This window comes from Phocoena sinus, chromosome 11 (genome assembly GCF_008692025.1).
Source record: "Phocoena sinus isolate mPhoSin1 chromosome 11, mPhoSin1.pri, whole genome shotgun sequence".
Taxonomy (NCBI): domain Eukaryota; kingdom Metazoa; phylum Chordata; class Mammalia; order Artiodactyla; family Phocoenidae; genus Phocoena; species Phocoena sinus.
In genome coordinates, this window is record NC_045773.1 from 101,742,558 (window position 1) to 102,019,238 (window position 276,681).

At 52.9% G+C, this 276,681-nt stretch overlaps 3 protein-coding genes across 3 annotated transcripts; 2 read left to right on the top strand and 1 right to left on the bottom strand.

The window, feature by feature from the left end:
• The first annotated feature begins 60,204 nt into the window (after positions 1-60,204).
• On the top strand, positions 60,205-201,660 carry SLC22A23 (solute carrier family 22 member 23). The gene is given in 12 exon segments (XM_032647501.1): positions 60,205-61,332; positions 95,611-95,714; positions 100,796-100,880; positions 100,882-100,915; positions 100,918-100,950; positions 163,805-163,973; positions 179,251-179,378; positions 183,699-183,801; positions 186,001-186,233; positions 187,780-187,812; positions 188,919-189,042; positions 200,796-201,660. Coding segments are annotated over 12 exon segments (2,037 nt in total). The 5' UTR covers positions 60,205-60,699; the 3' UTR covers positions 201,154-201,660.
• Positions 201,661-205,699: 4,039 nt separating this feature from the next.
• PSMG4 (proteasome assembly chaperone 4) lies at positions 205,700-210,755 on the bottom strand. The gene is made up of 3 exons (XM_032647504.1): positions 210,513-210,755; positions 208,884-208,959; positions 205,700-205,899 (listed from the first exon to the last, which is right to left on the bottom strand). Exons 1-3 carry the CDS (start codon positions 210,684-210,686, stop codon positions 205,778-205,780), a joined length of 372 nt encoding a protein of 123 aa, XP_032503395.1. The 5' UTR covers positions 210,687-210,755; the 3' UTR covers positions 205,700-205,777.
• A 26,768-nt stretch (positions 210,756-237,523) lies between these two features.
• Positions 237,524-240,586, top strand: TUBB2B (tubulin beta 2B class IIb). Its single transcript, XM_032647502.1, has 4 exons — positions 237,524-237,690; positions 238,446-238,554; positions 238,810-238,920; positions 239,261-240,586. The coding sequence occupies exons 1-4, from the start codon at positions 237,634-237,636 to the stop codon at positions 240,319-240,321; spliced, it is 1,338 nt and encodes a 445-aa protein (XP_032503393.1). The 5' UTR covers positions 237,524-237,633; the 3' UTR covers positions 240,322-240,586.
• Positions 240,587-276,681: the final 36,095 nt, after the last annotated feature.

Genomic DNA, 276,681 nt, shown 5'->3' on the forward strand with positions numbered 1-276,681 from the left:
GGACTTGAGGACACAGGGAGGGGGAAGGGTGAGCTGGGACGAAGTGAGAGAGTGGCACGGACCAAACGTAAAACAGATAGCTAGTGGGAAGCAGCCGCATAGCACAGGGAGATCAGCTCGGTGCTCTGTGACCACCTAGAGGGTTGGGTTAGGGAGGGTGGGAGGGAGACGCAAGAGGGAGGGGATATGGGGACATATGTATATGTACAGCTGATTCACTTTGTTATAAAGCAGAAACTAACACACCATTGTAAAGCAATTATACCAATAAAGATGTAAAAAATAAATAATAAATAAGATGGCAGGAGAAAGATTGAATGTATCATTAACACAGTAAATAATGTGCATGGATGAAATTATTCTCCGTGCTCTGTCTTACATTTGAGAAGAAAAGAACAGATTAAGTGAAATAGAAAAAAATCAGCTAGCTGTTATTTTTAAGGTGCATGCCGACAACAAATGATAAAGGAAAAAGGTAGAAATAAAGAATCAGGAAAGTGCTGACAATGACAAATGGCAAAAATATTAACACGATACAAAGTACACTTTAAGGTCAAAACATCAAATAAGGCACAGAGGGATTTTAGTGATGAAAGATACTATCCCTAAAGAAATTGTAACAGCCATAAACATTGACACACTAAACTACATTGCATGGAAATACTTGAAACAAAAAAAATTTTAGGAATTCAAGGGTATTTTGACAGGATCACGATGAGCTTTAAGATTTTATATCAAAAGCTAACGAATCTGGTAGAAAAATGCGTAACATGGTTAGAGCACCTGAATTACATAAGCTTTATTTAATACAAACGCTATTTTTGTATAAAACAGAAAATCTTTTTTAAATGCTCATGGACTGTTTACAAAAATTGTTTAGAGACTGTTCCATAAAGAAAATCTTGACAAATTTGTATTTTGTCCCCCTTTCCAGAATTCATGTTGACGTCCTAACCCTCAGTACCTCGGAATGTGACTGTTTGGATACAGGGCCTTTAGGAGTTAATTAAAGTTAAACGAAGTCGTTAGGGTGGGCTTTAATCCATTCTGACGGGTGTCCCTAGAAGAAGAGGAGATTTATACACATGAAGAGTCTCCAGAGGGATGACCCTGTGAGGACACAGGCAGGAGGTGGTGTCCACAGCCCAGGAGAGAGGCTTCGGGAGGACCAGCCCCGTGACACCTTGATCTGGGACGTCCAGCCCCAGGGGCCGGGTCTTTGGCGACGTGAGGCTCTCCCTGAGCCAGGGGGGTCTGATGTAAGGATACGTGTAGTTCACACGACTCTGCCCCCTTAGAAAGCCATCCACTCCCCAGCACCCAAGCGGAAGCAAAGAGATGAGATCCAGCGACAGAAGAAGGCGGTCTGCGGAGCTCAGGGAGCCCAGCGCTCTGTACAGCGCACTTCACGGCCCCCGTCAGGGCTTTTCTACAGCAAGTTTGTCTACGTGCGATTGGAGCCCAACGGGCTACTTTAGAGCTCAATCTTTACCTCAGCTGTCACTCGACAGGACAGAGAAATGCACAGAAATGTCCCCAGAAACAGAAATAAACGTGCGTGTGTGTGTGTGTGCGTGTGTGTGTGCACGCATGCGTGCGTGTGTTCACTGTGTGGGCTGGGAGTTCCCAGCCCCACAACTCAACCCTCCTATTTGGAGATTCCTCCCCCGACCCCCTAATTTACATCCAACAGCAAAAGAAGCAACGAAAAATTGCCGTCAAAACATTGCCGTCAAAATATTACCGTCAATAACTGAGCAAGACGGGAGCTGGCCCTCCTGCCAGTGCTGAGCTGTCCATAGCGTCCGCCTGCTGGGGTCCACACGGCCGGGGTCTACACAGCCAGGGTCAACACGGCTGGGGTCCACCTCAGCCAGGGTCCACACGGCTGGGGTCCACACAGCCAGGGTCTACACGGCCGGGGTCCACCTCAGCCAGGGTCTACACGGCCGGGGTCCACACGGCCGGCATCCACACAGCCAGGGTCCACACGGCCAGGGTCCACCTCAGCCAGGGTCTATACAGCCAGGGTCTACATGGCCGGGGTCCACCTCAGCCAGGGTCCACACGGCCGGCATCCACACAACCAGGGTCCACACAGCTGGGGTCTACACGGCCGGGATCCACACGACCAGGGTCCACCTCAGCCAGGGTCTATACAGCCAGGGTCTACACGGCCGGGGTCCACCTCAGCCAGGGTCTACACGGCCAGGGTCCACACGGCCGGCGTCCACACAGCCAGGGTCCACACGGCCAGGGTCCACCTCAGCGACACACAGACCTGGCCCCTGAGGGCCACCTGTGGGCTCTTGCCCCTCCCCGAGGATGCTGACCGACAGGGAGGCGAGGAGATGAGAGTTGGGCCAGGAGCCCAGGAGGGAAGTGACAGGAGTGTCACCGACATGGCAGCGAGCCAGGGGATTGGCTTGAAGGACCTTCTGCTATTTCTGTCCCCTCAGAGCTGTCTTGCATTGTGCAGAAGAGGCGCCTTTGTTTTCCCCCTACAGGGCCGAGCCCTGGGTTAGCTGGTGGGACTGGTGTGATGCGGGGTGTGGCTTCGGCCCAGAGAAGACGAGGTGCTTTGGGTAAAGGAGGGAACACAGAGCACGGTGGGCTCTTGCTTCTGCTGCCTATCTCGGTCTCCGAAAAGCACTCCCGGCCTAGTTGCCACGGCCCACCTCGGGGTGGCCACATCTACCTGTGGGACAGCCGGGCAGGGCAGAGACGGCCCTGGGTGGCCCCAGTGTCAGAGGGGCACGGATCCTGCCTGGACGGACACCCACGGGCCAGCCGCAGGCCTGTCGTGGCCACTTGCAAGGATCCCACAGCAGAGCCCAGGGGAGCAGGTGAGGGGCCTGGATGCAGAGAGAGCTCTGGGGCCTGCAGCCGTGGCAGGTGAGGCTCCCTCTGCCAGGGGGACACCAGTGGGAGGCCGGAGGAGACCAACCCCAGCACAGCGTCCACTGCAAATGCCAGAGGACAGCCCCAGTGGGGGCGTGGGACGTCCTCCAGCGGATGACGCGGCCCAGGAGGGCCAGGTGAATGGCCAAGGTCATTGACGGCCCCCATTTTCTACCTGTTGGACAAGGAGAGAGGCAGGAAGGGGGAGGGAAGTCAGTCTGAAAGCCTGGGCATACCTGCCCAGAGAAAGAGGATTATCCCAAGAAATTGTTCACATTTTCAGATCAAAACTGGAATCACACTGGACGTTAATTTCCATTTTTAATTTAAAGATATAGCTTAATTTTAAATGTCTCCCCTGCTAACCAGCGGGTAGAGCTCAGAAGGAAGACCAGATTAGATGTAGATACAGACATGAGCCTAATTTTCCCAGCACCACTGAGCTGCAGCGTGAGGTGAAGGTCTAGTACGATACCCAGACCTTTACCTCTGGGAAGCAGGCGGGGTCCCAGGGAATGGAGGCATGAGGGCGCAGGGGCTGAGGGATGTCTTCCCTCCTACTTTGTACACCTTTTACTCTTAAAATAATTGTTCAGATCCGGAGACGCATAAAAAGAAACGCCTGGCAAACGCTTGGAAAGGCAATTTCTCTCTTTCATACGTTTCCCCCATTCCACACTTCCTGGGGTCCCAGGACCGTTTCCTTTCACAGGCCTGTAATTAACAACCAATGCTCAGCTTCTAGCTTTTCTCTCAATAATCAGTCGGACAACAAACTGAAACTTCAGTTTTCTTTTCTTTCTTTCTTTTTAATCTTTAAAGTCTCCTTTTTATTTGAAAGTTTGTTTCTTTTAAAGTTCCTTTTGCACAAGGAACTCCAGTTTTCCCTTCTTTTCCACCGCATTTCCTAAGATCTACCCACCACTCTTCACCGGCAGCGAGTGACCACAGAGAAAAGCAGGGGGGTATTCCTGTGTTTGCTCCACCCAGTATTTTGCTCCTGGCAATTGTTTACGACAGGAGAAACCTATTTAAAATATATTTGGGGGCTTCCCTGGTGGCGCAGTGGTTGAGAGTCCGTCCGCCTGCCGATGCAGGGGACGCGGGTTCCTGCCCCGGTCCGGGAGGATCCCACATGCCACGGAGCGGCTGGGCCCGTGAGCCATGGCCACTGAGCCTGCACGTCCGGAGCCTGTGCTCCGCAACGGGAGAGGCCACAGCAGTGAGAGGCCCGCGTACCGCAAAAAAAAAAAGAGATTTGGGGTAAAGGGGCTTCCCTGGTGGTGCAGTGGTTAAGATCCACCTGCCAATGCAGGGGACATGGGCTCAAGCCCTGGTCCGGGAAGATCCCACATGCTGCAGAGCAACTGACCCCATGCGCCACAACTACTGAGCCTGCGCTCTAGAGCCCGCAAGCCACAACTACTGAGCCTACGTGTCACAACTACTGAAGCCCGCGCGCCTAGAGCCCCGTGCTCCACAACAAGAGAAGCCACCGCAATGAGAGGCACGCACACCGTGACGAAGAGCAGCCCCCGCTCGCCATAACTAGAGAAAGCCCGCGTGCAGCAGTGAAGACCCAACGCAGTCAAAAATAAAATAAATAAATAAATATTTGGGGTAAAGGACAAAAATAAACAAGCAGGCCCCCCGGGCTCCCTGCCCGCCTCGCCCTCCTGTCTTGGGTTTGGGCTTTGAGCCTGTGCGCTGCTCACCACTGCCCCCCGGGGTTGGGGGGGGCGAGTCTGGGAATCCCTGGGAATCACACAAGTCAAGGTGAGCATGCCCCACCCCCCACACCTTGGGCTCCTGAGGGGCTAGGGAACCCGTGTCCCTCTGAGGAGGGGGTGGGAAGGGAGCGGAGGGAAGGTGAGGGGAAGGAGGAGAAGGAAATCTTCATTTAGCGCCGTCTACCTTGTATGTGCGTGCCAGGTGTCACCCCAGGTAAGTGTTTTCACACAATGTATCTCAATTAATTTTTTAAGGTGGATTTTATTTTTTTATTTATTCCTTAACAGCTCTACTGAGGTTTATCCCAAACTTTTACATCCCATCCCCAGATCAGATAAAGAAATGAGATTCAAATTTTTTTTAAGAAGGCAATGAGGTTCAGAGAAGTTGAGCAACTTCCCCACTGTCACACAGCTTTTAAGCCAGGAGCAGGGATTTGATGCAGTTCCCTGACTCCACCACTTCCGCCACCAGAGAGGGAAGCCTGACAGCTGCCTGCCTGGAACTCTTGTCCATAATCTGTACACTTTACTTCCTGAAAACAGTGGCCTGAAATAGCAAAGATCAAAGGGCACTCCTCCCGGGCTGTGTGTCCCCTGCATGTGTGTTTCCCGTCTGGCTGTACTGTCCCAGCAGCCCCCAGCCAGCATTCGTTTGGGGGCCTGCCCTGCTTTGGGGTCCCCTTCAGCAATCATGGCTTTGCGGCCACTCGCCTGGAGAACGTGAAACAAACACGCTTGCTTACCCTCTGCATCCACGTGGTCGTGAATGCCCACGTCCTGCCAGTGCCAGCCTGGCTGCATCCTCGGCACTGCCCGTGGCCTTGGACCCTCGGCACACCCTCAGGTAGGGTCCTGGAGACCCTCTGGACCATAGGGTTTCCCACTCTTGTCTGGAAACTCATGGATACCTTTGGGGGACCATGTCACCCACCAGTCGTTCAGATGGGGGCTTGGGGTGATTCCACCTCCGTCCGAATGCCTCACTGATTCATTTATTCACCCACCCAGCACTTTGAACCCGTTATTCATCTAGCACAGATTCATGGAGCCCCCATAATACACCTAGGTGCGCGTATCGATCTCTGCTCTCCGTAGATACTGCTCCAAGGCCAAGGGTTAGACGTCAAGGAGGTGACAGATATAGAAAAGTATAAAACAAAATATTTCCTGGAAGAGTCCAGAAAAGACTTTTACGCTGTAACACTCTACACACACTCCGTGGTGAGGGTGAGGCGCGTTCTTCTCGCTCCTGCCTTTGCAACGAGGACCGAACAGGAGTGCAGACCAAGACTCGAGGTCAGAGCGAGTCATCCAGTCCAGCCCCTCCGTGCAGGTCGTACAAGCTCCCCCGCGGCCAATGGCAACGTCGGGGATCTGGAGTCCCCAGGGGCACCTAGAATGGTGGTCTTCAGCATAGCCCCTGCTCTGAAGCCTCCACTAAATATCACCTGCCACCCTCCACAGCGACAAGCGGAGCTCAGGAGCCCTGCTTTTTACCGTAGTTGTGAAAACCACACATTGAAAATAAGGAAAGGTAATTAACATGACCCCTGAGCTCAAAGGCTGGGTCTCTTTCTACAACTATGGTCTGGATCAGGTGCTAATACTGTAACCAACTCCCCTGATACGGGGATGTGCCACCCGTGCCCGGGAGGGAGTGGGAAATAGTAACAACAGCTGACTTTGCGGGCTCCCTACCGCGTACCGGTCCCTGCGTCCTCGGCATCCGTTCCTTCCCTCGTGATCCTCTGAGCTTAGAAGCCACTGCTACTCCCGTGTTAGACAGGGGGAACCTGAGGCACGGAGAGGTGCGTTAACTTGCCTCCGGTCCCATAGCAGAGCCAGGATTCTAACCCAGGCTGTCTAGCACCGGAATCTATGTGCCTCTAAGAAAGAAAAAGAGAAAGAGAGCACTTAATTCCCAGCTTTAGGCCCCTGTAAGACGCTCGCGTGCCCCAGTGACCTGTGAGGTTGGGTTAATGACAGAATAAGAGGGTTTATTCTGCAATTCAACCCATCTTCCTGACCTAAGAACTCGAAGAGTAGTCACTTTTCTTTAAATTTGTTTCCACACTCAAATGGGGCCATCTTCTTTTGATATTAAACTTGGGTCTTTTATTCTGAATAATAAATGATAATCTCTTAGAATCATACAACCTGAGATATGGTTTCATCCTCCCACCCCCAAGAAGTACCTTGTGGTTACTGATTGTACAGACCCCGCTGCCTGCGTCCTCTCTTGGGCCTCGGAGGGCCGGGCAGTTTCTGGAGACAGTGGTGGGCATACATTTTGGGATATTCCACACTAAAGTGAAGAAGAGAAACTCTTTGGAATACTTCAGTAACTCCCTTCAAGGCTCTCCTGGATGTCTACTTTTTAATTGATTGTATCTGAAAAGAAACATGATGGTGAAGGTAGTAAATATACAGCCTAATCCTCCCAGATGGGAAACAGAGCTGAGCCCCGCCCTCCCTCAGTGGCCTGGCTTCCCCAAAGCTCTGGGCGGGGGGACCCATCGCGTCGCCGCCGTGGGAACCCCGGTGGCCTCCGCTACGATGCGCCACGTTAGGGAGGGGACAGGGCACAGGGGCGTCAGCGCACCTCCACCGAGCTAACTGCCTCCCTAATCCTCGTTGCGACGCGGAGGTTCAGACAGACGGTATGAAGCCTAGGTATTTCTAATTAAAACAAAATGAAGACTGTAAATTTTAGGTCGCTAAGTGTGGAGTCTGCTGGTAGAATTGGGACCAGACGTGACAGAGGGACACAAACCCACCAAGTTCACAGACACAGAGCAGGATGGGGGCCGTGAGGCTTGTCTCTGGGCCTCTGCCAGCCTCCTGTCCCCGCAAGTACTGAAGATAACATGACTTAACTCTGGACGTTCCTAAGCCGTGGCTGCTTTGGAGCTGGGCTACCGTTCGGAAGTTGCCATTTGACGGGAAGAACCGATTCTCAGGCCTCAGATTCATAACCTTTCTCAACTGAATCCCCCCCGAGGACAGAGACACCCATTTTCCCGGGTGGCCCTTGGCTGAGTCCCCTCCAGGAACTGCCCACCACTTGACTGAGGTCACACCACCGTCGTGGGGCGGCCACAGGCTACGGCTGGTCACACGTGCAACAGCTCCCGAGGGCCATCCGGCTCCAGAGTCCCCGTGGCAACTAAGCGTCCTGTGGTGATGGACACTCCTTGCCAAACTCTGCCAGACTCCTCCGAGCCCTCTTCCCAGCCTGGCCTCGGCCTTGGCCTGAAAAGACATGAACAAACAGTAACATCATTTATAACAGCTCAAGGCTGCATCCCCAGGGGACATGAGGCCCCCTCCAAGTGCCTGCCTCAGAAAACTCAAGCCCGCCAAAGAACTGACACTCTGTTCCAGCCACACCTGAAGATGCATCCCGTCTCCCGGCCTCTGCGGGAACCTAACTTCTAAAAGCACCAATTAGCGACCCCAGGTGGTGTCACTTGGACCCACCCTCCCTGTGTAGATTTTCACTCCCCCACTCTGCTGAGCCCCACCACCCCTCCTTGTCTCCTACATCTCCATGTGAAGCGCCATCCCCTCTGTCCGCCTCTGTACAAAGTCGTGTTCATGCTCGACCCTTCACCCTGTGGCAATACTTATTCCTGATTAAAGGCCGTCTTTCCCACTTGAACTCGAGCCTGACTTTGTGTATCTTTGACAGTCACTGTGACAACTCAGTTTAGCCTCCCCTGAGCTGCCAGCCTCCCCGCTCTTGCCTGAGTACGTAATCCTCAGCATCCTTCCATCACGGTCACCACCCCATCTCTCCACCCGGAATTCTCCAGGGCCCCTTTGATCCGAAATCCAAGTTTAGCTCCAGGCCAACTCTTGTCGCCTCCCCGGCCTCAAACCCACATATTCCTCATCTAAGAAATAGCTGATCATCCACGTAGACTCCCTAGCGTCCACTATTTCAGCTCCTAAGTAACTCAGGTGCAGGTGCCTAGCCCCACCTGCTCTGCAACACTGCTCTGGTTGAGGTACCATTTTCTCCGCCTGCCCCACATCCTCCCTGGTGCTTTCGCTGCAGCGTTAGTGGAGAGACATCTGATGATGTCACTTCTCCCTGTAGCCCTGGGGACAAAGTTCAACCTCGGTTCCCTGGCTCCCGAGACCCTGTGTGGTTCAACCCCCCCACCCTTCTCTCCCGCTCACCCCTCACCCCTGGCCCCAGAATCTGATGCTTCAGGAATCAATGCTTATTTTCTGTTGCTCAGATTCACACCGTTTCCTCTTCACTGGGATGGTCCCTTTCCTCCTCTCCAGCTCTCCTCCCTGGACAGCCTGGCCAATGTGTGCTCTTCCTTCCAGCCACAGCTCTGAGGCCACTTCCTCCAGGAAGTCTTCCCTGATCTCTCAAGTCTGGGTAGAGAGTCCTCTGCTCTTGTCACCCCTTAGATAACCCCACTCAGGGCTTTTCATACAGGGTGTCCTGGCCTGTTCATTTCCCTGTATCCTCCACTAGACATGCCTGTAAACTGCATGAAGAGAGGATTTGACTTTGATTCACTATGATACGTCCATGAAAACCTCAATAATAGGCACTCAACAAAAATCTGCCAAATGAATCTGCCCATTGGGAGGACTCAATCAGGTAATTCAAAAAGAGAGTGTGTCTGGGGCTTCCCTGATGGTGCAGTGGTTGAGGGTCCACCTGCCGATGCAGGGGACACGGGTTCGTGCCCCGGCCCAGGAAGATCCCACGTGACGTGGAGCGACTGGGCCCATGAGCCATGGCCGCTGAGCCTGTGCGTCCGGAGCCTGTGCTCCACAACAGGAGAGGCCACAACAGTGAGAGGCCCACGTACCACAAAAAAAAAAAAAAAAAAAAAGAGCGTGTGTCTGAAAGAACCTGCCCCCACTTAAGACCCTGCAGGCCAAATCCGGCCCATGGCTTGTGTTTGTAAATAAAGCTTTATTGGCACATGGCCATACCCATCGGTTTACTATTGTCTGTGGCTGCTTTCCTGCTACAACGGCAGAGTTGAGCTGTTATGACAGAGGCCATCTGGCCCACGAAGACTAAAATTTTACTATCTAGCCCTTCATGGAAAAAACTTGCCTCTCCCTGGTCTAGGTCTCAGCATAAATAAGCCTGATTCCAAAATGAGAAAAAATGTTTATTAGCCAGGGCTCTGTGTGGGGATCGAAGCACCATCCAGTTAATTCACCACCCTAGCAAGGGCTTCCTTTATCTGTATTATCCAGATAATCTTATCAACCACCCCCTTCCTAAGATCCTTGGCAATAAATCTCTCCCCTACATAGTTAATTAACTCTTTCAGGCTCTGCAATGGCATTGAGAAGCCCCTTGTCTGGGGTCTAATTGCTCTCTGGGGGCCATAAAAGGTTTAATTCACCCTTAAAAAGTAGAAAACTTTGACCTGATTCATTGTCAGCAAGTTCTGAATCACCAGGCCAGCTGTGTGGACTCACAGATTCAAAGCTAGTTCCTTAACTAGTGGCCCCTGGAGGCCTCTGGAACCTGTGGTGAACTCACAGCTGAGGGCGGGTTAAGAGCAGTTAACCTCATACCTGGGGCCCCAGAACCAGGTGCCCCAGGTGCGTCCTGTTTCTAGATTCACACCCACGCCTGACATAGAACCACAAGGAGGGCGTGTGTTCCCAGCCAGAGCCCTAGGTAGATGTCCAAGTTTCCCCCCCCACCCCCGAGGAGTCCTGCCCTCTTCAGTTTTGCTTTGTCATGTGAGCAAAGCCCTCTTCAGCCGGGCAGTGACCTCTGAGTCCAGAAGGATTGATTAGCAAATAGCCTCTGCAATGAGGTCAGTAAATGTCACAGGCAAAGAGGAGCAAAGGACGGCGCCCCCTCGAGGCTTTGTGGAGCAAGCGTCCTGTTGATGCAAAGATAAAGGAGACCCCGTGTGACCCCTGTGAGAAAAAGGACACACACTGAGGTACGGTTTCATTGTTACTGACACTCAGGAAGACAGGGTTTCCCAAGCCCGAGGGATGAGCATCAGCCCCTACAGCAGAGCAGGTTACGTAGGGGTTCTTGGTGGGGAGGGAGAATTCATGTCCAAGCTCCAGCTCTTTCCTGTAAGGATGCTTTTTGTTTCTTTGTTTGTTTTACTATTTGTCTGTTTCGTATTTCCCAAGGCTATTCTTATTTTTCTGCAGTTGGTGTTTTTTCCCATGGATGGGCTCAGATAATCGAAATAGTAATTAAAATACTATTTCTGGGAATAACAAAATGTCAGGCGGCAGGAAAGCACATGTGGTCCCTTTAGCAAGTAGACAGCATCCTCTCACTCAAATGGAAAGAAATGCTCAGTTAGGGCCCCCGCTGTGTGAAATGTGTTATAGGTGTCACCTCCTGGGGTCCTGTGAGCTGCCTGATGGTGACACACACACCCATAATACAGATGAGAAAACCAAGGCCCAGGTAAGTGAGGTGCACAAGGTAACTTCCTCAGGCTGGGCTCCCTCCCGAGCAGAGCCTGAGACAGACTTGGGTGCAAGTAGGTGACTTGGGCATCGGAGCCCAGGAATTCGGGCAGGGGACTGGGTAGGGAAGGAGGACGTGAATGGAAGCTCATGTTGTTAACTGTTGAACTGCAGGCAGGATGCCTCCCAGAACCAAAAGGGGGAAGTGTGGCCTCTCCAGGGCAGAGAGCAAGGAGGCCTGCAGGACATGCCCAAGGCAAAATTTATCAGATGGTCCTGAGCTGTGACCTTTGGGCTAAGGGTGGGATTTGAGACCACAGGTGCCTGTTCTCGTAGCAGACAAGGAAGAATCCAAGTCTGGCGTCTCTGTCTGGAGAGCACCCTTCACACCACCTTCCCACGCTGCAGGCCCTGGTCAGCAGAGTAGCACTTGGGCTGCCAGGAGGACAGGGGCCTTGCCTGGCGTGGGCTGGCCGGCCGCCTACCTCCTTGCTACCTCACTTCCCTGTGTCGTGAGGAAAGAGGCACACGGCCCTGCTGGCCTGGTGAAGGCAGCCCGCCTGGATGAAGCCAGACACACAGCAGCCCAAAGCCACGTGAGGTCCTGCGGGCTGAGCCCTGCGAGGCCCCGGAGAGCACGATTCCCGTGCGGCCTGAGTGCCTGGTGCCCCCGCAGGTGTGCAGAGAGCGCTGGGTAATTGTACACAGTGGCCTGCATCCAGCACTTCCAGTGTCACCTGCTGTCACGTGCCCTGGGCTACCTGCTCTCCAATGGGCCCGTTAGCCAGCTGACCACACGCTTGCACCTTTGAGATCCTCAGCGCATCCTTGCATCTCGTTGGCCCCGGCTCCCCTTAGAGGCTGGTGCCCCCGTTCACCTCCCATGTGCTGAGGAGACCTGGTCACTTCTGAATGAAGGCCAAGTGACCACCTAACGCAGAGAGGGACCCTCCGCAGAGGACGGTGAGGGTTTCCAGGCCCGGCAGGGTTGAGTCAGCTCCTCGTGGGGAGAAGCCGCCGCCCCCTCGTCACAGCCAGCATTGGAAATGGGCTCTGTTGTCGCAAAGCAGGAAGGGGGCGGGGAGTCAGGGGACAGAGCCCTGCTCTCCAGCGGCTGCACTTTCCTGCAACCCTGGTCTGAGACCACAGACCACATGCCGTCTTCTCTCAGAAACACGATCAAGATGGTCCAGGACCCAACCAGGATTTCATAGGAACTTGAAAATTGTGCCCCGAATGCCAAGTTTTGTACTTTGAGTAAAAGACGTTCCTAAGAGATTTTTCTGAAAGAGAAAATTAAAAGCTCCTGCTAAAAACACTTCTGTGCTTTTTGTTTTTTCCTGCAAAATTGCAGCTGAGCAATCTATGTGAGCTCGCTGGTAGGGAACAAATGTGCACTTAATGGAAGCTAGAATTTGTGGGACTCGACTCCACAGTCCATCCAAACCTTCTCCTGGACACTCATGCCTCACAGATGAGCTAGTCATCCTAAAAATATTCAGAGAAACTGTGGATATTCATTTTCATGTAAAAGGATATTCACTCACCATTCCTCGAAGGCCTGGCACTGCCCTGAGCAAAGGTGAAGAGACCCAAGCCATACCTTTAGGGGCTCACATCTGAGGGGCAGGAGGATGGGGGACAAACAGTATATAACAGTTACACCACAGTGGGGCAAGTACTATAACTGAAGAGAGTTTTGTTGTAAGTGAAGCACAGAGGAAGGGCTGTGCTAATGCCACCTGGGAAAATCAGGAAAAGAAGGAATCACAGAGGGGACATTTCAGTTGGGTCTTGAAGGATGAGTATGAGTTTTCCAACAGGTGGGGTGGAAGGGGGCATGCCAAGCAGAGCAGGAAGTAGAGGCAAAAATTTAGAGGTTTAAAGCATTGTGGCATATTTCGAGGGATTAAATAGTTCTCTGTGACTGAAGTATGGGGTACAGGAGGCAAGGGGTGAGAAATCAGGCTGCTGCATAAGCTGAGGCTGGAAACGTCTGCTGGGACCCCACTACGATGATAGCTTTGGGATGCTTCTCCCGGGGACACTGCCGGCTGTGTTAATTATTATATGGAGACCAGGATTACACTAAATGAAGTGCTTAGGTTCACCAAAAATGCAGCTTCTACCTCACCTCCCTAACAATAAAAAGAGGCAGAGATTTAAAAAGCAAGGGACTCTTTGCCCCAAATATCTTCTCTACCAACCTGACCCAAGACCGGAAATGTCACCATCTGAGGCCAACCCTTGGGGTCAGAAAGCTTTTTGGTCTTTGATATCCTTAATAAAAATGCAAATATCCTGGAGGAGAAAGTACCTGAACCTTTGAGGTTTATTCTGCGTTTTCCTGATCACTGATCTGTGAGTATCTTGTTTTGTTATTGGCCATTCATGGTTCCACTTCTGTGAAATGCCTCTTCAGTGTACTTCCTAATTTTTCCGTTGGGTTGTTTCTCATTGATCTGTAGTCCTTCTGTGTGTCCTCTGGTTGCTAATCCTCTTCAGTTACACGAGTGGCCAACGTCTTCCCCCAGACCGGTGGCTCATCTTTCATGAACACCTGTATCTCTCCATTAACACCTCACCTGGGATCATGGACTTTTGTGCCTGACCGATGCTCAAGAGCTAGCTTAGGGCTCAAGACAGAGTCCGTGGCCGGGAGGGAAAGGCAGGCCTGGCAGAGAGAGGATAAAGCCTGATGCAGCCCTGCTCGCCGCTTCGGGGCCTGGCATCTGCTCGCTCTCTGCCAGGCTCAGCTCCTCTGCCCGGAGGCTCGAGCCTCGGGAAGCTTTTCTTTTTTTTTTTTTTTTTTTTTTTTTTTTTTTTTTTTTTATGCGTTACGCGGGCCTCTCACTGTTGTGGCCTCTCCCGCTGCGGAGGACAGGCTCCGGACGCGCAGGCTCAGCGGCCATGGCTCACGGGCCCAGCCGCTCCGCGGCATGTGGGATCCTCCCAGACCGGGGCACGAACCCGTGTCCCCTGCATCGGCAGGCGGACTCTCAACCACTGCGCCACCAGGGAAGCCCTCGGGAAGCTTTTCTAATCTCTGAATGCACCGTGCTCTCGCTGCCCCAGGGTTTCCCATGCCGCTCCCTGTGCCAGAGCCCCTTTCTGACTCCTCCCCCAGCCCCCACTCTGCCGGAAGGTCCTACTGGTCCATCAGTCCTCCTCCAAGTCTCACCCCAACCCGGTTAGAGTCCCTCCCATGGGCCCCTGGAGGAAACTAACTCACCCCTGCAGAGACTCTCACTTTTATTCACTGCACGTTGATCTCCCCACATGGATTCTTCACTTTCGTGGGCAACGCCTTCTACCTCTTCTGCATCCCACACCATCTAACATAGGACTCCACACGTGATAACTAGTTAATAAATTTCTCTAAAGAACAGAATGGGGGCTTCCCTGGTGGCGCAGTGGTTGGGAATCCGCCTGCCAATGCAGGGGACACGGGTTCGAGCCCTGGTCTGGGAGGATCCCACGTGCCGCGGAGCAACTGGGCCCGTGAGCCACAACTACTGAGCCTGCGCGTCTGGAGCCTGTGCTCCGCAACGGGAGAGGCCGCGACAGTGAGAGGCCCGCGCACAGCAATGAAGAGCGGCCCCTGCTCGCCGCAACTAGAGAAAGCCCTCGCACAGAAACGAAGACCCAACAAGGCCAAAAATAAATAAATAAATAAATTTATTAAAAAAAAAAAAAAAGAAGAGAATGACTCGATAAAGGTAATTTGGAATGTAATGATACTTTTTCATTAGGCTTCTCTGATCACTGGTTTAAATCAACATTTGCATTGTAAGTCCAGCAATTTTTATAAAGACCCAAGATAGTTTCAGTGGAAGTTAGAACTTTCACCATCCCTATTTGACCCTGGAGGTGGCCTTCCGTCAGGGATGACCTGGGTGGTGCAGTGACAGAAACAGCCCAGACCGAGTCGCCATTGGAGGAGAGCTACCCTGGACCTACACTGGACTTGGATGTGATTGCAAGATGAACCGCTGTGGTGTTAAGCCTTTACAGCAACCAGGGCTCACTTAATTTCCCTGGCCAAAAAAAAGTCTCGTTTTGGAATTGCCTTTGAAATTTACTTGGAATATTGTCAGTGTTATCAAATCATCATCCTTTGAATATGAATGAATTCGCTGATACAAGTCAGTTCCACAAGTGTGTACTGAGCACCTCGTGTGTTTGGGAGGGAATGACGGGGCCAGAAAGACACCTCTGCACCAGCTACACCTGGAAGGCCAGTGGAGGGCGTGGCCAGGAAGCCACGGAGGAGAGGGCTGGAGTTTCAAGCCCTAAAGCTGTTTCCTTGGAAAACACCGTATGGAAAAGAGAGCCGTTCAAATCACAGTGTCGAATAGCCTTATTCCCTGCTCGAGGGGTCCTGCTCCCCTGGCTTTGGGTGGGCGCCCACCCAACAGGCCGTGCAGCCTGCAAGGGAACTTGATGGCTTGAGACCCTTCCCATCCCAGGAGGGACGTCTGCAGGTTGAGTTGTTCAGACATGGCGTTGTTGTGTGGCCACTGACCACTGTGGTGCCTCTGTTTCCCCACGGATGACCCAAAGAAGAGGATAGACCGCTTTCTGCTGTATCATCGGGCCACACGAGGATAGGGAGGGAGTGTCAGGCGAGGGCTCTGGGCTCAGAAGGCTTGTTGTGATGAATAAATCATGGCAAGTATCGACGCGTGACTGATGATGGCTGGGTTCTCAGTCCTCCCCAAACTGCTTTTTCAGAAAATTCCACCCCCAAAGGTCATATTTAGTAAGAGCGAAAAGATAAAACTCATGGAGAAATGGGGGGATATGAAGACTGCTTCATTGGGATAAATAAAACAGTTTACACAAATAGAACAACCCAATGATGAGTGACCTGAGATCCTAAGATCCTGGCAGCACGGCCAGCCCTGACAACTAGGGTCACTTGGGGAGGCCGTGCAGACTGGCCCAGCTCTCTGTCTCACAAAGTACCCTGCATGGTGGTGAGATCTATAACTTTGCTATAACAGATCTCATAATTCCATTCTGGACACCACGCACAAATGCTATTACCCTACCCTCTCCTTGGAGGCGGGTAGGCTGAGCTTTTCTGGGATCCAGTTTCATTGTTCCACCTAATATATAAGAAAGGATCAGACTGACTCTGAGATACCTTCCAGCTCAAGCCTTCTAAAATTCCAGTCGTAAAGCTCATAACTTTCCCATATTATCTCCTTTCAACCTCACAACTAGCCCTGGCGCTAGTTCTTTTCATTCCCATCTTACAGATGAGGAAACTATGGCACAGAGAGGTTAAGTAAGCTAAGAGAAGACCACACAGCATTTAAATAGCAGAGCCAAAAATTCAAACCTGTGTCTTTCTGACCCCAGGATCTAAATTCTTAGCTATTCTGCTGAATACTGGCTGTCACGGTTCATCTGATGCATCAACCTGACTGGGTTACAAGTCGCCCAGATACCTGGTTAAATGTTATTCTGGGTATTTCTGCGAGGGTGTTTCCAGAAGCGGTTGGCGTTTGAATCCATAAACTGAGTAAAGCAGATTGTCCTCCTCGGTGTGGGTGGGCCGCATCCAATCCACTGAAGGCCTGAAGAGAAAAAATGGGGGGAAGGGGGTGTTCTCTCTCTCTCTCTCTCTCTGCCTGACTGTTCAGCTGGAACGTGGATCTTCTCCTGTCCTGGGCCTCAGAATGGGACTCACACCATTGATTTCTCTGGTTCTTGGGCCGTTGAGTTTATGGGACTTCTCGGCCTCCATCATCAGATGAGCTAATTTCTCCTAATAAACCTCTATGTAGGTGATAGAAAGAAGGAAGGAAGGAGGGAGGGAGGGAGGAAGGAAAGAGAGAGAGAGAAAGAAACAGAGACAAGGAAAGAAAGAAAGGAAGGAAGGAAGGAGGAAAAAGGTATAGAGAAAAACAGACAAATAGATATAGGTATAGATATGGATAAAGATGTAGATATAGAGACATAGATCCTGTTGGCTCTGTTTCTCTGGAGAGGCCTCATGTGCTGCCTCTCAAACAGATGTCATCCCTGGGGGTCCTTTTCCTCTTGGCCAAATCCCTAGGATAAGGGTTATGGGATTAGAAGTCTGAGTAACAATGCCTTCATCCATCTACCCAGTCGCATTCGTCGCTATTATTATTATATTAGCTGCTATTACGTCAAACATCATCTCAACGTAAGTTCACTATTAAAAATGAGACGGCTTTACAGAATTTCCCTTTCCAATTTTCAATAAAAATAAGAAAAAACAATTTAAGTTGGCAAAAAAAATAAAAAGAGAATTTCCCAACAGCACCAAGGAGGAAAAGAGTATAACCAGAAAAAGTACATTTAAAAAGCTGGAAGCCAAGGAAGGGCGGATTCCGGAGTGGAGCACAGGGCATAGACCCAGCGCGGCCAGTCTTCACAGCCCCCGTCCTGGAAGCTACACTGGAGGGTCCACCAAGCTGAGAGGAGGGCTGTCTCTCTCCTCTGAGCGGGTGGAATCAGTGGTGAGAGAGAAACGGGTAAAATAAGGAGGAGGGTGAGCGAGGGCTGCAGCCAGGCTGCAGGAGAGCACGCTGCCCGAATCCCGGGGTGTTTCCCCATGCGAACAGGGTGCATTCTGCTGTGAGGTGGAGCAGGTCCTGGTTCAAGAAGGAATGTCCAGACAGTCCAACAAATGTACCGATCATGTCAATCCAAGTCCTTCCCTCCACCCATGCAATTCTCCAACAGAAAGAGAAACAGACTTCCAAACTGCTCGTAGAGTAAAACAACCTAGTCTCAGAGAAGGAAGGAGTCATGTCAAGTCACTGCTTTAATTCGGGGCAAACAGAATGTCTGGAGGGAGCTCCTCAAGCAGGTGTCAGATGAAAAGGACCCGCTGAGCAGCTATGCCAGCATCCAGCACAGAGGGCGGGAGGGAAGAGGGAGAGGGAGGGTGAGGGTGGAAGGGGAGGGAGGGAGGAGGGGAGGGAGGGGGAAGGAATTCACCGAAAGTCCAAAGATGAGGACATAACTGCGGAGAGAAAAGGGAGAGTGCACAGCTAAAGGCACAGGTGGTGAACAGTGAATCTGTTTAAAGATAAAGCATATGTCACACACCATAAGAACTACCTTTACCAAACAGACTGTGATTAAGGTAAACCTGGACAATGTTAAAATGACTGTATTAGTCTCCCGGGGCTGCCGTAGCAAAGTACCACGAACTGGTTACAACAGAAATGTCTTGTCTCACAGTCCTGGGTGCTAGAAGTCCAAGATCGAGGTGATGGCAGGGTTTGCTCCTTCTGGGGGTTCCGAGGGGGATCTGTTCCAGGCCCCCTCCCAGCTTCTGGTGGCTCCCCGCAGCCCCTGGCGTTCCAAGCCTTGTAAACGTCCCACTCTAACCTCAGCCTCTGTCTCCACACAGCTTTCTTTCCTCCGTGTGTCTGTGTCAAAATGTCCCTCTCGTTGTAAGGACACCAATCACTGGATTAGAGCCCACTACTTACAATCCAATATGACCTCATTTTTAACGTGATTACATCTGCAAATACCCTATTTCCAAAGGAAGTCACATTCACAGGTACCAGGGCTTAGGACTCGGACACGTCTTTTGGGGAAACTCAATTCAACCAACAATAATAATACAACAATAAAATGAAGAGGAAGAAGAGAGAAAATGGAAGCAGCATTTGGAAGGAGACGATCGATACTTCCTAACGTCGAGACGTACAGTGTAGACCACTATAGGTGTGTGTGTGCGTGTACTCGATTTTCTGTAATCTCTTATACTAAGAGGAATAATCTCTTTTGTGGTAAAGAAACATTTAAGTCTCAACAACTTTAATTTATTTTTGTCCTTTCATAAAATAAATAAATTTTAAATGTAATGATTTGTATTCTTTTAAAGACCCCAGTGATGGCTTAAGAGGTTGTTCCGTTAAGCAATTCTAATACTAAGTTCCTCCCTGACAACCGTCAAAACCATCAGAAAGTGTATCAATAAGCCAGAGACCTGGTTATATCTGAAGCCCTGGCAGCTAGCAGCGTGCTCGGTACATAGCTGCTGCTAATGTTTGCTAAATTGGACTATTTTGTTGCTAATTATGTACGGTGTTGTACCAGATAACATACAACAAAGCCAGTGCCCGTATGCCCTCTGGAATCTTGTACCCTTGGAGGTACATGGTGTCCAGTTTCCAAGGACTACATTGTTTCATTTCTCTTTTGCACCCAACAGTCTGACTCCGGGAGGTTAATTCCAGACAGAACTGACGGGGAGAGGGCACATCTGTCCACAGCTGGGCTGAACCCTGTGCAGAAAAGGAAAATGAATTCCCTTCTTCTTCTCTGGAGTGTATATCATGTCCCCTGACCTAAAGTCGTGTTCTCTGGCAACATAGTGATTTCATCCTTGGACCAGAGAATCTGCTTGTAAAAAGCCAGGGGTGACAGCCGCCAGCTCCTGGGGCTCAGCCCCTTCCGTGCAGAGGCATCCTTGCTCTGTTGAATGCAGCCTGGCTCAGAAGTAAGCAGACGTTGCTGCTGACAGATGCCGCCAGGCACGCTGGACATCCACAGCCTGTGACCTGCCGTGATGTCCACTGTCCGCCCTCCCCTCCCACGCCAGCTCACCTCCAACCTGCTTGCAAGGCAGCACAGGGGACTCAGGTTTAGCACGGAGCTGGCCTTAGCTATTACTAACAGGTCCTTGGGAAGGAAAGCCGGGGCTGCATGCCTCATGCCTTTTGATCTGCATCCATCGGGTGTGAATGGCTCTCTCCCTCCCTCCCTACCCCAGTGCGGTCGATATTCTGCTCACTTACAGATCCGGGACCTGACAGGCTGTGTCTGCCGTCCCTGTGCTGACTCATCCACCAAGCCCATCAGGACCCAAGTGCTCCCTTCTGCCTAAAAAGTCACTCGCTGGGATGTCCAGCTCTGGCCCATCTTTGCTCCGATCCCCACAATGTCACGTCTGTCATCCCCCAGAGAGGTGTTAACGCAGCAGGCACGGAGGTTGCAGAACTCTGGTGGAAGGTGGGCAGGAAACAGCTGTGTCCCTCGTGAGTATCAGGACCATTTGCTCAGGAGAGGGAAGCACAGACACTGGTGACCAAGGCTGAGGGCTGGAGCCGATACACACTCTACAAGTATCTTGATCCCAGGGTGGGATTTTGTGTCCAGGTTTGGTTTGATTCCCTCATTTTGTAAGCTCACTAAGAAGAACTGCGGGGAGGGTGGAGAAAAGTACATACTCATTTAAACTCTCCCCTAGTTGTCAAGTGACAGGTTCCAAGCTGGCTGGGCCTCGGAGATCACTGTGCCCAGCGCTCTCTCCAGGGAGGAGAAGACAGATGGATGCCCGGATGGGCCATGGCTTCCCCAAGGTCCCGCGGGCGGACAGCGTCCTGTCCCAGTCCAGGGCTATTCTTTTGCCTCCTTGAAGAGTGGTCCCTGCACGTAACCATGCGAATTCGTGATGCTGTCAAGTGCTTTACTTTGCAATGTCCGAGGTGTGAACCAGTCAGCCGACAGTGATCCCAGCGGAGACCTGTTTGGGAAGGGAGAGCTCACTTCCTTCCACACGTTGGCTGTGGGTGGTCACACTGCAGCCAGGGTGCCCCGGGCAGGGCCGGGGACGGCGGCAGGAGCTTCATCGTGGAGGACTCCCTGGGGATTACGGGAACGGAGGCTCTTATCCGACTCCCAGTTATGGTCCAGGGGCAGAGGACAGACACACCGGCCGCAGTGGAGATTTTGAACGAAGGAAATGAGCAACCTGGCCTCCTGCATCTTTAGGCCGCAGAGCACCGTGACCTCTTCTGAAAGGTTCTCTGTCTGTGGGACTCGCTGCAGGAAGGCCATGCTCGGCTGCTACTACTCCTGCTCCCTCGGTTTGCAGAGAAGTTGGGGGGAAGGGGGACGATAGGGAGTAAAGGAGAGATACAGGGTAGCCTGTGGGGAGGGGAGGGGAGGGAGGGGAGGGGGAGGGAGGGGAGGGGGAGGGAGGGAATGGGGAAGGGGGACGATAGGGAGTAAGGAGAGATACAGGGTAGCCTGTGGGGAGGTAACGGGAGGGAGGGGAGGGGGAGGGAGGGAATGGGGAAGGGGGACGATAGGGAGTAAGGAGAGATACAGGGTAGCCTGTGGGGAGGTAACGGGAGGGAGGGGAGGGGGAGGGAGGGAATGGGGAAGGGGGACGATAGGGAGTAAGGAGAGATACAGGGTAGCCTGTGGGGAGGTAACGGGAGGGAGGGGAGGGGGAGGGAGGGAATGGGGAGGGACGGTGGGGGTGAAGGGGATGAGGCGGTGGGGAGGGAGGGGGGATGGGGAGGGAGGGGAGAGGGAAGGGAGGGGAGGGGGAGGGAGGGAATGGGGAGGGGGATGGGAAGAGAGCGGGGACGATGGGAAGCGGGGAACTTCCCTCAGCAGGCCTGGCTGTTGCACTGTGACCCTGAAGAAACAACAGGCTTAATCCAGCTGAAGTGTGGGGTTTCAGGGGACACTGGCTCACAAACTAAGGGGAGAAGGTGGGTGTCAGGGGCCCACAGAGCCAAACTGCTCCTTCAGGGTGAGCCAGCCCAGGTTCTCTCAAAGGAGAATGCGGATAGGCTATTTGGTGGATCCGTGAGCAGGAAGTAATAACTTGGGGGAGGAAACGGAAGACCTCCCAGGTACTGTCTTTAAGGTGTGCAATTGCGGGACCGTGGACCTCAGAGCTGAGAGCCACCCGCCTTAGAGGCCGTCCACCCATCTGGGCATCCCGGGTAAGACTCTGCTCCATCCTCCTCCTTCCAGCAGTTCCGAGACAGTGGGTCTCCTTGCGGATGGATCCCCATTTCATCTGGGGGAGCTCTAATTGTTAGAACGGCATCCTCGTACGGAGCGGGATGGGCTGCCCCGCGTCTTCTAGCCCGTATTCTAGTCCTTGCATGCAATTCTCAGAAGTCAGATTATTCCACTGCTGTGACAGAGACTCTGTGTGTGTGTGTGTGTGTGTGTGTGTGTGTGTGTGTGTGTGCGCACACACGGGGAAGGGGAACTCCCACATCGTTTAGACGTATAATCTTGGCAATCCCAGAGAGCTAGCAAGCAAGTCAGTGATTTATCCAGTTAGAGGCTATCAATGACTAATTCTAAATCGTTTCATAGTCTGTTTGAATTTACAAATCTTGAATTTCACACCAGGGAAACAAGTTCATCCAACTCTTAAATGCTAACATCGGAAATATTAAATCAAGCTCAGAAGAGCGACTCACACCCGTGTGGATTGTCCTCTGCTCAGACACGAGCTCGGCTACATCATAGCGTGTCTGCTGAACTCTTTAGTTGAACATCATTTACCCTGTTAATTCACTCTTGATACAGAAGTCCCACCAGAGCTCAGACTTGGGCTGGCGTGCAGGGAGGACGGGGCTGGCATGCAGGGAGGACGGGGCTGGCGTGCGAAGGCCCGGCTCCCGTGTCAACCTTGTAAAGAGCACTTGGTGCTTCTCAGACCTACAGACACAGGCCACTGCCAGGACGCGCCAGACGCCCAGCTGTGACTTGTCCCACATGGTCACGGAGCATCACCGTCGCGTCTGGCTCCACCGTCTGAGGCTCGGCACACGGGTCAGGGACCAGAACCTCCGCCAGGCGTGCCCCTCTCCATCCTGGCCGACTCTGCCTTTCCTGGCCGCTCCTCAGGGGGCGCAGCAGAAAGCCCTCCTCTTTCCCACCGGGAAGCAGGGTCAGCTGGAGGCTCCTGTGGGCCCCAAAAAAGCTGACGTTTCAGTGAAATTGAATATGATTCCCCGTCTATTCTGAGGCAGAGCTGAGAGCTGCTTCCAGCCGCCCTCCCATCCGCCACTCCAGGCAAAGCTCAAACTCGACACCAGCTCTCTCGGAGCCATTGAAAGGAGGCAGACGGAGCAGAGTCTTACCCGGGAGGCCCAGATGCGTGGATGGCCCCTAAGTCCTGAGGGTAGGTTTCTCCCGCGTTCGGTCATTTCTTGGACTGTGTTAGTGGTCATCTCATGTCAGGCTTCCCAGAAGCAGGGCCCGAGGCCAGGACTGTGTGCATGTGATCTACTCCGGCAGGTCCCCTGGGAAAACTGATGGAGGGGTGCAGGCAGCAGGGCAGGAAACGGGGGGTGGCCCATCCATTCCCTCCATAGAGGCATTCTAGAGGGAAAATTACAACTTGGAGTTCGTCTTCCGTCAAAGCAAGGGCCTGGGCTTTCAAACTCCTTCACCAGTTTGTTACTAAGGAGCGGCCCCAGGGAGGGACACCCAGGCCCCTGCGGACCCCTGCACGGGGAGCAAAGGCTCTGGTCGCCCAAGGCCCATCCTGCAGCAGGACTGCCGTCGGAAGCAAAGCACAGGGACCCAGGACACCCCAGCTTGAGAACTCAGGAAGCCTAAGAGGGGCCATGGGGACCTGGGTGGGGCACCCACCAGGCCCACTGCGGTGGTCCATGCCGAGTGGCACTCTGGGCCACTGCTGCCCAGCTGGGCCGCTCCTTAACCTGCTGCCGCCAAGGATGGGGGATAATAACTTAGTGGAACCCAGTTACAATCCGGCACCAGCAGGTAACCAAGATGGGCCTCGTTCCTAACGTCTCGCTGTCTCTGCCACGCACACACACACACACATACACACACACACACAGCAGAGATGCTCACACATGCTCCAGCTGCCTTCCAAGCACAGCCCTAGAGCAGTCAGCAAAGCTGGATCCCATTTCCCAAGACTCTGGCCCGGGTGGGAGGCCCCTTCCCCTCCCCCGCTCCCGGGTCCCACATACTCATGCAAGCCTCACCCCTCCCCCCGCCCACACTGCTCCTTCGGGCTCCCACCTCTTAGCGCTTCTGGGACTGTCTGAGAAAGAACTTCTGTTTCCTGAGCCCTGTGTCCTCTGTCACTGACCCTAAGCCTTCCTCTGCATCCACAGGATTTATCTGTGAGTCCTTTCCTGGAGCAGCACATCTGTGTACAAACCTCTCGCAGGTTTCTGGAGGCTGGGTTCCCGGCCGCCAAGGACTCTGGCTCCCCGGGGCCCTTGTCCATGCTTTGTAAGGCCTGGAGCTATCCGAGCTCAGCGATTATCGTTGTTTCTCCCAGTTTTACTGTGGCCGGAGCCTGGCAGCCGCCTGGCACCTCACCACCCCTACCCAGCGGCATCTGATGCTGGGCCTTGTGGAGATGCCGCAGAGAAGAGCGTTAGCACCGCAGTCTAGAAGCCAACCTCCAGCACTGAGTTGTAAGAATAGTACCAAGAATTCCTAGGCATTCTTCACCCAGTTATCGATTATTAACGTTTTGCCACATTTACTTTATTACTCCTCTCTACATCTATATGTAGACTATTATTACTTTTTTTTTTTTTTTTTTTTTTTTTTTTTTTGCGGTACACAGGTCTCTCTCACTGTTGTGGCCTCTCCCGTTGCGGAGCACAGGCTCCAGACGCACAGGCTCAGCGGCCATGGTTCACGGGCCCAGTCGCTCCGCGGCATGTGGGATCTTCCCAGACCGGGGCACGAACCCGCGTCCCCTGCATTGGCAGGCGGACTCTCAACCACTGCGCCACCAGGGAAGCCCTAGACTATTATTTTTTGTGAACAATTTGAAAGTTCGTAGCAGACACTCTCTACCCCAAAATATTTCATCATGCATTATGTAAGAACAGGAGAGTTCCCTGACATAACCACAGTACAATGATCAGGTCAGGTGATTTGACATTGAAACAACACTATGATCTAACCTACCCTGCGGATTCTGTTTTCAGTGGTCCCCTCATGTCCTTGATGGGTATGTTTTTCCTGATCCAGGATCCACACAGGACCACACGGTGACTGGAGTTGCCACGTCCCCTTCATCTCTTTTTTTTTTTTTTTTTTTTTTTTGCGGTACGCGGGCCTCTCACTGTTGTGGCCTCTCCCGTTGCGGAGCACAGGCTCCGGACGCACAGGCCCAGCGGCCATGGCTCACGGGCCCAGCCGCTCCACGGCACGTGGGATCTTCCCGGACTGGGGCACGAACCCGTGTCCCCGGCATCGGCAGGCAGACTCTCAACCGCTGCGCCACCAGGGAAGCCCTCCCTTCATCTCTTTTAATCTAGACCAGGTCCTCATCATTTCTTTGTCCTTAAAGATACAGATTCTTTTCAGCTTTGACGTATAAGTGACAGGGCTGATATTGGTGAGGAGTACAGGCCCCTCCTTTAGGGAGCACTCCCAATTTGATTTGCATATACGTGTTCTCATGATTGGTTGCGGGTTTTGCATTTTGGCAGGAATACTGCCTGAGAGATGTGTTCTCAATTCATCCCACAGGAGGGACCAGATGTCAGCTTGTCCCATCACTGCAAACGAGAGCTTTCCTCACCTGGCAAGGTCATGTCTGTCAGGTTTCTTTCTTTGCTTGTTGGCGGTGCCAAAACCCAGGAACAACCAGGTCTCTTGACAAATCATTGTTTCAAAGCAGAAATCAACTATGTTCTAAAGATGTGAGTCCTCAGTTAATAAGTGTATAAATTTAACGTAATCTCCCTAAATGTCCTAACAAGTTTCCTTCCTTCAGTAGTAGACAAGCAAATCCACTGAAAATAAACAAGCAAGGTAGCCTAGGAAAACCCTGAAATAGAAGAAAAATGAGGAGGGATTGGTCTTCCCGGTTCTTAAAGCCCATCACAAGGCCTTGGTGATTAATACAGAATACGAAGGGACAGCCCAGTGGAACAAAAGAGAAAGTCCAGAAATAGAGCCAAGTGCACATGGGACATTAATATATGACCAATGTGGGTAAAGGTGGATTTTGTGATAAGCAGCGTAAGGACACGTGGATAGTTGGAGAAGCGGGACCCACGCCACACGTAGTACATCCAGAGAGACTCCACCAGGACAAAGTTGTAAATGTAAAGGTAAGACCCCGCAAGGGCTGCTGAGGGGGTCTGGAAGTGGGTCCCGCCTCTTCTCCCCCGACACCCGCCCCACAGAGCTCGGACCACTCACCCCTCATTCTGTGCCCTGGATGGCTGCCCACATGGACGCTGCCAGCAGGCTTCTCCCAACAGCCACGACCAGACAGGAGGGAAGCAGGGACATGAGGGCAGGGTGTTCCGTTCCTGGTTTCCTCCGCAGACGAGGGCCCCTCTCTAGGAGGCCTGGCATACACAACTCTCTCCTTCCAGGCTGCATAACTCCTCCGTCCCCTCATCCCCAGGGGCCCAGGGGTGATGCATCTCGGTTGCTGCTGGGCCCCCATTCTCGCACTGCCCCTGAGACGCCCCTAAAACTTGCCCAGGCCCTTGTCAGTAGTCCCTTTGTACGTAACCCCCGCCTTAAAATCATCCTAATTTGAGTGTGCCATGTCATTCCTGTTGGAACTTTGACAGAATAACATCGGAGTCGGTTGACATATCAAACCATGTCTCAAAATCCAGCAGCCAAAAAGCAGAGATTAACAATTGCAAATGTAAACAACAGCAGTGTCCACAGAGAAACCAAAACCAAAGCACAACACAGAGTGGGGAAAAAGGGCAAAAACTAGGGGAAATATTTGTACCTCACGACACAGAAAAGTGTTTTTCTCCAAAATACGTGAAGAGCTCTCAGAGATGAAAGCAAGAAAGACCACAGGACCGACAGAAAAATGGGCCGAGGTCATGGGCGGTTCACAGAATAAGAAATACACGTGGTCCGAAAGACACGCAAGCATCACAGTCAGAGACATGAGCAGTAAAGCTACACAAAGATACAAGTTTTCCTCGATCAGATTGGAAAAAAGACAAAAGTTCGACAAAACACTCTGTTGTCTGGGAGCCAGGGAGGCCAACACTGTTCTCCTTTCTCGGTGGGTCTACTCAACTGCCCATATGAGGGTCACGGCCAGCAAGATGTCAGATGGACTTTCCCCTGACTCAGTGACCCACTCCTGGGGCTACAGCTGACGGGTGGGCACGGACCTCTGCAAGGTGACTCCCAGAAGGCGTTGTCCGTGATTCTGAAACACGTGGAAACCGCCGAGTGGCCGGATCTGAGGACCTGGCTAAGTAAACCGGTGACTTACCCAACCCGGTGGAACCACCTGTCCCTGTGGGAAGGAATGAGGAAGCCCCCTGGGAACTAAAATCATAGTATTTCCCGGACACATCGCTGAGTAATGACAGAGTAAGTGCAAAGTATGGTATAATTTGGTGTGCCAACTTTGGGGTAAGAAAGTAGGAAACAAGAACACGCATTTCTAAGTTCCTGTTTTTGCAAAGAGAAAGGAGCCCAAAGGCACCAGGAAGCAGGGCTGGGGAGTGTGGTGTCAGGCGGGTAGGAGGGAGACATCTCAACGCCGGCCCTCCCTTCTGCTTTCCTTTATGACTGCAGTGCTTGTTCCAAAGGATGGAGAGTAAAAAATACCAGGATGAAGGGGAGGCAGAGAAATGGACCATGCTGCTGAGCCTGAGGGCAAAAGGAGCCCTCCTCCGTACGGGTGCCGGGTCGCAGCCTCGGCGGCCAGGGGTGAGAAGCATGGGATTCGCATAAAGCAGACCTCGGGTTGAACCTTGGCGTTTCTGCCTTCCCGCTTCACAAAGGCCTGACCTCTCTGAGCTGCAGGGGGCATATGCCAGGGAGACGGGGGTCTTCTCAGCACTGATGTCACAGTGTCATGAGGATGGATTAGGTCACTGCCATCCTTAGAAAGTGCTGGCTCATAGGAAATACAAGACGTTGCTGTTCGCATAGCTTTTAGGCAGGTATGTTGAAAGGTAAGAATTTAATGGCCCACGTCAACTCTTTGTACCAAGAATTCTCCCTGGAAAATGAAATTACCGTCTTTGAAATAAATGCCGAGACTCTTCTGTTTTGAGATGCGTGGCTGAGGGCTCCTTGCTCAGCTTTGGTTCCATCATTTAACAAGTACGTCCAGGAGGCGAGAGGCGGGGGCACACGCCACGCTGCCCCACCCCAGCCCCGGGATCCCCTCCTCACTCACCCTCTCCTCCTGTCTCGTGTCCCTTCTCCCCCATCGGCCTCCCTTCCCCTTGGCCTCGGCAGTCACAAACGACCCGAAAGCTAAAACCAGGGCTGACCTCAGGAGACGATCCGTTGAAGCCACTCACGTCGCAGACGCACAAACCAGGGTCCAGCAAGTCAGGGTCCGCCCCCGGCCACCGCCGCCGGGGTCGCAGACCAGGACCGGAGCCAGCTTCCCGTAACGGGCCCTCTGCATTCGGCTCCCGGACGCCAGCTTACCCTAGAGACCCCAGGCCCTATATGGGAGGGAAGCAACATCTCTTCACTTCTCATCTGCATTTAGAAAGCAACCGGGTCAGGAGTCACGTCCTCATTTGGGGTTTAAGTGAGTACAATGCTCCATGCCTGCAACTCAGTGGCAGCCGTGACTGTCAGAGCAGTAGAGACGGAACCCATCACAGAGAGGCCCCGAGGTCCTGCCCGCACGTGGAAGGGTGTGGGCAGCGGGGGCCCCGCGGGAGCCCCTGGCGTCGTGGCCCAATCTACCCAAGTCTTCCTCCACGTACCATCTCCTCTCCGGAGAGGCCTGGCTGCTGCCCCTCGAATCCTCAGCCTGGCAGCCACGGAACAAGAACCGAGCTCTAGAACGAGGACAGAGCGAAGCCCAGGAAGGGCGACCACCTGTCGGACGGTGATCCCCTGCCAGATGCTGTGTAGGGGGCGAGGGGTCCACAAACAGACAGAGAACGGTGGCAGGACACAGAGCTCAGGTGTGCAGGAGGGGCCGCACCGTCACTCTTCCTCAATCTCATCTCTTCCTCGAGTCTCCGTTCTGCTTGGAGGCCGAACCCTCCACCCCCAGGATCACTCGCTCATTTCACAGGAAACGCAGTCCGTGCTGGGGGGCGCCGCGCCTCCCCCACAAGCGGGCCTCTGAGGCCACACTCTGCCCGCTCGCAAGCGCACTGCCTCTCCCTGCGGGTCCTGGGCGTCGGCCTCAACCCCAGCGTCCCCTCCCTGGCTCGGCCACACACTCTGTTTTCCTTCTCCAGCGCCAAGGCCCCTGGGGCTTCTGACTCTCGCAGGCTTCTTTCCTCTTGGGGCTCGTGAAGAGATTGCACTTCCCATCCCCTGGACGCTGGGGGACCCTGGGGCATGTCGATGAAGTGCGAGCAGACCTGATGTCCGTCACTTCCAGGTGGAGACTTAGAAGAGCCCGGGGGCCGGTCACCCCCTTGCTGTACCTCGGTCGTCAGAAATGCTTCACGCGGTGGCGTTCGCATCCCTCCGGGTCTTCGGGTGACGACTGGGTGAAGCAGACACATCCCCTCTCAGGGGGGACGTGCAGTCTGAGCACAGCTAGCCCATCCTGACCGACGCGGGGGGAATGAAGGCTTAGGGCCAGCAGATAAGGGGGGTTCTCGGGGGCCCTGTGCAGCCAGCACGCTTGGCTGTCACCTGCCCTCTGCTGCTGCCACAGTCCACACCACAGTGGGCTGGGGTCTTCTCTACAAGGCTTGCTGTGACCCCAGATTTCTCCTGGGAGTGGGGCACGAGGCCCTCCTACTCTCAAATTCCCAAACTTCTTGGAGGCGTCTATTTTCATTTCCCACCAGAGGTCTGGCCCACAGAGTGGAAAGTCGACCGTAGTGCTGCCTCTAGCTAGCCCGCCCTCCCCGGGCCCTGCCCTGGACGCTGGTCTAGTTCCGAGGCCAGGACGCTGCTGGCCGTCCGCCCCTCCGTGGCACTGTTTATGGCCTCCGCTTCACGCCTGGATGCTTCAGCGCCTAAACTCTTCAGTTCTGCAGCTCACGCTCTTGCAGACCAAAAGCTCTCTTCTCAGCAAGACCATCGCCTCTGAGTTTCCTTTTTCTTTTTAAAGATTATCAAAGTGATACAGCTACACAATTAAAATCAAACAGAACCACAAGTCTCGTGATGAAACACGGCACCTCTAATGTTTCTATTCCACTGTTTATGGCAGTAATTCTAAATGTTATCATTAGACCATTACTTTTTTTAAAAATAAATTTATTTATTTATTTTTGGGGTGTTGGGTCTTCGTTTCTGTGCGAGGGCTTTCTCTAGTCGCAGCGAGCGGGGGCCACTCTTCGTCGCGGTGCGCGGGCCCCTCACTGTCGCGGCCCCTCTTGTTGCGGAGCACAGGCTCTAGAGCGCAGGCTCAGTAGTTGTGGCTCACGGGCCTAGTTGCTCCGCGGCATGTGTGTTCTTCCCAGACCAGGGCTCGAACCTGTGTCCTCTGCATTGTCAGGCAGATTCTCAACCACTGTGCCACCAGGGAAGCCCAAGACCATTACTTGTTGATTTATTGATTTTAGACGTTATCCATTGACTTCCTGTCATGAAAAATGCGGGCTTTGTCCCCGGCATCACCTGGCCTGCAGTGCCTCCCATCATGGGACAGATCGGTAGCCTGCACTTACCTCATGAAAACCAGGAACACGTGATTTCATTCATTCCTTACACATCTTTCAAACTATTGCCCCTGGATCTAATAATAGCTGTCATTTGGGGGTTAATCATTTTTGTTTGCTTTGTTAATTCCCCCTCCAACAGCATGGTGAAAATCCTCTGAATACTATTGTTTGCCTACGTGGCCAAACACAGCAGGCATCTAATTGACCAGCTCCAGTTTTCCTAGGATCCGTTCCTCCTAAACCCTCACTTCCGGTCCTCCATGGCAGTCCACACGGGATCACGTCAGCCTCCGCGCCCCTGCCAGCCTCAGCCTGGATGCTGTCTGCCTCTGTCTGGTTTTAGATGCTTTGTTCTCTGGAGCCCATGCCTTCCTCACTCTCTGTTTTGGTAGCACAGCCTCTAATAACTCACAAGAAAGGGTGTGTGAGATGTCAGTATTTTTAGACTGTGAATATCTGATAAATGCCTTTATTCTACCCTCCCTCTGGACGGATGCTTGGGTACTTTGAGAATCACGTCTCCCTGGTCCTCTGGCTTCCATTACGGCTTTTGAGAAGCCCTCCTAAAATTTGCATACTCTTGTCTTTGTATGTGACCTTTTTTTTTTCCCCCCTCTCTGGAAGATTTTAGGGTCTTCTTTTCCTCCTGGCATTTTAATATCTCAGCAAGGTGCCTTAATGTGGGTGTCTTTCCATTCATGGTGTGGGTCACTTTTTGGACCTTTCAGTTTAGAAATGTATGTATTTCGTGGTTGAGCTGTACACTTACAATTTGTGTACTTTGTTACAGCCCAATAAAAATCTTAAGAACAGGAGAAGAAGAGTCTGTCTGGGAGCTCAGAAGCTGAAATGGGAACTCTTTAGCATGTGTTCCCTCCCTGTGTCAATTCGTGCCTCTGGAGGCAAGGACCCAGGCCATGAGGAATTATGTTCACCAAGGAGCATGTGTGTGGGAGAAACGGCCCCGTGTCCCAGAACTTTGTCTCACCTCTCTGTCCTGGCTCATTGAGGCCTTACGGTTGCCTGTGAAGTAGGTGTGATTATCCCCATTTTACTGATGAGAACGTTTAAGTAACTTCCCTGAGATCCCACTAACTCACACTTGAACCTGATGTGGAGTCTTGCTGACCCCACTGCTCACCTTCTTAATCGTGGTGCTCGAGGACCTCCCTGGGGAAGCATCCAAGGGCAGGGAGGAAAGAAGAGAGAACAGACCACCAGCTGCTGCCAGGAAACGCCTGTGCACCTCCATCAAGCCTGGACTCCAGATTGTCTGCTTTTTATTTTCTCTCTTTCTCTCCCTTAGGGAGACGGTGAGCGTCCCAGGTAGACTCAGATAAAAATCCAAGCTCCCTGAGCCCAGAGAACCGTATTTTCAGATGCTTTGTTTCCTCCGTAGAATCCAGCAAAGACTAGTGATGTGTAGAACGTATTCTGCAACACATTCTTAGGGGACATTTTAATCATTCTCTTTCCCACGTGATTCTAAGGTTAGAGTTCATTGGCTCTGAGCACATCCCCATAAGCTCGGAGGCAGAGAATACCCTGTTGGCCCCTTTCCTTTTTAAAGATGGGTTTCTTTTTTTTTTAACTGCAGTATAGTTGATTTACAACGTTGTGCCTATCTCTGCTGTACAGCAAAGTGACTCAGTTATACACATACGTACATTCTTTCTTTTCATGTTCTTTTCCATGATGGTTTATCACAGGATATCGACTATAGTTCCCCGTACTCCCCATCCAGCCCTCCCTCCCCTGCTTCCCCTTGGCAACCACAAATCTGTTCTCTACGTCTGTGAGTCTGTTTCAAAAACAGATTTCTTTTGAGGGTGACCCGGGCTTCCTTCATAGAAACATGAAGCGTAAGAAACAAACAACTGGGTCCCTGTAGGTCTTCCCCAGCAGACTGGGAATCTTTCTAGCTGATCCCAGCTAATCTGCCCATTTCACTTCCAGTTCAATGTTGCAAAGGTAAATGAAGCACTTTGGTTTCTCTGGTAACACAAAGTCTCAATGAAGAGGACTACTCCACTGCTGGGATAGAAGTCTGCAGAGAACAGAGGTAAATATTTCCCTGACAAATGAAATCTTCAACTGGATTTTCTTTCCGCAAGTATATTTGCTGGCTTTGCAACATGGTGATTAATACATTAAACCAATTAAAGTCTGGGTAACTATTCACATTTGCTTGCATATGTGTTTTAGAAGCGCACACACAGAATTAGTCTGAACCAAAGGTGTAATTTATTTGCCTGCCATCTGAGTCACCACGTTCCCTCAGGGTATCTTTGAACTCGTTCTTTCTAAATCTCTTTGGAAACACAACAATGCAAGGCAATTATACTCCAATGAATATGCTTAAAAAAAATCTCTGTGGAGTATTTTTTTTAAAAAAACGTGATTTATTCAGACATAGAAAACAAACTTATGGTTACCAAAGCTGAAAGGGAGGGGGGGATAAATTAGGAGTTTGGGATTAGCAGATACAAACTACCATACATAAAATAGATAAACAACAAGGAACTACTGTAGAGCACAGGGAACTATATTCAATATCCTGTAATAAACCATAATGGAAAAGAATCTGAAAAAATACATATATATGCACATATATATGTATAACTGAATCACTTTTGCTGTATACCCGAAACACTCTAAATTAAAGGTACTTTAATAAAAATAAATAAGTAAAAGACAAAATACCCAGGCTGCCCAGCCCAGAACCCACCCTGTTCCATATTCTCTATTTCAGAATTTGCTCACGTGACAGGAAACGCTCAGACCACGTGCTCTGTGCCTTTACAGCTCTGAGTCAGTGCGCAGCGGTGACTGCTGTTAGCGTGGCTGCTTTATCACAGAAATCCGAAACGGCCACCCTCCCTAGAAGTGCCTGTCAATACTGGACGGTTGAGGCCGGGAGACTGGATAGACTGTTTCCACACACCTTTCAAAGCTCTTAACTTCTATGGCTTTTACAGCAATGGGCAATGTTTTACCTACAGTTCAAAAGAAGTTTTCTTCTTCAACGTTTATGTAGCTTTCAGCCTCGAGCTGAAAGAGCATCAGAGATGTGCACAATTATTAGAACCCAGGGACGAGGCCACAGTTTTTTTCCACACCAACAACCCTTCTGGAATATTCGTGAAGCTCTATGGTGTGTGGCCAAGAAGACAGCAGAACTGAAGCTGCGGGTGGGCTACCACTGAGCACGTGACAGGGGGTGAGTTACCCCACCTGGGCCTCAGCTTCTGCAGGTGTGAGACGGGGAAACACCTGTTTGGCCCTCAGGAAGCTGTGTTTGGTTTCGAGTGATGTCATGCCTGGTGGAAGCCTTTGTAGGGTGTGAGGCTGTCCAGACACGGAACGCTGTCATGTGACCTTCTATTACTGCTTTTGCCTGGTCTCCACAGAAAGGTCTGCAAAGGGACCCATCGTGGTGCAGGAAGAGCATGTCAGAGCGCCTGGAATGCTTTACTCCCAAGCTTTATATTTCATTTCTTCTTTGGGCGCGTTTGTGGAGCGGGGCGCTGTGCGTCTGAGGGAACCCTGTCTGGCTCTGTTCCAACCTCCTGGCTTGGCTTCCTTATCTGCCGAGGCTGGAAAGCTCCATATCCACACCTCCCAGGCCCCTGTGCTTCCAGCAGCGATGTCTGTGCATCAGCTGCGTTTCAAGCTGCTGTCAACTGGATGCTGTCACGTCTGTCCTACACACGTGTCCCAGACAGGCACCCGGTGATGTGCCTGAGTCACCTGGCCCGGGCCTCCTGCCTTCCTTGTCACCCTTGCCCCGCCCCCCCTCCCCCAGAGTGCACACCCACCCCTCCTCTGTGGGCTCTCACAGTCCGGCCACTGGGAAAGTCACCAGAGGGAGGGCTCCACCCACCAGCGCTGGGGAAGTTTCCCTCGGGCAGCCTGGCCGACGGTGGAGGGGAAACGGCCCTGGGTCCAGGGAGAGAAGCCCCTTCATCTTGCAAAGGGCATCACTCTGGTCCAATCAAGAGGGAGAACCACACAGCCATTTGAAACAGGCGCACTTTCATAAAAAGAACTATTAACTGTAACAGGGGAAGGGAGTAATGAGGGATTGGCTAGGAAGAAGTAAAGGGAGCCCCAGAAAGTATAGGAAAAGCAGATACAAAGAGCAGCGATGACCCCCAGGGCTGACAGGGGGCCAGGAAGCAGCTCATACCCCACCCGGGGCTGAGACCTGCTCCCCGCTGGCCAGGTCCCAGCTGTGGCTCGGCCAGTGGCCGAGAAGGTGCTGGGGTGCTTCACCGGTGGAATTTGCTGGTAGTCTGTCCTCTAAGGTGCCCCGGAAGGCTGATCATGGGAGTGTCTCACTGGAGTTACTCCATGTGAAACCTCCAGGAGTGGATGTTGGGGACTTGGCTGACCTTTGGCGCTGCTGGCTGCAGGGCCGGCCCAAGCCCCCGGTCACGGAGCAGCTCAAAGGAGGGAGGGTTTGGTGCAATGATTCGGTCTCGGTAACAGTCTACCCCTTTGGCCCTTTGGCTTCCATATTCCCTTTCACACACACTTGAACTTGTGCAGAACTCTGTGTCCACCTAGCGAGACGCAGCTGTTCTTCACGCGAGTGAGGAAGCCCTCACTCCCCCCCACCGAACAAGGAGGTACACGGCCCTGGGAGCCATTGTACCCACGGCCAGACAAGTTCATTTCTACTCAAGTCACAATCCCGCTAACTATTCTGTCACCTGAAACCTAAACAGTAAAGTTGACCTGTATAAGGAATAATAATGAGGGAAAGAGGGGAAGAAAATGGTTGTGTAAAGGCACACACATCCAAGCAAGGAGAAAGTAGGCAAGGCTCTCAGTCCTCCTGTAACTGGCCAGGGTGGGGATTGCGCCAAGAGACCCAGTGAGAGCTTCCTGAGCCCACGACCTCTTGTCTGTGGTGGGGCCTTGGAGCTCCTTCGCCCGGCCGCACTGCGGTGTTTTTCTAGAAGTTGTCTCTCGGGCTCTGCATCTTGTTCTTCCAGATCTTTGTGAGTATCTAGTTTCTCGTGTTAAATCCCTTCTGTTGAACTTTCTCTCATCTGCAGCTAAACCCTGTGCATCACATTTTGTAATTAACATATTTGTACAATAGTGTAAATATAAATATATTTGAGACACCTGCTTAGTTTCTTTCAACTAATGGATACATACGATTTAAGAGTTTTTAGAGACTTGTGCTAGAGAGCGTGCAATGGTTCCTGGCTGGCATAGCGAGTTTTGTGGAACTCCTGGAGCATGGTAATGGCCATGGAAAATGACCCAAGCTCAAATTTGCTGTAGGCAGATGAAGCGTGTATCACAGCCCTCTGCCACGGCCATGAGTGATGGGTCAGATCCATAGGTGTGACCAGGTGTTTGAAGAAGTTGCCCTCATAGGGAAAAATACCTTGAAATGGCTTTTTCTCTTTCAATTCACCCCCGGATAAAATCTCTCTTTCCCATGCCGAGATTATACATCTCAGACATGTCTTAACCTTTCTGATTTCAGTGAATGGTCTTCTGGTACAAAAAGTCTGGTGGGATCTAAATCAAGTCTTTTGTGTCAATTTCAGTCTTTTGCAGGAGGAAGGAAAGAGAAAAGGAAGGAAGGAGGAAAGGAAAGGGAAAAGGAAAAGAGAGAGAGAGAAAAGCAAAAGAAAACAGAGACACAAGGCACCTGGCACTAGAGCAGGCCAGCTTCCTAGAGTTTCACTACCTCACCACCCAGACCCCTTTATTCTCTCCCACAAACATGGCCTCCATCCAGGAAGCCTTTCCCAGCAGAGATCTATTGTTTCAGGCTAGCTCTGTGTGGAAAACAAATAATTTAAGGGCACCATAAAAGCTTATTGATTATCAATGGTCCACTCTGCGGTAGGTACTTAGACAAGGGGAAAAATGGAAACTAAAAATAAGCCCCAAGTTTACTTCTGCAGAGAGAAACGGACCAAATACCAATACGGCACCTTCCCAGCCCAGACCTTTTCTTGCGCTCATTAAAATTCAAAAGCAGGGACCCAAGTGTGTCCTGGAGGGGACATCCCAGCCTCCCCTGACCTCTCTAGCCTCCTCTCGACCTCCAGCAAGGGGCTGCCGGGGGAAGAAGGGACAGACAGGAAGGCAGTGGTTCTAAGCTTGAGCATCAGAACTCGATGGAGGGCTTGCAGGGTCCACCCCAGAGATCTGGACCGGCATCAATGCCCCGCATCTGGAACCAGCTCCCAGGTGATGCCGACGTTGCTGGCCCAGGGACCACTCTTTGAGAACCAGTGGTTTTGAGGTGGTAAAGCAGAGCGGTGAAGAACACAGACTCTGAAAGTCAGACTGCCTCGGTCCAAATTCTAGCTCCACCCTCACTGTGGGACCTGGGAAAATTACATCCTGAGCCTCAGTTTCCCCATCTCTAAAACAGGCATCACGGCAGTATGTGCTTCACAGGGTCATCAGGAGAACTGAGTTAATAGAGATAAAGCACTTAGCACGGCACCTGACCCAGGCACAAGTAGGAGCTCATACAAACTTTTAATTCAGACGATCACTGTTTGTCCTGTGACCCCATCTGGCCCCGAGCGTCCTGCGAGCGTCCTGTGTGTGAACCCTCATCTTCCTCAGCCCCTCCAGTGTCTGGGCCCCAGTTTCCTCTCCCATAAAATGAGAGGGTGTGTTAGTTGACTTTCAAGGTTCCTCTTCATAGAAAGATAAAGCAACTTCTGAGGCTTACAGGAAGCCCTCTAAATGTTCCCGGACCGTGACTACCCCCGGGCATACCTTCTTTTTTAATTTTCATGGGTTACAAGCACGCGAGTCCCGCTCAGCTTAGCGTGACAGAGCTGATCGTGGGTGAACTTGCCCTTGTGTGTTTCTTCTCTTTCTCGGGGTGTCACCGGCCTCCCTGCTTGGTCACGGCCGAGGGGAAGGGAGGGAGCTGAGCCGGGGGCTGCACCCCTGCTCATGTGTTCCTTGGGGCAGCCCTGCAAGGTGGTGGCCTTGTCCCATTTTCCAGATGAGGAAACCAAGCTCAGGAAGGTGATGAAACCTGCCCAAGGTGACCCAGCCGGCGGGCGACGACGCTGGGACCTGTGAGCCTCACTCAGAGGCCGGTGTGAGGTGCTGGGGCTGGAGAGGTGGGAGTGCAGACACACACAGACCAATAAACCGGAGCCTCAGGGGGTCCAAGGAAACAGAGTGGGCCTCTCGGCGCGGCTGCCCAGCCGGGTCCCAGGTCTACCTGACACGGCCCCAGAATCACCCGTTCTGGGCTGGGTAACGCACCCCCATCTCTGCCCCAGAGCTGCACGGGCGGGCAGGACAGGGGTGACCAGCTGCCCTTCCCTCCGCCCAGCTCCTCCCCCACTCGAGGCTGGGAAGCCCCTCCGCCTCTCCTACCCGCCCCTCTGCCCGCAGGTGAGGTTCCTCACCTCTGAAGGCCTGGCCGTCACCTCTGCGGGGCCCCTGAGCCCTGCTCCCACCCCGCAGTGACCACCATCCAGCGCCAACAGGTTTCTACCTTGGCCCCTGGGACTTAAAGCACCGTTTCCCTCCACTACCTGAGCCCCTATCGTGGGCTGAATTGTGTCCCCCTGCCCCCAGATTCACATATTGAAGCCTTATCCCCAGGAGGTAATTAAGGTTAGATGAGGTCATATGGGTGGGCCCTAGTCTACCATGATAGGTGTCTTTATAAGAAGAAGAGATAAAGACACAGATGCGGGGAGACGACATCTACCAGCCAAAGAGAGAGCCCTCAGGAGAAACCCCCCTGTGACACCTTCATCTTGCACTTCCAGCCTTCAGACTGTGAGGGAATGAGCTGTTGTTTAAGGCCCCAGCCAGTGGGGTCTTCATTACCTCAGCCCTAGCAGACAATGCACCTCGCCTTCCCAGCCCTGCAGCCCCGCCCCCCCAACAAAGTCATGAACACCTTGGCATCTTAGGGATTGACTGCTACTCATCCCAGAGCCCCTCACACCCAGGGAGGCCCCGGTTCTTAGGAGGCCTTGGTGGACAGGTGTGCATGGAATCAGCGGATGGGTGCCTGATACCTCGTCATAAAGCCCCTTGGCTGCCCCTCACCCAATACACGAGATGCCCTGCCCAGAGCTGTGCTTAAAAACAACAGGCACAGGGACTGGCTGGAAACCCACAGGTGTGTCTTGCGCTGAAGGATGCTTTAAGGAGCTGGCCCTGCCCCCAGTGGCTGGCCTGGCTGTCCAAACCCTGAGGTCATGGTAACATGAAACAAAGCAAGGCCACTTCGTAACTTCACCTAAGCACAGACAAAAACAAGGTCACTGTGACACCCACAAAAACCCTGTGCCGGCTACAGTGAGGAACTGCTGCTTGGCCAATTATAGCGTTATCTTCAGTCCCCCCCTCCTTAGGAAGGCTGATCGAGATGCCCGGACAAAGAAACGCTCCCACTCTTGCGACAGCATCTAACCTCCAGTCTAGACCAATGGCAGCTTCCTAGACGCCCCCAGTCACCCACCTCCTGCAGCGGGTCCCTTCCGGCCCCCTCCCCAAGATACCCGCTGTTCCCGTGGTGACATTCCCCCTCGGGGCGCTGGTCACGACCCCGCCTGTCCAAGCACAGATGTGCCCAGAGGTCTCGGCCTGCAGCTCCTGGACAGGGCTGTGCCCTGGCTGTAGTTTGATGGGATAGAATATGCTGACCGCCAGATCTGGGGGAAGGGGTGTCGGGAGGAACGTGCAGTGGGGACCTAAAGCCTGAGAAGAGGTTTGGCAGTTTGCAAAGGGGAGAGGAGGCTGCAGACTCAGCTCGGCTGCCGCCCTGCAGGCATCACTAGCCTCTCCTCCCCCTTTTCCAGAAAAGCCTCGGGAACGTCCATGTTATTTGTTGAGCTCTTCAAGTTGGGTTTGGTTTGGGGCCGAGCGGCGCTGATCTCTCAGTAACTGGCTGGAGAGACTGGGCTGTGAGGGACCCTCAGGAGAGGCCGGGCGACCCCAAGGGGAATTGCTGACCATCCTCCGTGGTTCCTTGAGTCCCGGAAACGCAAGGCAGCGGTTCTCAACCCTCCCAGCGCCTTAGAATCACCCAGCGAGCTCAGGAAAGGTCCTCACGGCGCCACCCTCTGGGCCCAGGTGAGCTGGCCTAGGCTGGGCCTCCCAGGTGTTTCCACCCTCACCTTCGGGAATCCTTTCTGCAGGTCCTGGAGCCACATTTCAACAGGTGCGCTTGTTTAAAAAGCGGCCTTAATTGTGAGGATTTCAACCACCAGTTTCAATGGTGGGAAAATATTTGTGGACAGACGTGTGTCTTTTGCTCTCTAAGTGACAACAGGATGAGGTCATTTTGGGGCTTTGTAAGATCTTACCAGAAAGTATGGGGGGTGGAGCCGTGGGCCGTGGTGTCTGTTCCCTTAGTTAGGACAGAGAAACGCATCGAGTCGTGCTCCAGGTGAGACCCGGCTCCCATCCCGTGCAAGACCTGTAGCACCCTCAGGGGACAGCAGAGAGGCACTCTGGTGTCGCTGGTGCTTTAGCAGAAAAAGGGTGCCTGCAAGGGGGCCTTCCAGCCCCGGTCCTTTGGGCGCAAGACCCACTAGGACATTCCCAAGACCCGGTGCTTGAAAATCCTCAGATACATCTACTTGAGCATCAGCCTCTGATGGCCTCCCGTGCCGGCAGCGAGGGCAAGAAGCCTGGGATCTGGTAAATGGGAGAATGGCATTTCCACGATTCTGTAAAGTGCTTTTTAATCAAATAGGATTTGAAAAAAACAAAGCAAAGATGAAATGTGCCCCCATTCAACAGTTTTACTTTCCTCTCTGTCGAGGTGTGGCAGGTGAGCACAGGGCCCGAGCACCTTGCTGTCGGGAACACGCATCACACGCCGTGTTGTACCTGCCTGCTGACTGCGGTCCCCTCCCTCCACTGTGAGCCCCTCCTGTCCATCAGAGCATCTCATGGTCTAGCACCGGGCCTGGCACACGGCAACATCTCAGGTGTGAGACGAGATACAAGTCCCCGGGAGGGCTGGGGGGTCTGGTCTGTAGGGTTCGCTCTCTCCCAGCACCTGGCACAGAGCAGCTAAGCCACAGGGGACGGAGGAACATCAGGGCACTGCGGAAGCAAAAGTCAGGTTCTCACCACCGAGAGGCGCGCCCGTGATTTTTCAGGCTTTCATTTACCCAGATTGATGCAGCTTTAGCAGGAGGGGGCATGGGGAGGACGACAGTGGGGAGAGAATGAGGGAGGATGGGAAGGGCGAGTGGTGGTGCCCATGGGAGGCTGGGCATCTTCGACCTGGACCTTCACTCCCCCCTGGAGACAGACCGACCCCAGCAGCCCCTGCACCACTGAGGTCTGAGAGTCGCCATCCGAGCTGCCCTCCTGCAGAGGCTGCTTCTCCAGGGATGACAGATGTGTCCTCTTGGCAGCTCCCCTGTCTCACGCATTTCAGCTCCTTCCCACGCAGCCTGCAGTGCTCCCAGCCTTGCCCTCAGGTGACCTGAGAGCTGCCGTCTCCCTAACCAGGAGCCCCAGCTCATTGTTGCCACTGGCAGACACCCCGGGCCAGGACTGCACATCCTAAATAGCTTTAAAATAGCAGAGGTGAGGGCTTCCCTGGTGGCGCAGTGGTTGAGAGTCCGCCTGCCGATGCAGGGGACGCGGGTTCGTGCCCCGGTCCGGGAAGATCCCACGTGCCGCGGAGCGGCTGGGCCCGTGAGCCATGGCCACTGAGCCTGCGCGTCCGGAGCCTGTGCTCCGCGACGGGAGAGGCCACAGCAGTGAGAGGCCCGCGTACTGAAAATAAAAAAATAGCGGAGGTGATATGCTGGAAACTGACTAATAACTTGCTGTTTGCTCAGCTCAGCTGCCTAAGTTGAAATCTATTCCTCTCAATTGACTGGTACCTGTGGAACACCTTCTGGGAGTTTGGGGCAAAAGAAGCACAAAGTGGTCCATGTCGAGAAGCAGCTTCCTCCCTACCTGGGGAGGCTCCAGGGACGCTGAGGACGGCAGCTAGGGCTTCAAGGTGTGACGTGGATGCTGAAGGTGACAGCAGTGGAGGCGTGGGGGGCAGGCATCAGGTGGGGGAAGGTAGATGAAGCACAGAAAGGGGGGCACAGGGGCGGGGGTGACTGTGGGAGCAGAAGATGGAGGGGCCAAGGGCCTGGACAGGGGCGCGTGCTGGGACCACTGGTGGACAGGGAAACCAGCTGCCAGCAGACGTGGAGAGGCAGGTGACTGAGAGAAATCCACCTGCTCAGCAGGCAGAATAGAATCCGGACCAGAGGCTGCAGGGACACTGAGGCGAGAGGAGCAGGGCAGGCACGAGGCGTCGCAGGCTGGGCGGGGGCAGCAGGATGGGGGCAGGAGAGAAGGGCAACTCCCAGGGAAGACAGCAGGACGTGGTGACAGGCTGCATGCAGAGGGTGAAGGAACGAGAGCCTTTCAGGAACCAGGAGGTGAGAGATGTACAAAGTTCAGGGCACCTTTTAGGGGCATGGGAATTCACTGGAGAGTTTTCTTCTTTCTTTGTTTTAAAAATATTTTTATTAGTTTTTAAAACTGTGAAACATACATAACATGAAATTTACCATGTATGTGGCCAGCGCAGCACGTCACATTCGCAAGCGCATTCCCAGTGATGTATAACTGTCACCACCATCCATCTCCCAAAATGATGCTCTGTCCCCATTAAACACTGACTCCCCATTCCCGCCCTCTCAGCCCCTGGCGCCCCTCATTCTGCTTTCTGTCTTGGTGAATCTGACGACTGCTGGAACCTCATGTAAGTGGAATCATCCAGTATTTGTCCTTTTGTGTCTGGCTTATTTCACTGGACATAATGTCCTCAAGGTCCATCCATATTGTGGCCTGTCAGAATTTCCTTCCTTTTTTTGGCTGGATCATATTCCATTGTATGTATGGACCACATCTGTTTATCCATCATCCATCAATGGACACTTGGGTTGCTTCCACCTCTGGGCTATTGTGAAGGATGCTGGTATGAACACGGGTATGCAAATATCTGTTCCAGCCCCTGCTTTTAATTTCTCTCTCTCCTCTCAAGTTTTACTCTAGGTGAACCAAGCCACTCCTTCACTCGGCTTAGAAATCTCCTCAGCTAAATATCGAAGTTCATCACTTGCAAGTTCCACCTTCCACTCAACCCTAGAACACAGTCCAGCCAAGTTCCTTGTCACTGTTAACCAGTTGCCAAAAACACACTCCTCGTTTCCATGTGAGCCTCCTAAGAATGGCCTTTATCATCCACGTTTCTACCAATATTCTGAACAAATGAAGTTTGTTCCCCGGTTCCATCCAGGCAGCACGTCCCACGGGCCTCGCAGTGGCTGTGACTTTCTGGAATGAGCGTCTGACTCAGTCCGGCCACCTCTGCTCCCATCCTGGCCCTGCCTGCTCGGAAAGCCGTTTAACCACGATGGGTCTCAGTGTTGTCGTTGGGATGTGGGGATGGCGGGACGTAACCTTTTCCCAGGCTTGTTGCAAGGGTGAAACGCACCACGAGTGTGGAGGCATTTCAGTGCCCGCACACCTAAGGGATTCCTGGTCATGCTTCCGGGCCCCTACGTGGCTAGACAGTCAAACCACCAAAGCCCACATCTGTGCTCATCTGTACTGGCCTCTTGCCTGATAGTAAGTGAGGGAGGAGTGGCATTCTCTTTCGGGGCGGGGGATCTTTTTGAGAACAGAGACCAAGGATGGTGAATACTGGGTTCCAGAGGGGTCTCGGCTGTGTCAAGTCTCCGCCTGAGAGGGCGATGGTGTCCATCAAGGGCGTCGGGGGGAAGAGGCCAGACTTAGCCCAGATCCCCCGGGGCTCTGCTGGCCAGTCACCGGGCTCTTGCTTTTCAATTTTCTAGGCTCTCAGGAACCCCACCACCACCCTCCAGTGTGGGGGTTTGTCGTCCACAGGTACAGAATCATGATGGCACAAGGTGGTTACCACCACTTAATGATTAAACCAAAACCGACTGCCGTGTCCGTCCTCAGTATCCGCAGAAATGAGCAGAGGGCCTCACGTCAAGTGAGTGTTTGATGAGTGAATCCCGCTAACAGGCGCAAAGCACCGCCAGCCTTCACACCACCAGCATCCGTGCCCTGAGTTACAAAGCAAAGAGCACAGGAGACCGCCACGCCTCAGCCAAGACAAAGGCCAAGATCATTAAACCCATAACCAGTTACAAGCAGACTTGCCTGTGTTCCTCACTGCTCTGTGCTCTAATGGCCCTTCTTCACCCCTGCTGAGCGCTCCCCACGTGGCACCGTAATGACATAATTCTGCTTTGTCCCTCTCCCTAGACAGGGAAGCCCTTGTGGCCCAGGAGCCCTTATTAGTCTGTGTTGCCAAAGCCTGGCGCACCCTCTCCAGACCTTAGAGGAGCAAGGAGGGTGTTGTCAAGCTTCCAGAGCGGGAGGTGTCAGCGACGTTTTCCTCTTCTCATTCCTTCCTCCCGAGTCTCATCACCTAAGGGTACCAGAGCTGCCCTGCTTGGTTTATTTTGGTCTTTGTGTCTGCAAATGCATACATTAGCTGCCTTTTGAAAAATAGGTGGCTATTCCAAAGGCTGGAATTAGATGTTGTTTTGGATGTTTGCAGTGTGAATTGTGGGATTAGAAAAATGCCTTTATCCGGAACAGAAATTGTGATGCTTCCTATTTTTTAATGTAAAACATGAAGTAAACATAATTCACCGTCATTTTTAATGTCCTGGTGCATCTCAGAGCCCCATTTAAGATAAATGATTTTCAAATGCCTGACGAGTCTGGTTTGAAAGCCTCTGTGGAATTGATGTACTATAACGTACTCAGATCATTTTAAATCCAGGCCCTGCTTTGATATTTGCCTCTCGTTGCCATCATGGATGGAAAACGTAGACACCAGGACCAGAAGAGGGTTCTGCTGAGGGGGGGTGTGGGTGGGATGAGGGAGAAGCGGGAAGGGAGAGCGTATCTTTGCAAAGCCACGAGGCACATACGTCAACATTTGTAAAATCACGGTGGTACGGGCTTATATTATTCCCTGTACTTTTCTGAATGTTTGAAACATTTCAGAGAGAGAGAGAGAGTGAGAGAGAGACTCTTCCAGGGGTCTGGAGCGAGGCCACCCTGAGCCCCTCTCCGAGCCCCAGACAGCCGGAGCTACTCAAAGTGGGGTCGACCAGCAGCTTCGCAGAAATGCAGATTCTCAGGTCCCGCCCAGAGTCTGCATTTTAACGAACCCCAGATGATTCCTAGACACATGAAAATGCTCCTGCTGCCTCTTCTCTCCTGCCCTGCCCATCACCTCCCAACCTCCCAAAGCTCGGAAGTAGTTCAAGGATATTTTAAGATTTCCTTGAACCCCGCCTAGGTCAGGAGTTCTGTGGTGCCCTACACCTGCTTTTCTCAAAACATCTGGCACTATCACCAGCTGCTACCTGGACTGTGAACTCCCCACTGGTCCCTTCAGCCTTTGGGCAGTTGTCCTGTCACAGTATATGGCATGTGGCGTTAGGTTCAACGAGTGTTTTATGAATGAACAAGAATACACAGTTTTAGATACACCCGTCAGGCCATCAACCAAACTGCAAATGGTTCATCCAGGGAAGGGAATTGCCTGGTTCTAGAACACATTAATGCGTGGAATTAATGTCTTACCATTTTGTTTGGTGCTAAATCTAAAATAAATTAACTCACTTTAAAATTATCCGCATTTTTTTTAAAGTGCACGGTTAAAATTTTGTAGCAAAGTGCGATTTTTTTATGGCACATCTCAGTAAACTGACATTAAAAAGACCTCCAATTCGGGAACCCAATCTTTCGAGATGTCTTGGCCCCATTTGAAAGCCTGAGGAAAGATGGGAACTTCTCCCCAGATAAATGCACACAATTGGCCTATAATTCCGGGTTCACCGACCCCAAGTAAAGAGCTCTTGCCCTAAGTCGACAAGGCCAGGTCCACCGCCCTCACCTGGCGCCGTCCTGGAGTTTCCCACTGTCGTTGGAACAAGACGTGTCCGTGGACATCCCCCCCTGTGACACTCTGGGCAGACACCTCGTTTCTCTGGCTGGGAAAATAACACAGGCAACACACTGCAAATCATGACCACCTTAAAAGCTCTTCCCATCGCTGGCTGATTAAAGGGATGCTTTGAAGGGTTTTACGTTTGGTTTAATCCACAGTTTCCCCCTATAGGTCTAGGAGACAGGAAGTTGCCATGGAATCAACATTTACTGGACAGAGGCCACCACGGGGACCAGATAGTATTTTTTTCAAGTGGCTTTTTTTCTTTAGAGACATCAAAGGGGGCTTGGAAGCCGTCAGCAAGGCAGTGGAAATATTTGATTCTATTCACAAGCACCATCTAACCAGCACGTGGTCTATGCGTAATAAACAAGTAACACCCGAAAGAATAGAGAGATGGGAGGGGCCGTCGCTGAGGCTCTGATGATGTAAGGAGCCCAGATCCTAAGGTCTCGCCACTCCAAGTTGTGCTCATTTCCCACAAAGAAAAGTCCAATGCCGCCCCTCTAAGCGAGAAACCTCCAGTTCCTTCAGAAAGTCATTTCCCCTGACGTTCAGTCATTGCACCTGTACTTTAGTAGGATGAGAACAACACTGAACAATTGAACGATAATTCAATAAGAATTGCCTAGTATTGAATAAGAATAATAACATCACATGGAGAAACCTGAACGAACTTTTTGGCCAGCCCAACAGCATCATGGGTATTTGCGCCGCATTTAACTTTGCAAAGCTCTTTCACTTTGTGTCGATCCAGCAACTTAACTATGTTGCCAGAAAGAAAGAGGAACTTCTTCTTCCCATCAGTCCCACAGCCCCTGACACGTCCACACAGCCCGCGACAAGCGCCCACAGAAAGCAAGACCCGCGCGGCTGTGAGCTGGGGTTGAGCCTCAGAGCCTCTTTATTGCCTTATTAGTGTCTCCGAGGTCTGTGACAGAAGTCAGCTCTTCCAGGACTCTGAGTGCTGAGGTCAGAGGTTGATTGAAAAAGCTTTGAAAAGGTTTAGAAATCTCAAGCAGGGCAGAGTTCATAAGAGAGGCCAGCCTTTCCAGAAGACTTGCCTTTCTCTGCGGGCTTTGTAAAACGAAGCTCAGGAGATAAAGCGAAACGTTGGGTGAGTAGCATTTTTATTGGGGATTTTAATTTAAGCATTGCATTGATGTTTTTGAAAGAAGCCAACTTCCTCAAAATAACAGGGGAAGATGGTGGCAGTTACTTAATGGCTGGTTGACCAAACTCATTGGCATGATCAGGAGAGTCGAGGGGATCCTGGTTGGGACAGCTGACCTGCCTGGTTTCATTCATCCCCTCATTCCCCATTTACTGAGCCCCTACGAGGTTCAAACGATGAAGGATACACAGTCGAATCTTCAGAGAGCTTCAGGTTTCAGGAAGCAGCTCAGAGAGAACTTTTTTTTTTTTTTTTTGCGGTACGCGGGCCTCTCACTGCTGCGGCCTCTCCCGTTGCGGAGCACAGGCTCCGGACGCGCAGGCTCAGCGGCCATGGCTCACGGGCCCAGCCGCTCCGCGGCAGGTGGGATCCTCCCAGACCGGGGCACTAACCCGTGTCCCCCGCATCGGCAGGCGGACTCCCAACCACCCTAGCAGACCCTTGATGAAGGTGGTTTGTGCGGAAGCTTGCCAGTCAGGATCAGCAGGACGTCACACCTGAGGTCTCATTAGGTGGGGACGTGAACGGTGCCTGTCACACGTGTTCTCCTTTGAAAGGGGAAAAACTGAAGATCGGAGAAGAGAGACCCCAGAGGAATCCTTTCATCTGCCCAGTTGGAAAGCTGGGCTGAGTGAGAGCAGCTAAGAAACTGCCTTTTTGTGCTCAAGGGATGATTTAAATTCTTCTCCACCTCCTCCCGGGGTTTGGACACGGTGTCACCCTCATTAAATGAAAATGTGAGGGATAAACGCTCAGCAAAGATCAAAAGGGAGCGTGGTGCTTTCGAAGTGAGGACCGAAGCAGACGGGGAGGCCTTCAGTGGCAAGGCCGAGCCTGTCACCATCACCGTCGCTGGGGAAAGGCCTCCCCTCCCTGACAGCCTCCTGGGCCTCAGAAGAAATTCACGACCGTCAGAGCCACGTAGGACCACACAGGAAACTCTCTCCCTGCTTCATAGTCAAAGTCATTTCAAGCTCCACGGTATGCTTCTCAGGTTAATCACTCTACTTGGTTTCAATGGACTTTCAGCCACTTAAACTCAAGAGTGTAAAAAAGTTTTCACAATTGAGAAAATTCAAAGAATGTGTTCTTCCAAATGCAATTTCAGGAAATGAGGCTGAACGTTTCTAACAGTAGCAGCACCTTCCTCTCAGGTCCATTGTTCTCTGGGAAGAGGAGAGACTCGTGTGCTCATGTTCTGATCATTTACAAACATGTGTCTAAATGGGACCTAATTAAATTCAAAAGCTTTTGCACATAAACAAAGCGAAAAGACAACCCACAGAATGGGAGAAAATACTATGTGACCTACAAGGGATTAACCTCCAAAATTTACAAACAGCTTATGTGGCTCAATACCAAAATAACAGAAAACCCAATCAAAAAGTGGGGCAGAAGACCTAAACAGACATTTCTCAAAAGAAGACATACAGATGGCCAAGAGTCACAAGAAAAGATGCTCAACATCGCTAATTATTAGAGAAATGCGAATCGAAACTACAGTGAGGTACACCTCACACCAATCAGAACGGCCATCATCGAAAAGTCCACAAACAATAAATGCCGGAGAGGGTGTGGAGAAGAGGGAACCTTCCTACACTGTTGGTGGGAATGTAAGTTGGTGCAGCCACTATGGAAAAGAGATGGAAGTTCTTTATGAAACTAAACATAGAGCGAGCATATGACCCAGCAATCCTACTCCTGGGCATATATCCAGAGAAAAAACTTGCTTCGAAAGGATACGTGCGTCCCAGTGTTCACTGCAGCACTATTTACAATAGCCAAGTCATGGAAGCAACCTAAGTGTCTACCGACAGAGGAATGGATAAAGAAGATGTGGCACACACACACACACACACACACACACACACACACACACACACACACAATGGAATATTACTCAGCCATAAAAAAGAACAAACAATGCCATTTGCAGCAACATGGGTGGACCTGGAGATTATCATACTAAGTGAAGTAAGGTCAGACAGAGAAAGACAAAATCATATGACATCGCTTACATGTGGAGTATAAAAAAATGATACACATGAACTTATTTACAAAACAGAAATAGACTCACGGACTTAGAGAATGAATTTATGGTTACTGGGGGGAAGGGTGTGGGGGGAGGGATAGACTGGGAGATTGGGATTGACATGTACGCACTGCTATATTTTAAATAGATAACCAATAAGGACCTACTGCATAGCACAGGGAACGCTGCTCGGTACTCTGTATAACTTAAATAGGAAAAGAATTTGAAAAAGAATAGATACATATATATGTATAACCAAATCACTTTGCTGTACACCTGAAACTAACACAACATTATTAATCAACTATACTACAATACAAAATGAAAAAATTTTTAAATAAAATAAAATGAAAATATCTGTTTCTATATGTAAAAGTCTCATCTGATGCAAGGCATTAAGGTCATTTTTTTAATGAACTAGGTGGGGGAAAAAGGTAAAAACATAAAATAGAATTGTAGGCAATGGAGCTTAGATTCTCATTTTTGGATCTTTTCTGCAGAAAGAGCCCTCCAGCATCTTGAGGGCGATCCCCGGTTCCCTTGACCGCTCAGACTAGCTCAGGCTCCAGCCCAAGCGGGCAAATCCCTCCAGAGCCTCCAGGGAAGGGTGAGGGATTGAAGGAGTTCACCTGTGCTTCTGTTTAGTTCCGTGTCCAACAGCGGGATTTTCTGAGCATCCCACACACAGAAGACAGAGGGGAAGACACAAAATTTTGTACTCCAGAGCCTTTTCAGTGGGAGAAACGTTTCTGAACCCAAAACAAGGGGGAATCAGGCACGTTTCTAAGAAGTCTTCACCGTCCAGAGCTCTATTTTGCTCACTGACTAAGGGTTGATGCTGAAATGACTAGATAAATGATTCCTGAGAGATTAAGGGCTCAGAGATGTCCCTCAGGGAGGGCGGTGGGTGACAGTGCTGGCCTGAGGAGCTGTACTTACTACAGGGCATTTTCCTGTAGGGGAGCAATTTGGGGCTTCCCAAGGTCACCAGGAACAAAGGCAGGGGTCAAGGAGGCCCCTGGTATGACTTTCTGTTGAGAGGACAGGAGCGGAGCAGGGCAGGAGCTGAGTGCAGTGGGCTGGCGTCCTGAGTCTGGCAGGGGAACAGTCTTGAGTTTTGGGGTCCTGGTTGCGCACCATGTGAACCTTGGGCAAGTTACTCAACACCTCTGAAGCCTGCTGTCCTCACCTCCACGGTGGCCTTCACAGGTGTGCAGGTACTTCAGGCGAGGCAGCACACGGGGAAGGGTGTCTCTTGAGTTTGTTAGGAGCGTGTCCTATCTCTGCTTCTGTCAAAGAGGCAGAGCCATGTGCTTGCAGCAGGACAGGGTGGACGGGGTGCAGCGGGGCCAGGACCAGGCTTTAGCTCCACCAGGGGATAAAATCGGGACCAGGGAAGCCTGGCCGGAGCTGCTGCTGGGCGGGGTGGGGAGGTGGACGTGACACTGGACAGTGGGGTGTGGCTGTCCTCCCACACTTGGTGATGTGTTTAGCCCCATCGACAAGATAGAGGACCGGGTGGCCTGCCCCTGGGCAAAGAGGCCAGCGGAGATTTGGGACTTTACCCAGAGTCATCCGCTACCAGGAAGTCTGACCGCAGGCAGCAAACTCCAGCTCTGTGTCTATCGGGCCCGGCTGCAGAATTATTTAGCAGAGCTAATGGAATGAACTGTCCTGGGGATTCCAACCTCTTCTTGCTGTTTGATTGATGTTGGATCCGACCCAGTTTGTGGGGACGATGCACAATCCGATAAGCTCCTTCTGGCTGTCTCGAGGGTTGGGGGTCAAGATGACCACTTCTGACGGCAGCTAAATAATCCTGGATATTGTACAATCGTTCACTTCGTCCAAGTTCCCCGCTCACATGATCTCATGTGTCCCTCGCAACAGCCCCATGTGACAGGTGATTGGCAGGTAAGGCAGGTGTTATGATTATTCCCACTTTACTGATGAGGAAAGTAAGGCTCACAGAGGTGATGAGACCAGTTCAAGGTCACACAGCCGGAAGGTGTGAGGTCCGGAGAAAACGTCAGGAGGTCTGACTTCAGGTGCTCTGCTTTCTCCATAACAGAATCCTGCCAAGCGTTTGGGGGGCTTGAAACTTTTATACTCCTTGACTTAGGCTTTGACGCCTGGAAGCAGACCCTGGAATGAGGACGCAGGCAAGGGGGCGGGGGCCTCACTGCCCCCAACTCACCTGTCCCAGGTGAGGGGAAACTGAATTCCCAAGACTGCCTGCTGACTTGGTCCATGGGTTCCAGGCGTCCAAGAGCAACGCTTTGAGGAAAAGCCTCCACGGGGGTTATGGGGATATATGTATATGTATGGCTGATTCACTTTGTTATACAGCAGAAACTAACACACCATTGTAAAGAAATTATACTCCAATAAAGATGTTAAAAAAAAAAAAAGTCTGCACTGGGGGCTGATGGGATGAACATCCCTTAAAGCCAGCCTCCTTTCCCCAACCCCAAGCCCTCCCAACAAAACTAGTTACAAGAGCCCTGTGGGGTCTAGGCAAAGCATCCCTCTAGCCAGGAGGCCTTGGAAGGTCCTGCAGCTCAATCACGTGATGATGGCCACGTGAGTAGCACTCCCCCACCTGCTTTAGGGGAAAGTGGAGTTTAGTACCTGGGAGTCACTGGTGTTCTGTGGGTGGTAGTTCCCTCTAATTTATTTGATGAGTTATCCTGAAAAGTGGAGGATTCTCTCCTGACAACTTGTAACTAATGTCTCATCCATTTTCTTTCTCAGATTAAGGAGCCTGAGTGACATCAATCTATTTAAAAATCTACAGTTTGTACAACGTTTTCTAACAAGCACAGAAACGGCCATCGTTGTTTCTGCTTCTGGTAACTGCGCCTGGGAATTCTGCTACTTCCCCCTCTCAGGCCTGCAGTTCAGACCAGGCTAAGGCCACCTCCACGCATGTGACCAAGCCTGGCCAGAGCATCACAGCCTGGGTGCCATGGTGATAGGCTCAAAAAGAGCACGGGACCCGCCAGCAACAGTCAGAGCTGACAAGACCGGCTGGATGTTGTTGGGATATTTTAGAGAAGAGCTGCCTCTTTTCTGTGGGAGCTGCCGGGGTGAGTGAGCAGGGGCACGCCACGTGGAGCCTGAGAACGAAGGTGACAGAGAAGAAAGCAACCTGGGGGGTGGAGACAGAGCAGGATTCAGCCATGTCTAAAGCCCACGTCACCCTTGGTCTTTTCGGTTACATAAGCTAGTAAAGTCTCTTTTTTTTTTGCATAAGTCCAGTTTGCCTTGGGTGTATAGTTTTCATATGAAAAAATACTAACGCACTCACAGTATTGGTCATTTCCTGTCGATGTCTTGCTATGTAAGCAAGTATGAGACCCTGATGTGCTGCCTAAAATGAGTCCATTTCCAGACACTGACGTGTAAAGTATTCACTTCAGCTCAGACGTACCGACCGGCATATGCAGTGCCATCTCCCCATTGTCACTTGTGTCCTCAAAGAATACGAGCATTATTCTAATATGAGAACGTAAGCTGTTCCATGCCAGCTCGGATGACGCTCTACCCAGCCTGGGTTCTTTGTTCAAATAGTGGCTATACGGACACTTTTTGTGAGTTAATGACCCAAAGGGTATCATTTTCAAAAAGTAAGATATGACTTATCATATAACCCACCAATGCTGCTCCTAGATACTTACCCAGGAGAAATGAAAATGTGTCCTACACAAAGCACTGCATCTGAGGGTTCAGAGCAGCTTTATTCCAAGTGGCCCCAACTGGACACAACCCAAACGCCCATGAACAGAGCAATGGGTAACAAGTCCTGGGGTATTCATACAATGGAACACCCCTCAGCAGTAAATACAAAGGAATAAAGTACCGATACGGGAGACATGCGTGAGTCTCCTAAGTGTTATGCTGAGGGAAAGAAGCTGGACACCACGACAGCCTGTGCCTGGTTCCATTTACTCGAAGCTGAGAATAGGAAAGACTCACCTGCGGTGAGAGAAGCGGGCCAGTCACTGTCTAGGGAGGCGAGGGGGGCAGGGACTGTCTGCAAAGAGGCTCAGCAGAGCTTTTCTGGGTGACGTCTGTATCTTGATGGGGGTGAGGGCTTCACAGGCGTATACATCCCTGGCCTGTACGTTTAAAATGTGTGTATGTAAAGTATACCTCAATAAAGCCATTTTCTAAAGTGAGGTATTTCCTTAGGATTTTCTTAACGTCCTTCAAAAACTCCTAATGTTGATATTTAAAATAGTCTTTTTTTTAAAAATAAAATTTTATTTATTTATTTTTGGCTGCATCGGGTCTTCATTGCTGTATGCGGGCTTTCTCTAGTTGCGACAAGCGGGGGCTACCCTTCCTTGGGGTGTGCGGGCTTCTCAGTGCGGTGGCTTATCTTGTTGTGGAGTGCACGCTCTAGGAACGTGGGCTCAGTAGTTGTGGCATGCGGGCTTCAGTAGTTGTGGCTCGCGGGCTCAGTAGTTGTGGCTCGTGGGCTTAGTTGCTCTGCGGTATGTGGGATCTTCCCCGATCAGGGCTCAAACCCGTGACCCCTGCATTGGCAGATGGATTCTTAACCACTGCGCCACCAGGGAAGCCCCTAAAATAGTCTTTTGGAAAGTGCAGTTTTTTCCTCCCCACGCTCTTCTCTACTGTGTCTTTCTCACCTGTGAGTCTCCTCTGCTGCTCAAACACGTCACCTCTGGTCACCACGTGTGGGAGGTTTTCTCCCACATCAAGCAAGTCTCTGAACACCAGCTGGGGGTCCTACACTTTAATTCAATTCAGACACTATTGACCCAGAGTTATCTTCGGATCCCACCGATTAGGGCTCCGTCCCGCAAGACGGCACCCCTCCCCACACTGCCGATGCCAGTTCCAGCCCCAGGCCGCCCGTCACCTGTGCTTCTGACCCACCAGCTACAGCAGTGGCCCCCAACCCCTGCACGGGCTGGTTGTTAGGAAGCAGCCCGCACAGCAGGAGGTGAGTGGAGGGGGAGTGAGCAAGCTTCACCTGCCGCTCCCCATCGCTCCCCATTGCTCCCCATCAATCCCCGTCGCTCCCCGTCGCTCCCCGTCACTCCCTGTCACACCCCATTGCTCCCCAATCGCTCCCCGTCGCTCCCCATCACTCCCCGTTGCTCCCCATCGCTTGCATTACCACGCCTGAACCATCTCCCCACCGCAGCCCCAGTCTGTGGAAAAACTGTCTTCCACAAAACCGGTCCCTGGTGCCAAAAAGGGTGGGGACCGCTGAGATACAGAGCACAGGTTGCAATGACCTCCTTCTTGAGTTTGATTAACTTGCTAGAGGGGCTCACAGATGTGGAAACTCTTATGTACCTTTACCAGTTTATTAAAGGATATAGTAAAGGACACAGATGAAGAAATGCACAGGGCGAGGTCTGGGAGGGTCCTGACTGCAGGATCCTCTGTCCCCCCTGGAGTTGGGGTGCGTCACCCCCCTCCGTGTGGCTGTGCTCACCCACCTGGAAGCTCTCTGAACCCCACACTAGTGGGATTTTACCTACAGAGGCTTCCTCACGTGGGCATAATGGGTCATTAACTCCACTTCCGGCCCCTTTTCCCTCTCTAGAGAAACACGGAGGGTGGCTGGGACATTCCAAGCATCTCATCATGGCACAGTGTTTCTGAAGACCCAGAGTCACCTCATTAGAACAAAAGACACTCCTATCACCCAGGAAATTACCAGGGTTTCAGGAGTCCTGTGTCAGGAGCCAGGGGCAGAGACCCATAGATATATTTCTTATTATTTCACAAAGAGTATCGTCAATTTTATTCTATAAATACCATAATTAAATCATAAGATGGAAATGCCATGGGGTCCCTAAACCTTCACAAACGTGTAATTCTCCCTGCACCTCGGTGCCTTCCTTCCTGCTGTCCCTTCGGCTGTTCCCTCTTCTCTTTCTGGCAAAATCCTATCTATCACTCCACTCTTCATCCATTCCAAAAATATTTACTGAGTGCCAAGCCCTGTGACAGGCAGGGGGGCTCCTGAGGCATATAAATCAGGGCTCTGTCCTTTAGGGACATACACTAGAAAATGGAGTTTTACTTGAATGCCCTTAGATTTATATTCCCAGCATTTTCTGGTTGATGGAGACACTCTTGTCAGAGGCCATTAACCTGGAGGCTACGGCCGCTCTATTCTGTTCGCTAAAAGCGGCTTCTTATTCCACACACATGAATTTTGCAGCCTCCCTGAAGGCTTTATGTTAACTTTAAAGAAATGGAATCTTTGAAGAGGTTAACAAGGCCGCAGGAAAAAACACTGAAAAATTAAAGGAAAACTTGGATATAAGTGCATTTCTGGTCAATGATCAAAACTTGATAAAAGATGGAAATGTAAACTAGAATGAAACAGGGGAATTTGAGCAGTTAGTCGTCATGACCCTCAGACTGGGGTCAAGGCTCACCCTCCACGCCGCCGGCCTTTCAGACAGACCGGAGACTGGACCACAGCAGGCAGGTTTAGTGCTGTTGGCGTCGTTAACATTTTGGAGTAGTTAAAAAAAATCACTTACTAAAACAAGCTTTTCATTAAAATTCATTTTTCTTTTTTGTTTTTCTTCTGCTCCCCCATCGACTTTGAGTTCCGAACCGTGAAATCTTTACTTGATTAAAAATATCATCACAAATTGTAAATCAACTCTACGTCAATAAAATTTTTAAAATGTATTATCGCAAAGATAGAACCTATTCAGAGGGAAATTACTGATTTAGAGCTTAAAATGAAATCGTGTTTGGAAAGAGTGTTAAATCACCTTTTTTAAAAAACTAAAATTTTTATTTTAGAATATTTTTAGGCTTATAGAAAAAGATTACAAGGATAGTACAGAGAGGTTCCATATACCCTACGCCTAATGTCCCCGTTATTAACATCTGACATTAGTCTGGTATATTTGTCACAACGAGTGAGCCAATACTGATACATTTTTATTCATTAAAGTCTATAGTTCACTCGGATTTTCTTAGTGTTGACAGATGTCCTTTTTCTCTTCCAGGATCCCATCCCACTTGATCTTCACGTCTCCTTGGGCTCCTCTGGGCTGTGACGGTTTCTCACACTTGCCTTGCTTTTGATGAGCTGGGCAGTTTTCAGTTCTGGTCAGGTATTTTGTAGAACTTCTCAGCTGGGATTCGCCTGGTGTTTTCCTCCTGGTTAGTGTGGGGCTATGGGTTTGGGGGAGGAAGATCCCAGAGGTAAAGGCCCTCCTCATCACACCAGGTCAAGGCTACATGCTCTCAAGATGACTTGTCCCTGTCGATGTTGTCCTCTTTGGAAGGAAACACTGTAGGCAGCCCACACTTCATGAGCGTTGAGTTAATGCTCCACCTTCTCGAGGGTCATGTACCTACACACAGTATCTACAGTTCTTCCACGGGGGAGATTTTTCCCTTCTTCCCCATTTCTTTCCTTCTTTATTCAATCATTTGTTTATATTAGCATGGATCTGGGGATAGTTCTTTCATACTTTGGGTTATTAACCAACACGAATCAGGAGCTTATCCCTTTGACACAGCCTCACGGTTGTTATGTTAATTTCTCCCGTACAGCAAAGTGATTCAGATCTATATCTATATCTATCGTGTATCTTCTTTTTCATATTCTTTTCCATTATGGTTATCACAGGATATTGACTATAGTTCCCTGTGCTCTACAGCAGGACCTTGTTGTTTACTCATCCTGTGTATAATAGTTTGCCTCTGCTGCTCCCAAACTCCTATTCCTTCCCTCCCCATCCCCTCCCCTTGGCCACCACAAGTCTGTTCTCTATATCTGTGAGTCTGTTTTTGCTTCATAGATATGTTGATTTGTATCGTATTTTAGATTCTACATATTAATGATATCACAATGAACATTCTTAACAACGATAAGGCAAACGTGACATCTGTGACTTTTAGCAAACAAAAGCCAACCTCCAATGCTAGATCATTTGTTATACTGACTGTTTTTAAACTCAATAAGAGTTCAAAATTAAATTCTAACCAAGCTTTTAATTCGGCCCTATCAATCACATTTACAATTGAATAGCTTTTTGCATAGAACTCTTATCTTCACTTTGTTAATTCTTTTCACTTGGTCTTTTGATCAGGAAGAATGAATTGGCTTGTACTCCACGTTTTCTCAAGATATTACCTGTGGTTCTTTTTTTTTTTTTTTGGATAGATTTTGTGACATTTTTATTACTTCTTCAACAGAACAAAACAGCTTTTGCATTTTCATTTATGATAGGCTTTGTAAATGTCAAATTCCTTGTTAGTCAAAGTTAACATTCCCAAAGTCAAAGAATGATGTAAATAGTGTTCAAGTAGAGTTTGAAGTAATTTCGCATCACTTTCTCCCATCCTCTGAAAATCAAGATAACCTACTTTTCAAATAGCTAACTGAAAGAAAGAAATCAAACTGCAGTAAAAAAAAAAAAAGGACGTGATATTTTTAAATATATCTATCCATATTTCAAGTATAAAGAAGAAACATGAGCATACAGGTAAAAAAGCAATGTGAAATCCATTTGCCATGATTGCTTTGTACATTTTAAGTTAATTAACCATGACACCAATTCCTTGAAACTAACTCTTACAGAATTATGGAGGATTTAAAATTAGATTTCTGTCAACTTTTAGAAGTAAGCTAAATATCTTTTTTCCTCCTGCTATCTCCAAGGAAATAAAACTGTTCAAGTACATCGGTGATTTGGTTGTACCTTTTATTTCTTCTTGTTACTTTCTCAATTTTAAGAAAATTACAAACAGACAGATTATTTAACATGCTTTCAAAGGAAGAGAAATGGAGATCAGTGAGTTCGGGATACTAACATAAATTTAGGGTCACAATCTCAGATGTTCTCCGGGGCCAGACAAGTGACGTGTACTCACATCCCTGTGTGCCCAGCAGAAAACAAGGCGAGCTGGAGAACTCCTGTCCTTCCATTGCCCTCCAAGGAAACACGGCATGACAAGGGCCAGGGCTTCTGCGATGTACTTAAAACAAGTTCAATCTCCCGATTTTCAAATGTTGGCAGTTATTTTTCTGGAAGCATCGTGTGTAGTCTGTGAGCTGCTCTTGGCCTACAAACCGTCCATCTGCAGACTGATAACTGCCCATAAGAACTTCACATTGGGAGCTAATCCACCAACCACAATAACTTCCACTAAGACATAGAATTGTCAAGATCCTTTGAATTCTCCTGCTGGCTGATCTGAGCACTATATTTGAGAGACTAAACAAACATGAAAAGGTTGCTTGGTGACTTAAGAAGCAAAGTAAACAGAGATGGAGGATCCCAACAGATTATATGACTCGGTGATAGTAACTGGATATACTCATTTATTCAGCAAATACATATTGCCTTGAGTGTGTCAGGCACCAGAAATACAGCTGAGTACAGGAGCAGTCTAGAGGTAGGAGGCAGTAGATAAATAAGTAAACAAGAAAACTAGCACTTGGTGAAAACTACAGTGCAGGAAAGTAGACTAGGTAATGTGATAGCAGGTGCCTGAGTGGCTGCTGTATAGGAGCCAGTGAACCCGGCAGCCATCAGAGTTTCCAATTCTTTCTCTTTGCTCTTTTGGTTCTAGGTCCCTCCGTGAGGTCACTTTTTGTGGTCTGTCTTAATAAATTATAGACCAGCTTAATTGCTACCTTTTAATCTTCCTGACTAGATTTGGGGGGCATATTGATCCAAGAGGGATTAGGGAAACCCCTAATCTAATCAGCAGTTTAATTACGATGCCTGGGTCAGCGCTGCAGCTGACTGATCGCAAACACCTTATGTGGCTTCTTTAGCTTGAATTTTAAAGGGAAACCATTTCGAGTGTGTCCCCAAGTCTTCGGAATGTACCATTTGAGGATTTTTATCACCTTTTTGAGACAAGAACTAGTAACAGCTTGGCAATGAAACTCCCCTGCCCCAGGGCTAGGGCTTCTCCCACCTAAAAATGCATATTGACAAATATCTTTTAAAACTCTTTCCTATGATTTTTTCGCTGGTTTTTTGCTTGCTTTGTTGAGGTTTTGTTGGTGTTGCTCCCCCTGCCTTTGAAACGGAGAAATCCTGGAGGGCAAAGTCAGAAGATCTGGTTCCAAGCCAGAAGTTTGGCTCTGCTGCGGGCAACGCCCTAACCCTATAGCTTCATCTTGAAGACCCACCTCTTGGGGGTCCCACGAGGACTGAGTGAGAGTGTGTATCAGAAAGCCAACCCTGCAAAGTTCAATCTTTACTGAAATACTGAACACTAACAAGTGCTTAGTGTTAAAATACGGGCAGGTTTTGGGACCATCCCTCGGAGGTTTGGTGTTTCCTTTGCCCCTGCGTATCTAATCTCCCCTTCTCAGCCACACAGAGTCCACGACCTCCCCCGCCCCCAAGGCCCGGTGCGCTGGAAGGCGTTTAAAGAAATCTCTCTCTGGTGTGCAAGTATTTTTTTAAATTGTAAGTACGTGTTGCCCGTAACAAAAAAGAACTGCAGGTTAAAAATGTAAGCAAATAATGGGAATGCAGGAGTACGTTCAGTATATGCAGCTTACAGTGTATTCTTTTGGAAAGCAAAAGCATTTCTCCCCACTTCCCCCCCCTCCCCAAACAAGGCTGGAAATGGATTGCTCTATCAGAGACACCCATTAATAAACTTCTCAGAACGTCAAGGGTCCTATCACTGGACACGCCTGGTGAAGGGGCCCGCCGGCCCGGGCGCAGTAGGAAACACGCGAACGCGGCCGGTTGCCGCAGGGCGGGGTTGTTCTCACGGCGCTGCCCAACGCGGTCCTGCGCGGGACTGCGGGAGAGGAGGGGGGTCCGGCCTCCGCGTGTGCGCCTGTGCTCTCCGCCGGAGACCGGAATGCATCTTGGGGAGGGGGTTGGGAACACCAGTACCGTTCACGGTCATGTACAATATAACTCGGTGTTGGCAATATATCCTTCCGGCCTCGTGCTTACATAGCATTCCTTTAGGAGTGGGACGAGAAATGGCGATTTGGGGAGTGGGTGCCGCGGACGGTCGCGGGTGACCCGACGCTGCGGGTCACACACGACCTGAAATTGGCAAATGCGCCCCCTCGACTCGAAAATCAACCGTGTCAGCACCTCGAAACAGCGCAAGAGGGTTGCTCCCGAACGCTGGCGACCCTTGGCCTCGGGACCTGGCGTGGGGTGCGGGCAGCTGGTGGCGGGCACTTGGGAAGAGAACAGAGGTCACCGAGAGCCGGCACCGCGGGAGCCGAGCCTGAGGACCACCCGGCCACCCGCTCAGCGCGCGCCGCCCCCTCCGGGCCGCCAGCCTCACGAGCCCGCAGTCGTGGCGCCTCCTCCTCTCCCTGCCGGGGGCGGAGCGGAGCCTGGCGGGGATCCTCGCGCCCTGCGGCCGGGCATCCCGTGTCTCCGCCCCTCCCCGGCTGCTGCGGCGGTGGCGGCGGCGGCGCGGCGGGCCGGAGGGGGCGCTCGCGCGCAGGAGCCGGCGCAGCAGGTGCCGCGTTACCTCCACCGCGCGGGGGGAGAGGGGGCGGGCCGGGACGCGGGAGGCGGAGGGAGGCCGCGGAGCCGAGCCGGGGAGCGCGGCCGGCGCGGCAGGCTGGCATCGAGCTCGCGGCTTCCGGGAGGCGCTGGGGTCGGATAAATACATCCCGGGCGCGCGGGGAGCGCGGAGCCGCCCGTGCCGTGCTCCGCAGGGCTCCCGCCGGCCGACACAGGCACAGGCACAGGCGCGGCGCCGCTCCTCCTCCTGCTCGCGCGTCGGGCGCGGAGCCGCGGAGAGCGGCGGGCTCGGCCGCCGGCGCCCGGGCCTCTGAGCCGATGAGCGGCGGCGGCTGAGGGCCGCGGCCTCTGCCCGCCCTCCGCCCGGCGCCCGCCGGGGCCGCAGCCCGGGCGCGGGTGGCCGGCCATGGGGGCGCAGTGACGCGCGCGGCAGCCGAGAGTCCCTGCGAGCGGCGGGCCCTCCTCGGCGGCGGCGGCGGCGGCGGCGGCGGCGGCGCCGGGCCCGCGCGCTCTGCCCGGGGCCCCGCGGGAGCCTCCGCTGCGCTCTATGCGCCTCTGCGCGCGCCGCGAACCCGGGCCATGGCGATAGACCGGCGGCGCGAGGCGGCGGGCGGCGTCCCTGGGCGGCTGCCGCCCGCGGCCGAGGAGAACGGCGCCCTGCCGCCCGGGGACGCGGCCGCCTCGGCGCCCCTCGGGGGACGCGCGGGCCCGGGCGGCGGCGGCGACATCCAGCCGCTGCCCGCCCCGCACGCCGCCGGCGGCCCGCACCCGAGCCTCCTGTTGCTGGACTACGACGGGTCGGTGCTGCCCTTCCTCGGGGGCCTGGGCGGCAGCTACCAGAAGACCCTTGTGCTGCTCACCTGGATCCCGGCGCTCTTCATCGGCTTCAGCCAGTTCTCGGACTCCTTCCTCTTGGACCAACCCAACTTCTGGTGCCGCGGGGACGGCAAGGGCGCCGAGCCGGCGGGGGTCACGGCCACGGCCCGGGGGGGCGGCGGCGACCTGGCCAACTGGACCAGCCCCCCGACCACTCCCTTCTCCACCGCCGCCTGGGGGACGGCGGGACCCCTCGGCAACGGCAGCGGCGCGGAATGGGGCGACGCGCCGCCCCTGCCGTCCCCTCCGGACAAGGGGGACAACGCCTCCAACTGCGACTGCCACGCGTGGGACTACGGCCTCCGCACAGGCCTGGTACAAAACGTGGTCAGCAAGGTAAGGGCCGCGACCGCCCCGGCCCCGCGTCCCGCTCCCGAGCGTTGTGCCCTCCGCGGTCCTCGCGCCCTTCCCCGCGCCCTCGTGCAGACCCGGGTCCCCGCAGTGGTGCGAGCCCGCGTGTCCTCGCACCTCACGCGGGCTTGCTGTCCTTCCATCCCCCAAACAGATGTGTTTGCCCGGGTGTGAAGCCGGGCTCCGGCAGCCCTCTGCGGTGGCCCTGCCCTACCTACGCCAAGGGGCACCTTAGCCTTCCGAGTTGGCACCCAAACTCCTGTCCCAAAGCACACACGGAAGGGGCGCCCCTCCCTCTGCAAAGGCTGGAGCTTCCCTCCCCGACCCTCGAGCTGTCGCCTCATTCAGGGAGGGGTGGCCCGCGGAGGGCAAGGCCTGATGGGTCACCAGCTGGCCCTGGAGGACGCCCCTCTCAAGGTCTGCCCGCTGGAGCTCGGCCCCAGGCTCTGCCCTTTGCAGGGCCAGCTGTCCCCAAGTCTCCCACAAAGAAATAGCCTCCGCCAGATTAGTTCCTATTCCCAGGTGTTCTTCTGGGCACACCTCAGCCATCCAGCGCTGGCTTTGGAAACAGACTAAAGCTGACTAAAGAGCTCAAACTGTAGCCAGAGAAGCAAACAGCTTTCGAAGATTCCCTTTCCCCGAGCTCAGTCCTCCCCGGAGGTCGGCGTATTTCACGTTGGACTTCGCCACCCCAGTGTTCCCTCAGGTGTCTTCTCGGGACTGTAGCAAACACCATTGGAGTATAGGAAGGATGCTAAGAATTTGTGGTGTTTCGGGACCACCCCTGCTGTCACACAGCAGCCCTTTTGTCCAGGCGTTGAGGTCAGATCCTGGCCAGCTTTACCTGGACATCTGACTTGCTCCAGCCCAGGGGGGCCCTCTAGCAGAGGTGCTGCATCCTGGGAAATGGAGTCGGAGTGTTTGCCAGAGATATGTGGCCGTCATAGAGATGGAGAAGGGGCAGTACTAGAAAATCGATGCCTAAGACATCTACAGTTTTCTGGATTTCTTAACATACAAGAGAGATTGTATGCCAGTGTGTCAAACAACTTGTGTTATTGTGCCCCTTCTGTGTTTTAAATAACTAATTTGCCTTTCAAAGTAAATGTAGACCTTTCTCCCACTTCTGAGCAGTTCTGGGCAGAGTTTGAAACGCTTTGTTTAAATGCAAGACTGAAATTTGACAGTTTATAATAATCTATGTGCATGTATCTCCCCCCCGCCCCAAACGTGTGTTAGTGAACAGTTGTGCCACATGGATGGGTAAGATGAAACTCTTACATCATCATAACCCTTGTCTTCAGCTTGTACCAGCCTGGCGAGAAATGAGCTGTCCTCCGGGAACTGTCTGGCTTAGCTGTTAGTGGGGAGATCCTTCTAGCTTGGTTCACCTTGATCCCGCCGGTCAGCCTGTCCTTTGCCAAGGCGTTTCTGTGACTGTTTCCCATCCATGGAGGTCAATATCTGGTTGTCATTTACCGGCACAGAAAACTTAAGAACAGTGACTATTTTAATACTGTTTGTATGTCTGTGAAAGTAAGCATTTGCAACTTGTCAAATACTTTGAACCTCTTTCTAGAGTACAGGAGGAATGATGTAGATCGAAGCAGATGTGTGTAGAGGGTGCTCTGTTCTGGGGGTCACAGGGGAGGCCAACTTGGAAGTTAGCCTCCAAGGAGGTGGGTCAGAGTATCATTGTCTCAGTGGTGGGGACCCTGCCGTGGATGGTGGGAGTAGAAAACTAGAGAACAGTTCATGAAAGCAGGCTATGGAGGCGCCTTGGAGAGCCGGACAGGTATTCCAGGTGAGCACTCGAGGGGGTCAAAAATGGCACGAGGGTGTGCAGCATGGTTTGGGGTGCGTCAGTTATGTACAGCTGACAAGGCAGTCCGGGAGGTGAACGCTTGGGGGCAATAGGTAGAGACGCATTTTCCTGTAAGATAAAGACTAAAAAGGACATATTGATTTTCACGCACAAATAAGATCTAAATAAAGGACTGTTCTGTTCCATAACCAATGCTTTCAAGAGCTTTTTAAGCACATTTTGGCTTGTACTGAGGCCAGCTTTCTCCTCTGATGGCGGTGTCCGCTGGGTCCTGTATCAGATGTACAGACGTGGAATGCATATTGTGATGGGTGCTGATTCCAGAGGTCAGGTGCCTGTCAGCTTGGCTTGCAAGTGGAAGCAGAAGTGGCAGGCTTCTCCTTCTGTCAGTGGATGAAAATTCAGGTCTGAGAAGTTGCCTTTTGTACCAACCTCCCCCACTGAGCGCCGCGATCTTCCCACTCACAAAAGCCCCGTGCGATGTCTTTATCATCAGACTTCAGCAGGTGTGTGCCTCCCTGCGCTAGAGGGCCAGTTCTCTCCTCAGGTATTAGATGGGGAGGGGGATACAGAAGAACCACCAGGCACATATTACATTATATTAAATATATGTTTTCGATGTATATCATTAATATCTATATCATATCTTGTATAGTCTAGTATACAGGCTATAATAGCGTTTACACACGTGAAACTACCAAGGCAGATAGAGTCCCAGCTTGTTATAGTTAAAAGGGGTCTTGGAACTGACAAGAGTCTCTCCCCTCCTGGGTGGCATCCCCGGCGTGGCTGTGCCTTGCACAGAACCCCGTTAGCTGGTTAGTCTTCCTTGCAGAGAGTCGTGCTTTTTGGTGGACACAACTCGGGTCATCTCATGCCTGTTTGTGCAGCTCTCTCCTCCGAATGATTCTTTTTCCTTCATATAATACGTGCTCAGATACCTGAGGATACCCAAGGACTGGTTTCTTCCCTGGCTAAGAAATCTCCAGCTCCTTCAGTCCTTCCATACGGGACAGAATTCACCGTTCTGATGGGTCCACGTGGCATATGTATCTCTTAAGCATGGCACCCAGAACACAATAGGCACGGCCTGCGTGTTCTGATCAGAAGAGAAGACATTGGACACTTCACTAATGAAGCTTACAGTCGATCATTAAGGCTTTCAGTAGACGTGTCATCTGTCTACCTCGGGGCCTCGATGGGATCCCGTTATGTCAGGGCTTTCTCAGCCTGTGCTCGTGTGATGTGGGGCACCGTGTAGGTTCCATCTTGCTAGTTTGGGGTTATTAGATCTCTCCTGTTAGGATCTTTTTTATTTCTAGTTTTTGCCTTGGTCCCTGGTATTTGTTAACCAGAATTTGCGATGCCTTCGGAATAGTAATAATGATGATGATGTCCGATGCCACCACCTTTCTTTTGTGCTGCCCTGTAAAGTTTTCAAAACATTTTCACCTGTTATTTCCTTTGATTAAGAATGTTGAGCCGTACAAGGCAGTCTTAACACTGAGTGTTGTCTTGGATTTTAAGTCAGTTCACCAGCCTTGAGTGGACCAGAAAGTTGGTCTTCAACTTCCAAATGCCGTTCATTGCTCTGCGTTTTATCCCCAGCCGCGTAGAGAGATCATCAGTGCTTAACATAACTCTGCTGACTTTAAAATACTCCTCCCAGTAATTTGCATGGTTTATCTTATCCTGCAGTGTTCAGAGTGAACCCCTGTTGGTTTCTAGTGCTCTCCACTTCCTTGAATAACCCCTAGAATTTTGCCTACCCTCAACGTTAGCAACACTCTCTTTCTGTACGTGAAATTTAAGATGTTTATCTCCAGTCTTCTAATATTTTTTCTGTTCGCCAAGAATTCTCACAGATTGCTGGCCTTTATCCTGTAAGTAACCTGAGAGTTGTTTAAATATACCCCAGGAAGTAATTTGAATTCTTTTTCTGGGGCTCAAGATTAGAAGTTATTTAAAGTGACTCAGTACGATTTAATTAGGGTGAAAATAATTACAATGTCATCACAACAGGAATATCTTTAGAAATAACTCACCGGTAGGTCATCCTAGTGTGATTTTATTTCGTGTGTCTACTATATACAACACAACAGTGAACATCTTTGTGCGTGACTGTGTTTAGAAACTTACTGAAATAGACAATGCATCACATGGGACCAAAAGCAAACAGTAAAAGTAACATTTCTGGCCATCTCTGCCTCCAGTTTCCCTCTTTGGAAGCAGCCATGGTTACCAGTTCCTTATGTATCCTTCCAGAAATATTCCAAGTATATTTTCATTTATATATTTTTCTCTCACAAGCTGTTCGTATACACTGTTTCAGACCTTTTGTTCACCTGTGTTGGGGATGGGTGCGTATCAGTACAGGGAGCCCCTCACTCTTTTCTGTGTAATAATTTAACAAGTCACCTTCCAAGGGGGCATTTCGGTTGTTTCCAGTCTTTGTTATTACATAATATATAATGAAACTCCCCCACACATGAAACTTTTAGAAGTGGAGGGTCAAACTGGGCTGCATTTTAATTCTGACAGATGTTGTCAAAGTGCTCTCCATAGGGATCTTATTGCCCTTTCACACTTCCATCCATAAGGTATGAGGCCCCACTCCCACACCCTCCCTGACCCAGGGGGCTGTCATACTTTTAAATGTCTCCTCGTTTGACATGTGAGAAATTGTTGTTGTTATTTGCATTCTCTTGTTAGGAGGGAGGTTAAATATCTCTGAAGTCTTTTGAGCCATTTGTGTTTCCTTTTCTTTGGACTGTCTCTTCGCATCCTTTGCCTTCTTGTGTGTATATTTGCGGGGGGGGGCGTTATTTTCTTACTGATTTATAGGAGTACTTTATGCATAAAGTAAATGAAGCATTTTGGATGTTTTGTAAGTGGTTTTCCCTGGTGTGTTGTTTGTCTTTTGATTTTGTTTATGGTATTTTTGTCACGCAGAAACTTCTGGTTTGGATAGAGTCAAGTGAATCTTTTATGGTTTCTGGGTTTTGTGGTAGATTTAGGACTTCTATAATCCTGGAATATTAGGGGAAAAACACATTTTCTTCGAATATTTTTAGGATCTCAGTACCTTTTTGATTTGGTGTTGTGGGTGTCAGATTTGCTTCTATTGAGGCATTAGGATGAATTGCTAGGAAGGGAAATAAATGTTAGGTCAGTGGGTATAACAGCATTTCTCACAGGCTTCGACTTGCTCATGACGAGCTCCTAAGCACAGAATCTGGTGTGGTCCTCACTGATGGAGACGCCGGAAGCTGCACAGTTGCTAAGCAGCTCTTCCATCTTTTGGGGGACAGTGTTCGTCCCCAGGTCTCACCTTTCCTTCATCTTCTTGCTCTGGACCAGCTGCAAAACCTCTCGTCTTTAGCATTGTTTTGCAAGTCTCAGTTCATTCTGGCCTTCAGTCCCAGGCAGGATCGAGTCAAAAGTTGATGTCATTTAAAAACACGTTGGGCACCAAATGTCAGTCCCGGTGCGGGAGCCGCTGGGCCACACATTCAGGATGCGGGGCTGGCGGCTGGGAGCCGGCCACGGCCAAGGTGAGAGCGTTTACACCGTGGAAATCTGCAAACACTGCACACCTGGGTCTGTTTTTCTTCCGAGAAACAGTTGTTAGGCAATCATCACGCCACTGAGTGCGGCCCTGGGCCACTCCTCTGTTTTTTCCTAACCTCTCCTTCCCTCCCTCCCCCCTTTCTCAGACGTGAGTGCGGATTCTGGGCCAGGCCTCGTGCCTCGTGTGGGGAATGCAGCGCTAGGCGGAAATAGCACAGCACCCACCGAGCTGATGGACTAACAAGCGAGGCGCACCTTAACTAATCATCATCACTTTTTAATTACAAACTGAGTTAAGTGAGTGGAAAGAATGGGAAATGAGAGAGAACAGAGAGCCTGGCCCAGACAGACTGGCCTCAGCGATGAGACCGACGCCTGAGGAGGAGAGAGGCAGAGGAGGGGGTGGGTGTGTGTGCCTTTCCCTCTGAGAGGGAGTGGCATCTGCAGGGCCTTGTGGCCTGTGGGAGCCTGGGGCTGACGGGTGCAGGATGGCTGGGAGCACGGAGATGGGGTGACTCATAGCCATGAGACGCTGAACTCAGCCAGCCGAGGGATGGGTAGGGAATGGGGGCGCCCAGGGAGAGAGCCTGTGGGGTGAGGAGAGGGCTGGCGCTGACCCTGCTTGGGGCCACAGACGGGCAGGGGGGAAGCCAGGCCCGCTGCTGCCAGAAGGAGGCCGCTGGCCCGAGGCGGGGGCCTACGGAGGAGCCGTGGAGAAGCCCACTGGCCGGCAGGTTCGGACCAGGCCTTGGGCAAGTGGGTCTGACCCTGTTCCCGGGCTGTTGATTGGCGAAGCACCGGCCCTGGAGGGTTCTAGCATCTTCTCTTGCCCTCTGGCTCAAAAGGGGAGGGTGCTAATTAAATTTCCACAGGGCCGAAGGACCCTGAAATGGGAAGCCATCGGCTAGAACTGACTTCATTCAGCCAGCTTCACCTGTGCCCAGCACCCAGTGTAGGTAAAAGTGTGCCCTGGGCACAGCGAGCTGTGGTGTTATCTTCGAGTCCAAAGTTCAGTTCAGGGAGGAGAACGAGGCTGGGGGTCATTGACGTGTCCAGAGCCGTAGCTGTAGGGTTAGAATGGCTCACCTGCTCACCCTGCAGGGTGTTCTTGCCTCCGCCCCAGGGGCCCCGCCCGGCGTGGGGGGGGGGGCTGCCCTTTCTCTTCACCTTTACTGGCCAATCAGAGACGGCCCTGCTCCTGCCTGAGGAGGGGCGTGGCTGTGTGCTGTTACCTGCGGCTTCCGCGGTGGGCTGTGCAGACCTCTCGGGCAGTTTCCCTAATCTTTGCTCCCTCTGCCTCTGAGCCCACTTCCTGGAACCCTTTTCTCCGTCCTTCTACTTGCTGGTCCCTGTTCATCCTTCGGGTCCGCACGCAGTGCCCCCAGCACTGGCTGTGCGTCTGTCCCCGCTCTACCCACCGAGTCCTCAGCAGAAGTGTCTGAGCGCACCTGCGCTGGTGTCACGAGAAGAGCGGAGCTCTCTAGCTTGGCAGGTGTGGGCTATGACCCGTTCATCTGCAGGCGCCTCGCGGGTAAAGTGGGCTCAGGGCTCCCTCCCCTCCCCTCCAGGAGACGCTTGGAAATCTCAGATTCCTCTCCTCCTCTTCTGTGGGGTAAGGACCGGCTGAACGAGTCAGGTCAGAAATGCTTAGATGAGGAGGACCTGATAAGCCACATCTGGAAGGGTGGTTAATTCCATGCCGTTCCGAGGTGTCTCTCGCCTTCGCCCAGAAACTGATGACGTGGGAAGCCGGGTGTGCCCTTCAGACGGGATGCCCCAATGCAGGTGGTCTGAGGGGTCCCGCCAAGGTGGACCTCCAGGGGGTTTGTCTGAAAGACCCTTGAAGGGGTCGGCTGGTTTTCAGAGTTCTCATGTGAAAACAGAGCAGGCCTCTGGCCGCAGGGCTCAGGGATCTGAAAAGGAAAGGGGCTTCCTGGCCGGCGGGGGCCCCAGGATGAGGTGGGGTGCTCTGTCATTTGCGCCTCCACCTCCACCAAGGTCGTGGGCCAGACATCTGAGTCCGTGCCCTTCGATGGAGGACCGTCTACCAAGTTAGAAGTCTGGGTTAGCTGTGCGGGGGGGAAGCGGATCGGAGAGAAAGTGGAATTGTAAAGCGGGGCAGAGGGTAACCCGAGCCTTGACCGCAGGCATCAGGGAGCTACCTTCAGGGCAGGTGCAAACGGGGGAAGGGCCAGGCTCTGTAGAGAGGCCCCTGCCCACCTGGAGTGTTGTCCCTGCTGGGTCTGTAGGAGGCATTGACCCTGACCTCCGTGGTCCACAGACTTGGCTCTGCGGTCTCTGCTTCTCCCAGCGTTTACCCAGCGCAGGTCATTACATACAGGCTGACCCCCCCGCGAGACAAGTGGCCTAGAGATTCACAAGCCTGCCTTTCTGGGAAAGGGGGCAGGGTTATGGGCTGATTTAAGTGGATTTCCCCTACAACAAGTCGTTGCTGAAATAGAACACCACCCGCGGGCTCTCAGGTCATCTCTTGCACCGTATGACGTGCCGTCAAACCCTCTCTTCTCAGGACTCGTTTGGTTGCAAGTAATGAAAACAAATTCCAAATTACATTAATTCACAAAAATAGAAAAGAAATTGACTGGAAAGATGCAGGGATGGCTCAGGAAACCTAGGCCGGGATCTGAGACCAGAAAGTGGGACAGGGGTTGTTTCAGAGCCCTCGTGGAACCCACATCAGTTTCTCCTGAGATCAGCTTCCCTCCCGCCTCCGGACTGGCTTTTGCTCACCTGGTCCCTGGTCCGGCGGAGGCCAGCACCCCTCCGTCCAACACCAGATTCCTGGGCGCAGTTCCGGTGTCCAGCTGGGGCAGGGCAGGCGGGTTTCAGAGCACAGGGTGCAGTTACCCAGGGCGGGGAGACCCCTGCAGACCATGGGGCGGAGGTCAGCAGTAGCTGTTTTTCACTGGGGGGTGGAAGAGACTAGAGATGGATCTTTTTGGCAGTTAATGGAGGATAAATGAATATTGATGATTTAACCCTTAAATGCTTTAGACAAAGGACTCTTTTTCTTCTCAGAGACTCAGGCTGAAACTTACCCGGCCCCTTACGCTTCGTGTAGAGTTGGCAGGGACACCCCCCTGAGGCTTCTTTTCTGGAAATAGGTATAGATGCCCTCAGCTGTTAGCTCCAGAGCAGAGGGGGCTTGGGGCGAGCCCCTGCGCAGACGCTGAAACACGCGGCAAAGCATTGCCTCGCCCCCTGCCCCACGCAGGGCAGGTCTCCTGGTCTCTCCAAACCTTTCTTCTAGTCAGGACCAGCCACGAAACTTGTGGGGCCCCAGTGCAAGATGAACATGCAGGGCCCCTTGTTCGTAAACGATTCCCAAGACCCAGACGGCAGCCGCAGAGCATTAAGCCACATGCGGCCCTTCTGAGCTGGGCCCTGCTCCTGGGGACCGCCCCCACTGCCTGTCACTGTTCACAGAGCCGGTGTCACCACCGCAAAGTTCATCAAGTGTTCCCCGCGCCTTTCTGCATCTTCTTCCCCATTTCACGTCCTTCTGCTTCTCCACTCCTTTGCTGTGTCTTTTTCTCGGTTCCTTGCAGCGAAAGTATAACTCACGTTTGCAGGGCCTGTTTTGCAGAGGTACAGCCCTAACCGGTTTAGTTCTGGGTGCATAGTTAGCTTAGGGCCTGCAGTGGCACCAAGGAGCCAGGAGGCTCCTTACATTGGAAACCCTGCTCCAGAAATGAGACAGTTTTCTTATCTGAGCAGTGAACCCATAGCTGAGTCACAGGAGCCTGTGGGAAGGAATGTCAAGTCATAAGAATGCGGGTTAAGTGTTTATCAGCCTTCTTTTTTTTTTTTTTAAAGTGGGGAAGAGGGTCAGTCTTTGTATTACTTAATCCTGCTAGCATGACAGTCACACTTTATTTCTTAGCGTCATTTAAAGAGTAAGTGTAGGGCTTCCCTGGTGGTGCAGTGGTGAGGAATCCGCCTGTCATTGCAGGGGACACGGGTTCGAGCCCTGGTCTGGGAAGATCCCACGTGCCACAGAGCAACTAAGCCCGTGTGCCACAACTACTGAGCCCTTGTGCCACAACTACTGAGCCTGTGCTCTAGAGCCCACGAGCCACAACTACTGAGCCCACGTGCCACAACTACTGAAGCCCAGGCACCTAGAGCCCATGCTCCGCAACAAGAGAAGCCACCGCAATGAGAAGCCTGTGCACCGCAACCAAGAGTAGCCCCCGCTCGCCGCAACTAGAGAGAGCCCGCGCGTGGCAATGAAGACTCAGTGCAGCCAAAACTAAAAATTAAAAAAAATAAAGAATAAGTGCAAAGGAGACAGTGTGCTGTAAACCAGCCACAAGCCTCCAGGGGTCATATTAAATTAAGGATGCTTAGGCACCCAGCCCCATAATCTGCACTACAGACCGTTTCCTCCCAGATTAGATTAAAAGCTGCTTTTTCTGTGTGTTTAAAAGATGCTTTACAAATTGGGCACCGTTGGTTGCTTCACCCTGAGGAGCTCCACTGTTCCCAGATGGGTACACACGAGCATCTGCAGCAAACACAAAGTTTCTGTCCAACTTAAAAAAATTTTTGTGCAACTGTGGTAAAGTATACATAACATAAAACTGACCATTTTAACCACTTGTAAGTGCACAGCTCAGCGGCATTAAGTACCTTCTCAGTGTTGTGCAACCATCACCTCTATCCTTTCCAGAACTTCTTCATCTTCCCAAACTGAACCTCTGTCCCCATTAAACACTAACTCCCCTTCTTCCCCACCCCGGCCCCCGGCCCCCACCATATAGTTTCTGTCTCTGTGAGCTTGACTACTTTCAACCCCTCCTGTAAGTGAAACCATTTTCTGTCCTTTGTGACCGGCATAGTTCACTGAGCATCTTGTCCTCAAGGTTCATCCACGCTGTAGCCCGTGTCAGGATTTCCTTCCTTTTTAAGACTGAACAGTAATAGTCCATTGTGTTTATACCACTTTTGTTTGTCCATCATCCGTCAGTGGACACTTGGGTGGCCCCCTCCTTGAGGTGCTCGTGACAGCGCTGCTGTGGACACGGCTGCTGCCCCACGTTTTGAAGACAGTTACATACAGCCCCTCCCCGCCGCCTGTGTCGGGCCTGCCCCTGCTTCTGCTCTCGCGACATCTGCTCCGTGGCAGGCCTTGCTCCGCCCTGGGAAGTGACCCAGGTGGACAGAAGCTCGTCTGTGCCCAGAGAAGGAGCTCCTGGTACAGCCGAGACCAGTGTCAGATGGAGGGTTCTGGGCGTGGTGTGAGGCGGGAGCTGAGGCATGGGGCACAGAGGTGAACACACCTGGGGAGGTCTGTGCTCACCGTCCGGGGTGGGGGGGCAGGGGAGCAGCGCTCACGCCCAGCTGTCCACGCCGTGTCCTCGGGGTCCCCCAGCCCTTCCATCCATCCTCCGCCCTTGAAAACCATGGCCGTGGCCCTTCCCAGGGCTTCTGACCGAGGGCCTGTCCCTCTCGACGTGTCTGCCCTTGGGAGGTGCCAGCGCTGCGTGGTCCCCACCGCACCCGGGCCTCGGGGTCTCGGTGCCACAGCTGAGTCAGGCTGGTGATACCAGATCCGCAGAGGGCTTCAGGGACGTCAGGCGACCTGTCTGTGGCCTTAGCGGTGACCGTTCAGTCCTCAGCTCTCTCAGGACGGGTGCACTGCCTGGATTTCCCGTGTCTCCTAGCTACTCTCCTCCTGGTCTCCTGCGAGAGTCCTTTTCGTCGCTCACCCGTTAAGGTCGTTCCCGGGTGTCTTAGCTCCTTATGGGCCGAGAAACAAGCCCCACAGATGGGGCGGCTAAAGGAACACCCATTTAGTCCCTCACAGTCTGGGGGCTGGATGTCCAAGATCAAGGTGGCAGCGGGGCTGGTTCCTCCGAAGCCCCTCCCCTGGGCTTGTAGACACCACCTGTTCCCTGTGTCCTCACACGGTCGTCCCTCTGTGTCTGTGTCCTCATCCCCCCCTTACAAGGACAGCCCTGTTCAATCAGGGTCTACCTCAGTGCCCTCATTTTGAGTGAATTACCCCTGTAAGGGCCCATCTCCAAATAGTCACATCTGAGGAGCTGGGGGTCAGAACTTCAACACAGGAGAGTCTTTTTTGGGGGGGTGAGGGGACACAGTTCAGCCCGTAACAGCTGAGTTCCAGCACACAGCCTGAGGAGGGCGGCCCCAGAGCCCTGCCTGTGCCTGGTATCTCCCCAAGGCCCCAGGCCTGCGTGTTCCATCGCCAGCAGGACTGGCCGTGTCCTCTGGTCTCTGATCTCCTCCACCCGCCTCGCCTCAGATCCCAGTGCTTTTGTCCTAAGTCGTAGCCGACTGGCTCTTTCGATTCCCCTGCTCAGTCTTCGCTGCGCTCCCTGGCCTTCAGGGCGGAGTTGGGCCTGGTTGGCGGGTTTTCACGGCCGCCGCCTGCCTCTCCTGCCACTGTCCCCACCGCCCAGCACCAGGACCCTGTGCTCTGGCCCCGACCCTTCCTCAGGCAGCCTCAGCCTTTGCACATGGTGTCCTCCAGCCTGGAGTCCACCTGCTGGTCACCCCGCCCCTTCTCCAGGCCTTTCGCTGTGCCTCCGTTCCAGGCCCAGCTATGCGCCCTGGGTGCCTGGCCCTGGTAGATGCTCGCCACGGTGAAGGTGGCTGGGGGCTGTGGCCCTGCCAGTGTGGGGTGTTAGCCGAGTTGATTCTAGGACGGCAAGAATAGAAAGGGGAGGACAGAATCACAGGTCAACTCAGGCCTGAAGTCCAGGTTCAAGGAGCTGTTGAGGACCATAAAGGGTGATGTGATGTATCTCAAGTAGCAGCTCATCAAACTGGAATTCAACCTGGGCTCTGGAACACATTATGTCGGTTTTTTTGCGGTACGCGGGCCTCTCACTGTTGCGGTCTCTCCCGTTGCGGAGCACAGGCTCCGGACGCGCAGGCTCAGGGACCATGGCTCACGGGCCCAGCCGCTCCGCGGCATGTGGGATCTTCCCGGACCGGGGCACGAACCCACGTCCCCTGCATCGGCAGGTGGACTCTCAACCACTGCACTACCAGGGAAGCCCCACATTATGTCTTTAAGCCAGTGTTTTTCAGAACTTTTAGTCACAGGGTCTTTTCTTCTAATGGAAGCTGTGTATCGACAGAATTGGTCTTTCTGGATCTACAACTGGGGGCAGAGGTGGTGTCTGGAAAACCTAGACTCGCTTGGGGAACTTTGGGAAATACCTGTAGGACCCAGGCACCAGCTGCTTAAAAAAGTTCTAGGACATCCCCACGTGGTGTGGCTCTTCCCCAGCGGACATGTGGCCGTGTCTGGAAACACTGTGGTTGTTACGCAGAGGAGGGGTGCTGCTGACATCTGGTGAGCAGGGACCAGGGATGCTGCTGTATGTGGTACGAAGCATGGGACCGCCACCCCCAGCAGCGAAGGGTGATCCAGCCCCAAATGTCCGGAGCGCCAGGTCTGAGACGTCCTGGTCTAAGCTAGTGTGGACGTTCGTTGTGTTTCCTGACCCCACCCAACAGATGGCCATGGCTTAGCCCGTCTGAGACCGACGCTCCCCTGTAAGACGGGCAGGAGCTGCAGAGTTGCCAGGAATGACCACTCAGTTGGGCGCCCTGCCCCGTGGAAGAAGGGTCTGCGAGCACACGCGTGCAGTCAGCCGAGCTTCAGCCCGCCCGCGGCCAGGCTCCCGGGGCAGGCACGTTATGAAGCACCTGCCCGTGCGTTCTACCTGTAGATGGATGTTGCTGACGACCCTGTCACTTGTTCAATAGGCCCTTTGAGCCTCTGCCTGGAATAATGGTTCATTACTTGAAAGGGAAACATTTATTTGCAAGTAAAAGGTATTTATTTTCTAAATGGCTCTAATTCGGACTAGCCTTTTCCATAATTCCCATTAAGGTGGTTTGATAGCGTTTTCAGGGGCAGGCAACGAGAGCTGCCCCGTGGGACACAGACACCGAGCGCTCGCGGCCGGAACAGAGCACGAGCACGTTTACAGTATCAGAGTAACTGAGCAGGGCGACCCCCCTCGGCGCAGGCGGTGAACCTGCAGTGGTCCTAGTGTGACAGCCCCCATGACACGTGTCCCTCCGGAAGTCAGCCTGTTGGGGGGCAGTCACTGCAGCAGCTGGCCTGGGGCCTGTCAACTCACCGGAGCCGACCCCGGGCCCCATCTGCCCATCTTCCCCAACCAGCAAGATCTTTCCCTCCTTAGATGCTCACAGCGCCATCTGTCTGTCCCCACCTCACTCTCCTCTTTCTAAGGGGTCTGTGCTCGGCATCCTTGGGGTCCCTAGGAAAGAACCCTCCAAGGCTGCGAGCGGGGAGACCTCACCGAGTGTTCTGGGGCCGGGGAGTGTCTTAGCTGGCTCTCAGAAGTAACGTTCAAATGGGAAATAAAGATGCCTTGACCAGCGGTCACCCAGTGAGAGGCAGAGAAAAGTGAGAAGGTGACGTGTCTTGTTGGGGCCTGTGCACAGCCTGGAAGCTTCTGGAGCTGTCGCATGGTGGGCCTGTGATCAAACCTTCTAGGTTCCAGGGTAGGGTTTTGTGTTATTTCATTGTAAAAGGAGATTTATTTTAATCTTTCTTTCTGGGAAGTCCCAGAAGAAGCTGCTTTTCAAAAATGGATATCATCAGGGTTATGAGAGTATTTGGGGTTTTTTTTTTTGTTTTTGTGTGTCTGCTGATAACAGGTTTGAATTGAATTGAATTGTGGTTTAAGTATAAGCAGTGGTTTCTCTCCTTAGTTTCTCACCTGCCATCCTGCTTTTCCCCATTTGTAACTCTAGTCCTCTTTTGACTAGAGTTTTGACTAGGGTCTCAGACACGTGATTAAAGGGAGGGTGGCGAAAAAAGAAAAACTAGAGCCTTGGTTGTGGGTCTCGCTCCAGCAGCAGTTTGGGGGAAACTGAAATGACCTGAGCAGGCAGGGGTGACCAGAATTTAAAGGCTCAGTTTATGACACCAAGAGTAGGTTTCTCTGTCTCCAAAAGGCAATTTCCCCCGTCGAGGGGGAGGCCATGATCCACAGTCTGATGGAATCTGTGCATAGAGCAGAGGTGGTGGCCTAATCTCATCTGGTTCCCATTCACGTGGGGAGGAGACCACAGGAGGAAAGTCCAGCGGGTATGTCATTCAGATGTTTGCTGGGCAGCTCTGTTTGCAGAGTGCCGTGTTGAGAGCCTGTGAGGCATGCCCTGAGGATCGGGTGGTCCTGGGAGACCGGGGAGAAGGAGGGCAGCTGGGCAGGGGGGGAGCCTGAGCAGGGGGTGGCAGTGGGGTGGGGTGGAGTGTGTGTGTCGGGGGTCAGTCCTGGGTGGCAGGAAGTGGGAAGGAGCTCTTGTTTAAACCAGGAGGAGATAAGGCACAGAGCTGTGAAGGTTTGAAACCTTGGGCATCAGTAGGGATGCTGTCCGCTGCAAACAGCAGAAAACCTCAGATCACACTGAGTTCTGAAATATGCAGGGAAACTTAAGACATTTCCGGAAGTCAGGGATGGGCCGGGCCCCAGTCCACAGTCTTTTCTGCGTCTCTTCCTGGCCTTCGTCAGTGGTGGTTCATCCTGACACTGTGTAGTGAGAGGCTAATACTACCTGGGCTGCCGTAACAGAGCACCACAGACTGGGTCTGAAACAGCAGGATTTGTTCATCACGGTCTGGAGGCTGGAGGTCCAAGGTCAAGGTGTTGGCAGGGCTGGTTCTCCCGAGGCCTCTCTTGGCTTGTAGATGCCGCCTCCTGCCTGTGTCCTCACAGGGTCATCTCTATTTGTGTCTGTGTCCTGATCTCCTCCTCTTCTAAAGACACCGGTCGTATTGGGTTGTGTCCCACACTAACGACCTGTTTTAACTTAATCACCTCTTGAAAGCCTTGTGTCCAAATTCAGCCACATCTGAGGTGCCGGAGGTCAGGGCTTCAACAGATGGCTTTTGAGGGGACACGATCCAGCCCGTGGCCAAGTGCTGAAGTCCTCGTGTTGGCAAGGTGAACGCACCCTGACGGTGGCTCTCTGAGGCTCCAGCCCCCTCCTGGCCTGGGAAAGAGGGAAGGACAGCGTCTCCTTGCAGCTTGGAGCGTGGGTCCTTGTCTCTCACCTGCATCCCTCAGGTCGCATACCTGCCCGGGACCAACAGCACCCACCAGGGGTGCCCTGTGTGCACCAGGGACGCCCCTTCCCCGAGTCACGTGGGGCGGGCATCTACACAAAACTGGGTTCAAGACGAGTGGGATCGGGGAGAAGAGGGGCTGTGTGCAGAGGACCCCGCACTGTCTCTGGCAGGTGAGCAGAGGGTGGGAGGTTTGTGAGCCAGGTCGTGGCAACATGTCCCAGCCGTGGGCTGGCCACTCTGGTGGGCCACTCACTTCTCCCTCCTGTCATCAGCATCTGATAGGTGAGGGACCCAAGGCTTAGAGGCCAAGGGGCTTGGCCAGGGACGCGGCGTTCCTAATCGACGAAGCTGTCATCCCAAACACGTCAGTCCCGCTCCACCACCTGTGCTCCCTCCATAAAACCAGCACCCCTCCGCTCCCCCCCCCCCCCGCCCCGTTTCCAGAAGACAGACCGTATGCCGGCGGAGAGGAGGTCCGGGGCCACCAGCGTCTGTGCTGTGCGTGATGGCACCCGGCCACAAGGGGTGGGCAAGGGGCAGACCAGACTCACTCGCGTATCAGGTGACAGGAGGGGGCGGGCACGGAGCCTCAGAAAGTCCAGGGCGGCAGCAGGCTTGACTCCCCGCGGGGGCCCTGAGGGAGGGTCTGTCCAGGCCTCTGGAGTGGCCTTGGTCCCTGGCGTCCTGGGCTGGGATGCACCCGTCCAGTCCTGCATCTCCACCTGGCCTCCCCACATGTCTTCACGTCATTGTCCCTCTACCTGTGTCTCTGCTTCCACGTTTGCCCATTTCCTAAGGACACCAGTCATGCTGGATGAGGACCCACCCTGATGATGTCATTTAGCTTCCTCTGCTCTGTGAGGACCCTTCCTCCCACAGTCACGTCCTGAGCCGCCGGGCTGAGGAGTCACTTCGCCAGCTCTTACTGGGGGGACGCGGCTCAGCCCACAGTGGGGTCCTTTCAGGAAGACAGAGCTGCTTATCCCTGCAACACGGGTGATTCTGTCCTTCACGTCAGTTTTGCAAGAAGAGTGCTTTTCCAGCCCCTTTGGTCTGTTGTAGAATGATGGATCTGCAAGCAGGTGGCTGCAGTGGTTGGAATCCAGGTGGTGACAGAGGGGGCAGGTAACAGGTGGCTGCAGATGGTGGCGGGAGTGCCTGTGGCGCTTTCACGGTGAGGGAGAAGGGGGAGGGAAGGAGGGGAAGGGGCCCTGGAATAAACAGCACCTGTGCGAGTCGCTCACTCTGCCCTGAGCTCTTGGCCTGGAGATCGTCTCCTTGAGCAGAAGGGAAAGTACAAACAAACGCTTTCCCTCCTGGAGGGTCATCCAGCCCTCTGGGCTCTGCCACAACCCCTGCGTCTCCTTCCCTTTCGCCGCCTGTCACCAGAGAGCTGCCGGAGCGGGGAGGACACGGAAGCCCCGTCAGCTCTGGGTGCTGCTTCCTCATCTTTGGGGACCCGTTTAAAACAATTTCCCAGATTTTTTTAAACGGAGATACAATTAACGTACGGTAAAATGGGCAGATTTTAAGTGTATAGTTCAGTGGGTTTGGACCCATTTATCTGCCCTTAACCACCACCTGAATTAAGCCGCAGTGCGTTCCCCGCCGTGGAGAACTGCCCCCTGCGCGCCTCCCATCGCCTCCCGCCCCCGCCAGCAGCCGGCGTGTTACTTTCCCTCAGCACAGCTGGGTGCCGCCTGGTGCAGAACGTGGCAGACGTGGACACGTGCAGGACGAGGCCTGCGCGTCTGCCGCTCGCACCTGCGCACGCGTGAGCTCCGCCCACGTTCCCACCTCCGTCAGTCGTCGCTCCTGGTCCGCCCTCCACCGCTCGCGTCACCGCGTTCGGGTTCTCCCCTCACCTGCCACTGGACTTTGGGGTGTTTTCCTGTTAGTGGCCGATACACGTAGATTGCCATGACAGTGAAATTCAGAACTTCGCAAGCCCTGCCTACTCATTACCTTGCAGTTCTAAGACGACCAAGTTGACAGAATCGGAGCAGCTAGTGGGAGGTCTTGACTTACTCATAATCAGGGTAGGTTTCCCTCTTTCCCTTCTCTTCCTGGGGGTCGGAAGCAGGAGCGCGGAGTGCCTGTGGGGGAGCAGCTGTGGCCTCCAAGCCGCAGGAATCCAGATGCAGTTTCCAGGGCCCAAGGGTGATGAGGAGGCCCCCGAGGAGTGGGGCTGGGGGCGGGGATGCGTGTGGGCGGGGATGCACGTGGGCGGAGGGAGCTACACCTGGACAGGCCGCGGCCATGACCCTAGCGCGGGTACCAGGAGTGCTGTGGTTTTCCACCGCAGCCCCAGGGGGCTTGGAACAGCAGGACCTCCTGCCACATGTGGGACCCCAGCCGGGAGCCCCGCATGCCTCCTGGCTCAGGAAGACCTTGGTAAGCCTGGTGAGGGCTGACGGCTCTGGGGTTAAAGGAGCTTGGGAGCAAGAGGCCAAACGAAACAGACGGTGCGTCTGCCATCTCCCAGCCACGGCTGAACACAGAGCGGCGGCCCCGTGTGTAGGGACATTTGTAGGGAAGGGCAAGGGGAATTCTCTTCGCATGGACCTGCCCAGGGGAAGGAGGGGGCTAGGGGAGTGTTTCCCAGCAGGGCTGGGGCGTGGGAAGGGAATCATCCCTACCAACGTCTCCCCTCCGCCTACAGACCTCAAAGGAAGCAACGAAGTGCAGGCAGACGGTTCCCACCATTTTGAACCTCCAAAAACATGGCGTTTTCCCCAGGGTTTTCACGTTTGTCCGTGTTTGCGTGCCGCTGGGCATTTCGTCGGGCAGAGTGTTTGCATCCGTGCCTGCGCGTCGTCCAAGGTGAACTGCGCTCGTGTTGAAGCGGGTGAAGCCACCACTGATGCACTTGTGTTGAGACGGCAGTTTAGGGACTGCAGGCTCCGCCATGTTCAGCAGAGAGAATGCGTTTATCCTGATGGCTGTTGAAGTTACTGAGCCGAAGGGGAAGGCGAGAGGCGGCTTTCTTGGGCCTGGGTGGGTGGTATTCTGAACGGCACTTGAGCCCAGTAGCCAGGAAGCTCGGTTCCTTTAGGTTTTGTAAACGCAGCCCCATGATTTGAAAAAAAAAAACAAAAGACCTTGTGAAAAATGATTTTACACCTGGCTTTTTCACAGTCTCGACTTGACCGCAAGCACCGCGTGGTTGTGAGAACCGGGGCTGGTCCAGCAGTGACACGGTCTCGTGCTCGGGGGCTGTGCTGAGTGCAGCAGGGCGGGGGGAAGCCCCTAGGCTCGGGCAGGAGAGCTGGGTCTCCATGCTGGGCTCTTCACCACTTTTCCACTCAGACCTCCGGCTCCTGGACCCTAATTTCCGAGGTGGAGATGCCGCTTAATGCGTAGGCTTTGCAGGGATGAAAGGGAACGACCCACACGCAGCCTCCGTCTCCACAGGGTGAGACCCGTGCTTCATCCGAGCCCTTTTCTTGAGGAGCCCCCATCGGGGCTGGGAGGGTAACTGCTCTGACGCATCGTGCCAATCGCCGCAGTTTCCCAGCCGTTAACTCAGCATGTTTAAAACAAGACGTCTGGAAGGTCTCAGGACAAAATTACGATCAGCCCTGGCAAATGAGCCTTCATGGCATGCGGCAGCCACCTGAGCCGCGGCCGCGCGTGGGGACCCTGCCTTCTCACTTTAAAACATCTGGGCAGCTGGTCTCAGCTAGAGGTAAGCATCTCCTACCAAGGTACACGTGATGATAGAGCTAATCCTTCTCCTTGGGGCCCATCCATATCCTGCAGCCTGTTCATCGGTGGCAGATGTGCGGCCTGCACGCTCGTGCCCACCCATCGGTGCGTCTGTAGAAAGGCTGGAGCCTGCTTGGTCGGCGCCGCACCCCCTGGTCACTCTCTCCTTTCTCTCCTCCCCCCTCCCCTGAACAGCGGGCTCGGGGATTTGGTCCCCTTCCTCTGAAAGGCTGCCAGGCTGGATCAGGGTGTTTCTAACAAGAGCAGCATCAAGGAAGAGGCCAACATGAGGTTTGATTTCAGTTGACATTTGAACTCCATTTAAAGGTTGGTTTTGATGCGTTCCCCTCTGTAACGTGGGTGCAGGGCCTCCGGGTCTGCCCCTGACCCGCTTTCTCCACTCACCTCCTTACCTCCTGCCCGGCCGAGAGGGAGAGTCCTAACTGAACAGAGCCCCAGGCCCTTTGATGTGCTCTCACAGCGCCTTAAGTTCAGCTGTATTTCATTTCTTACTCACGGCCTGTTTTCCACCCTTAGACTCTCGACAGCAAGGACAGCACTTTGCACTGTTATTTCCTGGGGTCTGGCACACAATAGTGACCAGTAAACAGCCATTAAATATGGAAGCTGTGCCACCCTCTGAATACACAGATGAGTCCCGATGGGCCTGGACCAGGGTGCTGGCCGCGGGTGGGGATGCACAGGGAGGAACCTGTTTGCGTAAGGACAGAACCTAAGCACTGGGAGCCTGGCTTGAGCATCGTGGGAAGTGAAGCCCAGGGGAGGGAGCAGGCGACTGTGAGGGACACAGGACTGTCACGCTTCCTCCTCTCATGTCTCCCCACAAGGAATGGTCTGGGCCTCAGAGAAGCTTGTCCTGAGGCTCTAACCCATAAGGCTGAGAATCCGTAAGCTGGAAGTGGCTGCCCTAGGGCTTCCTGCTCTTCAAGGGGGCATCCTCTGTGTGTAAGTTAAACAGAACCCTGACTAGTCACAGCTTGGGTTTATCACTGTTAGAACAGGAACACAATTTTGTCTCACTTTTTTTTTTGGTAAGATATGTATGAAATAAAACACCGTTTTAACCATGTTTAAGTATGTAGTTCACTAGCGTTAAGTGCATTCACGTTGTGGAGCCATCACCACCATCCGTTTCCAGAACTTTTTCATCGTCCCAAACTGAAACTCTGTCCCCATTGAACACTAACTGCCCATCCCCCCCCTCTGTCCCAGCATCCACCCTTCTACTTTCTGTCTCTGTGAATCCGACGGCTCCAGCAACCTCTTATAAGTGGAATCAGACAGTACTTGTCCTTTCGTGACGGGCTTATTGCTTTGAGTGTAATGTCCTCAAGCTCATCCATGGTGTAGCCTGTGTCAGAATTTCCCTCCTCTTTAGGGCTGAATAATATTCCATTCTGTATACACACCACATTTTGTGTATCCATTCATGTGTCTATGGACCCTTGGGTTGCTTCAACTTTTTGGCCATTGTGAATAATGCTGCTTTGCACAGGGACGTACAGATGTGTGTTTGTGTCCCTGCTTTCACTGCTGTTGGGTACGTAGACTGTGTCTTGAAGAGGCCGTAGGCACCACTGGACTTGGGCTGACTGGGCACCCTCCTGCGGGAGGGGCAGCAGTGTCCAGTGCGGGCACCCTCCTGCGGGAGGGGCGGCAGTGTCCAGTGTGGGCACATGTCCTTTCAGGGAGGGTGAATTGTACACAGTGATTGCTCTTTGCTGTCATTGAGCTTCTACATGTCAGCTCCTAAGAGTATTGAATGTTTGTCCACCTGTTACTAGTTAGCCGTTATAATCTCTTCCAAAGACAGAGAAACATAGTTATTGTTTTTATGTTCTCTGATCAAAGGTAGAAAACAAATTCCTCTGTGTACTTTGAATATCCTTTGACACATATGAATAGCAGCCCTCCTCCCCTCGTGTAGATGCCGGGGTAACCAAAGTGTCTTACCCCAGGCTCAAAATCCCAGAATTGTCATATTATCATTTGCGTGGTGATCGTCTATTAGGTCGTAGGGCAAACAAAATATGCATGGCATCATCTCTTATTCTGCAGTTCAAAATATGCCCTTCAAAGTGTGTGTGTGGGATGTCCAAGGCCTCCTGAGTTTGGGAAGTGCAGCCACAGAGCCCCCTGTGCAGGATCCATGGTGTGCAGTAACAGTAAAGGCTCTGAGAAGTCCTGCAAGGTAGACTCCATCTTCCCTCTGACTGTTACTGCAGACGAACACCTGTTGGTGCCCTTTCACGCACCTTCAGAAAATGCCTCAGCTGCTGACTTAGAAGTGAATGCGTATTAAAGATGCAGCCCCACAGGGGAGCACAGCCCAGCTGAAGGTTTCATTTATGGACCGTTCCCTCCTCTCTGCTTCCTGTGTGCCTTGGAGAGAGGGGAAGGAGTGGGGAGGGCCCAGTGGGTGGCCTTGATGGCCTGCGACAAGCTTTGTAAAATCCGCTCTCGAATCAGTGGTTGATGGAGGGTTCACTTGGCAGTCTGTGAAGCGTACCTTTCCAGAGCATGCCTTAGGCTGGGATGGAATTCAGCTGCCCTGGCTTGATTAGCAGGGCCACACCCACCAAGGCCCGAACGCGATGCAGTTAATACCGTTGCAGGAAAGAGCCTGGTCTCCAGAGGTTCACGGAAGGGGCTGCCGCACAAGTTCCTGCGTGCTGTACTTCCAAACGCATCCATAGCAGAAGACACCGTCCCAGGCCCGTCCCCAGTATTAAAGCCCGTGGGCTTCTGACCGGGCTGGCGGGTGAGCAGGCTGAGAACATCCACGCAGCCGTGGGGGCCCTGTGAGGGAGGCCACCTGAGGCCCAGTCTGGCCACTCGCAGCCGCTTCGGCCTGAGGGGTCTCTGCCCCCTCCTTCCCCTTCCAGCTGAGTCTGTTCTCCGCTTCCCTTTGCCACCCAGCCCGGCCCGATGTGGGTCCCTGGGGTCTGTCCTCAGGACAACTGGCTCACGGCAGTGGGTGGCACCCCTCGAGGAGCTGATTCTGGCTTTGGCTTAAGGATGCTTTGAATTTTATTCAAGGAAAATCTTGGAGAACTGTCTGTCTTCTGTTAACTTGTCCCTCGGGATGTCGGAGGCCCCTGGAGTGGATGGCAGGGGTCCTTTCTCGGGCCTGTATCTGCATGTCCTTGTCCCGCTGAGCCCCGGGCAGCTGGAAACAAACTGCACTGTCACCTTTGGCTGTCACATTGCCAATTCTGCTCAATGTTTTGGGGAGATTAATAGTTGGTTCAAGGGAAAAAAACGTAAACACCCTTTTGGGTGTGATAGTGTCGCTAGCTTTTGAGAACCAACCTCCTTTTTCTCCTTTGGGTCAGAAACAGTATATTTAATGACTGTCTGTGGGATGTCTGGGACGTGGGGCTAATGTTGTCCTGTCTGCAGCTGATGAGATCAACGCGAAGGGCATCACGTCCGAGCTCTGGGGAAGGACGTGAAAGGCGTGTAGACCCCGTGTGGAAGGGTGCTGGCTTCCCGTCCAGTCCCTCCCCACTGTGGGCACAACTGTGCCCTGGGGGCATCTTCTGTGCTTGCCTCTCCCACTTTCTATTCTGTGCAGAGAGGATGTACAGCTGTGCAGAGAGGATGTACAGCTAGGAAATACCCCTTCATTTGGATCAGTTAGGGTCAGTCTCGGTGAATAACGCAGACTCTCTAGCAAAACTCTTTTTGAAAGTAGTTTTATTAGCTCTCCTTCAGGTGTTACTCACCCACAGACATAAGCCCCAAAGGAGCTGCTTAAGTGACAGAATTAATGAGCAATAATCACCAGCACCTGCCTTATATTAGTTTTGACTCATAACAAACCTATATTGCAAGTTTTATGACTCCTATATCATAGATGTTGCAACTGAGGCCCCGAGGGGTGAGGTAACTCACCCGGGTCACGTGACTAGAATGGAAACTCGGGTCCATCAGCTGAAAATCTGTGCTCTCACCTCCGTGCAGCTGTTGCCTTCCGGCCCAGCCCAGCCCACCCCACCCTCCATGTGGGTCTCTGAATTCCAGGCCTCCTGCAGGCTCTTGTTTATCTGATAACGCTCTTCTGCGGAGAGCCTGGTAAGCTATAGCCCAGCCCAATAACAGCAAAGGAAAAGGCCAAATTGGTAAAAATTCCCCAACTAGTGTTCTACTAGACCTTTTGTGAGTCCAGCAGCTGAGGGTTCTGTGTACCTTGTTTTAGCAGGCTGGTGTCAGCTGTCTTTGTGGAAAAGGTGACCATTTAGACTCACATGTGTGCTGGCTTCTAACTTGAGTCAGACACAGCAAACAACATCCTTGTTTGAAGAGGCCGTTTTGCCTAATATTATTCACGTCCTTTCAAGATGGTGAGACCGATGTTGAAACAGGGAGAAAACTGGTTTAGCTTCTCAACTGCCCTGATTTATTATTAAAAAAAAAAAAAAAAAAAGTGACTGTTGGACAAGAAGGCCAAGAGTTGGTCTCAATTAGAATGTTGAGATAATTTTTAAAAATTCTTTATGTTGTAAGGGCTTTGGACCAGAGTGAACGTGGTGCCGACAGATGACCGTGAGGTTGGGAGCTGGACCACACACCTCTGTCCTGCTCGGCAGTGATGGACTTGGGCGGTTTGCATCAGGGCCACCTGTGAGGAAGTGAGATCTTCCACAGCAGCCTGAGCTGGGGTCCAGCAGCCCCAGGATTTTTTTTTTTTGCGGCATGCAAGATCCTAGGTCCCGGACCAGGGATCGAACCCGTGCCCTCTGCAGTGGAAACAAGGAGTGCTCTGGACCGCCAGGGAAGTCCCCAAGATTTTTTTATTTTGAGCAAGTTACGTCATTTCTCTAGGCTTCAGGCTTCTCATTTCTAAAATTAGGAGGTTGACCTTGACTTTTCCCAGTATTTCGGTACTAAAATTCTATGAAAAATAAGATACTGGGATATTATTTTTAATAGATGCCTTTGAGTACATACCTGCTGTTCACAGGGACTTTACCAGCTGTTTTTGTTTAGTCGTTGTAACAGTGAAGTAACGGCAAAGGTTGTCCTGCTCCCACAGTAACGCTTTGCTTCCTTGTACCTGAGGTCTTCTGAATACCAGGCAAGACAAATGCTGCAACCGAGAACAGTTTTGTATAAACCACAGAATTGTTTCTATTTGCATGAACAAGGGCTGCTTCTTTGAGTTTATTGGGGTGGGGAAAGAACATGAGTTTTAATCAGACATGGGTTGATAATCTTCTGCTGAAAAACCATTTGACTTTGGACTAGTTGCTTCCCCTCTGCCTCAGTTTCCTCATCTGTAAAGTGGACTCACTGGTCATAAGCCCGTGTTAGAGGGCTGTTTCGATCCCTGAATAAGATGCTTAGTCAAAGCAGCCAGCAGAGCACAAGACCATGGCAGGTGCTTAACAAATGTTGAGACGATACTTAATTTATGTAACCGATTTGTTCTATTAAGAGAGAATTATTCATTGTTTGAAATAAATGTCTCATACCCTGTATTCTGTGGGCTTTTATAATGAAACTAGAATTCTCTTCCCCTTGGGGAAAATTACTAATGGTGAAAAGTGTGGCGGAAACACTTAAAAACTATATTGCCCGTATAAATGTTGTATAATACGTAATTACGTATTAATTATTTAAATCCTGTTTGAAGAAATAATCACGGAGAGAAAGAGGGTTGAGAAGGTGCATGGCACAGGGAACACAAGCAAACGCAGAGCACGTCCACTTCCGGAGTGGCAGCTCCACGTGCTGTCCTGCCCCATCCCAGCCATCAGCTTAGAGACTGAGGACGTGGTCCCTTTCTTCAGGGACTCACGGTCGAGTGGCGAGGTCGGCAGACTTTCCCTGTGAAGGGCTGAATAGTGGACATTTTCCGCTTTGCAGGCCGTGTGTTCTGTGTTGTCACCCCTGTGCTCGGCACAGGCACTTGTGCGCTAGCAGAGACGGGCCCCCATCGAACTCGACGTGCAGAACAGGGGGCAGGGCCACATCAGGCCTGCGGGCTGTAGTTTGCCAACCCCTGAGCTGGTGCAAGAAAGATTTGTAAGCAGCAGGCAATTATGTTATGTTCTGACAAATAGTCTGGGTGTTTATCCTGAGTACAGGTTGTCACAGGAGTACAGAACAGGGGTACTAGGAAGAGGAGAGCTTCTCAATTGACTTGATTAAATATATGGAAACGTGTTCTTTGTATCTTTCTAATTTTCTACCCCTTGTAATTAATTGTGTGCTTACAAAACCACTGTATGCCCATCGAAAGGAATAACGCCAGGAGTACGTACAGAAAGGCTGCCATTCTCCAACCCGCAGGTGATCTACAATGTTGAATAATTTTGGTTGAAATGAGTTTTATCCATTGAGCCAGGAAAATCGGGGTGTGCATGGATATCGCAGGACAGGCAAAGGGCCCTGCAGCTTTTGGGGAGCTGGGGGTCCCCTGGCGTGGCTGGACCCTGGCAGGGCAGAGAGGTGAGGGATGACTCGGCCCAGAGGCACTTCTCAGGGCTGAGAGAAGTCAGGGTCACAGCTGCCAGGCAGTGGGGAGGGACAAGGCATTTGTCTCCGCAGGTAAAAGATAATTTTCCTTCTGCCTCTTGAGTTCTTCTCGATTGATCACCTGGTCATCACATTCTTCTCGTTCCAAGGATTCCCTGACCCTGCTGTCCAAAGGTCTCCACACGTCGCTCCTTTCCAGGATTAGTGGGGCTCGTTTAAATGTTAAAGTCCAGTTTTGTTCCCACGCAATACTAAAAGATCTCTTCTAGTAACACATGTAGCAACTGTTTCATTTCTTGCTAAGAATCTTTCAGTTACTTAATATCAATTACGTGTGAGAAGCCGGTGTGTTGAATTCACTTAAGGCCTGAATAGTTCCCTGGGGTTGAATGTTCAGGGCAGTGGAGTTTTTTGTTTTTGTGTTTTTTCTCTCTTTCTGGCTTTGCAATAGTCCTCTTTAATGTATAGGGTTTACTATCAATTTCCCTTCTTAGAGGTAGTAAAATAGGCATTGCAGGATTTGGAAAGATTCTCCAAGGTTTCGGTTGATAGAAGGTCGTTGCTTATTTACCGTCTCTGCTGCCTGTGGATCATAGATTCAGCATCCCCCAGTGCCATAGTGGGCATTATGGCCCACTCATAAGGACGTTTGCTAACGTAAACCTCTGCTTAGAACTGTACAGTGTTCCTTGTTTCCTTTCAGAAAAAGTAAAGGAAAATTGAGTGCCTCGTGTTACCTCGCAGAGATGATCCTACATCCACTACTCAGGGCCTGTTTAGGTGGTTAATTTTCTGTTTCCTTTTTAAGGTAGCTTCTTAAATTTTTATTTATTTTTTAAATTGAAGTGTAGGTGATTTACAATGTTGTGTTAGTTTCAGGTGTACAGCAAAGTGATTCAGTTATACATAATATATAGGTATATATCATTATATTCTTTCATTCTTTTCCATTATAGTTTTTTACAAGGTATTGAATATAGTTCCCTGTGCTATAAGAAAGAGGTTTTATACTTCCAACCCTTTAAAAATGGTCAAATTCAGTAAGAACCGGGAAAGCCCCCAAAGGCGACAGGTTGAAGCAGTTGTCACATCCATCTCTCTTCCTCCACACCAAGGTGGTACTACAGCCAAAGTACAGCAGGCGTAAGAGTCGTCACTGGAAGAAAAACAGAACAAGACCGATCACTGAGTAAGGGTTAGGGTGAGTCTAAAATTACTACACTAGTCCAAAACGGGGCTACGCGAGGTTGAAGAAGTTCACCAGCTTTGACAGTGTGGTCTTGGACCGGTTTCCTTTGCACGAGGAGAGAGCAGGTTTGCTGGTCTCTTCCATGGAGCACCCACAGGCTCACAGTAGGTTTTTGGTTCAACTGTTTCCCTCAACGTGCTGTGTTTGGGTTTTTGGCACCAAGTTGGTTGGGGAAAAAGAAAGTGGAGGAGCCGTTTGAGCAGCAATTAATGAAAAACAGGGAAACAAAACTGAAAAAAAAACCCAAAAACCTCCCAGTGTATCTGGCAAGGTCATTCATTATGTCATTTAAGGAAGCTCGAGAGAGTGCCAGCCCTAACTGGCAGTTATGTTGGCTGCTGTGAATCTCCTAAAATTGGAGGATGAACTTAGAGGCAAAAAGTAGAGAATAATTTGGGGTTTTCAGAATATGCAGTATTTCTTGAATTTTGATAGCATCTTTAGGGAAAAAAAATCCAAATACTACTAGATTAAAAAGAACAGAAACAGGGCTTCCCTGGTGGTGCAGTTGTTAAGAATCCGCCTGCCAATGCAGGGAACACACATTCGAGCCCTGGTCCGGGAAGATCCCACATGCCGCGGAGCAACTAAGCCCGTGCGCCACAACTACTGAGCCTGCGCTCTAGAGCCTGCGAGCCACAACTACTGAGCCTGCGTGCCACAACTACTGAGCCTGCGCTCTAGAGCCTGCGAGCCACAACTACTGAGCCCACGTGCCACCACTACTGAGCCTGTGCTCCAGAGCCTGCGAGCCACAACTCCTGAAGCCCGGGCGCCTAGAGCCTGTGCTCTGTAACAAGAGAAGCCACCACAATGAAAAGCCCGTGCACCACAATGAAGAGTAGCCCCCGCTCACCGCAACTAGAGAAAGCCCGCGCACAGCAACGAAGACCCAATGCAGCCAAAAATAAATAAATAAAATAAATCCATTTAAAAAAAAAAACTGAATAACACAGACCTGCATAGGCTGCATCAGTGTTGAGCAGCTGATTGTAGCTAATGTGCTTCGTGGGTCCAGCTTATGTGGCCAGCCTTCCAGGGTGTGTGTGTGTGTCGGCGGGGGCGGGGAGGGGTGTTCTTGCCACTTCTCTTGTCTCCAGTTAAGAAACACAGAGCAGGGCAAATCCTCGGTGTATCAAACAGTGGTTCATGAGGGTCTGCTGAAATACCACTGTAGGGGGAAAAAAGGTTGCAGAAGAATGCTGACCCTGCATTTCTCTAAATTCCTCCAGTTCCGTCAGGAATTCTGTTTTATTTAAGCTTTTGAAGTTTTAAGCAGTGTTATCCCCTTAGCATTCTGAGCGGAAACTTTTCCGTTTATCTCTACTGACTCAGGATTAGAACAGACATGCGTAGTGACTGGGAAAACCCTCGTGGTTTCTAGTGGAACAGCCTCAGATGGGCATCTCCAGCACAAAAGATGAAACTTGGGGGAAATTTTTCACTTAGTTTCCTAAAAAATGTTTTTGGCTTTAGTCAATGAACAATAACATCAGTAATCTTCAGGCTCCGAAGATGTAGTTTGTTTCTAGTCATTTTGCAAACAAGCTTCCGCTAGGCCTGAGTGTTTAGATTGTGTTAAAATGCATATTCCTGAAAAGGTGAAAAGTTTTTTTTCTTTTTAGTCATTTGGCCTCACCCTAATACTATCGCTTCCACCTACCACTGTGGGTGGGAGTTTATATTACTTTTACCTCTACTTTTTTTCTTTCATTATAAGGCTTATAGATTAACTGTAGGAAGTTTGGAAAAGTCAAGAAAAGTATAAAATCGAAAATAAAACTCAACTCTCCAGAGATAGTCACTTTAAATATTTTGGAATATCTTCTTCTAATTTCCCCTGTGGACCCAAATATCTCCTCTATTCATGGTTTTTTTATTCTGAGCCTTTCTCATACCGTTATGTCATGAGCATTTTCCTCAACCATTTGCTTTCAAAAGCAAACATTTTCATGATGTATAGCCTTGCTGATGTCAGGCAGGTTCCCATGTCTTACAAGTTACAAACACTGAGCATCGTTGCACCAGGACATCTGTGGGCATCAGTCATAGTCTCCTTGGGGAAAACTTCCAAGAAAGGGAATTGCTGGGATAAAGAGTGTTCACGATTTCAAGTCACGGGACGCATGTTGCCAGACGGCCTTGCAGAAGCGCAGTGCTTCGTTTACACGCCCAGCACAGATTTGGTCCTCTTGGCTTCTCCTGCATTTTTGGGAAACTTAAAAAAAAATTTTTTTTGAAAATAAAATATTGAGTGTTGATTTTAATTAGTGGAATCGAGCATTTCCCAGGTGTTTTTTTAACCATTTGTTTCATATTTTGTTAATTTGCCGGGTGCTTTACCCATTCCTAGTAGGAGTATCGTCTATATTGTTATGGAAATACTTACTAAGGATAGTAACCCTTTGGCTGTTTTAGGGGAGGAGAAAACCTTTTTCCTCTACCCTCCTAGGCTCTGTGGCTGGGGCCCTGGGAACTAGACTGAAGGCAGCTGAACAAGAGGGAACCAGGTTCATTGCCAAGTGCAGCCGGGCACACAGGAGCGCTTGGTGACCAGTAACTCAAAGGGGTGGTCAGAGCTTGGGCTCATATCTTAACAGAAGGACAGTCCGTTTGTACAGAAGTGAGGAGACAGAAGAAAAGGGGTTGAGGCTTTTAGGGGTGGCAAACTTGGGAAGGAAATATATGGGGGAACTAACGGAAGATGAGGGTTGTTTCAGTGAGGTTGTTTTTAATTTTTATCTTATATTGAAGTACAGTTGATTTGCAATGTTGTGTTAGTTTCAGGTGTACAGCAAAGGGATTCAGTTATACATATTTTTCAAATTCTTTTCCCATTTAGGTTATTACAGAATATTGAGTTCCCTGTGCTATATAGTAGGTCCTTGCTGATGATCTGTTTTATATATAGTAGTGTGTACGTGTTAATCCCAGACTCCTAATTTGTCAGTGAGGCTGTTTGCAGACGCATCTGGGTGCCAACTTTGTCTTCACGGCCATAGGACTTCCCCGGGGAGGGGGTTTATGGCCTTCATTTCTCAGAAGCCTCTGCTTTTAGGCAGATAGGGACGCTCTGAGAAGGCTTCTTTCTGAATCTGCTGATTTTCATTTGCTCCAGCTCAAAATCATCCTTAGGCCAAAGTGGCATGTTTTGGGGGTGACCCATTCTGATCCCCCTTCCCATATATTTTACAAATTTATCTCTTTATAATTTTGTTTATGTTTGTTTTTTGCGGTACGCGGGCCTCTCACTGCTGTGGCCTCTCCCGTTGCGGAGCACAGGCTCCGGACGCGCAGGCTCAGCGGCCATGGCTCACGGGCCCAGCCGCTCTGTGGCACGTGGGATCTTCCTGTACCAGGGCACGAACCCGTGTCCGCTGCATCGGCAGGCGGACTCTCAACCACTGCGCCACCAGGGAAGCCCTTGTTTATGGTATTTTTGATGCAGGGAGGTTTTAAATAATAAGTAAAATGAATAATAATTAAGGAGTAACAGATAAACTGTTATAAAATCCATCATCTTTTCCTTAGGTGGTTGTTTTCCTCTTAGATTTTCTCCTTAGGGAGTCTCTCTCCACTTCAAAATTGGATAAGTAGTCTGTTTTCTTCAGTTTTCTTACATTCTTGTTTTGCATTTGACTTTATCATGGTATCTTCATTATTGCTGAAAATAAGATTATCTTCCTCATCTCCCATTTATTTTCCATCTTCTTTAGAAACTTCACTAGTTTCCTTGATGAATATTTCTCCCCTCTGGCAAGTCAAGCAATTAGATGATTCCCTTGAAAATAGTATAAAGTTTACTTCTTTTAGCTTATCTTTAAAATATATAGGTAGGAGAACAGTCTCCCAGGTTTTCTGTAACCGCTGCCTTTTTGTTTGAAAAGCAGAACATGTGCAGCTAAGATTGAGATCACATTCTAGGGTCAGTTCCCTCACGTGGGGCATTACGTGGCGTCACAGTGGCCCATCCCCGGTCCTGGAAGGACGGCAAGGGAAGCAGGCGTCAGACTGTGAAGTGGGGCCATGCCGTCTCCGCTTTCGCGGTCTTGTTAAACCTGCTGACAGAGTGCTTGTCATCGTTGTGAAGGGAATGGATTTGAGGGGTTAACGTTAGTTCAGTGGGGAGGCCCCCTGTCCTCTTGCCCTGCACACTCCTTCCCAGGGAGATCTGGTCATAAAATCAGTGCTTGCCGAGTTGCAGAAGCAGCTGAGAGCTGAGCCTCCTGAAGGGTGCCTGGAGCAGCTCCCTAGAATGGCCTGTCCAGGGACTGGGTCACAGCTAGGAGGCGGGGGATTCAGGAGGTCCCTGTCCAACCCAGGCTCTGGGATCACACCTCGGCCACTTGCAGACCAAGTCCTGCCTGATGTGACCACCGAATGGATGTCCCACCTATTCCTGGCTTAACGCTCTTCCTAATTCAAGTTACCCTGGAAATTAGACCTCGGCTGTGCGCTGGAAGTTAAGTGCAGACGACGGGCAGAACCTCAGTTACGTGTGAGAGCTCAGCAGTAAGGGAGCCTGGAAGTGGTGTTTTCCAGCCCACGCTGCAGGAACCCGCACCAAAAGGGTGACGAGCGAGCCTCATCACGAGTCCCCGTAAATCAGGTTGTCCATAACAGAGGTGGAGTGGGTGGTGGGTGCCAGGTACGCTAGGAAGGAGCGCCCTCCGGCATCGGTGATCGATGGGTGTGAGAAGAGGGAGGTGACAGGTGATGATGTCAGAGACAGAACCTGTGCCACTGAGTCCTGGCTGTGCACAAGTCAGGTTTCTTAACGTCCCTTAGCCTTTGCTTAGTGAAATGACCGATTGCCGTGTCTTATCTATAGTGGGACAGATTTCGAAAGCGAGGTGATCTCAGATCTCATACTTCTGAAATTCTTCTGGAGGTTGTAGGACATCTGAGCTTATTTTATTTTCATCAGAAGTGGGGCGATCGGACAAGGGATGCCCGTCCCCGTGGATTCCCAGCCCTACCTCACCTTATTTATGGAGTGGACCTCAAGGGGCCTCCAGGCTTTAGGGGTGTCCAGCAGACCCCAAGCAGGAGGGACTTTATCCTGGGGAGCCCGCTGGAGTCTGGAGTAGTTTTCTTGTTGACTCAGAGATGCTGTCTGCTCCGGTGCCTGGTTGAGGGGTTACGGTGGCCGCCTTGTCCTGTGTCCTCCCCCCACCCCGCCCCCCAGGCTGAGGACAGCGGGGCCAGCGACACTGCTAACCAGGCTGCCTTTCCCTCCTGGCCGTGGGAGCGGTTCTGTCTCCCTCAGCTGTTTCAGTTTTCCACTCCCGCCTTGTTAATTGATAGCGATTGCACTGAACATCTGACTCTAGGTAGCAACTGAATTGGGTCATGGCTGCCCAAGGCCAGGGCGAGTTATTGTTCAGGGGCCTGAACCCACAGCAGTGTTGGCAATCCGCTCCCTGCCAGATGCTTTTATGAAAATCTCTTTTGTCTCCTGGGCGTCTAATACAAGCAGAATGTGCTCCTTGGCATCACTTAACCTCAAATAAGCTCATCAGTGAGCAGTCTGGGTAGAGACGGGAGTGACTGATTCTTGGCCACAGAGCCAGCAGCTGGTCCCCCTTCCTCCCCTCCCCCTCCCCCCTGGCAGCAACCTGGGGCCGGGTGTGTCCTTCTCCTGCCAAGCACGTGCCAGGCTGAGGTGCAGGAAGGTGTGATGTGATTGGGATTGTAACCATTATAGGTGTTGTAAGCATCTCCTCGCCCGGAGGAGCCAGATGGGCTGGTAGATGTAGCTCTTAGCCTTGGAAATCAATTACTTTGTGGGCAGAGTCCTGTGCTAGGCAGAGTGGAGAGAAAACAATTCAGAAACAGCCTCAGAATGTAATAAACCAGGCTGGGGAGACAGAATATACACACTGGTACTTCCGTGAGTGTTGGTTTTCCAGGCTGGCCTCCACAAGCCCCCTTAGCTCACGCTCTAGTTTCTGACCCGGCATTTGCTGCACAAAGCACTGAGCAGCCCTGCTGTGCGTGTTTCACGCGGCCTTTGGCCTCACCCTGCTCTTGGGAGTTGACTGTTGGAGCCCTGGCCCAGGCCTGGGAAGCGCATTCACTGTGTTCAAAACAGCAGGGAAATGACAGGCCAGGGCGGCATCGTTGTCATCTGGGCGGCTTGTCAAACTGCTGGCTGTGCTTCCTCCAGAACTTCCCGTTCGGGGTCTGGCCTGGGCCCGAGAATGTGCATTTCTGACGCCTTCCCAGGTGATGCCGATGCTGCCGGTCCCTGGGCAGACATAGGGGATGTCATCCCTGTAAAGAACACCTGTATCTGAATTGTTAATGATGAGATTACGTGCAGCTAGCAGTGCCGGCCCTGGATGTGTCCCAGGGAGTCCAGGGAATGACGTGTCGGGCGGCTGCCTTCCTGCTCTGTCCAGGCTGGCTGGCCCCTCCCTCCGCAGTGGCTGGTGCAGAAGCTCGGCTTGTCCCAAAGCCCGTTGAAGCCAAGACCCCATTTGTTTGCCCCTCGGGCCCAGACGTCAGTTGCTTGTGGATTGAGGGCCGTGTTTCCACTTGGACACACGTCACTTCGAGGGAACAGACGTGCATTTCTCTCTCACTTCTGCGAAAGGAGGAAGGAAAAATTGGAGGGTTAATTTTATTTGTTTTTCTAAATAATACAGCTTAATTGTAAAGATAGTCTAAATGTTGTATTCACCAGTTGATTGGCTTTCTCTCCAAGTGGAGAGAAAGTGGCTTTAGGATGTAATATGGGAGAACACAAGGGACGTTGATGAGGAAGAAAAGTAAGAATGCTTAGTTAAAATTGATATTTCAGTGTTCACTGCTAACCCTCTTTATTTTTAAGGCGACTTATAAAGTTTGGGGAGTTTTTTGGGATGTAAACACAGAGGTTGCTTTCAGTTTCCTCGTGTTACTGTGATACCCCATGCAAAAAGCTGGCAGGGGCTTTCCACCTGCAGGGCCGTGTGACAGCTGTGCCAGTGATGGGGGACTCCCGGCCTGTGCTGGCAGGATGGAGGAAAGACTCATCCGCAGATGTCATGGTCGGGGGGGATGTCATGGGGGGGGGGATGTGAGACCCTGCGGACTTTTATCCTCTGTCCCGGGCTAAAACATTACACCGCCTTCTGTGGGCAGATTTATATTTCTCATTGTTGGATTCTCAAAAACATTGAAGAGACTCTTAGCGGTATGTGTGACACAGCCTGTAAAGGGTGTCATGACCCTGAGCGCAGTTATGTGTTGCCCTTATGATTGACAGGTGGCCTCTGTGTGTGTTTCTCTCTGATCTGTTTTCTATTTGCCCCTCTCTAGTGGGATCTTGTGTGTGATAATGCCTGGAAGGTCCATGTCGCTAAGTTCTCCTTACTGGTTGGATTAATCTTTGGCTACCTGATAACTGGATGCATTGCTGACTGGTAAGTACCCACATGCCCGCCACACAAACCTGGGAGCCGCAGCGAGCCTCTGCTACCTAACGGGGCGCGGTCTGTGTGAGCTCACCGTGACCGAGGCTCTCCTCTGCCCTGGTGCCGGTGCCAGAGCAGAAGGCTGTAGCTGCCACCTGCAGAATTCAGAATGAAGGGAATTGGCCGGTGCACAGAGCAGACCCTTTTGAAGTGAGAATCTAAATTCATTGCAATTCCCCGGCTGCTAGAATCTAGCAAAACCAGCTCGTAGCCTGCAAGCCCATGTCCTCCTGACCATCAGAGTGCAGTTAGGAAGAGCCTGGGGACGTGGCTTCGGGGCTTTATGGGCTGGGCCCTGAGCGGGTGGATATACAAGAGGCGTCAAAAGATGGGGAGAGGACACGGCGGACCCTCTTCACCCCTGAGAACTGGACGGTGGGGCTGTGCCCATGAGCTCCCTGAATGCCACACAGATCTTAGAGAGGGACAGTCCTTGTAGTTGGCTTGGCCAGCAGATGCCTGTGTGGGTCCACAGGGAGCTAGACCTTGAAAAGTGGACAGCATGTGGGTAATGGCTGGGCAGTGCAGGCAGAGGGGCGGTGACCAGAGGCAAGAATGAATACGCTTTACTTGGGTGGGTTAGGGGCCAGGTGTGTGGTTCAGGGTGAAGCGACAGGTTGTTCGGAGGGCTATGGGGGTAGTCATGGTAATAATAACAGCGACAATGGTAAGCACCCCTCGCTTACTGGCTGCCTGCCATGGCCGGGCACCGTGCTGAGTGTCTCGGTGGATTAGAATATCCCGTCCTCACAGCACCCCGTTAGGAAGGCACTCTTATTACCCTGTCTCATGGTGGAGAAACGGAAGCACGGACGTTTAAGTAAAAATCCCCCAGGTTCACTCAGCTTTTAGGTCGGAGAGCCAGGATTTGAGACTAAGCTGGTGGTGGCCCCAGAGCTGGCTCCACGGGTGTAGACAGCTGGCCGGTGGTACTCCAGAGAGCACCTGCGGGAACAGAGCGGCGGGGGAGCCAGGGAGGCCCCTTTCAGGTTCTAGAACTTTCTTCCCCAAGGCTAGCGCCTATTTTGGGAGTTCCTGCATTAATGTGAAGTAGTGATTTCCTGAGTGTTCAGAATTTGCTTAATTCATCGTTTGGAAGTGCTTCTTAAGGACATACTCCCTGGAGACGGCAACAGAGACGCTGTCAGTGATCTCTGGAAACCCACAGCCCGCCCTCGCATGCGGTTTGGTGGTGGCTTTCTTGGGGAGTGGAGGCGGGGAAAGGGCGAGGGTTTGGGGTTTTTGTTTTTTTTTTAAACCAAATCCTTGAGCTTAAACGTCTTCAGAGTGAGCTATACTGACCTAAAAGATACTCTAATCCCAATGTTTTAACCACAAAGACTTTTGTTTCCTAGAAACCTGCATTGAAATAGGTGGGGAAGGCTATAGTAATATAACCACGTCACTTCTTTCTAAAAGCACGGACTTGACGGAGGTTTTAGTGTCCCGACTCCTGAGAGATTTAATAGGGGAAGTAAATATGGACCTCGACCAACAGATCTGTGATGGTTTAAATTGTTTAGACGGGGTTTTGTGGTTTCTTCCTTCTTGCCCATCCACGCCGTTTGGCCTCCCTGACCACACACCAGGCCTGGGGACAGAAGACAGGACAGTCTGGGGTCTCCCTTGGCGAGCAGCCAGTCTGGTGCCGTGGCCGCTTCACCAGGGTCGCCGTGGGTGGGCAAGGGGCACCGGGGAGTCAGGGCGGGCAGCTTGTGCTGGGGCTTTCTGCACGTGTTGAGTGGGCCTCAGTTCCAGTTTGAAAGTTTGGTGTTTTCCACCCTTGCCTGATTTATTTTTGGCATTTTACTCCCTGCTAGAGCCTTGCTTCAAAGGAGATAAACACATGTAGAGGGAAGCCCAGATTTCACAGCCCTTGGCACCGTTTCACGGCTGAGTAGGGAAGTTGATCAAGTCCTAGGTTAAGCTAAGACTGCAGTCAACGTCTAAGAAAACTTTAAAAAGTGACTGTTTTCCACACACATTCTATCTGGGACCGGACAGTATGTACGGTCGCGTGTTAGTTCACATGGAAGAGGGGGACCGGCCCGGTCAGTGGCTCTTGCCCGATGACCTCGTTCCCCCCCCTTCCCTGGGTCTTTGGCTGGACATCCTGCATGTCTCGTCCAGCCGGCCCCGGGAGGCTGCCTTTATGGGCTGCACCGCAGGCCCCCTTGTCCTCTGGCTCCCAGCTGAGCCTGGCCAGCGGGGCAGAGGCCGGGGAGCACAGGCTGGAGATGTGAGGGAGGGGACAGCAAGGTGGCGGCATTTCCCTCCCCTGCTTGGTCTCTGTAGAGTTGCCATCGTTCGGGGCCCCCCTGCCTGCGCCCCGTCTCTGAGCTCCGGACTGTCCTTGCTCCCCACTCCCTGCTGTCGGCAGCCCCAGCCTTCTCTCCCAGCTTGCCCCCCGCTTTGTAAATAATCCCTCCGTTAAAATCTCCTCCGAGTCCTCCATTTGAGCGGGACATCTGTGTCCTGTTGAGACCCTGTCGTATTTCTCTGGGGCCGCTGTCACGGTTACCAGGCTCTTGGTGGCTTGGCTGAGCTGACTCGCGGTCCTGTAGTTCGCGCCAGGCTGAACCCAGGGTGCCCGCAGGGCTGCAGGACCCCCTGGAGGTGCTAGGAGAGAATTCACTGCCTTGCTTTCTCCACCTTCTCGCGTTCCTTGGCTCCTGGCCCACTTCTAGTTTCCGAGCCCGAGATGGCTGGTCAGGTCCTTCTCACAAGGTCATCTCTCTGGTTCCCTGCAGCCAGGGACAGGCTCTATGGGTCCTTAGATTGGACCCACCTGGACAGTCACCTCACCCTCAGGCCCTTGACCTTCGTCACGTCTATTACAGCCCCTTTTTGCCTTGAGAGGTGACGCAGTCACAGGGTCTGAGGATTAGGACCGGGGCCCCCCCGAGGCCGTCATTCTGCGCATCACAGATTTGGGGGTGCGATTTTACCAGTCAGCCGGTGGGGGATGGCCCCAGCTCCTGGGGCAGCCGTGTGCGCACGTGAACTCCAGTGCTTTCTAAATCACTTGCACGTGTCTATACCCGACGGCCCTTCCTGAAGAAAGCACAAGGCTCGTTTGACGGAGCCTCGTCTTCCTCAAGATTCCATCCTTCCTCAGGGAGCCTGGATTCGGGCCGCGGGGCTCTGACCCTAAGGTCCATGTTGGCCCCACAGTTCCTAATACTGATTTTCACTTAATGATTTTAACAACCATTTGGGAGGGAAAGATTTAGAATCATTTCTACAAGTTAAAAAAAAAAAAAGCCAGGATCTTTCCTAAAGTGTTCAGGACAGGGCAGACCATGTGTGGTGGGCGACAGGGACGCAGGACGCGGGAAGGGGACCCACGAGCTTGCTGGGTGCCCTGTCCGTCATCCCTGTTAGCGGTCCCAACACACTGCGATGCAGGACGGTTATCCCCGTGTTACAGAGAAGGGAAGTCGAGGCAAACAAAACTGGGTAAGTTAGACTTTGTTTTCCTTCATTTTAGGAGACAGCTAAGCCATGCTTAGATTTATTTCTGTAAAGGGGTTGGGTTTGGACCAAACTACCTATAGAGTCTTTGCTGATGAGGGCTTAGTGACCCCAGCGCAAGTCAAGGGAGGTCATGGCTGAAAGCTCGATAAGAAGGTTGACTTACGTTGCATTGAGCTCACAGCCTTGCCCTCCTTTCTCTAAACCAAAGCGACTGCACGGGGCTGCTCAGAAACCTAAGGAATTCTGAATGAAATGGTGTCCTGTAGTTCCCCCGCCCCCAGAGTTTCTGGAAATTCCATCCATCTCCTGCACAGGGCAAGGCCGTGCACTACTGAGTTATTGCTTTTTTAAAAAGCAGCTTTATTGAGAGATAATTTACATACCATAAAGCTCCCCCATTTTAAGTACCCAATTCAGTGAGTTTTAGTATATTTACAGGGTTATGCAGTCACACCACATGCCGAGTCTACAACATTGCCATCTCCTGCCCGTTTGTGGTCACCGCCATTCTCACCCCAGCCCTAGACAACCACGAATCTACTCTCCATTTCTCTCCATTTGCCCTTTCTGGGCACTTTGCTCTTAGGTAGGTGCCTTGTCCTAAGTCTAGGTGTTTGGGGTACCAGGCGTGGACTTCGTTCCCTTGGCGAATGGAGTCCAGTTGCTCTGTGAGCCTTCCTTCCAGTTCGCTCTGGCTGTGTCACATTCATCTGTGTGGTGGAGGGTTCTGCTTTACTTGGGACACATGGCAGGTTAGCTTGGGAGGGATGGAGAATGAGGGCCTCCCCATCCCAGTGGGCCACCGCTACCCAGCGCCCCCACCCCGGGCCACGCCTAGAAGCACATCGCCCCCTAGTGGTCACCGAGCTCTCACCGGCTGGCGCTGTGGCCCGCCAGCCCAGGGTGTGCGCTGCTGTTTCCCGAGGTGCAGAGGATGGGCCCCTGGGGGCTTCACTTTCAGGTCCACACCCGTTGTGTACAGGTCAGGCTACCTTAGTTTAAGCCTGTGGTCCCTTCAGTTTCCTTCTCATCATACAGTTGAAACCAGTCGGCAGCCGGCTGGGCCCTGGCTCCACCAGGCCCCGGGTGAGTCGGGCCAGACTAGTTAACAGCCCAGAGAAACGGCTTGAAGCCGCTTGCCTGGGGTCTGTGTTTGACCCTGGAGCCAGTTCCAAAGGTCAGCAGCTTCTCAAGACATTGAATGTTGGGCTTGTCAAGGTTGGTGTTTGGGGAAGGTATCATTGATTGTGTTGAATTATCCCCCCATGCACTCGGGAACAGACTCGCCAACAGGACTTGGTTCCCGTCTCTCTGGTCTGTTGTGCGGTGCTGTTGACCTGTGTTCCCTAATCTACAAGTCAAGCGGGTGCGTGCATATCCCCCGGGGCCTTCTACCCCTGGGCCTCCCCAGGTTGGGTCCAGGAGGGATACAGACTCAGTACGGTGCTCATCCGGCACCCAGCGAGCACGGCGGTCCCAGGGATGCCGTGGCGGTCCGGCCGGCGGCCCCACCTGGCGGTGGCGGCTAACCGTGTCCCCTGTCCGCGTGCAGGGTCCGGCCGGCGGCCCGTGCTGCTCTTCTCCGTCATCTTCATCCTCGTCTTTGGACTGACCGTGGCGCTGTCTGTGAACGTGACCCATGTTCAGCACGCTCAGGTTCTTTGAAGGATTCTGCTGGCTGGAGTGATTCTCACCCTGTACGCGCTACGTAAGTAGGAGCCTTCACGGCGGGTCTTGAAGAAGCGAGGGGACGTGTGGCCGCTGCGTGCAGGGTTCGGGAAGGGTGTCTGCGCGCTGCGATTCAGGGAGGCCGGGGGCGGGCTGTGGAGGCAGCAGCTTCTGGAGGTGCGGACCACAGGCCTCATCTGCTGTGAAAGCACTCGTTTCCACGTGTGTCTCTAACCCTCCCTTCAGCCTGAGCTCAGGCTCAGGGGCCTGTCGGTGGGCGTGGGGGGCTGCATTGTGGCCCGGAGAAGTGGGGATCGGCCGCAGTGGCGTGGACGGGCTTCTGCTTTCCCCCGGGATGTTCTGTGCTCACGTTCCGTGCACTGCCAATCCTGGAGTTATCCGGGCGTCCCTGCACTCGGTTCCGGAAGAGCATAGCAAGTGCCTGCTCCAGTGTGTTCCGATGGACTCCTCAAGAGTTTTTCTTATCTTTTTTTCTTTAAGACTGTGCCAGGTCCAGGCTTCCCACCTCCCCACGTGGCTTAAGTGGTCTGGGCTTGAACCCTAAGCACTGGTGCTGGGAGAGCAAACGGCAGTCTCTTTAGGGTGAAGAAAATTTCCATCGTGTCTGTGACCCTTTTAACTCTCCTGTCAAGGATGGTTGTCTCCCTTCTTTGTAGTTGGTGGTTTCTAGCACAGGGCCACAACCCCACAAGAAGAAGGAAGTTTTAGGCATTTACTTATTTTCTAGTTTTATACTTTTTAATCACAGTGTGGAAAGAACTGTTAGGACTAATGTGAGATGATTTATGACATGTTTTCTTTTTCTTTCCCTTTGACAACATAGGCAGGATAGACTAGGTAGCAGTTTCCAGTGGGGTCAATAAGGATAGCTCTGATTATCTTAAAGTATGGCTCTCTTAGTTTAGTCTATGATCCCTTTAAATAACACTTTTAGATGGCCTGGATTTTGTTCCCTTATTATAGAGAACAGAACTATAGTCGATTATAATGTAACTTTATAACCACAGAATAAAAGGGCTACAGAGGTGTTCTCCTAAAGTACTGTTGACAGTTTTGTTATCTCCTTCCGACACTGAATTGAACTGTGGTTTCTTAGAAATCACCATTTCCAGGTTATTTGCATTTATTTTGGAACCCTTGCTCTTGGGGGTTCTTAAGGAATGTCCGTGTTCCAGGGCAGTGGGTCGAGGTGATGGCTATTCGGAGGGTTTGTTTCTTTGAACAAACATCATGGGCGTGGGGGTAGGGGGGGTGGGCTTGAGCGCTTCCATTCAAGGTGCCTGGGCCGTTCTCCATCCCTGCCCACCCGTCCGTCTGTGCAGAGGAGCGGCTCTCGCACTCATTCTGGAGGAGGCTGCGGGCCCTGCGCTCACGCCCTCTGGTCCCACGTTTGTTCAGGCGCGTGGGCGTCTGCTCTCCAGGCCGCCATCCCCGCGGGGCTCTGGTTCCCACAGGAGGACACCCGTCCTTTGCTTCCTCGAGGACGCTGTTCCCGGGGACGGCTCTGCACACTGGCAGAATGGAACAGCCACGCTTCAGGAACTTAGCAGAGAAATAACCTCCATCTCACCACCCCGGTACTTAACCACATTCAGTGGAGAGAACGTTCACGGAAAAGAGCCTTAAAGCAAAGCTGACATATCGGTTTTATCTTGCATGCCAACTGCTGACAGAGACCTCAGAGGACCTGGGAGGACCCTTGGGGCCCAGCGGGAGAGGAGCCTGACCTGTTAGCCGTGCCGGCCTGTGATAAGGAAGGAGGGCAGGGGGTGGCCGGCACTGGCCGTCTCTGCAGACTCCCCTGAACTCAGCCTGACCTGGAGAGAATTTCCCTCCAATGGCATCATTTCAGCCTCACGCAGAATCGCCATTGTCCCTGTGAAATCTGTTGCCGTATGTACTGTGAAAAATGAAGCTAAAGGCTGTCTTTTCATGAGATTGCACAGTGAGCTCTTTATAGTAGGAAGTTCTCTTCATACTTCAGGACCGTACGAAGAGCATATGCTCGTCCCGGGAGACGGCGTTGCTGTTCTCTCACCGGCACAGATCGTGTAACCCAGGCATCTGCAAACTTTTTTCTGTAAAGCGACAGGTAGTAAATATTTTATTCTGTTGCAGCTACTCAGATCTGCCATCATATCCTGAGAGCAGCCATAAATAATATGTAAATGATTAGGTGTGGCCGTGTTCCAGTAGGACTTTGTTTACAGAGGCAGATGGTGGCCAGATTTGACCAGTGGGCCGTCGTATTTTAGCCACTGATACGTGATGCTCTCTCTTTCCAGTGACGCTGGGAAGCTTGGAAAGCTTAGAATCTGATCTAGCGTGTGTGTGGGCTTGACAAGCTGAGCTTTAAATGCTGGCCCCTCTCCTAGTTTTATTTGAAATTTTCTGCTTTCGTTTCTCCTTTGTCCCATATTCCTATCTCCATAATTTAAGTATTATTTTATTATATGGATTTCTGCGCACAGTCTTACGTTTTCTCGGAAACGAAGCAAGGCGTAAATAAATAGCTATGTTTTCTTAGATTGGGATTATGAGTCAAACGTCATGACAGATACCGCTGCAATGAAAATTTCCAGATATCCACCAGTGGCCCGTTGTCCGAGTTAATACTATATCTGATACAGCAAAATTAAAATAAAGCAAAACGATATAAATGATTACTTGGAGTTCATTGAGATAATATTTAAACAGCAGAATCAGGAAAGCTAAGTTTGGGAAGGGAGACTCAAAAAGGAAATAAGTTGTAACGGGCAGACAGCGTTGGGGTGGGTGTGCTGCGTGCCGGGCTGGGGTAGCCCCTCTCTCTGGCAGTCTTGGGAGAAGACGGGCTGGTGACGAGAATTTAAGAGACCAGCTCTCAGTCTGTAGGGCAGGTGACTCTGAATGTCCTAATCAGTGTGCTTGCTAGCGTTTCATACACAAGTAGTACATATGCTTAGTGAATGCTTGGGAATTCGTCTTGCTTAAAGGAAATTCTTCATAACCCTGGTCACAGAGTCGAAGTATTTCTTGACTCTAGAGAAGAGTTTTTACATTGGGGAAGTTGATTATTTGGAAGGTACGTTTTTTACGGTCCTGACGTTTTCTCCCCCCTTCAACTGGCAGGTTTTTAGCTTACTTAATGCGTCTGCTGGAAAGGTCTGCATTTTCTCAGAAGAGACCTGGATATCGTCCTTTTTTCAGCCTTGCAGGTTCTTGGCATCGTAAGAAGGGAGAGTCATGATTTTTGCCGATTTCGTTTCTTGCGGAGCTTGCCACGAAGGTGGACTCTTCATTTTGAGACATGCTGCTGACGTGTGAAAGTTTTTGTGCTGTTACGTGCAAGGCTGCTTAAGGTTTTTCCTGTTTTGGAATTTGTCTAAGGTGCATTCCAGTTAAAGACTCTCTCCTTGAAACTTTAGTTTCCTTCGGCTCACCAAAGGGAGATGTGGTTGTGTAATTAGGACTAGGACATAAACTAAAGACTGTTGGCATCTTCCCAGGAGTCTGTACCCGTAAGCATGTTGGCAGGAACCAGAGACAGCGAGCTATGCTGAATGGTTAGTGGCAGCTACAGACGAGCTTCCTGCCGCCTCTGAGGCCTCACAAGACACTGAAATAATTAAACATACTTGGGCCACCCTGGTGGCTTCATTGTAGCCCTTGAGCTCTGGACCTGGGAAAAAAAAAAAAAAAAAAAAGGTAGAAAGTCTTGACTTAGCTGGGCCAGCAGCAGGGAACCACAGACAAAGAAAAGAAGCGAGCATCACATTTCCTTATTCGTTTATGAAAAAGTCTTGTCAGAGACTAAAGAAATAGACGCTTTTCAATACGGGCAGATGTGATTTGTTGTGATGTGAATTCTTTTTCCAACAAGGATTCGTGACCTCACAGACAGGGTGATGCAGCTTTTGTAAAGATGTGTCCTTGTTTAAAAGAAGCCCCGAGAGGTTATAGCTTTTTGAGTTGACTTGATATCAGATGTAATAACTCCTGGGGGAGAGGAATGTTTTTAGCATACTTTTTTTGAGTTTCTCTCCTCATTTGATCTCTGTCTTCCCCTCCCCACTTTTAGCAACCTCCCCCGACCCTGAGCGCAAGTAATGAGCCCTGCTCTCTGCCAGCAGAGACCATACCATACTGACGGTGGGTGAATGAACGTTACTTTTTTGTTTTTGTTTTTTGGCCTAGCAACACTTAGGCCAAAAAACAAAACAATTGTTTTGTTTTGTTTGAACAGTTTCCTTGAAAAATTAAAAGCTTCATGTTCTCATTATAATAACCCTCCTCAAACCCATACAGCATACATAATTGGGCGAATTTTACACATAAGGAGTGACCAGAAATCTCACAGGTGACTAAGTTACGGATTACTTTGCAAAATGAGGAGCCACATCTTAACTGGTAAATAATCTCTGAAGAACCTTGAGTTTGCTCTGCGTGGGGTGATGTTCTGCTTCTCACTAGCTCGTGAGATAGATGATGGATCTGGACTCAGGCTGAGTAATTTCCGTCGTGCTGGGTGACTTTCTTCCTCGCGATTGCCTGTATTTCTATAATTTGATGTTCTTCTGAACTAATATTCCTTGGGGCGTATTTCAGTCGACAGGGTTTTTGAGCATCAGAGCTGTGCTGTACGTTAAGAAGACAGTCCACTGAACTGTGGCACCAGGGACTGAGTCATTGAGCTGTGTGGTCAAGTATAAGTGACCCCAGCTGGCTGGCGAGCAAATATTGACACTGTGTTTGGGTGAGGGGACAGTTTCAGTGTAAGTGACCCCAGCTGGCTGATAGCAAATATTGCCACTGTGTTGGGGTGAGGGGACAGTTTCCGTATATGTGACCCCAGCTGGCTGGTGAGCAAATATTTGCACTGCTTTGGGGTGAGGGGACAGTTTCAGTATAAGTGACCCCAGCTGGCTGATGAGCAAATATTTGCACTGCTTTGGGGTGAAGGGACAGTTTCTTGTGAACGTGTGCTTGGCCATCGTCATCGGTCACCTCTTTCTTCCCCCACCTGCCCCATCTTCAGATGCCTGGGCCTTCCCTGCGGCCACCCTGGGAGCCACAGCCCCGTTCTGGTGGGACCAGCTCTACCTACAGGGCTTTGTCCACCAAGGAAGTGAGTCAGAGTTTACCCAAAGCCTTTGGCGAACATTTATTTTTAAACAGAAGAGTTTTGGTTTGATCCGCGTTCAAAACCGCATGGTTGGGAAATCAGAACGGACTTAGGTTTCCCCATCTGTCTTTTTCTTCATGGGAAACACTAACCCACAGACAGACTGTGACAGGGAAGGGAGCAGATGTATAAGGGAAAGGTAACAAGGCCTTTGTCCCCTCACCTGCCTTCCCCGTCACACCTCGCAGGAACCCCAGCACTCTCGGGATGCCGTGAGAGGGCAGGGGTTCCCGGCAGCTTAGGCCCATCCTCCCAAGGGGTTGAGGTGGCAGCAGCTGGGGCCCTGCGGCTGGTCTGAGACTGGAGAGGCGGGTTGTCCAGAAGGGAACCAGGAAACGCCGCCGAGGACTAGTATTTCTAAAAGCAGTGCCAGTTCTTCAAATAAAAACGATGAAACCTCTCTCCCCCTTCTCACATATTAGCCGCAACTTGGATTTATATGGAGACTTTTCTCTGAAGAAAGAGCAAATGTCTGTGTGGCTCTAGGGCATGTGAAGATACATTGTATCACCTGCACGTCAAAGGTGGAAATATGAGGGCAGAGGAAGGGTACGGGACTCGTGGCATCCCTGAGGCCCGGACGCCCAGTCTTCTGCTGGAAGTTGGGACAGAGGTGCGTGTAAGTGGGCGTCAAGTGCATATTCTTTTGGGTGTTTTGAATTTGGTGAAGAGAGTCCTGTCTCAAAATCAGTGGAAAAAGTAGAAAATATTTAGATATCTGGCGTTCTAAGATTAGAGGGTTTGGATGCCTTTTCCCCTACAGTGGAGGATGTTATTCAAGCTATGTCCATCCCTGAGGCCTGGGTGTTTCCCAGACTGGGGTTCTGGTGATGCGTGAGGGCTTCGTTAGAAACCAGCTCCTCACACACTAAAAGGGGAAGGAGAGAGACGTGGAAATCAGGAGATCCAGGTGTAGTGTGAGCTCCACGGTGGACCGACCCTGTGCCAACAGGCTGCTTTATCTCTAAGCTTCTGTCTGCCTCTCTCTCAAGTCAGGGCACGGGTTTCAAAGTGTGTGCCGTGGAACCATTTGTGGAGAAAATGGGTAGAAAACAAAAAGAAATGGATTCTAGGTGTTAACATTGACCACTGCTGTCAAGATAAGACAACGACAAAACCAAGTGGAAACCACCACTGCCCCTGTGCTTTCTTGCTTAAGCTTTCCATGGCTTTTCATTCTAAGCTCAACCAGGAGCCTCCCCCAGTGCTGAGGGTTTCATAGCCCTCAGCAGGGGCTGGGAAGGACAGGAAACCGGGGATGCTTGGCCCCGAATGGTGTCCTTCTCCAGCCCGCGCCGGCAGCCTGAGTCGTTGCTCTCTGGAGGCTGCGGTGCTGAGGGGCTGAGATCAGAGGTGGCGTGGGAGGTGAGTGGGGGCAGGACTAGTGGTTGACCGCTTCCCTGTGGTTCTCGGCCCTGCCTTCCAGGCCGCAGCTCCACCAGCCGCTCCACCAGCTGCCCGCCCCTGCCCCCAGAACCAGGTGGACTCACAGGTCTGTTCCAGGAATCCCGTTAGATGCCGCAGGATTTTCTTTTCTCGTCTGGAAAGACAGGAAGGGACACAGTGCTGGAAGCTGTGCTGACTGGAAGAGGGGGTTGAGGAGAAGTAGGAGAGCGACGTTGGACGCACTTCGTTTTGTTTTTTGCTCTTGAAACAAAAGAGAGAGGAAATGAACGTCACCTGGAAAGCAAGTGAAAAAGACCAGGCTTCTTTAAAAACATCCAAACGGACCTAGTGGGTGATGAAATCATGACTGGTTTGCCAAGACTCCCGTTGGCAAAAAAAACCCATAGCCTTGGCTGAGAGAATGGGGAGAAACGTAACTCCCGTGACGCTGAGCCCTGAAGGCTTGCTGTCAGCGACCGTGTGGCTCTGTGTCACGCCAGAGCAGTTGGGCTTCAGAGGGTCTCGGTTCTGTTTTTGGAGGCTCTCGTGAAAACCGGGCTGCTTTCTCCTTCGCTCAGTGCGTTCAGCAAGCATTCGAGGGCTTACTGGGTGCCGGGGGACCGTGATTAGCTTGAGCCCTTACCGGGTACCTAAGTCAGGGGCTGAGCGCGCAAAGGTAGACACACCTTCCTGCCCACCGGGACTCAGAGTTCAGTGAGGGAGATGCAGGGCCAGGCCCCGGCTGCACTGAGAGTGTCGGAAAGCAAGCCCGAGCTGTGAATTTGGTAGGGTCAGGGACAGTAGGTGTTAGCTATTTGCAGTGGATACTCAAGAGGCCAGAGGAGCCTAGAGCATTCTGGGTACTGTGGTTGATCAGGGACGAGCTGGAGCCTAGTGCATTCTGGGTACTGTGGGTGATCAGGGACCAGCTGGAGCCTAGTGCATTCTGGGTACTGTGGGTGATCAGGGACCAGCTGGAGCCTAGTGCATTCTGGGTACTGTGGGTGATCAGGGACCAGCTGGAGTCTAGTGCATCCTGGCAAATGTGAGTGATTAGGGGCCGGGTGGAGCCTAGGGCATCCTGGGTAATGTGAATGGTTAGGGACCAGCTGGAGCCTAGTGCATTCTGGGTAATATGAGTGATTAGGGACCAGCTAGAGCCTAGAGCATCCTGGCTAATGTGGGTTATTAGGGGCTGGGTGTAGCCCAGAGGCTGAATCATGAATAGTGAAGCCTGGGAAGGAGGCTGGGACAATGCACAAAAGAACTGTCCTCCGTGACCTTGGGACAGTGCCAGGCTACTGCAGGGTCTCAAGCAGAAAGGTACCAATTTAGATGCACGTTTTGGGGGGACTGCTCAGGTTGGGGCAGTGGAGAGCAGATCAAGGAAGCAGTCCAAGCTGAAAGCTGCAGGTGGTTGCAGCATCTGGGTGAGGAAGGAGAACCTGGAAGAGTGTGGCCACGGGCAAGGGGAGAGACTTTGGGGAGGTGGGACCTGAGCTTAGGTGATTGGAGAAGGGAGCGCAGAGGACCTGGTGACCAGCTTGGGCACCTGGACAGGTTTTCCTCCAAATGGTGGGGTGAGGAATGCAGCCCAGGCTTTCAGATTCCTAATCCTGTAGATTTCGAAGCCACGGGCCCCTCCGCTCCTCTGGCAGGTTTGCCGGGGGAAGATGACAGCTTCAGTTTCAGATATGATGAGTTGGGGTTGCCTTAGGGGCATCTGGGTGATTGATTTAGCAGGTGATCCGGCTGTTCAGAAGTTCAGGAGCAAGGTCCACATGTCCTCAGCATCAAGGCAGCAGTTAGAGGCCCCGGCATAGCTGAGTTTGCCCAGAGCCTGTGTAACATGAGAAATAAGTGGGTGGAGGAAGAGGAAGCAGTGAGGGAGGTGGGAAGGAGTAGCGTGAGTGGTCAGTGGAAAGTCAGAATAGCCTCTGATAACCAGGGCGCTAAGGAGGGGCCGATGAGCGTGTCCAGTGATGCAAGACGAGGATTGAGAAACAGCCCTGGCATGGAGCCGTGGTTGCCCAGTAGGTCAGAGGTAACTGGGGCAAAAGCAATTTCCATTTAGTGATTAATGTAATCTAAATCATTTCAAGCATAGGTTTTAATTTCTGTCTTCCCCAGAGGGATACGTCTTGTCCTCATGTCAAGTATTTTAGAAAGAAACTTTTTTGGTAAAATGTATGTAACATAAAATTTACCATCGCAACCATTCTTAAGCGTACAAGTCAGTGGCTTAAGTGCATCCACATTGCTGTGCAAGAAAATAACAAATAAGTGTTGATTATAACTGGGTAGAAAAAACTGAGTTTAGAAGGCAAGTCAGTAATGAGTCTTTTCTTGAAGTCACCTGAAGCAGCGCATTCTTTTGGCTCAGTAGCTGGGAATTCAGAACTGCGGGTGAGCTAGAGATGCAGTTTTGTCTCCCAAGGGATGTCATGTTGCTCACGCCGAAAGCGGGGTCTGCACGCTCACTGTGCGCCCACCCTCCTTCTCGTCCACAGGCACGCATGTGTGTGTCACACATCAGCAGCTGTGAAGATGCTGGGGAGGGTTTGGTGTTGGATGGGAGCCAAGCCCCGCCGCTCACCCAGTGTGATCTTGGGCGAGGTGCTTAAAGACCCCAAATCCGTTTCTCACCGTGAAGGGTGGTGCGGGGAGTTGAGAGGATGAACGTAATCGCTGTCGGTAAACCACGAAGATCCAGAGAAGTGTGCGTGGGTGTGTGTGTTGGTGCGCGTGCTTCTGTGCGTGTCACGGCCACCGCTCTGCTGAAAGCAGGAGTCCTGTGCTGGGATCATCGAGCCTTTCCTCTTCCAAAGGGCCTCATCCGAGGGCTTCCCTGAGCTCACAGCAAACTCGGAGCACTTAGCTGGAGGGGAACGTTGCACTGGGGCTGGCTACTCGCTGGGGGTCACGGAGGAGAGTCACTGTGGTGGGGACAGGCGGGGGTAAGAATCCACTTCATAACCGTTTCTCCAGCAGCTGGCTTAATAAACTACCTCTCCTGCGACATCCATCCAGAGCCCCACAGGCTGCATTTTTAAACTCCGAACCACTTCAGGGGCAGGAGGAGATAATAAACTAAAGGAAAGGTTCTCCTGGACAAATCACATGAGGGGCCCTCGGCTCTTCTGTTGGACCCCAGTACCTGGGTACCCGTCACTCCCAGAACACTCCCTTCATTGCTGAGAAAGACACAAGGAAATGGAACAGTGGCAGCTGTTTTCAAGATCTGTCTCACACACATATTTTTTAAATTTCATACTAACTATATAAGGTAGATCCTACTAAGACCCCCATTTTACAGCTAAGGAAACTGAGACCTCTAATCCCCGGGCGAGTGGGACCTTTCAGGAGGAGCTAGCATTGACTGGACTTTACAGTGTGCCTTGATGCTGTGCTGAAAGCAGTATCAATAGTGCAGTTACTCCACCCCTTAACCCTATGATTTGGGCACCACTGTTATCCCCACTTTACAAATGGGGGCCTGAGGTGTAGGGGAGGTAACTGGCCCAGGACCACAGACCCAGAGATGGAGGAGCCAGGACTGGACCCCAGGTCTTGGTGGCTCCAGTGCCCATGTTGGTAACTGCCATGTCGTTCTAACAGCCCTAATATCATTTTAAATGTGTACAAATATCCCATAAGGAGTTTGCATTAGTTCTTACAACTTCTAAATGACCATAACACCAAAATGTTAACGACCTCCAATTCCAAAACCAGTAGGATGCAAATTAATGGCACTTGGATGTGACGGGTGAGGGTCTTTTCCTGAGACAGAATCACCCGTTCAGCCTTGTCGGGTTGAGCAGCAGAAAGACGTGGCTTCAGATTCAGTCTCGCATTTAATCTGTTTTGGCATTTGGACTTGAAAAATCCCAGCGTCCGGGATGCCCGTTCACATAACTTTGCTGTCTAAGATGGTGTTAACAGCTTTGAGGCTTTGCCCGCATGGAATACTCATCCTTCATATCCACCACGCCTCGGCCCCTCGACGGCCCTGCTGACTTGTCTGCTTCTCTCGACCATAAAGTGAGATCTGTGGCATTATTAAAATATTAACTAAACAGACGCTTAGTCCACTGCTGACGGGGGCTGAGCCGGGAAGCCATCACCATGTCCTGTGTCCTGGCGCTCCTGTCCTGAGGAGCATGGCCTTTCCAGGGACGGCCTCAGCCTGGTCGCGTCCTGGGATGCTGAACACAGTGGTGGCTCCCATCTCCTGCTGCTTTGTTCAAACCACGGTTAAGCCTGCCTCTGTGCAGCCAGCCATGGTGACCTTCGACCTTTGGAATGTAAATCTAGACACGAACGTCATCTGAAATCTCAGGTCCCTGCTGGGTTCCGGGTTGCTCAGCCAGACAGTCAGGGTGGTGCTTGTAAAAGGATTTTCACTGACGTGAGAACATGAAATTTAAAGGTTCCTGCAGACCGCCAAGAACACGTCCTCAGGTGGCCAGAGACAGGCCTCCCCCCACTCAGGAACCCGCGTTTTAGAGTCTAGAGTGCAGCCCCAGCTGGTGACCCTGTCCCTATCCTATCCCTGCCGCCCTCAGCTCCTCCCACCCCCATCCCCGGGCGGATGGCTTGGCTCCGGCCTGCCCCCCCGCGCTCCCCGCCCCTTTCCCCGGCCGGCTGCCTCTCTGGCCTCACCCAGCATCCTGAGGACCGGGCACCTTCCCAAGCGATACCTCTGTCCTCCCACCCAGGAGCCTGGCCGGCGAGCGTGCCCTCTCCACAGGAAGTCACCGTGGGGGGCTGGGAAGGTTTTCCCAAAGGGCTGGGGCCTCCGAGGGACGTGGGTGCCGGGTGCGGTGTCCCGGCTGCACTCTGTAGGCGGAGGACGGCCGTCACCCGCTTTTTGAGAAAGTGTGTGCTCCGTTCCGTGTTTCGGGGAGATAGCTGTGGGGGCCTTGCCCTCTCATCCCGTGGTGGCTGGCAAGTAGCAAGAGTTTGTGCCGTTCTAGTTCTCGCTAGTTCTAATGAGTTTGAACCAGAATGTCCTCTTTATCACAGAAGGTGTCCCTGCAGAAAGTTCAGTGGAGGGCCCATCGTTCAGATCTCTCTTTCCCATGAATGAAATTTACCAAAGCCATTCCTCTTCTTGGCGCTTTTATCACAGAAAAGATGGTCTCCTCCGGAATCATCCTTCAGCATCCGTCCTCGTGTTTCACCCTGCTCCCGGCGCTGCGGGCTCCCAGCCACGGGTGGGGATTGTTATTGCAACTTTGACGTGAGCCTGGAGTCGTCGGGGTGTCGGTTTGTTCTGGGGTACTCGGATCTCTCTCTTTAAGAGGGTGTAATTGAATCACAGCACACGCCACCCCGGGGGTTTAAGGCTGACATCCCGGGAGGGGATCGCGGTGCCCAAACCTTGTTTTTCCTTTGTGATCGTCACCCAAAAACCCGGTGCTGGTCTCTGACCCGTTCGTTTATTTTCCGTTTCCCTTGTGGGGTCACTGTAGGGTCTAATTTCATGTTCTCTCCAGGGGATAATTGTTCCTTTGCTGTTTTTCCAGGCTCTTCTTTTTGGCATTTTCCCCATCCACCTTGTGGCAGTAGGAGCGAGTGTTTGCACAGCTGCCTTTTCTGTCCCATCACCGCTGCTTTGGCACCTCTGTGGGGCTGGGGGGTCAGCAGGGCGGGAGCGGCTGCTGTCTGCTCTCAGCGGACGAAAGAGCATCGCTTAAGGCTCCCATCCTTCCTCAGGGCTGATGAGACAGCTGAGAATAAAAGAAGAGTTGAAACCTCAGGATAGTTACCTTCTGAAAAGCTACACAGACCTCTGACCTCTTCAAATATTGGGAATGATTGTGAACAGTTTATAAACATGAACCTGAAGGATTTGGGTGAAGGAGCGTGGTGGTTACACGTTTAAGTTATAGAAGAAGAAATAAAATGGGGAAACACACGCCTTTATTTTCTCTCCCATTCTCTCTCACACGTCAGGCTGTGAGACAAAGCAGTTCCATCATCATCAACTCTCTCTCAAGAGGTTTAGACCAGAGCTTTCCGAGAGACCTTGCAGCAGGGCTGGGAGCGTGCTCTGTCTACGTTGCCCGGTGCTCTGACCCCACCACATGTGGCGGTTGAGCAGTGACATGTGACCGGGGACTGGGGCACTGAATCTGTAAATTTAGTTAATTTTCGTTAATTAAATATAAGTAACCGCGTGTGGCTAGCAGCTGCTGTTGTGGTCGGCGCTGCTGGAAGCGTGGTGTCGAATCATCTCGGGGTGGTTGACGTCACCAGCGCTGACCTCCCTACCGGGTTCCACACCCCTCCACGCAGCTGCCTGGTGGGAGTTCCACTTGGTCTTGAAAGCGTCTCAGGGCTAGTGTGGCTGAGACAGAGCTCTCGTCCGCCCTCAGCCTCACAGCCACGGGCCCCGCGTCTTCCCAGCCTCAGTCCAGAACCGCCACACGCGGGGCAGCTCCAGCCGAGGGTCTGCGTCGCTTCCTCCCCTCTCCCCCTTGATCAGCTGCTGAGGCCCTCGATTCCCTCCACCCCCCCACAGCCCCCGAGGCAGAGCCTTGCCATTTCTTGCCCTCAGTAGCTTCCTGAGCCGTCTTCCTACCTCCTGCTCATGCCATGCAACTAATTCTTCACTTACAACCAGGGTGATACCTACACATCCAGAGCCAGGCCTTGTGCTCATCTACTTCAGACCCTCTGGGTTAGTTAGCAGTGGCTTCACTGTGGAAGCCTGAAACCCAGGATGACAGGGATTTAAACAAAGTAGCTGTTTATTTCTCCCGTCACTGTAGTCAACCAGGTGGGCGTGGACGATCTCCTGAGCCTGGGGCCCGGACCCTCCCTGTCTGCTAATCCTGCCATCACGTCCACGTTCCAGCCAGCACGGAGGTGGAAAAGAGGAGGCGGGAACGCTCTTCCCGTTAAGGTCACTGCTCAGGGGTCGTGGGTACCACGTCTTACATCCCCGTAGTAACCTGCCCACACCCAGCTACAGGGGGTCTGGGAAACACTGTCTCATCTCGGACAGCCGCAAGCCTGCAGGAGACCGGTGGGGTGCTGGGGGATGACCCGTGGTCCGTGCCACACCCTCCAGTGGCTTTCACTGTGCAGCCCAAGGTCCTCACTGCAGCCTGTGAGGTCCCATGACCTCACTCCGCATTCCAGCCAAACTGACCTCCTTTCCGTTCTCCACGTGCCAGGCTCTCCCGGGTTCCTCGGGTCGTTCTTCGACCCTCTCCCTTTGCCGGAGATGCTCCATCCCCGACCTCTGCAGACCTGGCCGTGTTCTGTCACCATGATTCTGCTCATGTGGCATCTGCAAAACTTGCTCACACCATCCACCCCACCGTCAGCCAAATTATTCCTTTAGGACCGCCTGCCTTTTTTTTAAGCATCTACCACCCCCGAGAAATATATTTATTTATCTGAATCTCCATGAATACCCCCCGCCCCGCCCCTGGCTCTGGAATAGACTCCACAGAGCATGACCTTCCCATTCTTCTCCCCTGTATCTCCGGCACCTGGGGTGGTACCTGGCACAGAAAGGGAGTCTACCTACGAGCTGGGTGAGTGAATGAACTCATGGGACGTGATGAAAATCTGTGCAGCGCCGTCGCAGAGTAGACGTGTAAAATATTACAGCCGGAAAGGCTGCAGGTCTCTCGGTCCCGTCCCCGCCTCTTAGAGATGAGGGGAAAGCACGCGTGATGTCACGCAGGCGGTTGTGGACAGCACAGGTAATAGCTGGGATTTCTCATGAAGCCTCGCGAGCTAGACAGATGTGGACTGGATGCCAGAAGAGTTGGCTGGGCTCAGAACTGACGGCTCAACCCTGCGCTACCACGACTGATGGATGGACTCCCAGCAGAACAAGGTCTCAGTGACCCTGTGTGCGAATGAAGTCTGAGCACAAAACGAGGGGCTGGCCAGCAGGAGCGAGGACGCAGGTCACCATCCTCCTTGTCTTCACCGCGATAGCTTGACTGCCCGCGAGTCACTGCTGTCGCCGTCACCGTAGCTCCATGGCAGGGAGGGGGGATCGCAGCCCATCCTGTATCCTCTGCCCGTGGTAGATACTCAGTAAGAACCAAGAGATGGGAAGAGATCTCATGGGGGGTTTTGGTGAGTCTGTAAAGAGTCAGGGTGTCGCTTCTCCATCCACACAGCTCACCAGATGCGCTCAAAGAGCGGACCCGGCATCGGCAGTAAATGGTCTGGTTCCCTCGCGCTGGGCACGCGGGGCCCTTAGGCCGGACTCTAGCATCGGTGTCGGTGTCCTTGGCTCCTCTGCCGTCCGGCCGTGGTTTCACAGGTAGCCAGTGTTTTAGCTAAGCTCTCAGGACCTGAAACTAATGTTTACGAAATAAAGCAGAGCCGCACAGACTCTGTACCTTCCCTTAGGGTCTAGTGATGCACACCAGACTCGGGGATGCCAAGGGTCCTACGTGGGATGCAGGCCGGCCCCCGGTTTCCACCCGGTCTTTCATAGATGAGACAGATGGGTAGTGAAATGGGGCCAGGGTGGCCGCAGGGGATACACTTAGCCCGGGCCCCTCCTAGGAGATCGTAAACGTGCAGGGAACGCTGAGTGTGCCCAGAGCTCGGGGCCCCGCGGAGCATTAGGTTTACTTCCGGCTCCCAGCTCCTCCCATGGGAGAGCCTGCCGGAGAGGTCATTGCAGACGTGGGTAGATCCTTGGCCCGCACATGAAGGGTTTGCACTAGGACTCGACGAGGCTCTGGACACGGCAGGAGGAGGACGGGGCAGGTAGGGGACCCAGGGTGTGCCTGGATCGCTCTGCATTCTTACGTTGTGGGTGAGTCTTCAGAACTCGGATCAGTGCGCTCTGTGATTTGAGGCCAGTTACTTGAGAGGCTGAGTGTATGTAAAACGTCCGGGGGGTCATGCCTTTTTCTTCTTCAGGATCACTGGATGAGAGGTTTAGCTTAGGCCAGGAGGTGTGAAAAGAGCCGTATTCCCTTATGCCTGACGTGACTCCTAGCTGGCGGCTGTTCCAGATGACGCAGCAGACAGATGGTGGCAGCTGGCCTGGTGACACCGTGCCGGGGGGGGGGGGGGGGGGCGCTGTTCATTTCATCCAAAACGGGGCCTTTTTTGAAACACAGCATTGTGATGTCCCTTTGATATATGGCCCACCAGAGCTGGCTGAATATTTTTTTTTTAGGACAAGTGACATCAGGTTTGCAAGTTAGTTAAAAAAGGCACATGCCGAGGGTGAATCTTTAAAACTGGCTCCAGCAAAGCAGACCCTGCCGGCAGGCGTGGGGTGGGTTTCGCGCAGCCGGTGACAACCTGAAATGCAGGCGTCGCACCCTCTCCCCTCGTGCCGGATCTGCGGGACGTGATTGCGATGCCTTCACAAGCCAGGAAGAAGCACCTTGTCCTGGGTGTCTGCCGCACAGGCCCCTGGCCGGGTGACCGTGCAGGGGCTCCATCCCCCCCATGAGTTTAGACCTTTGTGAGCCTGGATGAGGCTGTGATTGCAGGAAAACAGCCTGAAAAGGGGGAGAAGGGGGCCGTCAGGGAGCAGCAGATGAAAGACGCCAGCCGGCTCTGTCTAGACATTTACCCTGCCCACCACCTTCTGTCCCTCCTCAGAGAGGCTTCCCTGACAGTTCACACAGAATTCACCAGCTTCTTTCTCTTAGCACACCCTGATTCTTGGCGTTCACTTTTTTAAAAAACTGTTTAGTTGTGGTATGCAACACATAATATAAAATTTACCGTCTTAACCATTTCTAAGCCATCGTGTTGTGTTACGTACACTCACGCCGTTGTGCAGCGATCACCACCATCCGTCTCCCGCTGACACTCTGTCCCTGTTAAACAGTCTCCCCTCCCCCAGCCCCGCCACCCGCTTTCTACCCTCTGTCTCCGTGCACCTGACCCCTCTGGGGACCCCACAGCAGTGGCATCACCCGCTACTTGTCCTTTCGTGTCTGGCTTATTTCACTGAGCATAACGTCCTCAAGGTGTATCCGTGTTGTGATATGTGTCTGAATTTCCTTCGTAAGCCTGAGGAGTATTCCATCGTCTGTCTGGACTGTGTGTAGTTTGTCCATCCACGGACACCTGGGTCGCTGGCACCTTCTGGCTCCTGTGAATACTGCTGCAGGGAACATGGGTGTGCAAATATCTCTTCGAGACCCTGCTTTCAGTTCTTTTGGGGGTGTGCCCAGAAGTGGGATCGCTGCGTCATACGGACTCACTGTTTTCATCTGCAAGACGAAAGTGTAGGCTGTGGCCCGCTCCGAGCCCCAGGCTGTCTCCAGCGTTGCGTGGCCTGGCCACCGGAGAGCAGACCCCAGGGGGTGGGTGTGAGCAGCGGTGCCCGTCTCCTCTGGGCACGAGGAGCAGGCTGTCTCGGAAGAACCACCAGCCTCCCGTGGCCACTTTATTTGGAGCCCCTCCCCCGACTTTCCAAACAAGCAAACTTTTTCAGGGGGGACGGGGAAGAACGAGTTACAAATGCCCACTTAGCAAGCTCATAGCTGTGGGCTTTGTTTACGGTTTCCGTGGAAAAAGTGGGTTTTTCTTCTTCCTTCTGTCTCTGGGGCTGAGGCTTGTCTGCCGTCCTGCAGGGCCTCCTTGGGGCCGCCACCCCACTGCATCCCTTTCTGCTTCCCTCTCATCTTCCCTCTGGTCCATTTCTGAACGCCTGGGGAGCTCTCCGAGCCCTGGTGGCATCAGTGTTGTGTTTCTTGCTGACGTCCAGCCAGGTCATTTAATAAATCCATTTGCCAGGTAATTAAAGACCTAGGAGGAGTGTGGAAAGATGCTGTTTTTAAGCCTGTTGAGATCTCCTCTTGTGTCCAGCAGGGACTGATGTCTAATGGGGAGTTTGAGACCCGCGTCATTCAGAGCGTGATGCACTTGACGTGGCAGCCTCCTGCTTGAATTCAGAGCTGGGGCGCTCGTCGCGGTGTCTCGGTGGCCCTAATGGATTATTCTGTGGATGTTCTTCGGAGAAGGTGAGCTGAAAATAATCGGTGACCAAGTCTGCCCTCATGACATCCCAGCTGTAATGCATCTCTCTGTCCTGGTAACAGAGGGTTCTCTGGGGAATACTTTGTTTTGAGGACAGGGGTTTTTGGTTGGGGGCAAGTAGCAGGCACGTGTGTTTGGTACCATAATGGGGAGGACACAGACGTCCTAGTCTCTGGTCAGCACTTGTACCCTCAGAGGTCATCCCTGAGGAAGCCAGAGACTTTTAAGGGACCAAGATGATTAGGGCCACAGTGAGGGGCAGGTTGAGTCTGTAATATTAAATCAGCAGCTGTGCAGTTGAGTTAAGACATCCATGTTTCGGAATGTTTTGTTTTTTACTGTGGTAAAATATATGTAATGTAAAATTTACCTTTTCAGACCTTTTTAAGTGTACGACTCAGAGGCGTTAAGTATATTCATATTACTAGCATCACCACCATCCATCTCAGAATAGTCTTCGTCTTGCAGAACAGAAACTCTGTCCCCGTTTAGCACTAACTCTCCATCCCCCTCCTCCCAGACCCTCACACCCACATTCTACCTCCTGTCTCTATGGATCTGACAGCCCTAGGGCCTCATAAGTGGAATCATCTAGCTCTTGTCTTCGGGGCCTTATTTCACTGAGCGTCGTGTTGTCGAGGTTCATCCATGTTGTAGCCTGGGTCGGGATTACCGTCCTTTTTAAGGCTGAATCATATTCCATCGTACGGATGCAGCACACCTCGTTTATCCATTCACCCGTCGATGGTCACCTGGGCTGCTTCCACTTCTGGACTGTTGTGGATAATGCTGCTGTGAACATGTGTGCACAGATGTCTGTTCAAATTCCTGCCTCCAGTTCTTTTAGTTATATACTCTGGAGTCGCTGGATCATATAGTTTTTGTTTTTTTTTTTTTTATGTTTATTTATCTATTTTTGGCTGTGTTAGGTCTTCGTCTCTGCGCGAGGACCCTCTCTAGCTGCGGCGAGCGGGGGCCACTCTTCATCGCGGTGCGCGGGCCCCTCACTATCGCGGCCTCTCTTGTTGCGGAGCACAGGCTCCAGACGCGCAGGCTCAGTAGTTGCGGCTCACGGGCCCAGCCGCTCCGTGGCATGTGGGATCCCCCCAGACCAGGGCTCGAACCCGTGTCCCCCGCACTAGCAGGCAGACCCTCAACCACTGCGCCACCAGGGAAGCCCCGGATCATATAGTTTTGAGGACTCTTAAAGTCGCTGTATTCTTCGGAGACTATCTGGTCTAACTTCCTACAAGCATAGTAGGAGTTTATGCTGACATTGTTTCCAAGTAGAATTAACAGGAGGCAAAAAATACGGTTATTATTTAGTGATTAAGTTACGAGTTTGAAGTAGCTGCTGGGGTGATGAAACCAGAGAGAGTGCTGTTTTTACGTTTTATTTTCTTTGTAGCATTTAACATAATAATAATAGTTATTATTATTATTATATATGCGTGTTTCTTCTTGCCACTAGAGAAATGTGCTTTTGAACTGATTTTCCTGCCGATAAGATTTTTTAATATTTACAGCATTCATAGTTCCACTTACCTGTTCTTTTAAAGAATTAAGAAGCATTTAGATAGAATGCTTGTTTGAAGTGGGTCTGGGAGATTCAAATCTATTTTCGTGAAGTTGACATGTGTTAGGAGATTCTTTGTTTTAGAGAGGGAGCGTCCGCTTTGCCAGGATTCACCGCTGGGATGCCTTTATCGTTGTCATCTCTTCCGGCGCACTGATGTTTAATTCAGCGTGTGCAGAATACTGGTTTACACTGCGTATGTGTTTCCACTCGTAACGGTCCATAGTTGATACCCATCAGCTGTGTTACGAAGGGCCTTGTGGTTTTGACCTGACACCTTAGTTGTGTTTGTGTAACTGGTGGTGCTGTCAGTGACGGACAGGGACCAGCATCGCTCTCAACCCAGCAGGAGCCCAAGGGGACGTCAGGACGGCAGAACAAACTGATGTTGCCCCAGCACGAAGAGTCTTTTTAGGAGACGGCCCTGACGTGTCGTTTTACTCCGTGGCTCCAGTCCTCCAGAGGCTCACGTTGCTTCGGGAGCAAAGTGCCTGGTTTTCACGGCGGCCTGTGAGGCTTCTCAGTGCGGCCTGGGGACACCCCCAGCCCTGCTCCCCCGCTGCCCCCTCCTCTGCTGCTTCAGTTCCTTGAACACTGTGGTCTGTAGCACCTCTGGACTTCTGCACAGGTGCTCTTTGCTGGAACAGCCTTCTACGACTTCTTCTCAGGGTGAAGTGTGCTCAAGTCCTCAGGAGACAGAGGCGCCCTTTTTTCCAGAGATTTCTCCCGGCATCCCCCTCCCATGTGAGTTGGGGGCCTTCCTCACTCATCACAGTGAGTCTGCTTTCAAAAGTCAGCTTGATTAAATACTGGACAGACATATAAACGGCGGCAGGTCAGGTGTGAGGGCTTCTGACACCAGGCACGTTTGAGGATTACGACCATCGCTTTGAAACGCCCCGTGTGTCCCTGCCCAGCCACCAGGTCACTCCTGGCCTCCCGGTCACCACGAGCCTGGCTTCTGTGTTTCTCCTTCCCTTGCTTTTCTTCATGATTTTGCCTCGTCTGCTGGGGTCCGCGAACAGTCTGTCGTTTAGCTTTTCGGCTTAAGTGCAGTCTTGCAGCCCGTGTTCTCCTGGACGTTCTTGTTTTCACTCGGCCTCCCCCAGGTGCGTGTGTGTGGCTCTTTACAGCTGTAATGCGCTCATTTCACTGCCGTGTGAATAGCCCACTGCTGTGTGACCCCCTAATTGATTTTTCATGGATCTCTGTTCTTCTCTTTCCCTTCTGCCCCATCTTTACCCCAACACACAACTTTAAACTCCCACAGGGCAGAGATTGCGTTTATCTCGCTCACTGTTACGTCCCAGTATCCAGCACGTAAGAAAGTATTTAGTAAAGGAAAGCCACGCCCTTGGTCAGAGGGTCTGCCGGGGGCAGTCACGGGCCACCGTACCATCCTTGTGGGTCCAAAGCTCTTTCCTCCCTGCCCCTTCTCCTGCCGCAACCCTAGACCAGGGCTCAGCACACTTTCTGTAAAGGGCCAGATGGGAAATGTTTTAGGCTCTCTGGGCGGTAGGGTTTCTCGCGTAACTACGCTGCCGTCGTGGCACAGAGCAGCCACAGACGATGCGTAAACAGATGGGTGTTGCAGTAAAACCTTATTTACAAAAACAGCCATTGGGCTGAATTGGCCCACCAGCTATTTGCTGACCTCTGCTCTGGAGGACTTTGCTGGTTAGAGAAGAGGACAGTGCGAGGAAGCCCCCCCGATCACACCGTATCTTCTGGGGGACCCTCCCCTCTACTCCAGACAAGGACAAGCGGAGTGGACCGCGGCCAGAAGGTGAGGTGATTGGTTCCCGTCCGGGTGGAAAGATAGCGGTTTCCAGACCGGGACCGTAGCACACCTTCCAGTCAGCCTGCTGTGTGTGCGTGTGGAGCCTTGAAGACAAAGCCTGCTGGGCCTCTGAGGTGCAGGAGGGGACAGGGTTTGGACGGCCACCTCCCTGTCCTTCCCGCGACCCTTCCTTCCCCGATTCACCGCCAGCACCTGCGGCGGGAGCCTGGCTGGCTGTGCGTGCGGACGACAGGGGGCCAGGCGTACAGAATGCGTCCGGTGGCGGGGAAGCATCGCCTTATCGTTGTTGAATTGAGCAGAACGGCTTCTGTGAAGAGTTCCAGGTACAAGTGGGGGATCGACCTTGACCAAGCTGTTTTCCTGACCCCGACCTGGCCCCTTGTGTTCACGCCGTCAAGGCAGACCTGGGAGAACGTTGCAGAGAAAGAGGGTCGGCTCGGACAGACAGATTCTAATCCTGGGTCAGTCTTGGTCTTTTCCTTATTTAATGGGGATGCTTACGCCCACCTCCCAGGTTACGTTAGGAATGTGACTTTCTCTTTGTGGAGCGAATTTGTTCGAAACTAACGTGGCCGAAGGGGGTTAGGTGATGAGAAGAAAAAGAACAGGGGCACCAGTGCCTGTTGCACGCGCCCCTTCACCCCTCACTCCACAGCACAGCGACCGGGGTGGGGGTGGGGAAGGAGCCGTCACCCTCCCCGCTTGCGAGACGGTCGCTTGGCCAGAAAGGGAAGAACTGAGGCTGAGACGCAGTGAGTCTGGCTGGGGAGCCCTTGCTCTTCACCCTGACGCTGCCTCTCGTGGCATTGAGGCTGACGCGGTGCGCTGGGCTGCTGTCACGCTGCTGAGGTCCTGAATCCGCCGCAGGGCAGCCCATCTGCTCTCCTACGGTCCGTGGTGCCCAGCCTTTGGCGCAGTAGACAGAAGCCGCCCAGTGGGAGATGCTGGGAAAGAGTGGGGTGTGAAACTGAAGGGTCTGAGCCCGCGTGGTGATCCCGGGGCTGAGGTTAGTGGCCGGGTCGGCACTGCTAAGCCACCTCCCGCGATGCAGTGACAACCACGGCAGGGACTCACGTCAGTCCCCGTCATGGTCCTGGGGCTGCGATGAGGCGGGGCGAGGGGTCTAGACACATGTCAGGACGCAAAGCGCCCAGGAAGTCGGGCCGGCCTCTTCACGTGTGATGTGTGTTTGAAGCATTTTCCAACAATCAGCTCCACACAACAAGGTGTGGACGTCGTTGGTGCCTTTGGCCAATATTTCCCTAGAGGTTGGGCAGGTCCCCGTGTCTGGTTCTGGCCCATGAGCTGGGAGCAGAAGTGACGTGTCCCTCCTCGGCCGGAGCATTTAGTTAACTGCGAGAGACTCGGGGGCCTCTAACTCATAACCACTCTTTCCACCTGACCCCCAAGTGACAGGGACAACCCGCCTCCACCAGCCCTCACTGGGCAGGTAGTGTGCGCAGGAAATGACCTTCTGAGCTTTTAAGCGTCTGAAATTATTCAGAGTTTTCTGTTCCTGCAGCATGATGTAGCCCACGATAACACACCACCCACTGCGGGTTTCTCTCCGTGCAGACACCCTGCTTGTGCCACGTTTGTGTGTGTGTGTGTATGTCAATGAGTTAGGACAAGCAGGAAAGAATGTTAGTGTTGAATTTGGGTCGAGTTTTGTAAAGAACAGATAAGACGTTCCAAAAATAGGGTCCAGTTCCACAGGACTTGGTATGTGTTGGTAAACCCAGCAAAACGTCTCGTGTAGTGATGATGTCAGGACACGTTTGCTTCACGGGTCAGGCTGTTGTCAGGGCCCCAGAGGTGTAGAAATCGGCCACCGCCTTGAGTGTTCTTCTTACCAATTCCCGTTACTGTGGTTGGAACTAGTTCCTCGTAGGAAGACCCTCTCCTCACTTCTTAGCCTGCGGTGTCAGACGTTCCAGGAGAGCAGGCTGATGCGGTGTTGAACAGTGTCATCCCTGTGTGCTCGAACGGATCCCCGTCCACCTGAGACTCGTCTAAATGTCTCCAAAACCTGCTTTACTTGCTTGAGTTGGGACAACGCGTTCGCCCTGTCGGCCTGTACGCTTTGTGCGTTCGCACGTCAGTTGCTGCTCCGGCCAGGACGTGTTTTCTGTGAAGTGTCTTCAGCAGCCAGCGTTGGGGTTCTGTTCTCTGCACCCCTCCCCTTCTCCCTCGTCGTGTGCGTCACATTTTCTCGTGCTCCCACATAGGTGTTCCCTCTGTGTCTGTCCCTCCACCAGACCCCCTGCCCCCCGACAAGCATTTAAACTGATCCTGTTCTAAGATCCCTGACACTGGGGAGACACATGTTTTTCATCATCCCTGGTGAACAGAATTGTAGGAACGCCTGGAAGCACTCCAGCGGGGCCCGGAGGGGGTCGGGGCCCTGAGCCCACCCAGCCGCGGTCTTCAGTTTGAACCGCATGGTCTCTGCTTTCAGCTCCACGGGTGTCGGTTTCCAGCTCGTATTCAGGCCGACACGGAGCAGGGGTAGAATTAGTGGGAGAAATTTAGTCCTGAGGGAAGGGAAAGATGGCAGCATTCCAGCGCCCACAGGTGTGTTTGCGACCGTGTCACATAAGCTGGAATTTCCAACGCCAGGTGGAAACGGGTCCACCCTCCCCTCCCCTCCCCCCATCCCCAGGCCCTGCAGGTACAACACCTCGGACTTGCTGTGCGGTGTTCTTCAGTTCACCAACAGCGTCCCACAGCGTGAAAACTAAATTTCATCCTTGACAATGGGAAACGTGCCCTGAACCTTCTCAGGGAGCATTTGGTGATTTTTAACATTTTATAGATTATCATTAGAAAGGTGGGTCTTTCTCTCCAGGAGCTTCCCATCTGGTCGGTTGTAAGACTTTTGCAAGATGAAGGAGCGTGTTTAGGGGACAGGGACTGCGTCCCTGCAGCAGAGAAGAGGTGCATTTCGATTCCGGCTCTTGTCTGCTCTGTGCGCCAGAGCACGGGGCTCGTGTCTGGGCAGGCCGGGTGCAGGGAGGCTCTCCAGGGAGCTTGTGAGGGAGACCCACATCCCGGAGAAAACGGGGCTGCCCCAGACCAGCTGGTCCTAAGAAGACAGGCCTGCTTGGGCTGCGTCTGAGCACCCAGACCCCAGTCCAGCTCGTCCATCGTATGAAAATCTACACTGTGAGAGGTTAAAACACCCAAGGCCAGGCAGGTGGTGTCTGAACCAGAGTCAGAACTCACACCTCGTGAGTCGCAGTCGAACCCCCTCAGACAGGGAGGGGGTCGTGGTTGTCAGGGAGTATCCAGGAAAGACAGGAAAGGGCAGCTTTTCTTTTTTTTAATATAAACCTATTTATTTTATTTATTTATTTATTTTTGGCTGTGTTGGGTCTTCGTTTCTGTGCGAGGGCTCTCTCCAGTTGCGGCGAGCGGGGGCCACTCTTCATCGCGGTGCGCTGGCCTCTCTTGTTGCGGAGCACAGGCTCCGGATGCGCAGGCTCAGCGGCCATGGCTCACGGGCCCAGCCGCTCCGTGGCATGTGGGATCCTCCCAGACCAGGGCTCGAACCCGCGTCCCCTGCATCGGCAGGCGGACTTTCAACCACTGCGCCACCAGGGAAGCCCCGTCCTTCTGTCTCTTGCTGGCCCACACGGTTCATGTGCGTCCCGTTGGTTTTTGTCTAAATGACCCAACACAACGTGCACACGGTGGCCTGTGCCTGCACACGCTGAACTGCATCTGACAGACACCAGGATATCTGTGATGCAAGGGAATGAATTACGGATGAATGCCGGTGGCTGAAAGTCACCGGAAGTTCAGGAGAAAGGATAGCAGCATGTGCATTGAGAGACGGGGGACCTTCCCGTGGGAGGGGGGCCTGAGACAGAGTACTTAGTGCCAGGGAGACGAGAGGGCACGTTCTATAGCGAGAGGATGTGGGGCTGCGAGGGGCGAGCAGGGGTGGCAGAGGGCGGCGGGGCTGGGAGGGCCTCGAACCCGGCCGGAGAGGCAGGCGTCAGAGGAGAGCCATGGCAGGGTTCTCTTGGCACCATGACGTGGTCTTGGCCTTGCCGTGGCTCAGTGACTTGCTTGAATCACACAGTGACATGAAGAGGGCGAGGAGGAGGCGCTGGGAGTCCAGCCTCTGGTCCGGCCTCTCACTAGCCTCTCGCTCTGAAATGACGGCACAATGAGCGTTTGTGTTCTGAAGCCCGTGTTAGCATTGACCACCGCGCTCCCACTGGCACAGTTGTTTAATAAAATCTGCAGGATCTTTATGACCCCAAATGCAATGTGCTTTCCAAAGAATTATATACCGCTACGAAATATTCTAATGCCTGCTAGAAAGGGAACGGAAACACGCATGGCACCAAATGAATTTATTTCTACTATTAAAATTCCTAGTGTGTCAGCCACGTTAAAGGCAAATCCAAGTAAACAGATGAGGCGTGTGGTTTCCTCAGGGGGGAATATTTTAATAAGAATAGAGACAGTTGATAGACATTTGTATCTGCGTCTCTTCTTTCCGCCCCATTAAACCAGAAATTGGTCTTTGCCAGTAGTGACCCAGTATATGTGTACAAGGCACGATAATTCACCGGCAGGGGCCAATTGCAGAATTGCTTACCCTGTCATATTTGCTACCAGCCTTGTATATTCAGTATACAACCGTATACTATACACATTAGAGGCTAAAGTCTCCCTCCCTGGATAGAGAGACTGTGCACGAAGCAGCGAAGCACATCTGTAGAAGATAGGTTCTGCAGTAGGACTGAGCAGCTTCTCCCCAGAACTTCTCTCTGTGCCCACGGCCGTGGCCTTGGCACTTGCCGTGGGCTCACGTCGGTCCCCGGGCAGTAACGCTCACTGTAGGGCACAGCCACCTGGCAGGTGAATGGTTTAGTTAGACGCATAACTGCTCAAAAATGGAAAAGCGATTAGCTCCCCGAGGGTCACTGGCTGATACTCTATTTCAAAACACAGAGTGTGCTCAGATACAATCCTGAGACTTAATCGGCTTTGACCGCAGTTGTAGAAGCAGTATTTTGACGGGTGGTTTGTTTGAAGCTGGGGGGTGCTGGAGGGTTAACTGGTGGCCAGCGTGGATAAAGCCGCCGTCAGCAAGTCTGTCTTCTCCTGGGCTTGCTTCTCGTTTTTCCCTGCTTTTTTTTTCCTTGTAGCTTATTGTCATTTAGAGTCTCACCTCTAGTAGCTGCTGAGGTTATTTTTTCCTTTAAACATACTTTCCTGTGTGAAGTAAAGAATGTCTTTTATTTTCTCTCTGGACTTCCTTACCCCTGTCAGTATCACCGTCATTCACCCAGCTTTCTGCGCTCGCTCCCGGGCCATCATGAATACCCCACCGCTGTTAGCGAGATACCAGAGTCCATCAATCCTCTCTTTAGAAATGGTGCTTAAAACCCACAGCTACCACCAGTTCCAGTCCAAGTCTGTTAGGATCCTAAAGGTTCAAGTGGGAAAGGCTGAGACTCTCAACACCGCCCGTCAGCTCCGAGAAGTCGCACTGGCCGAGGTCTTACACGTCTAAGCAGCAGATCTGCTGTGGAACCCGCCTCCGGTCTTGGGCTCCGGCTGCATTTCTCGCGTGTTCACATTGTGTGGAGATGCTTTCTGCAGCTTCTCAGTTCCTCCGCCTCCCCAAAGCTCTGGCCCATCCCTCCCTCTGCCCCCAGATAACTCTTACCAACTCTCACTGGCTGCCCTCCGCTATTTGACCCGGGCTTTCCATTTAAGGGTCGTCACAGTTTGATTTCACCCAGTTTCACCTGGACGCATCCTTTATTCTGGCCTGTCGTCTCTCAGGCCTCTCACCTTCTCATGGTCATTGCCGGGTCCACCTCTTGGCCTGCTCTGCTGCTGCCCCGTGAACACCTGCTTTCCCTTCTGACTGTTGGGAACTTAGCATTTGAGATCCGAATGTCCGCGTGTGCCCCGAAACCTAGGTCACAGTTCTAGTGTGCGCTGACCCCCAGTCCCGAGTGGTGACTCCCTCCCGTCTGTCTGCACCTGAATGTTTGCCGCGTGCAAAGCATGGTGCCCTGGTGGGACCCAGAGTCACACCAGGCACGGACTGGCCGCGCAGCTCAGAGGGTAGTGCAGGCAGTAAAACACGCACACAGGTCATTCAGAGGCTGGGTGGAATATAACGAATACTGTTTTCTAAAGGGGTGGGTGAAGTTGGGCCAGGTGATACCGGTTCAGATTTACGTCCATGTCCAGAGACAGTTCTGTGTCGTGGCGAGAACTTGGATTCTGAAGCCAGAGGACGTGTTGCCAGTGACCAGTGTGTGACCCAGGGCGGCTCTCAGCATTTTTGTGGTCAGCTTCCTCACTGTAAAGGTGGAGATAATAAAGGCGCCTCCCCCTGGGGTTGCTGAGGATGGACTGAGTTAACATGGGAAGTGGTCATGGCAGGTCCCAGTAAGTGCAAGCTCTCGTCACCTCTGTCGTCACCGTCGCCATCTCCTACCCGAAGGACAGATCACGAGGTCACCTCTCCCAGAGAAGCGTGCAAGGGGTGCTTGGTCAATGGAGCAGAACACAGATACTCTCTACCTGGCTTCTCACGACCTTTGCTTTCAGGGCCGGCACAGGCAGCGGCCTCCGTCCAGCACCTGGTACGGCGCTTTTTCAGAAGGATGGTGTTTTGAAATGAAACAGCTGAGAGTGGCTGTGCCGGAACCCCCAGCCCACCCCCGGGACTGAGGATTTACAGAACTCAGCATCTCAGCTTCTAGTTTGGCTGTGATTTACTGCAGGAAAGGATACAGAGCAAATTCAGCACAGGGCAAAGTCCAGAAGAGGCCAGGCCCGAGCTCCAGCATCCGCTTCCAGTGGAGTCACACGGCCGCCACTTCACTCCGCAGCTATGGGCTGTGACGACACGTGCGAGATGATGTCACCAGGAGCTCATCAGAGACCCAGCACCCAGGGATTTGATTGGAGCTGCTCACATCGGCCCCCTCTGCCTGGCACGGACCAGCCTCAAGGCTCTCGGAAGGAAGCAGGTGCTCAGTGTGAACCACCCTGAATGCACAGTGTAGGTCCCAAGGGCCTTGCTTGTCGGTCAGGAAACCAAGGGACGACTCCTGAAGTCCCAGGTCCTGGACATTATGTCACATCCTCTTAGCCTTGCGCCCACCCTCCCCTGAACGGGGCAGGATTCCCAGTGCAGCCGTCAGGAGGGTCCTGCAGCCGAGATGCTGGTGCCCCTTGCCATTTTTATTCTACATCTGAGGCTCCCGTTTCCTGTTACTTCCTGCTGCAGTCATGCCCTGCATTGAAGCACCAGAGGGACACCAATGGCTGGCCTGTGTGTCCTCTCTGACCGACGACAAGGTTCGTCTGTGCCCGACTCCTGGACCTTGCCGTTTCCTACTCAAAGTTCCAGCTGTTTCAGCTTCTGCTGGGCATTCGTGCCCAAGAGGCAGAGCTCAGACTCTGGACTGGGCTGCCCGTGTTCAGTCCCAGCTGTTTGAGCACAGGCTAGGACCTCTCCTCAGTTTCCTGTCCTGTAAAATGGGGATAGGAGTACCTGCCTGCAAGGATGGCTGTGGGCCTAAAGGAGATACCACATTTCATTGGTTCTAAAATGCAGTTGTGCCCCGCAGCACCACCGCTACACACACGTTTTAGCATTTGTGAAACCAAGACGCATCTTACAGTCGATGCTGTGTCAGAGGTTAACTGGCAGCTTTTTCTGTGTTGGTGGTCCATTCAGTAATGGTGCGTCTTAAAATCGATGGCCTCGTAGATTAGATAAAATACTATAAAAAGCACACAGCACTTAACACCGTGCTGGCAGGAAGCTTAGCCGTTATTGCTGTGATCAACAAGGCTACCTCTCCAGGAAGGAGATCACCTGGCATTCGTCTAGTGCTTTCTACGTTTAGGTATCTAATTGTTAGAGCCCACGAGGCAAGGCTCGCGACATCCAGGCAACTCACCTTCCCTCACAGAGCAAGGAAGGGGCAGAGCCAGGAGTCTGCAAGCCACGGCCACTGGCCACGCTCGGCAAGCTGTCCATTTTATATGGTTGGTGAGCTGTGAATGGTTTTTCTATTTTTTAGAAGTCGCAAAACATCAGAAGAAGATGCATATTGGGTGGCGTGTGAAAACTGTAAGAAATCGAAGTTCCTGTGTCCATCAGAAGAGTTCTGTTGGACCCGGCCCTGCCCACACGGTTCTGTGCGGGCTGGTGGCTTTTGCACCGTGGCGCCAGCATTGGGTGGTCCTGACAGATACCATGTGGCCTGCGGCACCTAAAGCACTCGCCATTTGGCTGTTGGTGGGAAACGCTGCCGACGCCTGCTCTGGTTCTTGGGCCGCCGACCTGGGTCTCTTGGAGGAGAATCTTGTTCATCTTTGTCTTCCACGCTTGGCAGCCACTCAGCCGGCAGCGGCTAAGTCGAATTTCTGTAATCGCTCCTGAGTCTTGAGCGTAGATCTTCAGTCGCGCTGGTAACCAAGGCACCAGATAAACCTCAGAATAAAATGCTCATCGGCTCAAGGAGAGAAAACCAGTTATGGAAACTCTCCAAGACACTTTTCCAAATAAGTTCATTTTTGTGTTGCAGCATCTCTTAGAGAGTAAATGAAATAAAGCGATTCCCTTCTAACAAGGCCACGTTCCTGGGAGCCGCGGAATGGGTAAAAAAGCCCCAGGGAGGAGCTGTTTTCAGGAAATCGAACACTTGGTTCCGTGCTGTCAGCCCTTGAGAAGCCTGCCATGTGGCTGTAGGACTGAGTGCAGGTGGTGGGGTGTCAGTGGTCAGGAGACCCTTCAGCAGGTGGGCGGAGAAGTGAGTCCACGATGTCCTGCTTTGAAGGCCCTGCTGGTTTCAAGAGGTCGGTGGAGTTATTGACACTCAAGCAGGATCGATGTTACCTCCCCATTAAATGTGTACGAGGCGGGCAAGAGGAGGCACCATCAAGGTCATTGGGGAACTTGCTCAACCTGGAGTTTGAGCCCGAGGTCGGGCAGGTGGGCCCACGGCCCGGTGAGCGAGGAGCTCCACGGCCTTGACCCCAGGAAGGAGCCTCCTGTGGCTGCAGGGGCCGCAGGTCTGGACCAGCACGGCTGGCCGATGCCCTGGGCAGCGCGCCCACCCCAATGTGGCTTTCTCTCTGGTCAGGGCGCCGTGGAGAGAGCCCACTCTCTATGCCGTGCAGAGCAAGCTTCATGGAATGAGAACCAAGAGCGGGGCCCCCTGCCCTCGGGCGTCCGCACCCACCCCCCTCTGCCCCTTGTAAGACTCGGGGTTCCTCAAGGACCAACTCGGGATTCTTCAAAATGTGTTTAAGCATTTAAATTGTCTTACTACATGATTTCCATTAAAGTCACTTCCCAAAAGAGCTTAATTTTAAAAAGACTTGTTGCATTCCTAGGTGTGGTTATAACAACCTTTAGTTCTGTAAAGAAAGTCAATGGAAAAGTTTAGGGGAAATCATTCCCAGCCAAGGCATCCTTAAAAATGGAAGCATAGATCCCATAAAATGAAGTTCAGTGGTGTACACTAGTCCATTGCCCTAATAATCATCCTAACCAAATTGGAGCTATTTTCTTATAATTTGCCTCTTCCTCCTGAAACAAAAGTGTGACGTTGACAAATATTAATTGTTAATATGATTTGTATTAATACTAATACAAATATTAATTGTGTACCATAGGCTGAGTTTTTCTTTTTTTTCTCTTGAATTTGGAGTTGTACCTGTATGTGATGGAAATTTTCATGAGAAAAAAAGTTGTGTTTAAAATATAATATCTTAAAAACCATTTCTAATATCGAAGCAATAGTGTTTCAACACACAGATATTTGAAGTATGAAGCATTTCAACAGTCTTTGGGTTAAAATGCTTGTGTAGACTGGTCCAAGGCCCCTAAAAAATGTGGCCTCAAATTGAGGACCTAAACATATGTTCACACCGTTATTTCTTTAAAAAAATTTTTTTTTAATCGGGGTATAGTTGCTTTACAATGTTGTGTTAGTTTCTACTGTACAGCGAAGTGGAGTTCCCTGTGCTGTACAGCAGGTTCTTATTATATGTTATCTATTTTATACATATTAGTGTATATATGTCAATCGTTATTTCTTTTTTTAACTGAAGTACAGTTGATTTACAATGTTGTGTTAATTTCTGCTATACAGCAAAGTGATTCAGTTATACACATATATATTCTTTTTTATCTTCTTTTCCATTACGGTTTATCACAGGGTATTGAATATAGTTCCCTGTGCTATACAGTAGGACCTTACTGTTTATCCATTCTATATGTAATAGTTTGCATCTGCTAATCCCAAACTCCCCCTCCACCCCTCTCCCACCCCCCCCCCCCCCCCCCCCCCCCCCCGGGCAGCCACAAGTCTGTTCTCCATGTCTGTGAGCCTGTTTCTGTTTCATAGATAGGTTCATTTGTTTACACCATTATTCCCAATAAGCAAGTTACACATGAACTTTTGGGAAACATTCATGAGGTGGATCTATCACTTTGAAGACAGAGTTGCAGGAAGATTGCAGGGAGATGATAGCGATTTTCAAAGCGCTTGGGCTACAGTCCCTTTCATCTTTTCGTTGTTGTGGTTCTTTTATTTTTAATTAGGGTCCCTGCAGGGTATGAAGCAGGGATTCACATGTTTTTTCAGTTCTCTTCTGCCTGGAATGTCCCCATCTGTCTTCAGAAGAAATGCTTGAAGGAGACTGGAGGAATTATCAGCTAGGCTAAATTATTCATGGGAATATTAAGAAGGAAAAGGTATTTCCCTACCAAAAAAAAAAAATGTAAACCTCCCACTTTAAGTGACAGTCAGAATTAGGTTAAAAATAGAGCATCTCTGGGAAAGACCACAGAATTTTAATTAGCTCATCTCTCTGAGCAGTTCTGACGTGTCAGCAGGTTGGTCCCGGGGGAGGCCAGGACTTCTGTGCTGCACACATGGTTTTCCAGTAGGTTTAAGTAAAAATAGGAACCGGTATGCAGGCTAATAAGCCAACTGGCTGCGGAGCCCACCTCGGGAGCAGCGCACGGGGCGATGGAAGGGCCCCTCGTCCACTCCGCGTTTCCGACAGCTCTTGTTCTCCCTCCTGACTCACCCCTTCCACGACCAGTAACCCCCCATTCTGTGGCAGTCCTTTCGCATAACGTATTCCGTTGGAGGATGTTTCAATTTCCCTGAAATCTTACAGATGAGATTGCCCATCCTTGCCTTTTTTCCACTTCTAATCGCTCTGACCCACTTTATGTTGAAATGTGGCCAATTTGACAGAAATGAAAGCTCCTTTTAAAGCAGCGCTTCTGAGTCATCTGAATCTTTTTTGGGTCAGAGACCCCTTCGAGAATCTGATGAAAACTGTGGGTTCTTCCCCTGGAAAAATGCACATTTTACACCCGCATACCCATACAATCTTACAAAACTACAGAACATTCACAGCTACCCCCAGACACATCTGTGCCTCCCAGGCCGAAGATTACACGGCTCTGGTTGGACGTGAGGGGCAGGGGCCCTGGGGGAGCCTGACTTGCATCGCCAACGCTGGGATTGTATGGCAGACGCATCACGGGAAGGGCCAGGGCAGAAAGAATATTCCCACGGTGTGGGTCTAGCAAGCACTTTGTCATAGAGAACCAAGGATTCAATTTTTGGTCAAAACCCCCTGTTTCCAGAAAATACCTTGTGTCCAAACGGGAGGGGCGTTAAGTGGTTGCGACTTTTGACCCCAGGAGGCCTCCCGCCTCTGCCCTTCACCCTCGGTCACCTTGACCTTGCTGGAACCCCGGGAGGGCCATCCACCTGTTCTGAGTGATGGGCCTCTCAGGGTGTCCGTGACAACGCAGAGAGCTAGAAGCGTCTGGATGAGGCCAAGACAGCATCATAGGACTTGGCGTCGGAACAAATGTGAACAGCCCAGGGAGAGAGGTGCAGGGGCTGCCCCGTCCTCAGCAGGAGGAAAGGGGGTCTCTCGTTTGAGCCCCACTCGAGGTCACTGGGACACGGGGCGGGCGAGGGTTTCTGATCTCCTTCACATCACATGACTAATCTTTCATGGTTAACGAACAGTCAGGAGTCGCCCAACGCTAGCAGACGTCCACCTGGACTCACTCTCGGCCCATCTGCCCCCGCAGCCTGCGACTTTGGGTGACCTGGTTCGCCTCCTGGGCCCCAGCCTCCTCTCCAGGGAGGTGCTGACGCGCGGGTTTCCTCTCGGAGCTGCTGTGAGCCAGGTGGTAAAGCCGTGCGGTGCGCGCCGGGCCCCTCTCTCCGCTCTCACGGAGCCGTCGGCAGGCGCTGCACAGGCCTGCCCACCACCACCGCCCCCACCCCCACCCCCCGGCCCCGGCCCCGAGGACAGCCCTGCAGGCGCCATCGGGCCTGGCTCACTGATGCCAGAGATGATGGTGGGTGGAGACAGCCGCTTTCAGAGACGACCCGCGAGCCACCTGCCCGACCCTCGCCTCTCATCTCAGGACGGTTTAGGGCATTTCCTCTGAGCACTGTGTGCGCTTTCTCCGAAGCTGTGCTCTCATCAGGAGTTCACGGGGCGGGTGAACGACGGCCGCGCTCACCTGTGTGTGGGGTCCACACACCTGCTCCTGCCTGAGACTCAGGAGCAGCCCCTGCCCCTTCCTTGTAGGGCGATGGCTGCATCATTGGAAAGTCTCGGCCAAGTTTTATTTTTGCACAGAGGATGGGGTGGGAGACAGAGGCCACCGGACTCTCCTAGATCTCCCCTCCCGTCGCTAGGACCCCTCAGCCGGAGGTCCACGGTGGCTTCTGCTGGGAGAAGCCCTGTAACTTAGTGATAAAACTCATAGTTGGGCTGGCTGTTTCGCTTGTGAGTTCTGTGGACGTCAGCAGTTGTATAGAGCCTGTGGAAGGGTTCTTCCACGTGAGATATCCTGAGTACCAAATGACTCAGGAAAAGTTACTCTTTATATATTACTGGTGGTAGTAATAACAAAAGAATAAGTTATTTGCTGAGGCAGGAACTACACTAGACAGTTAACACACATTAACCCTTCCCCCCATGATACTGTGAGTTAAACATTTACCACCATTTAGCAGAAGTTCCCAGAACAACTGGGATGGAAGACCCAAACCCCAGAGTTTTGGAAATGGAACCAGTGACAGGCAGGGTCACCACCCCCTCTCGGGACCTTGGCCCGTGTGACCTCTCAGCCGCTGACCTTGAGACACCTGCATCACTGTGACGGGCGGGTCCTCACCTGGCCATTAGGATGCTGGTTGGGGTGACCCAAGGGGTATGAGCTTAGGAGAGAGGACAGGATTCGGGATGAAGTAGCCGTTGGCACAGACTTGACTCATCCAGCCTTTTAAAAAGATAAAAGATGACATAGGAGCCTTCAAGCTCTCTACAAAGGGAGAGCTTGGGGGACCCCACACCCCTCCCTCAGAGCACCAGCGGTCACCTTGTTTTGGTAGAAGATGTGTTTGGTCAGAGGGTGTTTTGCGAGATGCAGTCACCAGGCTTCTTTGGGAGGAAGCCCTGATCTAGATCACAGCTGGTTCAGCCTGAGGTCGCTTGAGCAGTTGAACTTGGGGTAAGTATGAGATGCGTAGAAGTAGGAAGTCCACGAACTACGGAAGTGTGGGACGTGGGATGCCGTCCGTGGCCTGGAGGGAGGGCCCAGCCTCGTGCCCCTCTGCTGCCCACCTGCACTCCCTCTTACTGACCCGCTGCTTCTGCCCACACCCGGCTCGCGACGCCCCCTCCCCCCATCCCAGGGAAGCCTGTGGTCTCCGCTAGAGGATGCACTCATAGGGGTCCCTGCACCTCTGTCCCGTGTCGTCATGGAGGGCTCAGCTCCTTTCCTTAGGAACTGGGGTGGTGTCTGGGCTTAGGTGGCAGTGGACACAGGGCTAAGTGGAAACGTGCGGGTGGGTGTGCGGGATGAGGTGGTCAGGGAGGTGAAAAGGCCCTGAGGTGACCTCTGTCTGCTGCTGAGCAGGTGCCTGACAGCTGACCATCAGGGTGCAGTTCTCTATTTTAAGCTACACAGGATCCTTGCCCTGAGGATGGTCATGTAGCAAGCTCCCAGAGTCACTTCCACCTCGTGGTGACGGAGTATATCTGATCCCCCTGAAGGGAGAGGGGACAGCGGGGACCCTGGTGGGTGGGGCAGCTGGGCACAGACCGGGCACAGAGCTCCAAAGGCAAATATGCCTCCTTTCCATTTTTTGTTTGTTTGGAAGGGGATTTTTTATTGTGGTAAAAGACAGTAACGTAAAATTTACCATTTTAACAGTTTTTAAGTGTACAATTCATTGGCAGTAAGTTCGCTCATGTTGTTGTACTGTCCACCTCCAGAAGCTTTTCATCTTGCAAAACTGAAACTCTGTCCCTTTAAATACCAAATCCCCCATCCCCTTCCTCCCAGCCCCTGGCAGCTGCCCCTCTGCTTTCTGTCTCTGTGGATTTGATGACTCCAGGGACCTCATTTGAGTGGAATCAGACAGGATTTGTCCTTCTGTGACTCTGGCATAATGTCCTCGGGGTTCCTCCATGTTGGAACATGTGTCAGAATCTCCTCTCTTCTGAAGATGGAGTATACTCCATTGCGTGTGTAGACCACATTGTGTTTATCCATTCGCCCATCAGTGGGAATTTGGATCATTTCCACCTTCTGGCTGTTGTGAATAATACTGCTGTGAACATGAGTATACAGGTAGCTTTTTGAGTCTCAGCTTCCAGTTATTTTGGGTCTACGTCCAGAAGTGGAGCTTCTGGGCCATGTGGTAATTCCATGTTTAACTTTTTGAGGAACCTCCCTACTGTTTTCCACAGCGGCTGCACCATTTTACGTTCCCACAAGCAGTGCACAGGGTTCCTGTTTCTCCACATTCTTGCCATCCTAGTGAGTGTGATGTGGCATCTCACGGTCGTTTGTATCGTTCCCCTAACGGTTGGTGACGTTACGCGTCTTTAACCTGCCTCTGCGTCGTCTTTGGTTTTCATTTTGTTTTAAACCTGCACTCAGGATCCTTATTCAGGTGGACGCTTATGTGCGTGGCCCTGAGAAGAACCGTTTGGCGATGAGGCCTCCGCAGGTGTGCCTTCCGGCTTGTCCCCAGCTCAGGTGGGTCTCGGTTGGCGCGTTCCTCACCTCCCGTTCTCGGCGCCCAGCCTCTTCTCAGTTGAGACAGTCAGTGATTCTGGAGGCAGCCTGTCTGGTCTCTGGCCCGTCTCTGCGGCACTGAATGAGTCGAGCTTCCCTCTTGGCAGTCATGTAATCCGCACTCCCTGCCCTCCCGCGGGCGCACAGGGGTGGGCGTGGGGAGGAGGGGCGGCAAACCCACTGTGGAGACGGGACAGGTGGTAGAGACCTGGCCAGGGGGACGGAGAGCAGAGGCCGCCCGGCACGCGTGGCCCAAGGGCAGCCAGGGCCTCCGGTGACTCGGCGCCGTCCCCCAGACAGACGCCTGCCTGTCTCCCGGGGCTCCTCCCTGCAGCTTCCGCGCAGAGCTGTGGCTCCTCCTGGCGGTGGTGCAACAGACCCCCCTGGGGACTTCGGATCCTGATGTCCAAGCTGGCCCTCGGCCTCTCCTGCGCACACCCTCTTTCCTTGGGGAGCTGCCTCCGCTGGGCCCTCCTCTCAGCCCCTCCTCCCCGTCACCCACAAGGCGGGACGATCCTACTTACTCCGCTTTGTACCAAGTTCTCCGCAGGGCTCCTTCCCCCCGCCACCCCGCGTACACGCAGTTGCCTGATCTCATAGTCCCGTGCCTCCTTCGTCAGTCAGCCTGTCGGCCCCCTAAGGCCGACTTACCCATCCTGCGTTTCCCCTGGCAGAGCGCTTCTGCGTGGTCTCTACTGAACAAGCAGACGGGGTGCATTTCTTGTGCACTGCTAGCCTTCTGTGCTCTGTGATCCACCATTATTCAGGGTTTTCTCCAGGTCAGGAGCCGGACATGGGACTTTGAATAAGAACACAGTCCCTAATCTCAAGGAGCTTTTAATGTGGTAACCGGAAAGGTTGATTCTGAATTTTTATTTATGAGTCATGTTGGGGTTTTTTTTTGCAGTACGCGGGCCTCTCACCGTTGTGGCCTCTCCCGTTGCGGAGCACGGGCTCCAGACGCGCAGGCTCAGCGGCCATGGCTCACGGGCCCAGCCGCTCCGCGGCACGTGGGATCTTCCCGGACCGGGGCACGAACCCGCGTCCCCTGCATCGGCAGGTGGACTCTCAACCACTGGGCCACCAGCGAAGCCCCCGATTCACGTTTTTTGATATCTAGAAAGAAGTAAACAGCACAGCATATGGAGTTCAGTTTTTGAAGTGGTGAAGGTCTGTGACTGATGCCGAGAACAGGGGGCTGGGAACACACACCCACTCGGGGGGGGTCACCTCCTCATGCTGCTTGACCAGGGGAGTGGTCCCCGTGCTGTCACCTGCTTGACCTAAGAAAGCCATCTGGATAATCATTAACCCAGACTTTCCGAGGAGGCCGAGGAGAGTCCTCCAGCTGGTGGTTTGCACTGGGGGTTTTGCCGTGCTTTTGACCTTTGCTTAAGGTAAGGAAGGGTTTGTTTGCCAAAAACAATGATAAATATTCCCCTGGGCTTTAAATGCCGCTGGACTTTTGAGACTCAGGGAATGTGGTGTGGGCTCTGCGCGAGGTGTGAGCGTTCCGTGCAGTGCCTGCCTCGCTTCTTGGTTTTTGTCCCGTTTTGGTTGTCTCCTCCAGGCTGTGTTGCTGGGCCGTCTGCTTGCAGACTGTGTGTGGTCCAGGCTGCGGTAGTCTCCGGGCTGGCCACGGTGGTGGGAATCTAGAAGCCTGTACTTCTGGTCCATCCCTCTTGTCGATGAACCCACCTTTGAAGATGCCATTTCCCATCTCAGAAATGGGTGGAATACCCAACATCCTTATTTATAGGATTTACTGAGGGCTTATGAGGTCGCTCCTCTAAAAATGCTCTGAAGGGCCCAGGTATAACCGTGCACCTTACTGCGGGGTGGCTGTTGATATCATGGGCCCAGTTTCAACACCCAGCGGGCCAAGCCACCTGGTCCTCACTGCTGAGCAGAGGAGGACAGAGATAACACGGTTACCGCGCAGCTCCAGACTGGGGGAGAAATGTCCTACGCGGATGGGGTCCCTGCCAGCGGGTTTGGTTCTCACATAACTGCGCTGAAGCGTGCCCAGTGGAACGGAGAGGCTGACGGAGGGCAGAGCGTGGCGGCTCCATTTAGGGTAGGCTGTATTTTCAGCAGCAGGTGAGGGAGTGAGAGGCTGCCAGGATCCCTCTTCCAAGGTTTCCCTTCCTGAGAAGCTGCTGGTGTCTCCAAGACAGGGCCATGACCCTTGACCTTCCTGCGGGTCGGCTAAAGCTGTGCTTTAGGACCCAGCTCCATCAGCTGCTGCGTTGCTCACCATTTCCCTCTGAACGTTCCAGGAGCCCGAGGGCCAGCTCCCGAGGGCTGGCACGTGTGGGAGAGGCACTCAGAGGAGGGTGTGTGCTTCAAATTCTTTTATCCACGGTCACTGGGAAATATTCCTGACGTCGCACAGGTACGCACCCCTTCCCAGACTCAGCAACAAAGCATCATCGTGCGAACTAGTTTGTGTAGGATGGATGAGCAGCGGTGTCCTGCTGTCAAGCACAGGGCACTCTATCTATGCCGTGTCCTGGGATAAGCCCTAATGGAAACGCCGGAAAAGAACACTTTAAATAAGTGGAATCCTATGTATTTGTTCTTCTGAACTTCCTTTTTTCCTCTTTTAAAACTCAGCACTGTGTTTGGGAGGTCCCCCCGCATTGACAGGGTGGAGGGAACGAACTGGAGCCATGTCGGCCTTGATGGCCGGGTTGCTGAGGACTGAACTTGGGCCTTGACTTAAGAAATAGCAGTTGGGTGCAGTGGAGGAGCCACAAAATCCTGTGCTGCTGTTTCTTATGCATTGAAATGAAATTCCGGAAGGCACAGGAAGGCTGGACGGGGCAGCTAGCGACCGAGCCTGCAGCCTGGGAGCGGGGCTGATGGCGGGAGTGGGGTGTGAGGGCCCAGATCAGACCCCATCCGTAGTGTCACCGACGTGACCTCGCTCGGGCCTCTGCCTTCCCTCGGCCTGCGGCCCCTGCCCCGTTTCTTCCCGTTGTACACATGGTGAGAAGGAAAGATGGCCGTGTTGCCAAGAATAAGTCATGAAGAATCTATGAACAGGAAACTTGGCGTCCCCTTATTTTTAAGTTCAAAGGCATCTTACCAGGCACAGGAGGTTCATCTCTTTCCTCTGAAACTCTTACTTCTGATTTTCAGCTTGAAGATGAGGACATTGGTGGTATCAGGGCCTCTATTCATCTTGTTTTATTTCTACAACGTAAAGGTAAAGAGATGCGAGTCAGGATTTGCGGGGGAGATCCCTTGTTGTTGTTGTTTTTTTTTTTTTTGGTTTTTTTTTGGCGGTACGCGGGCCTCTCACTGCTGTGGCCTCTTCTGTTGCGGAGCACAGGCTCCGGACGCGCAGGCTCAGCGGCCATGGCTCACGGGCCCAGCGGCTCCGCGGCATGTGGGATCCTCCCGGACCGGGGCACGAACCCGCGTCCCCTGCATCGGCAGGCAGACTCCCAACCACTGTGCCCCCAGGGAAGCCCGGAGATCCCTCTTCTGATTGGTGAGGGCAGTAACGACGCAGAGAGGGTGGAGGATGGGCACCACAGACAAGGATGTGGACACTCCCATGTCCTGCAGGCAGAGGCGTTATTTTTTTTCTTGTTTTAAACTCAATAATAGAAGAAGCCTCAGTATTTTTCCTGTTTCCTATTTAAAGGAAAGAGTGCAGCACAAAGGCATCCGAATGCATCATGCTTTTAGGGACAGAATCAGTGCTGTGACCTGTGACCCTCAGCTCATTGCTTTTCTATGATCCCATCTTACCTGTGGAGGCCATGACATTGAATTATGAGATTCCGCGACCACGGTGACTTGGCCCAGGGTGGCCCCTTCCCACTATAGATGTGGACTAGTGACTCGAGTGATTGGTGGCACGTGCGACAGAAAGCTGGGCAACCCCTCTGACTCCTCCTTTCCCCCCGACACTCGTAATGGGGCATCTGCTGAAAAACACAGACCGAGTTTCTGTTTCTCCACCAATGAATGGTCCATCCATCACTTACTGAGTGCTTGCTGGATGCGGGGCTCTAAAAATGAGGGGACGGCGTATGGCCACCGAGGCTCAGGGTCTCGGTAACGACCGTGGCGTCTGGCCACACGCGGGACTCGCATGATAGAGACACAGAGCAAATACACTGCGGGTGCAGGACAGGCAAGCTCCCAGCCTCTCCGGAATTTTATTCTCTCCCCCGACCCGCCCTCCTGTGAAGGCAGGAGAAGGGGGTCTCTGAGGGCCTCACTTGGCAGCTTCCAGGCAAATGTGCGTCACTCATTGAATTTACCAGGGAGGGTCTTGGGGGCAGTGTCTTTGCCATCTGGTGCCCTGACTGCCGCCGGGGGAGGGTCCGGTCCATCGGCAGGCTGAGTGGTCTGTGTGTCTCTGGCCTGGAATTCTCCCTGAGCCTTTTCACGCAGCTCTTCTTGGCCGCGCCAACTCTAAGGGAAAACTACCTGTGATCGTCATCGAAATCCCCACGAGCCAACCAAGTGTGCCAGGGAGGTTTACCTTGGCACTGGAAGGTGGCTTTGCTCCCTGTCACCCCAGACAACAGAGCAGCGCATCCAGTGAGCCTACCCCAGGAATGGTGTGTTCCCCAGCGTCTCCCTCGAAAAAGCAAAGCAGCCAACCCGCAGGAGATCGGGAAAAATCCATGGCTGGGGCTTGGAGCCTCTGCATGTGTCACGTTCAGGGGTAAGCTGGGGTCCCAGGGAACGTCCACCAGTGGAGGAGAGGGTCTGCTCTGCTGAGCAGGGCCTGGGGCTCCCTGAGCCAGGGCCCTTGGGAACCTTCACATTTGGGTGGCCGCAGCAGGGACAGAGAACCGTGTCAGAGCTTCAGTAAAGGGTGAAGAGGCACAGCCTTTCCCCCCGAACCCCGGGAAAGCAGCGATTGACCAATTTGGTGATTTAGTGACAAAAATCCCAGTCGCTCTAGTCTTCTGTTTTCAGTTGAACCTTTTTCCTGTTGTGTAACTCTACGTGATCTTACAGAGGGTGTAAACCCCTAAGCAGAGCTGCGTGATGTTTTCAAGCCCAGCACAGAGGGTCTCTTTCGGGTGTGATCCAGGCCCCGAGGCCGGATGACGAGAGATCTCAGGAGACGCCGGAGGTGGTTTAAACTGGTCCGCTCCGGGGGAGGGTGGAATTGGGAACTGGGGGAAGTGGAGGCAGAGACACCTCCTAATCGGGGTTCTGGGCGCGCTGGCAGACGGCGCTTCTCTTTCGCGTTCAGGCGCTGGAGGCCAGGTGAGGACCCCAGTTCTGTGCCTTGTGTAGCCTCTGTCGTCGAGTCTCCAGGAAGATAAAAGCGTGTTCTTTTCAACGGTAGCAGTTTCTCTGTAGATTAAGCAGAGCAGTGGCGAGGCCTCACATCACCTGACGTCTTCTGGGACCAGTCAGTATTTGTACGCTGATTATATTTATTTCCACCTTCGTGTTTAAGTAAAACGTTCCTTCCTGCCCCTCGGCCGCCGAGTTCCGTTGGAACAAAGCTAATCACCAGCGCTGGCTCTGTTGGCAGGAAGGTGGGGCGTCTCCCCGACGTCTGCCGCCCTCAGCCTGTCACAGGCCAGGCCCGAGTGCCCCCCAGACTGCTGGTCAAGCTCAGGCTCAGCAGACCACCCCCTCAGAAGCCTAGTTTCTGTAAGTACCTGTTCGCACACCAATCGTTATCGGAGCATGAACTTGCCGCTTAGACCTCTGCAGTCTCACGCGATGTGAGAATGTGATGAAAGCACCCAGGGGATTCCCTTTTCCGTGATTCAGGGGGGTCCCCGTAGAGGTTTCTTATGTAAAGGTGGAGAAATGAGAATGAGATGGAGGCGAAGATCGGAGCCTCTGGAAGTTAACTCCTCAGAGCAGCTTTTCTTCCCCTTTTGTTGTCAACCATGGTTACAGCTGAAGCACGGCGCTCTCTCACGCTGTGTGTGTGTGGTGTGTATGTGGTGTGTGTATATGTACATGCGTGTGGTCTGTGAGTGACTGGGGTGTATTTGTGTGTGTGTGTGTGTGTGTGTGTGTGTGTGTGTGTGTAGTATGCCAGTGCGTGTAGCATGTGCGAGCGTGGGCTGTGCGTGGTGTGTGTGTGGTGAGTGGTGTGTGTGAGTGTGAGCTGTGTGTGTGGTGAGTCGCGTGTGTGTGGGCTGTGTGTGCTGTGTGCGAGTGAGGCTCCCACCCTCCCGTCCCCACCTGCCCTCTCCGTGGTCCCCCAGGACTGGCCGTGCCCTCTGCACGGTCGCCCACCTGCCGGCAGCCCTGCCCGGCACGGGGGAGGCCTGGGATGCCTTTGTTGTGGCTCAGTTTCAGAGTTGGGTGCTGCCAGCCCGGCCTGGGGCACCACAGCCCTGAGCGCCCCCGCCCTCTCGCGGGCCACGGCCACAGGGAGCCGCGCGGCGCGGGGACCCCGCCGTGCGCAGGTGCCCGCCGGCCTCGGCACCTTGGACCCGCGTGGCGGCACGCGTGGCTGATGAGCAGCCTCGAGCCTGGGTCTCCGGCTCACTTTGCACGGAACCACCGAGTCCCCTTGGCCACCGGTTTGGTTCCAAATGGCAGCAGCGTGGCCTCCCCAAAGCCAGCTGCTGTGGGCAGCGGCGGGGGGACGAGAGGGGCTGCCGAGCCTTCAAAGTGGCCAATGGCACCTTCCTAGGCCAAGGCCAGGAGGGGCACAGGAGAGAGGCTTCTGGAGCTTCTGGGGTGCGGGGATGGGGGCAGCAGTGGGAGCCACAAAGGGACCCTTTGTTCGGCTGAAGTGACTCCCCGCCGCCTCTGACTGTGCAGACGTGGCCGAGTGCCCCTCGCGGCCATATCCTCAGGCAAAGCCCAGGGTCGTAGCTCAGCAGCCCCCCAAGCCCTCCCACCCCCACGCCGTCAGCCAGGATCAGTCCCCTCTTCCTCTTACTTTTCCTTCTCCCTCCTTTGTGCACCCCGAGCGGCTAAATCCACGTCCTCGGACAATGCTGGACAAAGGCCTGCAGGCTGCAGGGCTGGCGGGAGCTTTCTTTCCTCTCCAGTGTGGGCCTCACAGAAGCTGGGCCCCCCTGCACTCACTCTTTCCTGTGATTCTATACACATGGCGTCAGCCTTGGCCACGTCTTTGTTGGCAGCCGTTCCAAGGGAACTTTCTATCCACAGTGGTTTCTTGAATGTTAAGAGAAATTTGTTCTCGTCAGCCTGGTGTATCCTCTCGTGGAGGAAATGCAGGCTCGTGATTTAAGTTCCAAAAGGGATGGTTTTTAAAACCATCCTCCTCTCCCACCACAAATTAAACACCTCAGTAAGAGAAGAGCATTAAAAATTAAAATGCTCTTGGACAACTGGCTCACTGCCCTCGGGATACGTGGTGAAGGGCCCTCCTCTGACACCCAGAGAAACTCCACTGCTGCCTCCCTGAGGTGACAGTAGCTCAGCCTTCTTAAGGACTCTGTTCTCGTAATAAAAATCGCTGCGCTCTTCAAGCTGACCATTACTGACCATTCTGCTCCCAACGGAAGTAAAGGTAAAATACCCTGTGACCCTGGCAACGCACTTGGCACCTCGATCTCATGGTCCGGTCTGCACCTATCAAAGCTTCAGAGCACAAGCCAGCAAACTTCTTCTGTAAAGGGTCAGAAACCCAGTCTTCGGGGTCCTGCGGGCCATCAGTCTGTGCACCAGTGTGAGAGCAGCTGGGCAGGCTGGGAGTGAGCGAACATGGCTGTGTCACAGCGCGGCGTTGTCGGCAGACTCAGATTCAGTTCACATACATTCCTCACGAGACATGCCCTTCTTCCTCTGGTTGTTCTGAACCCTTTGAAAACGTAAAAACCGTTTGTAGTTCACAGGCTAAATGCAAACAGGCGGCAGGTTGTACAAAACCAGGCAGCGGGCAGGGTGCGGCCCGGGGTCACTGTTCTCGGAGGCCCTTGTGCACTTGTTTCTAAAGCGAGCTGAACCCTACCCTAAAGCAGCGTTTGGAAAACTGCAGTTCGTAACGCGTTAGGGGGGTTACCAAGTCCATTGGGCAGATCCTTCCCAGCATTTTAAAAGGAAAAGAGTAGGATTTAGTGCAACACACATAATAAGGGTTAAGTACTGTGTCGTAAACCTTCTGTTTGTGTGTGTGTGTGTGTGTGTGTGTGTGTGTGTACGGGGTCACGATGCTGCCGAGTACTTGGACAGAATTTTATATCAACCGTGGCCCTCCCCATTCCCCGGACTTTTGCGTACCCCGAGGGACACAAAACCTCGGAATCAGTGGAGTGCTGATGTCGGGGGACGGAGGGGAGTGTGGTCCCCCTTCTTCCTGTACCCCAGGAATCAGGATGCCCGCATACATCTCTCTCCTAGGTCTGTAGCCTAAGAGACAGAAGCAACAAGCAGTATCCATCCTTAAGGTAATAGGTTGTTTGGGGCGCTAACTGCTAAACGTGAACCTCCTGCTTTCGTGTTTTGCGTATTTCAGTAATCCGGCTTCATCTCTCCTCTCTTCTGTCTCCCCAGACTGAGTGGTATTTAAAGCATTGGTCGGGTATTCAGTATTCTTCGCCAAACAGAAACACAATCCTGCATGGGAAGAGGGGTGATACATTTTAATCTGATAAAAACAAGTCATGCCAACCATGGCTGTTTGCCAGGCCGTGAGGCGGCGGAGGTGGAGAAAGGAAGGAATATTGGGCGCTCTAATAATTCAGGGCCCACAGGGGATGCCCTGTGGGTGATCCACAGCCTGGAGAAGGTTCCAGAAACTCCAGGGCCGCAGGGCTGCCCTGGGCCTTTGGCTTTGCCTGTTGGTGGTCAGTTGGGCTGAAAAGTCTTCGGGAGGTGTTGATAGTGATGGGGCGGGGGGAGAGACAGACCCTTAGGTTCCTGCCCTGGACCAGTTCTAGAAACTGGGGCGGGGAGGGGAAGGTGGGGATGGAAAGACGCTGGGGTTCCCATGGAACAGCCCGTGCTTCCTTGTGGTTGAAGGCCGGCTCCCTGGAGGGCCGGGGATCTCCCAGCTCTGCGGCCATGGGGTGCCCCTGGCCCTGTGAGTGGGCTGCTCCCACGCTGAGCTGTCAGAGGAAAGGCTCACCGTCACATTCCCTTGTTCTCCTGCTCAGATGGTGCTTTGTGGCTTCCTTGTTTACCCAGAGGGAGAAACGTTTACTCTTCTGAAGAGGTAATGAAAGATTAGCTTCTCTTTCCAGGGTGGTGATGAGGGCTGAGGTGACGAGGCGATGAGGGCTGAGGGGACTTGGTCCCTTCCTGCCTGGAACAGAGGGTCTGAATTTCGCAAACACCCTCTGTCTGGCCTCAAGGGGCAGCTCCAGGAGGTCAGCCAGGGGTTGTCCCCTCACGGCTGTAAGGTCCAGTGAGTCTGTGCAGGTGGAAGGTCTGAACCGTTTTCTCCCTGGATAGTCTCCCAGTGGGTCTGAGGGGGTGACCGTGGCTGTGTTGAGGGGCTGACCTCAGGTGTGGGGAGCAGGACAGGGCACCACGCCCAGCTCGGCGTCCGGAACGGGGTGGACGCCCAGTGGCGATGGCTGAGTTGCTCTGGGCAGGACGGCAGGACGCGTCATGCCGTCACCAGGGCCTGTGTCCCACATGCGCACGCGGAGACGCACAGGCAGGGCCAGGAACCAGGCAGTGGCCTCGCTAAATCAAGAACCCAGAGAGAGAGGAAGATGTGAATGTGCAGGCTGCAGTGGTCACTTCAAGCAGGGGCCACAGACCAGCCGAAGCGCGTCCCTGCCTGTGGGAGAAGATGGGGAATAGAACCTCTGCCCCGGGGAGGGTGGCAGGTGGGCTTTGGTTCGGGGCCAGGGCCCCGCAAGCTGGGGGGGTTGTACTAGGCAGTGGTCAGAAGCCAGCTCATGCCCTGCCCTGCCCACTTCCCTGCTCCCACGGCACAGAGAACCTGTCACGTGCAGGCCCTGAGGAGGGGACACGGTATTAAAGACGACAGAGGTGTGGGCTCCTTCCCCCTGGAGCCTCAGGTCCAGGCACATATCGTACAGACGATCAGATTTGTGTGTTCCCACTTGAGACAGTGCTGTGAAGGGGGCATCAGGTGACATGAGAGAGCCGGGAGCCTTGACGTACACGAGGGAGCAGAGAGAGCGCGGCCTGAGGACACGTCACGCATGCGGGACCGGGAGGCTTAGCCAGGGAAGGACAGGAGAGCGGCCAGGCAGAGGCACTGGGCTGGGGAGGGCTGGCCTGTCAGGGGTGGACAGAAGGGCTGGTGGCCGCGGCCTGAGCGGGGCAGGACAGGCCCTGCAGGCCCTCCTGGGCCATCTCCTGGGTAAAGCAGGAGCCCCAGGTGGAGATGAGAGGAAGAATGAGATCATCCCAGACTTGGTCCTAAAGAGGTGACTTTGGCTGAAGTGCAGCTGGGAAACTGGGAGGTGGGGAGGTCCCGAGGAGGCCCCTGTGGCTGCCCAGGCGGAGAGGGGGAAGGGACGGACTGGGGGTAGGGAGAGGTGGAGAGACGGTGGCCAGGCTGGGAGAGTGAGGATGGTGTCGAGAAGAATCACCAGGTTCCCATCCTGAGCCTGAGTGAGAGCAGATTCCGCTGGTGAGAAGGAGATGCTGGGAGAGAAGCAGCTTAGGAGATGCAAGGCCGGAGACCCGAGGCACCTAGGAGTTCCTGCAGGGCTGGGCCCTGCCTCTATGGGAGGGGAGCCCGGGGCAGCTCAGCCCTTGGGGGACAGCACCCAGATCCGTCAGTCCACCGGGATCATCCAGGGCTGCTCTGGGTCAGGGACACGAGGAGTGTGAGAAGGGACCGGGCCCTCGAGACCATTCATGTCCCTTTGGGGGGGCAGTGTAACTGCACAAAGTGGGAAGCGACTAGAGAGTGGACAGGTACATGAATTAATGGGGTCAGACCTCATGCAGCCTCAAAACCTCTCATTTGGGGGACTGTTTAACGACTTGAGGTAATGTTTACAGTGTCCTACAAAATAAGGAAAGCAAGCAGATAGCCAATTTTGTTGTTTAAATTAATTCTCTAAAAGAATTGGAGGAAATACATTGGAATCTGAACGCCGGGCACTTGGATTATCGGTGATTCACTTAATGTATACTTTTCTGTGTCTTCAGAATTTCCCCCAGTGTCTGTGTCTTTAAGGTTGAAGGTTAAGATGTGCTAGTTCCCCCCCAGGTCCCAGGACTCCAGGCTGGATCGTGGAAGCTGGGCTGCGTTCGTCCTGGGCGTCAGCAAGGGCAGAATATTTCCAGTTGGGAGGGTTGGGGGAAGCAGGGGATGCTCTTGTGAGCCGTGTGGTGGGAGATTTGGAGAGCGTGATGGAGGGGGCCCTGCCTGAGCCTGAGCAGGAGGGATGGAAGAGGGTAGGACAGGACAGTCGGATCTCAGAGGGTCTGCAGGAAGGGAAGCTTCCCGGACCCACAGACTGAGTTCAGGTAGGGGGACCCGCAGCCGGGGGCTGGGGTCGAGGGATGTGTAATTAACAGACATAAGAAGTCAGGGGCATGGCTAACTTTGGGGTGGGGTGGCCCGTGATGAGTTTAGCCCCAGATGAACCGTAGTGGGTTTTAGATGTGGCAGAAACTGGCCGGCAGGGAAGCAGAGGTGGGACTTCGCTCGGAGGGCAGTGCTGGCGGGTCAGGTGGCATCCTTCACGCACAGGAGGGGAGCTGTGTCCTGTGACGCAGGGGAGCCCGTCTCTGGCTCTGAGCAGCTAGAGCAGGAGAAAGTTTCAGTGGTTCCAGGCTGAACAGCCCGTGAATTGTAAGTGGAACATTTTCAATGCTGAAGGAGAAGCCAGCTTCATTACCCAACTCCTGGGGGCAGAACGGTTTGCACACAACAGTAGAAACGTACTCTGCGTTCAGCTGCTCTGACCTGGGAGCTCGCACCTCACCCCGGGATACTCACAAGTCCCGCGTCTTGTCCTGCAAAAGGCACCGTGTGTGTAGGACAGTAGGCTATGTGTACTTCCCTTATAACTTAAAAGTGGGTCCTTCCCCTCTGAGAACTATTTTCTTTGGCTGAATGAAGGTGGGCTGTACGAAGAAACACACGTCTTGGCATTTGAAACTCCCTAGCCATTGAACACCTCTGTGTGCTAATTCCCCCAGTGTCGGAGCCCGGAGTCCACTGGACTCGAGGATATAACCGAAGTGATGCTAAGTGAAAGTGTGTACAGCGTCCCGGTGCAGCCAGATGTCCTTAGCGTTGGGACACATGCGCATATATTTATTGCAGGCTGAGCAGCGGACCTTTTGTGAAACACTGGGTGATAAACAGCTGTTTTCTTTGTATAAAGGAAGCTTGCTCGGTGTGGGGTTTGCTCATTTCCTAATATTAAGGTTTATTGAATGACTTACCCAGGGCGGTGGCTACTTCTTTCTCTCTAGCTCCCGAACTGCCAGGAGCACAGCGTTCCTGTGCGTTTACGTCTGGGTTTCAAGGCGTCAGCAGGGGAGGGGTGTAAGAAGCCTGTCTCTGCAGTTACAGGGGCAGAAAGGGGATATTGAAGGGTTTCGTTGGAGACATTTGTGCCTGAGGATCACGAATTTTAACACGCTTGAAGTTTGAAATTGGTTCTTTCAAGACATGCTCTCCACTTCTACCTCCAGGAAAAGGATCTTTATGCATCTGTCTGTACATCCAAATCAGTTCCCTTTAGCCTTCAGCGGATCTCCAGACGTCCTGGAATTGCTCTCAGCTGTCCCGGAAGCTTAGAACCCGTGCCGCCTGGTCCAGAGCCAGGGTCCTCACCGCGTGGTTGCCGGACACCGACGTGGGGCTCCTTTTTAACTTTCAGTAGAGCATTCACTGGGCTCGTTGAAGGGGCCCGCTGGGGCTTCCACTGTGTCTGTTGTGTTTTCTTATCTTCACTCAAAAAGAAGTGGGGAAATACAGTAAACGTAAAGATTTGACCAAGCCAAGTGTTTGGGCACACAAGTGTTTTCTAGTATTTCTTATACTTTTCCAATATACTTGAAATATTTCACAATTTAAAAATAATCTTTTAAGTTCAGTTGCCCCCTCCTTCCTCCTTACATATTCTTGAGAATGTTGGCAAAGTGTCTTTATTTCGACACTTTGACATCAGATTCTAGATCTGTGCTGTCCAGTAGAACATGTGAAATGTGGCTAGCCTAACTCAACAACCGAATTTTTTATTCTATTTAACTTTAATTAAGTTTAAATTTAAGAAGCCTTAGATGGTTACCGTTTTGGTCAGGTACAATTCTGGAAGAAAAAGCTGTAGAAACCAGAATATTCCTCGAATGCTGTCAGAGACTGGGCTGAACACTCCAATTTGTGTTCCCATTCCTTAGCAAAAATCTTCTTTAAAGTTAATGAATCCAGCATAAAATTTAGTGAAGGAAATAATACCCTGAATATTTATAGAATGTAGTTTTCTTCTTCTGCCATCTCGTCCCCTCCACCTGTCCTTTTCTAAATAAGATGTTTTTCTTCCTTCTTGCGTGGGAGAGCTGCTCGCTGGTCGGCACGAGTGTTTGACAATGATGAGCTCTTTGCTGGGCCTGACTCCACGCGGGTCCCCGAGGTCATCCATCAGTGTCGTGATGTTTGGAAGCAGACGGACAATTCAGGAGGAAGCTATGGGCCCTTAGACGTTTGGCTGGTTGCTGAGTGTTTCATTATGTCTCAGCAGACACGGGAGTGGGCCCTCATTGATAAGCTTAGCCAGTCTGGTTAGCGGTCTTGGTGATAAATTGAGCGAGTCTTACTGAAAAGAGGTGAACAATAGGAAGACAGCATCTCAATGTGTGCGTGTTTGGAGGGCAGGGCTGTCTGCTTTGTTCTTAAAGGATACGTACACCTGAGGTTTAGAATCCAGAAAGTCTGGATTCAAGGTCCAGGTACTGTAAACCACGTGACCCGAGACCTGTTTGGTCACCAGCCTCTTGGCGCCACCCTGTAAAATGGGAACAGGACAAGAATGTGGTGAGGAATAGAGGCCGTGATGCAGGTGACTGTGTTTCCTAGGGAAAGGGTCCAGAATGTGCCACGTGGCATAAGGAGCCCTTTGGGCTGTTTGAGAGTTGACAGAAGCAGGAAGAGGCTTTCTCTGCACTCCTCTTACTGCCTAAAAGCAGATCTTCTGAAAGAATTCAACTCCCATGCATCCCCTTTTATGGAAAGCTTCCTATCCCGGGGTGGGGGGAGGGGGAGGCGCGGGTAGTGACTCCTGTCACCAGAGATGAGAAATTGCATAAACAGACTTTACTAAAGCAAACCTTACTTTCCAATAGTTTCTTTCATCTACGTAGTTGGCATTCATTTCTCACTGTTTATTGCCCCTTGAAATCCTAACTCCTTCCTCATGCTGAGGTGGTGTATAAGCCCCAAATTCTAACTGCTTCTCTGAGCCACTTTCTTTGTGAGCCCCCCCGCGTCCATACTTCCACAGTCAGCAGTGAACTTTGTCCTTTCTCTTGCCAATCTGCCTGTTGTCAGTTTAATTCACGGGCCCCCAGGAAGCGCACCCACAAGGGTAGGGAAAAGGTTTGCCCGCCCCTGCAACACTAACAGGTGAAGGTGTTATTTGCCTGATGGTAGTTTGAGACCGATGAAGAACCGCATCAGTTTGGCTGGAGCCTGATGACAGAGGTGCATCAGCATCTCCTGGACGCCCTGCTAAACTCTGGCTTCTACCAGGGAAGCATCTGATTCTGTAGGTTTGGACAGGGGAGGGTGATGCAGAGGGTTACGGGAACCGCACTCTGCGGAGCACTGCTCTTGGGGACCTCCGCGTTTAGAAGGACCACAGGCGTGGGGATGACCCAGCATGCCTCGTTCATAGTTTCTGGGGCTCTGCTTCATTCTGCATTTCAGTTTTAGTAGTCGGTTGCCTAAATGAATTGAGATGTTCTTTTCAGTTTTGCTTTATCTCGATGCATGAGCTATACAGCGACTCTGGAGGAGTTGAGCTATGTTAAGGAGATTCATATCCTTAAAATATCACGCTGTGATGGCTTTAATTTGAAATTCAGGGTCCCATCTTAAAATGCTGATTGAACGTAAGTTTTCACACAGACATACCCAGCATTTAAACCCATATTATTTACCTGGAGGAATCAAATGCTCGGTCAGGTGTTACAAAACTTGGGTTACCTTCTTAACTCTCTTGGGCAGGTTGCTTCCTCTGTCCATGACTCAAAATACATTTAATCACTTGGACCCTAGAATTTGTTCAGGAAATGAGAGAAGTACGTGGAGATTTAAGTTATATAATTTTTTTAATCTATTAACATTTCTTTGAAGGAACTTACATTATTTATTCTGTGTAAAGCCCATCACTCGAATTTTGATTTTTCCCAAACCAGGAATGGAGTCAGTCCTCACTAGTAATTAATTCCAAGCACAGCCCCACCCTGGCAGGAAAGCTTTGGTCGTGATAGATGATAAGTGAATAGTTCATTTGTTTTCTGCCCCTTTGCCTCTGTATCTTCTGTCAGCTTTGTCAAAGGTGGTGGCCCAGCGTGACTCAGAGGTGCTGGCTAAACATGTACCCCAGACTCTGGGGTTGTTTTGTGTGACAGCATTTACATTTGATTGTCACCTGATACCACAGCAGTGACTGCCAGTGACTGCAGCTTCACATCCAAAGTGGGGTGACTTCTGTGCTTTTATGTTCTGGACCAAAGAAAGGGGGAGAGGGAGAGAGCAAACAAAACAAAACCCCCTTGGAAGTTTCCTGGAGGTCTGACAGTCATTATACTAACAGTGAGCTAGCTTCAGGTGTGTCCTCAAAGCTTGGCCTTGAAACAGACTCTTACACCACATAAAAAGTAGGCTTTTGGAATCAAACCTTTTAAACAAACAAAAAAAATTATAATTCAGTGGCAGAACTTTTCCAAACTTTAAATCCCTTGTACCTGACAAGCCCCCTCTCAACTTGAGAGGAGGGATGCTGTCTGGGAAACTCTTCCCACTGCAGCTCACAAGGGCCCCCGGGACAGGTCGGGCTCTAGAGAGCCTCGACCTGAGGGTCCTGCTCTTTATAAAGCGCTGTCTGTCCTGAACACGCCTCCTTCAGAACCAAGAACTAGAGGGAGCCGTACAGTCCCTGACTTCACAGCAGGCTGTTTTGAACGGTATGAAACGGTCAGAGGTGTGGGTGTGATGCAAACGTCTGCGTTCACGGGGGGCATGAAAGGTGGGGCTCCCGGCCGTTCACCGTTACCCTTAAAGAAGGAACGTAGTGTGAAGACACTGCTTTTTTTTTTTTTTTTTTTTTTGTGGACTTTCAACCACTGCGCCACCAGGGAGGCCCAACACTGCTCTTTTAAATAGAATTACTTAGAACCTATAGTGCCTCCAGGGCCGCTTTTCCAAATGCTAAGTGTGTCCCTTCCAAATGGAGCCCATCAAAACCCACAGACAGATCTCTTGGGACCTCTCCCATCCTCGCATTCCAGGGCTGTCCTTTCCCCGTGGCCCATCCATTTCCACGAGGCCTGTGCTCTGTTGCTTGCACATTTGCTGCGACAATTGTCTTCTCCCTTTTCACGTGGGGCCTGGAAAATCCTTGCTCGCCTTTACACAACGGATCATGTAGAAAGGCCCTTCCTCTGTTTACTGTGGCTAGCATTCCCGGCACTCTGGAGGTTGCCATTCTCATGCAAAAAGTCCCCAACTTTCACAAGAGTTATAAACTTCTACAGAAGTTCATTTGTTTCGTGGTTACCTGGAACTAAAGGGGCGTTCTGCGAGAGCCTCTGCTGTGGCCATGAGCGTCTCCCGCAGCCCCGGGGCCGTTGGACCGAGTCCCTGAGCCGTTACTCAGATGTGCTGTGTCAGGCGCTGGGGCAGACAAGCCCGGCAGCTCACCTCCTGTCACCCGTCCTTCCGGCGGGGACCTGTCACCCTGTCCCGTGACAGCATGAGTGTGTTAAGTACTCAGCTCGAGACCACGAGGCAGGTACTTGGGAAATGGGAAAGTCCAGCCCATTTCAGCGCTTCTGCTCTTCCCGTTGCCGCCTCTGGGCTACCTATCTTGAATGAAGCTGTTTCCGTGGGAAAGGAGTGGCCGGCAGGTGGATTCTTGCGGATACAGTCCTTTTTAATTTTGTACAACTGCAGATGGAGGCTGGCCTCGGGGTAGATATTCCTCAAGGTCATGAGCTGGAAAGCTGAGACTTCGCCCCAGGAGGGACGGGGCCAGGGCTTGGGAACCCGGCTGCACCTGGCGAGTGATGGTCAGTGTCTGTCCCTACCAAAGCCTGTGAGCATGGTGCCAGGTTATCACATTGAGGGGGAGGCAGGGGGAGGGGAGGGCTGGGGAAGGAATGCCGGGTTCATTTTTATCAAAATTAGGGCAATTTTTTTTTTTTTTTTTTTTTTTGCGGTACGCGGGCCTCTCACTGCTGTGGCCTCTCCCGTTGCGGAGCACAGGCTCCGGACGCACAGGCTCAGCGGCCATGGCTCACGGGCCCAGCCGCTCCGCGGCACGTGGGATCTTCCCGCACCGGGGCACGAACCCGTGTCCCCTGCATCGGCAGGTGGACTCCGAACCACTGCGCCACCAGGGAAGCCCCTTAGTGCAGCATTTTTTGAGCATCTGCTGGGTGCTGGACGCAGTGCTGGATGTCGAAGAGACGGGTAGGAGCAGGCTAGGTTGCTGCCAGTGGCCTCTGCGACCTTCCTCTCCCCGTGAACGAAGCCAGCAGGCCGGCAGTGCGTGGCGGACCCTGGCCCCCGCCGGGTTCCGTGCGACCCAGACAGAGATTTTCTTCTAATTGAATTTGAAGGGCTTTAAGCAGAGCCAGCGAGCCGTGATTCGCTGCAGGTCCACCCCTCATCCCAGGCCGGTTTGGCACGTTTCTTACCTGCCTGGCATTGGACTCTGCCAGCCCCGGTGGGTGTTCCCTGAGTTTCCTCTCATCTGAATCAAGCTGAGAGTTGAACTTCTTTGCAGCTCCAGGTCTTTTAAGCCCCTGCCTGCCTGGCCCTGGGGGCGCTGGAAGAGCTATTTTCCTCAGTGGGAAAGAAAGTCACACATATGGTGATGGGGAAAAAAGCAAGCACGTAGTCTCCCCGAGGCCTGCCTGCAGGCCAACAGGTGTTCTAGGCCGCAGTGTAGCCTTGAGCTGTGTTAGTTTTAATACGCTGATGCTGCGAAGGGGACATTAATATGGGATCTCAGGGCTACGATGTGTAGAACTCTCCCTACGGTGTTCCCAGCGCTGGGTTTCGGAGCGTGGTCCCTGAACAAGCAGCACCTCCGTCACCTGGGAACTTGTTAGCAGCACAGGTTCTGGAACCCTGACCCAGACCCCCCCCCGAATCAGCATCTCGAGGCTGGGGCCCAGGAATGGGTATTCTGTTGTCTTTAAAATTTAATGATAAAATAGTGCTACCTCCTAGGGTTATTGGAAGGATTGAGTGATGTGATATTTGTCAGGTCCGCTGTAGGGCTTGTTACCACGGGGTGCCGGATGCAGCCCCAGGTACAGATTCAGCAGGTCTGGAGCAGGGCCCTAGAATTTGCGTTTCCAGCACGGTCCCAGGTGCCACCGCTGCTGGTTTGGGACCACACTTGAGAAACTTGAGAACCACGGTCCAGAGACACTGTCCCCTGTGTGGTGAGTCATCAGGAAGAACTTGGGGAGATGAGACAGGGTAGGGATGGCTGTTTCGTGTGGCGTGGCCGGGCAGAGCTTCCCTGATCCGGTGACACGTGGGCGGAGGGAGCGTGGGACATTCTGGGGAGGGTGTTACAGGCACAGGGACAGACAGCGGGTGCAGCAAGGAGGCCAGTGGGTGACGGGCAGGGGAAGTGGCAGATGAGGTCGGAGGGGGAAGGGGCTGGAGAACACGTCAGGCCTCAAGTCACTGTGAAGGCCTGCTTTTGCTCTGAGCACAGTGGGAGCTCTCAGAGGTGACGTGACCTGTGAAGTTACCCATCGCCTGGTGTGACTGTGGTTCCGTAGTGCTGCCTCTTCTGAATGGCCCTCCCTGGTGAATAAGAGTTCTTCGGTACAAGTATAACTCAAGGCGGAGAACAACGCGCGGTGAACGACGGAATTAGAAAATCTTGCACCCCTGATGAAAGCACTGATGTGGGCCTTGCCCGTCGGGGGGTGTCGAAGCCAGGAGGAAGGCGTTGGTGAGCGGCTCCGGATGGGAGGCTGAGACAGCACCACGTGAGTCTCTTGGTCAAGCTCAGCATCTTCCAAAGTAGCTGCCCCTCCTGGGGGGCTGCAGCAGGAAGCGCGGGCCCACCGCGAGCCGTTCTTAGCGAAAATGTTGCACCTGAGTCCGGCTGGACCTTCAGGTCTAACTTACTGTTCAGAGATTAAAACAGCGAATGAAGGAACAAGTCAGCACCCCCGGGAAGTAGGTGTTCAGACAAAACCAGAGCCCTCTGGCCTCTTCAACAAGACGGCGCCCTGGGAAAGGGGATGGGGAGGGGCTTTTCTAGATTGAAGGAGACTTAGAGCCGAGCGTATGAATTTCGTTTGTACCTGCTGTTTTAAACATACACCCATAAAGAGATTTGGGGGGTAATTGAATAATCAGAGCATAGACTGGAGAATAAATAACATGAAAGAATTATCATAGATTTTGTCAGATGTATTGGTCTTTATGTAAGAAAATATCCTTTTTATAGAGAGACGTCTGTGGGCTTAGAAGTGAAATGACATGATTTCAAGAATTTGATTTAGGACTTCCCTGGTGGCGCAGTGGTTGGGAGTCCGCCTGCCGATGCAGGGGACGCGGGTTCGTGCCCCGGTCCGGGAAGATCCCACGTGCCGCGGAGCGGCTGGGCCCGTGAGCCATGGCCGCTGAGCCTGTGCGTCCGGAGCCTGTGCTCCGCAACGGGAGAGGCCACAGCAGTGAGAGGCCCGCGTACCGCAAAAAAAAAAAGAGAGAATTTGATTTTAAATACTACAGGAAACAGTGAAAGAAAAGTGGCAGAAGAACCAAGAGAAGCAAAATATTGATCATCGCTGACCCCACACATGGTCTTTGGGGATTCATTACACGATTCTGTCTTCTTGGTGAATGTATGAACTTTCAAAAGCTTTTAAAAATGCAGACATAAGAGAGACGGGAAGGTACGCAGAAGAGGCAAATGAGAAAAAAGGAAGACCTTGTTTAGAAAGACTAATTGCTAAGAATTCCTCCCTGTTTAGGACGCGTATGCTGAAGAGTGAAGTACATTTACCAGTAATGATACTGTGACCTCATGTTGAGATATATTCTGTTTACCACAAACCCAACCCCTGCTTTCCTGACTGCTCTTCAAGCTCATAAAACAACAACAATGCCGACAGTGCTGTTGAAGAGAAATAAAAGTTGGGTGGTCCTCCCTGCCCGCCGACACCTGGGGAGCTGTGTGCTACGACTGTGAGGCAGAGTTGGCAGTAACTTAGGACTGTTCTCTTGGGCCACCTTCCTCTGAGGGTTCAAATCTGCCGTCTCTGAGGACTCTGCTTGGATGCGTCATCTAACGATGCAGACGTGATTGGTCAGTAAGTGCGATTTTGACCCATAGGATGGATGGTACCAAAGAAAATGAGGATTGAGGAGTGTCACTTTGGAACTGGCGGCTGGAAACCTGTGTTCTGGACCCGAAAGTCACCCTCTCTCTGTAACTGCTCCTTCACTCAGCCTGAATGAAGGTGCTCAGCAGATGCAAAGTGCAAGGATTTCGGTGGGCTTGAGGCTGTTCTGATGCTTCAAGTCCCTTCTCTCGCTGGATTTTTCCTCTCACCAAACGCTGGGAGACTGAAAGCGGGATTAATGCAAATTCTTAAGCGTGCACTGCTGAACACTAGTCACTGTTTTTAAACAGAAGCGCTTGCTAAGCGGAAGCATCAGTGAGCGTTTAAATCCTTTGTCCTCATTTTGAGTAATTACAATGCTCGTTTAGAAGAAACATAAGGTGATAGAAAGAATTCGTTATCTGGAGAGGACACTGGGCTCAATGGCTCCTTCTGCGTAGCTGGGCTTTGTGGGCAGTGTTCTCCCCAGTAGCGCTCAGCGTGTGAGTCTGTGAACCACAGTGGGCTCCCGTGTCAGACCAGCTTCTGCAGATTTACTAACCAGTCTCAGCTACCGTGACGCTCATTGATTCCGTCGTAGAAATCTAAGGAAAGAGGAGCACAGGTAAAGCCACTGAACCAGACAGGAAGAGTCCATCATGAGCTTCTTCAGGTGACAGATACCTGCGTCCCCGCTGTGTGCCAGGCACCATCCCAGGCTCTGAGGAAGGGCAGTGAGCAAAGCCGAGGAGGCCTGACCTCCAGGACCTTAGATTCCGGTGGGCGCAGCCAAGAGGCCAGACCCACCAGGGACTCCTGTGGGAGACCTGCCTGCAGCCAGGCGGGTGGAGGCACCGGGGGATGGGGGCCCTAGCTTCAGTTCCTACTCGGTTCCCTCCTTAGCTGTGTGACCTTGGACAAGTCACGTAATCACTCCGCGCTTTCGGGTCCTCTTGTGGGAAACGAGCATTAAAAACAGTACCTCCATCGGAGAGTTATGCAGATTGAGTGAGTTTAATGGATGAAAAATGCCCACCGACGTGTTTAGCCACAGTGAGGGGGAGCTGTGCCTTAGCCCAGCGCCGCAGACCTGATGGGTAACCCAGCAGGTAGGTGATGTGGTTCTTCTGCATTTGAGCATTAGATGTTTGAGTCTGTATGTCTGGCAGGCACGGGGATGTGAATGGTAGGAGATCTTTACGTTTCCATATTTTTTTATCTTCTTCTCTCTAAATGGAGGTGGTTTTAACCGTTCCGCTGGGTTGGCAGGTCCTAAATTGAGAGGAAAAGGAAGTGTTCCACGGGGAAGGTAAGACACGGAGCTGTTGTGATAACAGCAGCCTTTTACAGTCACGCCCTCAGATGCTATTTGAGTCTCCATGAGTGGCGATTTCAGGCCACTTTTTGCTATAATAAGGAACTGCAGAATCACATGTCACAGGTCTATTTTCCGGGGTTCTGGGGGCCCCGTGTCCTCAGCCAAGGCAGTCATTAGAGAGTTGTGTGTCCCCTTCCGGGCCAGCTTGGTGAGGGCAGGGAGCAGGGAAGAGGAGGGAGGCCGGCGGGTGTCGGGGGAGCGGCCAGTGAACGCACCCCCCTTGCTGGGGAGGAGCCCGGGCACGGGGGGGCATCAGCAGCCCGGAGGCTGGGCCGGGCCAGGCTGGAGGGAGCCGGTGCCCGAGGTGGGGGGCGGCGATGCCACCCCCTTCCATTTGGCGGGGCCCCTTCCTCCTGCTTCGGGCAGTTTCTCCCCAGCGGCCCCTCAGCTCCTCGGCTGATGACTGAGGTTCTTGGGCAGATAGGGAGGGGCTCCGCGTGGAAGGACGTGAGTCTGGCCCAGTGGCCCCTGAGTGGCCTGTGCTGGGGCCGCGGGGCTGCGAGGGGCCCGGCGGCCCTTGGTGGGCTTGCCCCGTCGTGGGAATGGCCGAGCCGCTCGGCGGAGCCCTGGGCTTTGATGGATTTCTCACTCCCCGGCGGATCCAGAAGCATGTTTAGTTCTGGTGCTTGAACACAGTTTGGGGGAGACTGTCCTTTCCTGAGCCCGTCTCCCTCCTCCAGCGAGTTGAGTGCCCCCAACCCCTGTCCCAGGTTGGGTGACGTCTGGGTCCAGCCACAGTGACCCGGGTGGCGCCCCAGGGAAACCGCAGGGGCTGGTGCTTCTCGAGAAGTCGTGGGGACAGGAGCAGGGCTTGAAATCCTGCTGGGCTCGCTGGGAGCGCGTGCTGGCATCTGCGTGCAGGCTGGTTTCTTGCCAGTCCAGACTCCCCGTTTCTTTCCTGGGGACCTGGTGCAGGAGTTCGTGAGGGTGGGGGGAGGTGGGTGTGGGCTTCACAGCCCGAAGGGGAGGCAGAGGCAGCGAGAGAGGGACCGTCACCCAGAGGAGACTGTTCTTTCCACGCAGCCTCGTCAGCATCCCCTGGAGAGCAGAGGCCACTGACGTCCAAGAATCCTGTCACAGGGGCTTGTACGCCTATCGTTTTGTCGGTTCCGACCGAGTTTTGCCTAAAACCCGGGATCGTTCAGGTCCCGCATGGGAGCACTTACTTTAGTGGCGTTAGTCTCTGGGGGACGTGAGCCCACCCGGAGCCGGACCCAGACGGCCTGAGCCTGAGGTCTGTAGGGACGACAGCCTTGAATGGCGGTTGGATGTGCGTCACCTCGTGGCCGAGGAATGTTACCTACTTTGTAGGCCAGGAAGGAGCAGCACAGAGAGGCTGAGCGACTTCAGCCGACGGGAAGGGGCGGGGAAGGGGTCCCACGCCTGCCGTGCGCCCACACTGGCGCCCCAGCCTCTCCCCTGCAGGGCCCACTTCCTCCTCGTTCTACGCGGATGCTGTCAGCCAGCTGCACGTGTTCCCTCCTTACGGCCTACTGCCATCCAGAAAAACCCTGGAGACTCATTTCAGAGCAGCTGGGAGCACTTCGAGATCCCAAGAAAACGTAGGCTCCCGGGCCTGCGGCAAGCATACACAGCTTTTTAAAAATGCATTTAAGAAAGGATAAGTGTTGAGCGCCCCTGTGCGCAGAGCTGGGATCAGACCTTCCTCGGGTAGAACCGTCTACCTGCAGTCCCCACCCCCTCCCAGATGCGGGGACTTAGGACGTTCACGCTCTGATGTATTCCTTCCTCTCCTCACTTCAGAAGAGCTGACTTCTCATCATCCAAAAGGAGCATGTGATTAAAGGCAAACCCAAAGTGCCTGAGGTTCTTTGATAATTGCTTTTTCTTTTTTAAACATCCTTACAGCCACCTTCAGAACATAGTTGATTTCAGGCAGTTCGGAACGGATTCCTGGTGAGTCAAGGCAAAAGGGTCATTGTAAGTGTCATACCCGTGTCCTTACATCAAATGGCTGTGTTTTTCCATTGCCTCAGCAGGAATACTAAAATACTGTAGATCTGCTGGAATGCTCTACGTTCTTCTACCCGATGAGATAAAGCAAAATCTCTGCTAGGATTCCTAGCAAAACAGAAGCCCTGGAGAGGTCGGGAAATGATTTTACTTATTCCGCTCTCATAGACGTGTGCCTGGGAGACAAAAGCACTTCTCCTGCTGTGGGTGATGCCCACGGTTTGGGAGAATCACGGTGAGCCAGTGCTTGTCAGGGAGGCATCTGGGGCTCTTGTTAAAACGCAGGTGTGATCCTGGGGGCCTAGGCGGGGCCTGAGGCCCTGTGTGTCTGACAAGCTCCCAGGTGACGCTGATGCTTCCCGGCCGGGTAGCTGGGAGTTAGAGGATCGCTCGGGCCACTTACGGGCGAGGAAGGAGAGACCCTGTGGAAGGAGAACCACGACAAGGTCATCGTCGTCTGAGCAGTGGTCACGGGGAGGGACGAGGGAGGAGGAGCCAGACTGTGGAACCCTCTGCCTGTCGAGGGGCGATGCTGCTTTATCGCCCACAAACCTCGCCCCGGGCTTGGGAAGTGGCCTGTGATCCTCGGTGTGACGGCACGTGGTGTAGACTGACGTGTGGGATTAGACGTCCCAAAGGGGGCCTGGGGGAACTGAACGACAGCGGCAGATATTTTCATACTTAAGGGCCAGGTGGAGAAGAGGAGAACCGCCAGCCCCGCGCAGGGCCTGTCGAAACAGCGAACCCGAGGACGTGAAGCCATTATGCTGTCTTGACGCTCCCTCTCTGAGTGGCCAAGTGCTAAATTTCCTCATCCGATCCTAACCTGTGCCGAGCCTCAGGGCATCACACTCGCCCTGGCTGATGCCGAGTTCTGGTTTCCATAGCAGTGCATCCCCTGCTTGTGCTTATTTAATACGGGAAAACTAAAGCCTGCAACTGGTAGTCTTTTCTAAAAGACCCCGATCTCTTTATTATTTGTAAGAGCGGAAATGCCAGGTGGGCAGGGGGGGAAGGGATAGTTAGGGAGTTTGGGATCGACTATATATATATATATATTTTTTTTTTTTTTTTTTTTTTTTTTTTTTTTTGCGGTACGCGGGCCTCTCACTGCCGTGGCCTCTCCCGTTGCAGAGCACAGGCTCCGGACGCGCAGGCTCAGCGGCCGTGGCTCACGGGCCCAGCCGCTCCACGGCATGTGGGGTCTTCCCGGACCGGGGCACGAACTCGTGTCCCCTGCATCGGCAGGCAGACTCTCAACCACTGCGCCACCAGGGAAGCCCGGGATCGACTATATTTAAAACGGATAACCAACAAGGACCTACTGTATAGCACAGGGAGCTCTGCTCAATGTTACGTGGCAGCCTGGATGGGAGGGGAGTTAGGGAGAGAATGGATATATGTATATGTATGGCTGAGTCCCTTTGCTGTGCACCTGAAACTATCACAGCATTGTTAATCGGCTACACTCCAATATAAAATAAAAAGTTAAAAAAAAAAAAAAAGGAACGCCAGATGTGGGGTAAATACCTGAGTCCCGCTAGGAAGTGATCCTTTACGTGAACCTGGCCTGGGCGCTGAAAGGAACAGCAGCACAGTAAATGGCCAGGAGAGAACCGTTTGATCCTATTTTCTTAATTAAATAGCAGAAGTTCTTTATTAGCAAGGCCGGGTTTCTCTGTCGCGCACAGGTGGCTGGGATGCTGACCTGCTTGTCTGCGGCAGGGCAGGGGTGGAGATGCGGGCGACTGTTATTTCTTCCTTACAGATGAGCTGGTGTAGCTGTTGGCTGGCGTAGTGCGTGATCCTTGTTAATGCCGATTCCATCCTGTGGCCAGATGTAACCTGCCTGTTCCGCCCCCTCTCATCTGCTTCCCTTCTTACTGCCTTTTGACCTCTGACCTCTGCTCTGGCCTTTGGACAACCAGCAGATGGGCTGTAGCCACTGATCTACGAACAGTCTCTGGATACAGAGACGTGAGAAGTATTCCCTCCTGAGGGTCTAATTCTTTCTTAAAAAAATCATTTTAATTACGCTTTTTTTTTAAAAAAATGAAAAAAGAAGCAAGCTTTAGGGAATCCTGCAAATGGTTGAGGAAGAATAGCAAACAAATTACAGGCTCTATAGGGGGAAAATATATAAAACCCAGATGCATTTTCTAGTATTGGGGACTTTTATTACAGGAATTCATGTAGTGGGTGTGCACTGGTTGTCACTTGGGTGCTACAATTTAAGGTTTTGTGACCATCTTTTTTTGCGCAAGGTCAAATTAAGAGCATAGATTCTTGCAAACAGGAGGAACCGTGTCCTTGACATTTATTGAAGGCAGACACCGGTGTTTTTGCAGCTATGAAGGTGAATCAGACCTGCCCCTACTGGCAGAGCCGTCATCTGAAGGGGATGCGTGGGATGCCCAGGTCACGGGGGCAGCAGAATTCTGAGAGGGAGCGGGGGCTTGGGTGAGATCCGCCCTACGTGATCCAGTCTGCTTCATGGTTTGGCTTCTGTCTTGTTCAGAAGATGGGTTGGGTGCGACTGACCTGTCTTGGTCTCACATGTGAGTGGGTTGCCTGGAACTCAGAGCTCGGGGAGCAGTGGGACGGAAGGAGGGGTGGTGAGGCGGGGGGAGCTGGGCTGGGCTTCCTGTGCCCTGTGCGGAGGTTGGGAGGGCCGCATGGTCCAGCGGAGATGGAAGGAAGGGCGGCAGAGGGAGCTCAGAGACGCCGAGAGAGCAGAAGGTATGGGGGCCGCGTGTGACGCACGTGCTCTGTCTCCCCGCGAGGCAGCGTCTCCTAGTTCCTGGGTCGGCCGCTCTCCATCACAGCGTTCTTCGGCCACGACTTGCTCTGTGACCCTGAGCAACGATCTCGCTCCCTGTGCAGGGGGAGCCTCAGCTCGTCCAGCTGCACAAACGAGCATCTCATCCTTGACGCACCACCTTGCAGCCCTTGGCCAGATGGGAAGCATGCTGGCCCGGCGCTCACGGCTCTCTTGTCCCTTCTGTGTTCCAGGCATAGAGCTCTGCCCCCCAGGAAAGCGGTTCCTGATCACAATGGTGGCGAGCTTCGTGGCCACGGCGGGGCAGCTCCTCATGCCCGGGCTGGCCGCCCTGTGCCGGGACTGGCAGGTGCTGCAGGCCCTCATCATCTGCCCCTTCCTGCCCATGCTGCTCTACTGGTCGTGAGTATCCTCCCTGCCACCCCCCGGGCCACCTGCGTCGCGTCCCAGGGCCGCGCCCCGGACTCGGGCCCCACGGTCCCCAGACGTCCCGCCAGTTTCAGCTTGTGGCATATTTAATGAGGGAGTTTTCCTCTCTTTTTAAAAAAATTTCCTGTTCTAAACGTTTCATCTTGGCAAACGTTCTGACATACACAGAAGTAGACGGAGGAGTGGGGCGAGGCCTAGGCGCCCCTGCCCGGCTCCAGCCACCTACCCTCCACGGTCTGGCTGAACACACACTTGCTGGGTGTTCGACATGACTTTTCATGACTGGGTTTGCAAAGGGCGGGGTCTCGTGTTGGGAGGGGAAATGTGTTTGGAGGTGTTCGGGAGAGATTTAGCAGAGCCACTGTCCGCTGTCTCCTCTGGGCTAGGGATGGGCAAACGCCGGCCTGCGGGCCAACTCTGGCCCACTGTCCGTTTCTGTAAATAAAGTTTTGTTGGGACACGGCTGTGCTCACGTGTTTCCACATGTATCATCCGTGACCACTTTCATGCCACGATGGCAGAGCTGAGCAGATACGACCAAGACGCTGTGGCCCTACAAAGCCGAGAACATTTAGTCTCTGGTCCTTTGCAGAAGTTTGTCCACCCCTGCTCTGGATGAGCCCACTAGGCCTTTTAGAACTGTGTGTAACTTTTAGTGTTTGGCTTGCTGACTTTAGGGAAAAAACAACTGAACACAATGGCCTGGCCTGGGGGTATGACCTGGGCAACCAGATGCTTTTAAACTCCTCAGGGGATTAATGTTTAGCCAAGGTTGAAAAACACCGCTCTCGGATAGAGAGATGTTTACCCGAAAAATGAGCGTTGTACCCTTTCTGTAAAAACCTCTTTTCTTTCTTTCTTTCCCTCCCATCCCCATTCTGTGCCAGACTCTCCCGCCAGCCCGCACTGGGTACAAGGTACTGGAGAGGAGGTTTTACCTGCGGCACTGTGTTTGTGTTATTTGGTCACTAATGAAAACCCAATCTGTGGCCAGAAGTCAGTTGTGTCTTAGCTTTAAGCGCTCGCCCTAGCGGACACGGCTATTAACGGGGCTTCCTTTCCTAAGGTGCGGGGAAGGGGAAGAAAGCGCGACCTTGCAGCTTAACAGGCTGGCCCCGCCCTCACCCTGGCAGCGGACCCCCCAGCAGAGAAATCACATGAGCCAGACTCACGTGTCTTTTGCTCAAGAGCCGGGTTCTCGCTCACAGTGTCCTCAGAGCCTCGGCAGTGGTGGGGAGGCTACAAGGACAGATGAGAAAAAGGCCACCTGCCAGGAAAAGCGTCCCCACCCGAGGCTGGACGGCACCTGTTCCGCAGGAGCCCGCGTGTTTGGGGACATCCTGCGGGGTCTTAAGAGGCAAAGAACGAAGTCGTTCCCCAAAGCAGGATGGAGTGGGCAGCCCATCCTCATATCCCTGAGGAGGCTCTTCCCGGTCCTTCCCTTGCTGCGTCCAGAGCTGGGCTTTGCTTGGTTTGGAATTTCAGGACATTTCCTTATTTAACACTTGTTTGTATCGTGTTTGTGTCAGAGGCAAATGGCAAGCACTGTGTTAATAGTGGATCATTCGGTCTGGGCATTTCATGGCCCCATTGTACAGATGGCAAAGCTGAGGACACCCAGCTGACCCTTGAGTCCGGAGTTGTGCTGTCTCCAGCTCTGCAGTCAGGAATCCCCCCACCCCACTCCTCTGGCTTCCTGGGCTTCACTGCGCCCAAGGGCAATGGTGCTGTCTGCCAGCCCCTGGAGACACAGCCTCTTGGAGACTCACACACCTGTAAGGATAGGCAGTGTTGTCTCCATCACCTCCAGGCTTTGAGGCTCAGCCCAGGCTCTGCTCCCACCTGTCCCAGGTAGAAGGAAACCTGACAGAGAGAAAAAGGCAGAGGAAGGGTTTCCTGGAGCAGGTCTGGGGGCCTGGCCCATGTGGGAAAGCATTAGGGGTTTTGTTTATCTTATTTTTTTATTTTAAATTTTAAAAATATATCAAGGTTTAGTGTTAGGCAAGGTAAAAATGTTCATTTATTTAAATCCATTGTAAAACATAAAAAATAATTCTTTGAAACACACAAATGTAAAAATATGACCTATGGTGAAAAGGGTACCCAGGGTACTCTGGTAAGTGAGAAGTGTGTGTGGACAGACATATGGACAGCGTCCGCAGGCACCAGGCACCCCAGTATGGGGCAGACCTGCTCCACCCACCTGTGTACTTGTCCCTTGTGTTATTACGTAAGGCCCCTGACGCATGTCCGGCCTGCAGTAGCGCTTGCGGAGATCAGCTACTGCTCTTACTGTTACTATATCCCCGCCTTCCCAGTGTGGAAGCCTGCGTGTATCTGGGGCCAGTCGAGGGAATCGGCGGTAAGAGGTGTGTCCCACCTCTGCCTGTAGTCGTGAGTGGCTCCAGGGGCATCACTGGCTTTTAAAGGCCATTGAGGTGCCCCCTCTTTCTCACCCCCTAATGAGCACCCTTCCTCCCCTCTGCTACGGTAGAAGATTTCTCGCAGAAGGCTTTGTGGTTTGACAGGATGAACTGGCCTCTGGGGAGGGCAGTGAGCTGTAGCGGCCAGCACGACCGGCTATTGGTGACAAAATGTTGAAAGTCACTCTTTCCTTTAAGAGCAAGTATTTATCGCATGTGCCCTGGGTGCCCGGCAGCCTGCTTGGTGCTTTGGAGCAGGCCTGAGGAACAGGTGTGTTAACAGGGCCATAAAGCAGAACACACGACATGAAGTCCCCGGGACGCAGGGTCAGGTCAGGAGCACAAAGGAAAGGGGTGCAGGTGAAGGATCTTCTGGTCTGCATGGAAGCTGGGAGCATCCAGACACATCAGGTAAGAAGTGACATTAACCAAATACGGACACGGCGCTGACCTCCAGCACAGGAAAGGGGGTGCTGGGGCAGAGACCCAGGACAGCATTCACGCTGGAGTGACACAGAGGGCACCACAGGGCAGCTGAACCAGAAAGGGGCCCAGGGGCCTGGGTTAACCCTGCACGGGGCCCGGGGCTGAGATCTCAGGCCGCTTCTGCACTTAGAACTGAGCCCCCGGGACGAAGCTGGGCCTCAGAGCATCAGTGATAACAGATCTCTGCGCAGAACAGGGCCTCAGCTCCAAAGCTGGACAGCTGCCCCGGGCCGTGGGCGGGAAGGACTCACCCTCAAGACATCAGCGCCTTGGAGTCTGCACCACACATGGCTACATGTTCCTTTCCAAATTCCAACTGCTCTCCAAGGCTGACAGAAGAACCAGGGGAGCTCGCTGGAACCTCAGGGTCAGAAATGAAACCTCCGTGGGGCATCACCGGAGCCGAGACTCACGTGGAAGAGAATTCTCACCAAGGATGAGCCCACCGAGCCCGGGAACCCACTACCACGGGCAAAAACTATACTTCAGGGAGTTTGCGTCTCAGGAATTCTGCAAAACAGACCAGTCTGAAAGAGAAGCGGATTCACCTCATTTATTATGAGTAGTTACCACTTAGGCACATGGCGTGCCGTTCTAGACACGACGGATTCTGGGAACTGCCGTGCACGTCACCGAACCTCTGCCCACTGAGACGTACTTGATGGGCTGATGGGGGGCCCACAGCCCATAAATCGTAAGTCAGCCAATAGCATGCTTTCAAATAACCAGCACTAGGAAGAAATGGAATAAAGCAGCGGGATGCAGAGGAACAGGTGGGGTCGGGGTCTCTGAGGAAGTGACTTTTGGGCTGAGACTACATGGCCGGCACACGGTGACAGCCAGGGTAAAAGCTGGCTCCGCTTGGCTTTTTGTGGAAGAGGAAGGCGGTGGTCAGTGTGGCCAGAGCCCGAGTGGCCGGTTGGGGCGGAAGATGATCTTGGACACAGAGGTGGGTCGGACGTGGGGGGCCTTGGGCGCCGAGCTTCCTCTGCCACCTGAAAACACACCAGCGGCCGAAGCGGGGCAGGGCTGTGCCCTGGGAGCCTCGCTCTGTCTGCTGTGGGAGTGGCGGCAGGGCAGGGCGGGTGACGATGCAGCGCTGGCTGCGGGTCACCTGACGGGGTCTGGTTCCAGGTGTGTTCTGCAGGTAGCCCTGGGAGGTCTCGTTTGTGGATCTGCTGGGGCACAGGTGGGTAAGAGGGCGAACGGCCCGGGCTTGGGAGGCATTTCCGGGACGTGACGGAGCTGTTCCGGCCACCCTCCCGAAACACCGGTGCGTGCCGTCACCTGCCTTAGAGCATCACTGTGGGTGCCGAGTACCTGTGATAGTTTGTGAGGACGAGCACATGCACGACCGCTTTGGGCCTGGCACGTGTTGGGCACGGTCACGACACCGAGGCCTCTCCCCAGGCGGCGCCTGCCAGGTGTCGGGTGCGACGTGCCCGCGCCCCTGCCTGCTGGAGCAGCTCGCCGAGGAGGGCCACCTCACGTGCCTCCTTCGAGGCAGGTGCACCGTCAGGTATGGCGATTTGAACACATCTTAAAGTTTTCAGGACACGCTTTTTCCGAGATGAGCTGCAGGTTTCTCTGCGCGAGGCTGTATCGACCTGATGTTTTCGGATTAGGTACGAGCTGGTGGTTGGTGGGATTATTCCTGTTCTTAGCTGGGGAAACCAGGACATCAAAAAGCTGCACCAAAGACACAGGTGTGGCGAGTCATTAAAAACTGGTTTCTGAATGTCAGTGGTTCTCAGAGTGTGGCCACCGGGCCAGCATCACCACCACCACCACCACCTGGGAACTTGTTAGCGACACCAGGGCTCAGACCCCACCCCAGGCTGACTGAGTCACAGTGTCTGCGGGTAGTTTAAGAAGCCTTCCAGGGGTGCTGGTGATGGCTCAGGTCCCAGAGGGCTGCTGTACACCAGGCTGTCCAGTGAGAAGGAAAAGGCAGATATCTGCTTATGGGATACGGGACCTGGTCCACTTCCAATAAAGCAAAAGATGTTGTCGAGTGAAAGGAGACGTGGGTCGGCTGGGGTAACACAACCTTCTTAAAAGAAGCGGTTCCTGGTTCTGCAAGGACGTGACACGGTTGCCGTCCTTGAGGGTCTGCGAGATGCCACACGGGACCTAGCTGCCCAGTCCAGCCCCACCGTGAGTCATCTCAGACGGCAGACAGCAGAAGTCATGGGCATTCCTGGAACTGACAGACGAAGACAAAAAACCCTCAGTACTGAGTCCAGTGATTTTTATCTGCACTGTGAGAACATAAGCCCACATGCATGTATGTCTGGGAGTCTTCAGCTGTGGCCCGTGATGGAAGTTGCTGGGAGGGAAAGGTCCCACCTTGCTTACCTGTGTGTCCCTCACCCCTGCAGGGAGCCTGGGTGTGGTTTTCCTTCACATTCCCCAGACTCCCAGCCAAGTCCCTGGGTAGGACAGGGTCTCATCTGAGACTTACCTGGTGTGTGTGTTGCGTGAACTGCCTCGAAGTTTCAAAATGTGTGAAGATGCTGAATTATTAACCGGGTGCTGTTGGCAGTCAGCGTGATCGTGGGAAACGTCCGGGAGAACGAGAAGAAGAAAATGAACGTGGGAATAATAAGGAAGTTAGAGAAAGATCAAGCTGCGCTGGTAACATTGGAGAATAAGCCACGGTATCCGTTCCTCCAATGGGAGATAAACCTTGAAACCCAGGACGTTCGACTGGGCTGACCTCGGGACTCACCGGTAGAGGAGAGACAGTTAAAACCCTCGGGAAAAGGCTATGTGCTAAAAGCAATCTTAATTTTAGAAATTTCAAGAAACAAGCCATTGTATTGGGTTGGCCAAAAAGTTCGTTCGGTTTTTTTCTAAGATGTTATGGAAAAACCCACACAAACTTTTTGGCCAAGCCAATAAAACATTGAAGGGGCCTCATGTCAGATAAATATCCAGAAAAAAAAATTACTAACAATTCCAATAGATAAGCGCCCCTAAATGTTACTTGGCTCTTTTAAATAGCATCGGAAATATTCTGGCCAAAATAAGACTAATTTTTAACGTATCTTGAGGGTTTGCTCTGAGTCAGACCCTCTGAAGGAGGTTCCACGGCGCATGGAGAAATCGAGGCACAGAGATTGGTACCAGCACTGGTCTGAGGTCAAAGCCGGTAGAGGCCACTCCAGAGCCAGCGTGAGGACGAGTATATACGTGCATCCCTGCGGCTGCCGGCCTTTGTCTCTCGCCTATACACTTGAGGGACAAAACACTTTCCTCCATCAAAAACAGTTTTATTTCAGTACGGGGTCAAAATAACACTATGCAAACAGGCAAAACAAGGGCCGCAGGGCGTCCTGCACACCAGGAGGGAGGCTGGAATCAGTTACACCATCACCAAAGGTTAAGCCTCACAGGACGATGTTTTCCTTCCAGGAAGCGGAAGAAGTGAGAAGTGAGTCATGAAAGGCGTGTAGCCTCTGGGAGCTTGAATGAATCTGCAGTAATTATTTGTACAGGTTATCAGATAGTTCATTTGTGGAGAACTTCAGGAAACTTAGAGCAAAAAAAATTTTTTTAGCCAAATCCTGTTTGTCTACAAATTATCTAGATGGGGGAAGACTAGGTAGTACTGACAAAGGCAAACATAGACATAAAAATGATAGCCCGTATGTCAGTCATAAGCATAGGATATGAGCAATTAAAAGTGAGATCAAAATGTTCTCTAAATTGGCGGCCAGAGGCAACCCCATTTTTGCCTTCTGAGTGGGCAGAGATTATGTAAAGTACTAGGAACCCCTGCAGTCAACTGAAATGTTTCCAAGTAGATGCGGAGAGAGGCGCTCCCACAGGGTCTGGTCTCCGCTCTGAAGGCCAGCGTCACTGACCCCAGAGCCACACCGTGGTCCACGCGGACCCCGTGCCTGACACGTGCTCCAATGTTCCACCCCACTCCCCTGCCCACCCCTGGGAGGCTGGGGGTCGCTTAAGGCCAGCTTGAGGATCTCTGAGCCTCGAGACCAGGCAGGGTTCAGGCAGCGTGCGTGCGAGCCTGTGTGTTCAAGTGTGCACGCGTGTGTGCGTGTGGTGGGAGCAATGAGGTCGAGCTGTTGGCCGCTGGCAGAAATTGCGGAAATGGCCGCCTGGTGACAGGTGTCTAGTGAGAGCTGCCAAGTGTTTGCCCGGCTGGCAGCTGGCAGAAGTCCATGTGGATGGACAGAGAGAGAGGGGCCAGGTTCCGGAGCCGGGTCTGAGGTCAGGGCAGGACCAGCAGGGGCCCCCCGATGGTGAGTGGCGTTTATCGGTTATCATCCTGTCGGGACGATACTGCAGCCACAGGTAGGGGGAAGCTGGGCCCCCGGGGAGGGTCTGTGGAGCCCCCTGTAACCGGTTGCTGACTCAGAGGTGCCGACAAAATTCCAGTTAGAAGCAGAACCACACAAGGCCTTCTGCCCACTTATCTCCTCGAATTGCTTTTCAACATCTCATTTTATTTTTATCATTTGCAAAAATGCCAAATTAATTCCCCTACCGTGTTACGTTTTAAAGGCCCTGTGTGCCCTATGCTGTCTTCAGCCGATCGTTCTGCACGTGGATAAGTTAGTAAAAGAAGCAGAAGGAAGAGAGTCGAAGGAGAGAGAAAGTGGAAGAAACCAACCCAGATGAATTCCAGATGGTCCCGTCTCTAGTGGGAACTGAGGAACATTTTAAATTGATCGCGGCCGTTATACACTGTTGTACGTTCCGAGTTGCTTAGCCTTTGAAAGGCCAGCTGCGAAGGCATTTTAGGAGCCAGCTCCGTTCGTCCCGGCAACACCTAGAGCAGCGTTAGGGCATTGGTTCAAGCGCACTGCGTGAGCAGCATGTCCTTTAGCTTTCAGAAGGGGCCACGGTTACCATCAGTCCCGTGAAATAAACTAGGGAGAGAATGATGGAGCTGGGGGGAGGCCTTGGTGTGACTCCACACGCCCCACGCCCACCCCGCTCTACAGATGGGGAAACAGAGGCCCGGAGGTTTAGGTGACTTGCCCAAGGTCACGAAACTGGTCTATAAACCGGCCTCCTGATATAGTCCCTCCACAATTTTGCTGTAGTGGAAGAACTCTAGAGCTCAGGCGTGTATCATTTTGAAAAACAAGAGATGCAGTGTTCCAAATCTCTGTGACAGATAAGCTAGTGCGGTGGCCATTTGATTATGAAAGAATTCCTTGTTCTACAAAGATTTACAAGAAGAGTTGATTTGTCTTAGGAAGACTTTAGGGTTTAACCATCCTAAGAGCCAAATTTTCTTTAATTTCATACTTGTCCCTTCTCCCTAATTTACTAAATCTAACTCAAGTCATGAATTTGACTTTTTTTAAAGGAGCTAATTCATATCCATTTGCTCTGCCCTGAACTGAAACCACTTACCTTTTTTTTTTTTTTTAACACCAAACAGAACTAAAGTTTTAAAAAAAAAATGCAACTGAAAGCTTGTCCACTGGAACCAAGTGTCTATTTTTGTAAGAGCTTTTTTTTTTTTTTTTTTTTTTTTTTTTTTTTGCGGTACGCGGGCCATTCACCGTTCTGGCCTCTCGTGTTGCGGAGCGCGGGCTCCGGACACACAGGCTCAGCGGCCATGGCTCACGGGCCCAGCCGCTCCGCGGCATGTGGGATCTTCCCGGACCGGGGCACGAACCCGTGTCCCCTGCATCGGCAGGCGGACTCTCAACCACTGCGCCACCAGGGAAGCCCTGTAAGAGCTTTTGAATGATAGTCCCCCAACTGGTGTTTAATTCAGTTCCAGTCTCTGAATTTTTTCATTTTGAAAATCTTTACAGAATGTCGTAAGTTTGATACTTGGTAATACCCCAAAGCATTAACAGCTAGAATCACCTCTTTAAATCAAAGCACCCTTAGAACAACTGTCTAAGACTCTTTTCACACACACGTTCAGGGACACTTCATCTCTGCAAAGCCTTTCATGGCTGTGCTCCTCCAACTTCACTTATGTCCTTCCCTCTATGTTTTCTAACCTGTTTGATAGAAGACGCTCCCTGTAAGGCATTTATTAATTTACACGTTTTTCCCCCCGGCAGGCGGATCATGTTCAGTACACATTTATCCCATGAGTGCAGTGATGTCACATCACCACTACGAGAGCATACCTGTCGACAGGTGTGTCACCCAAAACTAACTACATCAGAAACACAGACAAAACAACTTGAGGGTAAAATTAATTTCAAAGAGCGTTAGCAGTTAGCCTTACTTCCTGTCCATACTTACTTTGTGAGTAAATGTTCCAGTTCGGTGATTTGAAGAGAGAGACATTGACTGTAGAGCATTGCCAAGCGCAGGTGTTACATGGGTTTGCTCGAAGGCAGCCTGCGTGGAATCGTCGTCTGTGTCAGGTCCTCCAGTGGGGTAGAAGGAATACACTTGCTTTTATTGTTAAATGTTAAGGAGAAAATATCAACTTCATAGTATTATGAAAGGATCGCAGTATCGCATTTTAATTTCTGATTCTTCTGAGAGACCATACAACGCTAGTAGAACAGATCCAGGAATGCAGGTCAGACGCACTTGAGACGGAGCCAGATAACAGAAAGGCAGGAAGTAAGACAAAGATGAGAAAGCAGATCAGAAGCAACACGTTACTATTAAATCATAAAGCGTCGAGGTCTGGAACGCATGTGGTGAGTCAGAGGCCTAAGGAGGGGAAGCCGGCAGGTCCTCCTGTTGGAATGGCTTCTGATGCTCAGCTTGGAGGAACAACCCAAGGGCATCGATCAGAAAACAAAGAAAGGACTTCCCTGGTGGCGCAGTGGTTAGGAATCCGCCTGCCAATGCAGGGGACACGAGTTCAAGCCCTGGTCCCGGAAGATCCCACATGCGCGGAGCAACTAAGCCCGTGCGCCGCAACTACTGAGCCTGTGCTCTAGAGCCCGCGTGCCACAACTACTGAGCCTGCACTCTAGAGCCCGCGAGCCACAACTACTGAGCCCACGTGCCTAGAGTCCGTGCTCCACAACAAGAGAAGCCACCACAATGAGAAGCCCGTGCACTGCAACAAAGAATAGCCCCCGCTCGCTGCAACTAGAGAAAGACCGCACACAGCAAAGACCCAACGCAGCCAAAAATAAATTATTTTAAAGAAAGGTTTTTCCTTTAAAGAAAAAGAAAGGAAACAGGGAAAGCTTTCTCTCTTGATACAGTAACATCATTTACATTGGTACCATTGAAAAAGTAGTTCCACATAAATAAACTTTCCATATAATTCTTTAAGAATTGATACTTTATTGTAGTTATTTAGGGTGGGCATCTTTCTTTTTTTTTTCTTTTTCTTTTTTTTTTTTTGCAGTACGCGGGCCTCTCACTGTTGTGGCCTCTCCCGTTGCGGAGCACAGGCTCTGGACACGCAGGCTCAGCGGCCATGGCTCACGGGCCCAGCCGCTCCGCGGCACGTGGGATCTTCCCGGGCCGGGGCACGAACCCGCGTCCTCTGCATCGGCAGGCGGACTCGCAACCACTGCGCCACCAGGGAAGCCCCCAGGGTGGGCATCTTTCTAAAATATTTTTTCCTGCTTTTTAAGTAGTACTGTAAGCCTGAGGTGGGAAAAGTGACGCTGCCCTAGGGATTCGAAGGCCAGGTCCCAGACCTTTGAATCAGTGCCACCGGGGAAAGGCTAAGTGCAAATCAGAGAACCCCTCGGGCTTCAAGTTCAGATGCGTGACTCTGCCTTCTTCTGTGAGTGGTTCAAGGGTCTTCATCACGTCAACAGACATGCGTGCGCTGCAGAAGTGTGACCCTGCAGCAGGGTCTGTGGTGTGGGGTGCAGTCTGATGCCCCCGGGCAAGGCCGGGAGGCCTGTGCCTTCCCAGTTGGGCGTTTCCTGCTGCCCCTGCCCAGCCTCTCTGCCCCTCACCGCCTCCCCGACCCCCATCGCCGCCTGGGACTTCCTGACCCAGGACTCGGTTGTCTGAGTGAGGCCTGGGGGTTCTCCTCTGAAGAAAGCCTGGGTTTGCAGTGCATCCTCTGTAACCTCCCTGGCGTTCAGTCAAAGCCTCTTCCTTAAATTTCTGGTTCTTGGCTTTCGTGGAATAACCGAGGCCACGGGGTTCATGGCCTGTAGATCCAGGCGGAGTTTGGATGTTCTCGGGATGCGCTGGGAAACGAGGTGGCCCAGGTAGGACTGACCTGCCTTGGTGTCCCCAGTGCACAGGTAGGATGTGAGCGTGGCTTCCTCCCAGGATCTCGGGGTGGACACCACCGTGCACACCCCCGGGGTGACGGTCTCCGGACCACCACGGGGGCAGTTGTGTGCCCACCTGGAAGGAAGGGGATTTCTGAGAGCGTAACAGGCATTTTCCACTGAAGGTAGGGGCAGTATGACAGCAGAGGGAGCACCTTGAGATAAACGGGGCTCCAGTGGTTGGAAGGATGCGCACCCACAGGGCAGGGGTCAGCTCGGGGCGGGGAGGGCAGTGCAGGGGCGCCAGGACTGGGGCAGGTCGTCGGCGGAGTTCTCTGGAATCTTTTAGTTTTTAAGTAGACAATGGGTTTATCTGTGATTTGCTTAATTAAAAATTAACTTCGTGGCTGAAGTCTTTAAGCACAGCTTCCTCACCTGTGACTCATGCCTGCTGCGGGGAAGGGGTGGCACTGTCCACCTGCAGCCCCGCCACCGCCCCTGGGGATGCTGACGTGTCCACCGGACGCTCACACTTCTGCAGGGAAGTGTCTGCATCTCAGGAGAGCGATGCCCGAGGCTGACGCTCGTACCCAGTAGGTCCCGTTCTGCCTCAGGGAGTTCAGGTCTTTTCCCAAGTGAGTTAAATGAAGAGGTTTTAGGTTTCAGAATCTTCTGGATTCTGGAATTGTGAATGAGGGATCTTGGACCTTCTAACCATCCTGAATGTATTTCGGAGGCCTCAGGACCATGTGCCTTGGGGCGAGAGGTCCGTCAACCTGTGACCATCCTCAGGGAGGGGGTGGGACTTCTGCCCAGGGCTCTGCGTTTGCCCTTCCTGTGCCCCTCGCTTGCCGCCAGGGGCTCAGGACTTGAACTGGACGAGAGGAGACGTTTAGTTTTGCCCACACCCTCCCGCAGAAGCCCTGGAGCCATTGAACCCCTGGCTTGGAGGGATCACAGCCTGAAAGTCTCCCGAGTTCAAATCCAGCTCTGCCCCTTTAATAGCTACATAATCCGGGCAGCGTAGTTGAACCCGCTCTGCCTCGGTTTTCCCATCTGTGGAAGAGGGGTGATAATAGTTCTGCCACACTGTGCGCTTGAGAGGACCAGATGCTTGCAGCTTTCAAACACTCCTGTCTTTCCACCCACTCTGGGGACCAGTGCCTGTCCCCGTAGCCATCGCCGCTTCTGGCAGCAACGGCAAAGCTCCCTCCTAGAGGTGCCGCTGTGGCTTTTACGCACATTGCTGTGTTCGCAGAGGTCATCCTCAAGGTCGCTTTTTCTTAGCATCCACACGTGAGGGTCCACCAGCAGACGTGGGCTCCAGCTGCCTACTGTGCTCTTTTATTTTTGTTGAAAATGTTGGGTATTTCTGAGGCTCAGCTACACTCCTGCCAGATCCTGGGCCACTGGCCAGTTTCTTAATTTTCGTGGTGTTACTACATTACGTGCCTGTCAGCAGACATTTCGTTAAATTCCCATAATGGGGCCACGCTGCACAGTCTCCACGCTAGAACCGCCGTCTCTGGGCTTTCTCATCGGCTGACACTTCAGCGAGTTCTTTAAGACCTTGCAGCAGGTTTAAATACCCAGAGGGCACTGTGGCATCTGGAAGGGCTGAGGAGGTGGCGCTGGAACAGTATCTCCCAAACCCCAGTCATGGGAGCGATGTCTCCGCACGCGGGGCTGGTTTCTTTGCTGCATCCCCCGGGGTTAAGGATGTGGGGTCCTGAGTCAGACTGCCTGGGGTCAAATCCAGCTCTGCATTTCACCGCCCAGGAATCTGGAACACATCCTCGAGTGCTTTGCTTGAGTTTCCCCATCTGTGAAGTGGGGATAATGTTACTACAACATAATGAGCTGGAAAGACGTAAATTCATGGGAAACGCGCAGAAGGGTGAGTGTAGGCCAGGCAGGCGTGGAGGAGGCGGCCTGCGGTGCTGTCCGCCAGCAGAGACAGGACGTGTGGCTAACAGAGCCCTGGTCGCTGTGCCCAGGTCTCCTGGGAGAGACCTGTTTCTTTACTCGGGTTCATTCCAGTCCGAGGGCTGCTGCCCCTCCATAACCTCAGGTCCTCCCCTCCCTGGGCCCTGCCTCTCTCCTCTCCTTCTCTTTCCTCCTCTTGGATCCAGGATTCTGGTTGTACCAGTTTGCAGTAACAGACTGTGTTTTCTCAAAATGACTAAATAAAATTAAAAGTCAATGAAACAAGATTGCAACCCCGCCACTACCCCCCTCTCAAAACTGGTATGTTTGGAAATGTTATGTATATATATGAGATATGTCTGTCTGTCTTACTGGCTATCATAGGTAAGGAAAAATCCTGATAGAAATCACAAAATATTTATAATCAAATCACAGCAAGAACTACTTATCAAAACTTGTGAAATGTTGCTAAAGTGATACTTAGGTGAAATTTTGAAGTCTGAAATGCATATATTAGAAAAGAAGAATTAATGTTAATGACCTATGTGTCTATCTTAAGAAATGAGAAAGTGACACTAAACCCAAATAAATCAGAAAGATGGATGGAGATAACATAGGTGAGAGCTATAGGGGCGGGCATCTGTGTCAGGTTATTTCATTATAAAGAAAAGATCTGATAAAATACGGCAAGATGTTAATATCTATATAATATTGATGTCTGTTATATGTGAGTGTTTCTGTTTGCTTGAATTATATTCAAAATTATAAAAACTAGAGGCTAGTAAAGCAAACATTAACTTTTATTATTTAAAAAAAAAAACAGTTTGAAACCTGTGTTTTATCAGCTTTCCAATATGGGCTCCTGCGCGAAAGGACACGAGACTTTCTGAGCCCGTCTTAATGCTCCGGCCGTACCTCACCAGGGTGGGCCCCCAGCTCGCCTGCACCTTTGTGCAGCCACGTGGGACGGTGGCTTTTTGACCCTTGGTGACAACCCAGGTCTCCCAGCGTAGATTAACACTCTGATCAGACCGTCCCAGTGTACCACTGAAGTCAGCTGTTTCTGCAAAATACATCATGAACATTTAGAAACTTGATTTTTGTTCAGACAGGTAAGGGAGTGACAGCCGTTACATCATTAGTGATGTGACTCTGAGATAAAAACTTAGCACTGAGAGCTTTTGCAGCTTCTGCCTTACTTTGATTAGAGGCTCCCCAGAGCTGGTGGGGCAGGTGTCGGGTAGTAGCAAAGATAACTTCTTATCATCATCAGTCACGATTCCTTGACACTCTGTAACTGACATGAAACACAGGGACGCCTGGAGCGCTGTGCCCGCAGAGGCTGTGCTGTCATCCCCAACCTTGACTTCCAGCTTTTGCTTCTCCCACACAGGGGTGCCACCTGCTTCAAAATCGGGTCCCGAGGGAACACAGCCTCCGTCCTTGGGCACATGGCAGTGGCTGGTTTCTCAAGAGACCTTGTGACCTGCAAAGTCTAAAATATCCACTATTTGGGCTTTTACAGAAAAAGCAAGCTGACCCACTGCTCCAGACAGGCACATGGTTCTTGGTGGACTTGCAAATCTCCTTATAAATGTAAAATTACAAAACGCATTGATAAGACACTGGTTTGGTTTGGGGTTTTTTTCCAACGGGACTTCTCACCCTATTTCATCCTAAACACGAACAAACCAGCAAGGAGTCTGTCGCTCATTACACTTGAAAACCACCACCCACCTCAGGGAGGCGTTCTGGGCAGTTAGCAGCAAGATGAAACTAACTCTACAGCTGAGCCCTGGGGAGTCAGGCTCCAGACGCTCAAAACAGAAAGTGCCCGTCAGGTTGCTAGGATGGGGGGCATTTTTTTTAAACTTAAAATCATTCTATGAACATTCGTTTCTTGAGACAAAAATATCACAAAAGCAGCCCTTCCATGAATTGCTGGAACGTGGTTTAGTGATCCAGCGTCTGGTGAAAAGTATACACCGATTTCTTGACACAGCTGGGAGGATACTTCTCCTTTCTGCCTCATTTTAAACATTGCAACTTCTACGCTTTCTGAGAGAAAGCCAGAAACACCCAGGGCCACAGTCTTCTCTCGCCTGCTTGGGCCAAGAAAGAGTCCTGAGCACCCGCCAGCCTCCACCGCTCACAGACGGGTACCCAGTCCGGCCCGGCTGGACGCTCCCGGCCCCCGACAGAGCTGTGTCTTGATGCCTCACCCGATGGGAAGAGCCTCACCCACTCCCTGTCTCTTTGCAGGATCTTCCCAGAGTCCCTGCGGTGGCTCATGGCCACCCACCAGTTTGCGTCGGCAAAGAAGCTGATCCTGCGCTTCACACAGAAGAACCGCATGAACCCCGAGAGCGACATCAAAGGCGTGATGCCTGGTGAGCACGTGTTTCCTTCAGACCCACAGCCCCGCCAGACTTGGGGGACCCGCCACCCATCCCGCCGGGACCGGGAGTCACCCCACATCACCCCTGCTGCCTTCGTTGCCCAGCCAGCTGTCCAGCTTCCTGTGGCGGTCGGTCCTCAGCTAGACCAGGAACATGGCCAAGGCCAAACGCAGAGGGGGCGTGCCCCGCCCCTCGGGGTAACCTTGAGGGCTGAACCACGTGGGGCACACAGCCTTGCCCGCCTGCGGTTTGGTGCCGGCCATCCTGGCCAGGGGGCGCTGGCCTTCGCTCCCTGTCTCTCCCAAACAGGACCTGCAGAGAGCTGCTGTGTTGTCTGTGTCTGTCAGGACCTATTGGTTGGGCCTCTGAGGAAGCAGAACACTTCAGATCCATAGAATCCCTATTTGTCAGGAATGTCAGCACAAAAGCTAGATCAGATCCATGAGAGCACCAGGAGGGTGTTAAAATACAGACTCCTGGGCCCCTCCCGGCACCCAGAGATTCTCATCCAGTAGATCTTGGAAGGAACCCTGAACATTGTGTGTTTAATAAGCACTAGAAGTGATTTATTGTGACCTGCGAAGTCTAAAATATTGACTATTTGGACTTTCACAGGAAAAGCAAGCATCTAATATCAATATTAGAAGTGTATTGATATTATCTTAAATCTTTCCACAGCAGTTCTGTGCAAGGTACTGTAATTATCCCCATTTGCAGACGAGGAAACTGAGGCACAGAGAGGTTGAGTATCTTGCCAGAGGTCACACAGCTAGTGAGTAGTAGCGCTGGGACTTGAGCCCAGGAAGCCCAGCAGAAGCAGCTTCCCTGTGCTGCTTCCGAGAGGGAGATGGACGTGCTGGCCTGGCGGGCGGGGGGGTGAGGGGTGCGTGGACCTCGCTCCTTTCAGGCCACGTTTGCCCCTTTTGGAGCGTCTGGCTCTTGTCCCCAAACTTGTCCAGGCCTATCCATTAGCAGATCAGCGCTCTTAAGTCAAAGTGCTTTGTTTCTGGCATTTCCCTAATTAAATCACCACACTCCACTTCTTTCAGGTTAAAATATTGTCTGGGAGAAGCTTGTTTTCTCCATCGTAATTACGCTGATTCATTTCCCTCCTGTTTTTAGAAAGTGGTATCCTCGCTCAGGAGCCGGGCTGGTGCTGGGCTCTGTGCTGGGGGGCAGGCAGCAGCACGCATGACCCCCCTGACTGGGGGCTGGGGTGGCATGCACTCACGCCCCGGGGCACGTGGCTCTCGCCCGCCTCTGGGTCTCTGCTCCCTCCCAGCTGTCAGGCGCACGGTGACAGTGACGGTGACATGATGGCACCAGGGCAAAGCTGGAGAAGGGCGGGTGTCTGTTTCCTCGGAAGTGGCCCATTGCACCTCCCTGGGCTGGACCGGTTTGCCTGCTTGAATGCTGTGTGCCAGCATCTTATCTAGGCCACTGACCAGCATCCCGTCCCCAGCCCAGGCTCTCACCCGCCCCGACTCCATCCTCCCTGCTGCCCCGCCCTCAGCCCTGCCTCGGGGGCTGAGACGCCATACAGGCGTTTGACCCTCATCAGAACCTTTCCGATGGATCAGATCGCCCCTGCTGTACATACGGGAAAGGGGCCCCAGGAGGCTGAGGGTTGGAGGCACGGCTTCCCTGCTCCCGGCATTCCCTCCGCATGGAAGGAGCCCCCGAGGAAGAGTGAACCGGCTTCCCTTTTCCTCCTTGGACGTGAGCCAGGTGCAGAGAGGGGGTCCCCGGCCTCAGGCCCTCTCCGGGCAGCCTGACCGCAGGGAAGCAGCCGAGTCTGGCGTCTCCAGGTCAGGCAGCGAGTCTGGGGGGTACAAGGCCCCCATCAGGCCCACAGGGGCTTTACCCGAGCCCTTCTCGGGAACCGAGCGGGGATCCCGCCCCACGTGCCTCACTCTGTCTTGTCCGTCCGTCCGGAACCCGAGGTGAGAAGCGGGTCCCTGTATCGGGCCACCTCACAGTCCCCAGCGTCAGGTGACTTGCACCAGTCACACCCCAGCAGGAGATGAAGCTAAGGCGGCCCCAGGCAGCCGAGCCCGGCACCCTGCCTCTGACCCGCCGCACCTACTTCTGCTCCTGCAAGAGGCCTCGGGCCGGCTGGAGCCTCGCGCGTTGAGAGGGAATTTCTGGGGTCAGCAGGTGTCCCCGCAGGCCCAGGAAGGAGTCTCTGCAGTGGGTGGGGAGAGGCCAGGACGGTCTGGGTCGGCCGGAGCGCAGGGCCAGGAAGGCCTCATGGCTTCTTGCGTGTCTGTGGTGGTGTCGAGAGGCTGGGGATGCAGGTAACAGAGAGAACATACCAGCAGCCCCGGAGAGGCGAGTGTAATTCCACTCAGAACAATGCAGTTACCTCTGTAGACCACAGTCAGCTTGGGCTCCAGAGTTTAAAGCTTTAAAAACAGAAAGAAAAAAGGTCATAATTACAGTTACTACAGCTTCTTAACATCTATTTCATACACTAGAAAGTATCAGGAATTAAGTTTTAGCTGCGTTACAAAAAAAAAAAAAAATTTAAACCTATATAGCCGTGCGAATGGGCATTTAGTTTTTCTTCCTGGAAGATTTCCATGGTGGGCAAGTGTGGCTGTGACAAATGGGTTCCTGACCAGTTTCACAACAGTGAAGATACTCAGATCGCTGGATCAACGCTATGTGTTTGTTAACCATGCTTCCATGCTCTTTAGAAGTTTTCTAGCGTTCTGACCACGGGGAAAGGATGTCTGTAAATCAGGTGAGCCTGTTTTCGCAGAGGGGATAATAAAGGCCAGGAGGATGTCAGGAGCTGAGCGTCCATGGATGGACGTTCTGGCTGGTGCACAGGCCTGCAGTTCTGTGCCTGAGTATTGACTCGGAAGAAAGTTCTGGAAACTGAGGGAGCATGGCGTCCCTCGGACGTGGGACAGGTGTCGCCTTCTCCCGTGTGTGCCCCAGCTGGTGACACTGATCCAGACTTTTTTTAAATAAAAATCTCCTAAACCGTTCCAGCTGTAACTAGTGAGGTTGGTGACCCTCTCGCCATTGGATGGCAGGAAAGAGGTAGGACGTCCAGGGGTGAGAGTACCCCCTAAGCAGTACAGGGAGGGGGACACACCTCGGAGCCCCCCCGAGGAGGCTGCAGCTCCTGGGCCCCTCTTGAGGCAACCCCGCTCCCTCCGGGCCTTCCCACCCCACTGCGTGCTTCATTTTTAGTAAACTTGTTTTGAATTCCTCTTAGGTTTATAGTAAAGTTACAAAGAGAGCACAGAATTTTGAAAAAGCCCCAGTCGGTCTCCCTGTTGTAACATCGCACGTCCCCTGAACCTGTTATGACTGGGAAACTGCCGTCGCTGCACTGCAGTCAGCCCAGCTGCAGCCTGGACCGGACGTCACCCCCGGTGACCCTGCCGTAGGATCCCACCCAGGGCTGCCTGCTCTCACCTCCCAGCCGCCTGTGGTCGGTGCGCTGTCAGTCTTTCCTTGCATCCCCTGACCTCGGCAGTCTTGATTGGTTAAGTCTCCCGTTTCTTCTCTGGCCCCTGAGAAGGGGTCCCCTCCCCCGAGGGCACGGCCGGCCAGGGGAGCAGGGACAGACCCGGAGGCTGAATGTGCGGCATTTCTGCTCACAGATGCCGGGAGACGGGGAGGCTGGGGCGTCTCCTCGTTGGATCTTCCCTGTTGAACCGGCGGCCCCAGGACCGCGGCAGACCCCTCGACCTCGTTGGCGTGGGCCTGGCGTCTGCTCAGAGCTGGTCTGGGCCCCCCGAGAAGCTGGGTCTCGCGACCAAGCTGTAGCTGGTCACGTCACCTGAGCCGAGACGCCGTCTGTCTGGCTCAGCGCACGCATATGCACACGTGTTCATTCAGTCACTCACTTCTCCTCCTCATATGTGGGCCGTGCAGGGGCAGGTGCAGAGGAAGCAGCCTCAGCCTGTTTGGCCCCCAGAGTTGGTTTGGGGACCAGAGCAGTGCGCGCATCTCCTGGTCCCTGAGCAGAGGGTTCAGACTCTGTAAGGAAGAGGACCCCTGCCCAAGCCCGACCAGGGCCTCCGCGCCCGCCAGCGGCCTCCGCAGCCTTTCCAAGTGGACAGAGCCCACGCAGGTGGCTGCTGTGTGTGTCCTGCCGCCTCCCTGCGGGCCCCGTGGGCAGCTGCACCTGCCAAGTCAGTGTCTCTGTGGCGAGTTTTCTCCCCTGAGAGCCAGGCCCTGCCCCTGCCTTAAAGAGAAACACTCTCCTTCTTCTGACCCCCGAATCCGCGCATCGGGCCGTCGGGGGGGCTGCCTGGCCGAGCGTGGCTCACGGGTCCCCCCTCCCTGCAGAGCTGGAGAAGGAGCTTTCCCGGAGGCCCAAGAAGGTCTGCATCGTGAAGGTGGTGGGAACCCGGAACCTGTGGAAGAACATCGTGGTGCTGTGCGTGAACTCGTGAGTCATGGGCGCAGGTGGGCTCGGGCCTGGGGCGGGGGAGAGGCGGCAGGGCCGGGGTAAGCCTGAGCAACCCCGTCAGAGCTTCTCAACAGCTGTCTGACGGGCTACGGGTGCCGGCAGACGCGGACCCCCAGCCTCGGGGCAGCCCGGCATCTCCCCCTGCTTGCCACTCGGGCCGCACAGACGTGTCCCGGGGGACGGGGCTGCCGGGGAGCAGGCTCACGTCCAGGGCCGTCCTGGGAGTGGGGCTCTCTAGCCATGCACCTCCCGGGAGGCACCTCCCCCCGAGGCACAGTGACGGGGGGCTCGGGGGCCCCCACGTGTGGGCCTCCAGGCACCATCACGGGCGAGGGGAGACCAGGCTGCTGAGTGTCCTAGCTCCCTGCGTGGAGCCAGCGCCTTCAGAGGCCCGACCCCAGGGTCACGGCGGGTGGTGATGGGCCGGCCCGGCCCTGGGTATGACCTCCACACGTGGCCAGAGGCCCTCCCACCTAGCTGACCACATCCAGCCCGGCGCCCCAGGTTTGCACCTGCACCCTTGTGGCTCACGCCATTTCCTGCCAGCACTGTCCCGGGTTCAGTGTGCACTGGCAAGCCTGTGCTGCTGGCTCACAGCTCAGTAACCCTGCCCTTCCCTGCTTGCCCAGGTCATCTAGGCAGTAGGGGGTTAGAGGTCACTGGGGGAGGGGAGCTTGCACCCTTCGGTGCACAGTCTCAGGACGGCCGTCGTCGGTAGAGAGCAAGGCCCAGGGGCGGGCCTCTGGCCCCACATCCCACAGCTAGCTGCTCCTGTCCAAGCAGCTCCATTTAATCAGCTCTCAGGATTGGGGTTCCAGGTTAAATAATTTGGGGGAGGATACAAAACATCCCAGCACCAAAGCAGTGGAAGAGCCCAGATCTAACGGACTCCTCGTCCTGCAGCCGAGGCCCAGGCAGGGGAAGGGGCAGCCGCGCCGCGCGCCTGGTCGGGGCCGAGCCCTCAGGCCCGTCTCTGCACAGAGTCAGCTCCAGCCCGGCCACCCGCCGCCCAGTCTCAGGCAGACGCTGGCTGGGCCAGTGGGACCGTTTACAGTGGGGTCACTTCTCCAACTTTTATTTTGGAAAAAACACAAATGGTGACATAGACAAGATGGGGAGTTTCCACCTTAATGATTCCTGTTTTGGGGGAGGGCGAGCCAGTCTCTCTGGCTTTGCTGTGGTCGGAGGACGTCCTTCCACCAGAACAACAAGGTGGGAGACCCGCCCTGAGACCAGGAGCCCCGCCGAACTCACACCTGTTAGGCCGTCCAACGTGGCCCAGGGGAGCCGGGTCTGCCTGTCCCCAAGGGGAAACGCATGGGTTTGGAGGAGGGCGGCTCCCACCTGCAGGACCGGGTCTGTAGTTGACCTTGATGCGTCCTCAAGGTCTGCTGAAAGCACGGAGGTGGGAGGCTGGGAGACAAGGGCGTTTCAGCTCAGGGACAGAGGCAGGCGCTCGCAGCCCTGCTCCCACGGGGCACGTCCACCGGGGCCTCAGAGCCCCGCTGCCCCGTGCTCCCAGGGAACACAACACGTCTTTATTCCTGTTCCCAGCGTGGACATCCGCCTGAGCGGCTGGGACACACGTTTCCCTGCGGGTTTTTGTGACCCTGTGGGGCAGGAGGGGGCTGAACCCAGGGCGGGGGACGGTAAATTAAGCGTTGAACGGCCTCCAAGACCAGCTGTCCTCACCGGCCTGACCCTTCCTGCCCCTCCAGGACACATGAGCCGCGAGTAGCAGCGAGGGGTGGCGGGGGAGCCAGTTCTCGGGGCGGGTCCCCGAGTTTCCAGAACCCCGGGAGAGGCAGAGGTGTAGACGGGCGGTGCGTCCTAGCGGCTGTGCTCACCCGCTGTGCTGCCTGTCGGCCCGCCTGGAAGGTGGCTCTGATGGGCCCCCTCGGTGCCCACGATGCGGGCTCAAACGCAGGGACCCTGGGGGCGCCTGCCTCACGCCTGGATTTCATGAGAGACAGCGTTTGAGCCGAGGGTCTCCCTGCTTTTATGCCCGCACCCTCCGTAAGGCCACGGCAGGGCGGTGACCACGCACATCCCCTCCCTGACGTCCTCTCTGACGTGCATTCCCCGCCACCTTCCGAGTGGCTGCTCTGCCCCTGGACGCGACGCAGGGTGTCCCGCACCCGCTGGGAGGTGGTGGCCTCAGGCACTGTGTCCCCGCAGGCTGACCGGCTTCGGGATCCACCACTGCTTCGCACGCAGCATGGTGGGCCACGAGGTGAAGGTGCCACTGCTCGAGAACTTCTACGCCGACTACTACACGGCGGCCGGCATCGCCCTGGCGTCCTGCCTGGCCGTGTGCCCGGTGGTGCGGCTCCTGGGGCGCCGGGGAGGCCTGCTGCTCTTCGTGATCCTCACGGCCCTGGCCTCGCTCCTGCAGCTCGGGCTGCTCAACCGTGAGTGGGCCCAGGCCCCGGGCGGGCGGTGGGCAGGGCCTGGCGTGCACTCCAGAGCCCTGGGTGGGTGGGCAGCCCGAGGCGTCCTCCAGAATCCACAGCTGCAGGGGGCTGCTTTGGGAAGGACGAGCTCGCACTGGAACACGTGCGTGGGGTGCCCCCTCCTCCCATGCGACCCCAGGGCTTCCCGCTGCCCCGGGGCTCCCTGGTAGCCGGGCCCTCACAGTGCTGGTGGGCGTGGTGACCCCATTGGGGGCCACGCTCTCCCGCTGTGATCCATCACGTGAGAAGGAATGAAGGACTTTTTCCTCATGTGAAATCAAGGGCGAGATAGATACATTTTGACACCCTTGCACTGGGACACTGCTTTTCGGTGCTGTTTCCAAGTTCATCAGCTGCTCTCGGGGCCGGAGAGTTTCTCAGTAAACGTTAAAAGTAATTTAAAGAAAAGCTAGCCAGTCCGTGTTGCCCACCCAACTCTACGAGGCACGCTCAGTGCAGCTCCTGGTGAACAAAAGCCCTCGCCCGCCACGGGGACGAGCCGCAGGGTATCTGACAGCCCGGGAGTGAGCCGGGCAGCCGAGCCTTCTCGCCCAGCACCATCCCCCCCAGTGGACTCAGGCGCCGCGGGGACCACGTGGCTCTGATGGCTGCCCTCGCCCCTGAGCTGTCAGAGCTCGGTCAGCGCTGCTGGGCAAGTCAGAAGCCTGCAGTAGTGTTTCAGGTCTGCGTGATGTCCAGGTGGGGAGGGAGAATCCAGAACAGGAGGAGGAGAAAGAAAACCGAGGACTCTCTCAGCCTTGTGCAAACTGGATTCTAGAATAGCCAGTGTCAGACTCAGCAGCTTTCTGACTTGGGCAAGTTCACGTGCGGTCCGCATCTTGCCGGGAGACTGGTCTCATTTTCAGCTGTGACGACATGGGGTCTGTCCCCCGGTGGGGCCGCCCAAGCTGCCCTTTGGGGAGTCTTCTGCAGCTCCCGCCGGTTGGGCGGACGTGCAGGGGCACGGCAGCCCCGGGGCTCCCAGCCACCCTTCTTAGTCCCTGAGCAGGGATGCCCAGGAGACCAGGCACCGTGGGGACCAGGCTGGGAGGGCACGGCGATGCTGTCTGCCGGGTCTGCCCGCAGCACTTGGTGCCCCGAGCACAGACCAGCAGTGACTTGAGTAACTTTGGACATGGCGAGATTCCCCGCTTTGGCTTGAGGGTGGGTGCTGCGCGCGGGCCCCTGCTCTCAGGAGCTGGCGTCCTCCCCAGGTCACGAGGCCAGAGGGGCCCAGCCCTCCCTTCCGAACAGAAGGAGCTCCATTTGGTCAAATGCCAGCCCTGATGCCCTGGACACGCCCCAACGTCTGCGCCACGTCCCTCCTGCTCTCTGGCCCTGGTGGCGTCAGCTGGGCTGGCCGCAAGGCCACCCCTGCTGGTCCCGGACGGGGTGTGCTTAGAAACCAGTTGCGTGCACGCGGTGGTGACTTCCGTCCGACCTGCTCTCTTTCTCCCCTCCCTGCCCGCCTTCCTCCTCGTGTGCCGCCATTCCTGCGGTCCAGTGATCGGGAAGTACAGCCAGCATCCGGACTCAGGTGAGCCAGCCGAACGCACGTGCGGCACCGTGTTGTCTATTTTACTGCACCTGCAGGGCGTTTTCACAGAGACTCACAGACCTGTGGTTTCCCTTTCCTCTCTCTCCCCTCCCCCTTTCACCCCAAGAGTTGCAGCTGAAGTTGGCCGTAGGTTGGACACTACACTCACCCACTTATCCTCTCTGCCCCTCGCGCCTCTAGAAAGTCGGGCCGCCCGCCCCCCGCCCGCTTTGTGCCCGGCTTGCATGCTGCCCTCGCCCCTGCCCCTGGCACGTGGCCAGCACAGCCCAGCAGCCTCCACTGTGACGCAGGGCCTTGGGGACAGGCCTGGGCTGGGCCACACGGCCCTGGGGGCCCTGGGGGCCCGGCTGACCACGCTGCCAGGGGAAGCAGCCGTCCCCGCCTGTGAGCGACACGAGCCTGCTACTCTCGGCCTCTGGGACGGCATAGCCTCTGCCCGCACGCGACGCTGCTGTGCGCTCGTGCCTGGCCTGACCGAGCCCGTGCCGCCAGGGCTCCCAGCGCGGCCTTGTGGGGAACTGGGCTGCGCCCCAGATGTGGGGCCCCAGCATCTTGCTGTGCCCGCCTAGCGCCGCCTGGGTGTGAGGTCAGACCCGGCGCCACTGGCAAGATGCTCCAGTTGGTCCAGCCCGCTCCCTCCAGGCCCATAAGTTCTCCTCTTGGGGTTGAGTTCTCGTTCCCCTCAGTCAAGCCTGGGCTGCCCTGTCCCTTGTATTGGACGGGTCAGGCCTGAGGCCAGGATGGCCAGGCTCTCTGGAACCAGAGACCTTTCTCTGGAGCTGAGCCGGAAGGCTGGACGGGAGGGCGCTGCCATAGCGTCGGGGAGACCACCAGCCTCCCTCCCTGCCGGCCGCTCTAGGCTACGGCATCCGGCAGAGTCAGCCTGAGTCCCACATTTTAGACCCGCAGGGACTCCCGGGGGACCCGACAGGGGCTCCTGCCAGAAGGGCTCTGACCTCCCACCCCGGGACATGCTGCATCTCCCAGGTCTGCATCTCACACCGGGCAGAGGGGAGGAGGGAAGACCCTTCTTCGGCCCCAGGCCTCCCTCCGCCCCCCTCACCACCCGCCTGGTTCTCCCCCAGGAATGAGTGACAGCGTCAAAGACAAGTTCTCCATCACCTTCTCCATCGTGGGCATGTTCGCCTCCCATGCAGTGGGGAGCCTCAGCGTGTTCTTCTGTGCAGAGATCACTCCCACAGTAATAAGGTGCGTGGCGGGCTGCCCGTGCAGGGGCGCGTTTCTTCTGAGGACACGGGGGGCGGGGCTCCGCGTCTGGCAGGGCTCCCGGTGAATGAGCCACCAGCTCTGCTCCGGCCTCCGGACGAGCTGCGGCCCATGCTGGGCGTCAGCTCCCGGACCGCTGTTCCGCCCTGACCCCCAGGGAACCCAGAGTGAGGTGAGGGCCGGACCCTGGGTCCCGTCCAGGCAGGTGGAGGGACGGGGAGCGTTGGGGGCGCAAGCAGCGCGGCAGGGCCTGGAACAGGAGTGGAGTGGGGAGGCCACAGAATTCATGCCTGTGCTCTGCTCCAGCCCAAACGCTGTCTGTTTCACAAAGTAGATAGAAAGGGCGTTGGTTTTCTACTGGCCTGAGAGGCCAGTGTCTCCAGCCCAAAGAAGGGCCTCGGAGAGAAAGCCCAACAAGTTACATCACTGAATTGTTTAACAAATATTTGTTAAGAAGCCGCCGTGTGTCCGGCAGAGGCCGAGTGTGCAGCCCGGCCCCCAGGAGTCCGTGATGGGTCTGTTTTCTGAAAGGCAGGGTGACGTGCACTCAGCGGCCTTTGCTTTCCTGGTGAGGGGAGGGGGGGTCTGCTCCGTCCGGCACCGTCCCGGGCAGCGGTACACGGGTGGGCACACCCTCTGGTGCTGTCGAGGTTACAGCGACACGGAAGGGTTTCCTTTTGTAGGGCATCACCTCCCTGCCGTCACGCTGTCTTCCCGGCAGCAACTGTTGTGACTTCCGGTCAAGCTCCCGACTTGGCGTGGGAACGTCATCAGCTTGCCCAGCGCGCACGCTCTGCTTGCTGAAGTGTAATTGGGAGTGTGGCAGTTAATCGGCTGTGGGATACCGCCCGGAAGCCAGCATGATGGCACCCTTCCATCCCCCCTTTCCCACGTGGGCGACAAGCAGGGGCCAGTCCCATTCAGGCAGGACGCCCGGGACTGACCATCTGGCCCCTGGTGCCGGGCTCTGGGAGGAGGCCCACGTCTGCAGGCGTCACGCTGACGCGGCATCTTCACTGGCCTCGCTCTGATTCGTCCTCCTGGATTCTTACTCACACACGCCAAGCCTGAAGGCTGTCCCATGCCCAGGGAATAAAATGGCAGGGAGTGTGCATTTAAGGAAAAGCAAGCAATGCAAGTAACTCACCCTGGGCCAACCCTCTGCTTAACCTGACACGGGAAGTGAGCCTGGAGCTTATTCCGTGCGGGACGTGGCAAAGCGCCCCAGGCGGAGAGCAGCCCCTCGGTGTCTTTCTTTACCCGGTTAATGTCCTTCCTTTACCAAAGAGCCCAGCAAGGAGGACTCTTTCAGGAGACCGGAAGTCGAGGTCAGACTTGTATCTTTCTCTGGGGGTGGCCACCCTCCCCTTCAGCAGTCGGCAGACCTCGTTAATCATCATTAGATTTTGCTGAAAAGAGCTAAACAAGCTAAACTGAAGGAAATGCAGTATCCTTTTCCTCTCTGAGGCAAACCTGCAAAGATTATTTTGGGGATAGAAAATGTTCTCGGGGTCAGCTTGCCAGGATGACAAACTAGAAAACATGTTCACTTGACCCTAGGTGATGCGTCTATAGTTGCAGAGGAAGGAGGTGAGGTCCGGGGGGGTCTCCTGGTGGGGACAGAAGGCTCTCTGGTGTTGCCGGTGAGTCACTCTCCCTGCTGGACAACCCTCGTCCCGGCCCTTCCTTGCGTGCCCACCAAGGGACAGTCCCACGGAGTCGCTGGGAGGAAATGGACTTCCTGCCTCCCCCGACTTCTCACGGGTGAGCCAGGAGGAGCTGGGAGGGCCACTCAGGTCTGCGAGCTTCACGTTGCCTAGTGCAAAACTAGCCTTTTCTACAACACGGTGTTAAAAACGCCCCCTCTGAACGAGAACAGTAGCGAAGGTTAGGGTTGGCTAACGAGGAGCGAAGAGCAGGGTAAGAACTCCTTTGCACAGAGCCTGGGGGACGTTGGCTGTCCACGCATGACAGCTGTCCGGCGCGCCCACCCAGACGCTGACGGTGCCCTCCCCGTGGCCGGCAGCTACAGAGGTGCTTCTCAGCATCCTCCCCTTGGGCCTCGGCGGTGTAGGCGCAGCTGGTGGCTTTGGTGTGGCAGGCCCAGTGTCACCTGGAAGCTGCAGGAGGGTCCCTGAGGCCTCGCTGTCTCCGTGTGCCCTCGCAAAGCGGGGCGGGGGGTGGGGCAGGCGCTGGTGGCAGGGGCGCATCCCTCACGTCCCGACACCTCGTCAGGCTCCCGGAGCACCGGGCCCCGGCTGCGGGGTATTTCTTGCTTTTTTATTGAGATATAGTTGATTTACAATATTATGTTTCAGGTGTACAACATAGTGACTCACAATTTTTGAAGGTTAATATATAGCAATTTAAAGGTAAATTATAAAATACTGGCTGTAGTCCCCGTGTTGTACAAGTACATCCTTGTAGCTTGTTTCATACCTAATAGTTCGTACCTCTCACCCCCACCCCCATGTCGCCCCTCCCTGCTTCCCGCTCCCCACTGGTAACCACTAACTAGTTTGTATCTGTGAGTCTGTTTCCTTTTTGTTATCTTCCCTAGTTTGTTGTATATTTTAGATTCCAAACGTAAGTGATGTCATACAGTATTTGTCTTTCCCTGACTTGTTTCTCTTAGCATAATGCCCTCCAAGCCCATCCATGTTGCAAATGGCAAAGTTCCATTCTTTTTGATGGCTAATATTCCACTGCATATGTATACCGCATCTTCTTTGTCAGCAGACCTTTAGGTTGCTTCCGTGTCTTGGCTATTGTAATGCTGCTACGAACACAGAGGTGCATGTATCTTTTTGAATTAGTATTTTCAGGTTTTTTTGGATATATCCCCCAAAGTGGAATTACTGGATCATATGGTAGTTCTATTTTTAGTTTTCTGAGAAACCTCCATACTGGTCTCCATAGCGGCTGCACCATTTCACATTCCCAGCAGCAGTGTGCGAGGGTTCTCTTTTCTCCGTATCCTCGTCAGCATGTTACCTGTGTTCTTTTTGGTGATGGCCATTCTGACAGGTGTGAGGTGATGCCTCACTGTGGTTCTGATTTGCATTTCCTGATGACTGGCGATGCTGAACATCTTTTCATGTGCCTGTTGCCCACCTGCACTTCTTCTTTGGAAAAACGCCTATTCGGTTCTAGTGCCATTGTTTCCGTCGGGCTTTTGTTTTTGATGTTGAGTTGTATGAGCTGTTACATATTTTGGATGCCAACCCCTTATTGATCGTATCATGTGCAAATAGGGTCTGCCATGCAGCAGGTTGTCTTTTCATTTTGTCCGCGGTTTCCTTTACTGTGCAAAATCTTTAAAAAGTTAAATGAGGTCCCATTTGTTTCTTTTTGTTTCCTTTGCCTGAGAAGAGGAGCCACTTCACCGCCTGACACCTCCTCACCCGCTCCCTGGCTGCCCACCCCCTCCTCCGGCTGAGCTCTTCCCGCCCCTCAGGTGCCCACCCCTTCCTCCAAGCGTCTTCCTTCCGGAGACCTTCCTTCTGGCTCCTCCCTGTGCCCACCCACAGTGCCCACTGCTCCAGACATGCCTCAAGAACGGGCACCAGGAAGAGAGATGGCCTGTGTGTCACGTGACACGTGGGGTCGTTTAGCTTGTTTTAAAATTTGCATCACATATATATAAATGTTTGTAACACATGCTCAATGAGTGACGGCAGGCCGAGGGGGTGATGGGTAATCCTCACCGTTAAACAGCAGGAGGGGGACAGACAGGACAGGGGACAGCCAAAGCACACGGGTCGCATCCCCCCCCCCCCCCCGAGCCCCCAACTCGGGCCTTTAGCGGGCAGGGAATCTGTGTTCCTCCGTGGCCTTGGGCACGTCCTTCAGCTGGGCTCATCTCTGCCCCAAAACAAGACTAGTCGTGGCGGCCTTCTCGTGGGGGGACTGGTGGGGGACAGACTGTACACAGAGGGTCTGGCCGCGGTAAGTGACAACTGGTGGTGTTCATTATTCCTACCTGAATGTTCTTGGCAGTGACATTTCTGTAAAGATCGGCGGAAATGTTTCTCCGTCCCTGACTTCACAGGAAGGTGGTCAAGACGAGTAACACAGAGAAGGAAGTGGAGAAAAGGAGGTTTGTTTTCTGTGTTCTAGACGCTGGTATTAACATGGTTAAAAGAATGATTTGAAGATTCTTTGTTGTTGTTGTTTTTGGTTTTCTTTTTTTCCTTTATTTTTATTTTTTTCTGAAGATTCCAGAAGTTTTGTCAAGCTTGCTGCTTCTAAGAAGTCTGCCTGTGTACCTATCTTTCTATCCTCAAAGTAACTTAGATATTATTACTAGTAAAATAAAGACAACCAGTAAAAGCCTTTGAGCTCCGAAAGCACTAGAAGGCAACCTTGCTCCAGGTTCTCCTTTATCTGTAAATCGAGGCGGCTGCCACTCTCCTGTTTAAACATGAGCGTGTGCTGCCCTCTCGTGACAACCTGGAGAAAAGCAGAAAACGTACAGAGTCAGCACTTGCGGGGAGAAAGATGGAAGTTTTAGCACCTTAGAACCAAGCACGTAACGATCCCATTCTCTAAACTGAGATTTCTAAAAGAAACACAGATCCAAAAATGGAATACCAGATTCTGCCACAGTTGTTCCTAACCTTACTAATTTCAAGGTCTCCTTGATAGAAAACCAACAGAAAATTGCTTTTGTGGAAAAAAATACGTAAGGCTATTTGCATATTACCTATGCACGTGATGCATCTGTAGATATGTCGGTACTTTTTAAAAACAAGTCATCGAACCCTACCATAAGTCAAATACGTTCCATCTCATTTGACATGACTTGCTACACCATGACATAGTTCACCTGGACTCTGAGGGGAAGCCGGCTCCTTGCTCAGGAATTCCTCGTGGGCTGTGCACTCACGTCCCTGTGCACTAACCACGTGAGCACTTCACTGCACTGAGCGGGGAAGCCTCTCTTGCTCATCAGCACCACCCCACTCAAGTCATGGGAAGGTCAGGCAGACGTGGGCAGTTTTGTTTTAATAAATTTACTTATTTTTGGCTGCGTTGGGTCTTTGTTGCTGCGAGCGGGCTTTCTCTAGTTGTGGCGAGCGGGGGCTGCTCTTCCTTGCAGTGAGTGGGCTTCTCATTGCGGTGGCTTCTCTTGTTGCTGAGCTCGGGCTCTAGGCTCGGCTTCAGTAGCTGTGGCATGAGGGCTCAGTAGTTGTGGCGCACGGGCTTAATCCATGGCACGTGGGATCTTTCTGGACCAGGGCTCGAACCTGTGTCCCCTGCATTGGCAGGCAGATTCTTAGCCACTGCACTACCAGGGAAGTCCCACATGGGCAGTTGTAGAGAAAATGACATCTCACTGGTATCAAAGGCCTGTGAAACACGTCCTTTATTTCCGGTGCCCCATATAATCCCTTGCAGCCTCCTGTGGCTTCCTGGAGTGGCCAGACTCACAAGGACTTAAGAGCTATTTCAGGTGCTCATTTATGCACCTTCCAGGTGGAGTCAGTCGCACCACTCTTTGTAAGGGTCTTCATATTCACTCTGCCCCATTCACTGGGACAGTGGCCCTCTTGCCGAGGAACCAGGATGATCTGATCTGCAGCATCTCAACATTTATGAAACACAGTGTGTGCAATGGATGTTCCAGAAAAGAATCCTTGACTGTCTTTTCTCCATTGTACGTTCTTGGCTCCTTTGTCATAGATTAATTGACCATTTAGAGCATGGGTTTATTTCTGGGCTCTCTATTCTGTTTCACTGATCTATGTGTGTTTTTGTGCCAGTACCATACTGTTTTGATTACTGTAGCCTTGTAGTATAGTCTGAAGTCAGGGAGTGTGGTCCTTCCAGCTCTGTTCTTCTTTCTCAAGATTGTTTTGGCTATTTAGGGTCTCCTGCATTTCCATTAAAATTTTTTTAATTATTCTAGTCCTGTGAAAAATGTCATGGGTATTTGATAGGCATTGCATTGAATCTGTAGATTGTCTTGGGTAGTATGGTCATTTTGACAATATTAATTCTCCCAATCCAAGAACACGATATATCTTTCCATCTCTTTTTGTCGTTTTCAATTTCTTTCATCAGTGACTTACAGTTTTCTGAGCAGGTTTATTCCTAGGTATTTTATTCTCTTTGTTGCAATGGTATATGAGATTGTTTCCTTAATTTCTCTTTCTGATAGTTCATTGTTAGTGTATAGAAATGCAACAGATTTCTGTATATTAATTTTATATCTTGCAACTTTACCAAATTCATTGATGAGCTCCATAGTTTTCTGGTGACATCTTTAGGATTTTCTGTACGTATTTATAGTATCATGTCATCCACAAACAGTGAGTTTTACTTCTTCCTTTCCAATTTGGATTCTTTTTATTTCTTTTTCTTCTCTGAGTGCTGCGGCTAGGATTTCCAAAACTATATTGAATAAAAGTTGCAAGACTGGGTATCTTTGTCTCGTTCCTGATCTTACAGGAAGTGCTTTCAGCTTTCCATTGTTGAGTATGATGCTAGCTGTGGGTTTGTCATATATGGCCTTTACTATGTTGAGGTATGTTCCCTCTATGCCCACTTTCCTGGAGAGTTCTTATCATAAATCGGTGTTGAGTTTCGTCAAAAGCTTTTTCTGCATCTACGGAGATAATCATATGGTTTTTATTCTTCAATCTGTCAATGTGGTGTATCACACTGACTTGCAGATATTGAAAAACCCTTGTATCCCTGGGATAAGTCGCACTTGATCGTGGTGTATGATCCTTTTAATATATTGTTGGATTTGGTTTGCTAATGTTTTGCTGAGGATTTTTGCATCTATGTTATTAATCAGCAGCCTATAACTTTGTGATATTTTTGTCTGGTTTTGGTATCAGGGTGATGGTGGCCTCATAGAATTCGGAAGTGTTCCTTCCTCTGCAGTTTTTTTGGAATAGTTTGAGGAGGATAGGGGTTAGCTCTTCTCTAAATGTTTGGTAGAATTCATCTGTGAAGCCATCTAGTCCTGCACTTTTTTTGTGTTTTGGGAGTTTTTAAATTACCGATTCAGTTTCATCACTGGTAACTGATCTGTTCGTATTTTCTATTTCTTCCTGGTTCAGTCTTGGGAGGTTGTACCTAAGGCTTTGCCCGTTTCTTCTGGGTCGACTATTATTATATAGCTGTTCACAGCAGTCTCTTACGGTCCTTTGTAAGTCTGTGGTGTCCGCTGAAACTTCTTTTATCATTTATGATTTCATTGATCTGGGCCCTCTCCCTTTTTTTCTTGATGAGTCTGGCTAAAGGTTTATCAATTTTGTTTAGCCTTTCAAAGAACCGGCTTTTAGTTTCGTTGATCTTTTCTATTGTTTTTTTAGTCTCTATTTCATTTATTTTTGCTCTGATTTTTAAGATTTCATTCCTTCTACTAACTCTGGGTTTTGTTTGTTCTTTCTCTAGTTCCTTTAGGAGTACGGTTAGGTTGTTCATTTGAAATTTTTCTTACTTCCCGAGGTAAGCTTGTATCCCTGTGAACTTACCTCTTAGAACTGCTTTTGCTGTGTCCCATAGGTTTTGAATTGTTCTGTTTTCTTTTTCATTTGTGTCTAGGTATTTTTTTGTTTCCTCTTTAATTTCTTCAGTGATCCACTGGTTGTTTACTTGCATATTGTTTAGCCTCCATGTGCTTGTGTTTTCTGCAGTTCTTTTCTTGTAGTTGACTTCTAGTATCATAGTTTTGTGGTCAGAAAAGCTGCCGGATATGATTTCAGTCTTATTAAATTTCCTGAGGCTTGTTTTACGGCCTAGCATGTGATCTGTCCTGGACAATGTTCCATATGCACTTGGAAAGAATGTGTACTCTGCTGCTTTCAAATGGAATGCTCTCTTTATATATATATATTAAGTGCATCTGGTCTCGTGTGTCATTCAGGGTGTTTTCTTACTGGATGATCTGTCCATTGATGTGAGTGGGCTGTTGAAGTCCCCTATTATTGTGTTACTGTCAGTTTCTCCCTGTGTCTGTTAACATCTGCCTTATATATCTGAGGTGCTTCTGTGTTGGGTGCATGTATATTTACAATAGTTATATCTTCTTTTTGGATTGATCATTTTATCCATAATGTGGTGTTTTTCTTTGTTTCTTGTAACCATCTTTAAAGTCTATTTTGTCTGATATGAGTATTGCTACTCCAGCTTTCTTTTGATTTCCATTTGCATGGAATATCTTTTTCCATTCCCTCACTTTCAGTCTGTGTCTGTCCCTAGGTCTGAAGTGGGTCTCTTGTAGACAGTATATATATGGGTCTTGTTTTTGTATTCATTTAGCGAGCCTGTGTCTTTTGGTTGGAGCACTAAGTCCATTTACACTCAAGGTAATTATCGATATGTATGTTCCGACTGCCATTTTGTTCATTGTGTTGAATTTGATTTTGGAGGTCTTCTTTTGTTTTCTTCTCTTGTGATTTGATGACTATCTTTAGTTTTACGTTTGGATTCCTTTTCACGGGTGTATCTATTACAGATTTTTGACTTGCGGTTGCCATGAGGTTTTTATGCAGCAGTCTGTGTATACATGTGACTGTTTCAAGGTGCTGATCTCTTAATTTTAAAACTCTGCATTCGGGACTTCCCTGGTGGCGCAGTGGTTGGGAATCCGTCTGCCAATGCAGGGGACACGGGTTTGAGCCCTGGTCCAGGAAGATCCCACGTGCCGCGGAGCAACTAAGCCCTCGCCCCACAACTGCTGAGCCCACAAGCCTAGAGCCCGTGCTCCGCAACAAGAGAAGCCACCACAATGAGCCTGTGCACCGCAACGAAGAATAGCCCCCGCTCACTGCAACTAGAGAAAGCCCGTGCAGCAACGAAGACCCAATGTGGCCAAAAGTAAATTTTTAAGAAACAAAAACAAAACAAAGAAAGCCTGCCTTGTCCTCTTCTCCCCTCACGATGATTGTTTTGACATCGTATTTTCCATCTAACTGTTCTGTCCGTCCCTTAACTGCTTATTGTGGATATAGACGATTTTACCATTTCTGTCTTTTAACCGCCCCCCCAACTAGCTTTGTTTGTGGATGACTTCCTACCTTTACTGTATGTTTGCCCTTACCACTTAGTTTTTTCATTTCATAGTTTTCTTGTTTCTAGTCGTAGCTATTTATTTTTCTTTTAGAGAAGTCCCTTTAACGTTTGCTGTAAAGCTGGTTTGGTGGTGCTGAACTCTTAGGTTTTGCTTGTCTGTAAAGCTTTGATCTCCATCAAACCGGAACGAGAGCCTTGCTGAGTAGAGTATTCTTGGTTGTAGGTTTTGTCCCTTGATCATTAAAACAGATCATGCCATTCCCTTCTGGCCTGCAGTTTCCACTAAAAAGCAGCTGATAGCCTTACGGGAGTTCCCTTGTATGTTATTTGTTGCTTTTCTCTTGCTGCCTTTAATATTCTATTTTTATTTTCTGGTATTTCAATTGCAGTGAGTCTTGGAGTGGTCCTCTTTGGGTTGATCCTGTTTGGGACCTCTGTGCCTCCTGGACCTTGATGTCTGTTTCCTTTCCCAGGTTAAATAAGTCTTCAGTGGTTACGTCTTCAAATGTGTTCTGTGCCCCTTGCTCTCCCTTCTGGGACCCGTGTAATGCAAGCATTAAGTGTGCTTGGTGTTGTCCCAGAGTCTCTTACCCTGGCCTCGCTTCTCTTCATTCTTTCTTCTGTTCAGCAGCAGTGACTCCCACTGCTCTGTCTTCAGCTCACTGATCCGTTCCTCTGTATCACTTAGTCTGCTGCTGACACCTTCATTTCAGTTACTGTAGTCTTCATCTCTGTATGGTTGTTCTTTATATTTTCTGACTCTTTGTTAAAAGCTTTTTACCTCCTTGCTCTGTGCATCCGTTCTCCTCCCGAGTTCTTCATTATTCTGGACTCTTTCTTGGGTAGACGGCCTGTCTCCACTTCACTTAGTTGTTCTCCTGGGGGTTTATTTTGTTCCTTCGTCTGCAGCATGTTTCTGAGCCACCTCGTCTTGTCTGAGTTGCTGTTTGTATATTATGTACATGGTAGGTTATGTTTCTCGACCTCAGAAGTGGCCTCCTCTGTAGGAGACATTATGCATCCCAGCAGCACACCCCCCCTCATCACCGGAGCTGTATGCTCTAGGGGTGCCCCCTGTGAGGGCTGCGTAACGGTTCCTTCTGTTTTGGAGGGCTATGTGGGTGGTCTGGTGGGCTTGGTGGGCTTAGTTGGCACCCGGTCTGGTTGACTGCCAAGCTCTGCCTTGTGTGGAGGCCACTGGTTGGTGGGGCCTGGTCAGGAGGCAGCTGACTGCAGAATCCCCAGGGACCCTGGGGCTAGTGCCGGGTCACTGATGGGTGACATCAGGGTCCAGGTGACTCTGGAGCTGGTGACCCCCTACTGGTGGGTGAAGCCAGGTCCTGGGGTGAGTGCCAGAGAGCTGGTGTAAGATCACTGGTGGCTGGGGCCAGTTCCTAGCACAGTTGGGTATGGGGTCCGAGGTGTCCAGAAGCTGCACTGGCCAGCTGGGAGCGGCCGAGGTCTGCAAGCTGCAGGATCGTGGGTTTCTTGCTTCTGGTTTCTGCCCCGTGGTGGGCGAGACTGGTCTAGAGGCTCGTGCAGGCTTCCTAGCAGCAGAGGCCGGCACCTGTCAGCTGGTGGGTGGAGCGGAATCTTGGCCCTCTGGTGGGCAGGGCCACGTCCAGAGGTGGCCGGCTGTGTGCTCAGGAAGTCTCTAAGCAGCCTGTCCGCCGAGGGGTGGGGCTGTGTTCCCACCCTGCTGGTTGTCCCAGCACTGGCACCTACAAGCGGTTGGGTGGGACCGGGTCTCGGAGCTCGTGAGCCAAGACGGTGGTCGCCGGCACCAGCGTCACCGTGGTAGAAAGCTCCCAAATATGTCTGCCACCAGCATCTACGTCCCCAGGGTGAGCTGCAGTTGCCCCCTTGCCTGTCCGAGAGACTCTCCAAGTCCAGCAGGTACGTCTGGCCCAGGCTCCTATCTTTCAAGTTACTGCTCTGCCCTTGGTCCCAGTGCACGTGGGATTTTGTGTACTCCCTGTAACACTGGAGTCTCTGTTTCCCCCAGTCCTCTGGGACCCCTGAAAGCCCCCCATCCCCGGCCTTCAAAGCTACACGTCCTGGGGGCCCATTTTCCTGGTATAGGACCCGCGGGCTACGGAGCCCGACGTGCCGCTCAGAACTGTCTCCTGTGGGAGAACCACTGCGACGTGCTTGCTCTCCAGCGTGTGGGTCGCCCACCCGGTGGGGGTCACGAGCCTAGATCATCTCACACGTCTGCTCCTCCTACCTGTCTCGTTGTGGCTCCTCCTGTGTCTTCAGTCGTAGATCTTTTCTGGCAGGCTCTGGTCCTTTTTGTCAATGGCTGCTCCGCGTGCAACTGTGAGTCCAGCGTGCCCACGGGAAGAGGCGATCTGGGGGGGTCTTTCCGCTCCACCTCAACGTGTCCTTAATGCCTTCTTTAACCCCCAGCCACCCTCCCCGCTTCTAAATGAAGAGCAAGCCTCGGAAAAACAGCGTAAATTGATACAGCGTTGAGAAACAAAATGTTATGTTATTCACGGCAAGTGAGGCCGGTTGTCCCCTTACGGTATTACAGTCACCTTTCACATGAACGAAGTAAGAAGTTTTGGGCTGGCGAGGAAAATGTTCACTGAATAGTGGGGGCAGCAGATGCAGGAGGTGAAGGGGGTTGGGGGGAGCTGGCCGTGCGCCGGGGCCCCGTGCCTGTGGGCCCGACCCGCCGCCTACCCGTGCGTTCCCCGCAGGTGCGGCGGCCTGGGGCTGGTGCTGGCCAGCGCGGGCTTCGGCATGCTGACGGCGCCCATCATCGAGCTGCACAACCAGAAGGGCTACTTCCTGCACCACGTCATCTTCGCCTGCTGCACACTCCTCTGTATCATCTGCCTCCTGCTGCTGCCCGAGAGCCGGGACCAGAGCCTGCCCGAGAGCATCCCCGACGGCGAGCACTACACGCGCCAGCCCCTGCTGCCGCCCAGGCGCGGGGAGCAGCCCCTGCTGCTGACCAACGCCGAGCTCAAGGACTACTCGGGCCTGCACGACGCGGCCGCCGCGGGCGACGGGCTGCCGGACCGCGCCACGGCCAACGGCGGGCGGCCCGTGTAGCAGGGCCCTGGGGGCGGACCGGGCTGGCCGTGGCCACGGGCGGGCCCACGCTGCTGAGGCCGCGTGGGGACCCCCGAGGAGCCCACGTGTGAGGAAGAGGACTTTGCAAACGACCCTTCAAAGACTTTCCTTTCTGCCATGAAACGTTTGTATTTATTTTGGTCATTTTTAAAAGGAGCACTTTATTCCCTTCCCTTCACGGATCTCGAATGCAGCCACCTCCTCAGGAAGAGGGACGCGGTAGCCGAGGACACGCTGTAAGGACCGCGCAGCCCGGGCTCCCCGGGAGGTCGGCTGCGCCCTCCGAGCCAGCTGTCCCCGAGGCCGTGCGCAGAGACCAACCAGTCACTGGAGCACTCCCACAGCTGTGCTTTATTCAGACTGAAATGTAAATGGTTACGGTTTCGCTAGAGTCTGTGTAAGGTTTTCTCTGTAAGAGCTTCTGCTCCACGTGCTGGGGGAAAGCAGCTCACAGTATCATTAAAACCAGCTTAGTCTTTCCCGCGAGATCATCCTTTTATACTTGATGCTGGAAGCTCTTTGGGGGAAAAGCTTAACCATTCACCAGATCCTGATCAGTGGCGGTATCGCCACAGTCTTCCGAGGCAGGTCTGCCCAGCTCAGCTCCTGAGCGGCAGACGCATCACATCGGAGACAAGTTATTGTTATCACCCCTCCTCCCAGTTCAGCTCCAGCAGGAAAGTCCCCTCTTGCAGTCAGCTTTTCTGCCAGCACGACATGAACACACGGCTACTTCCTGAACTAAAACCCGACAGGAAAATAACTAAATAGGCAACTAAGGCAGCCCACCAGGAGGGAGCGGTGCTCTTGCAAACACGGCCCGTCAGCCACATCCCGGGCACACACGGCACAGAAATCACCAGCTTGGAGGCCTTGGCTCCGCTGGCCGCCGGCGGAGACCCCAGAGCCCTCTGCTTCCGTCAGCACGGAGCTGGGCCTGCAGCAGGCCCCTCACTGGGGAGCTCCGCTGACGGCAGCCTCGGAGAACATCAAGACCAACTGAGAGAAGCAATAACTCACCAAAGCTCGAGCCCCACCCGACTCTAAGGGTTTTCGCTGTGTTCCTCACTTCGTCCCCCTGCCTTTCCAGGTCAGGCTCTCTGCACCTGTCTGGAGCCGTTTCAGAGGAAACGCAGGAGATGCTGAGAAACAGCCCTTGCTGGCCAGGCAGGCACTGCCTTGTGGCAGTCCCGGAACAGCCTGGGCTCTTCCTGGAAGGGTCCACCTCCCCACGGTGCCTCTGCCATGGGCTCTTCTTCCAGGGAAGGCATGGCCCTGGGTCTGTGGGAAGCAGCGAGGGGACTCCCAGCCCATGGCTGCCCAGACTCCGAGGCCCAGGAGAGAGGTGGAGTGCGTCCCCACTCGCCTCCTGTCCCCTCCAGTCTGTCTTGCCATCCCCCCATGGTGCCCCTACAAGCTAGCGGCCACGGGGAGGAGCCGCTGGCTCCGTGAGAACGCCATGAGGAGGTGAGCAGACTCGCAGGCCTCTGTGGTGCCAGCAGCTACACCGCCTGGTCCCAGGGCCACCAGCCCAGCCCCTCATGGCCCTGCCTCGTGTCTTGAGTCACATCTGTTCTGTGTTTCAGCGTCCGTCCGCATTCACCTTAATCTACAAGGCCTTTCTTCACACCTGTACAGCTCGAGTGCCAAACCTGGGAAGCGCCTTAGCCTCTCTCAGCACGCCGGCCACAGGGTCCCCGGTCCAGGGTGGGACGTGCAGCGCAGGGCTGGTGGGGTCCCTGGGCCACACCTGCCAGGTGTGTCTGCACCCATCACCCCAGCTCCAGGACACCTTGCAGCCAGGCCGCTCGCCAGACCCCAGGCCGTGTGTGCCCTCCCACTGGCCGTGTAGACCTTTAGGGATCGTGCTCAAGCCGAAAGGGGCAGCCGGCACCTCCAGGAAGGCGGGCACAGCACCCCCAGACCCCTGTTCCAAAGTCCGAGGTCCGTCTTAAGTGACAACAGTAGACGCTGGTCCCACGGAGCCCAGCACTGTGACCGCAGCGGTCAGGACCCGCCCGTAGACTAGAAGAGAAGCTGGCTGTGAGGGCGGGGCTCCCGGGACCAAAGCCCAGAGGTGTGAGGGAGGGGATGGCACGGCAGGTGTGAGCGAGGAGGAGGTTCCTGGCTCCTCTGTGCCCCCTCCTGCGGCCCTGGGTCAGGTTGGTCCCCTGAGGAACAGCTGTGAGCGTGGCCAAAGCAGAAAAGCTTCCTGTGGGCCGAGGCCCGTGAGACCCCACACCACGCGGGCGAGGCAGCACCAAGCCCAGCCGGGGCCAGTCCTGCCTTGCTCCGTGAGACCCCCATGCTCACGCGTGGACCCCATGGCCCAGGTCCCTCCGTGCTTAGTGGAGAGACGCTTCTCAGGCGCCTGCCACTGCACGTCCGCCGCCCGGCTCACCCAGCCCGCTGCCCAGGAAGGTCCAGCTCCTCCTCTGGCATCACGCCGCACCCTCAGTCCCAGCCCCCCGGGAGCCGGGACCCCCTTCCAACGAGTCAGGCACAAACGTGATCCTCCTGCCTTCTGTTCCTGCCTGGAAACCAGTAACAACTCACCCGATACTCTGCCTGTTAGCACCCAAAACACACAGTAAAAGTTTTAAATGTTTTCTGAAAGACTATATGACCACTTGCGACTAGGGGCACGGGGGCTGGCAAGCTGGTCCGGCCACAGAACAGCAGGAGAAAGAAACCACCCAGAGGAAGTAATGCCCGCAAATACCACTTCCTGGCGCCACACGAGGGCGGCTGAGGCGCCGCGAAAGGACAAGCCCCTGGGCCACAGGGTGGTGGTGACGTGGTGCGGCCTGTGTGCCGCTGGGGGTGCCCTGGTGGCCCAGCAGCCCCGGGCCAGAGGTTTCTGTGTAGAACCATGTGGCCTGCGTACAGATGGGACGCCTGGAGGTGCCTGCTCCCAGCACAAACCTGCACCCAGTCCTGGCCTGTCCTTCCACGTTCCTGTCTGCATGACGTCACAGCTGTTGTACCCTGGGGGGAGATTTGTATGTAAATGTACAGAAATAAAAACGTTGCCCCATTAACAAACTTCCTCTGGAATGTCTTCCCTACCTCATCTGATGGTATCCAGTGAAGGGCATTTCGTGACCACTGGCTACGAGTAATAAACTCTGTTGATTCAGGTCTCGCTGTGTCCCTACTTTAGCGCCTGTGTAAGCCCAGCCTCGGCTCTGCCCCCGGGGGACCGCGGGGGGCTTCTCTGCCTGCAGATTCCCCATCGTAAAGGCGGGCAGAGGCAGAGGAAACATCAAACTGCCGTTCGTAGACCCCGAGAAATGGGGGGCAACAGCAGATTTCAGAGTTCTTTTCTCTTGGGTGTGGATGTCCTGCTAATCTAATCCGTGGCCTGAAGGTTCCTAGAGAGGAAACGATTCTCACACTGTGATTCAGTCAGGAGAGACTGAGAACCCAGAGCTCTCTTTAATGTAGTATTTTTTAACAAGAAAGCAATATTTCTTCAATAAAGTATTTATACCAAACTCTCCTCTCCATAGCCCTGATTTGCGTTACCTGCTTTTCCTAGAGAGGTGCCCGCTGTGCTTCCAAACCACAACCGGCCAGGGCCTTGCAGGTCAGCGTCCTGAGCCCCAGACCTGGTCCCCGGAAGGGCCTTTCCATCCTGGCCAAAGTGTCACCGCCCTGGCTGCCCGCACTGGCTCGACACAGGGCTTGCTACCCATCGCGTGAACCGTGTCACAGGGCCCGAAACCATCCGCCTCTCCTGACAAAAGGGGTCCACGTGGACCCCAAAGATCAGAGAGTCCTCCGCCTGTAGTTCTCGGCCTTGGCTGTGCTGAGAAGCACGTGGGGGGCTTTCCAACCCCACAAACTGGGCCTCCGGCCGCCTGAGTCTGGGGAAGGGAACCTGTAAAAGCTCTGCCAGCAATTCGGCCAGAAGACAAGTTAAGAGCCACTGACCTGAGCAACACCGGCTTCTGGAAAGGAGTGCACGTACCAGAAAGGCTGGACTCCACCTGAAGCGGCAGGAAAAGGCCAAGGATTAAGAGGACACAGCAGGGGCCTGCGACTTGGAGGAAAGAGGGGACGGAAGGACAGACAGGGCAGCAGGAAGCCCAGGGAGGGGCTGACACACTCGGATCCATTCAACAAAAAGGGTAAAACCGTGACCCCCGTCCTAGGGGCCACGGCACCGGGGTTTGCAAAGCATTTCCAGCAATAACCCAGCCAGGTGAGACTGTCCCACTTCACAGGTGAGGAAACAGCACCCAGAGAAGTGAGACTCGGGAAGTGGCGGGACGTGAGGACACACGACAGAAGGACCTCACAGGCCTCGGGCCTCAGGCCCCGGTCGTGACAAGATGGTCCTGACGGAGTCGTGACTGATCTCCCCTCCGTCCCACAACAGCCCCGAACCCCTCCCCCCAGGACCGCAAGGAACCTTCCCTGCCCTTCTCCTGCCTCCTCCTGCAGGTGCAGCCCTGCGGCCCAACTCCAGTGACGGCGGGAAGACCAACCCTTTAAAAACAAACGTCACGCGTGACCCTGCTGACGGCTGGCGAGACCCCACGCGTTTATTCAGACGTCTGTCCGGGCACGCGCATCTGCGTCCTTGCTGCCGCCTCGGCTAGAACTTCTCGGGAAAGGCCTCCATTTCCTCCTTGATCCTGTTTTCTACCAGCAACGTGAAGCTGCTGTCAGTGTTTGGAAGGTTATAGCTGACAAACACCTGTTTGCTGGTCTTCCTGGCTGAAACGAGAGAAAGCACACGGACGCGTGCAACCCACTGCGGGGAAAGGCCTGGAAGGGGAAGGCGGGCTTCCAGGGAGAGAAGCGGAGAAAGGCCTGGAAGGGGAAGGCGGGCCTCCAGGGAGAGAAACGAAGTGGGGAAAGGCCTGGAAGGGGAAGGCGGGCCTCCAGGGAGAGAAGCGGGGAAAGGCCTGGAAGGGGAAGGCGGGCCTCTAGGGAGAGAAACAAGCTGACACCTGTGGTGTCACGGGCAGTTGCTGCAGACCAGACTACAGGCACCGAACAGCGGTTCTGAAAGCCCGGTCCCCGTGGCCACAGCGCCGGGACCTCGTGGGAGATGCAGACCCTCGGCCCGCCCAGACCCACCGAGTCTGCTCTCAGACTCTACCGTCTGAGTCCCACCGCTCTGCACACGGGGCTGGGGGTTGTGCTGCTTTCTAGAAAGCACAGATAATGTGCCAGTATTTAAAACACTAAGGTCCTGGGACTTCCCTGGCGGTCCAGTGGTTAGGACTCCACGCCTCCACCGCCGAGGGCCTGGGTTCAATCCCCAGTCGGGGAACTAAGATCCCGCGAGCAGCAGGGCACGGCCCAAAAAATCTATCTATACTTCAGAACCGCCCCCTCCAGCAACTCCCCTGCCCACAGAGGGGAGCCGGCGTTCCTACACACACACACACACGCACGACTGCTCAACGCGACGCGAGAGACGTGTTTTAGCTCCTTTCTGCGGCACCGTTCATGGCTGACGTGAGCTGCTCCAACCGCCAAAAGCACGCGCAGTTACACACCCATAACCTGAAGGCAGAACAGGTCCCGAGGACGAGCCAGGCGGTACCGGTCCCCTCTTCCCCTTCCAGTGAAATAGCTCCTCCCTGGGCCCCATCCCACAGGGGACGGGTGCAAGCCCCTCCTCCCCCCACCGAAGTCAGGGGCTACGTCAGTCCCATCGGCAAAGGCAAAGAGGTAGGGACGGGGGAGAGCTGGGGCAGTCGAGCCACAGCTGCTCAGCCTGCCTGCATTAGGCGGCAGGAAAGTCCCCGGCCCCGGGGGCCACTGATTCCAGTCCCTCCACGAGCCAAGAACCATCCCGCCTGCACAGTCCACCCGGCAGCCCCACCCTGCGCCCCAGAGCCACACAGGGCAGGGGGTCCCCATCCACACCAAAGCCCCCGGCGCCCCCAGGCCGTTCACCTCTTCCACACAAGACACTGTCTCGGGGCACCTGTCTCTTCTCGGCCCCCTCCAGACAACTAACGACGGTTAATAACGCATTTTCAACTGCTGGTGACCTCCCTGCGGAACGGGCCTCTGTGGCCTCAGCACACGCGTCGCCTGTCCCCCTGGAGTGCTGGCATCTCACCACGTGTGCCCGTCCCTGCTGGGCGGTGGCCGAGGGCTGCCGGGCTTGCCGATACGGGAGGGTGGGAGCCTCCATTAACGTCTGACTTTGGTTAAGTTAGAAAGAATGTATTTTTTGGTCTGTGTTGTTTCAAATTATGCAGATTATAAATCGACGTAAGCCACGTGAGAGAATGTTAAAAAGAGTGCCAACGTTTGCACAAAATGCCCCAAAAAAGAAAAAGAACCCTAGTTTTCGCACACAAGCTGCTTCCAGGCCTCATCTCAAGGACACCGGGAGCCCATCTCCCTTCACTGGAATAACCAGGTGATTCGTGGCTCATCAAACGAGCTCCCGCCGCCCTCCTCTCCTGGACTCAGTCCACACTGGGGGGACCCACCGGTCCCAGCTCCACAAACCAGCAGCCTCCCTCCCTCCTCCACCAGGCCCGGCACACAGGGCCTGCCTGCTGGGGTTGCGTCACCCCAAAACGCTGGCAAATACGCAGTGAAGCAAAGGGGCATCAGGTCTTCCACCTGCTCTCCGTGGGTCACAAAAAACCAGCAGCTCAAACGCAGAGCAGGAATGATAGCGCCTGGGAGTCCGGGCGAAGGCTAGGCAGGAATCCTTTATATCTCTCCTGTGGCTTTCCTGTAAATTTTAAATTGCTTCCTCATAAAAAGTTACCAAAATAACTTACTAGCCAGGCTGCTCTCGCTTCAGGCTAAAGGACAAGTGTGGTGGACGTCCCCGAGACGCAGCCGCCAGGTCTCTGCCCCGTCTCGTGCGACCTGTGGGCCACCTGTGCCAGCCCTGGCCCTCGACACACTGGCAGTGCCTCCACCAGCGCGTGGCCGTGCTGTCCGCATGCGTGCGTCCCGGAGCGACTGACACACACGTCCCCACTCCCCGGAGATGAGGCTGACAGGACCATCGACACAACTGCAAAATAAGCTCCTCGAATCGGGGCCCGGCCTCATTGCCACCCCCCAGCCGGGACCCAGGGCTCCGCACGTGGCCAGGACACTGTGAACAACAAGGCCAGACGGGAGGCAAGGCGGCCCTGCCGGTCAAGGTCCCCGGCGCCTGGGACCACCCGGCAGTCATGGGTACCAGCTGGGGGCACCTTTACCTGAACCACCTGGGCATCCTGCAGGACACGTGTTTTGGGTGCAGGGGGGCTGGAGCCCTCAACCTCAGGGCCCTGCCTGACACCCTTTCGGGCCGCCCTAGGCCAGGCCGTCACCCTTCTGAGCTCTAAGCGACATCACCTGCGGCGAAGGGCGGTCCCTCCTGCTCCGCGGGGCCCCACCGAACCCCTGGAGGCTACCTGGAGCCGCCACCCACTAGGCACCATGGGCATCACTCGCCCTCTCCTCCCACGAGGAGGAGGAGATCACCTGTCACTGGTCGGCCCGGACGGCAGCCAGGGCGACACGGGAGCCCGTGGGCAGCACAAGCCCCGAGCAGTGCTGGTACCAGGTCAGCTCCTGAGAAGCCCAGTGTACAAGGCCTTCCTTCCCACAGAGACCGGGGGTCCGCCTCCCAGACAGAGTCTTCCTCCTCCAGCGACTCGCCTCCCGGCTCCGCTGAACAACGAGGTCCCACCCAGGCACTCGGGCAGCTAAGCTACAGGACCTACCTAAGCGCTGGGCGAGGCCGGTGGACGTCGTGTCGGACATGTCCCCAAGGAGGGCAGTGGACACAGGGATGGGGTCCTGCAAGGAAAACAAAGAGCAGTCCTGCCCCAGCTGCAAGGCCCAACGCTCCTGGATCACCTGAGCACCCAGCGTCCCATGGCCCCCCTTCCTGTCCCAGGCCGGCCTCCCCCTGCAGTGGGCCCGTGTCGCCCTAGCTGTGCAGCCTCTCCTGGCAGCAGGCAGGCCTGCCCGGTGAAAGGCTGGAGCAGCCCAGAGGGGCGAGTGGGGCACAGACAGGGGGACAGGGGCGCCCCAGCAGCTGACGGGGCCTGCAGGTCAGTGCGGGCTCTGGACTCTCGGAAGGTCTGAGCAGAGGGATGACGATACTGACGGCAGCCCAGGGGGGACTGGCCGTAAGGCAGCGCCGAGGGCTAAGCCACGACCTCCAAAAGGTACGTCCAGGTCCTAACCCCTGGCACCTGTGCAGGTGACTTTATTTGGAAATAGGGCCTTTGCAGATGTAATTGAGATGTAAATTAAGGTGAGAAGGACCCTCCATCTAGTAGGACTGGTGTCTTCAGAAGGGAAGAGACAGGCACACAGAGAAGGCCTGTGCACTGGCAGCAGGACTGGGGGTGACGAGGCTGCCAGGAGCACCGGAAGCCCAGAGACGGGACGACTTCTCCCCCAGAGAAGACGGGGTTGGGGGGGGGGACTTCTCCCCCACAGCCTCCGGGAGGAACCAGCCCTGCTGACACCTTGATGCAGACTCTGGCCTCCAGATCTGGGAGGGAATCAGCCCGTTGTTTTCAGCCACCCAGCCTGTGGCACTTTGCAACAGCAGCTCTGAGAAACCTATAACGTGGCCAAGGGGGCCTCAGCCGCCACGAGAGATGCAGCTTGGCCCAGGCAGCAGGTGAGAAGAGGCTGGATTCTGCAGGTTCTGCTGACAGCAGTGCCTGCTGCTTCACTGACACTGGGCGCGTGGAGCGTGGGAGAGGGGATCCAAAGATGACCCCAAGGTTGGCACGGAGCTGCTGTAACAGAAAGGGGCTGGCTGCTGGAGGAGCAGGGCCGGAGCCTGGAATGCCGAGGGACAGCTGCCTGTTACACTCGCCAGCGAGACGGGGGAGGGGAGGGGAGGGGAGGGGAGGGGAGGGAAAGAAATCTGGGCCGGAAATGTAAATAAATGTGGTCAACAGGGAGCCGGCAAGAAAAACAGGGACAGATGCCACCCCCCAGGGCGAGTGTGAGCGGACAGCAGACGTCCCACGAGGGAGCCCTGACACTCCAACCAGAAATGGAGGACGACCAGCCGAGCGGCGGGACGCAGCTCTCCCCGGGTGGGCAGCGCAACCCTCTTCGACCCCGGTCCCGGGGAGCCCCAAGCTCCCCTCCCCGACCCGGGACAGCCCTGGGGGGCCGCCGAATCCGCGGTCTCCCCGGCGGGCACTTGGTGGGCACGGGGCGGGCGCCTGAGGCCCTCAGTCACCGTCCGGCCCCCACCGGCCCGGCCTCCGAGACCCCATCCCTCCCCCGCATGCCCAGCCCCCTCCGCCCCCTCCCGGACCCCGCGCCGCTACCTCCCCCCCGGCCCCTCCACCCACCCACAGCCCTCCGGCCGCACTCACGTAGCGGGTACACATGGCCACGGAGAGGTTGCGCAGGTGCGGCGTGGCCCCCACCCACAGGAAAAGCGAGTCCGTCAGCCGCATGACGTGGAAGTGGACGAGCTGCTCCCACAGCCTCGCGCTGAAGTTGTGCAGGGAGACGTCCCCCCGCGCAGCAGCCCCCGGCCCCTCCATGCCGCCCGGAGGCCCCGCCGCACGCGCCCGACCCGCTCCAGCCGCGCCGCCGCCAGACCCGAGCAGGCGAGCGCCGAGAGGTCGAGCGCGCCTTCGTTTTCTATCCCGAGGTGGGGCGGGGCCTGGGGCGGGGGCTCGAGAGCGGGCGGGGGGCGGATCCCGGTGTGGGCGGGGCTTTCCGGGGTAGGGCGAGGCCCAGGTGGGACGCCGGAGGGGCGGGTCCCGAGAGTGGGCGGGGCGGGGGCGGGCCGGCGTCCTTGCGGACAGCAGTGTAGACTTGTGGGAGCGTCTTACCGGGTGGAGACGCGCAGCCCAGCAGAGGGCAGCGCTGTTCAGTCGGTGCCGCAAGCACTCAAAGCCACCTCCTCCGCGTGCTCGAGCTAGCCGTGAGGATGGCAGCGATACTGGGGAAAGCCCTAGAAAGGAAAATTGCATGGACTGAGTTAGGGGGGTGGGTTGGCACGCATTTGGACCCAGACCCCTGAGCTGATGCCCTGTACAAGCGTGGGCCTTGGCTAAACCGTTCAACCCCTGAGCCTCAGTCTCCCCATCTGCAAAGTGGAAGTAAGAACGGGCGCCTCTCAGAGGCGTGGGAAGCAGGTGAAAGGGGGCCGCTGTCACCCCTGCTGGGGACCTTGACTTGTAGTCACTCCGGGACACTCGGAGTCGACATAGGAAGGCTGCAGTGCGTTGAGAGACAGTGTTTGTGGTAAACGCACACAGCGCCCATTTTTGTCAGATTCTCTTACAACTGACTGTTGGGTTTTATGTCAGAACTATCAGAGCTATGCTTTTTAAATCTCTAATAGATCTAAGTTGACTAAATTGACATTTAAGAGAGTAAGTATTGTTAAAAGTTTGTTCCCTTTGCTAATTATCAATGATTCAATTAGGTACTTAATTTTCAGGTCAATAGTTTCTAAGTTTTATTAAGGTATAATTAACCTACAATAACTGCACTATTTAAAGTATACGAATTGAGCTTGTGACACGTGTGTAACTCACGAAACCATCCCCACAACGAAGAGAATGTACATGTCCATCACCCCCAGAGGCTTCCTCAAGCCCCTTGTAACCCCTCCTGCCTCCCCCAAACACTGTGCTGTACTTGGTCACTAGTTTGCATTTTCTAGAGCTTTATGTAAATAGACTGTACAGTAGGTATAATTTTGGGCCTGCCTTTTCACTCATCACAGTTATTTTGAGATTCATCCAGGTTGTTGCATGTGTCATTTGTTCCTTTGCATTGGTGGCCAGCGTTCTGCCGGGTGGACGCACCACTGCTTGTTTATCCCTCACACACTGATGCCCATTTGGGCTGTCTTCAGTCTGGGGATAGTGCAGTCAAGCTGCCATGAACATGTCTGCACAAGTCTCTATGAACATATGCTTTCATTTCTTGTAGTTAAAGACCTAGGAGTAGAATGGTTGTACCATGTGTATCTTTTCAAGAACCTGACAAGCTGTTTCCACAGTGACTGTGCCCTTGTATGTTCCCCTCAGCAGAGTAGGAGTTCATTTTAGCCATTCTAAGGACTACTTCAACATGATTTTAATTTGCATTTTAATTTGCATTTCCTTAATTATTAATGAACCTCAGTTCACACTTCACACCATACGCAAGCGTGAACTCAAAATGCTTCAGAGACCTAAACATGAAACCTAAAACTGTAAAACTTCCAGAAGAAAACGTAGGAGAAAACCTTTGTGACCTTTAAACAGACGAAGATCTCACAATAAAACACCAAAAGCATGATCCATAAAAGAATAAGTCGATGAACTGGACTGACGGAGCAGGCGATGTCACCCACACATCAACTCTAATACCCTCTAATGCTTTGTTCCCTTAGAAGACAAACACCATTTTTAAAACAGAGAGTTTCTCTCTAAAGAGCCTTGAAGAGCTGTCTGGGGAAACTAAGGCAACAAGCTAACACCCTGTTGCCCCCTGTTCTCCCCGACACCTGCCCAGCACAAGTGGGAGCACGCTCCTCTCTGCTCCTCCGGCGGGCTCAGATGACCGCTGCGGAAGCCACGTGACCCAGCAGGCAGGGCTCACAACCTCCAGGCCCCCCATCATCAGCTGCCCCTCGACACACTGTCCTGTGGTCCCCAGACTGCATCCTCTCATTTACCTTGAGGACTTTTCTCCTCAAGTCCTAACCCTACCCAAGCCCACATTCAGCCGATGCCCCAGCTTCTGAGTTTACAAAGAAAACAGAGGTCATCGGGCTCGATTTCCCCAAATCCTTGTCCCTCCTCTCGAACCCTTACCTTCATGTGACCCCACTCTTACCTCCTTCTCCCCCTCATTAAGCAGGAGATGCCCCTCCCCTTGTCCCAGGCTGATCTCTTCCCCTGGGCTCTGACCCTCTCCTCCTTCACGTCCTCAGGAACCCACTCCATCAACCACGCTGGCTTCTCCAAAGACTCTGGGATGTGCCACCCAGACCCCTTCGAGAAAGGACTGGTTGTCCCAGCTGCCGGCAACGCCATTAGCAGAGAGCCTTCCACTGGGGCCTCCTGCCGCGTCTGCACGACCTCCCCAGGGCGGCCCACCCCCAGTGACTGGCAGGGGCAGCCGTGTAAAGGCCAGGCCTTTTCAGCCCAACGCAGGACAGCTGTGATGGGCCCTTTTCGCTCCACAGTGCCCACGGAGTCAGCTCAGGGTGTAAGGTGGGGGTGATACAGGGCTCGTAGTCACCCTACACCGTCACGAGACATGGGGAATGGACGATCATCAGTCACCCTGATCTCAGGTGGTCCCTTTGCTCAGTCTCCGGGAACCAGATAACTAAAGACGTGACCAGGTCCCCGGCAACACACTGTGAGCCCCAGCCCTCCCCCAAAGGGACCAGTGCCCATTTACTCAGGTAATGGTACACTCGGGAAAGAGGAAGACCCAGGCGTTTCAGGGGTCAGAGCCGGCACTGAGATATGGGGACCAGAAGTGTCATCACTGCCCTGCTGCGTGTGCGGGGCCTACAGGGACCAGACAATAAACAGACTGCTGGCCTAGGGTCCACATTCACCTGGTCCCTGAACATGTAATTGGGGTGGACGCGCTCAGAAGTTGGCACACCCCCGTACTGGGTCCTTGGCCTGGGGTAGGAGCTACCGTAGTGGAGGACGCCGGGGGGAGCCTGGGATACTGCCCCTCCTCAGCCAGGCAGTACTGCATCCAGAGGAGGGTGGAGCATCGTGGATCCAAAGGATGCAGTGGCGGTGGTCCTCATCCCTCTCTACTTCACCAGCTGAGGCTGGGAGACGGCGATAGACCACCATGAACTCGACCAAGAAGCGGTCCCTACTGCAGCTGCCTCGGCAGCTGTGGTGTCTTTGCCAGAGCAGAATAATAAGTCTTCAGGTGCATGGTAGGTGGACCAGGACTGGGGAAACGCGTTCTTTTCTCTTCTGATCAGAAAAGAGGAGCAGAAACAGTTTGCATCGACGTGGATGGATGACAATATTCGTTTATATGAACGGTACTCATAGCCCAAGGCTGTGTTAGCTCTCCACCCGCTGACAAAATGTAGCGTGAAGAGCTCTACACTGTCCATAGACATTCCATGATGCATTACATCATTGTCACCTCTGTGTCACCAATGCCCTGTCGTCCTCAGCTCACACTTATGGCTGTAGGCAGGATCCCATAAAAATAGCTGAAGAACGGGGTAAAAGCCTGAGCTTGGCTGTTGGATGGGTCAGTGCAAGCCACAGATGGATGCAGTTGCATTACAGATTCACTCCGGCAGTGCACCTGGTCATCTGTGTGTCGACAGAGCAGTGGCCCAAGGTTAGAGTATATACAGACTCATGGGCGATGGCCAGGGGCCTGGCTGGGCTGGTCAAGGACCTGTAGGAAGAAAGACTGGAAGATGGAGGGCGAGGAAGTCTGGGGAGGAGGCATGTGGGCGGACTGTCCACGAAGTGCGGAGATCACCGTAGCACGCGCTGTCACCCGGCAGACAACGTCCACCACAGGCGACAAGTTTGTCAACTAAGTGACAAGAGGACTCCATCCCTTGGTGTTGGTTGGCCCCGTCTGCCACCACCCAGGGCTGGCACGAAGGGCCAAGAACAAAAAAGCCACGGTAGCAGAGATGGAGGTTCTGCAAGAGCCAGCAGCACAATCGCACCTCCCAAGGTCGATCCTGCAGCTGGCCGGGAGGCCCAGGCCCCAGCTCCTCTCTCGCGCTGCTCCCCAGGGGTGGGAGTAGGGTGGCGGTGACGGGCTCCCTCCACCCAGAGGTGCCAGCGGTTTGTTCTCATGGGGGCCACATTCCAGGTACAGGTTTGCCCTCCTGTCCGCAGGGCCTCAGAGACTGCCACCATCCAAGTGCTCACAGAGCGTGTCCTCTGCGTGGCATTCCACGTAACCTCACTGAGACAGTGGAAGAGGTGGGAGGGTGGGCCCAGACCCACGGGAGCCGCTGGTCACATCACCCTCTACCACCCACAAGCTGCCGCCCACCGAAGGAAGAGACGCTCAGAGACGGTGTGGATGGGGAGCCATCCCCCAGGCCCCCCCGACACACAACCGAACCGAAGTGCTTCCCATGGTGCCATGTCCCCAAGAGGACGAACTCGTGGGCCAAGGACGCCAGGGGTGGCAGCGGGAACAACCGCACTCACCATCCTCCCAAAAATCCATCTAGGGGCCGGTGCTCCCCAAACCCTCACTCACCGCAGGATCAGAGCCCCCAGGGGACATGGCAGACGTCCGCTAAGCCGTTGCTACGTGTGGCTATCAGTAGCACTTTGGGCTCCTTGTGTCCAGAGCCCCGCAAGTCTCGAAGCGGAGGCAGCATCCCAGCAGGGAGGTGCACCCTGATGTCAGGAGGAGGTTAGGGCTACTGTCACCCCTGGGGGAGGGAGGAAAGTGTCCTGCTCCTGGGCGACCTACTTCCGAGTCATTTGGTATCCCCTGCCCAGCTGTGGCTGTAAGTGGACCAAAAAGCACCTCTGGCCTAAGGGCAGATCCCCCTTCCAGGAAAGAACTGTCACTGGGCCCTGGGGTCTGGGACCTTCAAGTGTCACCCCCTCTTGATTACCTCAGCTGCCGAGAGCCTCCTCACCCAAAGGTCTTTCCCGGGGGCTCTGCAGCCATTTTAGCTCCGGAGCCCCCCATGGGGCTGTGGCCAAGCTGGGTCCTTGGACCCTTTAATCTCTTAATCAATAGACATTGATAAGAGGCCAGACGGGAAATTCAGGCAAGGCTTTATTGGACTCTCGCTACGGCGCAAGTTAAGGAAACAAGAAACAGGTGTCCTTGCTCGCCCCCAAGTGGGCGAGGAGGCGAGCGGCCCCCGAAGCGGGCTAAAGGGTGGAGCTGGACCAGCGGGTCTGGCCGGAGGCGTGTCTTAGCGGCACCCCCTTGCTGATGCCGTGTGCGGGGGGCACGCGCAGGACCCTGCCCTTGCTCCCAGCACCTCAGAAGCGGCGGCCGGTTTGTGGTCTCTTTGTATCTCGTTGTCCATAATTTGCCCCAGCTGCGTATGCGTGCAGTTACCTTGAGGCCCTTATACTTTCTATTCTGTTGCTCAAGGAGACGTTTGTCCAGGTGCCACGTCTGCAGCAAAGGGTCCCAGTTCCCAGGGTCAGCTGAGCCTTTGGGGTCTGCACCTTCCTGCTCCCTTTGCCAGTCCCATCCTCTCCCTCCTTCCATGGGTGTGGATTCCCAGCGTCCTCTCTCATCCACATTCAGACTAAGCTCTCTGAATTTGCTCTCTGCAGAACCCAGCCCGGGACAGCTCCTTCCGGGGCCGCTCTCATCTCACTCGGCACTCTCCCTGGGCAGTCACATCCATGGACCTGGTCTAGCTCATCACCCACTCTCCAAAGTGTTCACAGCCTCACGCTTCTTCGAGCCGCACACATGCCTCCTGGCCAGCACCTCCTAACTGTGCCCAAGCACCTGGACCCATCGTCTCCGCCATCCGCTGCCCCCGCCCCCAGCCCTCTCCCTCCTGTCGTCCCGACATTGGTGAATGCACACCTGTCCCTCCCTTTCCCCACACAAAACTCAAGAATCCTCTCTATTTCTGCAAACCGTGCAGACGTCACCCACGCCCCCTCCGGCCCTCACCCTGCGCGCCCTGCCCTGCGTCCTGGCACAGACCCTGCCCGTCTGTCGCCTGGGCTGCTGCTGTAGCATTCCGACTGGCTTCCCTGCCGCCTGCTTCGCCGGCTCCCAATTTGTCTTTCTCACCGAACGAACGAACGAATGAATGGAGAGATGAACTGAGTGACTAAACCTGCCCGCGTCACCGCCCAATTGTTCTTCAGCGGTGTTCAGCCCTAACACCTTTGCAGACGTCAAGGCCCCTCGCTTCCTGACTTGACGCCCCGCTGACACCAAGCTCCACGAGGCGGCCAGGACCCACCACCTCCGTTTGCCCTGTGCCCCACTGCACGCCGTACCCCTGCCCGCCCCAGCTTTCCTGCAGGGGTAACCCCGGAGGTTTGCCCCGACTCTGCCCCTTAAGGAAGCCTTCCCCGCCTCGGGCAGACGGGCTGCAGCTTCTCCTGGCCTGCCTTTTTACCGCCCACAGAGCAATCGTTTCATGCAGTGGCCTTGTTCACGCCCATCTTCCTTCTCAGGAAGCTCCTTAAGGGCAGCTACGGGGTCTCTCATCTTCCGAGCGGTAGCCAGCAGGGGCCCTGCGTGTCACAGGCAAAGCAAATATTGATTCAGTGGTTGACTGAGTGAGGAAATGCTGGAAGAATAAACAGAGAACTTCTCAAGGCTGCAGGCCCAGGCCTGGCCCGCTGCTCATTAGCCCTGGGCCCCTCTGCTAGGTCTGTTACCTGAGCTGTAAATGGAGAAGATTGGCTTGGATTATCTCTAGGGCGCCTTCTAGGGCTAATACCCTGTGAAGATCAGATAAGAATGCAGAACGGTAACCAGATCCTTCCATTCCAACGCGAGCAGGAGGGTGTAATTCCACAGGGGACCACGGGGTGGCAGGTGGGAAGGAGGTGGGCTCCATGCAGAGCGGCCTTGGCTTTGCAAAGCTATGGGGAGGGCCTGAGTTCCTACCGTCAACTCATGGAACTCTGTCAGGGCCAGGCTTTTCTCTAAACTCTGCAATTTTAGAACACTCAGATGAAACAGCAGGTCCTGTTTCCCAGGCAGCCACGGCCCACAGATGCAAAGGCCCAGCAGGAGGCTGTGAAAGAGGCCAGCCTACCAGCTGTCTGCTTGAAGAGAGGAAGGGGCCCCGGTGTTTCGACTCATCCCTCTCTTCTTTCTGCCACCCGTTTGGCTTGTGAGCTTTGGTGTGAATTTCATTCACCAAGAACCAAGAACTACAGGGTTTAGATGATGGATAAGAGAACTGCCCATGGGGAGGACACCTGTCAGCTCCCTACCAAGTGAGGAAAGGTGAGTCCTGGGTTCATGATGTGCCCACCTGGAGAAGCAGCTGCCCCCGGGCACGTGCCCAGTCAGTCACAAGAGCATCGAGGATGTTTACAGCCTCACAGGGTTCTCTCACGAGATCCTTGGGCCTTTAATCCAAAATCAATCCCAAACTCTGTCATATGCCATGGTTGGTAACGTGGTATTTGGGTTAGTAATAGACCAGGTTATGCTGTGGTAACATTTTAGCCCTGAAATGGCGGTGCCGTGATGTAACAAACTCTATCCTCAGCTCATCGTGTACTTCTAGCTTGGGACGCAGGCAAGGGGGTAAGAGGTAGGGTGGGGTCTCTGCTGCATGTGGTCCTTCAAGGACCCGGACTGCTCCTTGGGTCACAGCTGCAGGGGTGGGCCCAACCTCTCGATGCTCCAACTTAGAAGTGACACATCACACCCTCTCGTAGCCCATTAACCAGAAATAGTCACCCGTCACTGCCTACCTGCCGGGGGTAGAGGGGTTACGAGCTGTGGGGGGCAGATGGAGTGTTTGATGAGCACCACTGTCCCTGCCACAGTGACAAAACAGATCACGACTTACTGAGAGCCTCTGTGTCTGCCAACCAGCATTGTCCAGATTTTCCAGAGGCCTGAGGTCAGGAGGCGAGGCCCAAAGCTGTGTCTACCACCCCAAGTGCTTGAACTGAGTCACCGTCTGCCCCGAAGAGTACATGATACCCGCACCCTGCTTCAGATCTGTTCCCCCACCAAAGCCACGAACCTCCTCCAAGTCCTCCGTCCTGTGCCTGTGGGTAAAGATTAGCCCTCCTCTCACACTGGCCCTGCCTAACCTCCAGGACACCACCCAGAAGTTTGTATCTCTCTCCTGCATCCTCGATTCCACACCCCCTTTCCAGACTACTCCCGTCAGGGTGTAGACACGTCCTTCAAACCTATTTTTGTCTCCGCATTGACTCTGATCACCCCCACCCCTGCAATTCCTCACCCTTTCTTTCCTGAACTCACTCCACTGGGCTGCCCTTCCCGTCACTGAGCTGCTCCCACTGAGGCCAGCAAGAGCCCGCTGTGTCAGAGCCATAGCCCGACACCATCTCTTCCCAGCCTGGGCTGCCGTGGCTTCCAGGCCGTCTCCCCCTAGTTCTGGGTCACAGTCCTAGCCTCCTCTGTTCTGGGGTCTACCCTCTCCCCTAGCTGCTCTCCCTCTCGCCCCCCAGCCCATAGCTTACGAACCTCCTACACACTGACTTCTCCCAAATTTGTGTCTCTGGAGCCGGCCTCCTTCCTGAGCTCCAACCCTATAAGGTCGGCTGCCCACCCAGCATCTCCATCTGAATGTGCCTAGAGACCTCTAACTTCACAAGTTAGAGGAAGCCTGCCGCCCACCCCGGCTGTCTCCCCCTCCGAACGCGGCCCCTGATTCATAGGTGTTCAGGCATCTTCCTCTCACGCCCACATCTCCCTCGTCAACAAATCCTACCAGCTCTGTGCATCACCTCCACCGTTGCCTGCTGTCTGGACTCAGGCGCTAACCTTCTAAGTGGTCCCCCTGCCCCACCCTCATCCCCTTACCATGTATTCTCAATGTAACAGAGTGAGTCCTTTAAAGTGGCTTTCCTCTTACCTCATTTTCGAAATAGGAGGATTAGATTCTCCAAACAAAATTGCCTAATATGAACAGTCTGTTTCCAGGGAAGTCTTCCAGAATGTTCACCTTCCTGGGGGCTATCAGAACTGTTCCTATTTCTTTTTTAATTTCCCCTGTCAGTCCTCGAATCCCCCAAAAGCTATATTCCCAATGCATCCACCTCTTCCCTGGCCTCCCCCCACGCAGTCTCCACCAGTGCAGACAAAATATTTGTGCTGGCAGCAGCTGTCCCAGAGCTTTCCGTAGCTCACGAAAGAAACCTTGCCCAAGCTCTGATGTCATCAGCCTCTGGCACCAAAGGAAAATTAGATAATCCTATCACTTTGCTCCAGAGGGAAACAAACCTTAAAGTGGACAGAAACAAGTTGAGCTGTCACTGTGATCACAGACAGAATCATCCACCCTGAGACTTTTTTGTAACCCCTTGAAAGATGTCAATACAGTTTATCAGCTATGCTTCAGTACAGCCCTGCCTGCCCGCCCCTGAGGTTAACCTGCTCAGCCCCTGCCGCAGACCGGCCTCCCACGCCCTCACTCCACGCCGGACTTGGCAGGAGCCCCGATTCCACCCTAGGACGAAGCAGGTCTGGTCCCTGCCTCTGGCTGACCCATGAGTGATGAATAAAAAGGTTCCCCCCAGTCCGGCTTGCCAGGGGAGCAGCCGCCTGGGTGCCCACAGTCCCCGGGAAGGACGACACGAGCCTAGGATTTAGGGGAGCAAAGCAGGAAAGGGGGTTCCAACAAGGACAACACTCGAGTTTTCAAACAAGGAAGTGAACCCCAGGATAGACAGGGGACCCAGAAGGCACTTGGTCACTGCGGGCGGAGCATGGCCTCTATGGGCACCACCGGGGGCCCCGCCACCCTCAGGGGGCGGGGCTGAATGCCGCCGGGAGCCAGGGTGGAGGGGATGCACAGGCTGCGGGGTGTCGGGAGGAGCCTGCCCCACGCGGCCCTCCCACGGCAGCTCCCACGGCTGGACATCTGCTGTGGCCCTGAAGGTGGACAGTGGGACTGCGGCCTCTCATCCCGGACCTCAGAATTCCCCACAATCCCAGTGTTTAATATTTCAGTGAAGTTAAGTGTTGGTCTCAATGTGATTTTATTTTGTGACTCAGCACTTTTCAGATAAGCAAGCTCACACACCTGGAGGGGGACCCTTTTCACGAATGGCGTGTACCCCCTGGGGCGGGGAAATGCGGTCGTCATGCGTGTGACTGTGTTGGGGGGTGACTCGAAGGCTCCAGGGCGCAGGTGGGGTCGGTGGCACTATGGGACTCACAAGGAAGCAGAGACACAGCTGTCAGCGGAAGATGGAGCTTACATCCCTGTGTCCAGTGCCGGACCCGCCTCTGGGCGCAGCCCCTGAGGCTTTCGCAGAATCCTCGGCCACACTTCAGAGCTGAGCCCGCGATCAGCAGACACGGAGGACAGGGAACAAAAGCCTGCATGCGCACGCGCGTGCGTGCGCGTGCGTGTGTGTGCGCGCGCGTGTCTCCGGCTGAAAGGATCATGTGATGCAGAAATCCATCCACAGAGGCCCTGCCGTGGGAGGGGCAGATGGGGCTGGCTGCTCAGCACGTTGGGGGGTGTCTCAAGAATGTCAAAGCCCCTTCCCCGCCTTGGTGCCAGGGCGCTGCGTGAGTCACGGCCCGTGGGCCAGCCCCTCGGCCCCAAGCCCCCTCATAGTGTGTAGACGGGTCTGTTCTTGGCACAAAGGAGACCTCTTTCGCCCAGAACATGGCTGCTGGGCGGGTCCGTTTCTGGTGTTTTCTTCCTGGCCCTGAAGACGAGCCCAGCGACCCAATAAAGAAAGACGCGGCCCATGAAAGCAGCTGTATTTCAAGGAGAGCGGGGAGCGAAGCCAAGGGAAAAAATGAAAAGCTCCAGTGACAAAACGCCCATTCATGGGTTCACTCGGCAAACATTTACTGAGGCCATCTGTGCTCCAGGCCCCGCGCTGAGTGCCGGGGGCACAAAGATGCCCTTGAGCGCGCGCCCCGCCCCCGGCTGCCCACCCCGCTCCCCGGGCCGAGAGCAGAGGGAGGGCGGCACCCCCCCATCCACGCACCGGGTCCCAGGACCGGGAGCGCGGGTGTGTGAACGCGCATCGCACCGGGATGAATGGACCTCATAGTGAGGGGCGCAGACGGATCCAAAGCTGATGGATTCCTGGTGCCACGGGTCAGGACCGCGGTTACTCTCCGGGGCGAGGGACGGGGACCACCAAGGGGCTCTGGAAGGGGTGCAGCGTCCACTAGGACAGTCGTGGGGCCGTGCACTGTGCTCTGAGCACTTTCTGAGTCGATCCTTGAATAGCTTAAGAATCTGTGTGTCTCTACAGATGTTTGTATCCTGACTCAGAGAGCAGGGGGCCTTTAAAGGCAGCTATTCTACATACTACCTCTGCACAGAGCCAATCTAAAGGGTACTGGTCCCTTCCGTGTTCACCCCAAACTTCATCACATTTCTACCAGAAAGGTCTTTATCTCAGTCCATAAAAGCCAGCAATTAAGCCCACATGCTAACGATGGCCCCTGGCTTGCACAGAGGGGAGCTCCCAAGCAGTTTTTCACTTACTCATGCCTATGTTTATCCTACAGGCAATTATTGAGCGACTACTGTGTGCCAGGCACCAGGGGAACAAAAAAAAAAAAAATGAGGAAGGCAAAGCTCTTTCTAGTGAAAGAAATGGAAAAGCTACAGTGCAGCTCAGCACGGGCTGGGCTGAAGGCAAACAGAGTGACCTGGGCGGTTCACCCAGCACAGACTGAGCCCTTAGGAGGGCTTCCTGAAAGAGGTCGAATGCAGCTCAGCACGGGCTGGGCTGAAGGCAAACAGAGTGACCTGGGCGGTTCACCTAGCACAGACTGAGCCCTTAGGAGGGCTTCCTGAAAGAGGTCGAATGCAGTGGGAGGGTGCAGAGGAGTCAGATGGACCAGGTGGGAGGGCTGGGCTGGGCACAGGCACCAAGAGGGGGGAAGTGCAGGGCGCTCAGAAGGTGGGGTCAGCACTGAGGACACAGCTGGGGGCACAGGACAGAGCGGGCTCAGAGCCTGTTAAATGAAGAGGGAGAAAGATGAGCTGAGAAAGGGCAGCGAGACAGAGGAAAAGGGAGGGTTAAATTCAGCAAGATCCCCCCAATGAAAAGCCTCATCTGAGCATCCGGACACCCACTTAGAGTGGTGACCTGGCCTTAAAAAGGGAGGACATTCCGACACAGGCTACAACACGGAGGAACCTTGAGGACATTGTGCTCCAGTGAATAAGCCAGACACAAAAGGACAAATACTTAATGGTTCCACTGCTATGAGGTCCCTAGAGGGGTCAGACTCAGAGAGACAGCAAGTAGATGGCGGGGCAGGGACTGAGCGGGAGGAATGGGGAGTTAGGGTTTAATGGGGAGAGTTTCCGTTTTGCAAGATGAAAAGAGTTCTGTGGCTGGACGGTGGTGACGGCTGCACAACAATGGGAATGTACTTGACACCACAGACCTGTGTGCTTCAAAAGGGTTAAGACGGTAAATTTTATGATATGTGTGTTTTACCAATATTAAATTTTGTTAAAAAAAAAAAAGAAGGGTGGGGCTTCCCTGGTGGCGCAGTGGTTGAGAGTCCACCTGCCGATGCAGGGGACGCGGGTTCGTGCCCCGGTCCGGGAAGATCCCACATGCCGCGGAGCGGCTGGGCCCGTGAGCCATGGCCACTGAGCCTGAGCGTCCGGAGCCTGTGCTCCGCGACGGGAGAGGCCACAGCGGTGAGAGGCCCGCATACAGAAAAAAAAAAAAAAAAAAACAGAAGGGTGACCCTAGCTCAGAAGGTCAAATACATTCACACGATGTATTTAACCAAGTCTCATCACCCTAAGAAGCCTCCACGCACGCTGCTGCCCAAACTATACCAGGTCCTCTTGAGACAGCCTGGGACCTGGGACCCTTTGCTGCAGTGCTTGCACCTGAACGACCATCTCCTAGAGCACCAAAATACCAAGACACTATAAGGGATGAAAAATAACGCACGCATGCCCAGCTGGGGCAAATTATAAACAACAAGGCCAAAACCCAGCTGCCACTTCTGAGGTGCCGGGAGCACAAGCAGGGCGCTGCGCATGCGCCACAGGGGCGTGGGCAGCCCACCTAAGCCACACCTCTGATCCGCCCCACCTGCAGCCCGTTTAAGGGAGCAGCCTGCCGTCCTCAGGGGGCAAAGCAAGGGCACCTGAGGCTTGTTTTCGCTCCCTCGCGCTGCAGAGCCCTACTAAAGCCTTGCCTCTGGCCTCTTGCCAATTTCTATTGATTCAAGAGTCCAAGGACCCAGGCTGGGAACTCCGAGAATCCAGAGCAAATCACAAGTTGTTACTAACGTTGCATCTCCCGGAAACTTCACTTGCAAGAGCCCCACCGGGCTAGTCGCCCCCTTTCTGGGCACTGCTCTCTGGAAGCTGCTGCTAAGAGGCCCCCGCTCCCCAGCAAGGCTTCCCAGCCCGGAAGTACCGCTGTCCAGCCACTGCCCACCGCTCGCGCAGTCCTGCCCTCGCGCCATCACTAGCCCTACAGCGAGCCCACCTGGAGCCTCGCCACCAGGCTGCGGAGGCCAAGGCGGAACTCACCTCCTTGCCCACAGGATTCCAGGCATAACGTCTGCGCTTTGCCCACTTACACCTCACAACTCCTTGTACTTTCCCTTCCAGTTGCAGCACGGCAGTACGATTCCGGGTCCCAGTTCTGACACTGGGTTTTTCCCAACCATTTTGGCACAAGACCCTATGCCCTCCCATCCCCTCATCGAACGGTGACAGTCGTTCCCAGGCGGGCCACCTACCTATTTGGCGTTGGGAGCCGCTGCCTGAGCTTCCCGTCCACACGTCAGCGACCCGGGGAAGCGTCCGTACTCCCTAGTTTCTCCGTTGAGGTCGCGGTTTGAGCCCAAACTGGATGTTCTTCCCACTCCGCTGTCCCGCTTCGTCTGTGCGACCTGGGCTCCCCTTGGTAGCGTCTTGAAGGCTTCACTCCAGGTTCAAGAGGACGTCACCACACGTCTAACTGCGTCCCCGGCTCCGTGACCTGCGCTTCTCCAGTATCCCGGCCTTTGCCTCCGCGCCCCTGCACGGCCCGGTTTCCAGTCCAGCAACAAGAGCGACAGCAGCCCCTCTGCTCGACGGGCCCTCCAGAGACCTGCACGATGGCCGCTGAGGCTGCGGGGCGAGTGCCCCGCCCGCCGAGCCCAACCCTCCGGCGCAGACGCCACGGAAACCCTGCAGCCGGTGGAGGAGCCCGGAGGAGCCGCAGGCCTGCAGCTGCCCCTCGCACCGCTCATATCTGCGTGGGGCTCGAGGCGAGGAGAACAGGGCTCACCTGCCGGCTTCCCGGGGCCCCGTGGGTTCTGGAAACTCTCCCAGCTGCTACAGGCCTCAGCTAAGGGGCCGCGGTCGGCTGGTGCGCTTCAGTGAATCGCCGTCTTACCGCTAAAATGAAAACCCTCCACGGGGTCACGGAGCTCCCCACGCCCAGCGTCCCACCCCCGTGCACCCCGCCCCGTCTGCCCCTCACGCACACTTTCCCAGACAAGGCCCCTCCCCGGCACCCTCGCCGGCACCACGGCGGGTTCCTCGCAGTGTTCACCCAGCAGCCGCCGACTCTCTCTCTCTCTCTCTCTCCCTCTCTCTCTCTGTCTCTCTGTCTCTCCCTCTCTCCCTGTCTCTCTCTCTCTGTCCCTCTCTCCCTGTCTCTCTGTCTTTCTGTCTCTCTCCCTCTCTCTCTCTCTGTCTCTCCCTCTCCCCCATCTCTCTCTCTCTCTCTCTCTCTCTGTCTCTCTCTTCCTCTCCCCCCCTCTGTCTCTCTCTCTATCCCTGTCTCTCTGTCTCTCTCTCTCTCTCCCTCTCTCCCTGTCTCTCTCTCTCTCTCTCTCTCTCTCTCTCTCTGTCTCTCCCTCTCCCCCCGTCTCTCTCTCTGTCTCTCTCTCTCCCTCTCTCCCTGTCTCTCTCTCTCTCTGTGTCTCTCTGTCTCTCTCCCTCTCTCTCTCTCTGTCTCTCCCTCTCCCCCCGTGTCTCTCTCTCTCTCTCTCTCTCTCTCTCTCTCTCTCTCTCTCTCTCTCTCTCTCTCTCTCTCGGTGGCTGGTCTGTAGCAAAGAGGGCTTCAAGGTGACATTGGAAAATAGGTTCATCTTTGCCTTCAGCCTAGTGGTCACCTTCGTGATGATCCTGTAATGACTAAAGCTGCCAGTTTTTAGGTAGAGAGTTTGCTTCCTTGTGTTTTATTTTTTTTTTCAACAAAATCCCAGAATCAATCACTTGTTTTCTCACACCAGGATCTATAATCACTCAGAGAGCAACAGAACAGGGGTAGGGGGTGGGAGGAGATTGGAGGATGGGTTAGTGTCATTACCGCGAGTGTCAGCGTAACGCACCTGACTGCACCTCGTCTGACAAGCCATCCCAGACTCACTGTCACCAAGGTCTCTGCAGCCTTTAATTACCCGTCTGACCACACACTTGATTTAGCAGAGAAAAGAAAGGCTTGGAGAAGCATAAAAACGGGATGAACAAAACCAATGAGGGCAAGAAAAACCATCAAAAACCAGGAACCAGACGCTTCTAACTTGACAACCTCGGCTGCAGCTCGGCTCCAGGAGGGCAGGGGTTTCTGACCGATTCCTTCACTGCTGTCTTTCTGGGCCTAGAGCAGAGCTGACCCCAGCACATATTTGTTGGATGAACTGGGTGGCCTCTAAGTCCACTTTAAAGGATCAAGCTGGGTGCGCCGGCTGCAGTCAGCACCTCCAGAGGCTGAGACCCCTGCCCTGACCCCACCACGGGGGTCCCAGCTCACCCTCGGGAGGAGGCCAGAGCCGTCCCGCTCTCCGCTCCCGGGAAAGGCCCACCAGGCCCTTTCCTCTGCCCACCTGGGAAAAGCGCCAGGGCCGGAGTGGCTCTGGGAAGCGGGCTCTGTTTCCTCACCTTCACCCTCCACTGGGACATAACCCACTCTCCCGGGTCCTTCTGGTCATGAAGAAAGCTGGGCACCTTTCAGGTGGCAGCGTGCTAGCCCGCTTGGGAACACACCTAATTTCAGTCGGTTTCCAGAATGAAGGCAGCGACTAGGACAAAGGAACAGGCCCCTGTGGTCATTCCAGGTCATCTGATTCCCGAGCGAGGAAATTGTTAGGATGCAAAGGTGGGCACCTCACTACACTTCAAATTACAATAAGGTTTTTTCTTTCTCCATCTTAAGGTACCTCGACAACATTTTTGAACTTTAAAAATATTTGTTAAAATGGACTTCCCTGGTGGCGCAGTGGTTGGGAGTCCGCCTGCCGATGCAGGGGACGCGGGTTCGCGCCCCGGTCCGGGAGGATCCCACGTGCCGCGGAGCGGCTGGGCCCGTGAGCCATGGCCGCTGAGCCTGCGCGTCCGGAGCCTGTGCTCCGCAACGGGAGAGGCCACAGCAGTGAGAGGCCCGCGTACCGCAAAAAAAAAAAAAAAAATTTGTTAAAGGTATTTCATTTTCATCATATTTTCATAATGTTTAAAGTAATTTGCCAACTACTCGAATTATGGAAACCAAATACTGCATCTGCAGAGCCTTCATTTGTGGCTCAGAGGGCACAACTTCAGGTCAGCCTGGGAAAATAAAAAATTCAATACAAAAGAGAACAATAGAAATGGATTTGAAGCACAGGGATGTTTCCAGCAGCCCGTTCATCGTCACGACAAAGGTCTGGGAGAGGCCTGAGAGTCGTCCTGTGAGCAGCCACGAGACAAGAGTCACCTCTGGAGCCTGAAGACATTCCTGAATCTTGCAAAAGGTGGAGGCAGACAGTGCCCGGCTCTGGGACGGGAGGAGAGCAGGGAAGGCTGCCTGAGGTCAGAGCAGAGCACCGAGGGCCTGGGATTCTAGAGCGGGGCTCTGCAGGGCCTCCCGCCATGTGAGAGCCTGCCCTGAGTGGGCAGTGTTCCCTAGGCCTGGAGGGGGAGCCGGGCGGGAGCAAGGGGTGGGAGACGGCGCAGAGGCCGGAAGCCACCCCCGGCGAGGAGGTGTCCAAGCGAACCCCGTGGGCATGCTCCGTCCTCCAGTTGAAAGCCGGGCTTCTCTGAGGCCAGCCTCACCTGTGACGTCATCCCTGTCAAAGGGAAGAGGTTTCTGGGTTTACTGATGATGGCTCCTGGAGCCCGTGGCAGAGGCAAATCTGTTCCAGAAACTGCAAATGAGCCCCTCGGCGGATCCGCAGATCATTTGGGGTGTGTCTCTTCCCTAAGAGAAGAGACATGCAGAGCTGTGGGCACCGTGTCCTCGTGGGTCTGAGCAGAGGAGCGGGGAGCAGAGGATTTCTCTCCGGAAGTCACAGGTTTGACTGCCTCCATTTCTGTCCCGGGTTGGCACATTTCCCCTCCACTCCAGCGAGAACAGCGGGCCGGCTGTCACGCGCTTCGCGCTCGAGCATCAGCCTGGGGTCCTGTGAGATCTCTCTGCTGCCATTCTGCATTCAATGTGTCGTCTTCCTCTGCTCGTAAGGTTTCACTTCCTCTGCAGCTGGCGGCTTCTGTGTTTCTTTTCCCATTTATCCCAGTCGTGAATCAGCTGCGTTTTCAGAACCCTGTATGGTATTTCTTTTGAGAGAGGTCATTACAGATCTCTGCTTTGTGCTGCAAGGTTTTTTCTTTCATTTTCCAGCAGAATTTCGGCCAAATGTCAGTCCAGCTGACCTCTCAGCAGTCAGCTTATGTTGGGAACAAAGGATTTAGCAAAGATTTGTCTGTGAGCTCTTCATCTTCCTCCTTCTCTGGTTTCTTTAAAAATAATGTCACTCCAGTGATTGGCCTGTGCTTCCACCGCAAAATGCAATGGTTTAAAACTTCAGTTTCCTTTTCTCTGCAAGCGAGCGTCCTCACACATCTTTCTAAGAGTTTCCACGTCATTTTATTAGTTCACCGAGCTCAGAGCATTTCTCATTCCTCCATTGCTGCTCCACGCTGCTCTTAAATTTAGTCATTTTCTTCGTAAGCTTGGTGACCGTAGACTTCACCTTTACTAATTTAGCTTCATCACAGCATTTGTGGGGGGGCCTCTGTGAGTTTTACAGAATTCCTTATAAAAACTGTGTTATTTCCATAGAATTTTGACTTCCCAATAGCTTGTCCTGTTTCTTTCCATGGCATTTATCCTTAGTCATCAAAATAAGAAGCAGACTCTCTACTGCAATCCGGTTCCTTTCTTCAAGGCCCCGGCGTGTCTCTAAGCCCCACTCACCTCCTCAGACACACTCTTTTTTTTTTTTTTTTGCAGTACGCGGGCCTCTCGCTGTTGTGGCCCCTCCCGCTGCGGAGCACAGGCTCCGGACGCACAGACTCAGCGGCCATGGCTCACGGGCCCAGCCGCTCCGCGGCATGCGGGATCTTCCCGGACCGGGGCACGAACCCGTGTGCCCTGCATCGGCCGGCGGACTCTCAACCACTGCGCCACCAGGGAAGCCCCTCAGACACACTCTTATTTTGCATCCTGAGTTCTTCAAGAGATACCTTTGTTGCTTTGATCTTCTCTCTAAAATCTTACAATTTGTTGAGAATTTTATATTTTCATGGGACATTTTTAAATGTCTGTGCACCTGTTGTTGCATCACTTGAAATCTTCTACTCTTTGTAGCAGAGAAGCTTCCCCGTAAGGAGGTAATAATTCCAGTTCACCGGGAACTTGATGATGATCCGGCAGCCTCAGGTCCTTGGCCAGGGTCACTACCAACATCTTGGAAAAGCGTTTCCACAGAACTCCTCAACTGAGGGGCTTCTGTATCTGTTTCTGGACTATATTCATTACCATTACCTCTTAGGTCACGTGCTTTCAAACAGCCAACTTTTCGAAGATTTATTTCTATTTCTACATTCTCTGGATCCCTTTTTTTTCTTTCCAAAATGACTCACAGAAACTACGTTTCCTCAGTTCTTCTATGTTCAAAAATGTTTGTTACCTTTAAAATTAAAAGGCAGGGACTTCCCTGGTGGCACAGTGGTTAAGAGTCCTCCTGCCAATGCAGGGGACACGAGTTCGAGCCCTGGTCCGGGAAGATCCCACATGCTGCGGGGCGGCTGGGCCCGTGAGCCACAGCTATCGAGCCTGCGCTCTAGAGCCCGCGAGGCACAACTACTGAAGCCCGCGCACCTAGAGCCCGTGCTCCACAACAGGTGAAGCCACCGCAGTGAGAGGCCCGCGCACTGCAGCAAAGAGTAGCCCCCACTTGTCACAACTAGAGAGAGCCCGCGTGCAGCAACAAAGACCCAACGCAGTCAAAAATAAATTAATTAATTTTTTTAAAAATTAAAAGGCAATGTAACTGGATATACAAATATTTGGGCACACTTTCCTTGAAAATTTTATAGGAACTGTTCTATTATCTTCTAGTATTGAATATTGTTTTAGAAAAGTCTGGATAACTGTGATTTTTTTTTCCACCTTTATAAGTGACTCGGTCTTTTTTCTGTCTCTAACCTGCTTCTGTGTGGGTTGGAAATAGCTGGCTTCCCTGGTTGCCATATATTCTGGGTATTTCATTTATTGGAGGAATATTTACTGTTTGCCTGCACTTAGTTTCAGACAATGGGGGAGATATAAAGGCTAATAAGACGTGGTTCCTGCCATCAAGAGGTCAAAAACCAGCAGGAAACAGAGGCCTCGATGGAGCGAACTCTAATCTCACGCAGAGATCTTGAGGTGGGAGAGGCGGGAGCGGCTTTGCAGCGTGGGGAGAAACTGTGAGAACTCCTATGTATACTTATGTCCCATAAAAATAAAGAAATGATACTTTAACTAGTTAATGTTCCCAGTGATGCTGGCGCCTCACAGGACGCTGTGTCCTGTGGTTAGGTGTTGTGAATCATTCCCTGGAAAGGAGGAAACAATGATGGGTTTACCAACACGTTATCTAGATTTTGTTCCCCTGACCCTCACAACTGGGCAAGGGAGGGGCTTAAAACACTGCAACAAAGAAACTGCAAAATGAAGATGATATTAGTGATGCAGACATATAAAAAAATAAGATGGCAGAGCTGACACTCTGCTCCTTCCATGGGCTCTTAGTCAAGCCTATTGTCAGAGAAGAAAACCGTGAGGAGCTCAAGTCTGGCGAGATGTTCGTCAAAATAAAATGAAAAGTTATACAAAAGTGTATTTGAAATATTGATTAACTTCTGATATCATTCGCGATACAACTCATACTAAGTATATGGTACCTTGAGATACTGCCTTATAAAAATAAGTATAGGGGACTTCCCTGGTGGCGCAGTGGTTAAGAATCCGCCTGCCAATGCAGGGGACATGGGTCTGAGCCCTAGTCCGGGAAGATCCCACATGCCGCGGAGCAACTAAGCCCGTGCACCACAACTACTGAGCCTGTGCTCTAGAGCCCGCGTGCCACAAGTACTGAGCCCGCGTGCCACAAGTACTGAGCCCACGTTCCACAACTACTGAGCCCACACCCTAGAGCCCACATGCCACAAGTACTGAGCCCGCATGCCACAACTACTGAGCCCGCACCCTAGAGCCCGCATGCCACAACTACTGAGCCCGCACTCTAGAGCCCGTGTGCCACAAGTACTGAGCCCGCGTGCCACAACTACTGAGCCTGCACTCTAGCCCGTGTGCCACAAGTACTGAGCCCACGCGCCTAGAGCCCATGCTCTGCAACAAGAGAAGCCAAGGCAATCACCGCAATGAAGAGTAGCCCCTGGTGGCTGCAACTAGAGAAAAGCCCACGTGCAGCAACAAAGACCCAATGCAGCCAAAAATAAATAAATGTTTACAATAAATAAATATATACAGTTTATGGATAAATAAATATAAAAATACAGTATTGGGCAATATGCATTCTCAACTCTTTTTTTAACGGGTGGAGGTGTGCAATGAAAAAGCCCAGTGATCACTGCTTTAATGTAACAAATGCAAAACTGGCATTAACCACGTGAAGAAGCCTCTGGCGGAGGAGAGCATCATCAGTTCGTTGTTCCTGGCAACAGGGGGACGAATCACAGATAGTTGAGCTGCAGCATGAAGAACAATCGAAATGTCACCGGGTGAAGAGAGGAGAGGGTAACTCCAGGTCGATGGCACAGCATGAGCAGAGACTCAGAGGCGGGGAGAACACGTCCTGAAAGGAGACGGGCGGGCAGGTCCAAGTCTCCTGGGATGTACTGTAGAGGCAGAGGGTGCAGGTGACCCTGGGATGGCGGATCACCTGGGCTGGAGCAGCCTGAACTCTGCGCTAAGACTGTGGACCACGGGGAGTCCGTGGAGACGAACGAACAAGGAGAGCCCGGAGCCAACAGTACTGAGATGCCTCTGACACCACTTTCGGGGCAAAAGGAGGAGGCATGAATGATGAAATTGATACTGGTTTTTAAAATATCTACCTAGTGTCTATGTATCTATCATCTATGTATCTATCTATGTATCTGTCTATCAATCACTGAGAAACTTGGGGCACCATATTAGCATCAAGACAAAAAAGGTGCCACTAGGTATTTCATAGATAGTGAGGAACTAATTCTTTATTTTTAATTGTGGTAAAACGCACAGAAACATAAAATCTCGACCATTTTTACACACACAGTTTAGTGGCATTAAGTCAATTCACACTGTTGTGTAATCGTCACCACCATCCTCTCCGGAACACTTTTCGTCTTGCAAAACTGAAACTCTGTCCCCATTAAACACTTACTCCCCATTCGCCTCCCCACTGGCACCCACCCTCTTACTCTCTGTCTCTATGAATCCGACTACTCTAGGTACCTTGTATACATGAAATTATACAGTATTTGTCTTTTCATAACTAGTTTATTTCACTGAGCATAATATCTTCAGGGTTCATCCATGTCGTACCAGGTGTCAGAATTTCCTTCCTTTTTAAGGCTGAAGAGTATTCCATGTATGTGTAGACCACATTTGGTTTTTTTGTACATTCATCTATTGCTGAACACTTAGGGTTACTTCCACCGTGGGCTATCGTGAATAACGCTGCTGTGGACAGGGGTGTACAAATATCTCTTCGAAATTCTGCTTTCAGTTCTTCCGGAGATATGTGAGAAACCAAATCTTTTGATACGTTTCCTCCCTAGTGGTTATTTTGAAAGAGGTAGAGAGTCCTCCCAGAGGTACTCCTAATGCATTATTTTCTTGAAAATGTACCATGAATATGTGGTGGCCACTAAAAAGGAGGCTGAACACGTCAAGCCAAGAGTTCCTGCTCAGAAGGTGACCTGTTTCTGCAGTGAAGACATCGTTAATGGTGACCGGACATCTAAATCCAAGAGGCCAAGGGTGTTCCTCTATGTATTTGTGTGCATCTATCTATCCGAATACACGTTTTAATTCTATTTAAGTGGCAAGCAAAGGTCTGGGGCAAATGGTGAGCTGCCTGGATCTCCATGAGCACCAGTGGCTGGGGGACTGGTTTCTACTGGGGGGTCGGGGGGTGGCAGCCCCGCAGTCACATCACTACTACAGCGATCTGTGCTGAAACTTAAAATGGCTCCCCTCCTACCTTCTGTGTGTAGCGTTCATTTCATGAGGACTTTATTTCTACGTTTGTTGATGTCACGGGCTGCACCTGTCAATCTCAGTACGCTATAACGGTCCCATTCAAGGGTGGCTTCTACTCTGCTTCTATTTTCCGCCCAGTCTGACTCTGTGTCACGAGATGCCCGTCCACCCAGGATTCACAGAGCCCGCATCCTCTGGCCTGCCCTCCCCCCGCCCAAGAATCTTACAAACCCCTGATGGCGTAGGGGGCAGGGGGCCGCTTATAAAAGGGAAGATGTGCCCGGGAAAGCCGGGTCCGGCTCCCTCTGCCGATCTGCAGGACAAAGACGGTAAAGCTCTTCGGTGAAAGCTCAGCGCTCTCAGTCTGGACTGAGGCCATTTTAACCCAGATTCCGTCACCGGCCGTGGGAAGACAGCCAGCCTCATGGCGAAACAAAAGTGAATGTCGCCGCACACCCTGCATTCACGGCCTCGGAATTTTCTCTGCTCATCTTCGTCTTTTGTTACCTGGGTCCCCACAGAGCCCCACGACTGCGGAAGGACGAGGGCTTGAGGCTCCCACCCAGGCAGCCCTTTGATTAAAGAGCCCCCGGGGCAGCTCTGCCGGGAGCTGCTGGCTTCTCACGGGGGGAGGGAAGGCCTGGGAGGAAACGGGGGACAGTGGGACATCAACAGGGGGAGTGACAAAAGCTGAGAAAGCACACGTCTCGGCGAGTCCCGTGAACCCTTTCCACTACCCCCTCCCCGCAGTCACAAGACAGGGCTGGACCCCTTCCTAGGCCCAGTTCTCCGGGCATTTGACTCCTTTGCATAAATGTTAGGGTTGGTAGCTTTCCAATATTTCTAGCTGGAGAGCACTGGGACGGGTAAAAAAGGAAATAATGATGGATTTGCAGTCTCTTTCTTTCGATTCCTCTTCATTCATTGGCTAAGTGTCGGTTGCCTAGGAAACCGCGTGCATCTCGGCGGCAGAGTCGGCTGGCAGGCTACCGGGCCTGTGAGCTGTTTATTAAGTGGTGAATGCAAGCAGGCAGTGGGAAAATCCGAAAGCTGCGAGTCTTGCAATCTCAGTGTGTGTAAAAACATATATCTTGCTTTAAGAAAACGACGCTTTAAAAATTTACTACCAAATCAGCTATGTAATGTCCCCTTTCTATCAGACTTCAATTAATTAACACAACTCTGTGGCCACGTAAGAGATAAACGCAAAACCACTTGAGAATGTGCCCCTGAAAATACTCTGAAAAGTGTGAGAGCAAATAGGATTTTAATAGCTTAGCGGGTACCTGACTCACCTCGGCCACACAATGCTATTCATAAAATAAAGGCTGAATTTTATTTTACATGTGTAATTTCTACAATGGTCTCAGGAAGGGAAAATTTAGAAATGTCAGTGCATCATTAAAGTTAATAGCATGTAAGTGATGATGAAATATACTGTTCTGACGCCTTCGTGTCTGATGTACAACGACCGAGACGGAGAGGAATTGTGTGTAATACACAGACAAACAGAAACGCTTGGATGCTGGAGGACCCAGCTGAGAGCGATTTGTCTTTCTCTTTGAAAGCCCTCCACCAGCCTCTCCTCTGAGAGCTAAGCAGAATAAGGGTGATAAGGGTTGGCAGATAAACTGAAAACTTCAGGGGAAGACTTGGCTGTCGTCAACACATCCCTCCGACACAAAACCAGCTCCTCGTGAAAAGTTAAATGCGCAGTATCGTACTTCCAAGTTGGGGAGGGGCCGTGGAACAGTTAACGAGAACGCCCGCTCGGTAGAGGCGGGGATGCGGGACAGTACCGGCAAATGGTGTGAAATGAAGGCAGGCCTTGAGCCCAAAGTGCTGAGTCCTCAAGGGCATCCAGGCTTTCGGAAGGATGAGTTCCACCCTCGCCTTATCCTAAGCCCCTTCCCAAAAAAGAAACCCTCGAGGAAAGGGTCCTTTTATCCACGTAATCTTGAACAGGCGTTTCCACGCCGGGCCCTCCGCGGAGATTTGGCGGTGAAACGGGAGCTGAGAAATAAACCGTTAGGTGCGGGAGCTGGTGGGGCTCAAGGTGTCGGCGAGGAGCTCATCCCCGGGAGCGCTGCGCTCGGCGCCCGGGCGGGGCTCTAGCCGCTCGGCGCGCGTCCACACCAGCAGCGTGTGTGCGGCCGTCGCTTGGGTCCTTCCCGCGCGGCTCGGTCCCACCCGAGCCGCCACCCCCAGGTCCGGGTGCTGACACTAGGCACAGCCCTTTCTGCCTGGACGCGGTCCCCTTGCCCAGGGCTGGGAGCCGGAAGCGGGATTCCGGCCTGAGTCTTGTCTTTAACTTGCTGTGTGACCCCGGGCATCACTCGCCCTGGACGCTTCTGCATCTGTGGGAGCTGGGTTAGTAACTCGGGGTCAGGGGCTGGAGCTCCGCAAGCGGGCATGTGGGCCGACCTTCCGCCCCTCTGCCCCCGTCCGACCCCTCCCAACCCTGGCTCCGGCCGCCGCGTCTGGGGACCTCTGCCCAGAGCTGCAGTCGGGCACAAGGGGTGTTTGGGGGCGGCTGGGCTTTTGTTCTCTCTGTCTCTCTTTGTGCGCAGGAATTGGGCTGAAAGCCCCCCTTCCACCCCCAGCGGGAAGGGAGGCGATGACAGCTTGCTGACACTTCTGGGAGGGTCTCACTCAACAGCTGCGGGCTGCGCTCCGCCGCGGGAACCCGGCTCATTCGGGCCCTCTCGCCTGAGTATGAAAAGGGGTCACGTCACCTCGCAGAAGACCCGTCAAGGGTCAGGGTGGAGGAGGGGAAGCTTCACGCCCAGAATTGCGGGAGCCAGGTTCCAGCGCGCGCTCTCCTCCCTCTCTCTCTCTCTCTCTCTCTCTCTCTCTCTCTCTCTCTCTCTCTCTCTCACACACACACACACACACACACGAAAACTAACAAAGAGATCAGCTCCTTCTTGGACTCTGTAGAAATTGTGGGTTTGAAGGAGTGTCTGGGCTGAGCCTCTGCGCACGCGCGCGGGAAGCGCCTCGGGGTCTCGGGTGACCTCTACCTCGCGGTGCTGCAGTTTTCAGGCGTGTCCCTCACCCGCAGCAGCGGCAAGAAGGTTGGGGACCACGGGGCCGCCTCGAGGTCCGGCGCCTGATGGATGACGAGAATGTTGGCGGTGGGGCGGGCGATGACCTCCCTTGGAACCCAACCCCTTTCTGGACAATAGATGGACTGAACCCAGTGCTTTTTAAATGCTCAGCTCTGGGAGGGTAGCCCACGCATTTTCCAGCTCTTTGTTCTGCCGCAGCCCCGCCCCCGAACCCCACCCTCTTCCGACCGCTGGACAGTCCACCCCGCGCGGCCGGCCACACCCACCCCATCCACTCCCAAGGAACAAAAGCCGACCCGCGGGGTGGAGGGGGCCTGGGTACCAGCCGGGGAGCTGTGGACTCTTGGAGAGGGTCACGCAGGGCGGAGGAGGCGCGGAGGTCGCCCCAGCCATGGATGCTGCCGCCACAGAGAAGGGGCCCTTGGCAGGAGACAAAAGAGAGGACGCGCGGATGTTGGGGGGGGGCGGGGCGGAGGGCACCCTGGGGCTCTTGGGCCTTAGGTGTCCAAGGTCACCGCCTTCAGACCCCAACAAACTGATCACACAGGACTTTCTCCTGGGGCAGCCTGTCCTCTCCCAAGACTCTGTGCGACCGAGGTTCGGCCGCAGGACAGCCGTTGGCCTCTAAGCGCTGGGGAAAGGGGCAGTGGTCTCACCAGGGAGGGTGGCTTAGGGATCTCCGGCCCTGGGCGGAGGAGGGCCGCAATCCTCGCTGGTAGCGAAACCTGCGCCACCCCGCCACCCCTGACACCTGCCAGCACCCGGAGCACAGCGCTCTCCTTTCTGGCGCACCTGACACCCTCTCCACGGGCTCCAGTCCCCTGGCTCCCACCCGTTCAGTGCCAGCTCTCCCCCCAGACACCCGGCCTGCCACCCTGGTCGCCCTCGCGTCGCCGCCCTCCGCCCTCGGTTCCGCCACCCACCCCGCAGTCGCAGGGCCCAGCTTTTCCACATCCTCCCCACCCATCCTAGACAATGCGCACGCCCCCATCCTACCCCCCGCAGCCCCCATGCCTCGCCCGTTCCGCCAGCCTGTGCTGATTGGCCGCGGGCCCGTGGTCCAGCCCCTTGGACGGTCCCTGGGGCCCGGAGCATTACGTCAGCGGGGCCTGGAGAGCGCTAGCCCGAAGGGGACTGGGGAGCTCGGGCTGGGGGCGCGGCCTGCGCGGGCGGCCCCACCCTCCTCGCTTAAAAGGCCGAGCCCGCTGGGCGGACGCTCTCAGCCGGCTGGTTCCCGAGCGCGTTCCCGGTGACCCCGCAGTGGGTGTGTAGGCGGACGGACAGACTGACCAGACGCCGACCGGGGCCAGAAGAAGCGAGCCGGCACCATGCGTGAGATTGTGCACATCCAGGCGGGCCAGTGCGGCAACCAGATCGGCGCCAAGGTGGGCGCGGCGCCCGGGAGGGGCCGGGGTGGGGCCGGGGTGGGGCCGGGGTCGCCGGCCTAGCGCCCTTCGGGGTTGCGGGCGCTAGCGTGGTCCTGAGCAGGCCCGCGGCTCGCCAAGCGCAGACCTTCCCGGCTGCTTTGGGCCGCAGAGCGGGACGTGGGCCCGAGGCGACTTTCGGGGGGCATGGGGAGGAACCTCGCAACTTTCTGCTGTAACTCGTTTGGAATCCCGGTCCCACGGCCTCCCTTTCCTCCCGGCTCTTCTCCTAGCCCGGCACGCGGGCCTGAAGAGCGCGGGGGTGTGTCCGCCGGGCTGTGTGCGCGGCTTTGCGGGCGGGGCCCCGACGCCGGGAGAATCGATTTGACGCGCTCGAACCCGAGTCGAGCAGCGGGGGGAGGGGCGGAGAGCGATCTTCCTGAGGTCTCTGGATGTGCTTTGAACCTAAAACCCCCCTCCTTCAGCCCCCTCCGGTCCCTGTTCCCCTGCCCGCCCCCTAGGCGCCGCTGGGGTCCCTGCGCGTCCGCCCCTCCCCGCCAGACCCCCGCCTCCTGCCGCGAGCAGCTGTTCGCCCGGGAAACGCCCAGTTTCACTTTCGTGGCCTTGCAAAATGCAAGCCCTGCGGCTGTGCAGGTCCCGCTGCCTTAAAGCTCCTAGAGGTTGGGTTATCGGAACTGAGATCGGGGATTTTCACTGTGATTCGCGGCCTCTCTGAGGGGTGGGACGTGGCTAAATGCAAGCTTTTTGTGTCTCAGTTTTGGGAGGTCATCAGCGATGAGCATGGGATCGACCCCACCGGCAGTTACCATGGAGACAGTGACCTGCAGCTGGAGAGAATCAACGTGTACTACAATGAAGCCACTGGTGATTACCTTTACCCCTTCCCCTCTCCCCCGGGGACTGACCCCAGGAGTGTGGCCCCAGGGGAGGGTGGACTGGAGGATTTAGGATTCCCATCTTTCCCTGAGGTTTTCCAGCGGGCGCTCCTTTGAGAATCCTGTCATCCTATGTCCTTTGTTTGGGGGAAACAAGCAGCGCCTGCAAAAAGGAAGCTGGTACCAGGCCCTCCTCTCCCAGAGCTCTCTGCCTGCAGGTCTGAGTCCCGCTCTGTCCCCGCAGGTAACAAATACGTGCCTCGGGCCATCCTGGTGGATCTGGAGCCGGGCACCATGGATTCGGTCAGGTCTGGACCCTTCGGCCAGATCTTCCGGCCCGACAACTTCGTGTTTGGTGAGTGACTGCCATGGCTGATGGCCTGGGAGGCACATTTTACGCTGGACAGCTCAGGGTGGAGCGGTGTGACTGCCTTGGAGAACGTATAGAGTTGTGTGTTGATTTTGTCTCAGTATACCCTAAAACAAAATGCCGTTCAACCTCTAATAGACAGGTCCCTAACCCTCCTTATTTATCATCATGTCCACGACCAAATATTTTAAGGTCTGGCCATTTTAACGACAACCTGAAATAATCTGCTCGGAGCACTGACTCCCCGAGCTCTATTAAAGGGTTTAGGGAAAAAGGAATCGAAGGCAGTCATCAGGGACTTATGAAGACTCTTTCCCTCCGGCAGGCCAGAGCGGTGCCGGCAACAACTGGGCCAAGGGCCACTACACGGAGGGCGCGGAGCTGGTGGACTCGGTCCTGGACGTGGTCCGGAAGGAGTCAGAAAGCTGTGACTGTCTGCAGGGCTTCCAGCTGACCCACTCGCTGGGGGGCGGCACCGGGTCCGGGATGGGCACCCTCCTCATCAGCAAGATCCGCGAGGAGTACCCCGACCGCATCATGAACACCTTCAGCGTGATGCCCTCGCCCAAGGTGTCGGACACGGTGGTGGAGCCCTACAACGCCACGCTGTCCGTGCACCAGCTGGTGGAGAACACGGACGAGACCTACTGCATCGACAACGAGGCGCTGTACGACATCTGCTTCCGCACCCTGAAGCTGACCACGCCCACCTACGGGGACCTCAACCACCTGGTGTCGGCCACCATGAGCGGGGTCACCACGTGCCTGCGCTTCCCAGGCCAGCTCAACGCCGACCTGCGCAAGCTGGCCGTGAACATGGTGCCCTTCCCGCGCCTGCACTTCTTCATGCCCGGCTTCGCGCCGCTGACCAGCCGGGGCAGCCAGCAGTACCGCGCGCTGACGGTGCCCGAGCTCACCCAGCAGATGTTCGACTCCAAGAACATGATGGCCGCCTGCGACCCGCGCCACGGCCGCTACCTGACCGTGGCCGCCATCTTCCGGGGCCGCATGTCCATGAAGGAGGTGGACGAGCAGATGCTCAACGTGCAGAACAAGAACAGCAGCTACTTCGTCGAGTGGATCCCCAACAACGTGAAGACGGCCGTGTGCGACATCCCGCCCCGCGGGCTCAAGATGTCGGCCACCTTCATCGGCAACAGCACGGCCATCCAGGAGCTGTTCAAGCGCATCTCGGAGCAGTTCACGGCCATGTTCCGCCGCAAGGCCTTCCTGCACTGGTACACGGGCGAGGGCATGGACGAGATGGAGTTCACCGAGGCCGAGAGCAACATGAACGACCTGGTGTCCGAGTACCAGCAGTACCAGGACGCCACGGCCGACGAGCAGGGGGAGTTTGAGGAGGAGGAGGGCGAGGACGAGGCCTGAGCCCCGCGTGCGGCTGGACGTGGCCGGAGGCCCTGTGGCCGGAGGCCGGGAGGAGAGCGAGGGGGAGGGGGGCCCACGGAAGGAGAGAAGCATGGGCTGGGGTCACCGCGGCCGGGCGCTGGTTCACAGGTGCTCTTCACTGTTGCCCGTCCCTTTTTTTTTTTTCCCTCTTTGTAATATTGATGACATCCGTGTAACATCTGAGATCTTTCTGAACTACTGTTGGAATGGCTAAAATCACATAAACGTTTGTGTCCTAATGGTGTCCTCTTTTCTGTCTCTTTATTATCTATTTAAATGTCACTTTCAGAACACATTATATTGAATCCTTCTCTCAGAAAAGCGAAGGGATGGGTAAAATCTCACATGAATTTACTGTTCAATGTGGTAGAACTGAACCAACCACAAGCATACCCAATTTAAGAGGGGAGAGCAATCCGAATTTTAAGATGCCTTCAAGTAAATATGTTAGAGTTGAGAGGCGCCTGCTTGAGAGCACACCGACTATTCCCATGGAGAAACCCTACTATACCTTTCTTTCCTCTACAAATAGTTACTACATGCGCACAGCACAGAATTCTAAAGCACAGAGAGTGGAAAGAAAGCCTCTCTTCCTCCTGTGTCTCTTGACGCATTTTCTTTCCCGGAGGGCAAGCATTCTTATATTGTTATCTTTCTTGCGTCCTCGCAGAAATTTTCCATGAGTCTTGAAACCTACTGAGATTATTCCCTTTTTCTTTCTTCACAGGTTATGATACCAATACTGTTCTGCTGCCTCTTCTCACTAAACAGTGTATCTTTAAAATACAGAGCGGCCGCCTCCTTTAAGTGGATACATAGTATCCGTTATGTAGCTGTACCGCATTTTATTTTATCAGTTCCCAACCAATGGACATGTAGGTTGCTTATGCTTTTATCTTATAGTGCCACCGCGAATAAGTCTGTGCATAGATCATTGTGTGAAGTTCTCTAAGTGGAAAATTCTGTCAAAGGGTATATGATGCTGTGACATTTTACGTTAATGAACTCCCCTGTACTTAGAAATCCCAACAGATTTATAAATTGTTAATAGACTAAAATTCCCAGGCAATTTCTCCCAGCAATTATGTCTATACTACGTTACAAACTATTTGCACATTAACTGCCTTTGGATTTGTATGAAATTATAAATTCTGGATTGTTGGAGAGTTTTACTTTTAATAGGTAAGCCACTATAATTTTCAGTTTGTTGTGTTCCTACCATGCAGCTTTGAAATTTGGGATTTGAACCCAAGCCTGCCTCTAGACTTGAACTCAATCACCAAAGAAGCTGTGGGATTTTAACAAGTGACTTTTAGTAAAGATTATATGCTTCTGTGGGATCAGTTATACTTTGTCAAAATGTGCCAGTGTTCTGCCTTAATCCGGGCCAGTCAGTTTCTCATTTTGGGAAGAGAAGTGAAGCGTAATAAGCAAATGTGCAAAACATATTTACGTACCCCTCTAGGAAGAAAAAACACCAAGGAAACTAGGTTTATGATTTTTCTCTAATTTTTAGACAAATTCAAAATTAGAGAAAATATTACTTTAAATCTGACCCTGTGTTCATTTCATTCTACTTGGTTCTATTCCTACTTAAGTGTGTTTTTTTCTTAAAGAAGAAAAACAAGGAGGAAGGGGAGGGGTGAAGAGGCTGAAGTATGAAAACAGTTTCAAAGAAGAAGTGTGAGCAGTGTCATTCTAAATAGTGTGAAAATAAGCTCATTCTACCAAATGCCCCCCAAGTGGGAATGAGGAGCGCTTTGCCTTCTGAATATTATACATCATAAAACTAGAGCCAGTGATGCGGAGGGTCAAACGGGTCAGGAACAGGGGATTCTGCTTTAATTTTCTACATTTAACAATGAACAGGCAGGTGCATTTCCTGCTGAGCTAGTGTAAAGCTTCCAACAACCTCACTGAAGCGGAACATTGGTTTGAAGATCTCTGATCACTTGGGGCAGCTGCCAGGGCCCCCTGGATCCGCCCTTGGCCATGCCTTCCCACAACCTGTCAGACACATGATGGGTAACTTTGGAGACGAGAGGGAATCCTGCCAGGTGCCTCTTGGCATCCTGTAAGTGTCCTGCTTCTCTTTCCACCTTGTGAGAAAAGAGCTGACAGGAGGCACCCAGCAGGCCAGCCTGCCAGCCCGTCGGCACACCCACACACGCACACTGCCAGGGCTCGCTTCTGCCTGAGTGGAACAGGGGTGCCAGACCGACTCGTCAAGCAGACGCTACAGGGCGAAGCTTTAGAAGCCCATTTGTATAAAGTGACTTGAAATGCACACATAGGAAAACACTGCAAAAGTAGGAAAATGCACAGAATAACAGCTGAATTACGAGATACTTTTTGAAACTGTTACTTTCGCTTGTCACGTTAGCATTGTGTGATGGGATTTAGTAGTGGGGGTGATGGTGACGGTGTGTGTTTTCGACACCATTTCTACAGAGTAATTCTTCCAGCCCTCCCTGAGGTGCCACCGGGAGGACATTGACTTCTGGTCAGGCATGGTACCCGAATTACAAGACCCACCGGGATGTGACGCAGGATTCTGAGGCTGGGGTTAGGGAGGGTGAGCTGGAGTCACGCCAAGCATCTGAGAAGGAACGGGAACCCCAACGTGCTCCAGGTTTGCCTGCACCTCTGCCTCAGCCCTAAGCTGATGACCTAAGCTGAGCTCCCATTTCATCACTAACAGTGTTAGATTAATAGAAATTTGAGCTAAAAGTAACCTGAACAGGTCATCTAGTTGGACTTCCTTATTTTGTAAGTAAGGAGACGGAGGCTCAGAGAATTTTGTCTCATTTCACAGAACTTTCTGTACAAATCAGATTTTGGACTCTGTTCTTTTCTCTATGCCGCACCTCCCAGGTCCTGTTGTTTACAAGGCCACACGAGGATCATGAAGGAGGGAAAGAGAAGTGTCCCAGCTTCAAGGAAAAACCCAAAGGTGTCCCTGGCCCCACACTCAACCTTCCCACATGGGCTGGGCACAGAGTCCAGTGTTTTGTCTCTGACGGGGTCAGTGTCAGGCAACGCTGAATCTCCTCATTCTAAAACAGCACACATACGTCCTACTGCAATTATGGTTGCAAGAAGAATACGCCATCAGGGGGTACTTATTGTGAAAATGAGTGGGAAGCTCACGAGTATTCCTTGGAGTACCACCTTTTACCCCATTTTCACCGTCTACGCCGCCTTTTACCCCATTTTCACCATTTACGCCGCCTTTTACCCCATTTTCACCATCTATGCCGCCTTTTACCCCATTTTTACCATCTACGCCGCTTTTTACCCCATTTTCACCATCTACGCCGCTTTTTACCCCATTTTCACCATCTACGCCGCCTTTTACCCCATTTTCACCATTTACGCCGCCTTTTACCCCATTTTCACCATTTATGCCGCCTTTTACCCCATTTTAGTTGTAACTTGTGTACAACACAACACTACTCGACAACTATAATAATGCTGATTTATTTCCAGTGTGTAAGAGAAATTCTCTTGCAAGGTCATGCTTTTCTAAATGGCTCAAAGTTGAGCCATTTACTTGAAAACAGACTCATTCATACCTGTGCTTCTCAGAGGCGTCTTCCCCTACCTCCCCGACCCTTCGTGCTTTTCTTAAGGCGTGCGTGCCGACGCGTACCCTGAGAAGCTTAGCTTGGTGCAGTCTATTTCACTCAAAATGCTGCATAGCCACTTTTTATTTTTCTATTAACTGAGATATGATTCACATGACACAAAATTCACCATTTAAAAGAGTGCAAGTCAGTGGGTTTTAGTATATTCACAGAGCTGTGCAAGTATCACCACTGTGTGATTCCGGAACATTTTCATCACCCACACCCACGTGCCGCCCCTCCCTGTTCCCCTCTCCCTCCAACCCCTGGCAGCCACGGATCTGTCTCTACAAACCTGTCTTTTCTGGACATTTCATATACACGGAATCACACAACATGTGGTCTTTTGTGTCTGGCTTTTTAAATTTAGCATGTTTTCAAGGGTCATCCCTGTCGTAGCAGGTGTCAGTACTTCATGACATTTTACGGATGAATAATTTTCCACTGTGTGCAATGCCACCTTCTGTTTATCCATCCATCAACTGATGGACATTTAGGTTGCTTCCACTTTTTAGCTAGTAAGAATAACACTGCTATGAGCATACATGCACACTTTTTTTGTGTATGTGTGCTTTCATTTCTCCTGGGTACATACCCAGGAGTGGAACTGCTGGGTCACATGGTATAAATGTATAGTCCTCGTGACTCCACCTAGGGATGTAGATGCCTTCAAGTTTGCCCAGGAGGCCAAGGTGGAATAGAGATCCGGTGAGCCTTAGGGTTTTCGTACTTGTGCATCTGTATAGAGTCTTAGAAACAGAGGGAACTGTAGAGATGGCACATGACTCCATCAGCTCATAAATTAGGAAACTAAGGCTCCAAGTAAGCAATGTCCTCAGGTCACTCTGTCCAGTTGAGGCCGACGTTCAGCTCCTAGCAACAGTGGCTTAGAGTTATTTTTTTCCTCTAACTTAAAACAGTCTAGAGACACCCAGTCCAGGCCCTTAGCTCTACAATATCTTCTTTATGCTCTACCCATTGCTGCCATTGGCTTTCAACCTCGAGTTCTCCTTGGGCTGCAGGATGGCTGCTGCAGCTCTGGTCATGGTGTCTGGGTTCTCGGCAAGAAGGGGGAAGGAGGGGGGTAAAGAGGCACCTTCTGGCTGAGTAAGCCACTTTAAAGACTTGTGCCAGGAGCCCCCTCCATGGCCTCTGCCTGCATTTCACTGGCCATGTTTTTTTTTTGCCGTGGGTGCGGAGAGAAGTAGGCTTTTAGACGCGCACACATTATCCCCCTGCCCCCGTCACCAACTCAGAGGTCCTTTTAGGAAGGAAGAAGTGGAGAATGGACACTGGATGGGTAACCAGAAGTTTCTCCCATAATCAGAGCGGGGGCTAAGGAGTGACATTAACCCCGATCTCTTAGATCCCGCTGCAGGGCTCTCTGCAGACATGAGTTTGCAAAGTGTTTCATGCCAAGAGTTCCCATTTTCTAAAACAGGGAGCTGAAGACTGAATCGAAGAAGATTCTTGATTCAAATTCCTGGATCGAAACGTTTACTCCTCTCACGTCAGGACCTTCCTAACTTTCAGTCAACTGATGACAGCACATACCCATGGCTTCTAGGGAAATTCCTTTCAATGATATGTAGTGCAGTGGTCATGTCAGCTTGCACCGATTGTGAACGTTTGTTTGGCCAAAGCAGTGGGATTTTTTTTTCATGAATGTGTTCAGTGTGACCTGCACACCTGGTCACTGAGGAGAATGAACCAAGGCGACTCTGGTGAATTGGGTGGGAGGAGAGGGTACAGGGCATACACGGGGCGTGAGCGGCTGGGGGCCACCTGGGTCACGGGGACAGCCTGCCCAGGAGGACGCTGGTACCTGCCAGGGAACAATGCAAGTCAGTGTGCTGGAGGGCCAGCCGGGGCGGGGAATCTGTGGGACAGCCACTTCCAGACGCAGCGGAGACCCCGGGGGGACAGCTGAGAGGGACGAGCCTTCGGAGGCTAAGACGGGAAGATTCAAGCCTTGAGAAGGTCGGATCCTTCAAAGGTAATGCTCTGAAGAGCAAACTATGCTGCAACGAGCTAGAATCAAGACAAGCAACCGTTCAGCTTCTACTTTCTTTTAGATCTCTGGGCGGACAGGCATGATTTAGGGTCTTGTTTATAGGAAACGGGCAGGGAATCAACATTTACCAAGTGCCGACCGCGTGCCAGGAAAGTTACTGTGGAGACCACAGTGTAGAGGGAACACAGCTCTCAGTCACGTCATTTACTAACTCCGGGATCGTGAGTCACTTCACCTCTGTAAATTCCTTCATAAAACAGAGTCCTTACCCTACTTGTACAGAGGGTCAAAGGGCATTAGCTATGTGTAGTGATAAGAAAGTGATGACATATGCAGGATTTATTGAACACGTAGGTCACATATTTGTCTCATTTCATCCTCTCAGAGATGCTGTACAGTTTAGGTGCTTTTCATTGTGTTCAAAATCAATTCAAAATTTACTTACAAAAGGGGTAAGGTTGGGAGATTGTTGGCTCACGTAATTTAAAAGTCCAGGGGCAGACCTTTCTGGCTGTCTCGTGGCTGCATCTGGAGCCTCTAAATAAGTTCTCAGAACGTTGTCCTTCTCTGTTGCTCTCCTGGCTCCGCAGTTTTCCGTTGGGTTTCATGCTGCGGCAGGGTCTCCCCTCCTGGTGGCTACTCTAGGTTCATTCCACCCTATTCCTAGAGACTCAGAGAAAAGAAGAACCCAGACCGGCCAGACAGATGTTGTGTGCCCATCCCTGGATCGGTCATGTGGTCAGAGAAAAGCAATGCTGGTTGACTAGCCTGGACTACCTGTCGTCCTGTGAGGTGGGCGAGTATGGGCCACATGCCTGGCAGTCTCACCCTCCCTTAGGGAACTGACCATTCCTGGTAGAACTCGGGTTAAGTGACTTGCCCTCAAATCATTCAGCCCTAAGTGGAGGACCTGTGTATAAATCCCAGGGTTTTCTGAGTCCAAAGTGCGTGATGTTATATATAGTTTTAAGAGACTAAAAACTAAGAAAAACAGATTTATCCACAATATTTACCAATTCAGGTCACTTCATCTTTGTGGGTGGATCACATCTCCTTCTGCCTGAAAAACTTCCTTTACGTTTCCTGTAGTGCAGACCTGCTGGCCACGAATCTCTCGGCTTTTGTTTGGCTCAAAAAGGTATTTTGCCTCACTTTTCAAAGATATTTTCACTGGATATAGAATTCTAGGTGGACAACTTGTTTTCTGTCAGCACTTTAAAGACATAATTCTATGGTCTCCTAACTTGTGCTGTATGAGACATCACCGATAATTATCAACCTTGTTTCCCTGTATGTAATGTTTTATTTTTCTGTCTAGCTGCTTTTAAGATCTCAAGATGATCACTATTTTCCAGCAGTTTTAAGGTGATGTGCCTTGGGGTGCTCTCCTCTTTTTTATTCTACTTGGGGTTTCTTGAGCTTCCTGAATCTGTGAGCTTATAGTTTCATCGAATTCATAGAATTTTCTACCATAATTTCTTCAAATATTTTTCCAGCCCCCTACTTTATTCTGAGATTCCAACTGCATGCATTTTAGACTTCTTTTTTAAAAAATTATTTATTTATTTTTGGCTGTGTTGGGTCTTCATTGCTGCGCGCTGGCTCTCTCTAATTGCGGCAAGCGGGGGCTACTCTTTGTTGCGTTGTGTGGGCTTCTCATTGCGGTGGCTTCTCTTGTGGAGCACGGGCTCTAGGCGCGCGGGCTCCAGTAGTTGTGGTGTGTGGGCTCAGTAGTTGTGGCTCGTGGGCTCTAGAGTGCAGGCTCAGTAGTTGTGGCGCACGGGCTTAGTTGCTCCGTGGCATGTGGGATCTTCCCGGACCAGGGCTCGAACCCGTGTCCCCTGCATTGGCAGGTGGATTCTTAACCACTGTGCCACCAGGGAAGCCCCATTTTAGACTTCTTGACATAGTTTCACACTTTACTGATAATCTGCTCACTTTTTGTTCAGTCTTTTCTCTGTGCTTCAAGTTTGGGCTGCTGTGCCTTCGATTCACCGTTCTCTGCTGTTAATCTCATACAAGTATTTTTCATCTCACATGTATATTTGATTTCTAGGAGTTCTATTGGTGTCTTCTAAAAACTTTCCATTTCTCTCCTCTTCGTGTTCATGTTTTCCTCTACTTTCTTGAGTGTATGGAGCATATGATACACTAACTGCTTTATGGTCCTCGTCTGTCATTTCATCATCTTTGTCATTTCCAGATCTATTGCTATAACTGATCCTTCTCGGGGTTATGGGCCATATCTTCCTGCTTCTTTGTATCTTTTGATTGGATGCCAGACATTGTGAGTTTCATGGTGTTGACTGCTGGATTTTGTTATAGTCCTTTAAACGTTCTGGGACTTTGTTCTGACACACAGTTACGTTACTTGGAATCAAATGGTCCTTTGGAAACATGCTTCTAAGCTTTACTAGGGTAAATCCAAAGTAGTCTTTGATCCAGGGATAATTTAACCCCACTATTACAGCAATGCCCACGCATGACGAGGTGTTTCCAGTTTAGCTAATAGGAACACAAATCATTCCCAGCCCTGCATGAGCTCTAGGAGCTGTTTTGTCTACTGCTTTCCAGCAGTTTTTCCCCCGTTCTTGAGCAGTAGTTTCCGACCTTACACTTGCACATTTGTTCTCAGCCAAAGACACGAGAGGCCCTCTCTGCAGACCCCCAGAGCTCTCTCTGTGACGCTCCTTCCTCTTCTGTTTTCTGCCTTGTGCCCCCGCCTGACTTGGGCCCTCTGAATTCTGATGTCTCGGTCCTCAACTCACTGAGACCACCGAACCCTGTTTGGCTTCCACTTCCCCCCGTCCCCACTGCAGCCTGGAAGCTGCCTCCAAACCGTCAGCTGGGGCAATCACATGCTAACTTCATCTCCCTTTCCTCAGTGGCCATTGATTGCCTGGTGTCCAACATCTTGAGAACCATTGTTTCATATATTTTGCCCAGGTTTTTAGTTGTTTCAGTCAGGAGGGTAATCCAATTCCTGTTGCCCCATCTTGGCTGAAAGTAGAATTCCTCTCTTCGTTTCCTTTTGATTAAAATGGTGGGGTTTTTTTTTCCCCTTCCAACTACTAATTCTCTTACGGCAGTATCTGTCCTGTCTATTTGCTCTTGTATTCCTTTGAGTTTGGACTTCATTTATGATTTTTCTTTCTTTTTACTTTTTTTCTCACTTCTTTCACCTATGTAGAAATTTTTTCCCCAAGAATCTCATTTCAGAGTTTTTGTAACTTTAATGCATTTTTCTTTCATGTCTGTTATCCTTTGCTTTTTTTCTTTTTTAGATAATTTGAAATTTTAGGTTACAGTTTTCATCCATTTGAATCTGTTGTGTTTTTGGCATACTTATCTGTACAGACATTATTCTGCTTATAATTCTCCTCGCTTTTATTAATAATTTTGTATGAGATTTGAGCACGATTTTTTTCTGTTGCCCTTTTTAAAGCGAAATGGGTTTTCCTGTAGTTTTAGGCGTAAAAGAAAGGCCAGGATAGTTTTAAGAGCTGCATGGCTCTATTGCTCCCCCTTGTGTTGTTTTCAGAAAGTGATTTTTTTTTTTTTCTTTAACCAGCTTACTTTCTGAGATCTGCTTCAATCTGTCTCCCTCCCTCATTTTTACCAGGACCTTTTCTTTCCTTTGATGCTGTTAATCCCATCTTCCATATTATGGACTCTGCTTCCAGCAGCTTTTCTTACTATAAGGCTAGTTCTGAAAGGGAGATTTGATTTTTTAGTTTGATTAGGGTCAGTTTCTTGGCCTGTTTTTGATGGGGGCAGTGACAGAAGATGGTTGAGGGAGACTCAAAGCTGTGACCCCGCCGCCGTCTTCCAAGGACCCTGGGATCCAGTCATTTCTGAAGTCTCGCTTTCGATCGTCACGCTTCTATTTCATCATCCATTTACTTCGACAAATAATCTTTGGGCACCTGCCCCGAGCGTGACACTGTGCTAAGGATACAGATAGGAATAAACACACTCCAGCCTTCAAGGAGTTTCCAAGCCGCTGGGGAGACAAATAGAAGCACAATTAAGTGCAACCAGGGGTAGCTGCTGTAAAGATGCCATGGAAACACGGAGAAGGCGTCAACGCACCCTCATTGATTTGAAATCAGGCCAATTTCCATAGAAAAGCAACATTTACATCCCCCCAAACTGGAAGGTCTAATGTGACTCACATATTAATGAGAATCAGGGTTCTTGTAGGAGACAACGGGCTGGTTTAAACGATAGCTCTTGAAACAGCCAAGCTGTTATTATAGAAAACGTGGCTGTATAATTAGTGCCGTTTCCTTCACAGAGCTGCGTGCTTGTCACCATCACCATGAGCCTGGCCTCCCTCGGCTTTGTTTTCCTCTTCCCCCAGCAATCCTGACAGGTGTCTGGGACGAAGCAGCGTTGCTGTGCTTGGTGTAGATGCTATCTCCTGCTCTTGGTGGCAGACACCCCAGACTGTAGCTTTCTGTCCTTCAGCGGAAAGGAGTCCTGCACTGAGTCCACCTGCATTCCTGACCCACGCCGAGCCTCCCCGGCCCAGCCCCTCCCATCACCCCCGGAGGCCCACAGGCTGGCTCCTTGGCTGGCATTTCACACAATCGTGCCCCTTTGTTTGGATATTTCTCAGAAAGCCAGCGGGTGGATGTGAGTGCTGGCACAGGACAAGGGCAGGCTGCCATGCGCCCAGCTTCCACCCACAGCAGTCTTTGTGGGCAGATCTTCATTACACGGCACCGATGTGCGTGTCTTGCTTCTCTTTGTAAGAGTGAAATTTTTTGGTTGTTTTTGGGTTTTTTAGTGTTGAATCTGGTTTCAGTTGTGCAAAGGTTAAGTGAGAGATTTTAAGGAGACGTAGATGTGGTTGTGCTTGGGAGCCAGCAGCATCTCCATGTGCAATGCCTTCCTAGAGGTCCAGGAGCTCAGAAGCAACCCCTGAGGCCAGGAGGCGGGAGAGGGATGGTGTAAGCAAGGCCTTCCCCGTGTCAGCCTCAGCAACAGCATCCAGGAGGGGAGCCCGCTGAGGGCAAGCACCGCCCAAAGCTTTTGACCAAAAGTGGCGGGGGAAGAGGACAGGAGTGTGGGAGAGACGGAGTCGGCGGCCCCACCCCCCGGCCGCCCCTCCACCAGCTGCCTTGGCTCACGGCCAGGCCTTGAGGAGGTCACTGCAGGGCCAGCGCTGCTCCTGGCTTCTAGGGGTTCAGCGACACCCCGACTCGTCATACAGGGGAGGAGTTCCCTTTGCCAGATAAAGTCTGTAAGATGAGGTTAGAAAGTTCCTGGAGGAAATGAGAAATTCTAGGGCTTGGAAGCAGAGGACTTCCAACCTCCGAGAGGCTCGTCCTAACTCGAGCGTCTCCCACGTGGGCTCCCTCCCACCTCCCCTTCCTGGCTTTGACGCTGCCTGAGATGGTCGCCAACCAGACACGCGCGGTCATCCGGGCCATCGTGGACCAGGGACGGATCTCCTCTCTCTCTCACCCCCGCCCCGGCGGTTCTGTTCTGTCCCCTCAGTTACCCCCAGACCACTGAGGTGAAGGCACCTCCCCGTGGGGGCTTCCTGGACAAAGGCTTCAGGGGCGTCTCTCCTGCAGGTCTCAGGCCCTGGCCTGGCACCCCTCCCCCACCCCTGCCCACATCTCCCGTCCTGTCCAGCCGTCCTCGCTCACAGCTCATTGTCTGTGATAGCTGTGTCCTTCAGTGAGGTCCACGTGTCCCAGGGACACGGGCCAGACTGATCACACCGCAGACTGTGGGACTCAGGGGGGCCCCTCGGTTCCTGGGAACATGTCTGCCCACAGTGGCATGGATGACCAGCTTCTTTTCATGTCCTCGCTTTCTTCACCCACTTTTAGACCGTTCACTGTGTCTCTGGCTCCCCTGAGCCTTTAGCGTGTATGCCCAGCAGGAAGTGACCAGAAATCTTGTGCTGTCAGAGCGCCAGGCAGCTCTGCCACCAGGGCCCGGGTGCAAGCATGTGTCATTCCACTTAGAAGCTGCGGGAACTGGGCAGGTACTTAATGCCTCCGGGCTTTCGTTTCTGCGCCTACGAAATAGGAGCCGTTGTTATGCCTGCCCCGTGGGTCACATACAGATGCGGCCCCAGAACAGCGCCTGGTACGCGGCAGCACCTGATATTACCATCCGTGGTCATTGCTGTTGTTGGTAACATTCGAGGTGGTGGTGAGAACTGTCACCTCCCGAACATGGTGCCCTTCTGGAAGCCCTGGCCATCTCTCAGGAGGCACGGCTGGTACCCAGGTCAGCGAGCGGGAGGTGGTGACACCGCGCACTGGGCGAGGAGGGGAGTGTGGAAACACTCTGGACGCTCCCCAGGTGTGACGCTGAACCGTACGAAGTCGCTGGGGCCCGAGGAGAAAACCCCAGATTTCTGTTAATGTGACCCCACGTGTGTCCTGAGCAGTGGGGTCTCCCAGGCTCTCCTGACGGCTCATCACAGGGGCAAGAGTGTCTGCGTCCCCAGGGGCTCCTCAAACTTTAACCTGCCGGCTCTTCCCTGGGGATGTAGATTCTGACTCAGTCTGTCTGGGGCGGGGCCCGAAATTCTACATTTCTAACCTGCGCCCAGGGACGCACTGCTGCCCCACCAGCCAGGGAGGGGCAGGGCCCCTGGATGATGTCGGTGGGTGTTGAGTTCTAGCTGCAGAGATCCCAGAATAAATGTTTTCCTTGCAGCATTAGCATATTAAAACCAAGATGAGACAAGGGGGTAGCAGAGTCTCTAGCAGCGTGTCACACTTCCACACCTCACCTGCTTGAAGGGGTCACAGTCTACCCATTTTGCTGCCAGCCCACGAAGCCTATTCAAAAGGAGGCTTTTCTTCCCTTTCCTCACTGACCACTCACCGCAGACATTTACTGAGTGCCTCCACGTGAGAGAGGCTGGGCTACCGAGCGTGGGAAAATGTCTCAGTCATTCGGCATCCACACCTTTTTGCCGAACTGCATTTTGGTGTAAGCGCTCTGCCACCTGGCAGGGAACCCTCTGCCTGTGAAGATGCCTGTGGATGTGACCTGCTTCCAGGCCCTTCGCCCTCGTTGCCCTGCCCAGGCTAGAGACAGCTGAGGACTGGAAATGCTCCAGGGGCCTATGCGTCTTCCAGGGAGGTGACCTTTCACAGCCCAGCTGTTGGGACAGCATCCATAAACCTGTCCTGACTGACACCAAGCAGGCAGAGGTGGGGACAGGACCGACAGCCCGTCACATGTACAGAAAGAGAGGTGGCCAGGCACTTAGCTCTGCTTCCCCCTGGAAACCCCTCAGATTTGGATATAATGAGATGAAAAGGGAATTCAGACGCTCCGCAGCTTCTAAAACTAGTTCTGTCTTGCTTCACCAAATGTTTGGAGCAGCTAATCTTCACTGATTTTGGCAGCTTTGTAACCATTTCACTTTTATGCCCCTGAATTGCTAAAAATCACTTCTTTCTTTTTATGAGAAAAGGGTTTTGGAAAATATTTCATTTGCTTGCTCTTCTCTTGAAACCCTCCATTCACAACTTCCACACCCATTCAAAAACCACACACATGAAAACACAAAAGACCCCAAAGAGCCAAAACAATCTTGAGAAAGAATGAAGCTGGAAGAATCATGCTCCCTGACTTCAGACTATACTACAAAGCTACAGTAATCAAAACAGTATGGCACTGGCACAAAAACAGACACACAGATCAATGGAACAGGATAGAGAGCCCAGAAGTAAACCCACACACTTATGGTCAATTAATCTACAAAAAAAGAGGCAAGCATGTATAATGGAGAAAAGACAGCCTCTTCCATAAGTGGTGCTGGGAAAACTGGACAGCTATATGTAAAAGAATGAAATTAGAACACTCTCTAACACCACAGACAAAAATAAACTCAAGATGGATTAAAGACCTAAATATAAGATCAGAAATCATAAAACTCCTAGTAGAAAACATAGGCAGAACACTCTGATATAAATAACAGCAATATTTTTTTGGATCTGTCTTCTAAAGGGAAGAAAATAAATGCAAAAATAAACAAATGGGTCCTAATTAAACTTAAAAGCTTGTGCACATGAAAGGAAACCACAGACGAAATGAAAAGCCAACCTACTGAATGGGAGAAAACATTTGCAAACGATATGACTAATAAAGGGTTAATATCCAACATATATAAACAGCTCATACAACTTAACATGAAAAAAATCAAACAACTCGATTGAAAACTGGGCAGAAGACTTGAACAGACATTTTTCCAAAAAGGACATTCAGATGGCCAACAGACCATGAAAAGATGCTCAATATCATTAATCATCAGGGAAATGCAAATCAAAACCACAATGAGATATCACCTCCCACTGATGCTGTCTCATGATGTCAGAATAGCTATCATCAAAAAGAACACAAATAACAAATGTTGGCAAGGATGTGGGGAAAAGGGAACGCTTGTACACTGGTGGTGGGAATATAAATTGGTGCAGTCACTGTGGAAACAGTATGAGGTTTCACAAAAAACTAAAAATAGAACAACCATCTGACTGAGCAATGCCACTCCCGGGTATAGATCTGAAAAACAAAAACTCTAATTTGAAAAGATACGTGCACCCCAGTGTTCACAACAGCATTATCTACAACTGCCAAGAAATGGAAGCAACCTAAGTATCCATCAATAGATGAATGGATAAGGAAGATGTGGGGTGTGTGCACACATGTGTGCACACACGCACACGCACGCACACACACATGAATGGAATACTACTCAGCCATGAAAAAGAACGAAACTTTGCCATTTGCATTACCCTCTGCCTAAAGCATCAAGAAACACAAGCAAATAAGTGTGGCTGTGTGCCAATAAAACTTAACTTAGAGCACCTTTTTGGTAATAAACTTTTTGTAAATGACTGCTGACTTCTGCTCTATTACATTAAAATCTATTGGTCTATCTTGTACTTGGAATGGATGATTTTGACCATGCAGATGCCCTGAAAGGGTTTTAGGGACCCCCAGGGGGTCACTAGATCACACTTTGAGAACTACTGCTCTAATATTCTCGTTACACAAGGTAGTAAGTTTCTTAAGATGAAAGCTACCTTCAGTTGGACCTTCTGTTTCTTGCAGCCAAAAGCATCTTTGCTGATAAACTCCTAGGTAGTTTCTCAAGCCAGAAATCGGAAAACCAGCTTCTATCTTGGATCCTGGGAAATGGCAAAGCCCACCACATTTCCTCCTACCAGTTTGCTGTGCCGGCAGGAGAGGAGACATTGCTGATGCATGTCCAGACTTGGGAGGTCCCGAGAGCCCCCAGGAGCCTTGCTGGGCCCCAGAACATTGCAAGAGAGCTTCAGAAAGCTTCCATGTTTTCACTGGGAGGAGCATATGTAGCTGGGAGAGAGCCAGGAGAACCAAAGAGACATTGTTTAGACAACAGGTATATTAGTCAGGGTTCTTCAGAGAAGAACCAACAGAATAAGGAATTGTGGGCCAGGGAAGTCCCACCACCCGCCATCTGCAAGCTGGAGGTGCAGGAGAGCTGGTGGCGTGGTTCCAGTCTGAGTCCAAAGGCCTGAGAATCCCGAGAGTCGATGGTATGGTCCCCAGGCTGAGGGCAGAAGAAGACTGATGTCCCAGCTCGACAGTCGGGCAGAGAGAGCAAATTCTCCTTCCTCCATCTTTTAGTTCTATTCAGACCTCCGAAGGATTGGGTGACGCCCATCACATTGGGAAAAGCAGTTTGCTTCACTCACTTTGCTGATTAAAATGCTGATCTCGTCCAGAATCACCATCCCAGACACACCCAGAATCACATGTAACCAACTACCTGGGCACCCCATGGTCCAGTCACGTTGACACATACAGTTAACTGTCACAACGGGACCAGGAGGGTAAGTCAGCACGAACTCTCTCCTGGGGGACGACGGGATGTGGGTACGCGAAAGGCGTGAGCGTGGGTAGATGACAGTGAAGGGGGAGAGCAAGACCCCCTCTCTGTGGTGCTCTGGCATCACATATTCCGGCCCTAACGCGGAACCAGCCTCAGGGAGGAGAGGGGAGGGTGGAACCCCCAGTTGACAGAGGGTCTTCTGAATTGACAAAGATGAACCTACGTCGACTAAGCTGAGGTTGTCTTTTCCGCCAAACAGAGTCGGGGGCTCTTGAGATAGAAACTAAGGTTGCTTTTAGAAAATTTAGGAAACTTTAAAACATTTTAATAAACATACATTTTTAGTTTATGTGCTAAAAATTCATCTTCTCTAACAATGGACATCATCAAATTCAAAACTTTTGCCAACCTGAAGAAAAATGAGCTCACTCTCATTTTATTTATGTTTCCTAATTATCAGCAAGGATAAGTACCATTCGTATGTCACTGGAGGCATTGTTTTTGAATCCACTACAGTGCTTTTGAATTCTGTGCAATTAATGTTCACAAAATAGGATGCTCTAGGATCTGAAGATGAACGCACGGGCACAGAAATGGGTGCTGCTACTTTTACCTTTAAATTGAGTAGATATACAGTTTGTCCAACATTAAGTAGACTGCTTACGGGATGAGCTCTTCTAGTTCAAGCTGACCTCTGTCTTTGTGTGCCCTGCTCACCATGGATACTGAACTTTGTTCCAACACGCACCCCTCCTTGCCCACCTTCCTGCTCCCTCCGTCAGCACCTGCTGGGGCCAAGGCCACGGCACCAGGCTGTGTTCAGGATTCTGCTACTTCCAAAGCCTCCCTTCTCTTTCCCAACATTCTAATAAGAGCAACACGCACTTCTCTGAATCTAGATTCCACATGGACTGAGGCAAGTCATTCTCCGTGCTGTGCTTTTTCTTCTCTATATTAAACAGCCTCCATTTGCTTGCCTGCGGGGGTCATACTCATTTATAAGTTACTTTTATTAAAAACAAGATGCTACACGGGATAAAGAAGGCTGCCTCAAGTCTCACCACTCTAACGCAAGAGTTTCTTTCTTTTTTTTAAATTTTAGTGTCTAATCCTTCCTCAACAACAGACTTTTACATGTTGATAATGCTGTATCGTTACCTAAGTATTTCCCTTGTAAGCACTGGACATCCATCTGCTATGTTTAGTCTACAAACATGATAAACCATAAAAACAATGGTATTACAAATTTGCATAATCCTTGGCTGTTTGTAAAATTCAAATATCATCACATCTCTTTATTTTCCTTTTTTCATTTATTTATTTTTCATTTACTTATTTATTCATGTGTCTATTCAACAAATTATTTATGGTGCTGGGCAATGGGGGTTCACCTATAAATAAGACAGACACTGTCCCTGCCCTTAAGAACCTCACAGTCTGGGAGGGGAGACAGACACCATCGTGTGATTTCCACGCATTTACCCATTTGAGCCAGGCATTCGTGTTGTATTTGCACAAGCACCAAAACAGAGAATACGTGTTTTCTAAATGATTTGCTGTTCGCATACAAGTGGCCAGAAGAGTGGCTGTCCTGTGTGTGTTTTAGCTGATGGAGTCATTTCCTCAAGGCCATAATAAAAGCAGAACCACGAAAGGGACCTGAAGACTCGCCATCCACCCCTGGGGTTTAATCTCCAGATACCACTCCCGCCCTCTTACTGCGGCAGGACCGGCCAGTCAGATAAAAACGCTCTTTTCAATGAGGAAAACAATTAAGCACTGAATATGTGAGAACAAGAAAACACGAGAAACACGAGATAAGAATAGGACCCACCAGCCGGCTTTGTGAGACGTATTTCTAACGGGTGGATGTGAATGCAGCTCTCTCACCAGAGTCCATCCTTTCTGGACTCTTCCACGTTAATAAAGAGGAAGTCGGCGAGACAGTTAAGAAACTACCACTTATTCTAGTTTAACTCTAGGCCCGTTATGAGGAAAACTGTTTCACGTCTCAGGCCTAGGACTAATCATTAACCCTTGAAAAAACTTATTTAAAAAATAAAACTTAAAGCCTACAAGCTGAAAGGAGAGCAGCCAGCCCTGACCCTAGGAGGCCTTTCGCTAATTTCAACCGGTATTAATGTCCCGCCCACTTTGTGGCACTGGCTTGTGCGTATATTTTTTGCTGAATTATTTGAACACAGATTACAGACATCACAACACTCCCCCTAAAGTGTCAGAGCACACCTCCTGAGGACAAAGACACCCTCTCCCACGACCGCCGTGCTGCTACCACACCCAGGACGCGCGTCACCAGCTCACAGGCTCACCTAACATGCAGCTGCGCTGCCCAGGCGTCGTGTGCCGGCTGGAACTGGCTGCCGGCCCTGCCGCCTGGGCACTGAGCCCTGTCTCCACCCTGTCCACTGCCTTCCAGAACCAAAAGCCCGACTTGGGGAGGCTGTCCGGAGACGTGCCAGGCATCTTCGCCCAGCAGCTCAGACCCCTGATGCGGACGCCTCCCCACGCCCGCGTCACCGAGGTCACGTCCCGACCCTGTGGGCCACCCTGACCCGGCCCGCGCTGCAGCTGCGCAGGCGTACTTCAAATGGCAAGTGAAGATGTTAATCGTGCATCGCAGGACTGGACACAGACATTCCGACCGCGGCCTGCACAAAACGTTGCCGAGAAGAACGGCTCTCGGCAGCAACGCCCGGGAGCTCACATTTCACTAGTATTATGTCAGCAGAGAGGTGCTGGTAACAGCAAATGCGTTTCAGCTTCGTAGAAAAGGGTAAGGAAATGCTCTGGAGGGAGGAAGATCAAACCGTTGAAGGCGGGAGGGAGGCGCTGCCCCATTCTCCTGTCCCTCGCCTATCTCCCCCCTCCCCGAGCCTGTCCCAGTATCAGCGCAGGGGGTCAAATTCCTAAGGTCCCAGCGGCCACCTGCAGGGACCATCACAGGGCAAGCACGATGACAAAGACTCAGCGCCAGGATGACGGCCCCGTGGCACAGACACTTGCTGGCCCTGGTCACTTGCAGGTCAGGGCAGGATGAGGGCCCTGCAGGGCCGCTGCCCGCTGCCCGAGGGGAAGAGGTCCTGGGGTCAAGGGCGCAGGCTCTTTGGAGTAAGGCGTTCTCATGGCTGTGGCGCCGGCAAAGGGAGCCTGCTGTGAAGACAGAAAGCCTGAGGGAAAGGGAAGGGCAGGGAGTGAATGACAATAGAAACAGGCTCACTGTTCTGACAGGCGAGACGCTCAATGAATGTGGTCCTTCAGTGAGAAGGAGTATCTTGTTGGACATTTAATCCCACCGGCAAGCTTTGGGCTTTCTGTTTTTGCCCTCGGTAACGCCCCCAACAAAGGGCTGCAGCCTTGCTGGTGCAGGAAAAGAGGGAAAAAGTGGACACTGGACGGACCACCCCCCTTCCTTTCATGCAGACGGTCCTGCGGGCTGTGTGGTGGTTACCTAGGAAACAGCGTGGATGTGAAACTCCAGGAAATGCGTGGTCAGGCGGCAGGAGATGCAATTGATTTTTTTGGGGGGGAGGGGGGGCATCGCGTGATGCCAGGCCATTTTCTTAACCCCTCTGCACCAGTTTCCTCATGTCCGAGGAGGAGATCAGATCTACCTTGTGTGTGTGTGAGGCGCCTCGGCCGGCTGGTGGACACAGGGGGAGCTCAGTGTGGATGCTTTCCTTCTATGCCCACTCACCAGGCACCACTGAATAACTGGGATGCAGATCTGGTAGAGAAACAGCTGAGGTGATACACGTGAAGAGCAGGCACTGTGAACTGGGCCTTGCCCTCTCCACCGCTGGGGACCTTCCACCACCATACGAAGGAGCATCGCTAACCTGATGGGTGACAGACTGCTGGCCCAGCTGACGTCACGCTGACAGCCAGACAAGAGAGCGAGTCACTGGACCAGCGAGCCGCTGACCGCCAGCCCTAGTGAAGTTGCCCAGGACACGGGGCCCCAGAGGGACTGGCCCTGGACAAATCGCACTCAGCCACCCCTCAAACCTGGCTTAATAATAAGTGCTTTGTCTTAATCCATCAAACTTGAGAGCGGTTAGTTACAGAGCAAACGATAGCAGAGGGGCTTCCCTGGTGGTGCAGTGGCTGGGAGTCCGCCTGCCGATGCAGGGGACGCGGGTTCGTGCCCCGGTCCGGGAAGATCCCACATGCCGCGGAGCGGCTGGGCCCGTGAGCCATGGCCGCTGAGCCTGCGCGTCCAGAGCCTGTGCTCCGCAACGGGAGAGGCCACAACAGTGAGAGGCCCGCGTACCGCAAAAAAAAAAAAAAAAAAAAAAAAAAAAAGACAGCAGAGATAATCACTATTATTAGGGCTTTCTTCCCAAGATGGCCATATTCCCCAGAATCCCCTCACCAACATCCTGTTCCCTACACCTGGCTGCCAGCGTGCTGAGAGCCAAGGAGAAGCCTGGGGGCTCTGAATTCAGTAGTAATGCTCACCACGTCCCCTGAATAAATGAGGGCCAACTACAAAGTCTGGGCGGGGGGCACGGTGTCCACACAGAAGACTGCCCTCACTTCTGACAGGTCCAAGTTTGAGGGGTTCCCCAAACCACCCTTAGTTTCAATAATCTGCCAGAAGGACTCACAGAACTCACTGAAAGCTGTTCTACTCCTGCTTATGGTTTATTACAGGGAAAGCACGTGGGTTAAAATCAGCCGAGGGAGGAGAAACATGGGAGGTATCCCGGAGTGTCCGACAGAGGGCCAGGGGCCCAGTGGTCCTCTCCCCGTGGGGACACGGACACATTAAGCTCCTGCCGTCGACGTGAGACCACACGCATGGAGCATCGCCCACGAGGTCGATGACCTGAGCCTGTGAGCCCGGAGTTCCTACCGGGGCTTGACCACCTCCCGGCCTACCCAGCTGCCTCTCTCCCCAGCTCCTCCTGGACGCTGAGGCCTTTGGTCTCTAGTTCCTGGGAGGTCTCACCTGGTACCATGTGGCCCAGAACGCCAACTGCAAGTCACTCCTTAGACACTCAGTGGCCAAAGCCCCCCAAGCAAACAGCTCACTCACATCAGGCAGGACGTTCCAGGGGCCTGGAAATCACCTCCCAGCAGCCGAGGGAAGAGACCAGACCTCTCTTGGGTAAGATTAATTCTTCACCACACAGGCCAGCCCTGGCTTTTGGCCAAGGCTCTCTTACAGCAAAGCAGTCATCTTTGAGCATCTATACTTGATCCAGTATTTAGCAGACTGAGCAATAGGAAACCACCCATCGATTTATCCTACAAGGCCAGTACATATATTTCCATCTTTTTGTACTAAGTTGATTCCTCTTTTCCCCTCGTGATAAACTTGTACGGCATAAAAATTAGCTGATGGTTGGGTCAACCCCGTTCTTCCGAAGCCAGTCACTTTATTGCGTCCTGAACGGGCTTTAACTCCATTTCTCACTGTACTTGATCATCGGCATCAGCATTAACATCAGACGTGCTGACATAAGGTGGCTGAGTCTCACCAACAAGGCCCGCGTCACCCCCGTAGCACAGTGTGGCAGCCTGACAAACCAAAGTCAAAAGGTCACACTTCATCAGAGTCCCACTGAGTCATCGACAATGGGACCAGGGCGCCGTCACAGCCCACGACGCTCCGTGAGTGATGCCACCCAGTTCTGTAGGCTTCCACTCGACCATTCCGGTTCCCAAAGCAAGCGTGGTGTCAGCAACAGACAGCCCCCCACCCTCTCGGGGAGCCGGTGTACCCGGGCTAAGCGCCCCCGCCATCTCGTGTTCCGAGTCTCTCTCAAGGCACCAACATAAACGTTGGATTTCCTTCACTGCACACACCATTTACTCACTCACTCCTTCATCCTCAGCTCCCGTTCCACATTTACCATTTGAGTTCTAACAGACTTGTCCACCTCTGTTTGGAAAGGATGCTAGGCTCAGCCTCCGTGCTGGGTTGGCAGCAGCGATGGTAGTCTGGCAAGTCCCCCCTTCAGTGCTCCCGTCCTCTTCCTCGTAGGGGAGGGTTACAAGGCCCGGAAGGAGAGGGCTTTCTCGGCCGCCAGGCAACGCAGCTGCATATTCACTGTTAACCCCGGTTTTGCCAGACAAGATCAAGGCACAACCCACCCGCTCTGGCCCTTAGGGATTCTGACATAAAGACGGGAGGGTACAGTGAGAGTCTCTTACTTAGGCATCAACCCTACTACTGGCCAGTGGTTGCTGCCCTGGTCCCAGGACCACTGCATCCAGAAAACGGAAGTTGAGGTGATGTGGGAAACGGCTGTACAGTCGTATCAGCATCCCTCCCACGTGTACCCCAGATGCCACAGAAAAGTGGAGGAACCTCCCCGGTGGACCATCCACGGCCCCCTTCCTGTTGAGTGTGACCACACATTCACAGAGGTGTGTAAGCCGGCCCTCCTTGCAGGAATCATTGCCTGTTCCAGTGATCTACCCAACTATTTCTCAGGATGAGAGTGGGGTCCTCGATCTGAAGAAATGGGACTCCATGGTCCATATTGGTACAATACCTTCTATTCCAGTCCTTTTACAGTATTTTGTACAACTGCCTCTTCCACCAGGCATGCAAAACCTAACTCAGAGTGTCCACTACCACGGCGGGGCGGGGGAGGGGGGGTGGGCGGGTGGGAAGCAGCAACAGCCCCACCTGACAGCTGTGGGCATTACCTTCCCCTGGAGCAGCCTCCGTCCTTCCTGCACAGACTGTACAGCTGCCATTTTGTGCCTCAGAAGTATATCTAGATTCAGCCCATCTCTGCATCGCTGTGGTACCCACACGTCCACCGAGTTCGTGGACCCACGAGGCCACCTCAAGGATGGCCACCTGCCCGTCCCAACCTCTCCCGATCCCCGAAGGGGGAGCTTCTCATGGGCAGCGAGCACGCCCTACACTGATGCACCCCTCAAACTCCCAGAGTGACTCCTACAGGGCTGTGCCCCATGCGGGCGGCCCTTTAACAGGCCAGGCTCCGCTGCCCGTCTGCCTGACCCTAGGGCCAGGCCATTGGCCACAACCCCTGAGTCATTAAAAGCCCAAACACAGAGGCAAGTAGCTCGCCTTCCAGGCCGCTGAGCTGACTGCTTCCTTCCTCCTTCAGTAGAGCGGCAGCTCTCCAGACGGGATGCTGTGCGCTCGCTTCATAACTGCCAGCCACAAACCAAGCGGCCCTTTGCTGGTCAGGGGAGTTGCTGACAGGGCGACCCAGGTGGCTGTAGAGTCCAGCGGCGCCTCAGGCGGCTCCAGAGTTAGTCCTGGGGTAGGTGCCCTCTCCTCCTCGTGTTCCGTCAGCACCCTTTCCTGTACGAACCATCTCCATCCACTACGGGACGCTCTTCGCACGCCCCTCTCTAGAGAGCATTTCTCTGACGTCACCCAAGACATTACGGGTCTTTCAGGTTCCGAGGTTATCTTAGGTCCTTCAGCCATCGGGGCAGTTTCAAGTAATGTTCAAAGCAGGCTAGGAATGATCTTTGCAATGGAAATTTTCCGGAATTCTCCAGTGGGAATCCCAGCGGTCACTGCCAGGCGGGATCCACAGGCTTCTGTCGGAAGCCCCGGTCTGCACCCCACGCGGGTCACTGGACAGATAATCTCTCCGTACTTCGCCCCGGTCGCGTGAGCCAGCTGGGGGCTTCAGGCCATCTCGGTGACTACCCCTTGGCTGTCGAATCAACAGTAATAAAGCTGGGGGTGGCTTTACCTGCCTCCTGGTTTACAATACTAGGAAGGGGAGGCATTCTCCAGTCAGACACAACATCTGTCCCCACGAAACATTCAGGTAAAGGACACACAACCACTTCACAGAGTCTCCTGGAACATTTCAGTTTTCATCCAAACTTTCACCTCAGTCCCACCGACTCTTTCCTCCCTGTATCCTCCGAATCTAACTGTAGCTCTGGTAGCAGAGTGCACGCACGGGCCCCTGTGTCAAGGATCTCCCAAAGCACCTCCTCCCCCCCGCCCCCCCCCCCCCCCCCCGAGCCTTCTGCCCCCTCACAGGCACACATCCTGGGCTCCCAGCTCGGGGCAGGGGAGGGGGATTGCCCAAGGGACCCGGGCTCTTAGCCAGTCTGTGCCCTGATTAGACTATGGGGCCGTCACCTCATGAAATTCTTGGTCAGCTGTCTCATTGTCATCTGTGCCTTCCGGCTTTCAGAATTCCTCCAAACCAAGGCGAACGAAGCAGATTTAAGGCCCTTCAATGTGGAGGAACCAGCAGAGGCTCCCATGGGTCCATCCGACTTCTGAGTGCTACAGCAAGACCTTTATTCTGATCCCATCAGCGTCTGCTTAACTTACCCAATAGTAACCGCTCACAGATTTGAAGCCCACTGGGACCGGCTCCGACCTTCCCCTTCGTCTCTTCCCCGTTATCTTGCAGATCTCAGCCATCTGTGTCTTTGGCTTAACTATCCCGTTTGGTGGCAGCCCTGAGTTAGCTCAGAGCAGCCTGAATCCAAGCGTGGCGCAGCCTCAAGACGCATCCTAACAGCCCACTTTCACCGGGCTTACTGCAGAGAACCACCACGCAGGGACGGATACTCATTCGCTTGTTCTTTGTTTCTCCGCATTTTCTCACGCGTCCAGTGAGCTAACTTCTCAGGGGCTGGAGCCATGGTGTGACTTCTACCTCCCATAACTAAGTGCAGCACAGCTCCAGTTCTGCACCTTGGCTGCCCTGGGGTCCCCTAGGAACCACAGGTCCATCACCCTCCACCCCATCATCCCCCCTCTCCTTGAACCATATGTTTCCGTGAGTCAGGGTCACACGAGCAAATGTCACTTCTGACAGCAACTGTGAAGCATCTGGGCCAACTGTGAGGTTGGAGGGAACGGTCTCCAACACTATTCTTGCTTCAGATACCAACTGCAAGGTCAAAGGTCCCCAAGAGCACCCTCAGGTTTGATAATTCCCTAGGAGGACTCAGAACTTTACCGAAAGCTGTTATCCTCAGTTACAGTTCTGTTTTGTTTTCACAGGGAAAGGATACAGGCTAAGATCAGCCAAGGGAAGAATGCAAAGGGCTGAGTCCAGAGATGAACCAAACACAGGGTTTCTGTTGTCCTTCCATGGAGTCAGGACACGGCACTTCCCTGCATCCACGTGTGACATTGCGCACGGAGTATTGCCAGCCTGGGGCGCTCGCCTGAAGCTCTGTGTTCAGAGTTTCTCTTGGGCTTCAGGGGCGTGTCTGTGGACATCCCAGCCCACACACCAAACCCCACCACTCCCTCTCCCCACACGGCCTCCCCTTGGTCCTAGAGGTGCACACGGCAGGCATCTTTTTTGTACTAAGTTTCAGTAACCTGCCCTCAGGAAGACCCTGGGAGAGAGGCTCATCTCTGCGCTAGAAGTGGGCTTGGAGCAGACTAGGCAGGAAGTTCAGACATCCTAGGATGTGGGACACGGTGCAGGGTCTGGTGGATATGACCTCTTGGCTCTACAAATGTCTCCCATGGGGCAGGGCATGGCCCAAACTGGGAAGACCATGCCTGTGGTTGGCTCAGATCCTGTTACTAGCGAATCTTACTGGCGCTTATCAAATTTTTAACCAGACTGCTTTCTTTCATCACCACAACTGTACTATTACCTCTGATCTCAGCTTTCAGGCACTAGATGATCCAAAAGCTACCTGTGGCTATCTTCATGGAACAGAAGCATGCTACAGCTACAAGGCTACCTGCAGAATCCGGGCTGCAGAAAGAAGCTCTGACTTTCCTTCCTTGCCAGGTTCTCAAGAAGCCTTAGAACAAGAGGCTAAGGGATTGGGAGGGCTCTCAAAAGGCTTGACCGCTGCAGATCACGTGCGGACGTGTGTGTCTGGAGCTGCGGCCGGTGGGCCACGCAGCCAGTTTGTCAGAACCTCTACGCTTTCCTCCTCTGCTTCAGGAAGTGACCAGCACCGTGCACAGTCTTACCGAGGACACACATCAACACGAGAGAACTCCAGGAACTCAGTGAACGGTCCTCAACAGTCGTCTGCCATTGGGCATGGTCTGGGCTGCCCAAAGGGGCCCTGGGGCAGAGGTCAGAAGTAACGGCTGTGCATGCAATCCCATAAATGTCTATGCCACCGCCCGAAATATTTACCGCAAACCGAGAAATCCATCAGATTGCCACTGTTGCTCTCACGCTGCCATTTAAATACGCTCCAGGCCCAACGTCTTAGAGCCTTCTCTAAGCCAACTGCCCTCCAACTTCAGATTGTGTTTTTACTCCCTCATTTAACCTGTAGTATTTTTTAAAAATAATATTCCTAAGCATACCTCTTGTGAAACCCCTGGTCTCTAAGAGCCTCTAACACCTGCCAGTCCAGGAACGTGCTCAGCAGATGGTAACAGCTGGTCCTCCAGGGCCACCAGGAACCTGGAAGCCCACCCAGCCCTGACAACTAACCGAACCCACGTCAACCTCACACTTACTCATCCCTAGTAGCGTTTAACCACAGATTTTGTCTGTATAAAACAACAGGGGCAACGACCAGGCGTTCACAATTGCCCACCTCTTACCAAACTTCAGTCCGTCCCGCCTCCACGGCCCCCAGGCTGAAGCAAGCACACAGGTGAACGCTGTACCTGTAACAGGCTGAGGGTCTGCTGACGACAGAACACTCTTCCGGCTGCAGCAAGCTGATTTCACATCTGCTTGTCCCACCCTCTCTCCCTCCCCGCCCACAAAGTTCACGGTAGCCCTGTTCACCCCTCCCTGCCAGAGAAAAGCCTGTTCTCTTTCATTCTGCATGCTTGTTGCACATTTCTGAGATCGAAGCACTCTCCCTACGGTAACACTCTTTTCAATTAAAGTTGCTCCATCTCTAAGTCTGAATGTGTTTTACTTGACAGTAGGGTCCCAGCTCTGGCCACTGCCCCCAGGGGTGACCCGTCCATCAGCTGGGGTGCTGACACTCAGCCCAGCCGGGGGTGACAGCCCCCGCGGCTGTGCCCACTCTCCTCCTTCGGGGCTCCTCCCAGCTTTTCAGCCTGTCGCCATAATATGGCTGATGCGCGGCGGATTCCTGAGCCCCTCAGCAGCAGCTGCTGGAGGATCAGGGCGGGCAGCTATTGGTCTGTCTGGGTCTCCTCGACTGTCTGACCACAACGCCGCCGTTCCAAGGACAGGAGAGGGAGAAGGGGGCCATCTTTACTACTTCGGATGCCAGGCCGTCACGCGGTTTTCTTTATTGCCAGTTTTGGGAGGTCATCAGCGATGAGCATGGGATCGACCCCACGGGCAGTTACCATGGAGACAGTGACCTGCAGCTGGAGAGAATCAACGTGTACTACAATGAAGCTGCCGGTGATTATTGGAAGCTTTCCTGCCCCCTCACCTTGCTTTCTGTTCTGCGGCAGACACAATGTATTAGGAACATGCAAATGACAAGGAAAGGCTTCCTACATGCATTTTTAACTGCTCAAAAACACACTTCAGAGCTCCTGAAGTCTCCTGCATGTTTGTCATGACGAGGCAGGCCATTATCTCCCTTTGCAGAGCAGAAACCGCCTCTAATCTCCTCCTTTTGTCTCATGCTGGAATTTTCCCTGCTGAATTCTGCCGTAAAAGGCCCAGAGAGCAGGGCACTGTCTGTGATTCCTTTGCCGACAGCAGGTCTGAGTCCCGCTCTGTCCCCGCAGGTAACAAATACGTGCCTCGGGCCATCCTGGTGGATCTGGAGCCGGGCACCATGGACTCGGTCAGGTCTGGACCCTTCGGCCAGATCTTCCGGCCCGACAACTTCGTGTTCGGTATGTAGCGTGGTCCCCGGGCACTGGCTCGGGAGGCCCACTCCCTCCTAAGCCCCGTGGAGGTCACAGCTCACTGCTGAGTGCCCCGCTGGAGGCTGCGTGTCCACAGAGGCCCTGAGTCCTGGCCTAACTGCCTCTGGTCCACGGGCTGTCGCTCCTCTGGCCCCTCTCCGCACAGCTCAAAGGACGGGGTCCGCCTGCAGAGGGTCCGGCCCACAGCAGAGCAGCCTGGGGAGGGCAGAGAATAAAGAGCGAAGGGAAGCTTCCAACAGCAGCTCCCAGGTGACTGGTCATCTCAGAGGACCAGTGACAACAGGCAGGCATTTCCTGGAGCGAAGGCCAAAGGCACAGGTTAGGAGCGGCTGAGACAGCTGCTTGGGGCGGCCTCTTCTGATCACGTGTGCCTCCACCCTGCCTGTTCCTTGTAGCTGATTTAAGTATTTTAAATACTGAACGCAGGCCTGAGCAAACCGGCCGTGATCACGGGGCCCTTCCCCCAGAACCAGACCCAGGTCCACCCAGTAATGAAACGTCCTTCCCCTACGATCCCAGCGCTACTGGCAGAGCGGCAGGAAGGGTGACATGGTCTTTGCAGCCCCACAAAGACGCAGGACAACTTCACCTGAGTTGCCAGAATGAGGCGGCTGCCTGGAAGCTGACTCGGTCAGAGCAGCGCTGGTGACAGCTCTCAGCTGGGAGCCACCCAGCCAGTTCTGGGTCCAAAGTCCCCCCACCCGACCCCAGATTGTAGAGGACTCAGATTCCTGTTTCATGGGGGTCCAGGAAGAGACTGGAGATGCTTAGCTAGTGAAGAGAGCACCTGGGGCACGCAGCATGAAAACTGCAGGAACTGACAAGCACGGAGAAGACAGCGTCACCAGCTAAGGGCCCCGACCAGGACCCCGGGCTACGTGGCCTGTGTCGCTAGACGGGGAGGTACCTCCGAATGAGCACCTCCATAGCTGACTGTCCTTCCCAGGCCCCCTTCTGCGTGCCTTGCCTGTAACACCCCTCTGGAAGGAGACCAGTCAAGGACAGACTGGAGGCTAAATAGCCCAGCTTCCCTGACTCAGGGGGGCAACTCAGTGATGGGGTCTCTTACGGAGCCCAGTGCGGAATGCCGCTTCCTTCCTTCCTTTCCCCGCTCCGTCCCCACTGCCCTCTCAGGCTTCCTGGGATCAGCCCCCTAACAAACTTCCACTCAAATCCTTGTCTCAGGCCCAGAAACAAATCCAACCACCTACAGTCAATCTTCGACAAAGGAGGCAAGAACATACAATGGAGAAAAGCATCTCTTCAGCAAGTGGTGATGGGAAAACTGGACAGCCGTGTGTAAATCAATGAAGTTAGAACACACCCTCTCAACACACAGAACAATAAACTTGAAATGGCTTAAAGACTTAAACACAGACATGACACCATAAAACTCCTAGAAGAGACCATAGGCAAAACATTCTCTGACATAAATCGTAGCAATATTTTCTTAGGTCAGTCTCCCAAGGCAACAGAAATAAAAGCAAAAATAAACAAATGGGACCTAATCAAACTTAAAAGCAAGGGAAACCATAAACAAAATGAAAAGACAACCTATAGACTGGGAAAAAATATATGCAAATAATGCAACCGACGAGGGGTTAATTCCAAAATACATAAACAGCTCATACAGCTCAATATCAAAAAAAGAACAAACAACTCAATCAAAAAATTTGAAGACCTAAACAGACGTCTCTCCAAAGATATACAGGTGGCCAACAAACACATGAGAACATGCTCAGCATCGCCAGTTATCAGGGAAATGCAAATCAAAACCACAATGAGGTATCACCTCCCACCAGTCAGAACGGCCATCATCAAAACGTCTGCAAATAACAAATGCTGGAGACGGTGTGGAGAAAAGGGAACCCTCTTGCACTGTTGGTGGGGCTGTGAATTGGTACAGCCACTGTGGAGAACAACATGGAGGTTCCTCGAAAAGCTAAAAATAGGGTTACCATATGGTCCCAGCAATTCAACTCCTGGGTGTATATCCAGAAAAGACAAAAACTCTAATCTGAAAAGATACATGTACCCTAATGTTCATAGCAGCACTATTTACAATAGCCAAGATATAAAAGCAACCTAAACGTCCACCGATAGATGAATGGATAAAGAAGATGTGGTACGTATATACAATGGAATATTACTCAGCCATAATAAAGAATGAAATTCTGCCATTTGCAGCAACATGGATGGACCTAGAGGATATTATACTAAGTGAAGTAAGTCAGACAGAGAAAGACAAATACTGTATGATATCACTTATATGTGGAATCTAAAAAAATAATACACATGAATTTATTTACAAAACAGAAACAGATTCACAGACATAGAAAACAAACTTATGGTTTCCAAAAGGGAAAGGGGGAGGCGGAGGGATAAATTAGGAGCTTGGGATTAACATATACACACTACTATATATTAAATAGATAAGCAACGAGGATTTCCTGTAGAGCACAGGGAACTACATTCAACATCTTGTAATAACCTATAATGGAAAAGAATCTGAAAAAGAAATATATGTATATATAAAACTGAATCACTTTGCTGTACACCTGAAACACAATACTGTAAATCAACTGTACTTCAATAAAATAAATAAAATATTTAAAAAGAGCATTTTATAATTAAAACTAATAGAGTAAAATCCTTGTTTCAGGGCAGGGGCACTGACCTCAGACCAAAGGGGAGGCCGCGGTGCACTTTTCTTGTGCACGTGTGTGACACGCTGCCGCAAGCCCGATGGCGGGACCCTCATAACAAACCTACGGCGTCTGGCGGGGCGCAGCAGGTTCTCCACAGCCGACCGTCCAGGCTGCTCCATCTGCAGCTCGGGTCCCCCAGCACCCCTCAGATGGTAAGCAGGATCCAGTTGCCCGCAGTCTGGGGTCTGAGGCCTCTGCTGGCTTCCTGGCGGTCGGCCAGAGGCCGTGCTCGGCTCCTAGAGGTGCCTGCCGACACCAGTACGTGGCCCGCAACACGGCAGCCTCACCTTCAAGGCCACCAGGAGAGGACCTCCACTGCACTGAAACTCTGAAGGCTTCTGCCACCAGCTGGAGCAAATTCTCCCTTAAAGGGCTCACGTGATTAGTGAAGGCTCGGCCAGGTAATCTCCCTATTTTAAGGTCAACTGATTTGGGGCCTGAATTACACCTGCAGAATCCCTTCCCACAGCACTGAGATTAGCGTTTGATTGAATAACTGGGAAAAGGTGTGTGCACCCCGGGGCTGGTGAACTTTGGGGCTTCGAGTTCTGCCTACCAGGAACGGACAGCCTGGGGACCGAAACAAACATGGTTCCTGGAACCTCGGTTCCGACGATCTGGATCTGCGTTCATAAAGGACGTGAGTTTTCTACTTAGTAGCTGTAGGGCTTTAGGCAAGTATTTTAATCTCTCTGAGCCTTAGTCCTGTCCAGGAAGCTGCTCCAGAACAGGCTTTGTGGCTTCTTGTCAGGAATTCTGCACAGGGGACCAAGACAGGCTAGGTCTGGAATATCTTTCACTGTTTGAATATTTGATTTTCAGGTCCCTTTGACCACAGAAGTCTATGCCTCTATGTGATCATTCTTGTTAGAGTTAATATACTTGCTCATCAGAATAAGGCCTTAATGGATTGGTATTAAATTATCTTCTTGGTAAGGATTTTCATGAGGGGGTGGAGCCTGTGTGCTCAAGGTGGGGGAAGGGCAGCAAGAGGTGGGAAAAAATGAAGAGGGGGCTGAGCCAGCCTTACAACCTCCCTGAGGACTGGCTCCAGTTCAGTGGTTCAAATTTGCCAGTGCAGGAAGTTAGGACGGAAACTTCTGTCTTAGGCTCTGGACTCGCAGCAGCAGCCCCGCAGGGACAGGCCCCATTCGGACGTACGCCTGCGCTTCCTGGTTCCCTTGTCTTGCTTTCACATCACCTCCTTTCAGCCCAGCGGTAAGGCCGGAGAGCAGGTCTGGGCCTGCGTTAACACTGGTCAGCCTCGACAGTTCACCTGTGCCCCATCCTCGGCTTCATTCCTCCGACCTCAGTCCTGGGATCTCAGAGGGACCCAAGCTCGCATGAATTACAAAACTACGCAACCAATGAAATGAGAACACTTCCTAATATACACAAAAATAAACTCAAAATGGATTAAAGACCTAAATGTAAGACCAGACACTGCACAACTCTCAGGGGAAAACACAGGCAGACACTCTATGACGTAAATCACCGCAAGATCCTTTTGGACCCGCCTCCTAGAGGAATGGAAATGAAAACAAAAACAAACAAATGGGACCCAATGGAACTTAAAAGCTTTTGCACAGCAAAGGAAACCATAAACAAGACGAAAAGACAACCCTCAGAATGGGAGAAAACATTTGCAAATGAAGGAACTGACAAAGGATTCATCTCCAAAATATACAAGCAGCTCATGCAGCTCAATAACAAAAAAACAAACAACCCAATCCAAAAATGGGCAGAAGACCTGAACAGACATTTCTCCAAAGAAGATATACAGACTGCCAACAAACACATGAAAGGATGCTCAACATCACTAATCATTAGAGAAATGCAAATCAAAACTACAATGAGATATCATCTCACACCAGTCAGAATGGCCATCGTCAAAAAATCTACAAACAATAAATGCTAGAGAGGGTGTGGAGAAAAGGGAACCCTCTTACACTGTTAGTGGGAATGTAAATTGATACAACCACTGTGGAGAACAGTATGGAGGTTCCTTAAAAAACTAAAAATGGAACTACCATACAACCAAGCAATCCCACTACTGGGCATAGACCCTGAGAAAACCATAATTCATTGCAGCTCTATTTATAATAGTCAGGACGTGGAAGCAGCCTAAGTGTCCCTTGACAGACGAATGGATAAAGAAGATGTGGCACATATACACAGTGGAATATTACTCAGCCATGAAAACAAACGAAATTGAGTTATTTGTAGTGAGGTGGATGGACCTAGAGTCTGTCATACAGAGTGAAGTAAGTCAGAAAGAGAAAAACAAATACTATATGCTAACACATATATATGGAATCTAAAAAAAAAAAAAAGGTTCTGAAGAACCTAGGGGCAGGACAGGAACAAAGACACAGATGTAGAGAATGGACTTGAGGACATGGGGAGGGGGAAGGATATACACTGGGACAAAGTGAGAGAGTGGCATGGACATATATACACTACCAAACGTAAAACAGATAGCTAGTGGGAAGCAGCCGCATAGCACAGGGAGATCAGCTCGGTGCTTTGTGACCACCTAGAGGGGTAGGATAGGGAGGGTGGGAGGGAGACACAAGAGGGAGGGGATATGGGGACATATGTATACGTATAGCTGATTCACTTTGTTATAAAGCAGAAACTAACACACCATTGTAAAGCAATTATACTCCAATAAAGATGTTAAAAAAAACCACACAAAACTATGCAACTGTAAAAGTCACCTGCAAATCTGCACAGTATACACGTACTCCACGAGTTAACAAAAATTTGACTGTGAAACACCCAGTACACAGAAGTGTCTGGTTGCACATTGCTTCTCTATCCTGTAATTCACCAAATCTCTCCCCGCTTCACCCAAAGCAAGCAAGCGGTCCTCGACCATACGCCCCCTGCCGGCCAGTGAGGGGAAATGACTGGTCCAAGACGTCTGGTTTCCTCCCAGGCAAAGCGCACACACGTGCCTCTCACTCTCCCTCTTCACAGCTCTGTTCGAGCTCTCTCAGGGCATCCCTTTCCTATATAATGCGTCTCTATCTTCTTTAATCTCCATCTTTCTTCTAGTTATCAAAAAAATTTAAATTATTCCTTTATATCCAGACAGTGATACTAATTGTGAAGGATGGATGATCCAGTTGTTTAAGGGCTGTGTACATCTAAGATACTCCTGCTCCTGGAGGCGCCGCCCACATCATATCAAAAGTATTTAAATTTACGTTTTGTAAAATTTTTACTTTATTATAACTTATATGTTATGATATAAAAGTTAAGTTGCATTTGACTAATTGATGTGTTATGTTTCACTTAATTAAACATTAATTTAACTACTGCAGGTTTTTCTTTTCATATTTTGGAGTTGTCACCTCCACACCCCATCTTCTCAGGTCCTGAAAACTAGCACGGGCTATGCTTACAGGTACCCAGTGGAAAACTGGCTTTGCTGATAAGATTAAAAGAGTAGACCTAACCAATACTTCTTCTAATTAAGAAAAATAAGAAAATATTGGCAGCAAGTTACAAAAGCATCAGACTACAAGTGTTCAACAAAATTTGGTATAATCAAATAATAAATGTAACAAAATTAATCCGCCCCGTAGTTGAAATGATGCTTGTTATGTTTTTGTACCACATGACAACTAGGCATAGATAATAACTGATGATAAACAAGCAGCATTTCTTCACAGTCAAATAAAGCATGTCTGGGACTTAGCTGGCAAACAAAGGAGGGGACTGTGAACAGGAAAACAATTTGGGGGTTTCTCTGAAGACTCCTGGCCGCACTAGTGAGGAGGTCCCGGAGACTGTATTTTTCCAGAACTTCAGTGCTCGAAGGTCCGATAAACACTCTTAAAATGTACCTCAATATGATTTTATAGTTAAAAAAGGCACTGCATATTTCAAGTGCATCTTCCCTGGCGGATTTTACAAGTTTGGTGGTAGGTGGCTGCTCGCCCCTCTGCAAAGACTATTCTAGAGAAAGCTGTGCAGACCACGTGGTGGGGGGCACGGTGTGGGCCGGGAGTCTTGTGTTACAGGTGAAAAGCCTGGCAGTTGGGATGGGGCATGGGTGAGCCAGGGAGCCCCCGGAGAGCAGAGGGCGGTGACGGAGGGAATAGGACCGCAGCAGCCTGGCTGGATGCCCGATGCCTACTTGCTGTTCACCTCTGCCCTGCACACTTTCAGCAGAAGACAGAATGATTAGGCTGTGCAGGGCTCACTGGATTTCTCACCTCGGAGAGAGGAATACCGACGTCAGTCTTTTCCATAATCTGTTTGCCTTGAAAGTAAAACAGAGCAAACCCTGGGCTCTGGAGCTTCCGAGAAAATGACCAGCACCCCGTCTGTGCCCAGCTCGGCCCCGTGGCCATCAGCACAGCTGGCCTCCCCAAAAGTCTCTGGCAACTCAGATTTTGGTGTGAAGAAAGCCTGCATTCAGAAGACAGGTGGCGAGGGAGCCAGAAAGTTGGAAAGTGGTGGGGGGGGAAGGCTCTCTCGGGTTTCATGCCTCCTGCAGGGGCTGGTCCAGTCCGTGCCCTGCCCGCGGGGTGCCTGTGCTCAGTTCGGGGACGCCCATCGACCTGCAGACCCTCAGGGTTTGGGGGTGGGGAGGAACATCCTCAGCTCCCCGCTTAGGAGCTCTGCAGCTCGTCAGTCCCACAACACCTTTCCTTGCTGTGCGCAGCCTCGTGGACTAGGGGCCAGGATTGTAACATGGAAGTGTCTGCACCGTATTACGAGGCACAGAGGAGGGCACATCGCGGAGAGAGTGACATTGACGCTGAGCCCTGATTTATGGAGAAGAGCTCCCTGGAAGGAGGGAAGGAAACAGTGATGCCAACTGCAATAGCTAAGATTGCTATAACACTATACAGTCTCCGGGACCTCCTCACTTGTGTGGTCAGGGGGTCTTCTAGGTGCTTTCCCATATTAATTCACTCAGTCCTCGAAACCGCCCCAGGAAGCAGGTACTGTTATTATTCCGCTTTACAGATGAGGCAATAGAGGCACAGAGAGGTCAAGTAACTTGCCCTAGATCACACAGCTAATAAGTGGCAGAGTCAGGATTCGCACCCACTCCATCCATCCAGGGCCTGTGCTCTTAACCACTCAGAGAATGTGGGGTGGGCTGAATAGGGGAAATTCACTCCAGTCCTGTGAACAGCCTTGGCCATGGGAAGCAGAGTTTGCTCAGAGAATTTGGTACTGTCCAGGTTCTCTAGGTTACGGGGAAAATGGTAGCGGTTGGGAAAAGGTTACACATATTTGAGAATTTGTGAGATTATGTCTCATTTAAGTTATAGCAAAAGAATAACAGTATTTTTCATTCTCAATGTCCAAGACAAAAATGACTGAAACCATGTTTTAAAGGAACAAACAAAAGCATCTAAATAACCCACGAAAGGGAAAAAAAGGAAAATATCAAACATGAACAGTGAAAAAAATACATCTAGAGGAGTGTGGAAAGACATACTTGTGTTCTTTAGTATTTTATAAATTTTCTAATTTTGTATTCAGAAAATACGTACACATGAAATGCGTTCTTACCACAATAAAAATATATATGTATATACAATGTATGTGTATATTACACACACAATATACTATACATTTTTTTCAATTATGAAAGGTCCAGATTGACAATTCTAGTAAAAATAATTCATGCTGGGACACGAAACATTCCAGAAGGTAGCTGAGAAACATTACATATATTTACTCTAAATTATTATTGTCTGGGGCAAAAATTTATAAACTGGTGGAGCTGACATCTTTAAAGTAAATTAAACTGGAGTTCAGACTGTTTATGCTTTAGACAGTCTTTTTAAAAAGGAAGCACCTCAAACGCTTCAAGCAAAATTCCTCCTTCATAAAGAGATGCTTTTACTAAAAACCTGAAAATGTGTGCAAACAGTCAAGGGAGCAGGCAAGGCTATTTTAGATGTTTCAGGGGAAAGAGAGATCGAGGTGCCTCATCCCTTGGGCCTTCTCTGAGGGCACAAACAAATAGGATGTGACTGTTCCAGGATAATGGATACAATTTTATTGCTAAGATGGTTCTTGGGTTTTCATTATTCTACAGAGGAAGCTGATGTTCTCAAAATTTCAGGACCCCAGCTAATATATTTCAACTAGATCCCATCAGTCACTTAGCAACGCATCAACCAACGGTAATTACCACCATCACAGTACCAGGCATTCAGAGGGCACTTTCACTAAGAGGCTCTCAGCGAAGGCAGGAGAGGGGGAAGGGCAGGCAGAGCCCTTTAGTAAGACAGAGGCCTAGTCTTCCACAGGGAACTCACACCTTCCCCTTCCAGTGTGAACTTTGTCATGTCACCCCAAAGTCC

Coding starts and splice junctions, on each gene's coding strand:
- TUBB2B (XM_032647502.1), top strand. CDS start 237,634: ATGCGTGAGATTGTGCACATCCAGGCGGGCCAGTGCGGCAACCAGATC. Junction 238,555..238,809: donor GTACTACAATGAAGCCACTG/GTGATTACCTTT, acceptor CTGTCCCCGCAG/GTAACAAATACGTGCCTCGG. Junction 238,921..239,260: donor GCCCGACAACTTCGTGTTTG/GTGAGTGACTGC, acceptor TCCCTCCGGCAG/GCCAGAGCGGTGCCGGCAAC.
- PSMG4 (XM_032647504.1), bottom strand. CDS start 210,686: ATGGAGGGGCCGGGGGCTGCTGCGCGGGGGGACGTCTCCCTGCACAAC. Junction 208,960..210,512: donor TGGCCATGTGTACCCGCTAC/GTGAGTGCGGCC, acceptor TTTTCCTTGCAG/GACCCCATCCCTGTGTCCAC. Junction 205,900..208,883: donor CGGCCTCGCCCAGCGCTTAG/GTAGGTCCTGTA, acceptor CTCTCGTTTCAG/CCAGGAAGACCAGCAAACAG.